Genomic DNA, 240,720 nt, shown 5'->3' with positions numbered 1-240,720 from the left:
AGTCATGTTCATATAATCTCAAACATAAATTGCTGCAGTTTAAGACCATCAATAGAACATCCAATATGCCAGTGAAACTGAATATCATGCACTCAAAAATGTAATTCCTCTGCTGGAAGTGTAAAACACAAAAGGGGACATATTTGCATATGTTATGATCTTGTGAAGGCTGGCTGAATTCTGGCAAAGAGTATGTTATTTTATCTCAGCATGTCTAGATTCTCCCTTCTCCCTGTTTTTGTTTGCTTGGAAATGTTGATACTGGAGACTTATCAGAAGAAACTGTGTAACCTAGCATTTATAGCGGCTAAGAAATGCATGGCCATTAATTGGAAGGTTGGTTATGCTCCCACAATGTCACAATGGATGGCAGAAATGTCAAGTTATGTATCACTAAATTTGATTTATTACAAGATTAAGGGTATACTGTGCAATTTTCATATGGTCTGGGTGCCTTACAGTGGCTTGCAAAAGTATTCACCCCCCTTGGCATTTTTCCTATTTTGTAGCCTTACAACCTGAAATTAAAATGGATTTTTGGGGGGTTTGTATCATTTGATTTACACAACATGCCTACCACTTTGAAGATGCAAAATATTTTTTCTTGTGAAACAAACAAAAAATAAGAAAAAAAACAGACAACTTGAGCATGCATAACTATTCATCCCCCTCCAAAGTCAATAATTTGTAGAGCCACCTTTTGCAGCAATTACAGCTGCAAGTCTCTTGGGGTATGTCTCTATAAGCTTGGCACATCTAGCCACTGGGATTTTTGCACATTCTTCAAGGCAAAACTGCTCCAGCTCCTTCAAATTGGATGGGTTCCGCTGGTGTACAGCAATCTTTAAGTAATACCACAGATTCTCTTTGACTAGGCCATTCCAAGACATTGAAATATTTCCCCTTAAACCACTCAAGTGTTGCTTTAGCAGTATGCTTAGGGTCATTGTCCTGCTGGAAGGTGAACCGTCCCAGTCTCACATCTCTGGAAGACTGAAACAGGTTTCCCTCAAGAATTTCCCTGTATTTAGCGCCATCCATCAATTCTGACCAGTTTCCCAGTCCCTGCCGACGTAAAACATTCCCACAGCATGATGCTGCCACCACAATGCTTCACTGTGGGGATGGTGTTTTCAGGGTGATGAGAGGTGTTGGGTTTGCGCCAGACATAGCGTTTTCCTTGATGGCCAAAAAGCTCAATTTTAGTCTCATCTGACCAGAGTACCTTCTTCCATATGTTTGGGGAGTCTCCCACATGCCTTTTGGCGAACACCAAACGTGTTTGCTTATTTTTTTCTTTAAGCAATGGCTTTTTTCAGGCCACTCTTCCGTAAAGCCTAGCTCAGTGGAGTGTACGGCTTAAAATGGTCCTATGGACAGATACTCCAATCTCCGCTGTGGAGATTTGCAGCTCCTTCAGGGTTATCTTTGGCCTCTTTGTTGCCTCTGATTAATGCTCTCCTTGCCTGGTCCGTGAGTTTTGGTGGGCGGCCCTCTCTTGGCAGGTTTGTTGTGGTGCCATATTCTTTCCATTATTTAATAATGGATTTAATGGTGCTCTGTGGGATGTTCAAAGTTTCTGATATTTTTTTATAACCCAACCCTGATCTGTACTTCTGTTATGTGAATTATTTAACAAACTATTTTAGTGTATCTGTGCGTCTCCCAAAAGGTTGTAAGTCTTTTGGGATTTAAGTAACGGCCAGAGTCCCGGTCTGCATAGTCAGAGATATTTATTCATTGAGAATTCTGCCATCACAATTTCAGAGTCCATCTTTTATACTCATACGTCATACAAAAAGAAATCCCTCCCCTCTGTAGGCGGGCTGTAGTTTTCCACTCACACACACATATACACATGCATACACACACACATATCCTAATCCCTGCTTTACTCAGTTATTGCCATTCTCACAATATTCTGCACCATGTTTTCATAACAGTTTCTCCCCTCCCTAAATTGGGAGGCCTCTTTATCTTAGTTTCTCAGTTGTCTTTGTTGTCTGGCCTAACTCTTACTCACATTGCTAAATAGTGGCTCAATGCCATAGCCTTTACTGGTCCTACACTCACACATTTCTAACACATTATACACAGTTTCAGGGTGTAATAATTAGTCATTAATAATTAATCTATCAATTCCACCCTTTGACTAAATATTACACACATACAAAATATATGTTGTTATAGAAATGAATCACACTCATTGAAGTATATAAGTTGGTTTGCATATAAAAACATTACAGGTTCATCAGGGTTACCCCATGATTAAAAGCGTAACGTTACTTTTTAGCAATGGTAACTAGTACATCATACTTAAAACGAGACTTTAATACACAAAATATCATTACAATAACTTTTAAACTAGAGATTTATAGTTCTAGGAAAACATCCAGTCTCAAACTATCTGGATCGTCGTCGTCCTCCACCAAGCCTGGTAGGTCATATCCTTCATTCCTTAGGTCGGAGTCTGGGATTGGACCGTATCTCACCATCTGTTGGGAAACCGCCTTCTCCATCTCCTTTCTCACCAACCCTCAGACACAGGGAATTAGACAACATCCACAAAGAACAAGTATACCCATAGAAGCTATAACTTCACCCAGAATAGTTACAACAATAGTTTTCCATTTACCAAATATGTTATCAAACCAACCGTTTAGGGAACTATCAATACCAGAGTTCTCAGCCAGTTCGTTCGCCAGCGTGCTGAGTCCCTGAAGCGCTTTGGTCACGGACCCGTCCGGTGCTGTATTGTTTGGGGATGAAAGTACAGCACATAGATCCAAACAGAACACAAACTCCGCCCCGCTCAGCCAAAAGCATATCTAAAGCTATTCTATTCTGCCATGCCATTAAGCTAGTTGCCGCTGTCTGCTCAGCTAATCCCTTTATTGCATCATGAGTGTGGTTTATACATCTTTGCTGGTTATAGTACATATAATCTATCCAATCTACGCTTTTATTAATTGTTGACCACCAGAAAAGACTTGATTCAAACCCAGCTGCGATCTGATTCCTAGCTTTGAATTCTTCTGGAACCCCTCGAGGTACTCCTATCCCATCAATATATATCCTTTCATCAAAGGATCCCGGGAGGAGGTCCTACTTTCTACGTGACAACTCACCAGTCTCTGACACGTTTGATTGTTTGCGTATGTAGGTGAATTCACAATCTGTTATCACCACACAACCATCAGATGTCAGCACGGGCCTGGTTTTGGTTCCTAAAATCCTCTGGCTGCAACAAAGAGGAGAGATTAGTCATGGTCTCTTTAGTTGTGACATTCTCTGTGTGGGAGCAGGAGCTAAGATGCCCTACCCTGTATCCTATCTTACTAGTCCTAGAAAAACAATAAGAATCCCCTGAGACTTCAAACGGAGGCAACCTAGGTCGGGGTGACTTTGTTTTCGGGGGATACAGATAGTGCAAGTTACTACAAGACTCCATCACCACATTCCCAGGTGGCTTGAACAATTTAATCATGGAGGATAAACCTGACAGAGAGTTAAAGCCTGTCAAGGGGAACGGAGTAGTTGTTAACCTTGGTTTGGCTGTCCCACAGGCATAACAGTCCTCTTTAGACATAGTTCTTGCCGTATACTGAATCCATTCCAACCACAGGTCAAGATTTCTACACCCCGTCTCCACCTGTACTACTTCCTTCAGGTCTATAGTTTGCACTATCTTCACCACAGCCCCGGTCTCAGTACCTCCCTCAGAGAGGTTTACTCTATAGGGTGCCCCAGTTGAAGAGGATATCTCACTTGTTCAGGTCTGTAACCTGTTTTAGCGTAATTCAGACTTTCAGACAGTACCTACCCTTATATGGGTCGCACTGCCATTTTCTGGTAATTCCCTACTTTCACAATACTACACCTGTCCCTAAACTGTGTATGGAGATTGACATATCCCCCCCCGCTTGGTATGAGCAACTACATAGTCCCAGGATGTACATGGTGACATACATATGGTGATGTCCTTCCCTAAAGTCCCTAGTACTTCCCCTTTCCCTACGTCTAGCTGTCTCCTATGCCTTCGTAGACTGTGCTCAGGTATTATTTTATCAACTTGTGTTAGGTTAACTACTACTTCTGGCTGATCAGGAGGGCCTGAGTGTGTTAGGAATATGGCCCCCACAATCAGACAGCTACCTACCGTCAGGAGACCTGTGAATCCCCACCCTCGCCCTGAGAACATGTCAGACGCCAGAGGCCAACCGATTGCTTCACCTTCTATCGAACTCACACAGGGATGATCAGACAGGGTAAGGGAATCTTCGTTAAGGAGCCAACCCCCGAGCCCTAGTGGTGATCGGTTCTTTCTCCTAACTCTGTGTTTGTTCGTCAGGTGTAACTGGGTTTACATTTTTGCAGTGTGTGACATGCACCCAGATGGATCTCTCAGCTATTCTGCTGGCAAAGGCAGTAACCAATAGGACTTGGTAGGGCCCTTCCCAACAGGCCTGCTTCCAGTTTTTCTTCTTTTAGGGACTGGATGCTCACCAGTCACCTGGTTAGATAGAGTGGGTCACCTTCTCCTTTAGTTCACCTGTGGGGCACAAAACCTCTGACATACGGGTGTGGTTAATAAATTATCTTCTCACGTGTTCTGCTAGGGTGCTCTCTAGTTCTATGTCTGCCTGTCTGGTCCTGCCAACTGTGGCATTCTGTAAGGTCTTCCAAACACTTTCTCAAAGGGGGATAACCCATCTTTATCTGGGGTTACTCTAAATGTATTTCCTTCACTCCGTGATAACTCTATAAAATCAATTTCCAATTGCTGGAAAGGGTACTTAGCCGGAGGATACTCACCCTGAGGTGCCCTTTGTCTGCCCTGGTGATTATTTTGAGCACAGATAACACATCTTGAACAAAAGTTTTTTTTTGTTATTTAAAAAAAAAAAAAAATGGTAATCCCATGTGCAACAAAGTGTTGTCTAATCTGTTCTACCATCTATCCCTCCTTTTGACACGTCACTGCCCATGTGTCAATATTACCACCTACCTAAACAATCACTTAGATAATATTGGTAATTTATCATCCAATTGCCATCCCTTATTTTTATTTATTGGTAAAATAAACTATCTTAAAGTCCTCCTCTCATGCCTTTAGAATTTACCAGTGTGGATGATTAATTAACACCAGAAAGTTAAAACAGAGTTCAGAGGCAATTGAAATTCCATCCCATAGTATACCAAACATTACCATTATTCTAAATATTTAATAAATGTTACTTATCCCAAGTGTTCATTAAGTCCTCATGACATTCATTCTCATAAGAAATCATATATATCCCAAACTCAGCCAAAACCAAAAACTCCATAAAATTCACTGTGCGTGCTCCTCCAAGACCTATCACCCTTGACCTGCTGAAAACCCCCCAAAATTGAAACAACAAGGCTTTATAAACATCATACTAGGTGTGTTGTTTTTTATTTGAAAACCCCAATTAAAAAACAACAACCAAACAGCCAGGTCATGAGGACTCCTGATTTCTCTCTTCCCCTTCTGCCTACAGTTTCTTAACTGGTGCCCTTTCCTTGCACAGTAACTACACGGTTCCTCACATTCTCTAGCAAAATGTCCAGTTTTGTCACAATTGTAACACTTCCACTCACTCCTGTCTCCACTATTACCATTTCCTTCTTGTCTGTCTTTGCTACCGTAACCTCTCTTCTCTCCTAGGTATTGACTAATAGTCTCACTGTCTCTAATTCAACACAAAACCCCATCATCAAATGTACTCCCAGCAGAACTGAAAAAAAAAAAAACAGACTGTGATTTCCAGGACACTGCACCTTTGTTTCTGGCCTCACTATCTCCCTGAGAATTGGCCCTCCCTCAAGGTCCCTCCATGCAAACCTTTTATTGCTTCTGGTTTCATAGGGTATTGCTTCTGATATGGCCTATGATTAGATTTGGGATCACCTGTACTGGAATTACCCCTTTTATTAATCCTACGTCTGCTGGACCCCGGGACCACAAATGCTCTGGAACTTCTTTTAAGTCTGACTCCTGTTGTTCTGTCAACAGGTATTCCTCTCCATCTGCTATTCTCATCTAAATGTACTATCTGTGGATGGGCTGTGTTGATCGCCACTCACAATATTGACCCAATCAGTGATCCTCTTACCTTTGGATACCCACTGGCCCATGTCTTTCCAGTCCTCTGCTGGCTCCTTTGCTAGGGACACATGTGGGCTCCATCTTTCCCTGAACTTTGGGGCCCTAGTTCCACCTCCACTGCTGCGTGGGTGTTGTCATAGTGAAACCATTTCAAGGCTATAGTCCTTTCTGTGGTTTTAAATAATGCTTCCTCATAGATTGCATCTGGACCTGGGTGTTTGTTATACCAGAGAGTACAGTGTAGGTCATCGGGGGACATTTTAGTGGGGCCTGGTACTACATCATCAGCAAGTTCCATCAAGGTTCGGGGAATATCAGTTATTCCCCCCCTTAACAAATCTTGCCTATACCAATAACATGGCTCCCCTTCCCCACAGACCACCATATTGTCTCTGACTATGTGTACTTTCATTCCCCTCTCAGTGGAAATGACAGCCACATTCAATTTAGTCATTACATCACGTCCTAGTAAATTTACCGGACACAGCTTAGATATCAGGATGGGTATGGTTGCCTCTCCTCCTGATTGGTCATGTTTTAGGGTTATTGGGGCTGATAACCTTTCAATAAATTGATGACCAGAGGCAGATCGCACTATGATTTTCTCCCCATCAATCCTGACTCCATCTGGCTTGTCTGTTGCACAGATTGCTGTCCTGCAGGCTCCCGTATCACAAAGGAATTAATTTTTTTTACCCATTACTGTCAATGTCAAATAAGGTTTCTGTTCCTGTTGAAGTGCTAAGTCAATAGTAGCCAATTCAAACACCTCACAATTTTGATCAAAAGGGTTCCTTAGTCTTCCCCTCACTAGTCTACTCTTTCTCACTCACGCTCAAAGCTGGGGGATGGACGTCTGTTAGGCTTCTCTCTTTTCTCTCCCCGGTTTCCCTTCTTGCCCTCTCCTTTATGTTTGCATCGGGAAAAGTTATGGCCTATCTTGCCACAGTATTTACACGGGGCCTCACATTCTTTGGCAAAGTGCCCTCCCTTGTTACAGTTAAAGCCCCTATTCTCCCCCCGTGGCCTTCACTCTTTCCTGCCTTATCTCCTCTCTCTCCTAAGTTTCTAGTTCTACCCGCCATCTCTCCCAGAGTGGCAATTAGTTACTCTGCATCTTCCTCTTCTTTCTTGGCTCTGTCCTGTCTGTTATTCTGCTCATGATGGATTGCATGTCTCTCTGAGGCTATTACACAATTCAGTTATTTTCCCAACATACTCTCCGTGATCGGCCCATGGCAAAAGTGTCCTCTGGGCATCCCCTGAAACCCACTGCCCTCTAACGGCAGCCCAAACCTTACTATTCCTGTTTTGGGGTGGGTCATTCCTTCTACCGCTCTGGCCACGTCCTCTGTGTTCATGGCCTGTCTGCTAAATGGCATATTATTATTATTACTGTATACATCTAAGGTTGCTGGGGCCCCTTTCATTCCCCGCCAATAGATTAGGTAAGGCTATCAGTGGGTACTGGCCCCATCCTACTCTCTCTCTCTCTCACTGCTTCTTTCTCCTTTACACACCTTATGTATCTGTTTAAGCATGGATTCGAGTTTATCTGTGTCTAGACGTCCCTCAAAACCATACCTCTCCCTCCACCTGGTTACATAATGGAGATTTCTTCTATCCCTGAATTCCATTTTAATTACATCAAGTATTTCTCGTCCCCAGTAAATTCTGGGACCTCTTGTAAGGATTTGCCCCCCATGGGTGGTACTGTTAAAAATCCCTTAGCCACCTCTTCTATATAACAAGTCAATTTAACAAGTAATTCAAAATAGCTTCACACAACAACACCTTGAATCACCCCTTCCTGTATATGTAATCTTGACTAGTCCCCCAGAATTATCTCATACTTTTACAGAGGGATTTATCCCCACAATGTAATCTTGATAATTCCTGACAGTCTCATACAACAGGAATGGGTTCTCCCTCCTCTATACAACCACCTGGAACCACCCCTCCCTGTATATGTAGTCTTGACTAGTCCCCCAGAATTATCTCATACTTTTACAGAGGGATTTATCCCCACAATGTAATCTTGATAATTCCTGACAGTCTCATACAACAGGAATGGGTTCTCCCTCCTCTATACAACCACCTGGAATTATTCATAGATGTGACTTTTGAGCAAACATTAGGTCTCACACGTATACAACCTTACATGATTATTGGTGTTATATCGGTAACCTGGAGTTTATAAGGCTCCAGAACGGATAGAGTTACAGCAAAATCTACAGTTGTTTGTGACTTTTGACTTTACTAATATTCTATTTCTCACACATGCTATTTAAATTCCTTCTGGTGTACTTTTTGTATTTGTTTAACCCGGATTATTTGTTGACTGTTCAATAATCTCTTACAGGTTCCATCCCATAGGTGTACTTTTAATAGTTCCTTCTATTTCAACACCGGGTAGTTTCTTTTGGTAATGGCCTATTACCGTGAATCATTACGGACCCACCAACAGGTTGACTAGTCCCCCAGAATTATCTCCTACTCTACGGAGGAGTCTATCCTCACAATGTAATCTTGATAATTCCTGACAGTCCCCTACATTTCACTTAAAATGGCTACGCATTGATCAATTTGCTACTTTTCAATATTTTAGCAAGTTCTCAAATCAATTTCACCAAGTAATGAATAAAGACTACTGACCTTATCCTTGCAGCCAAGATTCAATGTAGGTTTGGATTCCGTCACCGTCTCTGTCATTAATCAGGTGTCCTCTGGCCTGTTTTAACCCTTAATGTCAAAGGGCAGGACTTTCTATTTACGAATGTATCATTCGCCCGTCGACGGTTTTCAGAGTTACCTGGAATGACAGAAACAGGGTATTGGAGTCCGGCTCAGAAGGACCAAGCTGTTATGTGAATTATTTAACAACTTCTCCACAACTTTGTCCCTGACCTGTTTGGAGAGCTCCTTGGTCTTCATGGTGCCGCTTTCTTGGTGGTGCCGCTTGCTTAGTGGTGTTGCAGACTCTGGGGTCTTTCAGAACAGGTGAAAATATACTGAGATCATGTGACAGATCATGTGACACTTAGATTGCACACAGGTGGACTTTATTTAACTAATGAAGGTAATTGGTTGCACAAGATCGTATTTAGGTGCTTCATAGCAAAGGGTGTGAATACATATGCACGCACCACTTTTCCGTAATTTATTGTTTCGAATTTTTTGAAACAAGCTATTTTTTTCATTTCACTTCACCAATTTAGACTATTTTGTGTATGTCCATTACATGAAATACAAATACAAATCCATTTAAATTACAGGTTGTAATGCAACAAAATAGGAAAAATGCCAAGGGGGATGAATACTTTTGCAAGGCACTGTATATGGAATAGCCTACTGTATGACAAAAGGGGTCTGTATCGAGCAGTCGCAAATATATATATTTTTCATGGCACACGAGACACCTGGGTGATTTGCGCCTGTCTCAGTGGACTAATCCATTGAGGAGGCCGCGGGGATGCCACGGTCCAAGAATATTGGGATTGTGGCTCAGATGCACAAGGCACGCCTCTCTTCAGAATGCGCTCTCTCCCGCCATTTTGTGCGTATTTATTGTTTCATAACTTCATTGTGTGCATTGTTTGTTGTCTATCAATTCCCCATTACATACATCACCAGTAGTAGCCTACATTTACCGTTAATTCTCAATTTCTAATCTGCAATGTTAGTATTGTTATGGTAATTTCTGTTAATGCATTCAATATATTATTATTACAGTCATTTACCGTTGTCATTGTCAGAGTGGACGTGTTTTGCAGAACTCAAAACCTATGCTACACTTGTGAGAAACAAGTTTTCGTTTATTTTATTCCATTTACGAGTTTTGTCAATTTATTCATAATCTTTTGTTTGAAACGATCCTGTCAGTGTTGAGTATGGATGCGCACCAGATTACGCATATTGAAGTAGGACTAGTCTACCTGGCCTGCGTGCAAATGTTGGCCTATAAATGTGCCCATTTGGGGACGTCTGATAGTATTTCTGATTGTCTTAACTCACCACCACTAATAAGCTGTGGAGCTTCTCAAAGTAATTTTTCTTCACCTCAAACAGCAAGTAAACAAAGTCTGTTTTAAGAATCATTTGAGAATGACAATAGTTCCTCAAAGTATTTGCACAATATTTCCAGCTCTCCCCCTTTCGATAACCACTCGGCATGAAAGGGAAAAATGTAATGCTCTGATCCAGTGGAAACGTCATAAAATACCTGATTACTTCTTATCCCTTGCACAAATAGTCTACAGCTGTGTCTGTCCCGAGCTCACTGGCTTAGGAAACTCTGAGGGCCCAGAATATTTTATACAATGTTTCAAGTTTGGTTGTGCGAGTTTTGGGGCGACCCAGTTGATAGTTGATACAATGTTTCAAGATCGTTGCACAGGTCATGTGTAGCCAATTTGATTTATAGGATATTTAATTTTATCCTGATATTTTCTACCTGCAGGCTGCAATGTTTTGGTGTTGGCTTTATGTAGGTTATTATTACATAGTTGGCAATAAAAGTTACTTTTAGATTTGTATAATTTTCATTTAGATTTAGATAGAATATAGATTAACCACAGACAATGATTTTGAGATACAAAGATTATTATAAATTAAATGAAACTGTTCCATGAAAATGTGCATATGAAAATCAAAACTGGCACGCAGATTGGTAGAAATGGTAAGATAAATTGGCACTCCAAATAGAAAAGGTTGCGGGTATAATGGCAGAATCTGCGAAGCAGCAGCGGGAGGAGGGTCGGGAACATGTATTTTTCTTCTGGATAGGCTATCTTGATTTCTGGCTCCCTCTTGACACATTTGTGTGTTTTCATTTAATCAAACAGCATGCTTAAAGCATCAGACAAGTTCAGTACATATAGCTTAGTTGATTTTATTAAAACACATAGGGTGTCTATATAGGCCTATGGAAAAATACACGTTTTAAAATTTCTACCAATTGATTGGTCGAAAGAAAAGACAACTCTTGGTGGACCAAGATCTACAGGAAATGAGCTTTTGATGCCCCAAAATATTCTGAGGGAGGACCCCCTGCCAGCAGTGGTGTAATAAATAATATACTTTTTACTCTATGCATTTTCCCTGACACCCAAAAGTACTCGTTACATTTTGAATGCTTAGCAGGACACAAAAATTGTCCAATTCACATACTTATCAAGAGAAAATCCCTGGACATCCCTACTGCCTCTGATCTGGCGGACTCACTAAACATGAATGCTTATTATATTTTATTTTTTATAAATTTTTATTTTTAGGAGGTGCCTTGTTTGTAAATGATGTCTGAGTGTTGGAGTGTGCCCCTGGCTAGCCGTAAACTTTAAAAAACAAGAAAATTGTGCCATCTGGTTTGATTAATGAGGAATTTTAAATGATTTATACTTTTACTTTGGATGCTTGTGTATATTTTAGCAATTACATTTACTTTTGATACTTAAGTATATTTAAAACCAAATACATTTAGACTTTTACTCAAGTAGTAATTTACTGGGCGACTTTCACTTTTACTTGAGCCATTTTCTATTAAGGTATCTTTACTTTTACTCAAGTTTGACAATTGGGTACTTTTCCCACCACTGCCTGCCAGGTTATGTCTCCCCCACTTCTAAAACCAAAGTTGCGCCCCCGTTTGAAATTGTTGCATGTTGCGTTTATATTTTTGTTCAGTGTAGATCGATTATGCATGATGCATCATATTGTTTAATGAGTAAATAATAGTAAATGTAGTACATAATGAATCTGGTTAGAATATGATAGCTATCTTGCACAAAGACACTAAGTATTCAGGGGAATTATTGCATATTATCCAGAAACTCATCAATACCCAATTCTGGTTAACCATATGTGGTTAACATCTTAACGTAACACATGTGCAGAGGGGAACGGCGGGGCGACAGGCACTGAGCTATAAATGAACAGCGACAGGCTCTGTATCCGTCAAGCATCTTGACACTTCTGGTTAGACTGGCGAGGAAGCGCTCTCGTATTGTCTTCTCTGCGCACTCCTGTGCCACCTTCAGTTCCAGTAGCTGTAGTTTTCTCCACAATGCCCTGGCTTTAAATTATTTCCAAACGAAACACTGCATAGTCGTCGTCTACTGAATTCGCTAGCACCTCCATGACGGAGACTATTTGAGTGTGAAAAACCATAGTTAGCCATGGTTAGGTAACGTTAGCAGGTAGCTAGCTTAGTAGCTAGTGTTACCTAGATCAGTGATTCTCAACTGGTTTTGACTTGGGACCGAAACTTAACCTGGTTGTCTCAGTCGCGATCCAATATTCACGTCACAATTTTTTGTTGTTGCCAAAACGCAATCTGGAAGAAAAAAAAAGAATGCTATATTGATAGTAAATGTACCAATTATATGACAAGGGAACAAGTCCCACCTTTTTCCATTGTAAGCATTCCAATTATACGACATGGGAACAAGTCCCACCTTTTTCCATTGTACATTTTGCCAATTTTCTTGATGAAGAATGTTAAGCTCAGTAAAATCAACATAATCAGCTAAATAGCGCTGCTAATAACTCTGAAAATACTGAGATCAAAACAAAAAAAATACATAAAAAAAAATATAGGTTCATTATCATTTCTACACACTATCTACTTGGTTTTAGTTTAAGTTCAGACTGGAGTATTTTTCATAAAAATACAAATACAAATTTTTTGACACTCAAAACCTCCCGACCCACCAATTGAGAATCGCTGGTCTAAAGCATACAAAGCAGAAAGACCATAGTTTCCAAATTATCTGCGGGACAAAAACTATATTTTCTTCCCAAAATTGTCTGTCTGACGACCTGCAGCATGAAAAATGCTGACTGTGCGGCAATGATCTCTGTCGAGGCTCTCAGAAATACAGCCCTCCACATCAAACAACCTATTTATTAATGGGCCTTTTCTCATTTGGTAAAAAGTCAGTCCTCCGCCATCTCTCCTCCGTCCTCTCTCGTCTGTGACCGGGAAACAGATGTGGTCGAGGAGATGTCAATTTGTTAGTAGTTGAACTGAAGAGGGTCCTCCCCTCCTCGATAGCCACCTTTCGTTGAGGATATTTGTGTATCCTACTTCACAGAAGAGTTTTGAAATGTTCCAAAAACCCTTTTTTTGTCAGAGGAGATAAGCATGCACACATTTAAAAACAATATGCTATCAGTCCTTGGCAGAAAGTAGTTGTATTTTGTAATTTATTTGAAAATACCAACTCGAGGTAGTCAAATAGAGTTTCAACTAAAACGCAACTATTTTCTTTGATATTCAAATACAGGTCTTAGAAAAACAAATAATATTTGAAAGTATTTTGAACACCTCTCAGAAAACAAAATAATATTTGGAGGTATTTGAATATATGCAAATTATTTGAAAAGAAAAAACTACAACAGTCAGACATGGTGTCCCAGGTCTGAATTAGTCCCTTATTAGAAGGAGAGGATGAAAACCAGAAGTGCTTTGGCCCTCCATGATCGACATTGAACAACCCTAACATAAAGGAACATGTGAGAATGTGAGCTGACCCAGATGCTTAAATGAGGGACTTAGTAATCCAAAATTCCCTCTTACTCCAAGACACTTTGCATGATAACTATAATATGTCAGCTAAAGAATGGTTCCCTCATCTCAAGCCACACTGCTACGATTTCTCCCCATTGTGGACACTCCTATGTTTGATAAGGTTACTCTGGAAGGAGAAGCTCTTGTAACATAATTTGCACTTGAAGGGCCTCTCCTTGGTGTGAACGGTCTGGTGCTTCTTCACATAGTTCGCCTCAGCGAAGCGCTTCCCACACGTGGGGCAGGCGTATGGCTTGTCGGCGTCCGTCCTAATGCTCGGCCTCCCACGTTGTGACCCAATGACACCAGAGGAGGTAGAAGCAGGAGCCACCACCCTCAGGTGGTTAGTCTTTGAGCTCTCTCCTTGACCTCTAGCCATTGTTTGTGTGTTGTTGGGATTGTCTGCAGTATTATAGGCTAGGTACCTCTCATGGTGAACGTCCATCCTGACCCTGTCTATATTGGTGGGATAACCATGAGGCAGCTGAGGAAGGCTAGACCCTGACCCAGGCTTTCTATGAACCCAGTCACCAGGCATTAGAAGAGATCTTGAAGGAGAAAGACTTCCTGTGAGACTCCCACCAGCCGGGTCTCCCACCACTCTCTGTGAAGGCTGAAGCCCAGGCTGACCTGCTCTGTTCATCATGGATACTGTGGCGTTTGCATCATAGGAACAGGAGGGTCTATCTCTATCAGCCCCAGGCCCTGCTTCATCCCTGCACTGAGCCTGTGAAGAGAAGGGCCTCAGTTGCTGACTGGATCCCTGATTGGAGCCTCTGTCTCTCTGATGACCACCAGGACTGAGGGGGTTCAGTCCACCTGTCCACTGGTTGTGTTCTGTGTGGTGGTGGGGTCTCTGTCCTTTGCGGTATGGTCCTGGTTCCGACTCGGGAAGGAAGAGTGACTGCTCCTGATCCAGTGTCCTGATCCGGGGCCAGGGTTTGTGACCAGCCGCTTCAGAGGTCCAGTCTCTCCCGCCAGCAACACCGGATATCAGCAGGTCCTCATGGACTGCAGACTGTAAACACAAATTGAACAGAAAAGCATTTAGGTTTATATAAGAAAAACTATTTGCTGTACACACAAACATGACATGATATTATAAAAATGTTAACCACAGTCAAGCTGCTCTCTAACACTGTGATTCAAGTACCTAACAATATGGAGCCATTGGAGTTTAATATAGAAAAATGTCCATATGTGTTGATTCAAAAATGAAGTATAATGTGTTGGTTTCACTGAGATAAGGAAAACTCATTGTATCATTTTTGTGCAATGATACAAAAATAACCAAGTCAGTCAGAACAGAGTCAATGTTGTATTTAATTTCAACAAAATGGTCATACCCTCACATAGTGAAGTACATTATTTTAAATGTACAGAACAACATGTGACAAGTAGAATAACTTTTCTCACTATGGTAACACTTTACCTTCTCTGTAAATCTGGCACCCGCACTTTGACAAAATTAACTTTAGAATACTTTGGAAAAGGTTCAGCATTGCATTACACCGCTTCACTACTTTATGTCAAGTAAACATGAATCAAGGCACTCATTTCCACATTATAAAACACCAGCATCAAACAACTGGACAAGGTTGTCACTTTTCATCAGTGAAGCATTTTTACAGACACCATCACACCAACCACATCATACAGCCAAAACAAACAGAATTAACTTCAAAGTAACTAGTATTACATTACATGTCACTATACATAGGCCGTGTGCATTTTCTGCTGGTGTATCCTGAGGTAGCTCCTCTCTGAGAACCTCTTCCCGCAGTGCGTACAGGCTCTTTCGTGTGGATCTTCAGGTGCATCTTCATCTGGTGCAAGAACCTCTTCTCACACTGGGGCAGCTCTAGGATTTCTCCCTTGTGTGGACTCTCTGGTGCCTCTTCAGGTTGGACGAGTGTGAAAAACTGGCCCTGCACAGGTGGCAGCCGAACGGCTTCTCCCCTGTGTGGACCCTCTGGTGCCTCTTTAGGCTGGACAAGTGTGAAAAACAGGCCCGGCACAGGTGGCAGCTGAACAATGTCTCCCCCGTGTGCATCCTCTGGTGGATCTCCACCTGTTTGGGGAAACTGAAGGTTTTCCCACAGAACGAACACGGGAAGCGCTTCTCTTTGCCACCGGATCTACTGATAGCATTACTACTACTGTCATTTGTCAATCGGCTTGTGTTGCCATTTAGTGTTGAGGCACTGGCATTGTCTGAGGTCTGGTTTAACATTAGGAGAGTGTGAGGAGGACGAAGGCCAGGGAGTGTCTGTGTTGTCGCAGGGTCCATGTTCCAGTTGATAGATCCTATAGAAGGCAGGCTGAAGGCAGCACCTGTTAGGGGGTTAACCTGAGGCACCATCAGTCTCTCTGAATCACAACTATAGGAGCAGGACGGAGCATCGCTAGCCAAGTCTGTGTCTGTTCTCAAACAGACACCTCCCCGTCCCCGCAGACCAAATCTAAGCCTTGCTCTGGTCCCAGCCAGTCTGTTGTCATTGAGACTAAGATCGGTTGTTGTTTTGTGTTCCACTGTCTGTTTCTGGTTGTGGTTAACAGTGTTGTTCCCCAGCCCAGAGTTGAGGATGCTGTCCCATCCACTGACCTCCACTATGTCGCCTCTGTTCCTGACCTGCTTGGTAATGCTGTCCCCTGGGCCCTCGGCTGCACCCATCTGGGTCTGGGAATCCAAGATGGCCACCCATTCTCCTCTGTTAGCCTCCAGCCAACCACCTGCAGGAAGAGGTTACAAGATAGACTTTACAAACATGGTTGAGAACTCTACATATTTGTATTTATAAGGGATCCCCATTAGCTGCTGCTCTTCCTGGGGTCCAAACACATTAAGGCACTTACATCACACATAAAACAAAAGCTAAAACGGTACGTCATATAACATTATTACACCACTACATATCTACAATACAAAATATATAATACCACCATACAACAAAATTACAATGTACGTGTGTGTAGAGTGCGTGTGCTAGTGTGTGCGTATGCGTGTCTGTACCTGTGTGTGTGTGTCTCGTCACAATCCATGTGTACGTGTGTATGTTATCGTGTGTGTGTATGCATGTGTTTGTGTTGCTTCACAGTCCCCACTGTTCCATAAGGTGGCTTTTTATCTGTTTTTTCAATCTGATTCTACTGCTTGCATTAGTTATCTGATGTGAAATAGAGTTCCAAGTAGTCATGGCTCTATGTAGTACTGTGCGCCTTCCATAGTCTGTTCTGGACTTGGGGATTGTGAAGAGACCTCTGGTGGCATGTTTTGTGGGGTATGCATGGGTGTCCGAGCTGTGTGCTAGTAGTTTAAACAGACAGCTCGGTGCATTCAGCATGTAAACTATTCTTACAAAAACAAGTATTGATGAAGTCAATCTTTCCTCCCCTTTGAGCCATGAGAGATTGACATGCATATTATTAATGTTAGATCTCAATGTACATTTAAGGGCCAGCCGTGCTGCCTTGTTCTGAGCCAATAGTCCAATTTTCCTAAGTCCCTATGTGGCACCTGACCACACAACTGAACAGTAGTCCAGTTGGGACAAAACTAAGGCCTGTAGGACCTGCCTTGTTGACAGTGTTAAAAAGGCAGAGTATCGCTTTATTATGGAGAGACTTCTCTGCATCTTAGCTACTGTTGTATCAATATGTTTTGACCATGACAGTTTACAATCTGGGGTTACTCCAAGCAGTTTAGTCACCTCAACTATCTAAATTTCCATATTATTTATTACAATATTTAATTAAGGTTTAGTGAATGATTTGTCCCAAATACAATGCTTTTAGTTTTTGAAATATTTAGGACTAACTTATTCCTTGCCACCCATTCTGAAACTAACTGCAGCTCTTTGTTAAGTGTTGCAGTCATTTCAGTCGATGTAGTAGTTGACGTGTATTGTGTTGAGTCATCCGCATACATAGACACACTGGCTTTACTCAAAGCGAGTGGCATGTCATTAGTAAATATTGAAAAAAGGGGCCTAGACAGCTGCTCTGTGGAATTCCTGATTCTACCTGGATTATGTTGGCGAGGCTTCCATTAAAGAACACCCTCTGTATTCTGTTAGACAGGTAACTCTTTATCCACAATATAGCAGGGGGTGTAAAGCCATAACGCGTTTTTTCCAGCAGCAGACTATGATCGATAATGTCAAAAGCCGCACTTTAGTCTAACAAGACAGCTCCAACAATATTTTTTATCATAATTTTCTCACAGCCAATCATCAGTCATTTGTGTAAGTTCTGTGCTTGTTGAATGTCCTTCCCTATAAGCGTGCTGAAAGTCTGTTGTCAATTTGTTTACTGTAAAATAGCAATTTTTTCCAAAAGTTTACTAAGGGTTGGTAACAGGCTTATTGGTGGTCTATTTGAGCAAGTAAAGGGGGCTTTACTATTCTTGGGTAGTGGAATTACTTTTGCTTCCCTCCAGTCCTGAGGGCAAACACTTTCTAGTAGGCTTAGATTGAAGATATGGCAAATAGGAGTGGCAATATCGTCCGCTATTATATTCAGTAATTTTCCATCCAAGTTGTCAGAACCCGGTGGCTTGTCATTGTTGATAGACAATTTTTTCAACTCATCCACACTCACTTTGCACAATTCAAAATTACAATGCTTGTCTTTCATTATTTGGTCAGTTATACTTGGATGTGTAGTGTCGGCTTTTGTTGCTGGCATGTCATGCCTAAGTTTGCTAATCTTGCCAATGAAAAAATTATTCAAGTAGTTGGCAATATCAGTGGGTTTTGTGATGAATGAGCCATCTGATTCAATGAATGATGGAGCTGAGTTTGCCTTTTTGCCCAACATTTTATTTAAGGTGCTCCAAAGCTTTTTACTATCATTCTTTATATTATTTATCTTTGTTTCATAGTATAGTTTATTTTTATTCAGTTTAGTCACATTTGCAGTACGTTTGACAATCGGCTGTGCAGCCAGACTTATTTGCCATTCCCTTTTGCCTCATCCCTCGAAACCATAACATTTTTCAGTTCCTCATCAATCCACGGGGATGTAACTGTTTTTACAGTCATTTTCTTAATGGGTGCATGCTTATTAGTAACTGGAATAAGCAATTTCATAAATGTGTCAAGTTCAGTGTCTGGTTGTTCCTCATTATACACCACAGACCAGCAAATATTCTTTACATCATCAACATAGGAATCACTACAAAACTTATTGCATGACCTCTTACACACTATATTAGGCCCAGTTTTTGGAACTTTGGTTTTCCTAGATTTGGCTACTATATTGTGATCACTACATCCGATAGATTTGGATACTGTTTTAAATGAAATTTCGGCAGCATTAGTAAAGATGTGATCAATACATGTTGATGATTTCATTCCTGTGCTGTTTGTAACTACCCTGGTAGGTTGACTGATAACCTGAACCAGGTTGCAGGCACTGGTTACAGTTTGAAGCTTTTTCTTGAGTGGGCAGCTTGATGAAAGCCAGTCAATATTGAAATCACCCAGAAAATATACCTCTGTAGATATCACATACATTATCAAGCATTTCACATATTATCAAGATGCTGACTGTTAGCACTTGGTGGTCTATAGCAGCTTCCCACAATAATGGGCTTTAGGTGAGGCAGATGAACCTGTAGCCATTTTACTTCAACAGTATTTAACATGAGATCCTCTCTAAGCTTTACAGGAATGTGGTTCTGAATAAAGACCGCAACACCGCCCCCATTGGCATTTCTGTATTTTCTGTAGATGTTATAGCCATGTATTGCTACCAATGTATCATCAAAGGTATCATCTGAGTTTCAGAGTCACAATATGAATGTCATCTGTCACTAGCAAGTTATTGATTTCATGAACCTTGTTTCTTAGGCTACATATGTTCATGTGGGTTATGTCTAGCACTTTTCTGGGATGCTTGATTGTTTTTATTGCTTTACTGGGAAGCTTATCAAAAGTAGACATGACAATGTTATTTATGTTTGAGCTGATAGTGCAGGGTGAGCTGCACACAGTGGACTTCCTACTAGGGCACACCGCCTCAGTGCTAACAGTATAACTCTGGTTCATAGGCTCATGATTGGTACATACAATAGATGTAGGATCAACAGAGGCATTCAGGGCAGTTAGAGGGACATAAATTAAGTTACTTACATTGTGTCTGCCAACACCCTTGGGACAATGTACATTTGCAGCAGCACTACGACAACTCAGCGACACAATGGTATGGATTATCTGAGCTGGGGTCATTGATACGTCATTGTCAACGCAGCCTTGAAATGCATATGGAGTTTTTTGAGTCAAGTTCATACATTATAATGTGTGTTTTTGTAAGTAAACACAAGTTATATATAGCCAGGAATAGAGCTAAGCACAGTCAAAATCCTAGAGGAAAACCTGGTTCAGTCTGCTTTCCAACAGACACTGGGAGACAAATTCACCTTTCAGCAGGACTTAGCCAGAAAGACTCACGGCTGCAATCGCTGCCAAAGGTCATTCTAACATGACCTTATGTGACTTAGATATTTCTGAATTTCATTTTCAAAAATGTCTCTAAACATGTTTTCACTTTGTCATTATGGGTTATTGTATGTAAATGGGTGAGGATTATTTTGTTATTTTTTAAAATAAATTTTGAATTCAGACTGTAACACAACAAAATGTGGAATAAGTCAAGGGGTTTTAATACTTTCTGAAGGCACTGTATGTATTTCTCCCTTACCTTGCTCCCCCATCTTTAGTCCACTCAGCAGATCAATGCTCTCTGGTCCATCTTCTATTGTCTCCTCTTTGACTAGCAGCAGATCAGGCTTCCCATCCTCCATGTCTACTGACTGTAAGAGATACAGAGTGAGAGGATGTTGGATCAAGAAAGCTGATTTGAGCACCCTGCTACGGAGCATCTTTTGATTGGGCAAAGAGGGATTGCTATGAGTACTATGCAAGCATGTTAGTTAATTTGATTACTTGACAGTCTTTAATAGTTCTATAATTCAAAGGCATGGTCAAGACCTGGGCCCGTATCCACAAAGCATCAAAGAGTAAGAGTGCTGATCTAGGATCAGGTCCCCACCTGTCTAAATAGTATTTTTCATTATGATCTAAAAAGCAAAACTGATCCAGATCAGCACTCCCGCTCTGAGAGGCTTTGTGGATACGGGCCCTGACCTAATACCATTCAGACAGTAGTTCACAGTGGGCTCACCTCAGTGAGACTGTGTGTGGTCCTGTGCTGCTCAGCTGGTTCCTCTGTGGGTTCAGGAGGAGGTGTAGTCTGGTTGTCCTCCATGACCATGGTCCCCTCAGGGCTCCCCAGACCCTCCTCACACCCCTCCTCCTTCACCAGCAGCACCTCTGGACCCTCCTCCTCCTGGAAGAGAGAGGTGATACAGATTACACAGACATACACTCCCTCAGGTACGTACGTACACACACAGATAATAAACACACTTTTAACATGGAGTGTTTACCCATCCACACTAGTTTGAGTCCTATACTGTAGTTACAGAATTACTTCATTGTTGATAAACCCATCATGGTGGACATAAATATGATGTGGGTAAAAACAAGTCAGCTATGATAAGTCAAAAGTCATCATCAGACAAACCTGACTAAACTATTTTGACGTGTACAGTAGGTGTTTGTTAGTGTGGGGGTATGTGTAGGTATATTTAGTAAGTGTATATTGGTTGTAAAGCGCCGTCAGGTGTATGGAGAATAGGGTGAGATCAGAAGTGATATATAATTAAGAGAGTCAATGAAAGTCTTAGAATGAAAAGTCCCATTTTGTGTTTATTAAACATAAACAAGTGTTAAATACACCATATGAAAACCACACATACATATGTATCTCTGCGTGCCTGGCAGACATCTCAGCTTGGATGTTGGCCCACCACCTCAAGCTCAATCTCGACAAGACGGAGCTGCCCATCTTCCCGGGGAAGGCCTGACCGCTCCAAGACCCCTCCATCACGGTTGACAACTCCATGGTGTCCCCCTCCCAGAGTGCAAAGAACCTTGGTGTGACCCTTGACAACACCGTCATTCTCTGCAAAAATCAAAGCAGTGACTCGCTCCTGCAGGTTCATGTTCTACAACATCCGTAGAGTACGACCCTTCCTCACACAGGAAGCGGCACAGGTCCTAATCAAGGCTCTTGTAGTCTCCCATCTAGACTACTGCAACTCTCTGTTGGCTGGGCTCCCTGTTTGTTCCATCAAACCCCTGCAACTTATCCAGAATGCCGCAGCCCGTCTGGTGTTCAACCTTCCCAAGTCCTTCCATGTCACCCCGCTCCTCGACACACTCCAATGGCTTCCAGTCGAAGCTCGCATCAACTACAAGACCATGATGGTTGCCTACGGAGCAGCAAGGGGAACTGCCCTTCCCTACCATCCGGCTATGCTCAAACCCTACACCCCAACCCGAGCACTCCGTTCTCCCACCTCTGGTCTCTTGGCTGCATCTGCTCAACCCAGTCAAAACTCTTCTCTGTCAAGGCACCCCAATGGTGGAACCAGCTTAACGCTGACGCTAGGACAGCAAAGTCCCTGGCCATCTTCCGAAAACGTCTGAGACCCTACCTCTAAAAATAGTATCTTAAATGAATCCACGCAACCCCCCCCTCCACACACCAAAAAATTATATAAATAAATTGTCTTCACCTACCAGCACTGACGTTAATGATAACTACTTTGAGGGGAAATGTACTTGCTACAACTATGTTGTGTGGTTATCTCACCCAGTTTAAGACGAATGCACTAATTGTAAGTCGCTCTGGATAAAAGTGAATGCAGAATTACTAAAATGTAAATATAAAATGTGATGTCTCAACTAAAAATCTGCATTAACTTGATAAACTGTATAAATTCTAATTAAAAGTGACTTGGGGAAAAAATTTAGTTGTTGAATGGAAGTAATGAAACAGGCATTTGTGAACATCATATAGCTACACAGTACAAACAATATGTAACAGACTTTAGGCTTATATACAGTGCATTCTGAAATGTTGTTACGTTACAGCCTTATTCTAAAATTTATATTTTATTATTTGAGATTCTTTAAATAGCCACCCTTTGCCTTGATGACAGCTTTGCACACTCTTGGCATTCTCTCAACCAGCTTCACCTGGAATGCTTTTCCAACAGTCTTGAAGGAGTTCCCACATATGCTGAGCACTTGATGGCTGCTTTTCCTTCACTCTGCGGTCCAACTCATCCCAAACCATCTCAATTGGGTTGAGTTCAGGGGATTGTGGAGGCCAGGTCATCTGATGCAGCACTCCATCACTCTCCTTCTTGGTCAAATGGCCCTTACACAGCCTGGAGGTGTGTTTTGGGTCATTGTCCTGTTCAAAAACAAATGATAGTCCCACTAAGCACAAACCAGATGGTATGGCATATCGCTGCAGAATGCTGTGGTAGCCATGCTGGTTAAGTGTGCCTTGAATTCTAAATAAATCACTGACAGTGTCACCAGCAAAGCACCCCCACACCTCCTCCTCCATGCTTCACAGTGGGAAGTACACATGCGGAGATCATCCGTTCATCTACTCTGCATCTCACAAAGACACAGCGGTTGGAACCAAAAATCTAAAATTTGGACCAAAGGACAGATTTCCACAGGTTTAATGTCCATTGCTAGTGTTTCTTGGCCTAAGCAGGTCTCTTCTTATTATTGGTGTCCTTTAGTAGTGGTTTATTTGCAGCAATTCGACCATGAAGGCCTGATTCATGCAGTCTCCTCTGAACAGTTGCAGTTGAGATGTGTCTGTTACTTGAACTCTGAAGCATTTATTTGGCCTGCAATCTGAGGTGCAGTTAACTCTAATGAACTTATCTCTGCAGCAGAGGTAACTCTGGGTCTTCCTTTCCTGTGGCGGTCCTCATGAGAGCCAGTTTCATCATAGCGTTTGATGGTTTTTGCGACTGCACTTGAAGAACTTTTAAAGTTCTTCACATTTTCCAGATTGAATGACCTTCATGTCTTAAAGTAATGATGGACTGTCGTTTCTCTTCGCTTATTTGAGCTGTTCTTACCATAATATGGACTTGGTCTTTTACCAAATAGGGCTATCTTCTGTATACCAGCCCTACCTTCTCACAACACAATTGATTGGCTCAAACGCATTAAGGAAAGAAATTCCACAAATTAACTTTCAACAAGGCACACCTGTTAATTGAAATGCATTCCAGGTGACTACCTCATGAAGCTGGTTGAGAGAATGCCAAGAGTGTGCAAAGCTGTCATCAAGGCAAAGGGTGGCTATTTGAAGAATCTCAAATATAAAATATATTTTGATTTGTTTAACACTTTTTGGGTTACTACATGATTCCATATGTGTTATTTCATAGTTTTCATGTCTTCACTATTATTCTACAATGTTTTCTGCTGACAACAATGAAAAGTAATCTTTGTCTTTAATGCAGGGTTAGATCTAAACGTCAGAAGCTATTGAGTGGAATGGTTACTTTCTATGTTATAGAGTGGAATGTTTTTTCTGCTGGTGTATCCTGAGGTAGCTACTCTCGGAGAACCTAAAACCGCAGTGCTTACAGGCAAACGGCCTCTCTCCCGTGTGGACCTTCAGGTGCATCTTCAGCAGGTTCTGGTAGGAGAACCTCTTCTCACACTACGGGCAGCTGTAGGATTTCTCCCGTATGTGGACCCTCTGATGGATCTCTACCTTCTGGGGGCAGCTGAAGCCTTTGTTACAGAACATGCAGAGGATCCATTTCCCTTTACTATTGCATTATGTTGCTCCCCCTCCCCGAGCCTTGGCCCTTTGAGTTCAATACCTGATCAGCAAAAAAGGACGTGGTCATGTGAATCGGAAGGCGCTATCAACGTGGACACTGGGTCGCAATCCCAGAGCGTGTATAAAGGGGAGTGGGTTGCAACATTTGGATTTGTCTCTAAGCTTTCCCTGTAATCTAAGAAATCTCTGCCTTGTGAGTGTCCTTCTCCTAAGTGAGTCTCGTCTACATTCCATGTCAGCGGAGCGTCATCCTCAACTTTCACAGTCGCTATCTACGACTATAACCTCCTCTTTCTTATCTAGGCACCCTTCAGAGTATACACTACTACTGTACTGGTTCCAGTCCCCTCTAGACAGATCAGTCTGTGCCTCTAAACCCAAGGGCATGTTGCCAGGGTCCATCTCTGTAGTGTAAGAACAAGACGGATCATCAACACCAGTGTCTAATGAACCATCCTCTGGCTCGGATGAAATATCGGTAAGACCTGAGCCGGGAGCAGGAGGACAGCCCAGTGGCCCCAGCCCCAGCCTCTCTGGGTCTGATCTGTGGTCAGATTCTGTTTGTAAGAGCCTGTGTGTTACAGTTAAAGTCTTGGTGTCGGTCTCTGACTTGAGGACCACATTCAGCGTTCAACTGACCTCCGTGATGCTACATCGGGACCTGGCCTGGGGCGCAGTGGTGGTGGTGAAGTCCTCGATGGCTACAGGGGGCACCACTCCAGGCGCTGCTCCAATCTGGATGTCTCTGCTGTGTCGTAGGTCCTCCTCTCTTTCAGACGTCTCCTGCTTGACTCCAAGACCTGCAGCCTCTGCATCTGCAGACTGACACAATAAGAGGGGAGGTTATTACAGGTACATGAGTAGCACTGGATAACAATGTAGTAGAGAAGACTCACAACCTGCCCTATGGCAGATAAATGAGGACGTACACGTAAGCAAGTGAATAGCTGAGGGGAGCCTTTCTGAAATAAACTGGTCACATTTGATGTACTGTAATTTTGATGTAATACTATTACACTAACCTCTATCACGATAACATGTTGGGTTGAGGTTCCACTCCCCTCATCAACAGTTATTGGTTGGTCATCTCTCCATGTATTGTGTTCTGCTGGCTTCACAAAGCTCCTGTGGCCTCCAGTGAGATTTCCTTCACCTGAGAGAGTGATTGGGGGAAAAGAGGTGGTTAGGTTAGGTACTGTGTTGTCAATGCTCATGTTTTCAAAGAGTAAATAATAGGAAATGCAGTAAATAAATTCTGGTTCGAATATGATATTGTCTTTCTGCAACTTAGCTAAGTAATGAGGGGAATTATTGCATACTATCCAAAAACTGACCAAGACCATAGGTTAACACATCTAAAGTCATATGTGCAGATGTGAACGGGGCGACAACAGCCTAGCCTTCTGCAAAATGTACCTCTTGCCATCCCTCTGTATCGGTCGAGGATCTTAACACTACTGGGACGACAGGCGAGGACGCGGTCTCGCGTTGTCCTCTCTGCGCGCTCCCGTGCCACCTTCAGTTCGAGTTGCTGTAGTTTCCTCTGCAATGCCCTGTTTTCTTTCTGGCTTTGAGTTATTTCCAAACGAAACACTGCGTAATCGTCATCTACGAGTTTACAGACCTCTGCCACGGCTGCATTCGCTAGCACCTCCATAATGGAGGCTATTTGAGTGTGAAAAACCATACAGTTAGCCATTGTTAGCAGCTAGCTAGCTAACGTTAGCGTTACCAAGATAACAGATATATCAACCAAGTCCTGTCTAAAACGCGAATTAAAGACTACCTGGGGCAAGTATGTGACGCTGTGTAGTTAAGAGTCATATTTTGAGTTCGTGTGTTAATCAACATCTAAATAACTAATAAAAACACTAACGTTGAAATTGTTCTTGGTCACTGTTCACGTCCGTTTACACTTCTACTTCCGTGGTTTTTAAATGGCGGTTGGCAACCAACTTTAGTGATGCATTACCGCCGCAACCTGGACTGGAGTGTGGACCAGCGACAGGGAAGGTCTAAAGTTGGAGCTCTACCCAATTAAACCCTGCCTTCTCCCTAAGGAAACGGAATATTTAATTATGTAGATCACCGTAAGGTTTTCTTAAATTCAATTAAACTCCTCAATACCATTATTCCTTAATCCTAATAACAAATGGTCTCTTTCCCTCCCATATCGCTGGCACTGAAATGGAATGTGTTCCACTGTCTCGATCTCCTGGCAGTGATTACAGTTGAATGTGTCCCAGTCTCAGCCTTCTCTCTAGGCCTGAGGACCTCCCTGCCCCCACCTTTTCCTGGATCTTATACAGGTGTCTTCCCTTTCCCTCGCTGTTCCACAACTCTTGCCATTTGTTTTTATCACTGTTCTTGTCATTTTTGTATCACTTCTTATTAACCCCCTGGCCTCTCCTTTACTGAAGAGAAAGGATCTTATTGGTTGGCATCATAGCTTAAAGAGTATGTGGTTAAATTAAAGGTCAACTGCCCCTTAGAACCAAATTATCTGATTTTAAACGGCCTATGTGGCATCGATATGACTCAGAAACATTCATTCTAGTGTCAAAATGTACTACAAAGTAGAAATGGGATCATGTTGGTCATAAAGTCACATAGTTGTATGGATCTGTGAAAAACATTTAACTACAGTAAGTGTATATTTTTTGGTTGAAGGATTCTTTCACGCTGATGAAAGAAGGCCCATGTTTTGTTTAAAGATAAGGGCCATATGTTTCCATAGCCGTATCGCAAGCGGTGATTATTTACATTTTTAAACGTTCAAACACAGCATCGGGATTATAGTTCACATGAGCCAGTCGTGGGCGAAGTTAATCGCTGAAAACTGTAGGGAGAAGGCAGAATATTATTTCTGTCTGTAATAAAGCCCTTTTGTGGGGAAAAACTCATTCTGATTGGCTGGGCCTGGCTCCCCAGTGGGTGGGCCTATGGCCCACCTACGTCTGCGCCCCTGCCCAGTCATGTGAAATCCATAGATTATATTTATTTTGCATCCGCTGGTACCAACCATTCGTCTGTGTGATTAACGAGGACTGAGCCAGGGTGGTGTTTGTGAGACAAGGGTGGATCTGAAGGGGCCTGGAGCCAAGTCTTTTCTTACAATAATGTCTGTAGAGGGGTTTGAGCAAATTATTAAAAGGTGAGACTCACTAACACGCACATTTAACATGTTTTGCTCTAGATTTATGACCTCTTGGCGTAATGGTTAAGGTGTTGGCTTGGCAGTCGCTGGACCCAGGTTCGAGTCCCGGTCGGGGCTTCCCCCTGAAATTGCTACAAAATACTTACATGGTTGGTTTCATAAACTGACCCTAATTGGGAAAAAACATTTGCTACAACTTCCGAGTCCATTGGAGAGGATCAGTTTGAGCAAAGTGAGGTGTCGCTGATCTACAAATAGTATTCCCTGCCAAATAATAGGCTTTGTGCAATTAAGATTCCTAGAGCTACGCCTCCCCTGGCTTAGGCCATCCCCCCCATCAAACAACCAGACATTGATTGATTGATTGATTGGAGACAGCTTGTGTCTATTAAATAACATTTCCTAGAATTTTCTACCTGCAGCAACCCTAGTGGATAATGCTGGAAATACCAGTAAAACAAAAAACACTGGCCCTAATTATACCAGAGGCACTTAGGCTACAGGTAGGGATTAGGGAAGTAAAAAAACTTAGCCCAACTACACTAAACCAGTATACCCAACCGGCCTCACAACAGCAGACCACGTGTAGCCGGCCCAGGACCTCCACATCCGGCTTCTTCACCTGCGGGATGGTCTGAGACCAGCTACCCGGACAGCTGATGAAACTGGGTTTGCACAACCGAATAATTTCTGCACAAACTGTCAGAAACCGTCTCAGGGAAGCTCATCTGCGTGCTCGTCGTCCTCACCAGGGTCTTGACCTGACTGCAGTTCGGCTTTGTAACCAACTTCAGTGGGCAAATGCTCACCTTCGATGGCCACTGGCACACTGGAGAAATGTGCTCTTCACAGATGAATCCCGGTTTCAACTGTACCGGGCAGATGGCAGAAGTATGGCGTCGTGTGGGCGAGCGGTTTGCTGATGTCAACGTTGTGAACAGAGTGCCCCATGGTGGCAGTGGGGTTATGGTATGGGGAGGGATAAGCTACGGACAACGAACACAATTGCATTTTATCGATGGCAATTTGAATGAACAGTGATACCGTGAAGAGATCCTGAGGCCCATTGTCGTGCCATTCATCCGCCGCAATCACCTCATGTTTCAGCATGATAATACACAGCCCCATGTCGCAAGGATCTGTACACAATTCCTGGAAGCTGAAAATGTCCCAGTTCTTCCATGGCCTGCAGTCACCAGAAATGTCACCAATTGAGCCTGTTTGGGATGCTCTGGATCGACACGTACGACAGCGTGTTCCAGTTCCCGCCAATATCCAGCAACTTCGCACAGTCATTGAAGAGGAGAGGGACAACATTCCACAGGCCACAATCAACAGCCTGATCAACTCTAAGCAAAGGAGATGTGTCGCGCTCCATGAGGCAAATGGTGGTCACACCAGATACTGACTGGTTTTCTGATCCACGCCCCTACCTTTTTTTAAGGTATCTGTGACCAACAGATGCATATCTGTATTCCAAGTCATGTGAAATCCATAGGTTAGGGTCTAATTAATTTATTTCAATTGACTGATTTCCTTATATGAACTATAACTCAGTAAAATCGTTGAAATTGCAAAGCTCAGTCCCTCTGGCAGATGGTGGTACACCCTATGATAATGAACCCACTCCTCGCTACCTTGAGTCACTGCACTTTCCCTAGCTTACTCTCCACCCACCCAGATACATCATACAGATCAGACAAAACTGGTGGGAGAACCTGCTCTTTCCACGAGACTGACCAGGTGAAAGCTATGATCCCTTATTGATGTCACCTGTTAATCCACTTCAATCAGTGTAGATGAAGGGTAGGAGACAGGTTAAAGAAGGATTTTTAAGCCTTGAGACATGGATTGTATATGTGAGCCATTCAGAGGGTGAATGGGCAACACAAAATAATAATTAAGTGCCTTTGAACGGGGTATGGTAGTAGTAGGTGCCAGGCACACCGGTTTGTGTCAAGAACTGCAACACTGCTGGGTTTTTCACGCTCAACAGATTCCCGTGTGTATGGTCCACCCTCCAAAGGACATCCAGCCAACTTGACACAACTATGGGAAGTTGAAAATTCCCATATTGTGTTTATTAAACAAAAACAAGTTTTAAATACACCATATGAAAACCACACATACATGTCTCAACTACAAATCTGCATGTACTTGATAAACTGCATTCATTTTCTCATTAAAAGTGTTTACTGAAGAAAAGTAGTTGAATGGAAGTAATGAAATAGGCATTTGTGAACATAATTTAGCCTACACAGTACAAACACAATGTTAAGGCTTTTTAGGCATATATATGCTGAACTATCATGGTCCAAACACACCAAGACAGTCGTGAAGAGGGCACGACAAAGCCTATTCCCCCTCAGGAGACTGAAAAGATTTGGCATGGGTCCTCAAATCCTCCAAAAATTCTAAAGCTGCACCATCGAGAGCATCCTGACTGGTTGCATCACCGCCTGGTATGGCAACTGCTTGGCCTCCGACCGCAAGGCACTACAGAGGGTAGTGCGTACGGCCCAGTACATCACTGGGGCCAAGCTTCCTGCCATCCAGGACCTCTATACCAGGCGGTGTCAGAGGAAGGCCCTCAAAATTGTCAAAGACTCTAGCCACCCTAGTCATAGACTGTTCTCCCTGCTACCGCACGGCAAGCGGTACCGGAGCGCCAAGTCTAGGTCCAAAAGACTTCTCAACAGCTTCTACCCCCAAGCCATAAGACTCCTGAACAGCTAATCATGGCTACCCGGACTATTTGCACTGCCCCCCCACCCCATCCTTTTTACGCTGCTGCTACTCTGTTAATTATTTATGCATAGTCACTTTAACTCTACCCACATGTACATATTACTTCAACTACCTCAACTAGCCGGTGCCCCCGCACATTGACTCTGCACCGGTAGCCCCCTGTATATATAGCCTCCCTACTGTTATTTGATTTTACTTCTGCTCTTTTTTTTTCTCAACACTTTTTTTGTTGTTTTATTTTTACCTTTTATTTTTATTTATTTTTTTGTTAAAAATAAATGCACTGTTGGTTAAGGGCTGTAAGTAAGCATTTCACTGTAATGTCTGCACCTGTTGTATTCGGCGCATGTGACCAATACAATTTGATTGGATTTGATTTGATTTATATCCCACAATGTCTGGGCCTTACACTTCAATGCTCTTAGTTGTTGTGGAAATTGACCCACTACTGCTGTTTACTTTGTGCATCTATGTCATCTCGCTGAATCCATCTTTAACGCAGGGTTTGATCTAAACGTCAGAAGCTATCGAATGGAATAGTTACTTTCTATGTTATAGAGTGGAATTGTTTTTCTGCTGGTGTATCCTGAGGTAGCTCCTTTCTGAGAACCTCTTCGCGCAGTGAGTGCAGTCGAAGGGCCTCTATCCCGTGTGGACCTTCAAGTGCCTCTTCAGATGGTGCTGGTGGGAGAACCTCTTCTCACACTGGGGGCAGCTGTAGGGTTTCTCCCCTGTGTGGACCCTCTGGTGCCTCTTCAGGCTGCCAGCCTCAGCGAAGCGCATGTCACACTGGGTACAGCTGAAGGGTTTCTCCCCTGTGTGGACCCTCTGGTGGATCTCCACCTTCTGGGGGCAGCTGAAGCCTTTGTTACAGAACATGCAGAGGAACCGTTTCTCTTTACTATTGCCTGATGTTGCTCCCTCTCCCCGAGCCTGGGCTCTAGCCCTGTCGTTGGCGTTCAATACCTGATTGAAAAGGACGTGGCCGTGTGAATCGGAAGGCCCTATCGACATGGACACTGGGTCACTATCCCTGAGTGCGTGTAAACGGGAGTGGGTCGCAGCATTTGGATTTGTCTCTAAGCTTTCCCTGTAATCTAAGAAATCTCTGCCCTGTGAGTGTCCGTCTCCTGGGTGATTATCTGCATTCCATGTGGTAGGAACCTCACCCTCCACTTTCACCTCATCTATGATCAGACCCTCCCCTTTCTTATCTAGGCACCCTTCAGAGTATTCACTACTACTGTACTGGTTCCAGTCCCCTCTAGACAGATCAGTCTGTGTCTCTAAACCCAAGGATATGTTACCAGGGTCCATCTCTGTAGCGTAAGAACAAGACAGATCATCACCACCAGAGTCTAACTCATCACCATCACCACATGAATGAACTGTCCTCTGGCTCTGTTGAAATACCGGTAAATACTCTGAGCCAGGAGCAGGAGGACAGCCCAGTCTCCCCAGGCCTAGTCTCTCTGGGTCTGATCTGTGGTCAGATCCTGTGGGTAAGCACCTGTGCGTTACAGTTAAAGTCTCTTTGTCTGTCTCTGACTTGAGGATTGCATTCAGCGTTCCATTGACCTCCGTGATGCTTCGTCGGGCCCTGGGCTGCGATGCGGTGGTTGTGGGGTCCTTCGTGGCTACAGGGGGCGCTCCAGCCACTCCAGTCTGGATGTCTCTGCTGTGCCGTAGGTCCTCCTCTCCTTCAGACCTCTCCTGCTTGACCCCAGGACCTGCAGCCTCTGTATCTGCAGACTGACACAAGGAGGTAGGATGTTATTACCATTACATGATTAGATCACAATGTCGTAGGAAGTCTTACAAGCCCTATGGCAGATCAATTGTGACTCGTTTCAGGAAACTAGGCGTATGTCACACGTCACTACTTCACAGGAGCGGCATTTGAACTTAAACATTTATTTTTTATCAAAATGCGTTTTTTGGCAGAAATGCCTTCTGGAAAATGTTTACTTTCATGTGCCTTAATAACAAACTTGTATTCCATCATAAATACGAATACAATTGTTAAATTACGAGCTTAGTTGGTTTAGCCACGGAAAAAGACAGGAAATTCCCGTTAGCCATGATTGGCTGAGATAATGGATGGGCTGGACATGCCGGGAGATGAGTTTGGATTGGTCTGCCATGTAGCCTGCTTCTGTCTATAACGTGAGCTGATCAGTATGTGTTGACAGTCCTTTCTACTGTGCTGTTTTTGAAAGATAACGTTAGCCATCGAGAACTACAAAAGTTTTGCTACTTTTCTCAACAACATTGATGCCCTGAATTTAGCAGGCGCTATTGACAGATCAGTTGGAAAAAGTGATGGGCTACTTTCTGCACACGCCACAGTCAGTGTGAACCGGAGTGACTTGACAACGCTGGCCAAACAAGATGTAGCTACAAACAAAACTGAGTTAAATGGTTCCAGTCTGCCGTGAAGCGTTCATCCATGTATACGGGTAAGAGTCTAGCTACATTTTCAGAAATAAGCTTCTAATTTTGTCAGAAAGTCGTTTTTATTGCAAGTTAAAGCGTACTGTTAATTAGCTAGCAAACGTTAGCTTGCTGGCTCGCTAGCTAACGTTACGTGTATGATCTTTGTAGTATTATTATTAGAATCAGAAATCCATTTGCATTGCTAGTTATAGCCTAATGTTAGCTAGCTAACATTGAACCTAGTTTGTTAGCTTTAGCTACCTGCAGATTCATACTACACAGCTATGACAATGTTTGCATTGGTAGTAGTAGGAGTTGGGATTATGCCGGTTCATTGTTTAGCTAGCTAGCTAGCTAGATGTCTAAACAAAAGACTCCACTTCGGCCTGATTATTACATGACCCATCAAATTAGCCAGGTGTGTCTGGGGGTGATTACGGCCATCTATTGTATTTCATGAACATGTGTACATGTCTAGACAATAGTGACCCATCCACTTAGATACATGTGGCTGGGTGGTGGTTATATCATTTCCTTCACATGACCCATCAATTTAGACTAGTGTGTCGGGTAAGCGTCATCTAATAATGATAAAATATGTATTAAATATTTTTATCTGGACACTTCCTGCTTTTGATATTACTACTATGCAAGTAACCACTTCACTGTACCATTAACACCTTCTGTATTGTGTGCACGTGACAAATAAACTTAGATTTTACCTGATAAATATTGTGTGTTTACCTGGTGTGAATCCTTAAAGAGATGGGTGGGGCTAAGGCTTAAGAGGGTGTAAACGATGCTAAATGGGTGTTGACAAAGAATTGGTCTCCAGTAAGTGTACCAAAACATTCAAGAGCCATTTTCTCAAAAGTGGGGAGAAATTATCAACTTTCAGAGCAGAATTACTTTCCCATTGTTCCTCAACTGTAGTGTATGATATACCCTTTTCTAGCTCTGAGTCTCTACTTTTATCCCATGTAAAAAACACAATTTCAAATTTTGCTACATAAGACCGAATCGAGGCGGTCGGTCACAGTGAATAGCTGAGGGGCGCGTTTCTGAAGTAAATGTCCACATTTGATTTCCAAAGTACTGTAATATTTTATGCAACACTATTACACTAACCTCTATCAAGATAACGTGCTGGGTTGAGGTTCCACTCCCCTCATCAACAGTGATTGGTTGATCATCTTTCCATGTATTGTGTTCCACTGGCTTCACAAAGCTCGTGTGGCCTCCAGTGAGATGTCCTTCACCAAAGAGAGTGATCGGGGAAAAGAGTTACTGTCAATGCTCAATGTTATATTGTACACTATTGACAGTTTTGACACTGTCTAGAATTGGCAAAGACGTAAGGTAACACTTCTCATAACTTCTTGATATACTAATTATTAGTTAATGTATTATGTTCCATGCATCACATTGTTTTCATTGAGTAAATAATAGGAAATGCAGTAAATCAAGAGTCTGGATAGAATATGATTGTGTCTTTGCCCAAGAAGGCTAAGTAATTATTAGCTACATATTGTAACACCAGATAATGTGATTTAACCCAAACATTTTGGTAACCATTGTACTGGGAGTTACATGTCTGGCTATACAAAACGTCTGCAGAGATGTTTCAACTAACCTTGTATTGGCGATACTATCTTTGTTCTCGATTTGTGGAAACATGAATGTCATAAAATGTCAGTGTCCAGTTGTAGGGGTCCATTTGAATTTAGAACACTTGTAAAATAAATACTCCTTGAAGTACTCCATGAACTAATCCAAGAACGTGTACGCCGCCATCTTGGGTATTTCAAGTCTTCTCTCATTGCTCGAGACAGGTGGGGGGTCCACCCCAAAGTGCTGCATTACATTTACATTTTAGTCATTTAGCAGACGCTCTTATCCAGAGCGACTTACATTTAGTGCATGATGACAAGACACCTGTCTCATCAATGAGAGAATAATTGAAATACACATGATGGCGGCACACACATTGTTGTTTTACTTCATGGAGCAAAACATTGATTTATTTTTAATAACGGAGCATTTTCTAAATTCAAACGGAGCCCCTGCATCTGGACACGGACATTTTAGGAGACTCCTGTTTCCACCAATTGAGAACTAAGATAGTATTGCCATTACCAGGTTAGCTGAAACATTTCTATGGAGGACTAAAAGTGCCACAATTAAATAAATAAATACACCATTAAATAATTACTTAAATGTGTCATTAATTAATTAAATGTGTCATTAATTAATTAAAATTAGAATTAAATACATAAATGTGTAATTAAATGTATCATTAATTAATTCAAATACCGATTCATTTTATGTAAAATACATATATAATTATTTCACTATTTACATTTACATTTCATGGTCCTGCGTTGGAGTGATTCATGAATTACTTAAAACTGTCAAACTGACCCATCAAAAGTTGGTAGGCGGAACCTAACGCCTGATTGGTTACCCTCTGCATCAAGCCAAAACAAATCAATTCCGGATAATGGATTGATGCAGAGCTACTGAACACATTCCAATACACTGGGTGGCGCTATTCACCTCTACGTTGGTTTAGTTACACGGTTAAACAGTACTTTCATTGCAACGGCTAAAAATCAAGAGAAGACTCGGTCCTGCTAGCCCCAATGTTGAGACGCTGTGTGAGGTGCAGGACAAAATGTCTAAAAGTTGCCCGGAGCTGCTGAGAGAAGCAGCGAATTTGATTGAGGAAGCTCTGAGCAGAAGTCCAACGGCTCCTGCGGCACCGGTGACTCCGGCAGCTCAGTCACAGCAGATACCGGCCGCTCAATCACGTACACCTGTCCAAGGTAAGCTAAGTAATTTCATGTTAGCCAGGTGTGCTACTATTTAATGATTCGGGACACACGTGTAGGTTAAATTAGATCGACTCGAACATGTATTTGCATGCGGTATTATGATGCTTCGTGCGTGACACGTTTATTGTTAATGGGGGGGGAAGCATAAACCTAGCTAGTTCGCTAATCGGCTAAATGGTGTTAGCTGGCTTGAGCATCCCAAGATAGAAGTAGAGGCTGTTTTAGCTGACTGGTGACCATTGAGCTGTTACGTTTTTCTGTGTTGCAGCGGAGGTAGCAAGGCTCTTTGCGCCATATAACATTGGAGCCAGAAGGAATATGACGAGACGACCAGCACAAGTCCAAGTTAGCCGAAGAAGCTACACACACACTGTCTGTTGTTTGGCTGACCACAATGCGGATAAAATTCCAAGCGTACTGTTTAAAGCTGAACTTCTTACTTCAGGACTTGGAGAGCAAAAAGTAACATTTTCAGGTCAGTGCGAAACTAGGCATTTACCAAAAGTAAAAAAAGTTTGTACTGTCTGTGGCTTGTTGAAATTATTTGCATTTCTTTTTATAGTGACTCAAACTTAATTGGTGTTCATAGTGTCAATAATAGTTATCACAGGCTTATTTGCTTAATTTAAGGTGAGGTGAGTTATGATTTTGTTTTGTTTTTTTCTCCAGGGAATGACCACGATCCCATGGTTATAACAAATAAACTGATGGAAGTGTTTCCGAAGCTCCAACAAGGGGGAGGCTTTGAATTTCTAAAACTTGTAGGATCTACTCGCAGTCTAAATCTTGCGTTGCTTCAGTGTCCCAGCACTGGATACACCCTTGCCTATCTGAAAGATCCATCGACGATGATTGGACAGGCTACAATCTACATACGTCCACTTCAACAGGATCTACCCTTAGATTGTGTACATACATTTACAGAGACTTAGTTTAATACATAATCAAAACAAAGATTACTGGTGACTTTTAATCATTAATTAAAAGCCATTTGTTGTTGTTGTTGTTAGGAGAGCTCACGTCCTGCCTCTGGTCCAGTCATCCCCTGCATCACTTGTCAGAAGGAAGTTCCCTTTTCAGAGATGAAGCTGCACAGATTGAGCTGCAATGGGTATGTACTTCTTAAAGCAATGCAAGGGTAGCATAATTTATTTTCTTTGGGAATATGTCTCTCTTATTGTTGTGCACACAAATAAGCGAGTATGACCATCATTTCAATTGTGTTAACTTCAAGGACACCCATGCAGGAATCAGAAAGAGAACAAGAGGGAGGCCAAAGTGAAGAAAATGATAGTGAGACAGCCCTAGTCAGTGACAGTGTTCCAGTGAGGCCTGAAACATCAGCTGAGAGTGCAGTAGTACCGGCAGTGATTGTCAACGAGGAGTTGGATCGCAAAGAAACAGACAGTGGTTTGTGTCATCACAATAGTGTTGCTATAAGATTGTGTGTAACTGAAAAGTTAATAGAAAGATAACACCTGTAGGATATAATTAGATAAGATAATACAGTTACAGACAATTAATAACATGCAACTGGGTTTTTCTATTTTTCTAATATTTAGTTGTAGTTGTTTAGTAGTGCTGTTTTTATGTCAACTCAGCGTTGTGACAGGTTCTGAAGATGTTGGGTCTCACGTTTTGTCAGTGAAATGAACAGAATTTTCCTCCTGTTCTGTAGAGTGAGAGGATATCTGTATATGCAGGTAACATGCCAACTCACAATATGTCTCTCTGTAATAGATAACTTTATTGTTGTTGTTTGTTTAGAATGGAAGCTTATTAAAGAACCCACTCAAGCTGCCAAAGTTTTCAAAGAGAATCTGCTAAGGGAACATGCAACTGGGAAACCACTTAGAATGAAGATGGATGTAAGGGACTCTGAAGAGGACAGGGAACGGGAGCTTCTCTTATTCTATAAACAGCAGCAAGAATGGGCATGTCCACTTCATTGTACTCTGGTTGGTAAGTAATATAACATTTATAATATAAATACATCAGTACAGTTTATACCACTCAAGTAGCTTATATGTAATTGTTAAATGGGAGAATGGAATGCACAAAATTATATAATTGATAAAAATGTTATATGTATGTATGTGAATATTGTGCACAATATACTCTTGTTATCTGGAATAATCAATATTAAGGATGCTATTCTAGAATTACAGCCAATAGAAGTTTTTCTCCCTTTCTTGTTAAATGTTACCAAATCCAGTTACCTGTATTAGGCCGCCACTTTTTTTCCAGTGTTATTATCAGTATTTTATTTCAGGTGATGTTGCTATCGGAGAGGGAGTGATGCGGTACTTTATGACAACAATCATATCCAAACTCCAGTTTGGATTCAGTCTAGATCTTGGTAAGTATCTTACTAATTTTTTGAAGGTTAATCCATCTATAAATTGCAGAAATGTCTGTCTGTAGCGCATGTCTCTCAGTTAGTCCGATGGATTTCAAACTTGACAGGTGTCTTGCTCTGGTCACGAGTAAGTGCAGTGCCAAGTTTGACGACGTTTGGATAAACGCAAAAGATAGCGTTACATATATAGGTAAAAGAAGCACACATTGGCTTTTGCCGCTCTTGCTGCTTGCCATTCTCACACTGCATGCAACGCTGACTGAGCACCTGTTTGTGTCGTGACTCACTCTACACCGCCTCTCTCTATGCGCGCGCACACACACACACGCGTACACGTACGTTCTGGTGGTTGATGAACGCGGATATGTGCTGTTTAGCGGAGGGCCGGTGGGCAATGTTTTGTGTCAGGTAAGTCTGTAGTAGGGTATACAGGGGAATTGAATTTGAAGTGGTTTGGGGTCCTTCTGTAAGTCATTTTGGAGTAGGCTACAATTTGGTTTAAGTGAATTCTACAAGCAGCAATACCACAGGCCAAGTAATCGCCACTAGTATGATGTAATATATATATCTATCTATCTATCTATCTATCTAACTATCTATCTATCTATCATACATTTTTATTTAATGTATTTAAGAGGTTAATTGTTGTGACTTTATTCCCTGCTCTCTTGGTACTTTACAGGAGGAATGGGCCGAACACTGCTATTTGAGGGTGAACCTGACCATCTTGTTCCAGCAGCATCAGAGGCACTTATTGAAAGCAACCTCTTCCGGGTTGCAGGAAGGATGTTGGGCCACACCTTTCTGCATGATGGTCCCCATGTCACAGGACTAAGTCCTGCTGTAATTCATGTACTGTTCAATGGGGACCCTGAAATGGCTACTGTTGTTACAGAAGAGTGTCCTGATCTGCACATCAGGAGCATCATAGAACTGGTATGTAACCTAAAAGAAACTTTGCCATGTAAAAAATATTGCTTGGGCAGATATAATAACTTGTATGGTCTTAATTCTAGCTTGAACATGAAGATCTTACACCGGAACAGAAGGACACAGTTTCAGATCTTTCCATGTCTTGGGATCTTCCGGCAGTCACCAAAACAAATCGGAGATGGCTACATAACAAACTTCTACTCCATGCAGTGAGTTCCTGCTGGTTAAGTGACAGAATTCATCGCTGTACTTGTTGAAATTATAGAATGTGTTGTGAACCCTGGCTTGTTATGTTAACACGAGAGTTTAAGTACTAGAGTTTTAATGGATTTTTATAAAGCACTTTATTGTGTTTATTAACATTTTTCCTACTGTGCCAACTTTTGTCAAATTTGGGTTAAGGATTTGGGCTGTAATATGGGTCGGTCTGTCTCTTAGGTCGTTGGGAGGACCATGCGCCAAATTAAACAGTTGAGAAAGGGACTGAAAGATGTGATGGTATGGCCCCTGCTGACATCTAGGCCGGATGTTGTACCACTTCTTTTCCCCAAAATGGCTGAAATGCAGTTCACACCCCAGGTAAGTCAGTAATTTAGTTATATTTGTGACTTAACTTGATGAATTTACGTGTATTTTCAATGACTGAGATGGATATTTTTCCATTTTCTAAGAATTTGATCTGCATAGTCCTTCACCAAAATAAGTTCTCCCTTTTTTTAAATTACAATTTTTGTTTTCTTTAAGATGCTCCTAGAAAAAATCACATGGCCAGTTGAGGACAGTGATGATGAAGACTTTGACTTAGACACCACCTGCCGCATCACTGGCTTTCTAAGGATGTTCATTGAAACAGGTATAAACCTTATTTTCTCTCTTTACAAATGCTTCTATGTCTCATGGATAGATATGATCAATTACAGTTGAACTAAATGTCTTTAATCCATTTTATGACTTTTAGCTTCATCAGGTACCCTGGCCCAGCTGCTGACATTCTGGGTTGGCTGGGAGATGCTTCCTCCTGAACTGAGAGTGGAGATTTCTGGGGGAACCCTTCCTACGTCCTCCACATGCTTTGAAACCCTAAAGCTGCCAGCTCATTTCAAACTCTACATGGACTTTGAGAAAGCACTTGTCGCTGCCATAAAAAGTACTGGATTTGGGCTTGTTTAAGTTTTTTCAGACGTCAATTAGGGCTGGGCAATATTTTAATATTATATCTATCGTGATATAAGACTAGATATCGTCTTAAGGTGCTTTTCCATTACCAGTACCTACTTGACTCGCCTCGCCTCGACTCGCTGTGCGTCCGTTTCCCATTGCAGATTTTAGGACGAGGCGAGTAGGTACCATGTAATGGAAAAGCACCATTAGATTTTGAAGAAGTGTAATATCGTTACATGGTAAGTTTAGTCTTTTCCTGGTTTCAAAGGCTGCATTACAGTAAAGTGATGTCATTTTCTGAACTTACCAGACTGTTCTAGCTGTTCTATTATTTGCCTTTTACCACTTAGTCATTATATCCACAATATGATAGTTATTTATCCGAAATCTAAATGTGGAAGATATTTTGTGAATGCACCAATTGTCAACCTTACAATATCGTTGCAATATCGACATCAAGGTGTTAGGTCAAAAATGTGATATTTGATTTTCTCCATATTGCCCAGCCCTAATGTCAATGCATACACAGTTCAGATGAATTGACACAAGTTCAGTGTCTTTGAAAACATTAACACACTGTGCAGTAGTTGACTTTTTTTTCTTCCATTTACTAAAATCAAACTGTTCTGCACCTTCAGTGCTAACAGTACAGCATTCATGTTAGTCATTCTGTGGACCATAATGAGACAGGAAGCTTCAAAGAAACAGCTTTTTTTCCTTTCTTTTAAAAGGAAAGTAAACTTTCAGTTTTTCCTTGCTTGTTCTAACACAACAAATAAAAACATGGGTTGGACATCAGTCTAAGATTCTTGATAACACTTCCACAGTCTCTACATATAGTCTAAGTGCATCAGTAACAGAAACTCCTGGAGCTGGCAAAATTGCAACCTCTTCATCTGAGAGCTCACGGGCCAGCTGAACCTCGGGGACTGACACAGTGCCTCGATGAAGGCAGTGAGGTCCGTTCCAATCGATCCCATATTCTTCAGGAACCTGAATGGATGACAAGCATAATCAGTCTTGTACTTAAAACTAGTTTGACATGTCCTTACACAAGATTGTTATTTTTGGTCACCAAGGCAGTGAGAAATGAAATGTTACTTATTCAGTTTTTTAAAATAATACAGCTTTGCATAGTATGCACTGTAGAAACTACAGCTCACAGGTTGATGTCTTTCCATAAGCGGGCTTCCTTCACCTTTCAAAGGGGCAGAGCTCCAAATTAAAAATACATTTAAATAATGCCCATATTATTATCTACTCACTTGGAACATGCACACCTCTTGCATTCAGGTGACCACGCATTAGCTTGTAGCCGGTGTTTGGATGACTTTGTGAATTTCACTTACAATACGGTCTAACTCCTCATCATTCACAGCTGAATAGAGATCTGTCTTTCTGTACAAACAAGAAAAACACAACATCAAGTAATGTTACCTTAAACGTCATATTCTTTCCGAGTGTATGAGAGCAGCAATTCATAAACAGAAAACTCATGAATTTAGTGTAAATACCTTAAACTGTATTGTTGCATGCGCCTCCTGATGGTCCTCTTTGACACACCGAACATCGCTGCAAATTTGAACTGCGGGAACTCCACAAAGAAGTTGATGCTCCAGAACTGCACTCGGTATGTCAAACGCCAAACGCCCCGGTCCCTGTGTGTGTTGGGCCTGAAGTGCCCTGGTACCAGAGAAGCGGTGGACAACTTCTTCTAGATTTGCAATCACTCTGTGGTCGATATCTTCGTCGGAAAGTGCGGAAATGACTCCAACAACTTCAATAAGTTCCTCTGCTTTACTAGCTACATGCTCTGGGTCAGCAGGTCCTGCTTCTACATCCTCTGCTAAGTTTAAAATGTCTCTAACCAACTCCCTGGAAAGTTCACGGAGATCCTCCATTGTCTCTATCCAGGTTGGCCTACTCTACTTCAGACCAAAGCAATGGATCAGACTAGATTCGCGTTAGCCCCGCCCACTGACTTTGATGGGTCAGTTTGACAGTTTTAAGTAATTCATGAATCACTGCAATGCAGGATCATGAAATGTAAATGTAAATAGTGAAATAATTATATATGTATTTTACATAAAATGAATCGGTATTTGAATTAATTAATGATACATTTAATTACACATTTATGTATTTAATTCTAATTTTAATTAATTAATGACACATTTAATTAATTAATGACACATTTAAGTAATTATTTAATGGTGTATTTATTTATTTAATTGTGGCACTTTTAGTCCTCCATACATTTCTGGCTATGTTTTGTATTGGCAAACCTGTAACTCCCAGTACAATGCCTGGATAAAATTGTTGTTGTTGCTCAAATCACATCATGTGTTATAATCTACATCTGAACACATGCGCAGAGGGGAACCGCAGCGACAGGCACCAAGTTACTGTACATCGGCAGCATCGGCCTTCTGCGAAACGTACCTCTTGCCATTCCTCTGTATCGGTCGAGGATCTTGACACTACTGGGACCACTGGCGAGGCCGCGCTCTCGTATTGTTCTCTCTGCCCGCTCCCGTGCCACCTTCAGTTCCAGTAGCTGTAGTTTCCTCCTCAATGCCCTGTTTTCTTTCTGGCTTTGAGTTATTTCCAAACGAAACACTGCATAGTCGTCGTCTACGAGTTTACAGATATCTGCCACGGCTGCATTCGCTAGCAGCTCCATGATGGAGGCTATTTGTGTGTGAAAAACCATACAGTTAGCCATTGTTAACCAACGTTAGCAGCTAGCTAGCGTTACCTACTGTAGATAACGTCTATGAACCAAGTCCTGTCTCCAACGCGAATTAAAGACTGCATGGGGTACACGTTATGCTGTGCAGGTAAATAAAAACGCTAACGTGGAAATTGTTCTTCGGCACTGTTCACTTCCGTTTACACTGACGAGAAAGGATGTTACATAGAATTAGGAATTAGAATACCAGTACTAGAAAGGACATAAACCTTCTCATTGGTCGTCACTAGTTACCACAGCCACAAAGTCACAAACCCCGCCCATTTCCACAATGTAGTTTCTTAAAATAAGATGTTTAACCTAACCTTAACCTTATGGCTAACCTTAAATTAAGACCAAAATGCACATGTTTGTTTTCATTAATTTGTACAATATAGCCAATTTTGACTTTGCCTGTGGTAGCCCTTCTTATGATGGGATAAAGGTCAGACATTTCTGTCAGGGAGTTGGTCAAACATGCTTTGCCAGTGCTGTGGTAAAATAATGAATTTGAAGAATGTATCTTCACTGTATGTTTGTTAGCTAGCTAGCCAGCCAGCCTGTTTTAGAGGAATGATTCTATGAATTTTTCAAAATAACTGCCAATATGCCATACACTGGCTGAAATAAGTTGATGATAGGACTTAGACAAGTTGTAAATGCAACAAGTACTGATATCGTATATTAGCACTCACAGCTTTCCAAGAAAACACAACTTGAGACATTTATGGTCTGTTTACATATATTTTAGAGGCTATTTATACAGAAAATGTATAAAACCCTGCTTATTACAGTACACATAAAATCTCCTATTCATGATCAGTATCTTTCAAGCGCAGAGCAGACTTGTTTAGAAAGAACAGTGTGTTAGCAAGAACAGTAGAATAAAATACAATCACATTACTTTATTCCATCTGCATCACCTCAGTAAGGTAAATATTCAACTGTCCTTTATCTAGCCTAGGTTTACTGTCTCTCTAAAAACAGGTATTTACTCAAGCCTGTTTCAAATGACAAGTTAACAAAGGGTTAATGAGGGGTATTTGGTTAATTACCCTCCTAAACAGAAGTAAACAGGTTGTATACTCTGACCCAGTTTGTAGAGACCAGTCTGTCTGGAATATCAAATACAGGTGCACTTTAGGTCATAATATTTCACCTCAGTCATCACATGACCTGAAGGTACCTTACAGGCCATTTACGGCCTATAGGTCAAGGACTGTAGACTAAAAGGTGCTGTATGGTCAGGCCTATAGGTCAAGGACTGTAGACTAAAAGGTGCTGTATGGTCAGGCCTATAGGTCAAGGACTGTAGACTAAAAGGTGCTGTATGGTCAGGCCTATAGGTCAAGGACTGTAGACTAAAAGGTGCTGTATGGTCAGGCCTATAGGTCAAGGACTGTAGACTAAAAGGTGCTGTATGGTCAGGCCTATAGGTCAAGGACTGTAGACTAATAGGTGCTGTATGGTCAATCCGACGTCTGCATTGGCCGTGCTGCATTTACGGTGATACGGCCTCTGCAGAAGTCAGGGCATTCATACTTCTTGCACTTAGCCAAGCAGCACAGAGCAGTTCTGAAGGAAGTTGTCAGGGAAGTGAGTTTATGTTTATACTGGACCTCCCGCCCTCACCTAACGCCAACCAATTATGTCAATGCGGAGCTATACAGAGCCCTCCACATTGTTACAACATTTGAGAGGCGCACGTCGATGTGGTATAGAGCTTAATTTGACGTCTGCGTGCCTCCGGAGGCTACGCTATTGCGTCACACCATCCATATGGCGCTTTCCGACCACATTTTCGGTTCAAGTATAAATTGGCTCTTAACCCAATGACATGGTGACGTACACTCCCCTAAGTATTTATTTGGACAGTGAAGCTAAAACTTTTAATTTGGCTCTATAGCCTACTCCAGCATTTTGGATTTGTGATCAAATGTTTCAAATGAGGCGACAGACAGATTATGTTGTGCCCAATAGAAATGAATGGTAAATCATGTATTGTGTCATTTTGGAGTCACTTTTACTGTAAGTAAGAATATAATATTTGTATGAACACTGCTACATTAATGTGGATGCTACCAAAGATCATACCCCCCAAGACATGCAACCTCTCCCCATTACCAATAACAGGGAAGGATAGCATGATATTTATGCCTCTGTAACTTTCTCACTCATCATGGTAGCATCTACATTAATGTAGCAGTGTTATTATTTAATTACCTACATTATGTTATTTAAAGTTATCCCTTTGGAGCGCAATATCACGTTGTTAAAAAAATATGCCTAAATTGGGCATGCCCATCAATTGGGCAATTGAAGGCATCTAGGGCTTATGTTAACTTTGACTGTGTTTAATTAAAATAATAGACCTTTAAAATGTTGTAGGCAACATTGTATGCAACATTATCGGCAAGTAACTTGATTCCTACTGTGCCAAAGCGATTTAGAGTTGTTAAACGGGAGTGACGAGTGTGTTGATATAACGGTAATATTGTCAACAACAACAAAAAATATTGTAAAATAATATTATGCATGCCAACATATTAGGCGATAATTAAGAGAAGGCAAAGTGATCGTGTCAGGCGAAAATTATAAACATTGCAACATTTGATGTACAGTCACATTCACTGTGGTTGTCTGAAGCGTGCTAAAGAGTTCACAGCTGGCGATGCCTCATCGCGATTGGTTATTCCCCATAATTTGCAACAATGTTAATGAGCGTCATCACTATCTTTCCTTTGCGGTAACTCAAACTATCATGATTACCAGTTGAGAAACTTTTATGAGTTGATTTTACTCCTGGCTCAAGAGTTTGTCTGGAAAGTGTCTTAACATCATCTTAAAACCTACTCTGAGCAGGGAGATTCTTTGTCTTAAAAACAGGTTTTTATAGGATTCCTAGGACCTTTTCTGAGATGCTTTGTGGATAGGGGCCCAGCACAAAGAGTCTGAGAAAGTGCTGATTGAGGATCAAGTCTTATTATGATCTAAAAGACAAAACTGATCCTAGATCAGCACTCCTACTCTGAGAGGCTTTGTGGATATGGGCCCTGACCTAATACCATACAGACAGTAGTTCACAGTGGGCTCACCTCAGTGAGACTGTGTGTGGTCCTGTGCTGTTCAGCTGGTTCCTCTGTGGGTTCAGGAGGAGGTGTAGTCTGGTTGTCCTCCATGACCATGGTCGCCTCAGGGTTCCCCAGACTCTCCTCACACTCCTCCTCCTTCACCAGCAGCACCTCTGGACCCTCCTCCTCCTGGAAGAGACAGGTGATACAGATAACACAGACATACACTCCCTCAGGTACGTACACACAGATAATAAACACACTTTCAACATGGAATGTTTACCCATCCCAACTACGTTTGAGTCCTATACTGTAGTTATAGAATGACTTCATTGTTGTTGAACCCATCATGGTGGACATAAATATGATGATGTGGGTAAATATAAGTCAGCAATGATAAGTCATCATCAGACAAACCTGACTATGTTGGTGTGTACAGTAGCTGTTTGTAAGTGTGTGGGTATATTTAGTAAGTATATGGTTATAAAGCGCTGTCAGGTGTATACAGATCAGATGTGATGTATACTAAAGAGTCTCAATGAAAGTCTTAGAATGAAAAGTCCCATTTTGTGTTTATTAAACTTAAGTGTTAATTACACCATATGAAAACCACACATACACGTCTCAATTAAGTCGTTGAATAGAAGTAATGAAATAGGCATTTGTGAACATCATATAGCCTACACAGTATGAACACAATATGTAACAGATTTGTAGGCTTATATATGCCAATGTCTGGATGCAACATTCTTCCCAGGAATCTTGTTATTCCAAATGCATCTGTGGACCTTTTCTGCTGAAAATCCAGGGTTTGATCTAACCGTCAGAAGCTATCGAGTGGAATGGTTACTTTCTATGTTATAGAGGAGTGATTTTTCTGCTGGTGTATCCTCAGGTAGCTCCTCTCTGAGAACCTCTTCCCGCAGTGCGTACAGGTGAACGGCCTCTCTCCCGTGTGGACCTTCAGGTGCATTTTCAGGTGACCAGCCTGGGCGAAGCGCATGTGACACTGGGTACAGCTGTAGGGTTTCTCCCCAGTGTGCACCCTCTGGTGCCTCTTCAGGTTGCCAGCCTGGGTGAAGCGCATGTGACACTGGGTACAGCTGTAGGGTTTCTCCCCCGTGTGGACCCTCTGGTGGATCTCCACCTTCTGGGGGCAGCTGAAGCCTTTGTTACAGAACATGCAGAGGAACCGTTTATCTTTACTATAAGTAGCTTCCTCTCTCTGAGCCTGGGCTCTAGCCCTGTCGTTTGAGTTCAATACCTGATCGAAAAGGACGCTGCCATGTGATTCGGAAGGCCCCATCGACGCGGACACTGGATCGCGATCCCTGAGCGTGTGTAAAGGATAGTGGATAGCGACATTTGGATTTGTCTCCAAACTTTCCCTGTAATCTAAGAAATCTCTGCCCTGTGAGTGTCCATCTCCTAGGTGACTATCTGCATTCCATATGGGAGGAACGTCACCCTCCACTTTCACTTTATCTACAGCCATACCCTCCCCTGCCTCATATAGGCACCCTTCAGAGTATACACTTCTACTGCAACGGTTCCAGTCCCCTCTAGATAGATCAGTCTGTGTCTCTAAACCCAAGGGCATGTTGCTAGTGTCCATTTCTGAAGTGTAAGAACAAGACGGATCATTACCAGTCGCTAACGCGTCACCTGAATCGGGATTGGAATGAACCGTCCTCGGGCTCAGGTTTCCATAAAGTAAATACTCCGAGGCGGGAGCAGGAGGACAGCCCAGTCTCCCCAGCCCAAGTCTCTCTGGGTCTGACATTTGGTCAGATCCTGTGTGTAAAAGCCTTTGTGTTACAGTTGAAGTCTCTGTGTCGGTCTCTGACTTGAGGACGGCGTTCAGTGTTCCACTGACCTCCGTGATGCTGCGGCAGGTCCTGGGTTGCGATGGGGCGGTGGTGGGTTCGTCCGTGGCTACAGGGCGTGCTCCAGCTGCTCCAGTCTGAATGTCTCTGCTGTGCAGTGTGTCCTCATCTCCTTCAGACCTCTCCTGCTTGACCCCAGGACCTGCAGCCTCTACATCTGCAGACTGACACAAGAAGAGAGGTGGTTATTACCGGTACATGAGTTGAATTGAATAACAATGGCATAGGGAAGTCTCACAAGCCCCCCTATGATGAGAATGTACATGTAAGCAAGTGAATAGCTGAGGGGAGCCTTTCTGAAATAAACGGGCCACCAAGTAACTCATGTTTTATGCAACACTATTACACTAACCTCTATCACGATAATGTGCTGGGTTGAGGTTCCACTCCCCTCATCAACAGTGATTGGTTGGTCATCTCTCAATGCATTGTGTCCCGCTGGCTTCACAATGCTCCTGTGGCCTCCAGTGAGATGTCCTTCACCTGAGAGAGTGATTGGGAGAAAAGAGGCTGTTAGTTTAGCTACTGTCAATACTATATTGTACACTATTGACAGTTTTTGGTATGTTGTACACTATTGACACTGTCTAGAATTGGCAAGGCTGTAAGGTAACACTATGCATAATTTATTGATATACTATTTATTGATCGATGTATTGTTTGATGAATCACATTGTTTTAATTGAGTAAATAATAAGAAATGCAGTAAATCAATAATCTGGTTTGAAGATAATTGTGTCTTTGCCCAAGATAGCCAAGTAATCAGGGGAATTATTGCATACTATCGAAAAAATGACCTACCTCTTGCCATGCCTCTGTATCGGTCGAGGATCTTGACACTTGGGCGACTGGCGAGGACTCGATTTGTCCTCTCTGCACGCTCCCGTGCCACCTTCAGTTCCAGTAGTTTCCTCCGCAATGCCCTGTTTTCTTTCTGGCTTTGAGTTATTTCCAAACGAAACACTGCATAGTCGTCGTCTACGAGTTTACAGATCTCTGCCACGGCTGCATTCGCTAGCACCTCCATGATGGAGGCTATTTGAGTGTGAAAAACCATACAGTTAGCCATTGTTAGCAGCTAACTAGCGTTACCTATATAACATCTATCAGCTAAGTCCTGAATTAAGTATGTGATGCTGGGCAGTTAAATTAGTAATATTTTTAGTTGGGTGTTAATACACGCCTAAATAACATTAAAACGCTAACGTGGGAATTGTTCTTGGACACTTCCTTTCCGTAAAGATTATATATTATATTGACAAGATAGTCGAGTGACCGCTCTAACAATGGAAATACATGTCCTCAACGAAGAAAGGCAGGCGGGAGCATTAGGTGGGAGCATAGATATAGAACATAGTATATCTCTGGGCGGGAGGAGTTGAGATCAAGTGGGACCATTCTAGACGATGAGCGGGCATATACGCGTGTGAACAACGGGTACAACTAAGTCGTTTTTCTCAGTTGCCTGAATGCCACGTGCGTCCACTTATATCAGTACATTTGTAACAGCCTAAACATTACGAAACTTCTACTATTCGATCAAATAAGCGTCACGTAATTCGTAACACTCCTAGACCTTATCTCACGAGGCCCGATTTTGGGCGGTGTAAATTCTCTCGCTTCGCCTCTTCCTCTCTGCTTCCGTTTACGTCATCTTCCTGTGAGTTTCCGGCAGACTTGACGCTGTGTTGCTGACTTTTACAGGCCTGCGTGTGAATTGCACATTATGTCACAGAAAAGAGGGGGGAGGATAAATAAATCGTACCACTATCTAACCCTAAACATATACAACAATATACCAATACTTTAGCCATACCAGATCCTACTCCAGGCCAACAGCTGCTGCCACTACCACATCTATTTTCTGGGATTTATACTCCATCAGTGCAGTACAATTAATAACCATAGCAATAAATCCTATCTTACTAAAACTCAACCTCTCTGGATCTCTCTTCAGACCTACTCACGGGGGGCTCCCAGTCAAATCACTCACCCTTGGGCTATCTACTCTCTCCACTGCCTCAGCATAGGAAACGTTCTGCCCCACTCAAACTCGTTTCTCTCTCACAGAGCACTTCGTATCACCAGCTGCATGGGTGCCTCTACCCCATTCATAGACGCTAACTACCTTTATCGCCTATTGATGATAGAACCGATGTTTGCAGTACGGCTTTGGAAACATAAGGAACGTAACTTTCATATCAGCGCCCCCCCCCCAAAAAAAGTTACATTACTACAGGCCTTCATAGGGTTAGGATAAGTGTTATCACACGTCCATATCTCAATGTTACAGCACGTGTTTACAAAAGTCAGAGAGACCACCTGTGCCAATTAGCTATCTAGCATGCTCCGAACACCTGTGTGTAACGGAAGAAGGCTGCCAGAAACGTGTAAATGAAAATACTGTCGGCTGAAACTGTTTCTAGAACCGCATCGCAATTGAGAATCGATGTAGACTTTTTAAGAGTACATCTTGGGCTAGGGCGCCCCCACAGTTGACACACAGTGCATTCTCTATCCTTGTCACTAAATTATGTCATGTTTCATGTTTTGTGTGGATCCCAGGAAGAGTAGCTGCTGCTTTTGCAACAGCTAATGGGGATCCTAATAAAATACCAAATAGCAAAACACTGTGATTCAAGTACACTATGAAACCATTGGAGTTCATTATATGTGTTAAATTAAGTATTATGTTTTGTTTCGACTGAAATAAAGTGTTAAGTTGCGTCAATTCAAATCTGGTATTAGGAACAAAAGAGGTCAATACAGCTCTTCTAAAATAGACTAGTATTTTAATTAATGCAAAACACTTCAATGGTAAATATGATGTTCATATATACGGGTCCACTGAAATACCACGCAGGGCACTCAGAGAACTGATCCATTGTTCTAAGTTCTTCTCCAAATACTCTGACAGAGATAGTTCCCGCTCCCTGCTGGCCAATCAGAGTAGAGACTGAGCGTGTTTTAGAATTACTCAGCCTATCGTTGGTGCACAGGCTGGTCCCAGGCCCTTGGCGCTTCACTGTTGCCAGGTGTTTAGTTGTTTTGCAACTTCAGACATAGTCTGTTCCTCTCCACTGTAGCAGAACACATGTCCTTGAGCACGGTTTAACAAAGAGGCAGTGTGTATGTGTCTGTGAGAATCACAAGTCTGTCTCACCCTACTCCCTAACATTCCTCACATGAATCACAGCTTGTTATGTTAAACAATTTATATCAGTACAGTACAAACCTATTATGTTTAATCATTAATGCATTCTTTCTAAGCTAGGCATCACATCTAGTTATAAGAAAATAGATCCCCACAATCCCCCTTTTCACACCCACTGGGTGTGAACCCAAAATAAGAAAACCCAAAATAAGAAATTTCAGGGAAATTTAGGATTCCCCCTATTGACACCCTCTAGGGTGTCACTCATTAAAATACAATACAAACAAAAATAATCACACTTTTATTAATAGGCAATAATGATAATAAAAAAGCCTTCAGTCCTTCCATCTACACCCAACTTGCACTAGGTTGGCTACCAGCCACCCAGGAACTTCAAACCTTCACATAAGGAAAGACAAACATTCACAATGGTTAACTTGATTAATAAAGCATAAAACACACAGATTAATACATTTTGGCCCCATTTAGACACCCTCTAGGGTGTCACTCCACCACCACACCAATAACAAACCAAGGGTCATCCTCAGTCAACTTCATCTCAGTGTCTGCATCTCCTTCTTGAGCCCCTAGGAGGGGCATCATACCAGCCGTATGCACAACATCTGTAACATACTTTCTCAGACAAGGAATTACACAGGCAGTGCAACACATTAATATTAGAAACATAACTACTAGGGTCAGAAATCCAGTAACCACCAATGATGCGAACTTAAAAATTCTGTAGACACCACCCCTTTCTGCCTGATCTAGAGCCAACCTCTTTTTACTAAGTCATAAGAGTGAGATGGCGGATAATTGTTCAAAAGATCCCTTCTGTTGCATCCCTAGTCCAGCCAATAAATCGTTGTTGGTCGTAATAGATATAATTAATCCAATTCACAATTTTGTTTATTGTCACCTACCAAAAGAACGTGGTAGTAAACCCTTCCCCTAATTGTTTCATAGCTCGGTATCCATCCGATAACCCCCTTGGTATCCCAATCGCATCCATCTAAATAGGGCTATTCTCCTTCTTGTTAAAACTCCTCCTACATCTGTTTAATCATTGGTTCCTGGTGACTAATTCTAACTAGCTGAATCAGTAGAACCAGGGCGCATGTATCTAGCCACCCCTTTTGGAATTCTCTGCCTTACACTGCCTTTACTGGCACACGCCCACCACACATCGGTTACAGGGGCTGTAAGGTTTAGAATTCTCTCCTGTGCTTCCAAACTTAAGTCACCAATTGATAATTGGTGATGTCTTTGTTTCTCTTTACCCCCATCTGGATGTTCAGTCCCCCTCGGTCTCATATCCCCATCCCCAAGTGTATTTAAACACTTGAGTCTAGGAACAATCCGCCGTGGGGGCCAAACACGAATATAATAGGATTTTATAATCCCAATTTTCTTATTGACATGTACCCCACCCGTTGGCTACGTCCCTAACCCTTATTTAGAATCTGACAGTCTGCCCTTCTCTGACTCCCATTTTGTAGGCCACTCGTCCTTGACGGTCAGTATGTCGGGTCGCTTCTCTTCTCTTTTACTTCTTAACAATGGTAAAGGCATAGCATAATTGGTGGTGGATCTTGACATATCAAGACCATTACCGAGACTATGATACAACCCAAGTTATCCATATTCCCAAAAACCGCCAACCCTCTCCTGTCCTCAGTCTTTCTGCTTGGTACTACCCCATACTCACACCTCTATAAACACCCCACAGTGATGAAAGGTCGGGGTAGGGGATCTTCCTTAACAGAGGTTACCCCCAGACCCTATTGGTTTCAGTTCTTCTCTTTAACTCTGTGTGTGTTCAACGGTGTTGGCATGTGGGCCTACCTTTTTGCAGTGGGTAACGTTGACCCAAGTGGCTCTCTCAGCTATTCTAATGGCAAAGGCAGTGACCAATATAACCTGATAGGGCCCTTCCCAACAGGCCTGCTTCCAGTTTTTTCTTCTTTAGGGACTGGATGCTCACCAGTCACCTGGTTAGATGGAGTGGGTCACCTTCTCCTTTAGTTCACCTGTGGGGCACAAAACCTCTGACATACGGGTGTGGTTAATAAACTATCTTCACACATGTTCAGCTCTCAATTTCTATTTCTGACTTTTTTCTTTTTTCTAGACTGTATCTAAAACATATATATTTTTTAAAAGTATTTTGTCCTCTCCTTCGTATATATTTATTATTTAATCCTACCATCTCCTATAATCCTACCATTTATTATTTAATCCTACCATCTCCTATAATCCTACCATCCCCCCTTTGACACATGTTTTGCTCATGTGTCAATATTACCACCTACCTAAACAATCACTTAGGTAATATTGGTAATTTATCATCCAATTGCCATCCCTTATTTTTATGTTTGAGACTGTCCCTTGCTTCTTTATTGCTCCTATCTTCCTGACCTCATTACTAAATAAATGATCTAGGTAATAGCTGTTTCGCATTAGATTGTGCCTTCCTCTGATTACTGCAGCTCATTGCATTAATTTAGTTTCAAATACCAACTTGTTGTTTATTAAAGCATACTAAAAATGAAATTTAAATGACAACATTTGATAATACCTCAATTTACTTCTATCCTGTAAAAGTAATCTAAGATAAGTACAATTGACTAGCAACAGGTATCCCTCATTCAGGGAAAGCTCTCTCTCTCTCTCTTCTGTTGTTTTATGGTTCAAATCATATATATTATTACCAAATTATAATCTTCTTCACACTTTACACAGTATTATAAATTACCCTCAACTTAGTAAAATAAACTATCTTAAAGTCCTCCTCTCATGCCTTTAGAATTTACTAGTGTGGATGATTAATTAACACCAGAAAGTTAAAACAGAGTTCAGAGGCAATTGAAAGTATTCAACGAACTGTTCCATCCCATAGTATACCAAACATTACCATTATTCTAAATATTTTCATAAATGTTACTTATCCCAAGTGTTCATTAAGTCCTCATGACATTCATTCTCATAAGAAATCATATATACCCCAAACTCAGCCAAAACCGAAAAACTCCATAAAATTCACTGTGCGTGCTCCTCCAAGACCTATCACCCTTGACCTGCTGAAAACCCCCCAAAATTGAAACAACAAGGCTTTATAAACATCATACTAGGTGTGTTGTTTTTTGTTTGAAAAACCCAATTTGAAAAACAACAACCACAAATAGCCAGGCCCCACTTAAATACTGCCTAACTTCACTACTGCTCCCCCTAGCCCTGGGCAACATTCCAATGAGATAAGCTAATTCTCTTTCTCCTGGTTATAATTGTGCTGGCGCTATTCCCCCAGCACAACAGCCAAAGCCACTTGCATCCCCTGGTCCCCGTAACGAAAATAAATTATCGTTCTAGAATTCACCAACTATTTGCATACACCACTGGCGTCAAGCAACCCATCGAATAAAGTAATAACAATTAGAATTTATCAAAGCACTGCCTTCCAGTCAAGCATTCAGACCACTTGAAATCCCACAGCTCAACCCAACTCGCTTGACTGTCTCTATTTTTTCTCTCCCGCTAACCAGAGCCATAAATTATTCTCCTTTGTCCTCAACTCAATTTTCACAGCTCTATCGCCATTTCAGTTCGCTATTCAATTTCTTTAACTGTTCTCTCTGATTAGGCCCTAATTAATAAAACAAATACTTGCTATCGTTGATAAGCATACATTTAATGATATTCCTATCATTTGAACTATCTCTCACCCCTCCCCTTGCTCCTTCCTACACAACGGGGATGTCAAGGGGTGCTGAAGGTGGGTGTGGTGCAGGAATCAAGCGCAGGACGCAGAAGCTCAGTCCAAAAGACTTTAGTGAAATATTCACGTAGTAAATGAGCACAATAAGCCCGGAGGCGAAATAACGGCGCACACAGGCGTCAAACAAACGGCGCACAAACATGTGCAAAAACCTCTCCAAACACTGGAGGGAAGTACGTAGCTCAAACACCAAAACAGAAGAGCAATCACACACAAACACAGACACACACAACGAGAACTAAATAGGACACTAACGAGGACTAACTAGACACAGGTGTACAACATCAAGACAAAACCAAATGAACATGAAACATAGATCGGTGGCAGCTAGTACTCCGGGGACGACGACCGCCGAAGCCTGCCCGAACCAGGAGGAGGAGCAGCCTCGGCCGAAACCGTGACAGTACCCCCCCCTTGACGCGCGGCTCCAGCCGTGCGCCGACCCCGGCCTCGGGGACGACCAGGAGGACGCGGAGCAGGGCGCGCGGGATGGTCCCGGTGGAACTCCGACAGGAGAGATGGGTCTAGGATGTCCCTCCGCGGCACCCAGCACCGCTCCTCCGGGCCGTACCCCTCCCACTCCACGAGATACTGGAGACCCCCCATCCGGCGTCTTGAGTCCAAGATGGACCGAACGGTGTACGCCGGAGCCCCCTCGATGTCCAGTGGGGGAGGAGGGGTCTCTCCTATCTCACCTTCCTGGAGTGGACCAGCTACCACCGGCCTGAGAAGAGACACATGGAACGAGGGGTTAATATTCTTATATTCAACAGGTAGATGTAACCTATAACACACCTCGTTCAATCTTCTCAGGACTTTAAAAGGCCCCACAAACCGCCGACCCAGCTTCCGGCAGGGCAGGGGTAGGTTTCTGGTAGAGAGCCAGACTCGATCACCGGGTGCGTACACCGGCCCCTCACTGCGGTGGAGATCGGCGCTCGCCTTGTGACGACGGACGGCCCGCTGCAGGTGGACGTGGGCAGCGTTCCACGTCTCCTCCGAGCGCCTCATCCAATCATCCACCGCAGGGGCCTCGATCTGGCTCTGCTGCCAAGGTGCCAGAACCGGCTGGTAACCTAACACACATTGGAAGGGGGTTAGGTTGGTAGAGGAGTGGCGAAGAGAGTTCTGGGCCATCTCGGCCCAGGGAATGTACTGAGCCCACTCCTCAGGCCGGTCCTGGCAATACGACCTCAGAAACCTACCCACATCCTGGTTGACACGTTCTACCTGCCCGTTACTCTCCGGGTGGTACCCTGAGGTAAGGCTAACCGAGACCCCCAAACGCTCCATGAACGCTCTCCATACTCGGGAGGTAAACTGGGGGCCTCGATCAGACACTATATCCTCGGGTACCCCGTAATGCCGGAAGACGTGGGTAAATAGGGCCTCTGCGGTTTGTAGGGCAGTAGGCAGACCCGACATAGGGAGAAGACGACAGGCCTTAGAGAACCGGTCGACAACGACCAGGATGGTGGTATTCCCCTGAGAGAGGGGAAGGTCTGTCACAAAATCCACCGAGAGGTGGGACCATGGTCGTTGTGGAACGGGCAGGGGTTGTAACTTACCCCTGGGCAGGTGTCTGGGCGCCTTACACTGGGCGCACACCGAGCAGGAGGAGACATAAACCCTCACATCCCTGGCTAACGTGGGCCACCAGTATTTAGTGCTAAGACAATGCACTGTCCGGCCAATACCCGGATGTCCAGAGGAGGGTGACGTGTGAGCCCAGTAAATGAGTCGATCCCGAATCTCGAGCGGAACGTACTTCCGACCCTCAGGACACTGTGGAGGGCTGGGGTCGGTACGCAACGCTCGCTCGATTTCGGCATCGACCTCCCACACCACCGGTGCCACAAGACAAGACTCCGGTAGTATGGGAGTAGGCTCAACGGACCTCTCCTCCGTGTCATACCGCCGGGACAGCGCATCTGCCTTACCATTCTGGGACCCAGGGATGTACGTGATTTTAAATACGAACCTGGTGAGAAACATACTCCATCGAGCCTGGCGAGGGTTCAGTCTCCTCGCTGCCCGGATGTACTCCAGGTTCCGATGGTCAGTCAAAATGAGGAAAGGGTGTTGAGCCCCCTCAAGCCAATGCCTCCACACCTTAAGGGCCTGAACTACAGCTAACAGCTCCCTGTCCCCCGACGTCATAATTACGCTCCGCCGGGCTGAGCTTTTTTGAGTAAAAAGCACAGGGGCGGAGTTTAGGTGGCGTGCCGGACCGTTGAGAGAGAACGGCCCCTATACCAGCCTCAGACGCGTCCACCTCAACCTGAAAGGGTAATGCGGGATCCGGATGCGCCAGCACCGGAGCCGACGTAAACAGGTCCTTCAGTCTCCTAAAGGCCCTGTCCGCATCAGCTGACCACTGCAGGCGCACCGGACCCACTTTCAGAAGGGACGTGATGGGAGCTGCCACCTGTCCAAAACCCCGGATAAACCTCTGGTAGTAATTCGCAAAGCCCAAGAACTGCTGCACCTCTTTGACAGTGGTTGGGGTTTGCCAATTACGCACAGCGGACACACGATCCACCTCCATTCTCACCCCTGACGCGGACAACCGATAACCCAAAAAGGAGACCGACTCCTGGAAAAACAGACATTTCTCTGCCTTGACATATAGGTCGTGCTCCAACAGCCTCCTCAATACACGACGCACCAGGGTTATATGCTCGGCTCGGGTAGACGAGTACACCAGAATGTCATCAATGTACACGACCACCCCTTGCCCCTGCATATCCCGGAAAATGTCATCTACGAAGGATTGGAAGACTGATGGAGCATTCATCAACCCATATGGCATGACGAGATACTCGAAATGACCTGACGTGGTACTAAACGCTGTTTTCCATTCGTCGCCCTCCCTAATGCGCACCAAGTTATACGCGCTCCTGAGATCCAGTTTTGTGAAAAACCGCGCTCCATGCAATGACTCCGTCATGGTCGCAATCAGAGGGAGTGGATAACTGTATTTCACAGTAATCTGATTGAGACCACGGTAATCAATGCACGGGCGCAACCCTCCATCTTTTTTCTTCACAAAAAAGAAGCTCGAGGAGGCGGGAGAAGTGGAGGGCCGAATGTATCCCTGTCTCAAAGATTCGGCTATGTAAGTCTCCATAGCTTTACTCTCCTCTTGAGACAAAGGATACACGTGGCTCCGTGGGAGCGCTGCTCCTGCCTGGAGATCAATCGCACAATCCCCCTGTCTATGAGGAGGCAACTGCGTCGCCCTAGTTTTACTAAACACGAGAGCTAAATCCCCATATTCAGGCGGAATGTGCAGTGCGGGCACTTGGTTTGGACTTTCCACCGAAGTCGCCCCCACGGAAACACCCAGACATCGCCCCTCGCACTGAGCAGACCACCCATCGAGAGCCCTCTGTTGCCACGAAATAGCAGGGTTATGGGTGCTTAACCAGGGAATTCCCAGCACCACTGGGTACGCAGGAGAGTCGATCAGATACAGCTGTATAGTCTCTTCATGACCCCCCTGCGCACACATCCTAAGTGGTGCTGTGATCTCCCTAATCAACCCCGACCCCAACGGGCGGCTATCTAAGGCATGAACGGGAAAAGGTTTGTCAACACGTAGGAGAGGGATCCCTAAATCTAAACAAAACTTTCGATCAACAAAATTCCCAGCTGCGCCTGAATCTACTAGCGCCTTATGCTGGGAATGAGGTGCAACCTGTGGAAAGCAAACAGGTATACAAAAGTGCGCAATAGAGAGCTCTGGGTAAGTGGGGCGTCTACTCACCTGGGAGGGCTCCCCAGTGCGTGGCCTGTTGTCTTCTCCCCCGGAGAACCCTCCCCAGCACCTGGCCGCAGTGTGCCCTCCACGACCGCACTTGGTGCAGGAGACAGGTCCCCTCGGGCTCCTCCTCCTCCTTTCTCTAGCGCCGGCACCCCCGAGCTCCATAGGGCTCGGCTTGGAGGTGCCGGAGGGGGGAATGGACGGACCCCCCTCGGGACGTCCACGGGTGGCCAGCAGGGTGTCCAGACGGATGGACATATCGACCAACTGGTCGAAGGTGAGATTGGTATCCCTGCAGGCCAACTCACGTTGAACGTCCTCCCGTAGGCTACATCGAAAATGGTCGATGAGGGCCCGTTCATTCCACCCTGCGTCCGCCGCTAGAGTCCGGAACTCCAGCGCAAACGCCTGTGCGCTCCTCCTCCCCTGTCTCAGGTGGACTAGACGCTCCCCCGCCGCTTTGCCCTCAGGTGGATGGTCGAACACGGCCTTGAAGCGACGGGAGAACTCGGCGTGGGAGATGGTGGTGGCGTCCATCTTCCTCCACTCGGCGTTGGCCCATTCCAACGCCTTGCCCGTGAGACAGGAGATGAGGGCGGAAACACTCTCGTGTCCCGAGGGCACCGGGTGTACAGTGGCCAGGTAGAGCTCCACCTGCAGGAGGAACCCCTGACACCCGGCAGCTGTTCCGTCATACGCCCTCGGGAGCGAGAGCCGAATCCCCCTGGGTTCCGGACCTGGGACTGGTGGACCGGCCGATGGGGTTGGCAGGGTAGGTGGAGGTGTGGGTACCCCTCTGGCCTCCCATCGGTGCAGGGTGTTGATGACGTCCTGTAGAGCGGTCCCCAGTTGTCGTATCTGGCCGCGGACATGCTCCTCGAGCGACTCGGGCGTGACTGTTGATCCTGCTGATTCCATTCAATCGGTGTGTGATTCTGTCAAGGGGTGCTGAAGGTGGGTGTGGTGCAGGAATCAAGCGCAGGACGCAGAAGCTCAGTCCAAAAGACTTAAGTGAAATATTCACGTAGTAAATGAGCACAATAAGCCCGGAGGCGAAATAACGGCGCACACAGGCGTCAAACAAACGGCGCACAAACATGTGCAAAAACCTCTCCAAACACTGGAGGGAAGTACGTAGCTCAAACACCAAAACAGAAGAGCAATCACACACAAACACAGACACACACAACGAGAACTAAATAGGACACTAACGAGGACTAACTAGACACAGGTGTACAACATCAAGACAAAACCAAACGAACATGAAACATAGATCGGTGGCAGCTAGTACTCCGGGGACGACGACCGCCGAAGCCTGCCCGAACCAGGAGGAGGAGCAGCCTCGGCCGAAACCGTGACAGGGGAAGGCGCAAGGGGACCTTGTAACATATTTTCATAGACCTTTCTAGAATACTATCTAATTCAACCTTTCACATTTATCAATCCACATAGTAATCTAGGTCTATAGCCCCAATGCGAAACCTTTACCCACTGTCCCTACCTGTGTTCGAACCCGGGACCTTTAGATACATTGCCAGTCACCCCACACATTCCGCGATGCTTTCAAAGCACGCCAAACAACCACTTCCATGTCGCACAACCAGCCACGTCATCACTCCCGACTAGCCAGTCCTTTCATCTCAAACACGAAATCCCCTAGTAGCAAAAATAAAACACACTCTCAAACAGCGTTCATAATAGTGTCCATAATACTTCTCTATTCTCAGTAATTTAACTCTCACCTCATTCAGTAACACAAAATAATGCTCTCTCTCCCTTCACCCATACCAGCCGCCGAATTCACTCATACACACAGACCTCACCGAAATGCCACCGAAATGCCCAACAAAACATAATAGTTCAATGGAGCCCCCTATTGGCTCTCCACTGTTTATACATTACTTCCATACCCACATTAGTTATGGTCCGATTACCCATTAAACCTTATCACATGATCAAACAACGGCACAACCTTAAACTCATATGGGGCGGCAGGCAGCTTAGTGACCAAGAGCGCCGCGCCAGCAACCGAGAGGTCGCCGGTTCCAATCCCTGAGCCGACCAGGCGAAATATCTGTCGATGTGCCCCTGAGCAAGGCACTCAACCCCAATCGCTCCCATAAGTCGCTCTGGACCAGAGCGTCTGCCAAATGACTGTAAATATTCTCTACTTTCTCACCCATGACGTACGTTTGGGTGAGAAAGTTCATACATATATATCGTTAGAAATGTATAGGTACCTCTCAAACAATCGCCCCGCGGTGTTCCCAGCCAACTCCCAATCGACACAAATCCCCCCCCAGTCTCTCCTGACTCTCCAAAAGCCACACTCTCGCTGTCTCCAGCCCCTCCCCTCACGTTTCTCCCTCCTGTGTCCAGTCGGAACAGGTTGTGTCTGTTTTTCGTTTTAATTGGTAATATTCGTCCGTTATTTAATTATTTAAAGTACGTCTATCTATTTATTTAAATCAAATTATTCCCACCTAATTAGTTAAAGTCGGTGCATATTTATATTTCAACGATAAACCAAATTATTTCAGTCTAATTATTTAACCAGTATTCTGCAGGCTCAAACATCAAACGTTAAATTAAATAATAAACCAAATTGCTTCAACTTAATTATTTAAAACCAGTATTATGCTATGTCAAACATCAAACATTAAATCAAATAATAAACCAAATTGCTTCAACATAATTATTTAAAACCAGTATTATGCTATGTCAAACATCAAACGTTACAGTTCAATCATATCAGTTCAAACGTTTCAGTTTAGTCATACTAGTTATTCATTATTTTACCTTTATGTTCCCAATTGTTATTAACGGGTTATACGGTTTAAGCAACCACAAACCCAACAGTTATTCACAAATTATACAGTTTGGACAGCCACAGAAGTCTTTAATTCCTAATTAGTTTTTTATCAAGGTATACAGGTTTATTAATTTTAGTAACCCGCATTCACTCTTTTATTTCGTCTGCAAACACTATTTTATTACACTGGGATCATTCACACTCTCATGCATACGACACCCTATACTTTAAAGTGCTCCTCCGATCTGGGCGGTACCCCCAAGTACAACTCCCTGCCGAAGCGCAACACTATAGTGTACTTTAAAGTGCTCCTACGATCCTAGCCGTACTAGTTACGGACCTTGCCATAGCGCAACACTATCTAAAATTGTAAGTGTCCCTATGATCCTAGCCGTATCTAGCCTTCTGATACGTGTCAATAGCGCAACACTTTTAACCAATAATTCCCTACGCCTCCAGTTCTCACCACTTGTGATCCTAGCCTGGAGTCGACTAAAATGTAAGTGTCCCTATGATCCTAGCCGTATCTAGCCTTCTGATACGTGTCAATAGCGCAACACTTTTAAGACAATAATTCCCTGTACCCCCAGTTCCCACCCCTGGTGGTCCTAGCCTGTGGATTTCAGTATTTTTCCCCGATCCTAGCCGTACCTAGCCCTCTGGTACGTGCCGGTGGAACAATACTCTATGGTACCAAGGTTTAACATCACATTCACCACAAGTTTGCATGTCACAATATGGTGCTTATCTACTCACAATAATTCGTATAATAATTCATAATTTAGTTCACTTACATCAGACAGGTGTTTCACAAAATTAATTTGGATAAAGCCAATGTGCAGAACTTTAGTTATATAACAATAGGTGTCTGCTTACCTGTTTTTAGTAGTCCGGACTCTTTGTGAAACACACCGTTCAATGACAGAGATGTCCAATGGGCCGGACAATACCCAGCGAAGTCCCTTCTACCCGATCACAGTCGGTGGTCACCAATTGTTAAATTGCGTCAATTCAAATCTGGTATTAGGAACAAAAGAGGTCAATACACGTCTTCTAAAATAGACTAGTATTTTAATTAATGCAAAACACTTCAATGGTAAATATGATGTTCGTATATACGGGTCCACTGAAATACCACGCAGGGCACTCAGAGAACTGATCCATTGTTCTAAGTTCTTCTCCAAATACTCTGACAGAGATAGTTCCCGCTCCCTGCTGGCCAATCAGAGTAGAGACTGAGCGTGGTTTAGACTTACTCAGGCTATCGTTGGCGCACAGGCTGGTCCCAGGCCCTTGGCGCTTCACTGTTGCCAGGTGTTTAGTTGTTTTGCAACTTCAGACATAGTCTGTTCCTCTCCACTGTAGCAGAACACATGTCCTTGAGTGCGGTTTAACAAAGAGGCAGTGTGTATGTGTCTGTGAGAATCACAAGTCTGTCTCACCCTACTCCCTAACATTCCTCACATGAATCACAGCTTGTTATGTTAAACAATTTATATCAGTACAGTACAAACCTATTATGTTTAATCATTAATGCATTCTTTCTAAGCTAGGCATCACATCTAGTTATAAGAAAATAGAGCCCCACAAAGGGAAACTCAGTCCCTGCAATGATACAAAAATAATCAAGTCAGTCAGCACAGAGACAATTTTGTATTTAATTTAAACAAAATGGCCATACCCTCACATGATGTGAAGTACAGTACTTTTATTGCACAAAACTATATATGTGACATGTAGAATAACTTGTCATTATGGTAACACAACCTTTTCTGTACATCTGGTACCCTCACTTTGATAAAAATTAATGTTAGAATAGTTTGGAAAAGGTTCAACATTACATTACACATATCTTTACTAAGTAATGTCAAGTAAACATGAATTAAGGCACTATCCTTACCTCACTCTAAAACACCAGGATCAACCTAAAGGGACAAAGTTAGTCACTTTTCATCAGTGAATCACCATATCATCTACTCTGCCTTATCATACTCATTCTATCCTCAGGTCACCTCATCCAGTTCCCTACTACATCTAAAACCAACAGGCGAACAGCCTCTCTCCTGTGTGGACCTTCAGGTGCATCTTTAGCTGGTGCTGGTGGGAGAACCTCTTCTCACACTGGGGGCAACTGTAGGGTTTCTTCCCTGTGTGGACCCTCTGGTGCCTCTTCAGGTTGAACGAGTCCGAAAAACTGTCCTGGCACAGGTGGCAGCCGAACGGTTTCTCCCCCATGTGCATCCTCTGGTGGATCTCCACCTGTTTGGGGAAACTGAAGGCTTTCCCACAGAACGAACACTGGAAGCACTTCTCTTTGCCACTGGAACAACTGAAAGCGTTACGACTACTGTAATTTTTCAATGGGCTTGTGTAGCCATTTAATGTTGATGTACTGGCATTGTCTGAGGTCTGGTTCAACATTAGGAGAGTGTGAAGAGGACAAAGGCCAGGGAGTGTCTGTGTTGTCGCAGGGTCCATGTTCCAGTTGATAGATCCTATATAAAAAAAAAAAGGCAGGCTGAAGGCAGCACCTGTTAGGGGGTTAACCTGAGGCGCCATCAGTCTCTCTGAATCACAACTATAGGAGCAGGACGGAGCATCGCTAGCCGATTCTGTGTCTGTTCTCATACGGACACCTCCCCGTCCCCGCAGACCAAATCCACGCTTCGCCCTCGTCTCAGCCAGTCTGTTGTCATGGAGACGAAATTCAGTTGTTTTGTGTTCAACTGTCTGTTTCTGGTTGTGGTTAACAGTGTTGTTCACCAGCCCAGAGTTGAGGACGCTGTCCCATCCACTGACCTCCACTATGTCACCGCTAGTCCTGGCCAGCTCTGTGATGTCGTCCCCCGGGCCATTGGCTACACAGGTCTGGGTCTGGGAATCTAAGATGGTCGCCCAGTCGCCTCTGTTAGCCTCCAACCAAACACCTGCAGGAAAAGGTTACAAAATAGACTTTACAAACATGGGAGAGAAAACTCTACATATCGAGTTGTTTTAGTCAATAACCTGGTCAAGTTCATACATTATAATGTGTGTTTTTGTATGTTGTATTGATTTAATGTTATGAATGAAGACAAAATAATAGCGAGGTGCATCACTATTCCCATTGAAGATCTATTACTGTATATAGGCTATATGTATTTCTCCCTTACCCTGCTCCCCCATCTTTAGTCCACTCAGCAGATCAATGCTCTCTGGTCCGTCTTCTATAGTCTTTGACTAGCAGCAGATCAGGCTTCCCCTCCATGTCTACTGACTGTAAGAGATACAGAGTCAGAGGATGTTGCATCAAGAAATCTGATATGAGCACCCTGCTATGGAGCATCTTCTGATTGGGAAATTAGGGATTGCTATGAGTAATATGCAAACGTGTTAGTTATTTTTCTCTCTGCATTGTTGGGAAGGGCCCGTAAGTAAGCACTTCACTGTTAGTCTACATCTGTTGTTTACGAAGCATGTGACAAATACAATTAGATTTTACTTGATTACATGACACTCTTTAATGATTTGCTAATTCAAAGGCATGGTCCCACACTTAAGACAAACTTAATCAAGACCTGGGTGGGCTCACCTCAGTCACACTGTGTGGTCCTATACTCTGTGGGTTCTGGACGAGGTGTAGTCTTGTTGTCCTCCATTACCATCGTCCCCTCAGGGTTCCCCAGATCCTCCTCAAACCCCTCCCCCTTCACCAGCAGCGCCTCTGGACCCTCCTCCTCCTGGAAGAGAGGGGTGATACAGATTGCACAGAAATATACTCCCTCAGGTACGTACACACACACACACAGATAATAAACACTTTCAACATGGAGTGTTTACCCATCCCCACTATGTTTGAGTCCTATACTGTAATTACAGAATGACTTCATTGTTGTTAAACCCATCATGGTGGACATAAATATGATGTTGTGGGTAAAAGTAATTAATTGTGTGCCCAATAGAAATTAATGGTAAATAATGTAGTGTCAATTTGGAGTCACTTTTATTGTAAATAAGAATAGAGTACGTTTCTAAAAATGTGGATGCTACCATGATTACAGATAATTCTGAATGAATCTTGAATAATGATGAGTGATAAAGTAAAACGCATAAAATAATCTGAAATACAACCAAAACAAACAGCAAATGCATCCTATAAGTTTGTAGTCACAAGCTTGATGTAATTACATTTACATTTACGTCATTTAGCAGACGCTCTTATCCAGAGCGACTTACAAATAGGTGCATTCACCCTATAGCCAGTGGGATAACCACTTTACAATATCTTTTTTTATTTTTATTTATTTTTTATTTTTATTTTTTATTTATTTTTTAGGGGGGGGGGGGGGGGGGGGGTAGAAGGATTACTTTATCCTATCCCAGGTATTCCTTAAAGAGGTGGGGTTTCAAATGTCTCCGGAAGGTGGTGAGTGACTCCGCTGTCCTGGCGTCGTGAGGGAGCTTGTTCCACCATTGGGGTGCCAGAGCAGCGAACAGTTTTGACTGGGCTGAGCGGGAACTATGCTTCCGCAGAGGAAGGGGAGCCAGCAGGCCAGAGGTGGATGAACGCAATGCCCTCGTTTGGATGTAGGGACTGATCAGAGCCTGAAGGTACAGAGGTGCCGATCCCCTCACAGCTCCATAGGCAAGCACCATGGTCTTGTAACAGATGCGAGCTTCAACTGGAAGCCAGTGGAGTGTGCGGAGGAGCGGGGTGACGTGAGAGAACTTGGGAAGGTTGAACACCAGACGGGCTGCGGCATTCTGGATGAGTTGTAGGGGTTTAATGGCACAGGCAGGGAGCCCAGCCAACAGCGAGTTGCAGTAATCCAGACGGGAGATGACAAGTTCCTGGATTAGGACCTGTGCCGCTTCCTGTGTAAGGCAGGGTCGTACTCTCCGAATGTTGTAGAGCATGAACCTGCAGGATCGGGTCACCGCCTTGATGTTAGCGGAGAACGACAGGGTGTTGTCCAGGGTAATCATTGCGTGCTAGGAATATGGGACCAAATACTAAACTTTGGACTACTTTAATACACTTACGTGAATTTGTCCCAATACTTTTGGTCCCCTAAAAAAGGGGGGCTATGTACAAAAAGTGCTGTAATTTCTAAAAAGGTTATATAGATGAAAATACATACGCTCAAATTAAAGATGACAGTCTACATTTTAACCTCAGTCATTTTCAAATCCAAAGTGCTGGAGTACAGGGCCAAAATGAGTCTCAATGAAAGTCTAAGAATGAAAAGTCCCATTTTGTGTTTATTAAATAAACAAGTTTTAAATACACCATATAAAAACTACACATACACGTCTCAACAACAAAAAATCAGCGAACTTGATAAACCACATTCATTTTTTCATTAAAAGTGTCTTGTGAAAAAAATAAAGTCGTTGAATGGAAGTAATGAAATAGGCATTTGTGAACATCATATAGCCTACACAGTACAAACACTATGTAACAGACTTTTTAGGCTAATATATCTGGAAACAATATTCTACCCAGGAATATTCAACACTGAAATCTGTTAATCTCTTTATTCCAAATGCATCTGTGGGTCTTTTCTGCTGACAACAATAAAAATGTATCTTTGTCTTTAATGCAGGTTTTGAGCTAAACGTCAGAAGCTATCGAGTGGAATGGTTCCTTTCTATGTTATGAAGTGGAATGTTTTTTCTGCTGGTGTATCCTGAGGTAGCTCCTCTCTGAAAACCTCTTCCCGCAGTGGGTACAGGTGAATGGCCTTTCTCCCGTGTGGACCTTCAGGTGCATTCTCACCTGGTTCTGGTGGGAGAACCTCTTCTCACACTGGGGGCAGCTGTAGGGTTGTGGACCCTATGGTGCCTCTTCAGGCTGGATGAGTGGGAGAAGCGCATATGACACTGGGTACAGCTGAAGGGTTTCTCCCCTGTGTGGACCCTCTGGTGCCTCTTCAGGCTGCCAGCTTCAGCAAAGCACATATCACACTGGGTACAGCTGTAGGGTTTCACCCCTGTGTGGATCCTCTGGTGGATCTCCACCTTCTGGAGGCAGCTGAAGCCTTTGTTACAGAACATGCAGAGGAACCGTTTCGCTTTACTATTGCCTGATGTGGCTCCCCTTCCCTGATCCTGGGCTCTAGCCCTGTCATTTGAGTTCAGCACCTGATTGAAAAGGACGCAGCCGTGTGAATCGGAAGGCCCCATCAACGTGGACACTGGGTCACGATCCCTGAGCACGTGTAAAGGGGAGTGGGTCACAACATTTCGATTAGTCTCTAAGCTTTCCTTGTAGTCTAAGAAGTCACTAGCGTTACCCTGCGAGTTTTCTCCTCCTAACTGAGTCTCATCTGCATTCCATGTCAGAGAAGCGTCATCCTCCACTTTCACAGTAACCTCATCTACGACCAGACCCTCTCCTTTCTTATCTAGGCACCCTTCAGAATATACACTACTACTGTACCGGTTCCAGTCCCCTCTCATTGGATTAGTCTGTGTATCTAAGCCCACAGCCATGTCACCCTGTATCATCTCTGTCTCTGTAGCGTATGAACAGGACAGATAATTGCCAGTCTGTAACGCATCACCTGAGTCCTGATGGGACAGAACTATCCTCGGGTTCAGGTTACCGTAAACTAAATAATCTGAGCGAGGAGCAGGACAGTCCAGTCGCCTCAGCCCTGTTAAAGTGTCTGTCTCTGTGTCTGTCTCTGACTCTGACTTGAGGGCGGCGTTCGGCGTTCCACTGACCTCCATGATGCTGCATTGGGTCCTGGGGGGTGCTGGGACGGTGGTGGGGTCCTCCGTGGCTACAGGGGGCTCTCCAGCTTCTCCAGTCTGGATGTCTCTGCTTTGCCGTGGGTCCTCCTTTCCTTCAGACCTCTTCAGCTTGACCCCAGGACCTGCAGCCTCTGTATCTGCAGGCTGACACAGAAAGATAGGAGGTTATTACAGGTACATGAGTAGCATTGGATAACAATGTAGTAGGGAAGTCTCATAAGCTCCCCTATGGCAGATACATGAGGATGTACACGTAAGCAAGTGAATAGCTGAGGGGAGCCTTTCTGAAATAAACTGGCCACATATGATGTACTGTAATTTTGATGTAATACTATTACACTAACCTCTATCACGATAACGTGCTGGGTTGAGGTTCCACTCCCCTCATCAACAGTGATTGGTTGGTCATCTCTCCATGTATTGTGTCCTGCTGGCTTCACAATGTTTCTGTGGCCTCCAGTGAGATGTCCTTCACCTGAGAGAGTGATTGGGGGAAAAGAGGTGGTTAGGTTAGCTACTGTCAATGCTCAACGCTATGTTTTACACTATTGACAGTTCTGACACCTAGTACAGTTACAACAGATCCAAGATGGCGTACAGTGAGGGAAAAAAGTATTTGATCCCCTGCAGATTTTGTACGTTTGCCCACTGACAAAGAAATTATCAGTCTATAATTTTATTGCTAGGTTTATTTGAACAGTGAGAGACAGAATAACAACAACAAAATCCAGAAAAAACGCATGTCAAAAATGTTATAAATTGATTTGCATTTTAATGAGGGAAATAAGTATTTGACCCCCTCTCAATCAGAAAGATTTCTGGCTCCCAGGTGTCTTTTATCCAGGTAACGAGCTGAGATTAGGAGCACACTCTTAAAGGGAGTGCTCCTAATCTCAGCTTGTTACCTGTATAAAAGACACCTATCCACAGAAGCAATCAATCAATCAGATTCCATACTCTCCACCATGGCCAAGACCAAAGAGCTCTCCAAGGATGTCAGGGACAAGATTGTAGACCTACACAATGCTGGAATGGGCTACAAGACCATCGCCAAGCAGCTTGGTGAGAAGGTGACAACAGTTGGTGCGATTATTCGCAAACGGAAGAAACACAAAATAACTGTCAATCTCCCTCGGCCTGGGGCTCCATGCAAGATCTCACCTCGTGGAGTTGCAATGATCATGAGAACGGTGAGGAATCAGCCCAGAACTACACGGGAGGATCTTGTCAATGATCTCAAGGCAGCTGGGACCATAGTCACCAAGAAAACAATTGGTAACACACTACGCCGTGAAGGACTGAAATCCTGCAGCGCCCGCAAGGTCCCCTGCTCAAGAAAGCACATATACAGGCCCGTCTGAAGTTTGCCAATGAACATCTGAATGATTCAGAGGAGAACTGGGTGAAAGTGTTGTGGTCAGATGAGACCAAAATCGAGCTCTCAGGCATCAACTCAACTCGCCGTGTTTGGAGGAGGAGGAATGCTGCCTATGACCCCAAGAACACCATCCCCACCATCAAACATGGAGGTGGAAACATTATGCTTTGGGGGTGTTTTTCTGCTAAGGGGACAGGACAACTTCCCCGCATCAAAGGGACGATGGACGGGGCCATGTACCGTCAAATCTTGAGTGAGAACCTCCTTCCCTCAGCCAGGGCATTGAAAATGTGTCGTGGATGGGTATTCCAGCATGACAATGACCCAAAACACACGGGCAAGGCAACAAAGGAGTGGCTCAAGAAGAAGCACATTAAGGTCCTGGAGTGGCCTAGCCAGTCTCCAGACCTTAATCCCATAGAAAATCTGTGGAGGGAGCTGAAGGTTCGAGTTGCCAAACGTCAGCCTCGAAACCTTAATGACTTGGAGAAGATCTGCAAAGAGGAGTGTGACAAAATCCCTCCTGAGATGTGTGCAAACCTGGTGGCCAACTACAAGAAACGTCTGACCTCTGTGATAGCCAAACAATGGTTTTGCCACCAAGTACTAAGTCATGTTTTGCAGAGGGGTCAAATACTTATTTCCCTCATTAAAATGCAAATCAATTTATAACATTTTTGACATGCGTTTTTCTGGATTTCTTTGTTGTTATTCTGTCTCTCACTGTTCAAATAAACCTACCATTAAAATTATAGACTGATCATGTCTTTGTCAGTGGGCAAACGTACAAAATCAGCAGGGGATCAAATACTTTTTTCCCTCACTGTAGCAGTGTGGTCGTGTTTTCTGTAGTGTCCTTGTGTAAATAGCCAGTTTTTTTAGTTTTTTGTCTATTTTGTATATATTTCTCAATTTTACTTTTTTACTTTTCATTCTTTAACTAAATATACTTTCCTGCAACCCGCCTCACCCAACGTGGAAAGGATTCTATGACTTTTATCAAGAAGCTGAAACTAGTCTAGGTGCAACCGAATGGCTGTGGTAGCCAGCTAGCTAGCTACTTGCTATTAGCCACCATTAGCGTCTTCACCATTGTCCGTGGCCTGCACTACCCACCAGCCAGCTCTAGCTCTAGCCTGGACAATTTGTCGGCCAGTCTGCACAGCGTGCTATCAACCCAGAGCATATCGGATTTTCTGCCGGAATCACTGGACCCTAGCGCCGGATCATCGCAACTAGCTAGCTGCAACCGAATGGCTGTTGTCGTTGGCTAATTACCATTGCCCCTTAGCAAGCACCACTTAGCCTTGAGCTAGCCTCGAGCCTGGCCCATCTCCCAGCTATCTACCTCTCTGTCAACCGGACGGGACCTCCTAGTGTTGACACGGAGCCCCGCCGATCCAACACGACTGGTCTGCCGATGAAATCGTCTGATGTGGTTTCAACAGGCTTCCCGTTACAATGTCGACCACGAAGATCCATCTGCTAGCCCCGGCCCGCTAGCACACGCAAGCCGTGCCTCTTGCTCGCCAGTGCTGTAGCAGCCCCCGAACTACCTCCGAACTCTCCTATTGCTGTTCACTGGACCTTATGATAACTCAGCTATACAGCTAATGCCTGCTGGACTGTTCCTTTATACGGTACCGCATCCTGTTTATGTTTAGCCTCAGCCCAAACTTTGTCGCCATTACCAGCTGTTGTCTTAGCTCTCTTGAATAACACCTGTGATTGCTTTATGCCTCTCTCCCATGTCAATATGCCTTGCTTATTGCTGTTTCGGTTATTTCTTATTGTACTATTTCACTGTAGAGCCCCCAGTCCAGCTCAACCTGCCTTAGATAGCTCCTTTGTCCCACCCCCCATACACGCGGAGACCGACTCAATCGGTGCCTCCAGTGATGCTATCTCTTTCATCGTTACCCAACGCTTAGGTTTACCTCCACTGTAATTCAGAAATGTCCATCCCCAACTACAACATTTTCCGTCTCGATAGAACTGCCAAAGGGGGTGGGGTTGCAATCTACTGTAGAGATAGCATGATAGAGCTCTGCAGGCTATCCAGGTCTGTGCCCAAACAGTTTGAGCTTGTACTTCTAAAAATCAACCTTTCCAGAAATAAGTCTCTCACTGTTGCCGCTTGCTACAGACCCCCCTCAGCCCCGAGCTGTGCCCTGGACACCATATGTGAACTGATTGCCCCCCCCATCTATCCTCAGAGTTCGTACTGCTTGGTGACCTAAACTGGGATATGCTTAACACCCCGGCCAACCTACAATCTAAACTAGATGCCCTCAATCTCACACAAATTATCAACGAACCTACCAGGTACAACCCTAAATCTGTAAACATGGGCACCCTCATAGATATCATCCTGACAAATGTACCCTCTAAATACAACTCCACTGTCTTCAACCAGGATCTCAGCGATCACTGCCTCATTGCCTGTGTCCGTAATGGGTCCGCGGTCAAACGACCACCCCTCATCACTGTCAAACGCTCCCTAAAACACTTCAGCGAGCAGGCCTTTCTAATTGACCTGGCCCGGGTATCCTGGATGGATATTGACCTCATTCCGTCAGTAGAGGATGCCTGGTTGTTCTTTAAAAGTAATTTCCTCTCAATCTTAAATAAGCATGCCCCATTCAAAAAATTCAGAACTAAGAACAGATATAGCCCCTGGTTCTCCTCAGACTTGACTGCCCTTGACCAGCACAAAAACATCCTGTGGTGTACTGCATTAGCATCGAACAGCCCCCGCGATATGCAACTTTTCAGGGAAGTCAGGAACCAATATACACAATCAGTTAGGAAAGCAAAGGCTAGCTTTTTCAAACAGAAATTTGCATCCTGTAGCACTAACTCCAAAAAGTTTTGGGACACTGTAAAGTCCATGGAGAATAAGAGCACCTCCTCCCAACTGCCCACTGCACTGAGGCTAGGAAACACTGTCACCACCGATAAATCTACAATAATCGAGAATTTCAACAAGCATTTTGCTACGGCTGGCCATGCTTTCCACCTAGCTACCACTACCCCGGCCACCAGCTCTGCACCCTCCACTGCAACTTGCCCATGCCCCCCCCGCTTCTCCTTCACACAAATTCAGACAGCTGATGTTCTGAAAGAGCTGAAAAATCTGGACCCCTACAAATCAGCTGGCCTAGACAATCTGGACCCTTTCTTTCTAAAATTAGCCGCCAAAATTGTCGCAACCCCTATTACTAGCCTGTTCAACCTCTCTTTCGTAATGTCTGAGATCCCCAGAGATTGGAAAGGTGCCGCAGTCATCCCCCTCTTCAAAGGGGGTGACACTCTAGATCCAAACTGTTACAGACCTATATCCATCCTGCCCTGCCTTTCGAAAGTATTTGAAAGCCAAGTTAACAAACAGATCACCGACCATTTTGAATCCCACCGTACCTTCTCCGCTATGCAATCCGGTTTCCGAGCTGGTCATGGGTGCACCTCAGCCACGCTCAAGGTCCTAAACAATATTATAACCACGATCGATAAAAGACAGTACTGCGCAGCCATCTTCATCGACCTGGCCAAGGCTTTCGACTCTGTCAACCACCGCATTCTTATTGGCAGACTAAATAGCCTTGGTTTCTCAAATGACTGCCTCGCCTGGTTCACCAACTACTTCTCAGATAGAGTTCAATGTGTCAAATCGGAGGGCCTGTTGTTTGGACCTCTGGCAGTCTCTATGGGGGTGCCACAGGGTTCAATTCTCGGGCCGACTCTATTCTCTGTGTATATCAATGATGTCGCTCTTGCTGCTGGTGACGCTCGGATCCACCTCTATGCGGACGACACCATTTTGTATACATCTGGCTCTTCATTGGATACTGTGTTAACAAACCTCCAAACGAGCTTCAACGCCATACAACACTCCTTCCGTAGCCTCCAACTGCTCTTAAACACTAGTAAAACGAAATGCATGCTCTTCAACCGAACGCTGCTTGCACCCGCCCACCCGACTAGAATCACTACTCTCGGCGGGTCTGACCTAGAGTATGTGGACAACTACAAATACCTAGGTGTCTGGTTAGACTGTAAACTCTCCTTCCAGACTCACATTAAGCATCTCCAATCAAAAGTTAGATCTAGTATCGGCTTCCTATTTCGCAAAACAAAGCCTCCTTCACTCATGCTGCCAAACATGCCCTCGTAAAACTGACTATCCTACCGATCCTTGATTTCGGCGATGTCATTTACAAAATAGCCTCCAACACTCTACTCAGCAAATTGGATGTAGTCTATCACAGTGCCATCCGTTTTGTCACCAAAGCCCCATATACTACCCACCATTGTGACCTGTACGCTCGTTTGCTGGCCCTCACTACATATTTGTCGCCAAACCCACTGGCTCCAGGTCATCTATAAATCACTGCTAGGCAAATCCCTGTCTTATCTTAGCTCACTGGTCACCATAGCAACACCCACCCGTAGTCTGCGCTCCAGCAGGTATATCTCACTGGTCATCCCCAAAGCCAACACCTCCTTTGGCCGCCATTCCTTCCAGTTCTCTGCTGCCAATGACTGGAACGAACTGCAAAAATCTCTGAAGCTGGAGACTCTTATCTCCCTCACTAACTTTAAGCATCAGTTGTCAGAGCAGCTTACCGATCACTGCACCTGTACATTCCTATATTGTTATTTATTTTGCTAATTTGCACCCCAGTATCTCTATTTGCACATCATATTTTGCACATCTATCATTCCAGTGTTAATACGAAATTGTAACTATTTTTGCACTATGGCCTATTTATTGCCTTACCTCCATAACTTACTACATTCGCACACACTGTATATATATTTTCTGTTGTATTTTTGACTTTATGTTTTGTTTACCCCATATGTAACTCTGTGTTGTTGTTTTTATCGCACTGCTTTGCTTTATCTTGGCCAGGTCGCAGTTGTAAATGAGAACAACTGGCTTACCTGGTTAAATAAAGGTGATATAAAATACAATTTAAAAAATGCACACAATAATGTAGATCCCTCGTTATGTCGAGATCACGACTTATTTATCTCATGATCACAACATAACAAAAGTTATTTTGTCGAGATCACGAGATAATCAAAAGTACCACACATCATCCATTAATTTGTTCAGATACACGATAACCACTTCATCAAGAAGCCCTGTGGCTGTGTTGATCACACTGCTGGGCATTTAAGCCCTGAACAATGCCTGACAGATGGCATTTAAGTCCTGAACAATGCCTGACAGGCAGCAAGGTCTCCCAGGCTGCACCGTCTCCCAGGCTGCGTGCCGCCCCCAAGACCACAGCCAATTACATGCAAGGAACAATGCAGCTAACTTTGCTACTCTTGTGAGCTAGCTAGTGGGCTACGTAGTCTTGTTTGCTAGCTAGCTTGTTATCAATTTTGGTTGTTAGCTTGCATAACTGATATGTGTATCACTGTGTGCAATAACAGTTAACATGGTTTTTGAATGACTACCTCATCTCTGTACCCTACACATACAATTATCTGTAAGGTCCATCAGTCGAGCAGTGAATTTCAAACACAGATGCAACCACAAAGACCAGAGAGGTTTTCCAATGCAACAACATTGTAGTTACTCCAAAATACTAACCTAATTGACAGAGTGAAACGAAGGAAGCCTGTACAGAATACAAATATTCCAAAACATGCATCCTGTTTGCAACAAGGCACTAAAGTAATACTGCAAAACAATTTGTTATGTTTGGGGCAAATCCAATACAACACATTACTGAGTACCACTCTCCATATTTTCACGCATAGTGGTGGCTGCATGATGTTATGGGTATGCTTGTAATAGTTAAGGACTGGGGAATGGAATGGAGCTAAGCACGTGCAAAATCCTAGAGGAAAACCTGGTTCAGTCTGCTTTCCACCAGACACTGGGAAATGAATTCACCTTTCAGCAGGAGAATAACCTAAAACAGAAGGCCAAATCTAAACTGGAGTTGCTTACCAAGAAGACAGTGGATGTTCCTGAGTGGTGAGTTACAGTTTTGACACAAATCTACTTGAAAATCTATGGCAAGACCTGAAAATGGTTGTCTAGCAACGACCAAGAACCAATTTGACAGAGCTTGAAGAAATTTGAAAAGAATAATGGGCAAATGTTGCACAATCCAGGTGTGGAAAGCTCTTAGAGACATAGACTCACAGCTGTAATCGCTGCCAAAGATGTTTCTACAAAGTATTGACTCAGATGTGTGAATACTTATGTAAATTATATATTTCTGTATTTAATTTTCAATAAATTTGCAAACATTTCTAAAAACATGTTTTCACTTTGTCATTATGGGGTTTTGTGTGTAGATGCGTGAGAAAATTCAGGCTGTAACAACAAAATTTGGAAAAAGTTGAGGGGTGTGAATACTTTCTGAAGGCACTGTAGCTGCGTTGTTGCTTGCATGCGATTGACTGTGGGCTTGGGTGTGGCAAACAGCCTGGGGGAAAGTTCTCGTTCGGGGCTTAAATGCCCCACGAGGGCTTAGATACCCCAAGAGCTCTTAGCTCAATGTGTGGGACATTTAGCTTGCTAACATTCTAACTTATAAACTGATAATGAGCTCCAAACACAAATGAAAGCATGACATTAGCATGTAATATACCATCCCTTAGTGTGGCAATCAATAAAAACATATGCGCTGATCGACCATGGGCTCTGCTACATCAGCCATACTGTCAATCTATCATCAATGTGTCCACTCCTATTTATAGAGTTTATCTCGTGATCTCTACAAAACAACTTTTGTTATGTCGCGATCATGAGATAAATAAGTTGTGATCTCGACATAACGAGGAAATGTTTTATTTATTCATATGTCCTCTCTGGACTTCCATACAGATTAATATAATAATAGTTTGATTAAAACGTTGACATGTTTTGCAAGAAGAACGATTTCCCTAATAATCCTCTTTACATGGACACAACTGAAATCAGGCTACCTGATAGCACTCTGATAAATGCAGAAAATTGCCAAATCAAAAAAAAAGTTCTACCACAGGACCATGTTATTTTTGGAAAGCATATTTGATTCGGAGTTCAGACATATGAAGTTTGTATGTGGAAACTACTTCTAAGATGCATATATTCAGTTGTTCAGAACTCACATCTCCATTACACCGACACTGTCAATGCGTTTTTGTACACCGGAAGTACATTCATTTCTAATGGAACGCTGCGTTGCCTCACAGCATGGCTGTTGCAGAGCGTTCTGTGTGGTGCATTCATTGGATATCTCCAACAGATGGATCATATTGTATGCATAGACTTGACAGAAATAGTAGCAAAAGGTGAATGTTTAATTTTTGTTGCACACATATCCAGTAACAATGTTGGCTTGGATAATGAACAAGTTTGACTACAGAATGTATTACACATCATTGATGCAATGATGCGGTCTGTCAGGCATCACTTCACTCGCGCTTATGCCTCGATCACACGATACGCTGTATCATCTGGATATGTGTGCAACAAAAGTTTAACATTCACCTTCTGCAACCATTTCTGTCAAGCCGTCTACGCATATGTTTGATAAATCCAATGTATGCACCACACAGAACGCACTGAAACTGCCTCTGCAAGGCAATGCTGCAAGGCAAACGCAGCGTTCCATTGGAAATGAATGTACTTCTGGTGTACCAAAATGCAAAAACACTGTCGGTGTGATCGAGGCGTAAGGTGTTTACATGACTATTGCATAATCGGCCTATTGCCATAATCAGTTTAATATTGAATTATTACTGTGCATGTAATCGTACTCACTGTCTGGAATTGCCAATGATGTAACACTTCGCATAACTTCTTGATGTTCCATGGGTCATATTGTTTTCAATGAGTAAATAGGAAATGCAGCAAATCAATAATATGGTTAGAATATGATAGTGTCTTTGCGCAAGATAGCTAAGTAATCAGTGGAATTATTGCATACTATCCAAAAACGGACCAAGACCCAATTCTGGTTAACACATCTAAAGACACACATGCGCAGAGGGGAACGGGTCGACAGGCCCTGCAGCCTCGGTTTTCTCCAAAAATGTACCTCTTGCCATTCCTCTGTATCGGTCGAGGATCTTGACACTACTGGGATGACTGGCAAGGACGCTCTCCCGTGCCACCTTCAGTTCCAGTAGCTGTAGTTTCCTCCGCAATGCCCTGTTTTCTTTCTGGCTTTGAGTTATTTCCAAACGAAACACTGCATAGTCGTCGTCTACGAGTTTACAGATGTCTGCCACGGCTGCATTCGCTAGTACTTCCATAATGGAGGCTATTTGAGTGTGAAAAACCATACAATTTGCCATTGTTAGCAGCTAGCTAGCGTTACCTAGATAACATCTATCCACCACGTCCTGTCTCCAACGCGAATTATGGGGTAAGTATGTGATGCTGTGCTGTTAAATGGTGTTAGTAAATGGCTAAATAATAACAAAAAAACGCTAACGTGGAAATTGTTCTAGGTTACTTCTTTCTTCTTCTTTGGTATTATCGCGGTTTGCAAACAATTGTTAGAGGTGCATGCTGCCACCTACTGTACAGGGTGGTAAACCATAGAAAATATATCCATTGTTGGAAAGTGGGAAAAACCTACCTCAAACAAAATACAAAAATAGACACAGAAAAAAATATACTTTATGTTCCTCGGCATGCAGATCACTGACAACCTGAAATGGTCAATCCACACAGGCAGTGTGGTGTTGCACCTCTTCAACCTCAGGAGGCTGAAGACATTTGGCTTGGCCCCTAAGACCCTCATGGACTTTTACAGATGCACCATTGAGAGCATCCTGTCAGGCTGTATCACCGCCTGGTACAGCAACTGCAGCGTCCACAACCGCAGGGCTCTCTAGAGGGTGGTGTGGTTCGCCCAATGCATCACCAGGGACACACTGCCTGCCATCCAGGACATCTACAGCACCCGATGTCACAGGAAGATCATCAAGGACCTCAGCCACCCGAGCCACGGCCTGTTCACCCCACTACCATCTAGAAGGCGGAGACAGTACAGGTGCATCAAAGCTGGGACAGAGAGACTGAAAAACAGCTTATATCTCCAGGCCATCCGACTGTTAAATAGTCAACAAAGGGTATGGTTAAATGAAAAAAGTGTATGCACGCTGTTCTTTGAAATAGGGTAGTGCTTACTACGTTACACATATTTCCTAAGATCAGTATCTTTCAAGCTGAGAGCAGACTTGTTTAGAAAGAATAGAGTAGAAAATAATAGAATGGCTTTATTCCATCTACATCACCTCAGTCAGGTCAATATTCAACTGTCCTTAAACCTGTTTCAAATGACAAGTTAATGAAGGGTATGTGGTTTAATTACCCTCTTACCCCCAAAACACTTCACATGATAACTAACCCAGACATCACCTGCGTACATCTCAAGCCACACTGCTACGATTTCTCCCGGTTGTGGACACTCCTATGTCTGGTAAGGTTACTCAGGAAGGAGAAGCTCTTGTTACATAGTTTGCACTTGAAGGGCTTCTCCTTCGTGTGAACGGTCTGGTGCTCCCTCAAATAGTGTGCCCTAGCGAAGCGCTTCCCACACGTGGGGCAGGCATATGGCTTGTCGGCGTCCGTCCTAATGCTCGGTCTCCCACGTTGTGACCCAATGACACCAGAGGAGGTAGAACCATGAGTCTTTGAGCTCCCTCCTTGACCTCTAGCCATTGTTTGGGTGTTGTTGAGATTGTGTGCTGTGTTATAGGCTAGGTAACTCTCGTTGTGAACGCCCATCCTGACCCTGTCTGTATTCGTGGGGTAACCATGAGGTAACTGAGGAAGGCTAGGCCGAGGTCCATCCCCAGGCCTTCTATGAACCCATTCACCAGGCATTAGACAAGATCCTGGAGAAGACAGACTTCCCGTTAGACTCCTACCAGGGGTGTCTCCCACCACTCTCTGTGAAGTCTGAAGCCCAGGGTGACCTGCTCTGTTCATCATGGATACTGTGGTGTTTGTATCATAGGAACAGGAGGGTCTATCTCTATCAGCCCCAGGCCCTGCTTCATCCCTGCACTGAGACTGTGAAGAGAAGGGTCTGGGCTGCAGACTGGATCCCTGACTGGAGCCTCTGTCTCTCTGATGACCACCAGGACTGAGGTTGTTCAGTCCACCTGTCCAGTGGTTGCCTTCTGTGTGGTGGTGGAGTCTCTGTCTCTCATGGTTTGGTCCTTGTTCCGACTCGTGAAGGAAGAGCGACGGCTCCTGATCCAGGGTTCGGTTCCGGGGCCAGGGTTTGTGACCAGCTGCTTCAGAGGTCCAGTCTCTCCCGCCAGCAACACCGGATATCAGCAGGTCCTCCTGGACTGCAGACTGTAAAGACAAATTGTACAGAAGAGCATATAAAGGTTTATATAAGAAACAGTGTACACACAGAAACATGACATGATATTAAATGTTAACCACAGTCAAGCCAATCTCTAATACTGTGATTCAAGTACCTAACAATATGGAGCTATTGGAGTTTATAAAAATTGACCATATGTGTTGATTCAAGAATGAAGTATAATCTTTTGGTTTGACTGAGATAAGGGAAACTCAGTCCCTGCAATGAAAAATAAATAACCAAGTCAGTCAGCACAGAGTCAATTTTGTATTTAATTTCAACAAAATGGTAATAATGTGAAGTACAGTACTTGTATTGCACAAAATGGTACATGTGACCAGAATAACTTTTCTCACTATGGTAACACTATATTTTCTGTTTCGGTACCCTCACTTTGATAAAATTTAATTTTAGAATTCTTTAAAAAAGGTTCAACATTACACACAGAGCTTCACTACATTAGTAAACATGAATTAAGGCAATATCATTGCCTCATTATAAAACATTAGCATCAAACAACAGGACAAGGTTGTCACTTTTCATCAGTGAAGCATTTATAAAGACACCATCACACCAACCATCACCATATCATCTACTCTGCCTCATCATACTCATTCTTTCCTCAGTTCACCTCATCCAGTTCCATACTACATGCAAAACCAACAGAATTAACTACAAACAAACTAGCTAATACTACATTATATGTCAACATACACTATACAAGGGCCGTGTGCATTTTCTGCTGGTGTATCCTAAGGTAGCTTCTCTCTGAGAACCTCTTCCCGCAGTGCATACAGGAGAACGGCCTCTCTCCTGTGTGGACCATCAGGTGCCTCTTCAGCTGGTGCTGGTGGGAGAACCTCTTCTCACACTGAGGGCAGCTGTAGGGTTTCTCCCCTGTGTGGACCCTCTGGTGCCTCTTCAGGTTGGACGAGTCTGAAAAACTGGCCCGGCACAGGTGGCAGCTGAATGGTTTCTCCCCCGTGTGCATCCTCTGGTGGATCTTCACCTGTTTGGGGAAACTGAAGGCTTTCCCACAGAATGAACACAGGAAGCGCTTCTCTTTGCCACCGGATCTAGTGATAGCATTACTACTACTGTCATTTGTCAATGGGCTTGTGTAGCCATTTAGTGTTGAGGCACTGGCATTATCTGAGGTCTGGTTTAACATTAGGAGAGTGTGAGGAGGATGAAGGCCAGGGAGTGTCTGTGTTGTCACAGGGTCCATGTTCCAGTTAATAGATCCTATAGAAGGAATGCTGAAGGCAGCACCTGTTAGGGGGTTAACCTGAGGTGCCATCAGTCTCTCTGAATCACAACTATAGGAGCAGGACGGAGCATCGCTAGCAGAGTCTGTGTCTGTTCTTTCTCGCCGCAAACCGACACCTCCCCAACCCTGCAGACCAAATCTACACCTCTCTCTGGTCTCAGCCAGTCTGCTGTCATGGAGACTAAGTTCGGTTGTTGTTTTGTGTTCGACTGTCTGTTTCTGGTTGTGGTTAACAGTGTTGTTCCCCAGCCCAGAGTTGAGGACGCTGTCCCATCCACTGACCTCCACTATTTCGCCTCTGGTCCTGGCCTGCTCTGTGATGTTGTCCCCTGGGCTCTTGGCTGCACCCATCTGGTTCTGGGAATCCATGCTGGCCGCCCAGTCTCCTCTATTAGCCTCCAGCCAATCATCTGCAGGAAGAGGTTACAAAATAGACTTTACAAACTTGGCAGAGAACTCTACATATGGAGTTTGAGTCAATTACCTGGTCAAGTTCAGACATTTTATAATGTGAAAATAAATGATATAATAGCCAGGTGCATCACTATTTCCATTGAAGTATATCTATTATATTCTGTGTGTGGGTCTTTCTATGCGATAAAACATCAGCCTGTGCTGGAAAAAAGGTGTTCGCGAGGAATGTCCAGAATATTTGTGTCTCATTCACACTGGATCCAATATCCCTAGTGAATTGATGTTGATCATCTGTTGTCGTCTGCTTGATTTAAAGCAGGGTTTCGTAACATGACAAATACATTTTGGTTTCCATGTTACACCTACAATTATAAACAATACAGGGGCCTTGAAGTAGCCTACTTGAAAATCAGACATTTACTCAATTTGGTGCTTGAAAAGTCCTTGTGTTGCGCTACTCTGTTGTGGTCAAACCACGTGCGGTTATTATGAGGAAAACAACATGTAATGCTGGCTTCAACTTGGCTTTCCATACAAATCCTTCCATTACAAAAGGAACCTGGTTTGTGGTTGCTTTCTCTTTATAAAAACAACTGGATGGTGAGATTGATGCTACCGCTTTTCACGGCTTTATTATGGGTGCCTGCGTCGGTCACATAGGCTACAGATAAACCGCCATGCATGCATCCAATTTATTTAGTCAGGCAACTCCACATTATTCTCATATTTCAGAATGTAATACAGTGCCTTGCAAAAGTATTCATCCCCCTTGGCGTTTTTCCTATTTTGTTGCATTACAACTGTTGTGGAAAATAATCACTATACTTTATTAAAAATCAAAGTCCTTCCAGAGTTTTTGTAGAATCAAGAATGACTTTATTACAATTTCAATAAAGCCAGGCTAATCTGCAGATTAGGGCCCCCCCTCTCTCCCTCTTCCCTAGCTATATAGTCTCCTTCACCCACACCCTATCTTAAAATCCCTCCCTCTTCAGTTTCCCGCTCTTTATCGCTCCGCCCACTTCTTTTGTCTATGATTGCGGCTAAATTCAACTTTCATTCAGTTCAGAATCAATAGTAATACAATCAATCAATCCCTTATCTTGCAAAAACACTCATGTTTAGTTTAAACTCTGTTCAACCCCGGCTCTCCCGGGCTTTACCTGAAGACTGATTGTTGAACATGACAGGTCCATACTTAAATCTTACAAACATACACCCCATCCTGCTGTAATCAATCAACAAGATAGCCAAGGAGAGACAAAGGTTTTTAGCCTGAACTCTGCTCAACCCTGGCCACTTATTCCACTTTGTTTGAGGAGAGAAGCAAAAGGCCACAGTCTGCTTTGAGTCACTGATAACGTAGGACAACCATGAGCAATTCGACCCTAGGTCAGATTCCCACTTTACTCACACACACACAGTGCAATGACCCAATTAAGTTCCTGGCCCAGCAACAAAGAATTCTAACTATGTTCGTGATTAACCCAGTTTTATCTCATAGTCCACTAAAAATATCCATCACAACCTGTAATTTACATTTATTTTTATTTGGATTTCATGTAATGGACATACACAAAAAAGTCCAAATTGGTGAAGTGAAATGAAAAAAAAAAGTTGTTTCAGAAAATTCAAAAAAAAGAATAATGGAAAAGTGGTGTGTGCATATGTATTCACCCCCTTTGCTATGAAGCCCCTAAATAAGATCTGGTGCAACCAATTACCTTCAGAAGTCACATAATTGGTTAAATAAAGTCCACCTGTGTGCAATCTAAGTGTCACATGATCTGTGACATGATTTCAGTATATATACACCTGTTCTGAAAGGCCCCAGAGTCTGCAACACCACTAAGCAAGGGGCACCATGAAGACCAAGGAGCTCTCCAAACAGGTCAGGGACAAAGTTGTGGAGAAGTACAGATCAGGGTTGGGTTATTAAAAAATATCCGGAACTTTGAACATCCCACGGAGCACCATTCAATCTATTATTAAAAAATGGAAAGAATATGGCACCACAACAAACCTGCCAAGAGAGGGCCGCCCACCAAACTCACGGACCAGGCAAGGAGGGCATTAATCAGAGAGGCAACAAAGAGACCAAAGATAACCCTGAAGGAGCTGCAAAGCACCACAGCGGAGATTGGAGTATCTGTCCATAGGACCACTTTAAGCCGTACACTCCACAGAGCTGGGCTTTACGGAAGAGTGGCCAGAAAAAAGCCATTGCTTAAAGAAAAAAAATAAGCAAACATATTTGGTGTTCGCCAAAAGCCATGTGGGAGACTCCCCAAACATATGGAAGAAGGTACTCTGGTCAGATGAGACTAAAATTTAGCTTTTTGGCCATCAAGGAAAACGTTTTGTCTGGTGCAAACCCAACACCTCTCATCACCCCGAGAACACCATCCCCACAGTGAAGCATGGTGGTGGCAGCAGCATCATGCTGTGGGGATGTTTTTCATTGGCAGGGACTGGGAAACTGGTCAAAATTGAAGGAATGATGGATGGCGCTAAATACAGGGAAATTCTTGAGGGAAACCTGTTTCAGTCTTCCAGAGATTTGAGACTGGGACGGAGGTTCACCTTCCAGCAGGACAATGACCCTAAGCATACTGCTAAAGCAACACTCAAGTGGTTTAAGGGGAAACATTTAAATGTCTTGGAATGGCCTAGTCAAAGCCCAGACCTCAATCCAATTGAGAATCTGTGGTATGACTTAAAAATTGCTGTACACCAGTGGAACCCATCCAACTTGAAGGAGCTGGAGCAGTTTTGCCTTGAAGAATGGGGGGGGGGCTGAATAGTTCAGTTTTTCTGTCTCATTTCTTGTTTGTTTCACCCCAAAAAATATTTTGCATCTTCAAAGTGGTAGGCATGTTGTGTAAATCAAATGATACAAACCCCATTTTAATTCCAGGTTGTGAGGCAACAAAATAGGAAAAATGCCAAGGGGGTGAATACTTTCGCAAGCCACTGTACTCATTTGAATATCAATGCTTTGGCAAGGCCTAAAGAATTCATTATTCTTAGTGGTCTACTTTTTTTGGGACACCTTTTGCATGATTTTTGGGGGTGGGGGTTCTATATTAGGCCCTATATTACCAATTATATAAATTATACAATTGTATAATATTGAGGTCCTTAAATTACAATTAAGTGCCTGAAAAAAAGTCCCTGAAGGTCCTTGAATTTGACTTTCCAATGTCTGCATGAACCCTGCTTAAAGGATGAATAGTCCTAGGCCTATGTTGTTGTATAGGAGTTAAGGGACAATTTTCATATATTCCTCTAAGTACACACGTGGAACTGCATGAAAATCATAAATATTTTTGTTTCAAACCATTTTGAAATTTGAATCCCAATTTTTATCTCATTATTTATAGAAAGACCCATATGTATTTCTCCCTTACCTTGCCCCCCCATCTTTAGTCCATTCAGCAGGTCAATGCTCTCTGGTCCGTCTTCTATTGTCTCCTCTTTGACTAGCAGCAGATCAGGCTTCCCATCCTCCATGTCTACTGACTGTAAGAGATACAGAGTGAGAGGATGTTGGATCAAGAAATCTGATATCAGCACCCTGCTATGGAGCATCTTCTGATTGGGCAATGAGAGATTGCTATGAGTACTATGCAAACATGTTAGTTGATTTGATACTATGCACGTGTTAGTTGATTTTATTATTTTACACTCTTTAATGGTTTTAAATTCAAAGGCATGGTCCCACACTTAAGAAAAATAATTAATCAAGACCTTGGCCCGTATTCACAAAGCTTCTCAGAGTAGGAGTGCTGACCTAGGATCTTTCCATATAATCTTATTCATTATGATCTAAAAGGCTAAACTGATCCTAGATCAGCACTCCTACTCTGAGAGGCTTTGTGGATACGGGCCCTGACCTAATATCATTCAGACAGCAGTTCACAGTGGGCTCACCTTAGTGAGACTGTGTGGGGTCCTATGCTGCTCAGCTGGTTCATTTGTGGGTTCAGGAGGTGTAGTCTGGTTGTCCTCCATGACCATGATCCCCTCAGGGTTCCCCAGACCCTCCTCACACCCCTCCTCCTTCACCAGCAGCACCTCTGGACCCTCCTCATCCTGGAAGAGAGAGGTGATACAGATTACACAGACATACACTCCCTCAGTTACGTACACATCCAGACACAGATAATAAACACACTTTCAACATGGAGGGGCCATACTCGCTAACAAAAAAATGAGGTAGTTGAATGGAAGTAATGAAATAGGCATTTGTGAACATCATATAGCATACACAGTACAAACACTATGTAACAGACTTTTTAGGCTTATATATGGCTTATACAGTCTCTAGTCAAAGTCTCCCCTTGCAGTCTGAACATCTAGCTGCCTTCAAATTCAGTCTAAAAATGGATACAATTAAATTGTTTATCTATCGATCTACACAACCTACTTCACATTTTCAAAGTGAAAGAAGAATTATAGAACATTTTCCAAATGACTAAGAAATACAAAATGAGGAAGGATGTGTTGATTGCGTTTGTCTTCACACCCCGGAGATAACTTGGTGGAAGCACCTTTGGCAGCCATTACAGCTGTGAATCATTTTGAATAAGATTCTACCAACCTTCCACAACTCTTAAACGTGCTTTATGCTTGATACGTCAATGCGTTGCGGAGGGTGTGATGCAATTGTGGAGCCTCCGGAGGCCAAATCGAGCTCCGTACGGCAATGCCGTGCCCCTCCCAAATGTTGTAACAATGCGGATGGCTACGCATAGCTCCGCATTGACATGATTGGTTGGAGGTAGGTGGGGGCAGTACGTCCTGTATAAACACAAACTCACTTCCTTGACAACAAACATTTTATTGGATGCACTCTGCTCTGCGATGCGCAAGCTTGTCATCTCAACACAAACTGTCCAACGCAGAATGCAGGAATACAGTATCGCGGTGAGAGGAACATACAGCCAAATGACAGATGAGGAGCTGGACGGTCTGGTGTCCACAATCAAGACAAGTTCACCACAATTAGGATGGTGAGAGGACGTCTGAAAGCACTGGGTCATCGAGTCCAGTGGACCTGAGTGTGGGACTCAATGCATCGTGTCGAGGCTGCAGGAATTCAGGAAAGAATAGCACGACTTGGATGTGTTGTCAGAAGAACATACTCTGTTCGGGGTCCTCTTTCCCTTATACATGTGGACACCAACCACAAGTTGATCAGGTAAGCTTAGACCGCCTACACATTTAGTCATATACAGTGCATTCGGAAAGTATTCAGACCATGACTTTTTCCACATTTTGTTATGTTACAGCTTTATTCTAAAATGAATTAAATTACAAAAAAAAATCATAATCAATCTACACACAATACCCCATAATGACAAAGCGAAAACAGGTCTTTAGAAATTTTATAAAATGTATGAAACATAAAAAGCAGATACCTTATTTACATAAGTATTCAGACCCTTTGCTATGAGACTCAATTGAGCTCAGGTTCATCCTGTTTCCATTGATCATCCTTGATGTTTCTACAACTTGATTGGAGTCTGATATTATGTCTTTTATACAGTATTAATTTATGTTTGGAATATTGAGAGCTGCATAAGGATTTGGAGGATGAGGACATTCCATGTAAAAAACAAGAAGGGATTGTTTGATGTGAGTACCTAAGGATTTCTAACGTTCTATATGGATTATGTGAAGATATGAAAATATGATAAATTGTATGTGTGTATAATCGATTACTAGGGAGTTGATCAAGTAATAATTATAATAATTGTTTTATATTAACTTTCTCACCCAAACGTAGACGTATGTCAGGGGTGGGAAATAATAAATAAAGGTTTACTGAGTTGGTGCCGTTAATGGATCATTTGATAGAGATAAGGTTTAAGAAATTAACTGCCCATAAGGAGTGGAATTTATAGACCTAACTTATGACATAGTACAAAGCCAATTTAGGGTTTCCATTAAACTAATTATCATTGCGTAGCTAAGGTGATGAAGTGAAGGAATTTCATTTTGTAGCTCACTTGGTAGAGCATGGCGCTTGCAACGCCAGGGTTGTGGGTTCGTTTCCCACGGGGGGGGGGGCAGTATGAAAATGTATGCACTCACTAACTGTAAGTCGCTCTGGATAAGAGCGTCTGCTAAATGACTAAAATGTAAATGTAAGTATGAATGCCCTGGCTTCTGCGGAGACCTCATCACCGTAAATGCTGTACAGCTACTGTAGACGCCAGATTGACCATAAAATCAACTATTAGGGCAACATACAGGTAAACTGCCAAAAGAAAAGAAAAACCAACATAAAGTTTATTAATAAGGCGTTGGGCCACCACAAGCCAGAACAGCTTCAATGCATCTTGGCATAGATTCTACAAGTGTCTGGAACTCTATTGGAGAGATGCAACACCATTCCTCCACGAAAAACTCCATGATTTGGTGTTTTGTTGATGGTGGTGCATAAACACTGCCTCAGGCGCCACTCCAGAATGTCCCATAAGTGTTCAATTGGGTTGAGATCTGGTGACTGAGATGGCCATGGCATATGGTTTACATCGTTTTCATGCTCATTAAATCTCAAAAGGCACCTAATCACTCTCAGACCATGAGAAACAAGATTCTCTGGTTTGATGAAACCAAGATTGAACTCTTTGGCCTGAATGCCAAGCTTCACGTCTGGAGGAAACCTGGCACCATCCCTACGGTGAAGCAGGTTGGTAGCAGCATCAAGCTGTGGGAATGTTTTTCAGCGGCAGGGACTGGGATACTAGTCAGGATCGAGGCAAAGATGAATGGAGCAAAGTACAGAGAGATCATGAAAACTGTTAAACAAATCAAAATATATTTTATATTTGAGATTCTTCAAATAGCCACCCTTTGCCTTGATGACAGCTTTGCACACTCTTGGCATTCTCAAATACGGCGGTTGGAACCAAAAAGCTCAATTTCCTCCGGTCTAATGTCCTTTGCTTGTGTTTCTTGGCCCAAGCAAGTCTTTTCTTCTTATTGGTGTCCTTTAATTCTACCATTAATTATTGGCCTGATTCACGCACTCCTCTGAACAGTTGATGTTGAGATGTGTCTGTTACTTGAACTCTGTGAAGCATTTATTTGGGCTGCAATTTCTGAGGCCTGATTCACACAGTCTCCTCTGAATAGTTGATGTTGAGATGTGTCTGTTACTTGAACTCTGAAGCATTTATTTGGGCTGCAATTTCTGAGGCTGGTAACTCTAATGAACTTATCCTCTGCAGCAGAGGTAACTCTGGGTCTTCCATTCCTGTGGCAGTCCTCATGAGAGCCAGTTTCATCACAGCGCTTGATGGCTTTTGCAATAGCACTTGAAGAAACTTTCAAAGTTCTTGAAATGTTCCGTATTGACTGACCTTCATGTCTTAAAGTAATGATGGACTGTCGTTTCTCTTTGCTTATTTGAGCTGTTCTTGCCATAATATGGACTTGGTCTTTTACCAAGTATACCCCCCCTACCTTGTCACAACACAACTGATAGGCTCAAACACATTAAGAAGGAAAGAAATTCCACAAATTAACTTTTAAGAAGGCACACCTGTTAATTGAAATGCATTCCAGGTGACTACCTCATGAAGCTGGTTGTGTGAATGCCAAGAGTGTGCAAAGCTGTCATCAAGGCAAAGGGTGGCTATTTGAAGAATCTCAAATATAAAATATTTTAATTTGTTTAACAGTTTTATGGTTACTACATGATTGCATATGTGTTATTTCATAGTTTTGATGTCTTTACTATTATTCTACAATGTAGAAAATGGTAAAAAATAAAGAAAAACCCTTGAATGAGTATGTGTGTCCAAACTTTTGACTGGTACTGTATACACTTTGTATCCTTCATTTACTCAAGTGTTTCCATTATATTAATTGTTTCTGTCAATATTGCTCATATTCAGTCAATTTGATTGGAATAATTGATGGACAGCAATAATCAAACATTGTCTCAGATTTAAGTCAGGATCACTCATTATGGTGTGTACTTGGCATTAAAATGTGTGTAATTGGTGAAAAATACTATTCCAGGGTTAGGTATTCAGAAAACTGAGGCAGGGTTTCCTCTAACTTTTTAGTTCCCAATCCCTGCCGGTGACATACATGATGCTGCCACCACAATACTTTAACTTTCTAAATCCAATTTAATCCCTTTTTAGACTTAATTTTAAGGCAGCAAAATGTGAAGACTGTGCAAGGGGTGTGTAGACTTTCACTAGGCACTTTATATCACACAATGTATAGATGCAATATTCTACCCAGTAATATTCAATACTGAAATCTGGTACTCTTGTTACTCCAAATACATCGGTGGATATTTTTGAATGAAAATTCATCTTTGTCTTTAATGCAGGGTTTGATCTAAACGTCAGAAGCTATCGAGTAGAATGGTTACTTTCTATGTTATAGAGTGGACTGGTGTATCCTGAGGTAGTTCCTCTCTGAGAACCTCTTCTCAGAGAGAAAAGCCTTTCTCCTGTGTGGACCTTAAGGTGCATCGTCAGGTGGTCCTGGCGGGAGAACCTCTTCTCACACATTGGGCAGCTGTAGGGATTCTCCCCTGTGTGGACCCTCTTCAGGGTGCCAGCCTGGGCGAAGCGCATGTGACACTGGATACAGCTCAAGGATTTCACCCCTGTGTGAAACCTCTGGTGGATCTCCACTCTATGAAGGCAGCTGAAGCCTTTGTTACAGAACATGCAGAGGAACCGTTTCTCTTTACTACTGCCTGATGTGGCTCCCCCTCCCTGAGCCTGGGCTCTAGCCCTGTCGTTTGAGTTCAATACCTGATCGAAAAGGACGAGGCCGTGTGAATCGGAAGGTGCCACTGGCATGGACACTGGGTCACGATCCCTGAATGCATGTAAAGGGGGATGGGTGAGGACATTTGGATTTGTCTCTAACCTTCCCCTGTAATCTAAGAAATATTTGCCCTGTGAGTGTCCGTCTCCTAGGTGACTTTGCATTCCATGTGGGAGGAGCGTCGCCCTACACTTTCAAAGTAATCTCATCTACCAATGACTACAACCTCCCCTTTCTTATCTAGGCACCTGTCAGAGTATACACTACTACTGTTCCGGTTCCAGTCCTCTCTACATAGATCATTCTGTCTCTAAATCCAAGGGCATGTTGCCAGGGTCCATCTCTGTAGTGTAAGAACAAGACGGATCATCACCACCAGTGTCTAACGCGTCACCATCACCATCACCACGGGAATTAACCATCCTCTGGCTCTGGTGAAATACCGGTAAGTATTCTGAGCAGGAGGCTCTGGTTGCCCCAGACCCAATCTCTCTGGGTCTGATCTGTGGTCAGATCCTGTGTAAGATTATGTGTGTTACAGTTAGTCTTGGTGTCTGTCTCGGACTTAAGGACGGCATTCCGCGTTCCACTGACCTCAGTGATGCTGTGTCGGGTCCTGGCCTGGGGCGTGACGGCGGTGGATAGTTCCTCTGTAGCTACAGGGGGTGCCACTCCAGCCGCTGCTCCAGTCTGGATGTCAGTGCTGTGTTGTAGGTCCTCTCCTTCAGTCCTCTCCTGCTTGACCCCAGGACCTGCAGCCTCTGCATCTGCAGACTGACACAAGAAGAGAGGAGGTTATTACCAGGAATGGGAGAGTTTATCTGAATATTCGAATATCCGAACAGACGTTAGTATTCGAATACTTGCAAGTATTCATTTTGGAAGGAAAAAATCATAGGCCTATTTTTAAAATGAAAAGGCTTTTTCTCAATGAAATACAATGATATTATTTGAATAGTGAAAATATTTAAAATGCCCATTCCCAGTTATTACCGGTACATGAGTAGAATTGGATAACAATGTCACATTGACGTCTCACAAATAAATGAGGATGTAAGCAAGTGAATAGCTGAGGGGAGCCTTTCTGAAATAAACTGGCCACTTTTGATGTACTGTAATTTTGATGTAATACTATTACACTAACCTCTATCACGATAACGTGCTGGGTTGAGGTTCCACTCCCCTCATCAACAGTGATTGGTTGGTCATCTCTCCATGTATTGTGTCCCGCTGGCTTCACAAAGCTTCTGTAGCCTTCAGTGAGATGTCCTTCACCTGAGAGAGTGATTGGGGAAAAAATAGGTGGTTAGGTTAGGTACCGTCAATGCTCAACGCTATATTGTACACTATTGACACTGTCTAGAATTGGCAATGATGTAAGGTAACACGTCTCATAACTTCTTGATATACTATTATTGATCGATGTATTATGTTCCATGTATCACATTGTTTTCATTGAGGAAATAATAGGAAATGCAGTAAATCAAGAATCTGGTTAGAATATGTGTCTTTGCGCAAGATAGCCAAGTAATCGGGGGAATTATTGCATACTATCCAAAAACTGACCAAGACAACAATTCTGGGTAACACATCTGAACACCTGCAGAGGGTAGCCAGCAGATCCTACCCGCTTGCTTACAGCTGCACAAGGATTTGACAGACTTCCTGTGTAGATTAAGACATGTAGAGTCGGCGTGAGATATGGCTCAGAAAATGTATTTCAATCCAGTAATGAGAAATGCTTTGGACTCCAAATTATCCCATTATCCCAACTGTTACACAGAGAAGATTGAAGAGTGCTAGTTTAAGTAAACTGCCATTTTTGTCCTCATTCTAGCTAACAGTAGCCATTATGGAATGGCATTGATCAACAAAGGAGCTGATTGGCTGACACTGCCATTCCCAAAATAGTTGCTGTGGCTTCTGCTACCTAGCATGAGGATCAACAGTCCAGTTTTCCAGAAAAACTAGCAGTCGTTCAATTTTCTCTGTGTAACAGTTGGGATAATGGGACAATTCCGAGTACAAAGCATTTAGAATCCCTGGATTGAGGTATGTTTTCTGAGCCATATCTACACAGAACATCTGTCTGACCCTAGTGCAGCTGCAAGCAAGCTTTTCGGATCTGCTGGCTAGTGCAGAGAGGAATGGGGCTACAGGCACTGAGCTACATATGAACGGACGACCTCGGACTTTAGCAAAATGTACCTTTTTGTAATCTGTATCGGTCGACGACTTTGACACTACTGGGACGACTAGCGAGGACGCGCTCTCGTATTGTCCTCTCTGCGCGCTCCCGTGCCACCTTCAGTTCCAGTAGCTGTAGTTTCCTCCGCAATCCCCTGTTTTCTTTCTGGCTTTGAGAAATTTCCAAACGAAACACAGCATAGTCGTCGTCTACGAGTTTACAGATCTCTGCCACGGCTGCATTCGCTAGCACCTCCATGACGGAGGCTATTTGAGTGTGAAAAACCATACAGTTACTGTTAGCCATTGTTGTTAGCAGCTAGCTAGCTAGCGTTGCCTAGATAACACAAATCAACCAAGTCCTGTCTCCAACGCGAATTAAAGACTACCTGAGGTAAGTATGTGATGCTGTGGAGTTAAATGAGTAATATTGTGAGTTCCATGGTGTTAATAAACATCTTAATAACCAATACAAATTCAAAAGTAGAAATTGTTCTTGGTCACTGTTCACGTCTGTTTACTTCTTCTTTGATATTATGGCGGTCCGCTAACAATTGTTAGAGGTGCATGCCGCCACCTACTGTATGGGTGGTAAACTATAGAAAAACATATCAGTTGTTGGAAAGCGGAAAAATCGACATCATACAAAGTAAAAAAATTGACACAATAAATAAAAACCCATCCCACTCCTTCAGTCACATTCCAATTTAAGTCACATACCTACACAGGCTTGGGGGCCTGTTAGGGTGGTATCTTCGTCGATAGGATTCCTTGTACTTCCTCTGCTGTCAAATCCCTGAGTCTCCCAAAAAACGTTCAGCTGCACTTACAATGATGCCAATTTCATCAGATTTCTTCTCTGTTTGTGCTGTGCAGTTAATGACCATTGCAATAAATGCTACAAAGTACACCTTTTTACACACACCAGTGCAGGCTCTACTACCATTGCATCTACAGCTCTACTCGTTACTTCAACTCTTCTCACGGCCTCCAGGTAGGAGACATGCTGGACAGCCCTTACTTTAGCCACTTCTGTCATCTTCACTCTAACAGGGCAATCCGTAAATTCGGGCACGTTCGCCACCTCAATTGAAGCATCTAACCTCCACTGGCATTCGATACTCTTCCCGTCTGCATACACTTTACACCTTACAAAAGATTTAGCATTTATGGCACTGAAGGGGTTTGTGCATGTAAGCTCTTAAAGAGTATCTCACATAGCCCAACTTTACATGAGAAGGGCGAGACTGTGGATGAAGTTAATTTCTTCACTTCATCTACCATACGGGTCAGTCAATCTGCACCAACAACTCCATCTACTTCCTCAGGTATTAAATCTGCACACACTTTATGCGCCACCCCAGATATAACCTCCTTGATAGGCACTCTGCTTTGAAGATCCATACACCAAACATTCCACTCATATCTTCTTGAGGCACAATGCACACCTCTTCTACTCCGCAGACACACAAAAAATCTAAATAAGCCCACTTCTTGTGACTCTGACGCCACTTCACTCAATGCATCCATGACATCTATCGAGAATTCAAACGGATCTCCAAAACACTCACTCAGACTAAAGATGAGTCTAGGGGTTTCCACCACAACTTTACTTCTGTTGTTTCCTTTTTCGCCACTGACACCCACTCATTCTCACTCTCTGTGCTGTCATCTTCACCCGACTCGCCAGCAGTTTCAAAAAAACATCAGTTTCCGCCGTCTTCCTCACCTCATGGCTTTCCATACTCGGACCACTTGCGTTTACACTGAAGAGAAGGGATCTATATTAAAGATGAGATCCTAAAGGAGAAGACAGACTTCCTATTAGACTACCATCAGGGTGGTCTCCCACCACTCTATGTGAAGGCTGAAGCCCATGGTGACCTGCTCTGTTCATCATGGATACTGTGGTGTTTGTATCATAGAGAGAGACCATCCTATTCCTATCAGGCCCTGCTTCATCCCTGCACTGAGACTGTGAAGAGAAGGGTCTGGGCTGCAGACTGGATCCCTGACTGGAGCCTCTGTCTCTCTGATGACCACCAGGACTGAGGTTGTTTAGTCCACCTGTCCACTCGTAGTGTTCTGTGTGGTGGTGGAGTTTTTGTCCCTTGTGGTTCGGTACTGGTGGGAAGGAAGAGCGAAGGCTCCTGATCCAGGGTCCTGATCCGGAGCCAGGGTTTGTAACCAGCCACTTCAGAGGTCCAGTCTCTACCGCCTGCAACACCCAGATATCAGCAGGTCCTCATTGACTGCAAACACTAATTTTACAGAAGAGCATATAAAGGTTTATACAATAAACTCTTTGCTGTACACACAGAAACAAAATGGTTTTAACCACAGCCAAGGCCTTCTCTAACACTGTGATTCAAGTAACTAACAATATGGAGCCATTGGAATTTATAAAAAAGTTTTGGTTCGAATGAAAAGGTTAACTCAGACCCTGCAATGATACAAAAAGAACCAAGTCAGTCAGCACAGAGTTGATTTTGTATTTAATTTCAACAAAATGGTAATACACTTGCATAACGTGAAGTACAGTACTTTTATTGCACAAAACAATACATGCTGAGTAGAATAACTTTTCTCAATATGGTAACACTTTTTCTGTAACCAAGTTGCTGCGGTTCCGGATTTTGTGGAACCCAACTTGCTGTTGCTAAAAATACAGAGATTTCTGCGCATGCGGGATCTACTAGCCTTCTCCTTTCAGCTGCTGCTCAGTGCTGAGTCACTCCGTTACTCCACTGCGGCTTGTACACAAAACAGTTAGAACAAACGTAAGCACGACACAAGTTGTCTAGCAATGTTATTTTTTCATCATCATTGCAAACATCGGCTAACCAGGAGGCAGACTCCTGGCTATATGGCAGCATAACTATAAAGATTATATCATCACACAAAACTGTGTAGACCGTCTTGTTTGAGACTATTGCTATGGCAATATCCGTTACACCAGACAGATAAGGTTGTAGCCTTGATACATATTTTTGGAACGTTCGTTCAAATTGCAGCTGTTCAGACATGAGGCAGCGACATCGGCTACATCATCATATATCGATCAAATTGGTTTTGGGTTCAGAAGAGGGTGAGTAAATAGAGAAACGTAACACATGCGCAGAATGTGATTTAGATCCTTAGATTTTAGAAATACCTTTCCAGATGGGTGAGGCGGGGACGTACACTCTGTATTCGTAGCCTTTCTGTAAATGTGGTACCCTCGCTTTGATACAATTTATTTGAGAATACTTTGGAAAAGGTTCAACGTTACATTACACACATCTTCATGTCAAGTAAACTTGAATTAAGGCACTATCATTTTGTCATTATAAAACACCAGCATCAAACAGGACAAGGTTGTCACTTTTAATCAGAGATGCATTTTTACAGACACCATCACACCAACCATATCATCTACTCATTCTTTCCTCAGTTCACCTCATCCAGTTCCCTACTACATCCAAAACCAACATAATTAACTACAAACAAACTAACTAGTACTTCATTACATGTTACTATACTCTATACATGGGCCGTGTGCATTTTCTGCTGGTGTATCCTGAGATAGCTCCTCTCTGAGAAACTCAGTGTGTACAGGCGAACGGCCTCTCTCCCGTGTGGACCTTCAGGTGCATCTTCAGATGGTGCGTGTGGGAGAACCTTTTCTCACACTGGGGGCAGCTATTGGGTTTCTCCCCTGTGTGGACCCTCTGGTGCCTCTTCAGGCTGGACGAGTGGGAGAAACTGACCCGGCACAGGTGGCAGCCATAAGGTTTCTCCCCTGTGTGGACCCTCTGGTGCCTCTTCAGGTGACAAGCTTCGGCAAAGCGCATCTGACACTGGGTACAGCCAAACGGTTTCTCCCCTGTGTGCATCCTCATGTGGACCTCCACCTGTTTGGGGAAACTGAAGGCTTTCCCACAGAACGAACACGGGAAGCGCTTCTCTTTGCCATTAGATCTGCTGATACCATTACCACTACTGTCATTTGTCAATGGGCTTGTGTAGCCATTTAGTGTTGCAGCATTGTCTGAGGTCTGGTTTAACATAAGGAGAGTGTGAGGAGGACGAAGGCCAGGGAGTGTCTGTGTTGTCGCAGGGTCCATGTTCCAGTTGATAGATCCTAAAGAAGGCAGGCTGAAGGCACCACCTGTTAGGGGGTTAACCTGAGGCGCCATCAGTCTCTCTGAATCACAACTATAGGAGCAGGACGGAGCATCGCTAGCCAAGTCTGTGTCTGTTGTCTCACGCCGCATATGGACACCTCCCTGTAGACCAAATCTATGCCTTGCCTTGGTCTCTGCCAGTCTGTTGTCATGGAGACTAAGTTCAGTTGTTGTTTTGTGTTCGACTGTCTGTTTCTGGTTGTGGTTAACAGTGGTGTTCCCCAGCCCAGAGTTGAAGACGCTGTCCCATCCACTGACCTCCACTATGTCACCGCTAGTCCTGGCCTGCTCATTGATGTCCTCCCCCAGGCCCTTGGCTGCACCCATCTGGGTATGGGAATCCAATATGGACGCCCAGTCTCCTCTGTTAGCCTCCAGCCAACCACCTGCAGGAAGACGTTAGAAAATAGACTTTAAAAACATGGCAGAGAAAACTCTACATGTGGAGTTTTTGTCAATTACCTGGTCAAGTTCATACATTGTGTGTTTTTGTATGTAAACATAAGTTGTATTGATTTCATTTTATGAATGAAGAAAATGAAAAGAATTCCCATTGAAGATCTATTACTGTATGTAGGCTATATGTATTTCTCCCTTACTTTGCACCCCCATCTTTAGTCCACTAAGCAGATCAATGCTCTCTGGTCCGTCTTCTATGGTCTCTTCTTTGACTAGCAGCAGATCAGGCTTCCCATCCTCCATGTCTACTGACTGTAAGAGATACAGAGTGAGAGAATGTTGGATCAGGAAATATGATATGAGCACCTGCTATGGAGCATCTTCTGATTGGGCAATGAGGGACTGCTATGAGTACTATGCAAACATGTTAGTTAATTTGATACTACACAAAAAGTCTGAGTAGAAGTGCTGATCGAGGATCAGGTCCCCACCTGTCTATATAGTCTTCTTCAGTATGATCTAAAAGGCAAAACCGATCCTAGATCAGCTCTCCTACTCTGAGAGGCTTTGTGGATACGGGCCCTGACCTAATACCATACAGACAGTAGTTTACAGTGGGCTCACCTCAGTGAGACTGTGTGTGGTCCTGTGCCGCTGAGCTGGTTCCTCTGTGGGTTCAGAAGGTGTTGTCTGGTTGTCCTCAATGACCATGGTCCCCTCAGGGTTCCCCAGACCCTCCTCACACCCCTCCTCCTTCACCAGCAGCACCTCTGGACCCTCCTCCTCCTGGAAGAGAGAGGTGATACAGATTACACAGACATACACTCCCTCAGGTACGTACACAGAGATAATAAACACACTTTCAACATGGAGTATTTACCCATCCCCACTATGTTTGAGTCCTATACTGTAGTTACAGAATGACTTCATTGTTGTTAAACCCATCATGGTGGACATAAATATGATGTTGTGGGTAAAAATAAATCAGCTGAAGCCTGGTAAAGAGCCATCCAGTCCTGCTAGTTATAGACCTATTGCACTTACATAGAATCTCTGTAAACTAATGGAAAAGTTGATTGTGGGTAGATTGTTGTATTATCTGGAACATAGGGGTCTATTAAGTCCATCTCAGAGTGGATTCAGAAAAAGGAGGACTACCCTTGATGCACTGGTTACAATTAGTACCGAGGTGACCAAAACTTTGGCAATGAAGGAAGTGATGTTAATAGTATATTTTGACATAGAAAAAGCATATGATACAATGTGGAGGGAAGGTCTACTGATTCAATTGAATGACGTGTGTATAGGTGGGAGAATGTACAACTGGATTATGGATTTCTTGTTTGACCGAACCTTCCAGGTCAGGTTGGGATCGGAGTTATCAGGAGAATATGAGGTGGAAAATGGAACTACACAAGGTAGCACCATTAGTCCCACCTTATTCACGTTGATGATTGATGGTACCTTAGGGAACATCGGACAGGGTATAGGGGCGGCCTTATATGCAGATGATGGTGCCATTGTATTAGATAAAAGGCAAGGAGCTGAATGATCCTTATCATGGGGTTTCAAGTTATCTGTATCTAAATCATGCCACATGTTCGCTAACAAAAACATAAAGGAAGATGTCAGTGTTCGATTATATGGACAATGATTGGAAAGGGTATTGGTTTGGGGCTATGGTTTGATGAAAAGCTTACATGGAGACATCATATTACATGTATTGAGACTAAATGTAAGAAAGTATTCAATCTTATGAGGACAATAGTTGGGCATGACTGGGGGGCAGATCTTTGCCCAGAGATTGGGAAAAGGGTTAATGAATATGGAATCAGGGACCTTGTTATTGGGCCATCTGTGGCAATAGGAAATGTGCGACTGTGGTTTTATACAAGAACAGTATGTTGATTTTAGCCTAATCCAAGGTTTCCCAAACTCGGTCCTCAGGACCCCAAAGAGTGCATGTTTTTGTTTTTGTTCTAGCACTACACTAAGCCTAGTGGATGACAAATTGTTTTTAACCAAGACAGAATAACTTACTTTTTCCTACATAACATAAGTACAGCAGATCCCCTTATTGTATGGGACACTTTTAAATGTGCCTTTAGAGGCCATGCAATTCAATACTCATCTTTAAAACAAAAACATTTTAGGCCAAAAGAGTTAATCTTAAAAAGGAAATAGATGAACTAACAGTACAGATAGATAGCTATAAAAACAATACCATAGAGGTACAGAATAAGTTACAGGAAAAACAAAAAGAAATGGAGGAACTTATTCAAGAAAGATCAAGTGTAATATATTATAGAAATTAAGCGAACTGGATGGAATATGGGGAAAAATGCACCAAATATTTTTTTTATCTTCAACATAGAAATGCTACCAAAAATGTTTTACAGAAACTTGTTGCAAATAACGTTCTCAATGATTCACCTAACGATCTTTTGAAAGAGGAACCAAAGTACTTTAAGTATATGTTTTCATTTCAGCCTCCTCCATTTCCAATAACTGAAGTTAATAATAAGATTTTTTTTCTTCTATTAATAGTATAAAATTAACAGTTATACAGAAAGACTAATGTGAAGGCCTAATTACAGAGGAGGAACTTCTAGATGCAATTCAAGCCTTAAGTCCGGGAAAACTCCAGGGCTGGATGGCATACCAGTTGAATTATATCAAATATTTTTCTATGTACTCAAAGGTCTGTTATTAACATATTTTAACCACTCCTATAAAAATGGTAGACTATCAGATACTCAGCAAGAAGGTCTTATTTCACTATTACTGAAACAGGACCCAGATGGTAAATATAAAGATCGAGTCCACCTAAAAAACTGGAGACCCCTTACACTCCAGTGTTGTGATGCCAAAATCCTAGCAAAATGCATAGCGCATAGAATTAAAAAGGTTTTCTTGGATATTGTTCATCCTAATTAGACAGGTGTTTTACATGGACAGTACATTGGAGATAATATACAGTGCACCCCATGACTTTTTCCACATTTTGTTACGTTACAGCCTTATTCTAAAATGAATTAACTAGTTTTTTTCCCTCATCAATACCCAATAATGATAAAGCAAAAACCGTTTTTTTGCACATTTATAAATACAGAAATACAGAAATATGACATTTACATAAGTATTCAGACCCTTTTGCTTTATTGAAGCACCTTTGGCAGTGATTACAGCCTCGAGTGTTCTTGGGTATGACGCTACAAGCTTTGCACATCTGTATTTGGGGAGTTTCTACCATTCTTCTCTGCAGATCCTCTCAAGCTATGTCAGGTTGGATGGGGAGCGTCACTGCACAGCTATTTTCAGGTCTCTCCAGAGATGTTCGATCGGGTTCAAGTCTGGGCTCTGGCTGAGCCACTCAAGGACATTCAGAGACTTGTCCCGAAGCCACTCCTGCATTGTCTTGGTTGTGTGCTTAGGGTCATTGTCCTGTTGGAAGGTGAACCTTCGCCCCAGTCTGAGGTCCTGAGCGCTCTGGAGCAGGTTTTTATCAAGGATCTCTCTGTACTTTGCTCTGTTCATCTTTCCCTCGATCCTGACTAGTCTCCCAGTCCCTGCCACTGAAAAACATCCCCACAGTATGATGCTGCCACCACGCTTCACCGTAGGGATGGTGCCAGGTTTCCTGCAGACGTGACGCTTGGCATTCAGGCCAAAGAGTTCAATCTTGGTTCCATCAGACCAGAGAATATTGTTTCTCATGGTCTGAGAGTCCTTAGGTGCCTTTAGGCAAACTCCAAGCGGGCTGTCATGTGCCTTTTACTGAGGACTGGCTTCCGTCTGACCACTCTACCATAAAGGCCTGATTGGTGAAGTGCTCCAGAGATGGTTGTCCTTCTGGAAGATACTCCCATCTCCACAGAGGAACTCTAGAGCTCTGTCAGAGTGACCATCGGGTTCTTGGTCACCTCCCTGACAAAGGCCCTTCACCCCTGATTGCTCAGTTTGGCTGGGCAGCCAGCTCTAGGAAGAGTCTTGGTGGTTCCAAACTTCTTCCATTGAAGAATAATGGAGGCCACTGTGTTCTTGGGGACCTTCAATGCTGCAGAATTTCTTTGGTACCCTTCCCCAGATCTGTGCCTCGACACCATCCTGTCTCGGAGCTCTACGGACAATTCCTTCGACCTCATGGCTTGGTTTTTGCTCTGACATGCACTGTCAACTGTGGGACCTTATATATACACAGGTGTGTGCCTTTCCAAATCATGTCCAATCAATTGAATTTACCACAGGTGGACTCCAATCAAGTTGTAGGAACATCTCAAGGATGATAAATGGAAACAGGATGCACCAGAGCTCAATCCTATAGAAGATTTGTGGGCATACTGGCCCTCCTGTAGTTCAGTTGGTAGAGCATGGCGCTTGCAACGCCAGGGTTATGGGTTCGATTCCCACAGGGGGCCAGTATGAAAAATGTATGCACTCACTAACTGTAAGTCGCTCTGGATAAGAGCGTCTGCTAAATGACTAAAATGTAAAAAAGTGTGTGCGAGCAAGGAGGCCTACAAACCTGACTCAGTTACACCAGCTCTGTCCGGAGGAATGGGCCAAAATTCACCCAACTTATTGTGGGAAGCTTGTGGAAGGCTACCCGAAACGTTTGACCCAAGTAAAACAATTTAAAAGGCAATGCTACCAAATACTAATTGAGTGTATGTAAAGTTCTGACCCACTGGGAATGTGATGAAATAAATAAAAGCTGAAAAAAATTCTCTATACTATTATTCTGACATTTCAAATTCTTAAAATAAAGTGGTGATCCTAACTGACCTAAGACAGGGATTTTTTACTAGGATTAAATGTCAGGAATTGTGAAAAACAGAGTTTAAATGTATTTGGCTAAGGTGTATGTAAACTTCCGACTTCAACTGTAAATAAGGTATCTGTTTTGTATTTTTTATACATTTATTATGGGGTATTGTGTGTAGATTGATGAGGAAAAAAACCAATGTAATCCATTTTAGAATAAGGCTGTAACGTAACAAAATGTGAAAAAAGTCAAGGGGTCTGAATACTTTCCGAATGCACTGTAAGACAAGTACTGGAAACAATAGAACACTATGAAAAATCGGGGAAACCAGGTCTGGTATTCCTTTGGTAAAGGCCTTTGATAAAGTACGACTGGAATTTATATATAAATGCCTGGACTATTTTAATTTTGAAGAATCTCTTTTACAATGGGTTAAAGTTATGTATAGTAACCCAAGGTGTAAAATAGTAAATAATGGCTACTTCTCAAAGTATTAAATTGTCAAGAGGAGTAAAACAAGGTTGTCCACTATCGGCATATCTATTTATTATGGCCATCGAAATGTTAGCTATTAAAATCAGATCCAACAATAATATCAAGGGGCTAGAAATCCAGGGCTTAAAAACAAAGGTGTCATTGTACACTGATGGTTCATGTTTTCTTTTAAATCTACAATTTGAAACCCTGCACAGCCTCGATCTAGAAAATTTTTCAAACCTCTCTGGATGAAAACCGAATTTATGATAAGTGCACCATATTACGTATTGGATCTCTAAAAAATAAAACTTTGACATTACCATGTAGTTTACCAATAAAATTATCCGACAGTGAAGTGGACATACTCGGTATTCATATCGTGAAATAAATACATTTTAATAGAAAGTTAGCCAAATTAGATACGATTGTCTATTTGTGGAAAAATCACCCTGATTAATTATTTACCCATTTTTACTTATGGCTTGTTTTTTAAATTATATGAGCCAGACAAAATTAAAAATGGGCCTATTTATATAATGAACATGATTTCGGAGGGCAGAAATTATTAAATATGAAAGCATTGGACCTCTCACTAAAGGCTTCAGTCATACAAAAACTATACTTAAATCCTAAAGAGTTCTCTAGCTGATTAGTAAGAATGGCTCACCCTGTGTTCAAAAATGGCCTTTTTCGCTTCATTCAGATTACAACCTCTCACTTTCGGTTATTTGAAAATGAAATGATCTCCATAACATCGCTATTTTTAAAACAATACATCACCAAAAGTATGTGGACACCTGCTCGTCGAACATCTCATTCCAAAATCATGGGCATTAATATGGAGTTGGTCCCCCCTTTGCTGCTATAACAGCCTCCACTCTTCTTGGAAGGCTTTCCACTAGATGTTGGAATATTGCTGCGTGGACTTGCTTCCATTCAGCCACAAGAGCATTAGTGAGGTCGGGCACTGATGTTGGGCGAAGTTGGAAGCAAAGAATCGTCTAGAATGTCATTGTATGCTGTAGCATTAAGATTTCCCTTCACTGGAACTAAGAGGCCTCGCTGGAACTATGATAAACAGCCCCAGACCATTATTCCTCCTCCACCTAACTTTACAGTTGGCACTATGCATTAGGGCAGATAGTGTTCTCCTGGCATCCGCCAAAGCAAGATTTGTCCATCGGACTTCCAGATGGTGAAGCGTGATTCATCACTCCAGAGAACGCGTTTCCACTGCTCCAGAGTCCAATGGCGGCAAGTTTTACACCACTCCAGCCGACGCTTGGCATTGCGCATGGTGATCTTAGGCTTGTGTGCGGCTGCTCGGCCATGGAAACCCATTTCATGAAGCTCCCGACGAACAGTTCTTGTGCTGATGTTGCTTCCAGAGGCAGTTTGGAACTCGGTAGTGAGTGTTGCAACCGAGAACAGACGATTTTTACGCGCTACGCCCTTCAGCACTCGGCGGTCCCCTTCTGTGCGCTTGTGTGGCCTACCACACCGTTGTTGCACCTAGACGTTTCCACTTCCCAATAACAGCACTTACAGTTGACCGGGGTAGCTCTTGCAGGACAGAAATTTGACTAACTGAGTTGTTGGAAAGGTGACATCCTATGACGGTGCAACGTTGAAAGTCACTGAGCTCTTCAGTAAGGCCATTCTACTGCCAATGTTTGTCTATGGAGATTGCATGGCTGTGTGCTCGATTTTATACACCTGTCAGCAAAGGGTGTGGCTGAAATAGCCGAATTCACTAATTTAAAAGGGGTGTCCACATACGTTTGTATATATAGTTTATTATGGTTAAACTCAAATATACTAATTGATTAAAACAAAAATGGAAAATGTTTAAAAACTGTATAATCTTTGTACATGATATCATAAATAGGACTGGTGGAGTTCACACACATGCAGTTAACAAAAATATATGGAAACGTCTGCTCTATCCAAAATTACAACCAACTGATTGCAGCATTACCACAAAAATGGAGGAGGCAAGTGGAAAGGGGAGAAGGTACACCATACAGGTTGCAAAATAGTTGGGAGGAGATTTTCGATGTACCGATTCACAAAACGACGCTGGATTTTGTTATTTCGTATTCTATAAGCTACTTAACAAACTAGGCTATATTGGAACATTGGATATAACGGTTATTTAAAGCTTTCAGGAATTTGATTTGTATCAACTCATAAAAGGAGCCCACTAGAGTATGTTACTCCACCCAAACCTTCATAGATTTGATCTTGGTGTCTGATAAATCTAAGATGTCTCAAAGTAGTGTCATTCCCTATGGGATTAGTGATCATTCTATGATTTACTGCACAAGAAAATCAAATAAAAAAGCTCTAACTGCCATAACACAATAACTGTGAGATCTGAAACATTATAAGAAAGATGCATTTATTGATCATTTGAGTAAAGTTAACTGGGACCCGGTACTTACATGTCTAGATATGAATTATAAATGTGAAAAACTTTAAATAAAGATTATTTTAAACAAAAACACAAAAAAAGAAACAGGATGGAACTGTTTCAACAAATGTTTCTTAAGCATTGTGAATACTATGGCTCCATGGAAAACTGTTAGAATTAAACAAAGAACTGAAACTTGGATGAATCAGGAAATCCTTGAGGACATTAAATCAAGGAATACTGCTTTTGTAGAATATAACAGTACCAAAGACGAAGAGGCTCTCAATAGCCACATAACCCTAAGGAACAAATCTAGTCAAATGATTGAAGATGTCAAAAAAACATATTTTTAAACGAAACGAGTGAAAGTTGTGGAAGAAGTTGTGGCAGTAACTAAACATAATGATGGGCAGAAGGCAAATTGTAAAAGCGTTGGTCTGGAGGTCAGTGGGGAAATAACATTTGACAAGGAAGTGGTAGCTGATAGTTTCAATACATTTTTCACAACAGTTGCCACAAATTTGGTTGAGAAGCTACCTGATTGTACTGTGTGTTTGGTTATGGTCAGGTTTGGACGCTACAGACGCTTTCGTGAGAAGACCGATTTTCAGAATGTCTCATGGTCTAACAAACACCGCTGTAACTCGGACACCTTCCACCGCAGATGTGGAAGGCCGCTATTGGCAGATGCGGTGGATTGCGACGCAGCCCATACAATAAAAATACGATATCTCTAGCTTAAACAGATTTCGAAGGGGATTTTTTTAAAATGCTAATTTAATTTCCACGGGGGCGCTGACATCAACTCTAGGGGTTTTTAAACCCCCCCTCTCGTACTCATCTGGAGGTCGAGCATTTTAAGCAGCTAGGCTGGCTATCTGTGGAAAAAAATAGTAGTATTAATTCAACTTGGTCTGGTCCACAACATTATCACAGACTCCCCAGGAACTGTGGTGGAGAAATCAGAATTAGCTAAGTAACATAGATAATTAAGATGTCTGATCTGCAGAATATGCTTATATGATTGAACTGTTGAACTCTTGTTATTAGAATGTCTCCTTTTGGGCTCTGGTGTGGGTAGCTGCACTTCCTCCCTTATATGGGCCTCAGTCACCTGGGGCCCAGAGAGGGGAGAAGTCAGGCTTGTCTATCACATGTCCTTGTTGCTCAGAAAGAGAGTAGCGCAAAGGAGGACAGAAGGAAACATTGTTTCCATATGTGAATGTGTTTTTACCTATTGCAAACCATGTGAAGGGATGGCGTGAGTAATGTGACCCAATCACTTGTCTCCGCAATGTCTGTGTGTCAGTCACCCCCTCCTTTGGCCTTCGGGGAGATTTTTCTCTCCCCTGGTTCCCTTTTTAGCAAGGTGGAAACTAAGTAGCAACAAATGTCCTTCTAAGTACTGAACAAAACAACAAGTTCTTTGTATTTGGGGCTAAGGTCTGGCACAGGATGTGTGGGGTAGTGTCTGGAACCATTGTACGTCATCTCTGAGGTTGCACCTATCCTGAGATAGTATATAACCCAGAGGCTCACTCCACTCAGGAAGCTCTGACTATATCCACTCTGTGTGCATGTTGTGACAGCTCCCTTATTAATAAGTACAATAAAGATTTTTGATCAAGTATAACCTAATAATTGGTGATTGGTTCTGGCTCTCCTCATTTGTTAAATCAGAATATCCACCACAAAACCTATCCAACTAGCCAGAGACTAATATTCATTGTTTAATATTCTATTTGGTAAGAACACCTTTGTATATACTGGTGCTGTTGAATGGAACAAACTACCACGGCAACTCAAAGCCATATCAACCATAAACACTTAAAAAGAATGTCAAAAGCTGGCTAATGAGTGAACAGTAACTTTTTAGTTGTCTGTATCTCTGTAATGTGTTGGTATCTATGTTATTGTATATATATAAAAAATAATAAAAAGTATGGGACTATAATGCAAATAAGTCCCAGACTTTATTGTGCAATCCCAGTAACATTTAAAAAAAGATTTGTACTGTGTGTATATGTATTTTTTTACCGACAAATAAAGATTGAATCAATCAATCGGAGTTGACGATAAGGAAATACATAAAAGACCGTAAATACACAACCACATACAGTATTTAGCCATGGAGCACATTCTGATTGGCCAGTGAGGGGTCAAACTTCGACACTCCTACAACTTATTTATTCATCAAAACCTAGCCCTTTCACGCCACCACCAGCTACTGCACCCATAATTATCGCTGTGAAAATAGGTAAAATATTTCGGACACAACCCTGGACCTATAGCATTACCGCCAGCGCTAAGATTTACCATTGCATTAGGTTTGTTATTAAAGAGTCTTTAGAATGAAAAGTCCCATTTTGTGTTTATTAAACATAAACAAGTGTTAAATACACCATATGAAAACCACACATACACGTCTCAACAAAAAAGTCAGCATGAACTTGATAAACTGCGTTCATTTTCTCATAAAAGGTGTCTTGGGAAATGTTGTGAACATCAAATATCCTACACAGTACAAACACAATATGAAACAGATTTTTTAGGCTTATATATCACACAATGTCTGGATGCAATATTCTACCCAGGAATATTCAACACTGAAATCTGTTACTCTCATTATTCCAAATTCATTTGTGGATCTTTTCTGCTGCCAACAATGACAATTCATCTTTGTCTTTAATGCAGGGTTTGACCTAAAAGTCAGAAGCTATTGGGTGGAATTTTTGCTTTCTATGTTATACAGTGGAATGGTTTTTCTGCTGGTGTATCCTGAGGCATCTCCTTTCTGAGAACCTCTTCCCGCAGTGCATACAGGCGAACGGCCTCTCTCCCGTGTGGACCTTCAGGTGCATCTTCAGGTGGTCCTGGCGGGAGAACCTCTTCTCACACTGTGGGCAGCTGAAGGGTTTCTCCCCTGTGTGGACCCTCTGGTGCCTCTTCAGGTCACCAGCCTGGACAAAGCGCATCTGACACTGTGGGCAGCTGAAGCATTTCACCCCTGTGTGGACCCTCTGGTGGAGCTCCACCTTCTGGGGGCAGCTGAAGCCTTTGTTACAGAACATGCAGAGGAACCGTTTCTCTTTACTATTGGCTGATGTGGCTACCCCTCCCTGAGCCAGGGCTCTAGCCCTGTCGTTTGAGTTCAATACCTGATCGAAAAGGACGCTGCCATGTGAATCGGAAGGCCCCATCGACGTGGACACTGGGTCACGATCCCTGAACGCATGTAAAGGGGAGTGGGTGGCAATATTTTTATTTGTCTCTAAGTTTCCCCTGTAATCTAAGAAATCCCTGCCCTGCGAGTGTCCGTCTCCTAGGTGACTATCTGCATTCCATGTGGGAGGAGCATCGCCCTCCACTTTCACAGTCACCTCATCTACCACTATAACCTCCCCTTCCTTATCTAGGCACCCTTCAGAGTATACACTACTACTGTACTGGTTCCAGTCCCCTCTAGATAGATTAGTCTGTGTCTCTAAACCCAAGGGCATATTGCCAGGGTCCATCTCTGTAGCGTAAGAACAAGACGGATCATTACCGCCATTGTTTAATGCATTACCATAGCCATCCCCACGGGTAGGAACCATCCTCTGGCTCTGATGAAATACTGGTAAATACTCTGAGCCAGGAGCAGGAGGACAGCCCAGTCTCCCCAGGCCCAGTCTCTCTGGGTCTGATCTGTGGTCAGATCCTGTGTGTAAGAGCCTGTGTGTTAAAGTCACTGTGTCTGCCTTTGACTTGAGGACGGTATTCGGCATTCCACTGACCTCCGTGATGCTGCGTTGGGTCCTGGGCGGTGCTGGGGCGGTGTCCTCCGTGGCTACAGGGGGCGCTCCAGCCGCTCCAGTCTGGATGTCTCTGCTTTGCCATGGGTCCTCCTCTCCTTCAGTCCTCTCCTGCTTGACACCAGGACCTGCAGCCTCTGTATCTGCTGACTGAGACAAGAAGAGAGGAGGTTATTACCGGTACATGAGTTGAATTGGATAACAATGTCGTAAGGAAGTCTCACAAGCTCCCCTATGGCATATAAATTAGGATGTACATGTAAGCAAGTGAATAGCTGAGGGCAGCCTTTCTGAAATAAACTGGCCACATTTGATTTACAAAGTAACTGTAATTTTTAATGCAACACTATTACACTAACCTCTATCATGATAATGTGTTGGGTTGAGGTTCCACTCCCCTCATCAACAGTGATTGGTTGGTCATCTCTCCATGTATTGGGTCCTGCTGGCTTCACAAAGCTCCTGTGGCCTCCAGTGAGATGTCCTTCATCTGAGAGATTGATGGGGGGAAAGAGGTGGTGGTTAGGTTAGCTACAGTCATTGCTACGGTATATTGTACACTATTGACACTGTCTAGGATTGGCAAGGATGTGAGGTAACACTTCTCAACTCCTTGATATACTATTGATTGATGTATTATGTTCCATGCATCACATTATCATTGAGTAAATAATAGAATCTGGTTAGTATTGTTGTGGGTCATCTTTTGTATGATGCGTGGGTTACGATGATGCCACAACAAGGAATACTCTTGCTGATGCTGTTTATTACCTTCCACAAGTAAGATACCTCACACAGCACAGTGTGAATTAGTAGCAACTAGCTATAGGTATACCGGTTAGTTAGTATGTGTTAGGATGCTTATCTTTGTACAAGACGAGCAGTGCTCCAATCCCGTTTCGTTAAACCATCAAGCAAATGAAGCAATCCCTTTATCAACAGACTATCACCAGGCGCTTGCCCACTATATATGAAATACCCATGAACAACAGTAACCAATAGGATTACAGGGGACGTGCCAACACACACGGTGAGCACCATAGGATGTATGTGGTTTGAGGTGCAATGACTGTACAATCGCTATGATATTGGCTCTTCTAAGTAACTAAGTAATCAGGGGAATTATTGCATACTATCCGAAAACTGACCAAGACCCAAATCTGGGTAACACATCTGAACATATGTGCAGAAGGGAACGGGGCTCGAGGCACTGAGATTAACTCTTGTTGATGCAAAATGTACCTCTTGCCATTACTCTGTATCGATCAGAAATCTTGACACTACTGGGACGACTGGCGAGAACGCGCTCTCGTATTGTCCTCTCTGCGCGCTCCCGTGCCACCTTCAGTTCCAGTAGCTGTAGTTTCCTCCGTAATGTCCTGTTTTCTTTCTGGCTTTGAGTTATTTCCAAACGAAACACTGCATAGTCGTCGTCTACGAGTTTACAGATCTCTGACACCGCCGCATTCGCTAGCACCTCCATAATGGAGGCTATTTGAGTGTGAAAAACCACACAGTTAGCCATTGTTAGCAGCCAAGTTAGCTAGCTAGCTAGCTTTACAGATAACATCTATCAACCAAGTCTTGTCTCCAACGTGAATGAAAGACTACATGGTGTAAGTACGAGTTCCAGGGTGCTAATGAACGTCTAAATAACAATAAAAAAGCTGACGTGGAAATTCTTCTTTGCTATCATGGCGTTCCACATGTTTGTGCATGCCGCCACCTACTGTACGGGAGTGTGTGGTCGACCACGTTACAGTTTGTGATACAAAAAAAATAAAAAAAATGCACCACCAACTAACCCTGGGCGATTTGGAAAGCCATAGTCCGTCAATAAATTATATAAGAATACTCGTAGGAAAGGTTTTCATCTTTAGCTCACAATCTGTGAATACTATACGATTAGAAAGGTTCAAAATGTATGTAAAACATCACAGCACAATTGAACAATATATGGCACATGGAAACCAAACGAGGGTGGTCTATGGTGATAGGTGGGATGGGCTGAGAGTGGCTGAGGGGTGGGATTAAAGAGCTTATGTTTGGTCATGTATTATTGTTATGTGATTGATTTATGTAAAATGTGTATGCAAAATGTGTATGTAAAATGTATGTATATGTAGCAGAAAAACTGTAAAAAAAATAATTAAAAGATATGTGTCCTCCGAAGAGGATGGGTTAAAAAGAAATAAAGCCTTGGAAGGACATGACTCTTTCATTCAACACACCTTGTCTCTTTTGCTGTAAAACCGTGTACACCCAAGTTCCTTTCTTTCAGCTGCCACCACAACAGCTATTTTCTTTGATTTACATGCCATTACTGTGGTACAGTTGATAACCATGGCAATGAATGCTAAGAAGCCAACCTTACTGAAGCACAAATTCGTATCACTATGTATTGGCCAAGGCCTACTACTCACCCTTGACCCATCATCCTCTACTCTCTTCACTGCCTCAGCATATGACACCTTCTAATCTACTCTGACTCTGACCCTGGCAACCTCAACCGGTCTCGCTTGCACCGGGAACTTCTGATCCCCAGCAACATGGGCACCCCCACAATTGACAACGTTTTTCCCACCGATACTACACATTCCATTGTCCCATGCCCTCTTGCACACTTATCACATTTTGGAATCTCACTCCTACACACTGCTGCAACATGACCATAAGCTTGGCATCTGAAACACCTTAGTGGGTTCAGCTCAAAAGCTCTCATGGGATAACTGACATATCCTAACATTACTTTATCAGGTAAAGACTGCTTCAAAACTCAAAAGGACAGGCCGTGTCTTCTCAGTTTCACCACGCTTGCCACAGGGTCTGTGTCGCACCAAACTGCGGGCGTCACAGACACAGGGAATCTTCCATTTCAGTTGCTCCACCTCAACACCACCCCAGTAATCACTCCTTTCAAAGGCACACTGCTCCGGAGAGCAAAGCAAGTCAAAGGTCTTGTCCCGAGGCATGTGACGCGAAGCGCCCGCTCCCTCTGGGCGGAAGAAACACACAAAATCATCACAAGTCCACTTCGAGCTACCTTCACCAATTTCACAGTACCCAAATACTTATGTACCCAGCCTGAGACAACATATGGGTCAGCCAAAAGGCAGGGATCCACTTTCTCCAAAAATGTCACTCCCACTGGGCCAGAAACATCCTTTGCATGACCATCGGGGCGAGGCTGGGACTCGGAGGTCTTCACCACACCTGCCACCGCATGTACAGTGCCTTTGGAAAGTATTCAGACCCCTTGACTTTTTCCACATTTTGTTACGTTACAGCCTCATTCTAAAATGGAGTAAAAAAAAAATAATCCTCAGCAATCTACACACAATACCCCATAATGACAAAACGAAAACAGATTTTTAGAAATCGTTGCAAATGTATTAAAAATACAAAACAGAAATACCTTATTTACATAAGTATTCAGACCCTTTGCTATGAGACTCGAAATTGAGCTCAGGTGCATCCTGTTTCCATTGATCATCCTTGAGATCTTTCTACAACTGTGGTAAATTCAATTGATTGGACATGATTTGGAAAGGCACACACCTGTCTATATAAGGTCCCACAGTTGACAATGCATGTCATAGCAAAAACCAAGCCATGAGGTCAAATGATTTGTCTGTAGAGCTCCGAGACAGGATTGTGTCGAGGCACAGATCTGGTGAAGGGTACCAAAAACTTTCTGCAGCATTGAAGGTCCCCAAGAACACAGTGGCCTCCATCATTCTTAAATGGAAGAAGTTTGGAACCACCAAGACTTTCCCTTGAGCTGGCCACCCGGCCAAACTGAGCAATCGGGGGAGAAGGGCATTGGTCAGGGAGGTGACCAAGAACCTGATGATCACACTAAAGGAGATCTAGAGTTCCTCTGTGGAGATGGGAGAACCTTCCAGAAGGACAACCATCTCTGCAGCACTTCACCAATCAGGCCTTTATGGTAGAGTGGCCAGATGGAAGCCACTCCTCTGTAAAAGGCACATGACAGCCCGCTTGGAGTTTGCCAAAAGGCACCTAAAAACTCTCAGACCATGAGAAACAAGATTATCTGGTCTGATGAAACCAAGATTGAACTCTTTGGCCTGAATGCCAAGCGTCACGTCTGGAGGAAACTTGGCACCATCCCTACGGTGAAGCATGGTGGTGGCTGCATCATGCTGTGGGGATGTTTTTCAGCGGCAGGGACTGGGAGACTAGTCAGGATCGAGGGAAAGATGAACGGAAACAAAGTACAGAGAGATCCTTGATGAAAACATGCTCCAGAGCACTCAGGACCTCAGACTGGGGAGAAGGTTTACCTTCCAACAGGACAACAACCCTAAGCATACAGCCAAGACAACGCAGGAGTGGCTTCGGGACAAGTCTCTGAATGTCTTTGAGTGGCCCAGCCAGAGCCCGGACTTGAACCCGATCTAACATCTCTGGAGAGACCTGAAAATAGCTGTGCTGTGACGCTCCCCATCCAACCTGACAGAGCTTCAGAGGATCTGCAGAGAAGAATGGGAGAAACTCCCCAAATACAGGTGTGCCAAGCTTGTAGCGTCATACCCAAGAAGACTATGCTGTAATCGCTGCCAAAGGTGCTTCAACAAAGTACTGAGTAAATCTGAATACTTACAGTAAGGGAAAAAAGTATTTGATCCCCTGCTGATTTTGTACGTTTGCCCACTGACAAAGAAATGATCAGTCTATAATTGTAATCAGTCTATAACCTCCCGAGTGGCGCAGTGGTCTAAGGCACTGCATCGCAGTGCTAGCTGTGCCACTAGAGATCCTGGTTCGAATCCAGGCTCTGTCGTAGCCGGCCGCGACCGGGAGACCCATGGGGCGGCGCACAATTGGCCCAGGGTAGGGGAGGGAATGGCCGGCAGGGGATGTAGCTCAGTTGGTAGAGCATGGTGTTTGCAACGCCAGGGTTGTGGGTTCGATAAAATAATGTATGCGCTAACTGTAAGTCGCTTTGGATAAGAGCGTCTGCTAAATGACTAAAATGTAAATGTAAATGTAATGGTAGGTTTATATGAACACTGAGAGACAGAATAACAAAATCCAGAAAAACGCATGTCAAAAATGTTATAAATTGATTTGCATTTTAATGAGGGAAATAAGTATTTGACCCCTCTGCAAAACATGACTTAGTACTTGGTGGCAAAACCCTTGTTGGCAATCACAGAGGTCAGACGTTTCTTGTAGTTGGCCACCAGGTTTGCACACATCTCAGGAGGGATTTTGTCCCACTCCTCTTTGCAGATCTTCTCCAAGTCATTAAGGTTTCGAGCCTGACGTTTGGCAACTCGAACCTTCAGCTCCCTCCACAGATTTTCTATGGGATTAAGGTCTGGAGACTGGCTAGGCCACTCCAGGACCTTAATGTGCTTCTTCTTGAGCCACTCCTTTGTTTCCTTGGCCGTGTGTTTATAACCAAGTCAGTCAGCACAGATTCTATTTTGTATTTGATTTCAACAAGATGGTCATACACTCACATACTGTAGGTCCGTCCACATGGGACAGTGACGTTTTCAACTAAAATCACGGAAGTGTTTTTTTTGCTAAGGGGACAGGACAACTTCACCGCATCAAAGGGACTATGGACGGGGCCATGTACCGTCAAATCTTGGGTGAGAACCTCCTTCTCTCAGCCAGGGCATTGAAAATGGGTCGTGGATTGGTATTCCAGCATGACAATGACCCAAAACACACGGCCAAGGCAACAAAGGAGTGGCTCAAGAAGAAGCACATTAAGGTCCTGGAGTGGCCTTGAAATACATCCACAGGTACACCTCCAATTGACTCAAATTATGTCAATTAGCCTATCAGGACATTTTCCGGACTTTTACAAGCTGTTTAAAGGCACAGTCAACTTAGTGTATGTAAACTTCTGACCCACTGGAATTGTGATACAGTGAATTATAAATGAAATAATCTGTCTGTAAACAATTGTTGGAAAAATTACTTGTGTCATGCACAAAGTAGATGTCCTAACTGACTTGCCAAAACGATAGTTTGTTAACAAGAAATGTGTGGAGTGGTTGAAAAAACGAGTTTTAATGACTCCAACCTATGTAAACTTCCGACTTCAACTGTATATATATTTTTAAATTTTTTACTCAGACACCCGCGACCCATTCCAAACCTCCCTGCAACCCACCAGTTGAGAATTGCTTAGCTAAAGAATGGTTCTCAGATATCCCCTGTGTACATCTCAAGCCACACTGCTACGGTTTCTCCCCATTGTGGACACTCCTATGTCTGATAAGGCTACTCAGGAAGGAGAACCTCTTGTAACATAGTTTGCACTTGAAGGGCCTCTCCTTGGTGTGAACGGTCTGGTGCCTCTTCACATAGTTCGCCTCAGTGAAACACTTCCCACACGTGGGGCAGGCGTATGGCTTGTCGGCGTCCGTCCTATTGCTCGGCCTCCCACGTTGTGACTCAATGACACCAGAGGAGGTAGAAGCAGGAGCCACCACCCTCAGGTGGTTAGTCTTTGAGCTCCCTCCTTGACCTCTAGCCATTGTTTGGGTGTTGTTGAGATTGTGTGCTGTGTTATAGGCTAGGTACCTCTCGTGGTGAACGCCCATCCTGACCCTGTCTGTATTTGTGGGGTAACCATGAGGTAGCTGAGGAAGGCTAGACCCAGCTCCAGGCTTTCTATGAACCCAGTCACTAAGCATTAGACAAGATCCAGAAGGAGAAGACAGACTTCCTGTTAGACTCCCACCAGGGGGGTCTCCCACCACTCTCTGTGAAGTCTGAAGCCCAGGGTGACCTGCTCTGTTCATCATGGATACTGTGGTGTTTGTATCATAGGAACAGGAGGGTCTATCTATATCAGCCCCAGGCCCTGCTTCATCCCTGCACTGAGACTGTGAAGAGAAGGGTCTGGGCTGCAGACTGGATCCCTGACTGGAGCCTCTGTCTCTCTGATGACCACCAGGACTGAGGCTGTTCAGTCTACCTGTCCACTGGTTGTGTTCTGTGTAGTGGTGGGGTCTCTGTCCCTCGTGGTTGGGTCCTGGTTCTGACTCGGGAAGGAAGAGCGAAAGCTTCTCATCCAGGGTCCTGATCTGGGGCCAGGGTTTATGACCAGCCACCTCAGAGGTCCAGTCTCTCCCGCCAGCAACACCGGATATCAGCAGGTCCCCATGGACTGCAGACTGTAAACACAAATTGAACAGAAAAGCATAAAGGTTTATATAAGAAACACTTTGCTGTACACACAGAAACATGACATTATAAAATGCTAACCACAGTCAAATACCTAACCATATGGAGCCATTGGAGTTTATTATTTCTGAAAAAATCCATTTGTGTTGATTCAAGAATGAAGTATGTTTTGGTTCGACTGAGATATAGGAAACTCCTACAGTCCCTGCAATGACACAAAAATAACCAAGTCAGTCAGCACAGATTCTATTTTGTATTTGATTTCAACAAGATGGTCATACACTCACATACTGTAGGTCCATCCACATGGGACAGAGACGTTTTCAACTAAAATCATGGAAGTGGGGTACGGAAGCAATCTTTCCCATTGAAAGCATTTCAGCCAAGCCTGAATTCATGCAATGACACACATAGTTAAAAATATACACTGCACAAAAAAATAAAGGGAACACTTAAACAACACAATGTAACTCCAAGTCAATCACACTTCTGTGAAATCAAACTGTCCACTTAGGAAGCAACACTGATTGACAATACATTTCACATGCTGTTGTGCAAATGGAATAGACAACAGGTGGAAATTATAGGCAATTAGCAAGACACCCCCAATAAAGGACTGGTTTTGCAGGTGGTGACCACAGACCACTTCTCAGTTCTTATGCTTCCTGGCTGATGTTTTGGTCACTTTTGAATGCTGGCGGTGCTTTCGCTCTAGTGGTAGCATGAGACGGAGTCTACAACCCACACAAGTGGCTCAGGTAGTGCAGCTCATCCAGGATGGCACATCAATGCGAGCTGTGGCAAGAAGGTTTGCTGTGTCTGTCAGCGTAGTGTCCAGAGCATGGAGGCACTACCAGGAGACAGGCCAGTACATCAGGAGACGTGGAGGAGGCCGTAGGAGGGCAACAACCCAGCAGCAGGACTGCTACCTCCGCCTTTGTGCAAGGAGGAGCACTGCCAGAGCCCTGCAAAATGACCTCCAGCAGGCCACAAATGTGCATGTGTCTGCTCAAACGGTCAGAAACAGACTCCATGAGGGTGGTATGAGGGCCCGACGTCCACAGGTGGGGGTTGTGCTTACAGCCCAACACCGTGCAGGACGTTTGGCATTTGCCAGAGAACACCAAGATTGGCAAATTCGCCACTGGCGCCCTGTGCTCTTCACAGATGAAAGCAGGTTCACACTGAGCACATGTGACAGACGTGACAGAGTCTGGAGACGCCGTGGAGAACGTTCTGCTGCCTGCAACATCCTCCAGCATGACCGGTTTGGCGGTGGGTCAGTCATGGTGTGGGGTGGCATTTCTATGGGGGGCCTCCATGTGCTCGCCAGAGGAAGCCTGACTGCAATTAGGTACCGAGATGAGATCCTCAGACCCCTTGTGAGACCATATGCTGGTGCGGTTGGCCCTGGGTTCCTCCTAATGCAAGACAATGCTAGACCTCATGTGGCTGGAGTGTGTCAGCAGTTCCTGCAAGAGGAAGGCATTGATGCTATGGACTGGCCCGCCCGTTCCCCAGACCTGAATCCAATTAAGCACATCTGGGACATCATGTCTTGGTCCATCCACCAACGCCACGTTGCACCACAGACTGTCTAGGAGTTGGCGGATGCTTTAGTCCAGGTCTGGGAGGAGATCCCTCAGGAGACCATCCGCCACCTCATCAGGAGCATGCCCAGGCGTTGTAGGGAGGTCATACAGGCACGTGGAGGCCACACACTATTGAGCCTCATTTTGACTTGTTTTAAGGACATTACATCAAAGTTGGATCAGCCTGTAGTGTGGTTTTCCACTTTAATTTTGAGGGTGACTCCAAATCCAGACCTCCATGGGTTGATAAATTTGATTTCCATTGATAATATTTGTGTGATTTAGTTGTCAGCACATTCAACTATGTAAAGAAAAAAGTATTTAATAAGATTATTTCATTCATTCAGATCTAGGATGTGTTATTTTAGTGTCCCCTTTTTTGAGCAGTGTATATAACTGGATTATAGCTCCCTTCCAAATGTTGTGAATTATATATGCAGTGGCTTGCGAAAGTATTCACCCCCCTTGGCATTTTTCCTATTTTATTGCCTTACAACCTGGAATTAAAATTGATTTTTTGTGGGTTTGTATCATTTGATTTACACAACATGCCTACCACTTTGAAGATGGAGAATATTTTTTATTGTGAAACAAACAAGAAATAAGACAAAAAACTGAACATTTGAGCGTCCATAACTATTCACCCCCCCCAAAGTCAATACTTTGTAGAGCCACCTTTTGCAGCAATTACAGCTGCAAGTCTCTTTGGGTATGTCTCTATAAGCTTGGCACATCTAGCCACTGGGATTTTTGCCCATTCTTCAAGGCAAAACTGCTCCAGCTCCTTCAAGTTGGATGGGTTCCACTGGTGTACAGCAATTTTTAAGTCATACCACAGATTCTCAATTGGATTGAGGTCTGGGCTTTGACTAGGCCATTCCAAGACATTTAAATGTTTCCCCTTAAACCACTCCAGTGTTGCTTTAGCAGTATGCTTAGGGTCATTGTCCTGCTGGAAGGTGAACCTCCGTCCCAGTCTCAAATCTCTGGAAGGTTGAAACAGGTTTCCCTCAAGAATTTCCCTGTATTTAGCGCCATCCATCATTCCTTAAATTCTGACCAGTTTCCCAGTCCCTGCCGATGAAAAACATCCCCACAGCATGATGCTGCCACCACCATGCTTCACTGTGGGGATGGTGTTCTCGGGGTGATGAGAGGTGTTGGGTTTGCACCAGACAAAACGTTTTCCTTGATGGCCAAAAAGCTCAATTTTAGTCTCATCTGACCAGAGTACCTTCTTCCATATGTTTGGGGAGTCTCCCACATGCCTTTTGGCGAACACCAAACGTGTTTGATTATTTTTTTCTTTAAGCAATGGCTTTTTTCTGGCCACTCTTCCGTAAAGCCCAGCTCTATGGAGTGCAGCTTTGCAGCTCCTTCAGGGTTATCTTTGGTCTCTTTGTTGCCTCTCTGATTAATGCCCTCCTTGCCTGGTCCATGAGTTTTGGTGGGCGGCCCTCTCTTGGCAGGTTTGTTGTGGTGCCATATTCTTTCCATGTTTTAATGGTGCTCCGTGGGAGCAGATATTTTCTATAACCCAACCCTGATCTGTACCTCTCCACAACTTTGTCCCCGACCTGTTTTGAGAGCTCCTTGGTCTTCATGGTGCCGCTTGCTTGGTGGTGCCCCTTGCTTAGTGGTGTTGCATTTTTTACATTTACATTTTAGTCATTTAGCAGACGCTCTTATCCAGAGCGACTTACAGGAGCAATTAGGGTTAAGTGCCTTGCTCAAGGGCACATTTACGTCATTTAGCAGACGCTCTTATCCAGAGCGACTACAAATTGGTGCATTCACCCTATAGCCAGTGGGATAACCACTTTACAATTATACTTTTTTTTTTTTTTTGGGGGGGGGGGGGGGGGGGGGGTAGAAGGATTACTTTATCCTATCCCAGGTGTTCCTTAAAGAGGTGGGGTTTCAAATGTCTCCGGAAGGTGGTGAGTGACTCCGCTGTCCTGGCGTCGTGAGGGAGCTTGTTCCACCATTGGGGTGCCAGAGCAGCGAACAGCTTTGACTGGGCTGAGCGGGAACTATGCTTCCGCAGAGGAAGGGGAGCCAGCAGGCCAGAGGTGGATGAACGCAATGCCCTCGCCTGGGTGTAGGGACTGATCAGAGCCTGAAGGTACGGAGGTGCCGTTCCCCTCACTGCTCCATAGGCAAGCACCATGGTCTTGTAACGGATGCGAGCTTCAACTGGAAGCCAGTGGAGTGTGCGGAGGAGGGGGGTGACGTGAGAGAACTTGGGAAGGTTGAACACCAGACGGGCTGCGGCATTCTGGATGAGTTGTAGGGGTTTAATGGCACAGGCAGGGAGCCCAGCCAACAGCGAGTTGCAGTAATCCAGACGGGAGATGACAAGTGCCTGGATTAGGACCTGTGCCGCTTCCTGTGTAAGGCAGGGTCGTACTCTCCGAATGTTGTAGAGCATGAACCTGCAGGATCGGGTCACCGCCTTGATGTTGGCGGAGAACGACAGGGTGTTGTCCAGGGTCACGCCAAGGCTCTTCGCACTCTGGGAGGAGGACACAACGGAGTTGTCAACCGTGATGGCGAGATCATGGAACGGGCAGTCCTTCCCCGGGAGGAAGAGCAGCTCCGTCTTGCCAGGGTTCAGCTTGAGGTGGTGATCCGTCATCCATACTGATATGTCGGCCAGACATGCAGAGATGCGATTCGCCACCTGGTTATCAGAAGGGGGAAAGGAGAAGATTAGTTGTGTATCGTCAGCGTAGCAATGATAGGAGAGGCCATGTGAGGATATGACAGAGCCAAGTGACTTGGTGTATAGGGAGAAAAGGAGAGGGCCTAGAACTGAGCCCTGGGGGACACCAGTGGTGAGAGCACGTGGTGCGGAGACAGCTTCTCGCCACGCCACTTGGTAGGAGCGACCGGTCAGGTAGGACGCAATCCAGGAGTGAGCCGCGCCGGAGATGCCCAGCTCGGAGAGGGTGGAGAGGAGGATCTGATGGTTCACTGTATCAAAGGCAGCAGACAGGTCTAGAAGGACAAGAGCAGAGAAGTATTCATCCCCCTTGGAGACTCTGGGGCCTTTCAGAACAGGTGTCTATATACTGAGATCATGTGACAGATCATGTGACTCTTAGATTGCACACAGGTGGACTTTATTTAACTAATTATGTGACTTCTGAAGGTAATTGGTTGCACCAGATCTTATTTAGGGGCTTCATAGCAAAGGGGGTGAATACATATGCACACACCACTTTTCCGTTATTTATTTTTTAGCATTTTTTTCATTTCACTTCACCAATTTGGACTATTTTGTGTATGTCCATTACATGAAATCCAAATAAAAATCCATTTAAATTACAGGTTGTAATGCAAAAAAATAGGAAAAACGCCAAGGGGGATGAATACTTTTGCAAGGCACTGTATATTCATGTCATAGTCATTAGTCAACTCCACTACACTCAAGTTACTTCAAACAGTGAATGCTAGCGATGGCTAACTATGCTAACTATTCTACCAGTCTGTTTAAATTAGTGTTAGCCTGCTAATAGCACACCCTGCACCGGAAAATGTATATTATTAGGGGTATGCAGTAGGTTGATAACGATATCAACAAAGTATGGGACATTTCAAACAACATTCCCAGCTGATGAGAAAACAGTCATAGTATTTAAAGTAAGAGAATGAACAAGATTTAACAAGGCAACCTTCAGTCTAATTTGTATGGGCGCCAAGGGCAGATTGAAGGATTTTTACATCTGTACCCCTGTAGAGGGGCATGGCCACTGTGAAATGACATTCTGTGAGGGACTATAACATGAAGTACAGTACTTTCATTGCACAAAACGATACATGACAAAAATAATAACTTTTCTCACTATGTTAACACTTAACCTTTTCTGTAAATCTGCTACCCTCGCTGCATTTTTACAAACACCATCACACCAACCATCACCATATAATCTACTCTGCCTCATCATACTCATTCTTTCCTCAGTTCACCTCATCCAGTTCCCTACTACATCCAAAACCAGCCGAATTAACTACAAACAAACTAGTACTACATTACATGTCACTAGACTTTGTACATTGGCCGTGTACACTTTCTGCTGGTGTATCCTGAGTTTGATCCTCTCTGAGAACCTCTTCCCACAGTGCGTACAGGCGAACAGCCACTATTCCGTGTGGACCTTCAGGTGCATCTTCAGATGGTGCTGGTGGGAGAACCTCTTCTCACATTGGGGGCAGCTGTAGGGTGGACCGTCGGGTGCCTCTTCACTCCTTGCTCCGGCCAAACACTGTATTTGGTATTATTGTGTGTAGCTACGTTTGCTAGCTAGCTACCTAGCTAGCTAGCCAGCCAGCCAATAGAAAGAGCATTGCATTGTGGATTTTGTAGCCAACTTGAGCTGCAACAGATTTCCACAACGATTTCGTTAATAAATACAAAATACTCTGATTGATTGGTTAGAGACGAACCAATCGCTGATGACTTTGTTTTGTACAACTCCCCTCGTCACCACAAATGACTTCAACGATGGCAGTCTCAGACTAAAGTATGTAGCAAATGACAGAGAAGCAAAATAATTTGGTGTGAGTCGTCAGGCTAATAGAAGGCAGGCTGAAGGCAGCACCTGTTAGGGGGTTAACCTGATGCACCATCAGTCTCTCTGAATCACAAATATAGGAGCAGGACGGAGCATCGCTAGCTGAGTCTGTCTGTTCTCTCCCACTGCATACAGACACCTCCCCATCCCCGTAGACCAAATCTACACCTCGCCCTGGTCTCAGCCAGTCTGTTGTCATGGAAATGTTGTTATGTGTGTGGTGTCCAAGTCAACGTTGCTAATTATGCTGTGATGATAAGAAGTCCGCTTACACTGTTCTTTGATTATAAAGATTTATTGTATCAAAGTTCACAGTATTAATTTACAGATATCTGCAGTTATATCTGGAGAGAAACGGCCAATCTGTTGATCCAATATGTTGTCTCTCCCCTTCTTTGTTTAAGACATGGTATTTATATCCTATGTGACATAGTATGGCGTGATTTTAATAAACCAATCCCCGGCTTTCACATATCTCCAAATGTCCTCTATTCCAAGAAACCTATGTAGCAATGATTTTCCAAATGCTTCAACAAAGCAGAGTAAAGTTCATCTATTACACCATTTGCAAACATCAGCAAAATCAATAGACCTTCAGACACTACATGTGTTTGACTGTCTGTTTCTGGTAGGGGTTAACAGTGTTGTTCCCCAGCCCAGAGTTGAGGACGCTGTCCCATCCACTGACCTCCACTATGTCTCCTCTGGTCCTGGCCTGCTCGGTGATGTCGTCCCCCCAGCCCTTGGCTGCAACAGTCTGGGTCTGGGAATCCAAGATGGCCGCCCAGTCTCCTCTGTTAGCTTCTAGCCAACCACCTGCAGGAAGAGTTACAAAATAGACTTTACAAACATGGCAGAGAACTCTACATATGGAGTTTTTTGAGTCAATTACCTGGTCAAGTTCAAACTTTATGTTTGTTTTAGTATATAAACATAAATTGTATTTATTTCATTTTATGCAGGTGCATCACTATTCGTATTTATGTGTATATATACACATATATATTATGTTCTCTATGTATTTATCCCTTACTTTGCTCCCCCATCTTTAGTCCACTCAGCAGATCAATGCTCTCTGGTCCGTCCTCTATTGTCTCCACTTTGACTAGTAGCAGATCAGGTTTCCCATCTTCCATGTCTACTGACTGTAAGAGATACAGAGTGAGAGGATGTTGGATCAAGAAATCTGATATGAGCACCCTGCCTTGGAGTATCTTCTGATTGGGAAATGAGGGATTGCCATGAGTACTATGCAAACATGTTAGTTGATTTGATTACTTGACTCTCTTTAAAAGGATAGTTCGGATTTTGGCAACTAGCTTTGCTAACTAGATTAGCGCAAAGAATGGAAGTCTTCGGTTAATCCAGTCTTTGTGCTAAGATAGTTAGCACTGGCTCGCAAAATGACCTCTAACTTCCTGCATACTGGACACAGAGACGTAACAATGGTATCCACGAGTTCATCTGACTCATCATTGACAAAATCCCGAATTATCCCTTTAATGGTTTAAAGGCATGGTCCCAGATTTAAGACAAATTTTATCGAGACCTGGGCCCGTATCCACAAAGTGTCTTGGAGTAGGAGTGCTGATCTAGGATCTGTCCATACAATCTTATTTATTATGAACTAAGATCAGCACTCCTACTCTGAGATACTCTGAGTAGAAGTGCTGATTGAGGATCAGGTCTTATTCATTATGATCTAAAAAGGCAAAACTGATCCTAGATCAGCACTCCTACTCTGAGAGGCTTTGTGGATACGGGCCCTGACCTAATACCATTCAGACAGTAGTTCACAGTGGGCTCACCTCAGTGAGACTGTGTGTGGTCCTGTGCTGTTCAGCTGGTTCCTCTGTGGGTTCAGGAGGAGGTGTAGTCTGGTTGTCCTCCATGACAATGGGTCCTTCAGGGTTCCCCAGACCCTCCTCACACCCCTCCTCCTTCACCAGCAGCACCTCTGGACCCTCCTCCTCCTGGAAGAGACAGGTGATACATATTACACTGACATACACTCCCTCAGGTACGTACAAACGCACACACAGATAATGAACACGTTCAACATGGAGTGTTTACCCATCCCCACTAAGTTTGAGTACTAAACTGTAGTTACAGAATGACTTAATTGTTGTTAAACCCATCATGGTGGATATAACTATATTGTGGGTAAATATAAGTCAGCTATGATAAGTCAAAAGTCATACAAACCCGACTAAACTATTTTGACGTGTACAGTATGTGTAGGTATATTTATTTAGTGCCTTCAGAAAGTATTCAGATCGCTGGACTTTTTCCACATTTTGCTACGTTACAGCCTTAATCTAAAATTGATTCAATAAAAAAATAATCTTAGCAATCTACACACAATACCCCATAATGACAAAGCGAAAACTGGTTGAGACATTTTTGCAAATTTATAAAAAAATGACAACCTTATTTACATAAGTATTCAGACCCTTTGCTATCAGACTAGAAATTGAGCTCAGGTGCATCGTGTTTCCATTGATCATCCTTGAGATGTTTCTACAACTTGATTGGAGTCCACCTGTGGTAAATTCATTTGATTGGACATTATTTGGAAAAGCACACGTCTATATAAGGTCCCACAGTTGACAGTGCATGTCAGAGCAAAAACTAAGGATTTTGTGGAGGCTCAGATATGGGGAAGGGTACCAAAACATTTCTGCAGCATTGAAGGTCCCGAAGAACACAGTGGCCTCCATCATTCTTAAATGGAAGAAGTTTGGAACCACCAAGACTTTTCATTGAGCTGGCCGCCCGGCCAAACTGAGCAATCAGGGGAGAAGGGCCTTGGTCAGGGAGGTGACCAAGAACCCGATGGTCACTCTGACAGAGCTCTAGAGTTGCTCTGTGGAGATGGGAGAACCTTCCAGAATGACAACCATCTCTGCACACACTCCACCAATCAGGCCATTATGGCAGAGTGACCAGACGGAAGCAACTCCTCAGTAAAAGGCACATGACAGTCCGCTTGGAGTTTGCCTAAAGGCACCTAAAGACTCTCAGACCATGAGAAACAAGATTCTCTGGTCTGATGAAACCAAGATTGAACTCTTTGGCCTGAATGCCAAGCGTCACGTCTGTAGGAAACCTGGCACCATCCCTACGGTGAAGCATGGTGGTGGCAGCATCATGCTGTGGGGGTGTTTTTCAGCGGCAGGGACTGGGAGACTAGTCAGGATGGAGGCAAAGATGAACGGAACAAAGTACAGAAAGATCCTTGATGAAAACCTGCTCCAGAGCGCTCAGGACCTCAGACTGGGGCGAATGTTCATCTTCCAACTGGACAACGACCCTAAGCACACAGCCAAGACAACACAGGATTTGCTTCGGGACAAGTCTCTGAATGTCTCTGAATGTCCTTGAGTGGCCCAGCCAGAGCCCGGACTTGAAGCCGATCGAACATCTCTGGAAAGATCTGAAAATAACTGTGCAGAGAAGAATGGGAGAAACTCCCCAAATAAAGGGGTCTGAATACTTACGTAAATGTGATATTTCCGTTTTTATTTTTGTATAAATTTATCAAACATTTCTAAAAACCCGTTTTATGGGGTATTGTGTGTAGATTGATGAGGAACATACCCAATTTGATCAATTTTAGAATAAGGCTGTAACATAACAAAATGTGGAAAAAGTCAAGGGGTCTGAATACTTTCCGAATGCACTTTAATGTATATTAAAGGGAATTTCAATGAAAGTCTTCGAATGAAAAGTCCCATTGTGTTTTTTTGGTTTGTTTATTAAACATAAACAAGTTTTAATACACCATACGAAAACCACACATACAAATGTCTCAACAAAAACTCAGCATGAACTTGATGAACTGCATCCATTTTTCTCTTTAAAAAGAGTCTTTGGGAAAGAAATTAAGTAGTTGAATGGAAGTAATGAAATAGGCATTTGTGAACATCATATAGCCTACACAGTACAAACACACTATGTAACAACCTTTTTAGGCTTATATATGGCTTAAATATCACACAATGTCTGAATGCAATATTCTACCCAGGAATATTCAACACTGAATTATGTTACTCTTGTTATTACAAATGCATCTGTGGGTCTTTCATGCAGACAACAATTACAATTCATAATTTTCTTTAATGCAGGGTTTGATCTAAACAACAAAAGCTATCTAGTGGAATGGTTACTTTCTAGGTTATTGAGTGGAATGGTTTTTCTGCTGGTGTATCATGATGTAGCTCCTTTCTGAGAACCTCTACCCGCAGTGCATTCAGGCGAACGGCCTCTCTCCCGTGTGGACCTTCAAGTGCATCTTCAAATGGTGGTGGCGAGAGAACCTCTTCTCACACTGGGTACAGCTGTAGGGTTTCTCCCCTGTGTGGACCCTCTGGTGCCTCTTCAGGTCACCAGCCTGGGTGAAGCGCATGTGACACTGGGTACAGCTGTAGGGTTTCTCCCCTGTGTGGACCCTCTGGTGGATCTCAACCTTCTGGGAGCAGCTGAAGCCTTTGTTACAGAACGTGCAGAGGAACCGTTTTTCTTTACTACCGCCTGATGTTGCTCCCCCTCCCCAAGCCTGGGCTCTAGCCCTGTCATTTGAGTTCAATACCTGATCGAAAAGGATGCGGCCATGTGAATCGGAAGGTGCCATTGATGTAGACACTGGGTCACGATCCCTGAACGCGTGTAAAGGGGAGTGGGTCGCGACATTTACATTTGTCTCTAAGCTTTCCCTGTAGTCTAAGAAGTCACTGGTGTTGCCCTGCGAGTGTCCTTCCCCTAAGTGAGTCTCGTCTGCATTCCATGTCAGAGATGTGTCGTCCTCCACTTTCACAGTCACCTCATCTATGACTATAACCTCCCCTTTCTTATCTAAGCACCCTTCAGAGTATACACTACTACTATACTGGTTCCAGTCCACTCTAGACAGATCAGTCTGTCTCTCTAAACCCAAGGGCATGTTGCCAGGATCCATCTCTGTATCATAAGAACAAGACAGATCATCAACACCAGTGTCTAACGTGTCACCATCACCATCTCCACAGGATTGAACCGTCTTCTGGCTCTGGTGAAATACAGGTAAACACTCTGAGCCGGGAGCAGGAGGACAGCCCAGTGGCCCCTGCCCCAGTCTCTCTGGTTCTGATATGTGGTCAGATCCTGTGTGTAAGAGCCTGTGTGTTACAGTTAAAGTCTTGGTGTCTGTCTCTGACTTGAGGACGGCGTCCGGCCTTCCACTGACCTCCGTGATGCTGCGTTGGGTCCTGGGCGCGGCGGCAGCGGTGGTGGGGTCCTCCGCTCCAGTCTGGATGTCTCTGCTGTGCCGTGGGTTCTCCTCTCCTTCAGACCTCTCCTGCTTGACCCCAGGACCTTCAGCCTCTGCAGACTGACACAAAAAGAGAGGAGGTTATTATCGGTACATGAGTGGAATTGAATAACAATGTCGTAAGGGAAGTCTCACAAGCTCCCCTATGGCAGATAAATTAAGATGTACATATAAGCAAGTGAATAGCTGAGAGGAGCCTTTCTGAAACTGGTCACATTTGATGTACTGTAATTTTAATGGAACACTATTGCACTTACCTCTATTACAATAACGTGCTGGGTTGAGGTTCCACTCCCCTCATCAACAGTGATTGGTTTGTCATCTCTCCATTTATTGTGCCCCGCTGGCTTCACAAAGTTCGTGTGGCCTCCAGTGAGATGTCCTTCACCTGAGAGAGTGATTAGGGGAAAAGAGGTGGTTAGGTTAGCTACTGTCAATGCTCAACGCTATATTGACTATTGTACACTATTGACAGTTTTGACACGTCTAGAATTGGCAAGGAAGTAACACTTCTCATAACTTCTCGCAAGATAACTAAGTAATCAGGGGAATTATTGCATACTATCCAAACACATGTGGCCAGAAGGGAACGGGGCAAAATGTACCTCTTGCCATTCCTCTGTATCGGTCGAGGCCCTTAACACTACTGGGACGACTGGCGAGGGCGCGCTCTCGCATTGTCTTCTCTGCGCGCTCCCGTGCCACCTTCTGTTCGAGTAGCTGTAGTTTCCTCCGCAATGTCCTGTTCTCTTTCTGACTTTGAGAAATTTCCAAACGAAACACTGCATAGTCGTCGTCTACGAGTTTACAGATCTCTGACACGGCAGCATTCGCTAGCACCTCCATAATGGAGGCTATTTGTGTGTGAAAAACCATACAGTTAACGTTTTCCATTGTTAGCAGCTAGCTACCGTCACCTAGATAACATTTATCAACCAAGTCCTGCCTCCAACGCGAATTAAAGACTACCTGGGGTAAGTATGTGATGCTATGCAGTTAAATGAGTCATATTTTATGTTCCATTAGGTTAATGAATGTCTAAATAACAACAATAAAAACGCTAACGTGAAAATTGTTCTTGGTCACTGTTTACTTCCTTTTAGACTGAAGAGAAAGGATTTCATTGGTTGGCGTCATGGGGCATGATTCAATGAAAAAGGAGTGCGAGCTGCTCTTTGAAATATGCTACTGCTAGCTAGATGCATTACGAATTAAACAAAATGGTTCACAGCCATAGTGTATCCACCACTGAAATATACATAAATACAAATTAACAACAAATCACGACATTTAATGATCAGTAACCTTGACGCTCAGGTCAGACTTACCTATAATATCTATATTATAATAATATACACACACAAATACACACTATATATATATTAGTACCAGTCAAAAGTTTGGACACACCTACTCATTCAAGGGTTTTTCTTTATTTTTACTATTTTCTACATTGTAGAATAAAAGTGAAGACATCAAAACTATGAAATAACACATATGGAATCATGTAGTAACCAAAAAAGTGTTAAACAAATCAAATTTTAGATTTTAGATTCTTCAAAGTAGCCACCCTTTGCCTTGATGACAGCTTTGCACACTCTTGGCATTCTCTCAACCAGCTTCACCTGGAATGCTTTTCCAACAGTCTTGAAGGAGTTCCCACATATGCTGAGCACTTGTTGGCTGCTTTTCCTTCATTCTGCGGTCCAACTCATCCCAAACCATCTCAATTGGGTTGATGTCTGCGGATTGTGGAGGCCAGGTCATCTGATGCAGTAGTCCATCACTATCCTTCTTGGTCAAATAGGCCTTACAAAGCCTGGAGGTGTGTTGGGTCATTGCCCTGTTGAAAACTAACTGTGCCACTAGAGATCCTGGTTCGAATCCAGGCTCTGTCGCAGCCGGCCGCGACCGGGAGACTCATGGGCGGCGCACAATTGGCCCAGCGTCGTCCAGGGTAGGGGAGGGAATGGCCGGCAGGGATGTAGCTCAGTTGATAGAGCATGGTGTTTGCAACGCCAGGGTTGTGGGTTCGATTCCCACGGGGGGCCAGTATAAAAAAAAATATATATATGTATTCACTAACTGTAAGTCGCTCTGGATAAGAGCGTCTGCTAAATGACTAAAATGTAAATGTAAATGTAAAACAAATGATAGTCCCACTATGCCCAAACCAGATGGGATGGTGTATTGCTGCAGAATGCTGTGGTAGCCATGCTGGTTAAGTGTGTGATTTATTTAGAATTCAAGGCAGACAGTGTCACCAGCAAAGCACCATCACACCTCCTCCTCCATGCTTCACCGTGGGTACCATACATGTGGATATCATCCGTTCACCTACTCTGCATCTCACAAAGACATGGCGTTTGGAACCAAAAATGTGTAATTTGGACTCATCAGACCAAAGGACAGATTTCCTCCAGTCTAATGTCCATTGCGTGTGTTTCTTGGCCCAAGCAAGTCTCTTCTTCTTATTGGTGTCCTTTAGTAGTGGTTTCTTTGCAGCAATTCGACCATGGCCTGATTCACGCAGTCTCCTCTGAACAGTTGATGTTGAGATGTGTCTGTTACTTGAATTCTATGAAGCATTTATTTGGTCTGCAATTTCTGAGGCTGGTAACTCCAATTAACTTATCCTCTGCAGCAGAGGTAACTCTGGGTCTTCCTTTCCTGTGGCGGTCCTCATGAGATCCAGTTTCATCATAGCGCTTGATGGTTTTTGCGACTGCACTTGAAGAAGGTTTGTGGTAAATGGCCAATATACCACGGCTAAGGGCAATCCGTGTTGCGTCATGGCTAAGAACAGCCCTTAGTAGTGGTATATTAGCCATATGCCACACCCCCTTGGGCCTTATAGCCCCCTACCCTCTGTGCGCAGGTATAGAACTCTCCCCTTCACATCTAAGCGCTTGATGGTTTTTGCGACTGCACTTGAAGAAACTTTCAAAGTTCTTAATGTTCCGTATTGACTGACCTTCATGTCTTAAAGTAATGATGAACTGTCATTTCTCTTTGCTCATTTGAGCTGTTCTTGCCATAATATGGACTTGGTCTTTTACCAAATAGGGCTATCTTCTGTATACCACCCCTACCTTGTCACAACACAACTGATTGGCTCAAACGCATTAAGAAGGAAATACATTCCACAAATTAACTTTTAAGAAGGCACACCTGTTAATTGAAATGCATTCTAGGTGACTACCTCATGGAGCTGGTTGAGAGAATGCCAAGAGTGTGCAAAGCTGTCATCAAGGCAAAGGGTGGCTATTTTGAAGAATCTCAAAAATATATATATATATTGATTTGTTTAACACTTTTTTGGTTACTACATGATTCCATATGTGTTATTTCATAGTTTTGATATCTTCACTATTATTGTACAATGTAGAAAATAGTAAAAATAAAGAAAAATCCTTGAACGAGTAGTTGTGTCCAAACATTTGACTGGTACTGTATGCAATATCAATGCACACAGACACATAGATATTCATCAAAGGTGACAAAGCACAAACTTGTCAAACCCCTCTTAGCATAATGATATTCTCTTTTATTGTTCTTGTAAAAAAAGATCATGGTGATTAGATAAGACCTTTAAAATAATGTCGTATACGTTTGCCAATCATTTGGGTATCACAACAATTGAGTGTGAGTGGTGTCCAGTTTTCATAGATGTAATTTATCTTTAAAATGACCATTTGCCTCTTGTTTTTATATCAAATAAAGCAATACATTTAGTATTTTTGAGTGTTGGACAGGCCACCTTTGGCATATATGCATTGAGATGGGGTGGGAAGGATTGTTTGATTGACTGATTAAATGTATTAGATAATTCTAAGTAGTAAGCATCTCCAGCTGGAGACAACTTTACATACATTGGGGTGATAAGCATTTACATTGAATGAATGATGTAAGGCTCATAACCTGAATGTCCAGACATACAGTATGTATGACCTCTTTAATATTTGGCTTGTGTAATATGTGTGAGGGGAAATTACTGTCATCTCTATGAGGGATGTGGACAGAGAGTGCCCTTTATCCAAGCCATGCTCAAAATCAAGGCAAAGGTGCAAAGCTGTCATCAAGGCAAAGGGTGGCTATTTGAAGAATCTCAAATATAAAATATATTTTGATTTGTTTAACACTTTTTTGGTTACTACATGATTCCATATGTGTTATTTCATAGTTTTGATGTATTTACTATTATTCTACAATGTAAAAAATGAGTAGGTGTGTCCAAACTTTTGACTGGTACTGTATATATATTATCACATCTGATTCTCTGGGTCCTTTCCTTCGTGACAAATACACAACAGCTGGTAAGATTCAAAGGTCACTGCAGCTCATCCAGAACCATCTCTACAGGATCACCACAAGGCTCTGTCATCTCGCCTGTGTTATTCACCCTGAACACCGACGACTGTAGGAGCTCAGGCCCAGAGATGATGTTCATTAAGTACTCGGATGACAGTAATTATGGACACAGTAGGCAACTCAGACAGGCATCTCCAGCTCTCCTTCAAAAGAAACACTGAACACATTCACTCAAAATGTCAACCACGCCTGTTCTTTCTAAGGAAATTGAGGAAGATGAATGTACACCAATCAAGCCTCCAAGCATTTTATAAATGCTTCATAGAATCCATTTTAGCTTTTAATATTGTGGGGTGGTTTGGTGCTCTATCGAACACGTCCAAACCCATTGAACAGGGTAAAAAGAATCAGTGGGAAGGTCATCGGAGCAAGCCAGAAACCCCTCAGTGACATTTACAAAAAACGAGTGAGGAAAAAGAGGGAACAAATAGCCTTTGACATAACACACACTAAATTACCATTATAAACTGGGTAGTTCGAGCCCTGAATGCTGATTGGCTGAAAGTCCTGGTATATCAGACCATATACCACGGGTATGTCAAAACATTACTTTTTACTGTTCTAATTACGTTGGTAAACAGTTTATAATAGCAATAAGGCACTTCAGGGGTTTGTGGTAAATGGCCAATATACCACGGCTAAGGGCAATCCGTGTTGCGTCATGGCTAAGAACAGCCCTTAGTAGTGGTATATTAGCCATTTGCCACACCCCCTTGGGCCTTATAGCCCCCTACCCTCTGTGCGCAGGTATAGAACTCTCCCCTTCACATCTAAGAGAGCAGCTTCTAGTTTTGTGCCAACATCCATCAAACTCCTCAACTCTTGAAGTTATTATTTGTATATTTGTGTATATACCCTGTGATTGCATAGAATGCTTCTAATCTTCTAGTTAAAAGGATGTACACTCCAGTTCGTAGAGACCAGTCAGTCTGAAATATCAAGGACAGGTGCACATTCGTTCATGTTTAATATTTCACCCATCACAAGGCCTAAAGCCTTCGGAGCCCTATACTATGAATCAGGTTTAAGGAGTTAGAGATGTAACTTTGGTTAACTCAGAGTTCAACTCGGGATAACTGGAAAAACACGTAAGTGGCTCACCTTTCAGCCAGGTACATTTCTATGGCAACGAATCCTTCAAAACTAACCTGCTCCGGGGCAGTCAGGGCTAACTCCATTTATCCTCAATGAGGAGTTGACGACCAATGAAATCCGATACACTCCCTCTCACAAAGATTGTGCCATCATCCCCTTCATTTGAGGAAGCCAACGGATTAAATATTTTATTAATCAAATAGTTTTTTTGTGGGTAAAAAAATATACTGAACAAAAATAAACACGTTTTTATTATTATTATTTTTTGGGGGGGTAGATCAGCTTTAATATTGCAGATAAATTGTAACTTCCATCAATGTAATTGTATGCATCACTTCCAATCCCCCATATGTTTTTTGTTTTCGTTTTTTTTGGTCTGATGGTGATGTGGATATACTCGGAATATATATCGCAAATGAAATAAATGATCTCACGCCAATACATTTTAATAGAAAGTTAACAAAAATAGATAAGATCTTGCTACCATGGAAAGATAAATACCTGTCTATTTGTGGAAAATCACCCTGATTAACTCTTTAGTATTATCCCAGTTTACCTATTTGCTTATGGTCTTGCCTACGCCTAGCGAACAGCTTTTTAAATTCTATGAGAAAAAAAGATTCAATTTTATTTGGAAAGGCAAGCCAGACAAAATTAAACGGGCCTATTTATATAATGAATATGAATTCGGAGGAGAAAAATTATTAAATATTAAAGCATTAGACCTATCACTAAAAGCTTCAGTCATACAAAAATTATACTTAAATCTGAACTGGTTCTCTAGCAAATTAGTAAGTGTATCACCCCATGTTCAAGAATGGCCTTTCTCCCTTTATTCAGATTACAACCTCTCCCTTTAAGTTATTTGAAAAGGAAATCATCTCCCAAATATCACTATTTTAAAACAAGCCATAGAAAGTTGGTTGCAATTACAATTGAATCCTCCAGAAACGACAGAACAAATAATGCAACAAATATTGTGGTTAAACTCAAATATACTAATTGATAAAAAACCATTATTTTTTAAATTTTAATTTAAAAAAAGGTATAATCTTCGTAAATGATATCATAGGTAGGACTGGTGGAGTTATGTCGCATATGCAGCTAACAAAAACATATGGAAATGTCTGCTCTACCCAAAATTACAACCAAATAATTGCAGCATTACCGCAAAAATGGAAGTGGAAAGTGGAAGTGGGAAAAAGTAAGGAACTTGTCTGTCAGCCCTGCATTAAAGAACATAATTGGTTAAATAAAATTGTGATAAACAAAAAGGTATACCAGTTTCATTTAAGGAGCAAAGGATTGACAGCCGTCCCATATAGATTGCAAAATAGTTGGGAAGAGATTTGACGTACCGATTCCATGGCATAGTGTTTATGAACTGATACGCAAAACGACGCCAGATTCAAAACTTTAAATGTTTCTATTTAAATTATTATACAAAATTCTTGCTACCAATAGAATGTTATTTATATGGGGGATACAATCTTCCCAGCTCTGCAGATTTTGCTGCGAAGAGACAGAATCATTAGATCATTTGTTTTGGTACTGTCCATTTGTAGCTTGTTTTTGGAATGGCTGAAGGATTGCAATATTTACCTGGAGCTAAGCCTGCAGATAGCACTACTGGGTGATCTGAAAAGTCATAGTCAATCGATCAATAATATAATAATACTTTTAGCAAAAAAAATCATTTTCAATTTACAATCTGTAGAAACAATGAGAATCGAAGGGTTCAGAACTTCTGTGAAACATCACAGTACAGTTGAAAAATATATGGCAAATAGAAATCCAATATGAATGGTGTTAAGAGATATATTTACATTTACATTTTAGTCATTTAGCAGACGCTCTTATCCAGAGCGACTTACAGGAGCAATTAGGGTTAAGTGCCTTGCTCAAGGGCACATTTACGTCATTTAGCAGACGCTCTTATCCAGAGCGACTCACAAATTGGTGCATTCACCCTATAGCCAGTGGGATAACCACTTTACAATTTTTTTTTGGGGGGGGGGGTAGAAGGATTACTTTATCCTATCCCAGGTATTCCTTAAAGAGGTGGGGTTTCAAATGTTTCCGGAAGGTGGTGAGTGACTCCGCTGTCCTGGCGTCGTGAGGGAGCTTGTTCCACCATTGGGGTGCCAGAGCAGCGAACAGTTTTGACTGGGCTGAGCGGGAAGGGAAGGGGAGCCAGCAGGCCAGAGGTGGATGAACGCAATGCCCTCGTTTGGGTGTAGGGACTGATCAGAGCCCGAAGGTACAGAGGTGCCGTTCCCCTCACTGCTCCATAGGCAAGCACCATGGTCTTGTAACGGATGCGAGCTTCAACTGGAAGCCAGTGGAGTGTGCGGAGGAGGGGGGTGACGTGAGAGAACTTGGGAAGGTTGAACACCAGACGGGCTGCGGCGTTCTGGATGAGTTGTAGGGGTTTAATGGCACAGGCAGGGAGGCCAGCCAACAGCGAGTTGCAGTAATCCAGACGGGAGATGACAAGTGCCTGGATTAGGACCTGTGCCGCTTCCTGTGTAAGGCAGGGTCGTACTCTCCGAATGTTGTAGAGCATGAACCTGCAGGAGCGGGTCACCGCCTTGATGTTAGCGGAGAACGACAGGGTGTTGTCCAGGGTCACGCCAAGGCTCTTCGCACTCTGGGAGGAGGACACAACGGAGTTGTCAACCGTGATGGCGAGATCATGGAACGGGCAGTCCTTCCCCGGGAGGTGTTGAATGGAGCTGAAGGATGGGACTAATAAAAACTAACAACAACTAATAACAACAAGATAACTAATGTAAATTATACTGTGTCCATAATAAGTATATAGATTATAGGTTGAGAGCTTTTGTGAAAGAGCACAGTTAGAAAGATATGGCATATAGAAGCAAACCGGATGGACATCATGAAAATGATCGGAGAGATTGAGGGTAGAGGAAGTTCAGGAGTAAAAAAACAAAATTATTGTAAAATTGACTGTGTCCATCAATGTCTATAGTATGTATAAGATGGAAGTAGAGGCCTAAGCATTGTTGTTAACTAGTTTAGTCCAATTAGGGAAGGGGTGGTGGGGTTGGAAAGTATTAAGAGAAATATATATTTTTAAAAGGATATATATATATATGTATATATATATATATATATATATATTTGCGAGAAAAATAAACATGTTAAGTGTTGGTTTCATGAGCTGAAATAAAAGATACCACAAATTTTCCATACGCACAAAAAGCTTATTTCTCTCAAATGTTGTGCACAAATTTGTTTACATCCCTGTTATTGAGCAATTTGAATGCACAGAGATACCGTGCAGAGATCATGAGGCCCATTGTTGTGCCATTCAAGAGTGGGACAACATTCCACAGGCCACAATCAACAGCCTGATCAACTCTATGCTGAAAAATGCTTCTTTAGCTATCCAATTGGCGACAGATTTTCATGCACATATAAAAAAATCAGCATAAAAGAAATATGCAAATTTTTCCACCAGTGGTGTGTTTCCACCAAACTGAATTGTTGTGGATAAAAATAACTGCGTAATGGGCCTCCCGAGTGGCGCAGCGGTCTAAGGCACTGCATCGCAGTGCTAGAGGTGTCACTACAGACCCGGGTTCGTTCCCGGGCTTTATCACAACCGCCCGCGATCGCGAGTCCCATAGGGCGGCGCACAATTGGCCCAGCGTTGTACGGGTTAGGGGAGGGTTTGGCCGGGGGGCTCATCGCGCTCTAGCGACTCCTTGTGGCGGGCCCGGCGCCTGCAGGCTGACCTCGGTCGTCAGTTGAACGGTGTTTCCTCCGACACATTGGTGTGGCAGGCTTCCGGGTTAAGCGGGCGGGTGTTAAGAAGTGCGGTTTGGGCGGGTCATGTTTCAGAGGACGCAGGACTCGACCTTCGCCTCCCGAGCCATTGGTGAGTTGCAGCGATGAGACAAGATCGAAATTGGGGAGAAAAAGGGGGGTAAAATACAAAAAAGTGCGTGATGACATAGTGCACACAAAATGTACTTTTCCGCTTAAGTTTTCATTTACCTAATAACATAAATCTAATGTTCAATGTGTTTCCATTGCATTCAACTCTACTGTAGCATTAAACAGCAAATGTGACTAGTCTGGTCTTGGCAAGTGCGCACTAGCCAACATATCGCAGATACAGTGTGGGTAGGCTAGTCAAGGGTTTCCCAAACTTGGTCCAAACTTGGTCCTGCTCATACCGTGCATTTTTACCAACCTGTGAAGTTCATCATAATTTATTTCATCTGTAGCCTAATAAACTTGCATGCCTTCCCGAGTCGTAGTGGGAGGACCACACACCATATCATCGCGTGACTCCAAGTTTACTTCGATATGATGGTTATTATATCAATATGTGCGCGTAAATGCGTTTCCACCGCAATTTCTCACATCATTAATTTTACAGACACAAAAAGATCCCACCATGTCGAACGAACAAATTATACCGAAACTTCCCATTTCCATCACAGCTGTCGTGATATTTTTTTATATGGTATGACTTTACTTGCATAAAAACTGTGGATGGAATTGTCGTTACTGATGAAAAGTGACAGCCTTGTCCTGTTGTTTCATGCAGGTGTTTTATAATGATGAAATTAAGATATAATTAAGATATAAGATAAGTATTCTAAAATAAATGTTATAATAGTGAGGGTTCCAGATTTACAGAAAAGGTGAAGGGTTACCATAGTAATCAACGTTATTCTACTTGTCAAATGTAATGTTTTGTGCAATAAAATTACTGTATTTTACATTATGTGAGCATATGAAATTAAATACACAAAATTGACTCTGTGCTGACTGACTTGGTTATTTTTTATTAATTGCAGGGACTGAGCTTCCCTTATCTCAGTCGAACCATACAACTCTATGCACAAGGACTACTTTTAACAATTTACACACAAAATGTTGACCAAAACTAATTTACTTGAAGAACAGTACAGATGCAAAGTTTGGTAACAGAATAACGGCACCAGCCGCACCAACCGTAGTTCTGCATCTGCAATGCTCATCAAGTAAATGTGTTTTTGTCAAATTTTCTGTGTCAATTGTTAAATGTAGTCCTTGTGCATAGAGTTGTATGGTTTATTAAACTTTGAAATCAATGGATTTTGTTTGGCATACATTTTAAAGTGAAAAATCGGAGACTGAGCGTAATTCCGTCACCGTGGAATTGCCCTTTACAGTCTGCAGTCTATGAGGACCTGGTGATCAGGGCTGCGTTCAGTACGTTTTTACATTCTGGAACGTTCAATTGAACAGAAATGGTGCTGCACTGAACAACCAGTGGGAAAATGGGGAGGGGTTGTGGGTAGGCGAACGCTGTCAGCATGGCCACTGCCTTTTAAATACGGCACTCATTGTTTCAAGCCACACCCACCAAATGGGAGCAAACGTACCTCAAAGTCTATTCAAGAACTTACAAGAACGTTTTGGAGAAACGTATCGTTCAGTACAAACCGTTCTGCAACGTAGCAAACGTTTAAGCGAACCGAATGCACCTCAGGAGTTGCTGGCGGGAGAGACTGAAGCGGCTGGTCACAAACCCTGGCCCCGGATCAGAACCCTGGATCAGGAGCCATCGCTGTTCCTTCCTGAGTCGGAACCAGGACCGACCCACGAGGGACAGAGACTCCACCACAACCACCACACAACCAGTGGACAGGTGGACTGAACAACCTCAGTCCTGGTGGTCATCAGAGAGACAGAGGCTCCAGTCAGGGATCCAGTCTGCAGCCCAGACCCTTCTCTTCACAGTCTCAGTGCAGGGATGAAGCAGGGCCTGGGGCTGATAGAGACCCTCCTGTTCCTATGATACAAACACCACAGTATCCATGATGAACAGAGCAGGTCACCCTGGGCTTCAGACTTCACAGAGAGTGGTGGGAGACCCCCATGGTGGTAGTCTATCAGCAAGTCTGTCTTCTCCTTCATGGTCTCGTCTAATGCCTGGTGACTGGGTTCATAAAAGGCCTAGGCCAGGACCTGGGTCTAGTCTTCCTCAGTTACCTCCATGGTTATCCCACAAATACAGACAGGGTCACGATGGGGGTTCACCACGAGAGGTAGCTAGCCTATAACACAGCACACAATCCCAACAACACCCAAACAATGGCTAGAGGAGGGAGCTCAAAGACTAACCACCTGGATCACAACGTGGGAGGCCGAGCATTAGGACAGACGCCGACAAGCCGTACGCCTACCCCACGTGTGGGAAGTTCTTCGCTCATGTGAACTATGTGAAGACGCACCAGACCGTTCACTCCTTCCGGAGTAGCCTTATCAGACATAAGAGTGTCCACAATGGGGAGAAACGTAGCAGTGTGGCTTGAGATGTACACAGGGGATATTTGGGAACCATTCTTTAGCTGACATATTATAGTTATCATGTCTAGTGTCTTGGGGTAAAATGGTAATTAACCACATACCTCTCATTAACCCTTTGTTATCTTGTCATTTGAAACAGGATTGTGTAAATACCTGTTTTAAGAGAGACAGTAAATCTAGACTATAACAAGGACAGTTGAATATTTACCTTACTGAGTAGATGGAATAAAGTAATTATATTATTTTCTACTCTATTCTTGCTAACACACTGTTCTTCCTAAACAAGTCTGCTCTCTGCTGGAAGGGTTGGAAGGGATTTTGGGGGATGGGGGAGTTTTTTTGAAAGAAGTCAGTAGGGCTCTTTTTTTATTTTCTTAGTAGTACAGGATTAGATATGAGTGTTTAGTTTCTCTTAATGTTTGTTTCTTTATTCAGTTAGTCTATAAGGTGCCACAGGGTTCAATTCTCGGGCCAACTCTATTCTCTGTGTATATCAATGATGTCGCTCTTGCTGCTGGTGACTCTCAGATCCACCTCTATGCAGACGACACCATTTTGTATACATCTGGCCCTTCATTGGACACTGTGTTAACAAACCTCCAAACGAGCTTCAATGCCATACAACACTCCTTCTGTGGCCTCCAACTGCTCTTAAACGCTAGTAAAACTAAATGCATGCTCTTCAATCGAACGCTGCTTGTACCCGCCCGCCCGACTAGAATCACTACTCTCGGTGGGTCTGACTTAAAATATGTGGACAACTACAAATACCTAGGTGTCTGGTTAGACCGTAAACTCTCCTTCCAGACTCACATTAAGCATCTCCAATCAAAAGTTAGATCTAGAATCAGCTTCCTATTTTGCAACAAAGCCTCCTTCACTCATGCTGCTAAACATGCCCTCGTAAAACTGACTATCCTACCGATCCTTGACTTCGGCGATGTCATTTACAAAACAGCCTCCAACACTCTACTCAGCAAATTGGATGTAGTCTACCACAGTGCCATCCGTTTTGTCACCAAAGCCCCATATACTACCCACCATTGTGACCTGTACGTTCTCGTTGGCTGGCCCTCACTACATATTCGTCGGCAAACCCACTGGCTCCAGGTCATCTATAAATCACTTCTAGGCAAATCCCCGCCTTATCTTAGATCATTGGTCACCATAGCAGCTAAATGACTAAAATGTAAATGTAATAGCAACACCCACCCGTAGTATGCGTTCCAGCAGGTATATCTCACTGGTCATCCCCAAAGCCAGCACCTCCTTTGGCCGCTATTCCTTCTTGTTCTCTGCTGCTAATGACTGGAACGAACTGCAAAAATCTATGAAGCTGGAGACACTTATCTCCCTCACTAACATTAAGCATCAGTTGTCAGAGCAGCTTACCGATCACTGCACCTGTACACAAGCCCATCTGTAATTAGCCCACCCAACTACCTCATCCCCATATTGTTATTTATTTTGCTAATTTTCACCCCAGTATCTCTATTTGCACATCAATCACTCCAGTGTTAAGACTAAATTCTAATTATTTTGCACTATGGCCTATTTATTGCCTTACCTCCATAGCTTACTACATTTGCACACACTGTATATAGATGTTCTATTGTGTTATTGACTGTACGTTTTGTTTATTCCATATGTAACTGTGTTGTTGTTGTTTTTATCGCACTGCTTTGCTTTATCTTGGCCAGTTCGCAGTTGTAAATGAGAACTTGTTCTCAACTGGCTTACCTGGTTAAATAAAGGTTAAATAAAAATAAATAAATAAAAAATAAGCTGTGATTGACTACACACTCCAGTACTGTACGTGGCGGCATGCACCTCTAACGTTTGTTTGAGGACCGCCATAATATTATAGAAGAAGAAGTAAACGGAAGTCAACAGTGACCAAAAACACATTCCACGTTAGCGTTTTTATTGTTGTTTAGACGTTTATTAACACCCTAGAACTCAAAATATGACTAATTGAACTACACAGCATTACATACTTACCTCAGGTAGTGTTTAATTCGCGTTGGAGACAGGGCTTGGTTGATATATGTTATAGCTAGCAATGGCTAACTGTATGGTTTTTCACACTCAAATAGCCTCCGTCATGGAGGTGCTAGCGAATGCAGCCGTGGCAGAGATCTGTAAACTTGTAGACGACGACTATGCAGTGTTTCGTTTGGAAATAACTCAAAGCCAGAAAGAAAACGGGGCATTGCGGAGGAAACTACAGCTACTGGAACTAAAGGTGGCACGGGAGCGGGCAGAGAGAACAATACGAGAGCGCGTCCTTTCCAGTCGTCCCAGTAGTGTCAAGATCGTCGACCGATACAGAGGAATGGCAAAAGGTACATTTTGCACAAGGCGGCCTGTCGCGGTTCAGATCTGAGTGCCTGTCGCCCCGTCGCGGTTCATATATAGCTCAGTGCCTGTCGCCCCGTTCCATTCTGCACGTGTTCAGATGTGTTAACCAGAATTGGGTCTTGTTAACCAGGATAGTAAGCACTTGCAAAAAGACACCATATCATATTCAAACCAGATTCATGATTAACTGCATGTCCTATTATCTACTCAATGAAAACAAAGTGATGCATGGAACATAATACATTGATCAATAAATAGTATATCAAGAAGTTATAAAAAGTGTTACCTTACGTCCTTTTCAATGCTAGACAGTGTCAACAAATATATTGTTAAACATTGACAATAGCTAACCTACACCTCTTTTCCCCAATCACTCTCTCAGGTGGACATCTCACTGGAGGCCACAGGAGCTTTGTGAAGCCAGCGGGACACAATACATGGAGCAATGACCAACCAATCACTGTGGATGAGGGCAGTGAAACGTCAACTCAGAATGTTATCTTGATAGAGGTTAGTGTAACAGAGAGCAATAGTAATGGCGTTTTTTTTGTAGTCACTAACGGAGGCTAACATCGCCATGGCTCGTTGGCCAAAGCCTATGGGAAAATGAATGTTTTTCTGGGATAAATGCCGAAAATAAGGTCTGTGGTAAACACAGGCTTAAGAGATCTTATATGTTTTGTTCTATGAGAATCTCATCAGCTAACATAACTTTTTGTGAATTTTGAAGCATTTATGTAATCAAAACAAGTAAAAAGATAACGTGCAAACAAATATAACTACACCTCAGGTCGCATACCTTTGACGCCTAGCTAACAGGCTTACACTTCGAACACACCGACTGCGTCATTGCATTTTGGTACACCAGAAGTACATTCATTTCCAATGGAACGCTACGTTTGCCTTGCAGCGTTGCAGAGGCAGTTGCAGTGCGTTCTGTGTGGTGCATACGTTGGATTTATCGAACGTATGCGTCAAACTGTATGCGTAAACGGGTTGACAGCAATGGTAGCAGAAGGTGAATGTTGAACTTTTGTTGCACACATATCTAGATGATGCTGCATACTATTTTGCGCAAAAACACAATCGGTGTGTTCAAAGCGTTAGGTCGTAAACGATTATAGGACGTCTTGGCTCGTTCAGTGTGACAGGGTCTAGGTCTGCCGATTAAGTACCACTACGTGCGGTCGTAGACTCTGACAAAGTTTTGTCAGGTTTAGAAATGTTTATCCTTTATCGGGTAGAGTGGCTGGTGAGCCGATCCCGGTGACTGACCCATAGGAACACAGTATAATAGTTTGATTGAAATGTTTACATGCTTTGCAAGAAGAACGATTTCCCTAATAACCTTGTTCATGACACATCTGAAATCAGGCTACCTGATGCGATTTTGTGCATTTATCAAAATCCCTAATCAAAATAAACATTATACCACAGCATCCATGTTATTGTGGGGAAGCCTATTTGATTCTGAGTTCGGACATGTTTGTATGTGAAAACTATTTCTAAGATGCATACTTTTAGTTTTTCCGAACTCACTTCACTCACACATAAGCATAGAGTGAGACTTGCTCTGCTGGTGCTGGCACATGCCCAGATCAAATACACCACCGCAGTTGACGTAGCCTATGTCGGCTGACGTAGCCTCGCAAGCCAATCGCAGAATGTGACGACAGAACTGAACCAAATTGTACAATCTGTCCAGGTTGATATCAAGATTCTGGTAACATGTAGGTCCGTTTGCGTCGCCTTCCAAAAATTTAGTTTCACAAATGTACGTAGAACTACTGTGTAGATCCCTTTAAGCAGAAAGCTAACAAAGCTAACTAGCTTATGTTGTAGTTCAATTTTTCTGACAGTTAGAGACTTGTTAGCAACTGACATATTTTGAGCACATAAAGGCTTCATAATTCATAAATGTCATGTTAACTGAGTGATCATCATCTCATAGAACAAAACGTATAAGATCTCCTAAGCCTTGTGTTAACCTCAGGTCTTACTTTTGGTGTATATCCCCAAACCACATTATTTCCCCCCATAGGAATGCCCAACGAACCAGAGGTAGAAAATGCTAACTCATTTAGTTTTTTTAGGACTACAAGCTGGCGAGCTCTATAGTGTTGCATAAAAAACACCCAGTCTCTTCAGTCACTCGTCAATCTTTTTAACTAATGCGAAATGAGACTTCTAACTAACCTCAACTAGAAACAATAATGTTTACTCTCTCTCTCTTACTTTCATGTAGGCTAATTTTGCTTTGATCTCATCAGAAGCTCTATTTTCCCCATGTGCGCTGTTATTCATTAATCTGTGTTCAGATGCGGTCTCTCGCAGTCCGCAAATGCGAGTTGCATTTGGTTTTTTCCTATGGGAAAAAGGAATGCTATTTGTTGAATATTAGGAGTACAGTAATACTTATTAATATTTATTATTAATACTTCTGGCATTTCTGTAAAGGTCAAATTCTCCCGTTTACAGGGAAACCACTGTTATTTACCCACTAAATGGTTATAATGGGGAGAAAATCAGAGCTATACATTGTTTAACCTGTAGCCAAGGCTTTATAGTATATGGTTAATTATGGCTGGCATTGGTTATAATCTGCCACAATATCAATGTTGCCAGCTACAGTGTAGGAGAGGATAGTAGGCCTAGTTGGACAAGGCTACCTGATTGTGCACATGATGGAAGTTAGAGGTAGCCTAAATATTCATTATTTAATAGAAAATAATGCACTGACTATTATGTGATTAAATGGTTGTGACTAAGGGAGTGGAAGCTATTATGTGCATGATGGAAGATAAGTTAGAGGTTTGTATGAACGGTTCAATAAAACAAAATAACCACAATGACTAAAATGATTACTAAAACTAGACTAAAATTGTCCAGAGTTTTAGTCAACTGATAATAACTAAAACTAAGAAGGATGAAATTACTAAAATGGGACTAAGACTAAAAAGTATTTTAATCATAAAGACTCAAACTAAATCAAAAATATGTGAAAAATTAACACTGCAGACATCTTTCTCTGTGCTCCCAAGAGTCATCCTTCAGGCTAGTAGGCTAGCTTAGCTGGCTAGATGCCTGCTGTCTGACGAAATCACTATTTCAGTAGTTCTTCAAAGTAGATAAGGCATACTTTTAACATTGCTAAATAACAACTATTAATCAATTAAAAGCATTGTCAGGTAGAGAGAATGCGGTTGCTTAGGTATATCCTTCTCATGTCTCTCTATCGCTCTTCCTCTCCATGTCTGTCTGCCACAGGCAAGAACCAATGAGAACAGGCATATGTAGATGCAATGGATTCTGGTCATTGTAGTTAATTACCTCGTTTTCTGAGCTTAACTATGATGAGTTGGGCAACATATCCCAGAGAGAAATCTCTAGAGAAACGGTACAAACGGCGCGTTGAGCGCACACACAAAAAACAAACTAAATGGAATTCAAATAATTGAACCGAGTCGGTCAATTAGGTATTTAAAAACCGGAAATAAACCGACATTTCGGTAAATCACTCAGCACTATAACAAGCTCTTATTTAGCTCTTATTTAATCTGAACAAATGATGACACTGCTCTGAAAACTCACCAAACTATTACTGAGGTATTTACCTATTAGAAACAATTTGAATATCAAACTCACAAAAATTATTAATTGGGATGGTAATTGTGATTGTAGCCATTTGGAGAACCAGAAAAAAACAAATTATTAAGGTGACACCCCCACACGTGATATCATTGAAAAGCCTAGAATGTATTTTCAAAGGTACAACAGGACCTAACACAGTGGCATGGATGGCCTTAGAGATACGGATCAAAAACGAATATCCGTTAGAGAGGACAAAAATGAATTGCTGAGTCTCAGGGGGATATGGGAGCTTGTGAGACTTCCCTACGAAGTTGTTATCCAATTCAACTCATGTACTAATAATAACCTCCTCTCTTCTTGTGTCAGTCTGAAGATGCAGAGGCTGCAGGTCCTGGAGGATCGCCTCTGGTCAAGCAGGAGAGGACTGAAGGAGAGGAGGACCCACGGCACAGCAGAGACATCCAGACTGAAGCAGCGGATGGAGCGTCCCCTGTAGCCACAGAGGACCCCACCACCGCCCCAGCGCAGCCCAGGATCCAACGCAGCATCACGGAGGTCAGTGGAACGCTGAACACCGTCCTCAAGTCAGAGACAGACACCAAGACTTTAACTGTAACACACAGGCTCTTACACACAGGATCTGACCACAGATCAGACCCAGAGAGACTGGGGCTGGGGAGACTGGGCTGTCCTCCTGCTCCCGGCTCAGAGTACTTACCGGTATTTCACCAGAGCCAGGGGACGGTTCATTCCCGTGAAGAGGGTGATGGTGACACGTTAGACACTAGCGGTGATGATTTGTCTTGTTCTTACGCAACAGAGATGGACCCTGGCAACATATCCTTGGGTTTAGAGACACAAACTGATCTGTCTAGAGGGGACTGGAATCGGTATAGTAGTAGTGTATACTCTGAAGGGTGCCTAGATAAGAAAGCGGAGGGTCTGGTCGTAGATGAGGTGACTATGAAAGTGGAGGGTGACGCTCCTCCCACATGGAATGCAGATAGTCACCTAGGAGATGGATACTCACAGGGCAGAGATTTCTTACATTACAGGGAAAGCTTAGAGACAAATCCAAATGTCACGACCCACTCCCCTTTACACGCATTCAGGGATCCCAACCCAGTGTCCATGTCGTTGGGGCTTTCTGATTCACATAGCCACGTCCTTTTCGATCAGTTATTGAACTCAAACGACCAAAGGGCAAAGGCTCGGGGAGGGGGAGAAACATCAGGCAATACTAAAGAGAAGCGGTTCCTCTGCATGTTCTGTAACAAAGGCTTCAGCTGTCCCCAAAAGGTGGAGAGGCACCAGAGGGTCCACACAGGGGAGAAACCCTACAGCTGCCCCCAGTGTGAGAAGAGGTTCTCCCGCCAGGACCACCTGAAGTTGCACCAGAAGGTCCACACAGGAGAGAAACCCTACAGCTGCCCCCAGTGTCACATGCGCTTCACCCAGGCTGGCAACCTGAAGATGCACCTGAAGGTCCACACGGGAGAGAGGCCGTTCGCCTGTACGCACTGCGGGAAGAGGTTTTCAGAGAGGCGATACCTCAGGATACACCAGCAGAAAAACCATTCCACTCTATAACATAGAAAGTAACCATTCCACTCGATAGCTTCTGACGTTTAGATCAAACCCTGCATTAAAGACAAAGATGAATTTTCATTGTTGTCAACGGAAAAGATCCACAGATGCATTTGGAATAACCAGAGTAACAGATTTTAATGTTGAATATTCCTGGGTAGAATATTGCATCCAGACATTGTGATGTACAAAACATTAGGAACACCTGCTCTTTCCATGACAGACTGACCAGGTGAAAGCTATGATCCCTTATTGATTTCACTTGTTAAATCCACTTCAGTCAATGTAAATAATAATAATAATATGCCATTTAGCAGACGCTTTTATCCAAAGCGACTTACAGTCATGCGTGCATACATTTTTGTTGTTGTTGTGTATGGGTGGTCCCGGGGATCGAACCCACTACCTTGGCGTTACAAGCGCCGTGCTCTACCAGCTGAGCTACAGAGGACCACATGAAGGGGAGGGGACAGGTTAATGAATGATTTTAAAGCCTTGAGACAATTGAGACATGGATTGTGTATGTGTGCCATTCAGAGGGTGAATGGGCAAGACAAAATATTTAAGTGCCTTTGAATGGGGTATGGTAATAGGTGCCAGGCGCACTGGTTTGAGTGTGTCAAGAACCGCAATGGTGCTGGGTTTTTCACGCTCAACAGTTCCCATGTGTATCAAGAATGGTCCACCACCCAAAGGACATCCAGCCAACTTGACACAACTGTGGAAAGCATTGGAGTCAACATGGGCCAGCATCCCTGTGGAACGATTTCTACACCTTGGAGAGTCCATGCCCGGATGAATTGAGGCTGTTCTGAGGGCAAAAGGGGGTGCAACTCAATATTAGGAAGGTGTAACTTATGTTTTGAACACTCTGTGTATAAGGCACATATAAACAAAAAAAGTATGTTTCATATTGTGTTTGTACTGTGTAGGATATATGATGTTCACATATTTCCCCTTTACACTTTTAATGAGAAAATGAATGCAGTTTATCAAGTTCTTGCAGATTTTTTGTTAACACCTGTGTATGTGTGGTTTTCATATGGTGTATGTAACACTTGTTTATGTTTAACCCCTTACACTCGTGGAAATCGGCCTATATGGATAGGGCCAAATTGAAATGTTTCTAACAGAAGAATTATAAAAAAGCATATGCATTACCATGGTAGCATTGGAAGAGAACACTTTAGAGATCATGGGGAAAGGATTTTACCAAAGGTGAAGACAACAGTTCACCTGACAGACGAATGAATCGAAACATCACACTGTTGATTTTATGTGCATTTTACATTTACTGTAGTTTTCATGGCATTTGTCAATAAGGAAATCTGAAAATACTGTTGTGGAAATTCTACACAGGGACACTCAAAGTCAATCTTAAATGAATCATTCTTTATTATCAGCGCGCTGGAGCGTGTCCAACCAACTCAATGCACCAAGTACACATGTCGATCAGGAGCTCCACCGGGGCAGTCCCAATAGTTTTCTTATATACAGACAAGTTCTATTTGCATGATTTATCTTATTCATCATTCATAATGAATTCATCATTAACGTTTGCTTCATGCATGTGACAGACCAATACTGGGTCATGCATGTGACAGACCAATACCTCACGAGGCTTCTTCTCTCTAAGCTGATACTGATAGTGAGGATTCCTTCAGTCAGTCACTTGCATGAACACAGAAAACGATTATTAAAAAAGCACATGAATAGAACACAGAAATTGGTTATTAGAAAATCACAAACATAAAATGTTCGATCACAATACTCTGGAAACACTCAGTAACATAATACGAATATTCAATGTAATTTTTGAGTAGGAGCAAGAAAATAAAAAAACGGTTTGAGTGAGAGGTCTAACTGGTATCTCCAAGTGGCCCCACACCTCTCCAAAGTGCGCACAGTTCCGAAGTAATTTCAATGCACTTGTATGACTCAAGGAAAGAGCCTTCAACTATAAGGTGCTTTTTTGAGCTCTTCTAGCATTGCCATTGAGGAACTGAAGCAAGCACACTGTCAGTTTTTTGTTTGGAACACAGCCCTTTGTCCCCACCATCACACAATTCAAGACCTTGGGACTATAAGGTTCTCACATTTTGGTCAAAAATGAGTTATTCACATAGAGTTGCTCTTTAGGTGGGCCTTCACATGTGAGATGTGTCAGATTTGTGAAAAAGTCAATTTACAATATTTTTGTTGTTGAAAGTTAGATCTGCGCAAACACCTTTGAACTTGGTGCTATAAGGTTCTATCTGCAATCAAATCACACAATGATGTGTTATCAATAAAAAATGATTGTATGTGCGATGATTCACTTACTGAGTCATGAAAGACATCACAAAACAGTTCTGAGATCTGGGACTTGAAAAATACTCAATACATTTTGCAGATAGAACCTTAAAGTGCCAATTCCTTGATTATTCATATCATAGGTTCTGGTCCTCTTGCAATTACTTACTTAGACTTTTTCAGGAGAATGGCCATAATTTAAGCTCTTTACAAATAAATACAGGTGCCTTAGAGCATGTTTAAGTCCCATTAGAGAGGCATTGCTGTTTTTGTCTTGTTTTATATTAATACGAAAACCTCCATGGAAGGGGTATTTCACAAAAATTACAAACTTATGAAATGTTATTGATAACTAGCAAGTAGTTTATTGACTTTGGGTGTCAGAGACCAAAAAGTATATATCGGTTTACTCATCCAGCGCTAACCTTTAGCTGTTGCTCATTCTCCATAGGATATGGTGTATTTGTCACTTAAGTGAACTATCGCTTTAACAAATGTGTGATGAACATGAATTAATATATTTGATTTGATTAGAAAGAAGCAAGGCTATTCTCTTAATTTAGTCAATAAATGTATGTCGTTTTCTATTTAAATAATTTGCCAGATAGAACCTTATGGCTGAACCCAGATTAACATTTCAGAACCATAAGGTTCTATCTGCGATTGCACCCCCCTAAAAAAACTGATTTGCAAATATCTCAAGATTTTTATACTCTGCACTTCAGGTACCTTTAAAGTGAGGACCTTATTGGGTTATGAAAGAAGAATTCACTACAAAACATTTCTGAGATCTGGGATGTGAACTTTGATGCTCAATATCTCAGAACGGTGCTTTGGGCAGATATAACCTTATAGTCCCAAGGTCACTAATTATATTGTTGTTTACGCAATCCAAAAACGTTCCATTATGCAATCTGGGTCAGGAGGGCATCATTTGAAAGCTTATTCTATTGCCAACATGGCTACCTAAGCTATAACATATGATCATACAGTGTTAGGCTTACAAAAGGTACTTCAGACAAACAGATTGTAATTTTGGTGCACATAGAATGGAGTCATGAGTGCATTCAAGTAAGTGCGTGTTCCGCGGCTAATTTTCTTCACAATACAACAAACAGGCTCATTCTGTTCAGGACAACCCAGGGTATAACACATGTCATCCTTGTAACTGTGGATCAAACATAGCAATCATAAACATTGATACTGTAAATGACATGAGTTTTCAAATGTGGAAATGTGACGTGCACATTTGAACTCACAGGTGTGTGGTTTGCTTGTATGACATCAGTGGTATTTATTATAATCCTCAACTTCTCATCTTTCAGAACACATTGACTCCTCTCACTATACAGCATTTCCATCACTCAGACAACAACAAATGTGCTAAAGTAGCCCAATTAATGGGAGGGATGGGGGCATCTTCTTGTCGCAGTGCTCAAGTTTATAATGGATGTCAGTCAAATCCCATACAGTGATGGGAAGCGGAGCTCTTACGTCATGTATAGCATGTTACTGTACAGCCACTGCATTCAAATGTAGGTGCTTATCAATGACAAAATCTGGCATTTTCAACCTGTATATGGCATGACAGGCTGTGAGTGGAAAGGGTTAATAAACACAAAATGGGACTTTTCATTCTAAGACTTTCATTGAGACTCTCTTTTAATATACATCACATCTGATCTCACCCTATTCTGCATACGCTGATAATGCTTTATAACCATTATACACATACTAATAATACCTACACATACCCATACACTAACAAACACCTACTGTACACATAAATTGTTTAGTCAGGTTTGTCTGATTTTAAGATTTTTTGACTTATCATAGCTGACTTGTTTTTACCCACATCATCATATTTATGTCCACCATGATGGGTTTAACAACAATGAAGTCATTCTGTAACTACAGTAGGGATGGGTAAACACACCATGTTGAAAGTCGATGCCTTTCAATTATCAAACCATCAATTGCATTATGTACATTTTTGGCCGACCCCACCAAATTCACATAGCAATGTTAGTTATAGATCTGTTATTCTCATTGAAAGCAAGTCTAAGACACAGTAGATATGTTCTATGTGCGCTATTTCTATGCTTCCCGTTCTTAAGTTTCGTTTTTGCGTCTTTTACTTTCGGTTTTGTACACCAGCTTCAAACAGCTGAAAATACTTTTGGGTTATTGACAAGATATTTCACAGCGGTTTAGATGGTACAACGATTCTCTACACAGGTTTGGCCATTATCCAGATTTTCATATCGTCATACTGTCCTTCTCTCAACTCAGGAAACAAAAAGCCCATTGGGCGTCTATTCCTAGAATGCTAACAAAATTGGCACAAGTAATAGCGAATTTCCATGAAGGCTGCTAGCTAAATATGCTAGCAAGCGCAAACGAAAATAAACTAATTGCAAAGACAGGGAATCCAGCTCATAAAGTTATACATATATAGGTAGGAGCTACCGAATGTCATTTTTGGTGAGTTTGGACATTTACAAGCGAATGTGAATGAGAGACATTGTGCAAATGAACAAAGTTGTGACACATGCAGTACTGGCTCTCAAGCAGCATGTCTACAGCTGTGTATGTGTGGAGTCGCTAGGGTAACGGCCTGCCTGCTCTGAGAAGAGAAAAAAACGCAAGGAAATCAAAGATAGTAGTGGCAGCTGTACAAATACAGTGGGGAAAAAAAGTATTTAGTCAGCCAACAATTGTGCAAGTTCTCCCACTTAAAAAGATGAGAGAGGCCTGTAATTTTCATCATAGGTACACGTCAACTATGACAAATAAATCACATTGTAGGATTTTTTATGAATTTATTTGCAAATTATGGTGGAAAATAAGTATTTGGTCACCTACAAACAAGCAAGATTTCTGGCTCTCACAGACCTGTAACTTCTTCTTTAAGAGGCTCCTCTGTCCTCCACTCGTTACCTGTATTAATGGCACCTGTTTGAACTTGTTATCAGTATAAAAGACACCGGTCCACAACCTCAAACAGTCACACTCCAAACTCCACTATGGCCAAGACCAAAGAGCTGTCAAAGGACACCAGAAACAAAATTGTAGACCTGCACCAGGCTGGGAAGACTGAATCTGCAATAGGTAAGCAGCTTGGTTTGAAGAAATCAACTGTGGGAGCAATTATTAGGAAATGGAAGACATACAAGACCACTGATAATCTCCCTTGATCTGGGGCTCCACGCAAGATCTCACCCCGTGGGGTCAAAATGATCACAAGAACAGTGAGCAAAAATCCCAGAACCACACGGGGGGACCTAGTGAATGACCTGCAGAGAGCTGGGACCAAAGTAACAAAGCCTACCATCAGTAACACACTACGCCGCCAGGGACTCAAATCCTGCAGTGCCAGACGTGTCCCCCTGCTTAAGCCAGTACATGTCCAGGCCCGTCTGAAGTTTGCTAGAGTGCATTTGAATGATTCAGAAGAGGATTGGGAGAATGTCATATGGTCAGATGAAACAAAAATATAACTTTTTGGTAAAAACTAAACTCGTCGTGTTTGGAGGACAAAGAATGCTGAGTTGCATCCAAAGAACACCATACCTACTGTGAAGCATGGGGGTGGAAACATCATGCTTTGGGGCTGTTTTTCTGCAAAGGGACCAAGACGACTGATCCGTGTAAAGGAAAGAATGAATGGGGCCATGTATCGTGAGATTTTGAGTGAAAACCTCCTTCCATCAGCAAGGGCATTGAAGATGAAACGTGGCTGGGTCTTTCAGCATGACAGTGATCCCAAACACACCACCCGGGCAACGAAGGAGTGGCTTCGTAAGAAGCATTTCAAGGTCCTGGAGTGGCCTAGCCAGTCTCCAGATCTCAACCCCATAGAAAATCTTTGGAGGGAGTTGAAAGTCCGTGTTGCCCAGCGACAGCCCCAAAACATCACTGCTCTAGAGGAGATCTGCATGGAGGAATGGGCCAAAATACCAGCAACAGTGTGTGAAAACCTTGTGAAGACTTACAGAAAACGTTTGACCTGTGTCATTGCCAACAAAGGGTATATAACAAAGTATTGAGAAACTTTTGTTATTGACCAAATACTTATTTTCCACCATAATTTGCAAATATATTCATAAAAAATCCTACAATGTGATTTTCTGGATTTTTTTTCTCATTTTGTCTGTCATAGTTGAAGTGTACCTATGATGAAAATTACAGGCCTCTCTCATCTTTTTAAGTGGGAGAACTTGCACAATTGGTGGCTGACTAAATACTTTTTTTCCCCACTGTAACTAATCCAAAGGGTTTTGACATCTCAAACACGGCAGAAAGCTAACACTTACTTGGCAAGTTAAACTAGGGGTCGTGTTAATGCATAATTCTGTGTTTTTTACGCAGGAAAAAAATATAAAACGCATAAGAAATATCTTGCTGTGTTTTGTAAACGCAGATCTAAAATCCTGTTGTGCTATTTACAAACAAACACGTGACTGGCTCAACTGTGCTGGGGAACTAAGTAAGCTTCGTGTTGGTGCCATGTTTCATGAGCTGAAATAAAAGATCCCAGAAATTTTCCATACGCACAAAATAACGAATTTCTCTCAAATGTTGTGCATACAATTGTTTACATCCCTGTTAGTGAGCATTTCTCCTTTGCCAAAATAATCCATCCACCTGACAGATGTGGCATATCAAGAAGCTGATTAAACAGCATGATCATTACACAGGTGCACCTTGTGCTGGGGACAATAAAAGGCCACTCTAAAATGTGATTGCAGGAATGTCCACCAGAGCTTTTGCCAGAGAATTGAATGTTAATTTCTCTACTATAAGCCACCTCCAACGTCATTTTAGAGTATTTGGCACTACGTCCAACCGGCCTCACAACCGCAGACCACGTGTAACCACCCCAGCCCAGGACCTCCACATCCGGCTTCTTCACCAGCGGGATCGTCTGAGACCAGCCACCTGGACTGCTGATGAAACTATGGGTTTGCATCAAAGAATTTCTGCACAAACTGTCAGAAACCATCTGCGTGCTCGTCGTCCTCACCAGGGTCTTGACCTGACTGCAGTTTGCCGTCATAACCGACTTCAGTGCTCACCTTCGATGGCCACTGGCACGCTGGAGAAGTGTGCTCTTCATGGATGAATACCGGTTTCAACTGTACTGGGCAGATGGCAGATGTATGGCGTCGTGTGGGCGAGCGGTTTGCTGATGTCAACGTTCTGAACGGAGTGCCTCATGGTGGCGGTGGGGTTATGGTATGGGCAGGCATAAGCTACAGACAACGAACACAATTGCATTTTATCAATGGCAATTTGAATGCACAGAGATGCCGTGACGAGATCCTAAGGCCCATTGTCGTGCCATTCATCCGCGCCATCACCTCATGTTTCAGCATGATAATGCACGGCCCCATGTCGCAAGGATCTGTACACAATTCCTGGAAGCTGAAAATGTCCCAGTTCTTCCATGGCCTGCATACTCACCAGACATGTCACCTATTGAGCATGTTTGGGATGCTCTGGATCGGTATCTGTGACCAACAGATGCTTATCTGTATTCCTAGTCATGTGAAATCCATAGATTAGGGCCTATTGAATGTATTTAAATTGACTGATTTCCTTATATGAACTGTAACTCCGTAAAATCTTTGAAATTGTTGCATGTTGCGTTTATATTTTTGTTCAGTGTACATTTGTATAGTATCAAATCAACTAACATGTTTGCATAGTGTCTTATCAACTAGCATGTTTGTATAGTACTCATAGCAATCCCTCCTTGCCCAATCAGAAGATGCTCCATAGCAGGGTGCTCATATTATATGTCTTGATCCAACATTCTCTCACTCTGTATATCTTACAGTCAGTAGACATGGAGGATGGGAAGCCTGATCTGCTGCTGGTCAAAGAGGAGACAATAGAAGATGGACCAGAGAGCATTGATATGCTGAGTGGAGTTAAGATGGGGGAGCAAGGTAAGGGAGAAATACATATAGCCTACATACAGTAATAGATCTTCAATGGGAATAGTGATGCACCTGGCTCATGTTTTTTAATTTTTTATTCATAAAATGAAGTTAATACAATTAATGTTTACATACAAAAACATACATTATAATTTGTGAACATGACCAGGGCCTGATTTCCCTATAACGATGGAATTTAGGCTTATGGGTTTTTTAACTATGCATCTTTGTTACAATGGCCGAAGATGTAACATGCGTTTCCCAAAACCCCACGCAGAGAGAACGTTCGCTAAGTGCGTTGTTGAGGCATGTGTCGATACTGATAGGATCGAAAGAAAGGCAGCGCTGCTCTCGGATCAGCGTTCTCCCTTTCCAATCTTACCTTAACATTTGAATTATTCCACAATACTGATGACAGATCAGCTCCAAATATGGCTACAAATATTGAGGTGGCTTATTATAATGCTTACCCTATAATGATACACTAAATCAAGATTTGGCACATCATTGCGCAGATGTTACATATCATGAAATATATTGAGGCAAAGATGACAGACAGTAGCGTACAAATAGCTAAATACAACTCAATTGAATTAACATTCAAAATATAGGTCTATGTAGCCTATAGGTCTATGTATTTATCTTTTAATACAGTAATCTCGATTTTCATTTGAAGCGTATTTATATCCTTCGCTTGTTATGCAAAGAAATTAGCAACTTTGTGTTTGTACTTTTGTAGTCACTGTCACACTCGTTCTGAAGTCATCGGCTGTCACAAAGACCGATAAACGTCTTGATTTTGTGTTTAGCGGACATCTTGATTCTGTGTATAACGTGACACGGAAGGGCAAAAAAGCATCTAACGACATACTTAATTGTTCTACGAGTGGTCTAAGGCAGTCGTTAAATAAGGAGCGTTTTCAAGAGCAACTTTAGTAATGATGGTTTTAGGAAACAGATTAACGATGCTCATAGGAAGGTTCTAACGATTAATGTAGCCTTAAGATGCTTTTGGGAAACCGGGCCCAGGTAATTAACTCAAAAAAACTCCACATGTAGCGTTTGCTCTGCCATGTTTTTAAAGTCTATTTTCTCACCTCTTCCTGCAGGTGGTTGGCTGGAGGCTAACAGAGGAGACTGGGCGGCCATATTGGATTCCCAGACCCAGACGGGTGCAGCCAAGGGCCCAGGGCATAACATCACTGAGCAGGCCAGGACCGGAGGTGACATAGTGGAGGTCAGTGGATGGGACAGCATCTTCAACTCTGGACTGGGGAACAACACTGTTAACCAGAAAAAGACAGTTGAATACAAAACATCATCCGAACTTAGTCTCCATGACAACAGACTGGCTGAGACCAGGACGAGGCGTAGATTTTGTCTGCAGGGACAGGGAGGTGTCAGTATGCAGCGGGAGAGAACAGACACAGACTCCGCTAGTGATGCTCCATCCTGCTCCTATAGTTGTGATTCAGAGAGACTGATGGCGCCTCAGGTTAACCCCCTAACAGGTGCTGGCTTCAGCCTGCCTTCTATAGGATCTATCAACTGGAACATGGACCCTGCGACAACACAGACACTCCCTGGCCTTCATCCTCCTCACACTCTCCTAATGTTAAACCAGACCTCAGACAATGCCAGTGCCTCATTACTAAATGGCTACACAAGCCCACAGACAAATGACAGTAATAGAGACAGAATGAAAAAAGGTGGCAGCGCCAAAGAGAAGTGCTTCCCATGTTCGTTCTGTGGGAAAGTCTTCAGTTTCCCCGAACAGGTGGAGCTCCACCAAAGGATGCACACAGGGGAGAAACCTTTCGGCTGCCACCTGTGCCGGGCCAGTTTTTCAGACTCGTCCAACCTGAAGAGGCACCTGAGGGTCCACACAGGGGAGAAACCATACAGCTGCCCCCAGTGTGAGAAGAGGTTCTCCCGCCAGCACAATATGAAGATGCACCTGAAGGTCCACACGGGATAGATGTCATTCGCCAGTACGCACTGTGGGAAGAGGTTCTCAGAGAGGAGCTACCTGTGGATACACCAGCAGAAAATGCACACAGTGCATGTATAGTATGTGCCTTCAGAACGTTTTCACACCCCTTGATTTTTCCACATCTTGTTGTGTTACAGCCTGAATTAAAAATTGATTAAATGTATATTTTTGGGTAACTGGCCTACATATAATATCCCATAATTTCAAAGTGGAATTATGTTTTTAGACATTTTTACAAATTAATTAAAAATGAAAAGCTGAAATGTCTAAAGTATTCAACCCTTTTGTTATGGCAAGCCTAAATAAAGTCAGGAGTAAAAATGTGCTTAACAAGTCACATAATAAGTTGCATGGACTTACTCTGGGTGCAATAATAGTGTTTAACAAGACTACCTCATCTCTGTACCCCACACATACAATTATCTTTAAGGTCCTTCAATCGAGCAGTGAATTTCAAACACAGATTCAACCACAAAGACCAGGGAGGATTTCCAATGCCTCGCAAAGAAGGGCACCTATTGGTAGATGGGTACAAATAAAAAAAGCAGACATTGAATATCCCTCTGAGCATGTTGAAGTTATTAATTACTCTTTGGATGATGTATCAATACACCCAGTCACTACAAAGATACAGGCATCCTAACTAACTCAGTTGCCGGAGAGGAAGGAAACCGCTTATGGATTTCACCATGGGGCCAATGGTGACTTTAAAACAGTTACAGCATTTAATGGTTTTGATGGGAGAAAACTGAGGATGGATCAAGAACATTATAGTTACTCCACAATACTAACCAATTGACAGAGTGAAAAGAAGGAAGCCTAAACAGAATACAAATATTCCAAAACATGCATCCTGTTTTCAACACGGCACTAAAGTAATACTGCAAAATATTTGACAAAGCAATTAATTTTTTGTCCTGAAAACATTAGTACATTTTACATTTTAGTAATTTAGCAGACGCTCTTATCCAGAGCGACTTACAGTTAGTGAGTGCATACATTTTCATAGTGGCCCCCCGTGGGAAACGAACCCACAACCCTGGCGTTGCAAGCGCCATGCTCTACCAACTGAGCTGCAGGGGACTACGAAGTGTTATGTTTGGGGCAAATCCAATCAAACACATTACTGAGTACCACTCTCCATATTTTCAAGCATAGTGCTGGCTACATCATGTTACGGGTATGCTTGTAATCGTTAAGGAATGGGGAGTTTTTCAGGATAAAAAAGAAAAGGAACGGAGCTAAGCACAGGCAAAATCCTAGAGGAAAACCGGGTTCAGTCTGCTTTCCACCAGACACTGGGAGATTAATTCACCTTTCAGCAAGACAATAACCTAAAACACAAGGCCTGGAGTTGGTTACCAAGAAGACAATGAATGTTCATGAGTGGCCGAGTTACAGTTGTGACTTAAATCTGCTTGAAGATCTATGGCAAGACCTGAAAATGGTTGTCTAGCAATGATCAACAACCAATTTGACAGAGCTTGAATAATTGTTTTAAAGAATAATGGGCAAATGTTGCACAATCCAGGTGTATAAAGCTCTTAGAGACTTACCCAGAAAAACTCACAGCTGTAATCGCTGCCAAAAGAGATTCTAACATGTATTGACTCAGGGGGTTGAATGCTTATGTAATCAAGATACAGTATCAAATCCAATCAAATGTTATTTGTCACATGCGCCGAATATAACAGGTGTAGACCTTACTGTGAAATGCTTACATACAAGCCCTTAACCAACAATGCAGTTCAATGTAAATAGTCTGGGTGGCCATTTGATTAAATGTTCAGCAGTCTTATGGCTTGGGGGGTAGAAGCTGTTAAGGAGCCTTTTGGACCTAGACTTGGCGCTCCGGTACCGCTTGCCTTGCAATAGCAGAGAGAACAGTCTATGACTTGGGTGACTTGAGTCTTTGACAATTTTTTGGGCCTTCCTCTGACACTGCCTAGTATACAGTGACTTTTTCACATTTTGTTAGGTCACAGCCTTATTCTAAAAAAAAATATTTTTTCTTCTCATCAACCTACACACAATACCCGATAATGACAAAGCAAAAACAGGTTTTTAGAAATGTTTGCTAATTTATTACAAATAAAAAACAGAAATATCACATTTACATACAGTTGAAGTCAGAAGTTTACATACACTTAGGTTGGAGTCATTAAAATGTGTTTTTCAACCACTCCACAAATGTCTTGTTAACAAACTATAGTTTTGGCAAGTCGGTTAGGACATCTACTTTGTGCATGACACAAGTAATTTTTCCAACAATTGTTTACAGACAGAATATTTCACTTATAATTCACTGTATCACAATTCCAGCGGGTCAGAAGTTTACATACACTAAGTTGACTGTGCCTTTAAACAGCTTGGAAAATTCCAGAAAATGATATCATGGCTTTAGAAGCTTCTGATAGGCTAATTGACATCATTTAAGTCAATTGGAGGTGTGCCTGTGGATGTATTTCAAGGTCTACCTTCAAACTCAGTGCCTCTTTGCTTGACATAGTGGGAAAATCAAAAGAAATCAGCCAAAAAAATTGTAGACCTCCACAAGTCTGGTTCATCCTTGGGAGCAATTTCCAAACGCCTGAAGGTACCACGTTCTGTACAAGCAATAGTACGCAAGTATAAACACCATGGAACCACGCAGCCGTCATACCGCTCAGGAAGGAGACGCGTTCTGTCTCCTAGAGATGAACGTACTTTGGTGCGAAAAGTGCAAATCAATCCCAGAACAACAGCAAAGGACCTTGTGAAGATGCTGGAGGAAACGGGTACAAAAGTATCTATATCCACATAACCTGAAAGGCCGCTCAGCAAGAAAGAAGCCACTGCTCCAAAACCGCCATAAAAAAGCCAGACTACGGTTTGCAACTGCACATGGGGACAAAGACCGTACTTTTTGGAGAATTGTCCTCTTGTCTGATGAAACAAAAATAGAACTGTTTGGCCATAATGACCATCGTTATGTTTGGAGGAAAAAGGGGGATGCTTGCAAGCCGAAGAACACCATCCCAACCGTGAAGCACGGGGGTGGCAGCATCATGCTGTGGGGGTGCTTTGCTGCAGGAGGGACTGGTGCACTTCACAAAATAGATGGCATCATGAGGAAGGAAAATGATGTGGATATATTGAAGCAACATCTCAAGACATCAGTCAGGAAGTTAAAGCTTGGTCGCAAATGGGTCTTCCAAATGGACAATGACCCCAAGCATACTTCCAAAGTTGTGGCAAAATGGCTTAAGGACAACAAAGTCAAGGTATTGGAGTGGCCATCACAAAGCCCTGACCTCAATCATATAGAACATTTGTGGGCAGAACTGAAAAAGCGTGTGCGAGCAAGGAGGCCTACAAACCTCACTGTTACACCAGCTCTGTCAGGAGGAATGGGCCAAAATTCACCCAACTTATTGGGGGAAGCTTGTGGAAGGCTACCCGAAACGTTTGACCCAAGTAAAACAATTTAAAGGCAATGCTACCAAATACTAATTGAGTGTATGTACACTTCTGACCCACTGGGAATGTGATGAAAGAAATAAAAGCTGAAATAAATCATTCTCTCTACTATTATTCTGACATTTCACATTCTTAAAATAAAGTGGTGATCCTAACTGACTTAAGACAGGGAATTTTTTACTAGGATTAAATGTCAGGAATTGTGAAAAGCTGAGTTTAAATGTATTTGGCTAAGGTGCATGTAAACCTCTGACTTCAACTGTAAGTATTCAGACCCTTTACTCAGTACTTTGTTGAAGCACCTTTGGCAGTGATTACAGCCTCAAGTCTTCTTGGGTATGACGCTACAAGCTTGGCACACCTGTATTTTGGGAGTTTCTCCCATTCTTCTCTGCAGATCCTCTAAAGCTCTATCAGGTTGGATGGGGAGCGTTGCTGCACAGTTATTTGCAGGTCTCCATCGATGTTCGATCAGGTTTAAGTCCGGGCTCTGGCTGGGCCACTCAAGGACATTCAGAGACTTGTCCCAAAGCCACTTCTGCGTTGTCTTGGCTGTGTGCTTAGGTTCGTTGTCCTGTTGGAAGATGAACCTTCGCCCCAGTCTGAGGTCCTGAGAGCTCTGCAGCAGGTTTTCATCAAGGATCTCTCTGTACTTTGCTCCGTTCATCTTTCCCTCGATCCTGACTAGTCTCCCATCCCCACAGCATGATTCTGCCACCACCATGCTTCACCGTAGGGATTTTGACAGGTTTCCTCCTAACGTGACACTTGGCATTCAGGCCAAAGAATTGAATCTTGGTTTCATCAGACAAGAGAATCTTCTTTCTCATGGACTGAGAGTCCTTAGGTGCCTTTTGGTAAACTCCAAGCAGGCTGTCATGTGCCTTTTACTGAGGAGTGGCTTCCGTCTGGCCACTCTACCATAAAGGCCTGATTGGTGGTGCTGCAGAGATGGTTGTCCTTCTGGAAGGTTCTCCCATCTCCACAGAGGAACTCTGGAGTTCTGTCAGAGTGGCGCAGTGGTCTAATGCACTAGCTGTGCCACTAGAGATCCTGGTTCGAATCCAGGCTCTGTCGTAGCCAGCCGCGACCGGGAGACCCATGGGGCGGCGCACAATTGGCCCAGCGTCGTCCAGGATAGGGGAGGGAATGGCCGGCAGGTATGTAGCTCAGTTGATAGAGCATGGCGTTTGCAACGCCAGGGTTGTGGGTTCGTTTCCCACGGGGGGCCAGTATGAAAAAATTAATAAAATAAAAATGTTTACAAAATTATGTATGCGCTCTGGATAAGAGCGTCTGCTAAATGTGTAAAATGTAAAAATGTAAATGTTGGTCACCTCCTTGACCAAGGCCCTTCTCCCCCGATTTGCTCAGTTTGGCCGGACAGCCAGCTCTAGGAAGTGTCTTGGTGGTTCCAAACTTCTTTCATTTAAGAATGATGGAGGCCACTGTGTTCTTGGGGACCTTCAATGCTGCAGAAATGTTTTTGTACCCTTCTCCAGATCTGTGCCTCGACACAATCCTGTCTCTGAGCTCTACGACATTTCCTTCGACCTCATGGCTTGGTTTTGGCTATGACATGCACTGTCAACTGTGGGACCTTATATAGACAGGTGTGTGCCTTTCCAAATCATGTCCAATCAATTGAATTTACCACAGGTGGACTCCAATCAAGTTGTAGAAAGATCTCAAGGATGATCAATGGAAACAGGATGCACCTGAGCTCAATTTCGAGTCTCATAGCAAAGGGTCTGAATACTTATGTAAATAAGGTATTTCTGTTTAGAATGTTTAATACATTTGCAAAAATGTCTAAAAACCTGTTTTTGCTTTTTTCATTATGGGGTATTGTGTGTAGATTGCTGAGGAATCTTATTTATTTAATTCATTTTAGAATATGGCTGTAACGTAACAGAACGTGGAAAAAGTCAAGGGGTCTGAATACTTTCCGAAGGCACTGTAGGTCCTGGATGGCAGGAAGCTTGGCCCCAGTGATGTACTGGGCCGAACGCACTACCCTCTGTAGCGCCTATGGGTTGTGTGTTTTATTTCTTATATATATTATATATATTTTTTTTTTTACAAATGTTAGAATTTTTCTTTCACTTTGACAAAGTATTTTTAGTAGATCATTGACAAAAAATGATTTCCATTTTAATCCCACTTTGTAACACAACAAAATGTGGAAAAAGTCAAGGGGTGTGAATACTTTCTGAAGGCACTGTAGTACTAGTTAGTTTGTTTGTAGTTAATGTTGTTGGTTTGGGTTGTAATATGGAACTGGATGAGGTGAACTGAGGAGAAAATGAGTATGATGAGGCAGAGTAGATGATATGGTGATGGTTGGTGTGATGGTGTCTGTAAAAATCCTTCACTGATGAAAAGTGACAACCTTGTCCTGTTGTTTGATGCTGGTGTTTTATAATGAGGAAATTATAGTGCCTTAATTCATATTTACTTGACATAAAGTAGTGAAGGTGTGTAATGTAATGTTGAACCTTTTCAAAAACTATTCTAAAATGTATTTTATCAAAGCGAGGGTACCAGATTTACAGAAAAGGTAAAGTGTTACCATAGTGAGAAAAGTTATTCTACTTGTCATGTATTGTCTTGTGCAATAAAAGTATTGTACTTAACATTTTGTGATTGTATGACCATTTTGTTGAAATTAAATACAAAATTGACAGTTCTCACTAACTTCGTTATTTTTCTATCATTGCAGGGACTGCATTTCCCTTATCTCAGTCGAACCAAAACATTATACTTCATTCTTGAATCAACACATATGGACAATTTTTATAAACTCCAATGGCTCCATATTGTCAGGTACTTGAATCACAGTGTTAGTGATGGGCTTACTGTGGTTAACATTTTATAATTTGTCGTGTTCAGCAAAGACTTATAGAAACCTTTATGCTTTTCTGTACAACTTGTGTTTAGGGCAATGACAGGATCTCTGAAGCGGCTGGTCACAAACCCTGGCCCCGTGACAATACCCTGGATCAGGAGCCGTCGCTGTTCCTTCCCGAGTTGTAACCAGGACCGAACTACGAGGCACAGAGACCACCACCACCACACAGAACACAACCAGTGGACAGGTGGACTAAACATCCTCAGTCCTGGTGGTCATCAGAGGGACAGAAGCTCCAGTCAGGGATCCAGTCTGCAGCCCAGACAATTATCTTCACAGTTTTGGTGCAGGGATCAAGCAGGGTATTGGGGCTGATAGAGATAGACCCTCCTGTTCCTATGATACAAACATCACAGTATCCATAATTATCCGAGCATGTCACCCTGGGAACCAGTGGGGAACCTTGAGGGCCTTCTAAGCCTTCAGAGATCGGCTACTTATTCTTTAACACTTTGATGCCCTATCGGCCGTGTCTATGTGTTTGACCAAAACTGCGCTCTCCTTTAGCCATGGTCGCTCTCCTTTCAGCCCCACAAGCCTGTCACCTTTGATGTGTCACTGTTGTTGTCGCTATTGGTGATGGTGTGATAGTGGTGTTAGGCTACCATAGGTTGTGTAAACACTGGTTTTTGTTTTCATGGTTGCATTATTTTATGCTATGTGTTACATTTGTGTCTGTGCTGGTTCTGTCTGTTTGATTCACCATGAAAGGTACCTAGACTATAACACAGCACACAATCCCAACAACATCCAAACAATGGCTAGAGGTCAAGGAGGGAGGTCAAAGACTCAGACCCTAGGCTGGTGGCTCCTGCTTCTACCTCCTCTAGTGTAATTGGGTCACAACGTGGGAGTGCGAGCATTAGGACGAACGCCGACAAGCCTTACGCCTGTCCCACGTGTGGGAAGTACTTTTCTAAGGCAAACTATGTGAAGAAGCACCAGACCGTTCAAACCAAGGAGAGGCCCTTCAAGTGTAAGCTGTGTTACAAGAGCTTCTCCTTCTTGAGTATCCTTATCAAACATAGGAGTGTCCACAACAGGGAGAAATCATGGCTTGAAAGGTACGCAGGGGAACTATTCTTTAGGTGGGTAGAAAATAAATTGGGAACTGTTAAATTGGTGAAGGTAGCTTGAAGTGGACTTGTGAGGATTTTCTGTGTTTCTTTGCGTTACGTGCCTAGGGACAAGACCTGTGACTTGCTTTACTCTCTGGAGCAGGGCGCCTTTGAAAGGAGTGATTACTGGGGTGGGTTTAATTTAGAAGATTCCCTGTGTCTGTGATGCCTGCCGTTTTGGTGCGAGGGTGAGTATTAGGCCAATACAGAGTAATACGAATTTGTGCTTCAGTAAGGTTGGCTTCTTAGCATTCATTGCCATGATTATCAACTGTACCACAGGAATGGAATGTAAATCACCGAAAATATATGTTGTGGTGGCAGCTGCTGAGAAGTACTTGGGTTTGCCAGGTTTTACTGCAGAAGTCCCCTGAAGCTCAGTTGGTAGAGCATGGCGCTTGCAACGCCAGGGTTGTGGGTTCGTTTCCCACGGGGGGCCAGGATGAAAATGTATGCACTAACTGTAAGTCGCTCTGGATAAGAGCGTCTGCTAAATGACGTAAATGTAAGAGTTACAAGGTCTGTTTAACGGAAGAGTCCCGTCCTCCCAGGCCGTTAAAGTAGTGGAATGGGGTGGTGATTTTTATTTGTTTCATGAAATAGTGGTAGATAGGTGTAGGGTTAGTTGGTGGTGGGGTTTTTACTCCGTTTTTCCCGTTTTTAATTTTTGTATCACAAAATGTAACGTGATCGACCACACACTAGGTGGCGGCATGCACAAACAAAATGTGTGAACACCATGACATCGAAGAAGAAGTAGTAAACGGAAGTGAACAGTAATCAAGAACAATTTCCACGTTAGCATTTTTATTGTTGTTATTTATAGGTTTATTAACACAATGGAACTAAAAATGTGACTAATTTAACTGCATAGCATCACATACTTACAGTAGGTAGTCTTTAATTCGCGTTGGAGACAGGACTTGGTTGATAGAGCTACGTAACGCTAGCTAGTTGCTAACAATGGCTAACTGTATGGTTTTTCACACTCAAATAGCTTCCATTATGGAGGTGCTAGCGAATGCAGCCGTGGCAGAGATCTGTAAACTCGTAGACGACGACTATAAAGTGTTTCGATTGGAAATTTCTCAAAGTCAGAAAGAAAACAGGGGGTTGCGGAAGAAACTACAACTAATGGACATGAAGGTGGCACGGGAGCGCGTCCTCGCCAGTCGTCCTAGTAGTGTCAAGGTCGTCGACCGATACAGAGGAATAGTAAGAGGTACATTTTGCATAAGACCGAGGCTGCGCGACCTGTCGCCGTTCATATATAGCTTAGTGCCTTTCGCTCCATTACCTTCTGCACACGTGTTCAGATGTGTTAACCAGAATCGGGTCTTGGTCAGTTTTTGGATAGTAAGCACTTGCGCAAAGACACTATCATATTCTAACCAGATTCTTGATTTACTGAATTTCCTATTATCTACTCAATGAAAACAATGTGATGCATGGAACATAACACATTGATCAAGAAATAGTGTTACCTTACATCCTTGCCAATTGTAGACAGTGTCAATAGTGTACAATATAGAGTTGCGCATTGACAGTACCTAACTTAACCACCCCTTTTCCCCCAATCACTATCTTAGGTGAAGGACATTTCACTGGAGGCCACATGAGCTTTGTGAAGCCAGCGGGACACAGTGCATGGAGAGATGACCAACCCATAGCTATAGATGAGGGGAGTGGAACCTCAACCCAGCATGTTATCGTGATAGAGGTTAGTGTCATAATGTAAAAATGACAGTACATCAACTGTAGCTCGTTTATTTCAGAAAGGCTCCCCTCAGCTATTCATTTGCTTACATGTACATCCTTATTTATCTGTCATAGGGGAGCTTGTGAGACTTCCCTACGACATTGTTATTATATTGTGGTCCTCTGTAGCTCAGCTGGTAGAGCACGGCGCTTGTAACGTCAAGGTAGTGGGTTCGATCCCCGGGACCACCCATACACAAAAATGTATGCACGCATGACTGTAAGTCGCTTTGGATAAAAGCGTCTGCTAAATGGCATATTATCTTTATATTATTATATTCCCTGATTGTTATCCAATTAAACTCATGTACCGATAATAACCTAATCTCTTCTTGTGTCAGTCTGCAGAGGCTGCAGGTACTGGAGGATTGTCTCTGGTCAAGCAGGAGACGACTGAAAGAGACGACCCACAACACAGCAGAAATATCCAGACTGGAGCAGCGGTTGGAGTGGCGCCTCCTGTAGCCACGGCAGACCTCGCCACGGCAGACCTCGCCACGGTGCCCCAGCACAGGATCCGACACAGCATGACGGAGGTCAGTGGAACGCCGAACGCCGTCCTCAAGTCAGAGACAGGCACAGAGACTTTAACTGTAACACAAAGGCTCTTACACACAGCATCTGACCACAGGTCAGACCCAGAGAGACTGGGCCTGGGGAGACCGGGCTGTCCTCCTGCTCCCAGCTCAGAGTATTTACTTTACGGTAGCCCGAGGACGGTTCATTCCCATCGAGACTCAGGTGACGTGTTAGAGACTAGCAAAGATCTGTCTTGTTCTTACACTACAGAGATGGACCCTGGCAACATGCCCTTGGGTTTAGAGACACAGACTGATCTGTCTAGAGGGGACTGGAACCAGTACAGTAGTAGTGTATACTCTGAAGGGTGCCTAGATAAGAAAGAGGAGGTTATAGTCATAAATGAGGTGACTGTGAAAGTGGAGGGCGACACTCCTCTGATATGGAATGAGACTCACTTAGGAGAAGGACACTCACAAGGCAGAGATTTCTTAGATTACAGGGAAAGCTTAGAGACAAATCCAGATGTCGTGACCCACTCCCCTTTACACGCGCTCAGGGATTGCGAACCAGTGTCCACGTCAATGGGGCCTTCCGATCAGTTATTGAACTCAAAGGACCAAAGGGCCAAGGCTCAGGGAGGGGGACAAACATCAGGCATTAGTAAAGTGAAACGGTTCCTCTGCATGTTCTGTAACAAAGGATTCAGCTGCCTCCAGAAGGTGGAGATCCACCAGAGGGTCCACACAGGGGAGAAACCATTCAGCTGTACCCAGTGTCACATGCGATTCGCAGAGGCTGGCAACCTGAAAAGGCACCAGAGGGTCCACACAGGAGAGAAACCCTACAGCTGCCCCCAGTGTCTCATGCGTTTCGCCCAGTCTGGCAACCTGAAGATGCACCTAAAGGTCCACACGGGAGAGAGGCCGTTCGCCTGTACGCACTGCAGGAAGAGGTTCTCAGAAAGGAGCTACCTCAGGATACACCAGCAGAAAAACCATTCCACTCTATAACATAGAAAGTACACATTCCAGATTCATTTTCATTGTTGTCAGCAGAAAAATCCACAAATGCATTTGGAATAACGAGAGTAACAGATTTCAGTGTTCAATATTCCTGGATAAAATATTGCATCCAGACATTGTCTGATTTATAAGGCATATATAAGCCTAAAAAAGGTTGTTACATATTGGTTTTGTACTGTGTAGGCTATATGATGTGCACAAATGCCTATTTCATTACTTCCATTAAACTACTTAATTTCTTTACTGAGAAAATGATTGCAGTTGATGTGTGGTTTTCATATGGTTTATTTATAACTTTTTTATGTTTAATAAACACAAAATGGGAGTTTTCATTCGAAGACTTTAGTAAACATCACATCTGATCTCACATTATTCTGCATACACTGACAGCGCTTTATAACCAATATACACTGAAATATACCTACACATACCCACACACTAGCAAACACCTACTGTACACGTAAAAATAGTTCAGTCACGTTTGTCTGATTACTTTTGACTTATCATAGCTGACACATCTTTACCCACAACATCATATTTATGTCCACCATGATGGGTTTAACAACAATGAAGTCATTATGTAACTACAGTATAGGACTCAAATGTAGTGGGGATGGGTTAACACTCCATGTTGGAAGTGTTTTATCTGTGTGTGTGTACAGTTGAAGTCAGAAGTTTACATACACTTAGGTTGGAGTCATTCAAACTCGTTTTTCAACCACTCCACAAATTTCTTGTTAACAAATTATAGTTTTGGCAAGTCGGTTAGGACATCTACTTTGTGCATGACACAAATAATTTTTCCAACAATTGTTTACAGACAGATTATTTCACTTATAATTCACTGTATCACAATTCCAGCGGGTCAGAAGTTTACATACACTAAGTTGACGGTGCCTTTAAACTGCTTGGAAAATTCCAGAAAATGATGTCATGGCTTTAGAAGCTTCTGATAGGCTAATTGACATCATTTGAGTCAATTGGAGGTGTACCCGTGGATGTATTTCAAGGCCTACCGTTAAACTCAGTGCCTCTCTGCTTGACATCATGGGAAAATCAAAAGAAATCAGCCAAGACCTCAGAAAAAGAATTGTAGACCTCCACAAGTCTGGTTCATCCTTGGGAGCAATTTCCAAATGCCTGAAGGTACCACGTTCATCTGTACAAACAATAGTACGCAACTATAAACACCATGGGACCATACAGCCGTCATACCGCTCAGGAAGGAGAAGCGTTCTGTCTCCTAGAGATTAACGTACTTTGGTGCGAAAAGTGCAAATCGACATAACCTGAAAGGCCGCTCAGCAAGGAAGAAGCCACTGCTCCAAAACCGCCATAAAAAAGCCAGACTACGGTTTGCAACTGGACATGGGGACAAAGATCGTACTTTTTGGAGAAATGTCGTCTAGTCTGATGAAACAAAAATTGAACTGTTTGGCCATAATGACCATCGTTACGTTTGGAGGAAAAAGGGGGTGGTTGCAAGCCGAAAAACACCATCCCAACCGTGAAGCACGGGGGTGGCAGCATAATTCTGTGGGGGTGCTTTGCTGCAGGAGGGACTGGTGCACTTCACAAAATAGATGGCATCATGAGGAAGGAAAATTAGGTCGCTTGGTCGCAAATAGGTCTTCCAAATGGACAGTGACCCCAAGCATACTTCCAAAGTTGTGGCAAAATGGCTTAAGGACAACAAAGTCAAGGTATTGGAGTGGCCATCCCAAAGCCCTGACCTCAATCCTATAGAAAATTGTGGTCAGAAATGAAAAAGCGTGTGCGAGCAAGGAGGCCTACAAACTAACTCAGTTACACCAGCTCTGTCAGGAGGAATGGGCCAAAATTCACACACCTTATTGTGGGAAGCTTGTGGAAGGCTACCCGAAACGTTTGACCCAAGTTAAACAATTTAAAGGCAATGCTACCAAATACTAATTGAGTGAATGTAAACTTCTGACCCACTGGGAATGTGATGAAATAAATAAAAGCTGAACTAAATCATTCTCCCAAAGACAGGTACTTTGTACTAGGATAAATGTCAGGAATTGTGAAAAACTGAGTTTCAATGTATTAGGCTAAGGTGTACGTAAACTTCCGACTTCAACTGTACGTACCTTAGGGAGTGTCTGTGTAATCTGTATCACCTGTCACTTCCAGGAGGAGGAGGGTCCAGAGGTGCTGCTGGTGAAGGAGGAGGGGTGTGAGGACGGTCTGGGGAACCCTGAGGGAACCATGGTCATGGAGGACAACCAGACTACACCTCCTCCTGAACCCACAGAGGAACCAGCTGAGCAGCACAGGACCACACACAGACTCACTGAGGTGAGGCCACTGTGAACTACTGTCTGAATGGTATTAGGTCAGGGCCCGTATCCACAAAGCCTCTCAGAGTAGGAGTGCTGATCTAGGATCAGTTTTGCCCTTTAGATGATAATGAATAAGACTATATAGACAGGTGAGGACCTGATCCTCTATCAGCACTTCTACTCTGAGACTTTGGGGATACAGGCCTTGATTAATTTTGTCTTAAGTGTGGGACCATGCCTTTGAAATATCACCATTAAATAGTGTATAGTACTCAAAGCAATCCCTCATTGCCCAATCAGAAGATGCTCCATAGCAGGGTGCTCATATCAGATTATTGATCCAACATCCTCTCACTCTGTATCTCTTAGTCAGTAGACATGGAGAATGGGAAGCCTGATCTGCTGCTGGTCAAAGCGGAGACAATAGAAGACGGACCAGAGAGCATTGATCTGCTGAGTGGACTAAAGATGGGGGAGCAAGGTAAGGGAGAAATACATATAGTCTACAGCAACTTATGTTTACATACAAAAACACAATGTATTGACTTCACCAGGTAATTGACAAAAAAAACTCCATATGTAGAGTTTATTTTCTAACCTCCTCCTGCAGGTGGTTGGCTGGAGGCTAACAGAGGAGACTGGGCGGCCATCTTGGATTCCCAGACCCAATCCAGTGCAGCCAAGGGCCCATGGGACAACATCACTGAGCAGGCCAGGTCCAGAGACGACATAGTGGAGGTCAGTGGATGGGACATCATCCTCAACTCTGGGCTGGGGAACAACACTGTTAACCAGAAACAGACAGTGGAACACAAAACAACCACCAAACTTAATCTCTATGACAACAGACTGGCTGAGACCAGGGCGAGGCGTAGATTTGGTCTGCGGGGACGGGGAGGCCAGGTTCGTATGCAGCAGGAGCGAACAGACACAGACGTGGCTAGTGATGCTCCGTCCTGCTCCTATATTTGTGATTCAGAGAGACTGATGGCGCCTCAGGTTAACCCCCTAACAGATGCTGCCTTCAGCCTGCCTTCTATAGGATCTATCAACTGGAACATGGACCCTGTGACAACACAGACACTCCCTGGCCTTCGTCCTCCTCACACTCTTCTTATGTTAAACCAGACCTCAGACAATGCCAGTGCCTCAACACCAAATGGCTACACAAGCCCATTGACAAATGACAGTAGTAGTAATGCTATCACTAGATCCGGTGGCAAAGAGAAGCGCTTCCAGTGTTCGTTCTGTGGGAAAGCCTTCAGTTTCGCCAAACAGGTGGAGATCCACCAGAGGATACACACGGAGGAGAAACCGTTCGGCTGCCACCTGTGCGGGGCCAGTTTCTCCCACTTGTCCAAGCTGAAGAGGCACCAGAGGGTCCACACAGGGGAGAAACCCTACAGCTGCCCCCAGTGTGAGAAGAGGTTCTCCCACAAGCACCAGCTGAAGATGCACCTGAAGATGCACACGGGAGAGAGGCCATTCGCCTGTATGCACTGTGGGAAGAGGTTCTCAGAAAGGAGCTACCTCAGGATACACCAGCAGAAAATGCACACGGCCCATGTATAGAGTATAGTGATATGTAATGTAGTACTAGTTAGTTTGTAGTTAATTCTGTTGGTTTTGGATGTAGTAGGGAACTGGATGAGGTGAACTGAGGAAAGAATGAGTATGATGAGGCAGAGTAGATGATATGGTAATGGTTGGTGAGATGGTGTCTGTAAAAATGCTTCACTGATGAAGAGTGACAACTAATTCCCTTTAGGTTGATACAGGTGTTTTATAGTGAGATAAGGATAGTCAGTGCCTTAATTCATGTTTACTTAACATAAAGTTGTGAAGCTGTTGTAATGTAATGATGAACCTTTTCCAAAGTATTCTAAAATGAATTTTTATCAAATCGAGGGTACCAGATTTACTTGTCACGTATCATTTTGTGCAATAAAAGTACTGTACTTCACGTTATGTGAGTGTATGGCCATTTTGTTTAAATTAAATCAAAATGTACTCTGTGCTGACTGACTTCGTTATTTGTGTCATTGCAGGGACTGAGTTTCCCTTATCTCAGTCGAACCAAAACATTATGCTTAAATTCTAAGTAAGCTGCAGTCTTACTTACTGGTTACCCCACCAAAACAGACAGGGTCAGGATGAGCGTTCACCACAAGAGGTACCTAGCCTATAACACAGCACACAATCCCAACAACACCCAAACAATAGCTAGAGGTCAAGGAGGGAGCTCAAAGACTAACCACCTGAGAGTGGTGGCACCTGCTTCTACCTCCTCTGGTGTCATTGGGTCACAACGTGGGAGGCCGAGCATTAGGACGGACGGCGACAAGCCATACGCCTGCCCCACGTGTGGGAAGTGTTTCACTGAGGCGAACTATGTGAAGAAGCACCAGACCGTTCACACCAAGGAGAGGCCCTTCAAGTGAAAACTATGTTACAAGAGGTTCTCCTTCCTGAGTAACCTTATCAGACATAGGAGTGTCCACAACGGGGAGATAGACAAGTTGTCTTTTTCTTTATTTGAAAAGGTTCGTATTCAGGTCACTTTTCCGCCAGTCAGGTTCGGTGGCGCTTCTGAAAGCCTTGGGGAGCGTTCTGCCAGATTGGCGCAGGCACCCATCTAGGCTTCTGGAGAGGCTGCTGGGCGGCCGGCGGCGCTGTTGGGGTGACCGGGGCTTCCACAGGGGCGCTAGGAGCGTCTTGGACCTGCTCTCCACGGTTTCGGCCACGAGCTGCTGCTCTCGGCCGGCGTGAAGAAGTCGAGGCAGGGGTCGGCTGTTTGGGAGCCGGTGTTTGCTGCTTCTTTTCCTCCCGCGGTCTTTGTCATGGTGTCTCCGAAGAGGTCCTTTTCGCAGATGGGTGCATTGAGCAAGGGGGTCTTGTCGGACTCCCTGATGGAAGTCATGGAGAGCCAAGGGTGTGTCTCTGCGTCACGACCAATGTAGCCATCACTCGGCCGGTGCAGACAGCCAAATCTTGAGTGATGTAGAGAGCAGCGCTGGTGAAACCTGCCACCTCTTCAATGCCAGCCTTTGTTGCGGATCATTCTCCCAAGTCATCCTATAATAATGTGGCCACATATGCTCCCAGCAGGCCCAGTTATTCAAGCTTAGTGGACGCTCTGCCTCCTCTCCGATCTGAGCGGCTAATCCTTGCGCACCTAGAACCCATAACGCTTCAATAGTCCAAGGGTAAGGGATTCCACTGGGAGCCACCCAGTAAGGTTTTAGTAAGGTTGGATTTCTTGTGTTTATAGCCATGGTGATCAACTGCACTGATGGAGCAGAAATCACAGAAGATGTGGTAGATGCTGCAGCAGAGAAATATTTGGGTGTGAGATTTTAGTGCAGAAGATCTACAGGGAGTTTCGAGAGAAGGGATAGGATCGTTTAGGGCCAAAGTAGTAGGATGGGGTGGTGGTTTTGGGGGATAGTGTATAGGTGCAGGGTTGAATGGTGATGCAATAAAAAAACAAAAACATTTTACCAAAATGTGCGATCCGCACTCCGACCTGTGGAAGGCAGCAATAGGCAACACAGCATCTAGTCTGCTGGAAATTCACACGAAGAAGTAGTAAACGGAAGTGAACAGTGACCAAGAACAGTTTAAACGTTAGCGTTTTTATTGTTATCTAGACGTTTATTAACACCCTGGAACTCAAAATATGACTAATTTAACTGCACAGCATCACACACTTACACCAGGTAGTGTTTAATTCGCGTTGGAGACAGGACTTGGTAGATAGATGTTAACGCTAGCTAGTCACTAAGAATGGCTAACTGTAACGTAATGGTTTTTCACACTCAAATAGCCTCCATTATGGAGGTGCTGGCGAATGCAGCCGTGGCAGAAATCTGTAAACTCGTAGACGACGACTATGCAGTGTTTCGCATGGAAATTTCTCAAAGCCAGAAAGAAAGCAGGGCATTGCGGAGGAAACTACAGTTACTGGAACTGAAGGTGGCACGGGAGCGCGCCCTTGCTAGTCGTCCCAATAGTGTCAAGATCCTCGACCGATACAGAGGAATGGCAAGAGGTACATTTTGCAGAAGGCCCGTTACCCTCTGCGCATGTGTTAAGCATAAATGGTTAACCAGAGTTGGGTCTTGGTCAGTTTTTGGATTGTATGTAATAATTCGCCTGATTACTTAGCAATCTTGCACAAAGACACTATCATATTCTTGACTTACTGCATTTCCTATCACTTACTCATTGAAAACAATACGATGCATGGAACATAATCAATCGATCTTTGAATAGTATTGTGACGTGTTACCATACATGTGACATGTTACCTTACATCCTTGCCAATTCTAGACAGTGTCAAAACTTTACAATATAGCGTTGAGCATTGACAGTACCTAACCTAACCACCTCTTTTCCCCCATCACTCTCTCAGGTGAAGGACATCTCACTGGAGGCCACAGGAGCTTTGTGAAGCCAGCGGGACACAATACATGGAGAGATGACCAACCAATCACTGTTGATGAGGGGAGTAGAACCTCAACCCAGCACGTTATCGTGATAGAGGTTAGTGTAATAGTGTTACATATAAATTACAGTACGTCAAATGTGGCCCGTTTATTTCAGGAAGGCTTCCCTCAGCTATTCACTTGCTTACACGTACACTACCAGTCAAACATTTTAGAACCACTATTCATTCAAAGGTTTTTCATTATTTGTAAAAAATAATACATTGTAGAATAATAGTGAAGACATCAAAACTATGGAATAACACATATGGAATCATGTAGTAAACAAAAAAGTGTTAAACAAATCAAAGTATATTTTCTATTTGAGAATCTTCAAATAGCCACCCTTTGCTATGATGACAGCTTTGCATACTCTTGGCATTCTCTCAACCAGCTTCACCTGGAATGCTTTTCCAACAGTCTTGAAGGAGTTCCCACATATGCTGAGCACTTGTTGGCTGCTTTTCCGTCAATCTGCGGTCCAACTCATCCCAAACCACCTCAATTGGGTTGAGGTCAGGGGATTGTGGAGGCCAGGTCATCTGATGCAGCACTCCATCACTCTCCTTCTTGGTAAAATAGCCCTTACACAGCCTGGAGGTGTGTTGGGTCATTGTCCTGTTGAAAAACAAATGATAGTCCCACTAAGCCCAAACCAGATGGGATGGCGTATCGATGTAGAATGCTGTGGTAGCCATGCTGGTTAAGTGTGCCTTGAATTCTAAATTAATCACAGACAGTGTCACCAGTAAAGCACACCCACACCATAACACCACCTCCTCCATGCTTTACGGTGGGAAATACACATGTGGAGATCATCCGTTCACCCACACGAGTCTCACAAAGACACAGCGGTTGGAACCAAAAATCTCAAATTTGGACTCCAGATCAAAGTTCAAATTTCCACCAGTCTAATATCCATTGCTCGTGTTTCTTGGCCCAAGCAGGTCTCTTCTTCTTATTGGTATTCATTAGTAGTGGTTTCTTTGCAGCAATTCAACCATGAAGGCCTGATTTACATAGTCCCCTCTGAAGAGTTGATGTTGAGATGTGTCTGTTACTTGAACTGTGAAGCATTTATTTGGGCTGGTAACTCTAATGAACTTATCCTCTGCAGCAGAGATAACTATTGGTTTTCCATTCCTGTGGCGGTCCTCATGAGAGCCAGTTTCATCATAGCGCTTGATGTTTTTTGCGACTGCACTTGAAGAAACGTTAAAAGTTCTTGAAATGTTCCGTATTGACTAACCTTCATGTCTTAAAGTAATGATGGACTGTCGTTTCTCTTTGCTTATTTGAGCTATTCTTGCCATAATATGGACTTGGTATTTGACCAAATAGGGCTATTTCTGTATACCCCCCCTACCTTGTCACAACACAACTGATTGGCTCAAACGCATTAAGAAGGAAAGAAATTCCACAAATTAACTTTTAAGAAGGCACACCTGTTAATTGAAATGCATTCCAGGTGACTACCTCATGAAGCTGGTTGAGAGAATGCCAAGTGTGCAAAGCTGTCAACAAGGCAAAGGGTGGCTATTTGAAGAATCTCAAATATAGAATATGATTCCATATGTGTTATTTTATAGTTTTGATGTCTTCACTATTATTCTACAATGTAGAAAATAGTAAAAATAAAGAAAAATCCTTGAATGAGTAGGTGTTCTAAAACCTTTGACCGGTAGTGTTCATCCTCATGTATCTGCCATAGTGGAACTTGTGAGACTTCTCTACAACATTGTTTTCCAATTCAACTCATGTACTGATAATAACCTCCTCTCTTCTTGTGTCAGGCTGCAGATGCAGAGGCTGCAGGTCCTGGGGTCAAGCAGGAGAGGTCTGAAGGAGAGGAGGACCCACGGTACTGCAGAGATATCCAGACTGGAGTGGCTGGAGCACCCCCTGTAGCCACAGAGGACCCCACCGCCACCCCAGCACCGCCCAGGACCCGACACAGCATCACGGAGGTCAGTGGAACGCCGAACGCCGTCCTCAAGACAGAGACTATAACGGGGCTGAGGCAACTGGGCTGTCCTCCTGCTCCCCGTTCAGAGTATTTACTTTACAGTAGCCCGACGACGGTTCTGTCCCATCTGGATTTAGGTGACTCATTACAGACTGGCAATGATCCGTCCTGTTCATATGCTACGGAGACAGAGATGATAGCTGCTGACATGCCTGTGGGCTTAGATACACAGACTAATCCAATGAGAGGGGACTGGAACCGGTACAGCAGTGGTGTATACTCTGAAGGATGCCTAGATAAGAAAGGGGAGGGTCTGGTCGTAGATGAGGTGACTGTGAAAGTGGAGGGCGACGCTCCTTTGACATGGAATGTAGACAAGTCTAACTTAGGAGAAGGACACTCGCAGGTCAACACCAGTGACTTCTGGGATTACAGGGAAAGTTTAGAGACAAATACAAATGTCGCGACCCACTCCCCTTTACACACGCTTAGGGATCGCCACCCAGTGTCCACGACTATGGCACCTTCCGATTCACACGGCCGTGTCCTTTTTGATCAGGTATTGGACTCAAACGACAGGGCTAGAGCCCAGGCTCAGGGAGGGGGAGCCACATCAGGCAATAGTAAAGAGAAACGGTTCCTCTGCATGTTCTGTAACAAAGGCTTCAGCAGCCCCCAGAAGGTGAAGATTCACCAGAGAGTCCACACAGGGGAGAAACCCTACAGCTGTACCCAGTGTCACATGCGCTTCGCCCAGGCTTGCAACCTAAAGAGGCACCAGAGGGTCCACACAGGAGAGAAATCCTACAGCTGCCCCCCAGTGTGAGAAGAGGTTCTCCCACCAGCACCAGCTGAAGATGCACCTGAAGGTCCACACGGAAGAGAGGCTGTTCGCCTGTACTTAGGGCTGTTACGGTGATCTTTTTACCGCCACACCGGCGGTCATGAGTCATGACCGCAGTCAAATTCCACATGACCGTTGAGTCGCGGTATCTAGGCTACTCCAAAACTGCGCTCTGTAAATGAATGGCGCTGATGAGCGTTAGTAGCCTACCAAACTTGCTTACTGCCGTTAAGTTGCTAATGGCCTGGTACTCAGCGCTCTAGTGTCCCTCAAATCCCACTGACAGAAATGCAATCAAAAATTGCATCAAACACTTCATGATTTAACTTGAATAATATGCAGAGTTCGCAATAGCAGCAAAAAAAAACAAAAAAAAACGTGTTGCATTCTGAAAACGCAGGTGTATTGACCATGACATTCAATTTCAAGTTCCACTTTTTCATATTTAATTTAATTAATTCATTGGGTATGCTGCAAAGTTTTTAGGACATTACATTAACAACCTAGAGTCGATTGAGATGCAGCCCATTCAAAAATATATATATATCTAGCTTAAACAGACAGATTTTGATGGGGAATTTGTTATAATGCTAATTAGGTTTTCGCGGGGCGCGGACATCGACTCTAGGGGGTTAACTGCTAAGGACAGCTCATGAGGTCTCCTAAGTATTTGTCGACTAGGTAGGACTTTTATTACTAAAGAGGCTTCATGCATAGGTTTTATTTCTACCCATAAGAGTAGGAGTAAAATGTCTCCATTCTCAGCACTTACGACTCATTTTCTACTCTGGGACACTGTGGATACAGCCCCTGGTATTGATTAATGTTGTTTTAAGTGTGGGACCATGCCTTCAGATGATCAAATCACCCCCTAGAGTTGATTGGCACACCTGTGCGTCAATCTAAGTAGCATTAAAAAAAAATCCCCATCAAAATCTGTCAGTTTTTATGTTTTTTTTTGCATTGGATGCGTCTCAATCCACCGCATCCGCCTATGTCGCACTACCTCATCTGCAGTGAAAGGTGGCATATGTATGCAGCACCAGTCAAAAGTTTGGACACACCTACTCATTCAAGGGTTTTTCTTAATTTTTACTATTTTTTACATTGTAGAATAATAGTGAAGACAAACTATGAAATAACACACATGGAATCATTTAGTAACCAAAAAAGTGTTAAACAAATCAAAATATATTTCAGATTCTTCAAATAGCCACCCTTTGCCTTGATGACAGCTTTGCACACTCTCTCTCAACCAGCTTCACCTGGAATGCTTTTCCAACACTCTTGAAGGAGTTCCCACATATGCTGAGCACTTGTTGGCTGCTTTTCCTTCACTCTGCCGTCCGACTCATCGCACACCATCTCAATTGGGTTGAGGTCAGGGGGTTTGTAGAGGCCAGGTCATCTGAAGCAGTACTCCATCACTCTCCTTCTTGGTAGAATATCCTTACACAGCCTGGAGATATGTTGGGTCATTGTCCTGTTGAAAAACAAATGATAGTCCCACTAAGCCCAAACCAGATGGGATGGCGTATCGCTGCAGAATGCTGTGGTAGCCATGCTGGTTAAATGTGCCTTGAATTCTAAATAATACACAGTGTCACCAGCAAAGCACCCCCACACCATAACACCTCCTCCTCCATGCTTTACGGTGGGAACTACACATGCGGAGATCATCCGTTCACCCACACCGTGTCTCACAAAGACACGGCGGTTTGAACCAAAGATCTCAAATTTGGACTCCAGACCAAAGGACAAATTTCCACCGGTCTCATTGCTCGTGTTTCTTGGCCCAAACAGGTCTCCTTCTTAATGGTGTCATTTAGTAGTGGTTTCTTTGCATCAATTCAACCATGAAGCCCTGATTCACATAGTCCTCTCTGAACAGTTGATGTTGAGATGTGTCTGTTACTTGAACTCTGTGAAGCATTTATTTGGGCTGCAATTTCTGAGCTGGTAACTCTAATGAACTTATCCTCTGGAGCAGGGGTAACTCTGGGTTTTCCATTCCTGTGGCGGTCCTCATGAGAGCCAGTTTCATCATAGCGCTTGATTGTTTTTGCAACTGCACTTGAAGAAACTTTCGAAGTTCTTGAAATGTTCCGTATTGACTAACCTTCATGTCTTAAAGTAATGATGGACTGTCGTTTCTCTTTGCTTATTTGAGCTGTTCTTGCCATAATATGGACTTGGTCTTTTACCAAATAGGGCTATCTTCTGTATACCCCACCTACCTTGTCACAACACAACTGATTGGCTCAAACGCATTAATAAAGTAAATAAATTCCACAAATTAACTTTTAAGAACGCACACCTGTTAATTGAAATGCATTCCAGGTGACTACCTCATGAAGCTGGTTGAGAGAATGCAAAGCTGTCATCAAGGCAAAGGGTGACTATTTGAAGAATCTCAAATATAAAATATATTTTGATTTGTTTAACACTTTTTTTTTTTGTTACTACATGATTCCATATGTGTTATTTCATAGTTTTGATGTCTTCACTATTATTCTACAGTGTAACCATTTTTTTAAAATAAAGAAAAACCCTTGAATGAGTAGGTGTGTCCAAACTTTTGACTGGTGTACTGTATGTGTAAAAATATATATATATTTCCTGAGCTTTCTTATATCTCCTAGATATAGGACAGACACTTCAAAACCTTTTCTTATGATTTATTTTTTGACTGTCTTTTTTGCCATTTATGAATGTGTTATTCAATGCATTTATATGGGCTATAGTAGTAAAGGCCAAATTCAATATTTTGTAAAAAAAATGTTTTATTTCTTTGATACCTAAAAGGGGTCCTAAAATAGCTAAATTATCCATAGTATGACCATCTTAAAACGATTCCATATGTTAGCTTAGAACCCGCTTGGTTTAGACTTACAGTGGTTATCTGTTAGATTAACAAATACACTGCTAACTAGCAGCATATTTTATTAGCGTTCTAGCTAATGCATTTGAGATTTCCTTTTCCTCAGATGGTGAATTAGCCCAAATCCATATTTCATATATTTGATCAATAAGATGTCCCTACTGTTGGTGTGTGCAAATGTGAGTGCATCTGTCATATCAACTGAACATTGCGGTTACACTAATGAAGAATGACATCAAATACATTTAATTCAGAATTAATTAATGATTAGTGTCAGGAGCTGGTCATTTATCCAACACACCTATTATTGCGTTCGTATTTCATCAACACTGTCCAGTACAAGCATATTAATTAAGGCTATACTATTGTTCAGATTAATATAATAATTGTATGTGATTTATAATGACATATGTTTTAACATAGCATCCTCTTGAACTGACCCGTATCTTCCTGCATTCTAGACTAGAAGACTGAGTGGACCCATGTATTAAATGTCAGTTTGTTTATTTAGAACGCAGGTGAAATCTATTTAAACACAGATTTTTGCATCCAGACATAAAACATCTGTTACATATTGCCTATTTCATATTACTTTCATTCAACTACTTATTTTTTTTTCCCCAAGACACTTTTTATGAGAAAGGTATTGTACACTGAATAAAAATATGAACACAACATGCAACAATTTCAAAATGTTTACTGAGTTACAGTTCATATAATCAAATCAGTCAATTGAAATAAATAAATGAGGCCCTAAAATATGGATTTCACATGACTGGGAATACAGATATGCATCTGTTGGTAACAGATACCTTAAAAAAAAAAAAGTAGGGGCGTGGATCAGAAACCAGTCAGTATCTGGTGTGACCACCATTTGCCTCATGCAGCGCGACACATCTCCTTCGTTGATCAGGCTATTGATTGTGGCCTGTGAACCCACTCCTCTTCAATGGCTGTGCGAAGTTGCTGGATATTGGCGGGAATTCGAATACGCTGTCGTACACGTCGATCCAGAGCATCCCAAACATACATGCTCATTGGGTGACGCATCTGGAGAGTATGCAGGCCATGGAAAAACTTGGACATTTTCATCTTCCAGCAATTGTGTACAGATCCTTGCGAAATGAAACGTGGTGATGGCGGCGAATGAATGGCATGACAATGGGCCTCAGGGTCTCGTCAAGGTATCTCTGTGCATTCAAATTGCCATCGATAAAATGCAATTGTGTTCGTTGTCCGTAGCTTATCCCTGCCCATACTATAACCCCACCGCCACCATGGGGCACTCTGTTCACAACGTTGACATCAGCAAAACACTCGCCCACACGGCGCCGTACATGCTGTCTGCCATCTGCCTGGTACAGTTGAAACCGGGATTCATCCATGAAAAGCACACCTCCAGCGTGCCAGTGTCCATCGAAGGTGAGCATTTGCCCACTGAAGTCGGTTACGATGCCGAACTGCAGTCAGGTCAAGACCCTGATGAAGACGACAAGCACGCAGATGAGCTTCCCAGATACAGTTTGTGCAAACCCAAAGTTTCATCAGTTGTCCGGTGGCTGGTCTCAGACGATGCCGCAGGTGAAGAAGCCGGATGTGGAGGTCCTGGGCTGGCGTGGTTACATGTGGTCAGCGGTTGAGAGGCCGGTTGGACGTACTGCCAAATTCTCTAAAACGACGTTGGAGGCGGCTTATGGTAGAGAAATGAACATTCAATTCCATGGCAACAGCTCTGGTGGACATTCCTGCAATCAGCATGCCAGTTGCATGCTCCCACAAAACATGCGGCATCTGTGGCATTGTGTTGTGTGACAAAACTGCACATTTTAGATTGACACCAGCACAAGTTGCACCTGTGTAATGATGCTGTTTAATCATCTTCTTGATATGCCACACCTGTCAGGTGGATGGATTATCTTGGCAAAGGAGAAATGCTCACAAACAGGGATGTAAACACATTTGTGCACAACATTTGAGGGAAATAAGCTTTTTGTGCATATGGAACATTTCTGAGATCCTTTATTTCAGCTCATGAAACATAGGACCAACACTTTACATGTTGCTTTTATATTTTTGTACAGTGTAGTTTATTATGCAGATTTTTTGTTGAGCCTTACACTACATTACCAAAAGTATGTGGACACCTGCTCATCGAACATCTCATTCCACAATCATGGGCATTTATATGGAGTTGGTCCCCCCTTTGCTGCTATAACAGCCTCCACTCTTCTGGGAAGGCTTTCCACTAGATGTTGGAACATTGCTGCGGGGACTTGCTTCCATTCAGCCAGATGCATTAGTGAGGTCGGGCACCGATGTTGGGCATTCCAATTCATCCCACGGGTTCGATGGAGTTGAGGTCAGGGCTCTGTGCAGGCCAGTCAAATTCTTCCACACCGATCTCGACAAACCATTTCTGTATGGACCTCGCTTTGTGCACTGGGGCATTGTCATGCTGAAACAGGAAAGGGCCTTCCCCAAACTCCTGGCATCCGCCAAACCCAGATTTGTCCGTCGGACTGCCAGATGGTGGCGCGTGATTCATCACTCCAGAGAACGCGTTTCCACTGCTCCAGAGTCCAATGGCGGCAAGCTTTACACCACTCCAGCCAACGCTTGGCATTGTGCATGGTGATCTTAGGCTTGTGTGCGGCTGCTTGGCCATGGAAACCCATTTCATGAAGCTCCCGATGAACAGTTATTGTGCTGACGTTGCTTCCAGAGGCAGTTTGGAACTCTGTAGTGAGTGTTGCAACCGAGAATAGACGATTTTTACGCACTTCAGCACTCGCCGGTCACGTTCTGTGAGCTTGTGTGGTCTACCACTTCGCGGCTGAGCCATTGTTGCTCCTACAGAAATTTGACAAACTGACTTGTTGGAAAGGTGGCATCCTATGACGGTGCCACGTTGAAAGTCACTGAGCTCTTCAGTAAGGCCATTCTACTGCCAATGTTTGTCTATGGAAATTGCATGGCTGTGTGCTCGATTTTATACACCTGTCAGCAACGGGTGTGGCTGAAATAGCATTATCCACTAATTTGAAGAGGAGTCCAAATACTTAATATATATAGTGTATTTCTGGTTTTCATAGGGTGTATTTGTTTATGTTTAATAAATACAAAATTGGACTTTTCATTGAGACTATTTAGTATACAGCGCTTTTGGAAAGTATTCAGACCCCTTCCCCTTTTCCACATTTTGTTACATTACAGCCTTATTCTAAAATTGATTAAATGAATTGTTTTCCTCATCAATCTACACACTATACCCCGTAATGACAAAGCAAAAACAGATTTTTAGACATTTTTTCAAATGTAATAAAAAACAACAACATATACCTTATTTACATATGTATTCAGACTCTTTGCTATGAGACTCGAAATTGAGCTCAGGTGCATCCTGTTTCCATTGATCATCCTTTAGATGTTGCTACAACTTGATTGGAGTCCACCTGTGGTAAACTCAATTGATTGGACATGATTTGGAAAGGCACACACCTGTCTATATAAGGTCCCACAGTTGACAGTGCATGTCAGAGCAAAAACCAAGCCATGAGGTTGAAGGAATTGTCTGTAGAGCTCCGAGACAGGATTGTGTCGAGGCACAGATCTGGGTAAGGGTACCAAAACATTTCTGCAGCATTGAAGGTCCCCAAGAACACAGTGGCCTCCATCATTCTTTAATGGAAGAAGTTTGGAACCACCTAGACTCTTCCTAGAGCTGGACGCCCGGCCAAACTGCGCAATCGGGGGAGAATTTATAAAAACCTGTTTTTGCTTTGTCATTATGGGGTATTGTGTATAGATTGATGAAGGAAAAAAAACAATTTAATCCACTTTAGAATAAGGCTGTAATGTAACAAAGTGGAAAAAGTCAAGCGGTCTGAATACTTTCTTAACAAAGATAAACCAAAAAATGTCATTCCTAGCTCAGACCTCAAAATGACATTGACACCCTAAAGGCTCTGGCAAGTGCGCTAGTCCAGTGTCACTTTGATTATGCCTGCACATCATGGTTCACCAGCAGCCCCAAACATCTAAAGAATGAGCTACAGACCAGCCAAAATAAGTTTGTAAAAATGTTACTTAAACTCCACCCTCATACTCATCTGGAGGTCGAACATTTGAATAGTCGAATTAATTAAACTTAGTCTGGTCCTCAGAGATATCATGGACTCAGCCCCTAGGTACCTATCCAACAATTTTTCATTTGTTAGAAATGTCCACCAGCATAATACCAGAGCCAGATAATCTAATATTAACTGTTTTAAATATATAGTCTATCTGGTAGAACACATTTGTATATACCTGAACTGTTTTAAAAATATAGTCTATCTGGTAGAACACATTTGTATATACTGGTGCTGTTGAATGGAACAAACTACCACGGCAACTCAAAGCCATACCAACCATAAACACTTTTTTAAAAGAATGTCAAAAGCTGGCTAATGAGTGAACAGTATAACTTTGTTTTGGTCTGTATCTCTGTAATGTGTCTATGTATGTAATTGTATATGTATTTATGTCAAAAAAATTGAGACCACAATGGAAATAGTTCTCTGACTTTATTCTGCAATTCCGGTCACGTTTTTATTTTTTATTTTTAATCTTTGTACTGTGTGTATTCATGTATTTTTTAAACGGACAAATAAAATCAATCAATCATATCCACCATTACGGGTGTACAATGATGAAGTAATTCTGTAACTACAGTATAGGACTCAAATGTAGTGGGGATGGGTAAACACTCCATGTTGAAAGTGTGTTTATTATCTGTGTGTGCGTGTGTACATACCTCTGAGGGAGTGTGTGTCTGTGTAATCTGTATCACCGGTCTCTTCCAGGAGGAGGAGGGTCCAGAGGTGCTGCTGGTGAAAGAGGGGTGTGAGGAGGGTCTGGGGAACCCTGAGGGGACCAAGGACATGGAGGACAACCAGACTACACCTCCTCCTGAACCCACAGAGGAACCAGCTGAGCAGCACAGGACCACACACAGTCTCACTGAGGTGAGCCCACTGTGAACTACTGTCTGAATGGTATTAGGTCAGGGCCCATATCCACAAAGCCTCTCAGAGTAGGAGTGCTGATATAGGATCAGTTTTGCCTTTTAGATCATAATGAATAAGACTATGTAGACAGGTGAGGACCTGATCCTCGACTCTTTGTGGATACGGGCCCAGGTCTTTTGTCTTAAGTGTGGGACCATGCCTTTGAATTATCAAACCATTAAAGTGTCAGGTATCAATCAAATCAACTAACATGTTTGCATAGCTCTCATAGCAATCCCTCATTGCCCAATCAGAAGATGCTCCATAGCAGGGTGCTCATATCAGATTTCTTGATCCAACATCATCTCACTCTGTGTCTCTTACAGTCAGTAGACATGGAGGATGGGAAGCCTGATCTGCTGCTAGTCAAAGTGGAGACGATAGAGGATGGACCAGAGAGCATTGATCTGCTGAGTGAACTAAAGATGGGGGAGCAAGGTAAGGGAGAAATACATATAGCCTACATACAGTAATAGATATTCAATAGGAATAGTGATACTCCTGGCTATTGTTTTTTCTTCATTCATAAAATGAAATCAAAAACACACAATGTATGAACTTCACCAGGTAATATACTTTTTTTTTTAAACTCCATATGTAGAGTTCTCTGCCATGTTTGTATAGTCTATTTTGTAACCTCCTCCTGCAGGTGATTGGCTAGAGGCTAATAGAGGAGACTGGGCGACCATCTTGGATTCCCAGACCCAGACGGATGCAGCCAAGGGCCCAGGGGACAACGTCACCGAGCAGACCACGACCAGAGGCGACATAGTGGAGGTCAGTGGATGGGACAGCGTCCTCAACTCTGGGCTGGGGAACAACACTGTTAACCACAACCAGAAACAGACAGTCGAACACAAAACAACAACCAAACTTAGTCTCCATGACAACAGACTGGCTGAGACCAGGGTGAGGCGTAGATTTGGTCTGTTGGAAAGCCTTCAGTTTCCCCAAACAGGTCAAATCAAATCAAATGTATTGGTCACATACACATGGTTAGCAGATGTTATTGCGAATGTAGCGAAATGCTTGTGCTTCTAGTTCCGACAGTGCAGCAATATCTAGCAAGTAATATCAACCAGAGATCCACCAGAGGATGCATACGGGAGAGAAACCGTTGGGCTGCCACCTTTGCGGGGCCAGTTTTTCACAATCGTCCAGCCTGAAGAGGCACCAGAGAGTCTACACGGGAGAAACCCTACAGCTGCCCCCAGTGTGAGAAGAGGTTCTCCCACAAGCACCAGCTGAAGATGCACCTGAAGATGCACATGGGAGAGAGGCCGTTCACCTGTATGCACTGTGGGAAGAGGTTCTCAGAGAGGAGCTACCTCAAGATACACCAGCAGAAAATGCACACGGCCCATGTATAGTGTATAGCAGGGTTTCCATTAGCCGGTAATAGCCAACCTTTAGCCGCTAAATAAAATTGGCGCAGGCAAATTGTCCAGGAGAATAAAAATATACCATGATTTTTTTTGCCTATTCATTGATTGAAATACCAGTCAATGTAAATACAGTGCCTTAAGAAAGTATTCATACTTATTAAAAACGTTGTTGTGTTACAGCCTGAATTCAAAATGGATTAAATAGATTTCTCTCTCGCCCATCTACACACAAAACCCCATAATGACAAAGTGAAATGTTCTTAGACATTTTTGCTAATTTATTAAAAATGAAATACAGAAATATCTAATTTACATAAGTATTCACACTCCTGAGTCAATACATGTTAGAATCACCTTTGGCAGCGATTACAGCTGTGAGTCTTTCTGGGTAAGTCTCTAAGAGCTTTCCACACCTGGATTGTGCAACATTTGCCCATTATTTTTCTCAAAATTCTTCAAGCTCTGTCAAATTGGTTGTTGATCATTGCTAGACAACCATTTCAAGTCTTGCCATAGATTTTCAAGTAGATTAAGTCAAAACTGTAACTTGGACACTCACGAACATTCACAGTTTTCTTGGTAAGCAACTCCAGTGTAGATTTGGCCTTTTGTTTTAGGTTATTGTCCTGTTGAAAGGTGAATTCATCTCCCAGTGTCTGGTGGAAAGCAGACTGAACCAGGTTTTCCTCTAGGATTTTGACTGTGCTTAGCTCCATTCCATTCCCCAGTCCTTAACTATTACAAGCATACCCATAACATGATGCAGCCACCACTATGCTTGAAAATATGGAGAGTGGTACTCAGTAAGTGTTATGTTGGGGGCAAATCCAATACAACACTTTGTATTCAGGACAAAAAGTGAATTGCTTTGCCACATTTTTTGCAGTATTACTTTAGTGCCTTGTTGCAAACAGGATGCATGTTTTGTAGGGTTGGGCGGTATCCATATTTTCATATCGTTATACTGTTCTCTCATAGCATATAGATATACGTTACTACCGGCTTAGTACACAAGGGGATGCCAAAAGCCCATTGGTGTCTTTCCAGAATTTCAATGGAGGCTGCTAACTAAATATGCTAACGATCACAAACTAAATAAACTAATTGCAAAGATAGTTATACATATACAGTGGGGGAAAAAAGTATTTAGTCAGCCACCAATTGTGCAAGTTCTCCCACTTAAAAAGATGAGAGAGGCCTGTAATTTTCATCATAGGTACACGTCAACTATGACAGACAAATTGAGAAAAAGAAATCCATAAAATCACATTGTAGGATTTTTAATGAATTTATTTGCAAATTATGGTGGAAAATAAGTATTTGGTCACCTACAAACAAGCAATATTTCTGGCTCTCACAGACCTGTAACTTCTTCTTTAAGAGGCTCCTCTGTCCTCCACTCGTTACCTGTATTAATGGCACCTGTTTGAACTTGTTATCAGTATAAAAGACACCTGTCCACAACCTCAAACAGTCACACTCCAAACTCCACTATGGCCAAGACCAAAGAGCTGTCAAAGGACACCAGAAACAAAATTGTAGACCTGCACCAGGCTGGGAAGACTGAATCTGCAATAGGTAAGCAGCTTGGTTTGAAGAAATCAACTGTGGGAGCAATTATTAGGAAATGGAAGACATACAAGACCACTGATAATCTCCCTCGATCTGGGGCTCCACGCAAGATCTCACCCCGTGGGGTCAAAATGATCAGAAGAACGATGAGCAAAAATCCCAGAACCACACGGGGGGACCTAGTGAATGACCTGCAGAGAGCTGGGACCAAAGTAACAAAGCCTACCATCAGTAACACACTACGCCGCCAGGGACTCAAATCCTGCAGTGCCAGACGTGTCCCCCTGCTTAAGCCAGTACATGTCCAGGCCCGTCTGAAGTTAGCTAGAGTGCATTTGGATGATCCAGAAGAGGATTGGGAGAATGTCATATGGTCAGATGAAACCAAAATATAACTTTTTGGTAAAAACTCAACTCGTCGTGTTTGGAGGACAAAGAATGCTGAGTTGCATCCAAAGAACACCATACCTACTGTGAAGCATGGGGGTGGAAACATCATGCTTTGGGGCTGTTTTTCTGCAAAGGGACCAGGACGACTGATCCGTGTAAAGGAAAGAATGAATGGGGCCATGTATCGTGAGATTTTGAGTGAAAACCTCCTTCCATCAGCAAGGGCATTGAAGATGAAACGTGGCTGGGTCTTTCAGCATGACAATGATCCCAAACACACCGCCCGGGCAACGAAGGAGTGGCTTCGTAAGAAGCATTTCAAGGTCCTGGAGTGGCCTAGCCAGTCTCCAGATCTCAACCCCATAGAAAATCTTTGGAGGGAGTTGAATGTCCGTGTTGCCCAGCGACAGCCCCAAAACATCACTGCTCTAGAGGAGATCTGCATGGAGGAATGGGACAAAATACCAGCAACAGTGTGTGAAAACCTTGTGAAGACTTACAGAAAACGTTTGACCTGTGTCATTGCCAACAAAGGGTATATAACAAAGTATTGAGAAACTTTTGTTATTGACCAAATACTTATTTTCCACCATAATTTGCAAATAAATTCATTAAAAATCCTACAATGTGATTTTCTGGATTTTTTTTCTTCTAATTTTGTCTGTCATAGTTGACGTGTACCTATGATGAAAATTACAGGCCTCTCTCATCTTTTTAAGTGGGAGAACTTCAACAATTGGTGGCTGACTAAATACTTTTTTTCCCCACTGTATAGGTAGGAGCTACCGAATGTCATTTTTGGTGAATTTGGTTATTTACAAGCGAATGTGAACGAGACACATTGTGCAAATGAACAAAGTTTTGCCGCATGCTTGTCTGAAGGAAGAACAGTATTGCTTCTGGAGCAGCATGTGTAGGCTACACACTGTGTCTGTGTGGAGTCTGGAATCACTAGGGCAATAGGCCTGCCTGCTCTGCTCAGAGAAGAGCTTCCAGGAAATTTGAACAGATCCATGCAACATGGGGCTGTGCATTATCAATCTGAAACATGAGGTGATGGCGGCGGATGAATGGCACAACAATGGGCCTCAGGATCTCGTCACGGTGTCTTTGTGCATTGAAATTGTCATCGATAAAATGCAATTGTGTTCGTTGTCCGTAGCTTAGGCCTGCCCATACCATAACCCCACCGCCACCATGGGGCACTCTGTTCACAACGCTGACATCAGTAAACCGCTCGCCCACACGATGCCATACGCGTGGTCTGCGGTTGTGAGGCCGGTTGGACATACTGCCAAATTCTCTAAAATGACGTTGGAGGCGGCTTATGGTAGAGAAATTAACATTACATTCTCTGGCAACAGCTCTGGTGGACATTCCTGCTGTCAGCATGCCAATTGCACGCTCCCTCAAAACCTGAGACATCTGTGGCATTGTGTTGCACATTTTAGAGTGGCCTTTTATTGTCCCCAGCACAAGGTGCACCTGTATAATGACCATGCTGTTTAGAATAGGTAAACCTTTCTAATGGGGGATCGAAGATTTACATAGGCTAGTACTTTTGCTGTTTGTTACTCGTCTTGTTGGCTGAGGAAAAGTACATCTTCACAGTGCGCATCGGAATTCAGTAAGAAGGATGCACGCAGTTGCATCCTCGTTGCATGTTCTGTCATTCTGAGCACCGTGGGTGGATGCCCTAATCAGGTTATGCAGCCAATGCATATGGGTCTGGTACATTTCTAAAATGTCAGGTAAAATGCTGCCGGTCAAATGTCCAGCGCCACATTTTCCTAACTGAAACCCTGGTGTATAGTGACATGTAATGTAGTACTAGTTAGTTTGTTTGTAGTTAATTTTGTTTGTTTTGGATGAAGTAGGGAACTGGATGAGATGAACTGAGGAAAGAATGAGTATGATGAGGTAGAGTAGATGATATGGTGATTGTTGGTGTGATGGTGTCTGTAAAAATGCTTCACTGATGAAAAGTGAAAAACTTATCCTGTTGTTTGATGCTGGTGTTTTATAATGAGGAAATTATAGTGCCTTAATTCATGTTTACTTGACAGGAAGTAGTGTGTAATGTAATGTTGAACCTTTTCTAAAGTGAGGGCACAAGATTTACAGAAATGTAAAGTGTTACCATAGTCAGAAACATTATTCTACACATATTTTGTACAATAAAAGTACTGTACAGTCGTGGTCAAAAGTTTTGAGAATGACACAAATACACATTTTCACAAAGTCTGCTGCCTCAGTTTTGATGATGGCAATTTGCATATACTCCAGAATGTCATGAAGAGTGATCAGATGAATTGCAATTAATTCCATTGTCCCTATTTGTCATGAAAATGAACTTAATCCCCAAAAAACAATTCCACTGCATTTCAGCCCTGCCACAAAAGGACCAGCTGCCATCATGTCAGTGATTCTCTCGTTAACACAGGTGAGAGTGTTGACGAGGACAAGGCTGGAGATCACTCTGTCATGCAGATTGAGTTAGAATAACAGACTGGAAGCTTTAAAAGGAGGGTGGTGCTTGAAATCATTGTTCTTCCTCTGTTAACCATGGTTACCTGCAAGGAAATACGTGCCGTCATCATTGCTTTGCACAAAAAGGGCTTCACAGGCAAGGATATTGCTGCTTGTAAGATTGCACCTAAATCAACCATTTATCGGATCATCAAGAACTTCAAGGAGAGAGGTTCAATTGTTGTGAAGAAGGCGTCAAGGCGCCCAAGAAAGTCCAGCAAGTGCCAGGACCGTCTCCTAAAGTTGATTCAGCTGCGGGATCGGGGCACCACCAGTGCAGAGCTTGCTCAGGAATGGCAGCAGGCAGGTGTGAGTGCATTTGCACGCACAGTGAGGTGAATACTTTTGGAGGATGGCCTGGTGTCAAGAAGGGAAGCAAAGAAGCCACTTCTCTCCAGGAAAAACATCAGGGACAGACTGATATTCTGCAAAAGGTACAGGGATTGGACTGCTGAGGACTGGGGTAAAGTCATTTTCTCTGATGAGTCCCCTTTTCGAATGTTTGGGGCATCCGGAAAACACCTTGTCCGGAGAAGACAAGGTGAGCGCTACCATCAGTCCTGTGTCATGCCGACAGTAAAGCATCCTGAGACCATTCATGTGTGGGGTTGCTTCTCAGCCAAGGGAGTGGGCTCACTTACAATTTTGCCTAAGAACACAGCCATGAATAAAGAATGGTACCAACACATCCTCCGAGAGCAACTTCTCTCAACCATCCAAGAACAGTTTGGTGACGACCAATGCCTTTTCCAGCATGATGGAGCACCTTGCCATAAGGCAAAAGTGATAACTAAGTGGCTCGGGGAACAAAACATCAACATTTTGGGTCCATGGCCAGGAAACTCCCCAGACCTTAATCCCATTGAGAACTTGTGGTCAATCCTCAAGAGGTGGGTGGACAAACAAAACCCCACAAATTCGGACAAACTCCAAGCATTGATTATGCAAGAATGGGCTACCATCAGTCAGGATGTGGCCCAGAAGTTAATTGACAGCATGCCAGGGCGGATTGCAGAGGTCTTGAAAAAGAAGGGTCAACACTGCAAATATTGACTCTTTGCATAAACTTAATGTAATTGTCAATAAAAGCCTTTGACACTTATGGAATGCTTGTAATTATACTTCAGTATACCTTAGTAACATCTGACAAAAATATCTCATAACACTGAAGCAGCGAACTTTGTGAAGACCAACACAATACCAAAATTGACTCTGTGCTGACTGACTTGGTTATTTTTGTATCATTGCAGGGACTGAGTTTCCCTTATCTCAGTTGAACCAAAACATTATACTTAATTCTTGAATCAACACATATGGATTAAAAATAATAATAATACTCCAATGGTGCCATATTGTTAGGTACTTGAATCACAGTGTTATAGATGGGTTTGACTGTGGTTAACCTTCTATAATGTTTCTGTGTGTACAGCAAAGATGTTCTTATATAAATCTTTATATGCTCTTCTGTACAATTTGTGTTTACAGTCTGCAGTCCATGAGGACCTGTTGATTTCCGGTGTTGCTGGCGGGAGAGACTGGATCACTGAAGTGGCTGGTCAGAAACCCTGGCCCCGGATCAGGACACTGGATCAGGAGCCGTCGCGGTTCCTTCTTGAGTTGGAACCAAGATCCAACCGCGAGGGACAGAGACTCCACCACCACACAGAAAACAACCTGTGGACAGGTGGACTGAACAACCTCAGTCCTGGTGGTCATCAGAGAGACAGAGGCTCCAGTCAGCAGCCCAGACCCTTCTCTTCACAGTCTCAGTGCAGGGATGGAGCAGGACCTGGGGCTGATAGAGATAGATCCTCCTGTTCCTATGATACAAACACCACAGTATCCATGATGAACAGAGCAGGTTACCCTGGGCTTCAGCCTTCACAGAGAGCAGTGGGAGAGCCCCATGGTGGTAGTCTATCAGCAAGTCTGTCTTCTTCTTCAGAGTCTCTTCTAAAGCCTGGTGACTGGGTTCATCGACGGCCTCAACCTGGGTCTAGCTTTCCTGGTCATGGTTACCCCATGAGTACAGACAGGGTCAGGATGGGCGTTCATCAGAAGAGGTACCTAGCCTATAACACAGCACACAATCCCAACAACACCCAAACAATGGCTAGAGGTCTAGGAGGGAGCTCAAAGACTAATCACCTGAGGGCAGTGGCTCATGCTTCTATCTCCTCTGGTGTCATTGGATCACAACGTGAGAGGCCGAGCATTAGTACGGACGCCGACAAGCCCTATTCCTGCCCCACGTGTGGGAAGTGCTTCGCTAGGGCAAACTATTTAAAGGAGCACCAGACCGTTCACACCAAGGAGAGGCCCTTCAAGTGCAAACTATGTTACAAGAGCTTCTCCTTCCTGACTAACCTTACTAGACATAAGAGTGTCCACAACGGGAAAAATTTGTAGCAGTGTGGCTTGAGATGTACACAGGGGATATCTGGGAACCATTCTTTAGCTGACATATTATAGTTATCATGTGAAGTGTCTTGGGGTAAGAGGGTAATTAACCACATACCCCTCATTAACCCTTTGTTAACTTGTCATTTGAAACAGGCTTGTGTAAAAACCTGTTTTTAGAGGCTAGAACAAGGACAGTTGAAAATTTACCTTACTGAGGTGATGTAGATGGAATAAAGTAATTCTATACTTTTCTACTCTATTCTTACTAACACTGTTCTTTCCTAATAAGTCTGCTCACAGCTTGAAAGATACTTATAGGAGATTTGATGTGTAATGTAATAAGTAGTACCGTATTTCAAAGAACAGCGCGCATCCCTATTTAATTTAACCACACCCTTTGAGCTATGACGGAAACCAATAAGATCCCTTCTCCTCCGTGTTAAGGTTTTAAAGTGTCTGTCCTATAGCTAGGAGATATACGATTTTTTTGACACATATTTAACCCTTTTTTGCGGACACAAAACTACTTCCATTATTTATTTTTTACGGGTACCGGGTTACCTTCAGACGAGTCCCATGACATTTGTGGGGGTCGTAGAACAAAACGAATCTCCCCTTTCTACAGTGGGGTCATATTAGTTTGTAGCCCAAATGATTTGGACGCTACAGACAGAAGTTGGCACATCGGCGGTACCGACTTCAGACGAGTCCCATAGGCAAAACGGAGAACACCACCGTGTTCATCAGAGCCTCATCTTTCCATAGAGTGGTCATATTAGTTTGTTGGACAAACCGTTTTCATGAGAAGACCGATTTTCGGGATGTCTCCTGGTCTGACAAACAGTGCTGTAGCTTTGCCACTTTACACCGCAGATGCGGAAGGCCAACATAGGCGGATTGACAAGCATCCAATGCAAAAACAGATATCTCTAGCTTAAACAGACTGATTTTGATAGGAATTGTTGTATTATGTTAATTACATTGGCGCACAGGTGCGTCAATCGACTCTAGGCAGTGATTTGATCAGGTGCATGGATTATCTTGGCTAAGGAGTAATGCTCACTAACAGGGATGGAAACAACATTTGAGAGAAATAAATTTTTGTGCGTATGGAACATTTCTGGGCTCTTTTATTTCCGCTCATGAAACATGGGACCAACACTTTACATGTTGCGATTATATTTTTGTTCAGTGTATATCAATATCAACCATCAGACAGGGCCTGCAACCGCCTCTTGAACGTAGGTTGTTTGAGTTGGAGACTCTGTGACTTTAAAAATCGTAAAGGACTTGGGTTGATGCATCTGAACATTAGGAGCTTACTTCCTAAACTGGATTACATCAAGATCTGGGCTATGCAGACGAATCCGGACATTCTGGTATTGACTGAAACTTGGACCTCTGGGGTCATTCTGGACTCTGATTAATATTGGTTGTAATGTGTTCAGAGCTGAAAGGCAGCTCTTATTAAAAATAATGTATCTGTTTCTTTACTGAAATCCATTTCCCTTGCCCAAACATTTGAGCCTTTGTCCGGGGAAAAATGTATCAGTAACTGTTATAGGGGTCTACCGTCCTACCTCGGCTAACCTATGTGCACACGAGGAGTCAACTAGTTTGTTGTCTTCTTTTATTAAATCAGAAGTTATTATCCTGGGTGACCTAAATTATGATTGGGAAATGCAGGCTTCAGACAATCTAAAAGACATGTAATGATATTCATCTTACCCAGCTGGTGACTAAGCCTACACGGCCCAACCCTAGAGATCCTTCAAAGTCAACTCTGATTGATCTTATCTTAATGAATACACTAGAGAAATTTGTTTCTACTGGTGTCTTAGCCCAAGACATTAGTGACCATTGTCCAGTTGTTTGTGTTAAAGATGTGTGAATACAAAAATCTAAGCCTTGTGTCATAACAAAGAGGAACTTAAAAAACTTTAAAAAGCGTCAATACAGGACTAAGATTGAATTGTACTACACTGGCTCCGACGCTCGTTGGATGTGGCAGGGCTTGCAAACTATTACGGACTACAAAGGGAAGCACAGCCGCGAGCTGCCCTTTGACACGAGCCTACCAAATGAGCTAAATTACTTATATGCTCGCTTCGAGGCAAGCAACACTGAAGCATGCATGAGAGCATCAGCTGTTCCGGATGACTGTGTCATCACACTCTCCGTAGCCGATGTGAGTAAGACCTAAAAAAACAGGTCAACATTCACAAGGCCACAGGGACAGACAGATTACCAGGACGTGTACTCCGAGCATGTGCTGACCAACTGGCAAGTGTCTTCACTGACATTTTTAACCTTTCCCTGACTGAGTCTGTAATACCAACATGTTTCAAGCAGAACACCATAGTCCCTGTGCCCAAGAACACTAAGGTAACCTGCCTAAATGACTACCGACCCGTAGCACTCACGTCTGTAGCCATGAAGTGCTTTGAAAGGCTGGTCATGGCTCACATCAACACCATTATCCCAGAAACCCTAGACCCACTCCAATTTGCATACCACCCCAACAGATCCACAGATGATGCAATCTCTATTGCACACTCCTACGTGAGAATGCTACTCATTGGCTACAGCTCAGCGTTCAACACCATAGTGCCCTCAAAGCTCATCACTAAGCTAAGGACCCTGGGACTAAACACCTCCCTCTGCAACTGGATCCTGGACTTCCTGACGGGCCACCCCCAGGTGGTAAGGGTAGGTAACAACACATCTACCACACTAATCCTCAACACGGGGGCCCTTCAGGGGTGCGTGCTCATTCCCCTCCTGTACTCCCTGTTCACCCATGACTGCATGAATAGGCACGACTCCAACACCATCATTAAGTTTGCAGACGACACAACAGTTGTAGGCCTGATCACCGACAACGATGAGACATCCTATAGGGAGGAGGTCAGAGACCTGGCCGTGTGGTGCCAGGATAACAACCTCTCCCTCAACGTGATCAAGATAAAGGAGACGATTGTGGACTACAGGAAAAAGAAGAGGACCGAGCACGCCCCCATTCTTATCAACGGGGCTGTAGTGGAGCAGGTTGAGAGCTTCAAGTTCCTTGGTGTCCACATCACCAACAAACTATCATGGTCCAAACACACCAAGACAGTTGTGAAGAGGGCACGACAAAGCCTATTCCCCCTCAGGAGACTGAAAAGATTTGGCATGGGTCCTCAGATCCTCAAAAAATTATACAGCTGCACCATCGAGAGCATCCTGACTGGTTGCATCACTGCCTGGTATGGCAACTGCTCGGAGGGTAGTGCGTACGGCCCAGTACATCACTGGGGCCAAGCTTCCTGCCATCCAGGACCTCTACACCAGGCGGTGTCAGAGGAAGGCCCTAAAAATTGTCAAAGACTCCAGCCACCCTAGTCATATACTGTTCTCTCTGCTACCGCACAGCAATCGGTACCGGATCGCCAAGTCTAGGTCCAAAAGGCTTCTTAAAAGCTTCTACCCCCAAGCCATAAGACTCCTGAACAGCTAATCAAATGGCTACCTGGACTATTTGCATTGTTCCCACCCCACCCCCTCTTTTACGCTGCTGCTACTCTGTTTATTATCTATGCATAGTCACTTTAACTCTACCTACATGTACATGTTACCTCAATTAACTCGACTAACCTGTGACCCCGTACATTGACCCTGTACCGGTACCCCCTGTATATAGCCTCGCTACTGTTTACTGCTGCTCTTTAATTATTTTGTATTATTGTTTTTTACTTATTTATTTTTTACTTAACACTTATTTTTCTTAAAACTGCATTGTTGGTTAAGGGCTTGTAAGTAAGCATTTCACTGTAAGGTCTACACCTGTTGTATTCAGCGCATGTGACAAATACAATTTGATTTACTCACACCCGGCTCGAACAGAGAAGAATGCTATTTATGTTAGCTAGCTGGCTAAGGCTATGCAACAGAACTCTTCCGAGTCAAGGTAAGCTTCGGTTGTATTAATTTATTGCCACCGTGGCCCGCTGGTGTAACTGCTAATCTGCTAATCTGCTTACTGTACTGCATGATTGTAGCAGGTTTACTAACACGTTAGTTCTATTAGCTATGTTGACTATGACGTTCGCTAATATTGTGACATTGACAACGATGTGGGCTGTGTGTAGCTGTTATGGTATGATGGTTTGGCTTGGAAAGGTTTTTTCACCTGGTCACAGACAGCTGTTGTGTTGTGCACTGAAGTCCACAAGTGAAGGGAAAAGGTGAGAGGAGAGCGCATAGATGCGAGAAGGAATTATACAATGACCAAAATGGTTATGCTGTTTGTATGTGGCTGCTATGAAGGTGAACTGTGTGTGCGGGTGATCAGGGGTGTATTCATTCTGCCAATTTAGTTGAAAAACGTTGTTTAAACAGAAGCAAACGGAACGAAACAGGGACAAACCTACCTGAATTTGTCCAATAGAAACTCGTTTGCAACTGCTTGGACTAATGATTACACTCTAGATCAGCTAGATGCAGGCAAGAGTGTTCAAGGTGGTATTGAATGTGTCACTGTGTCACCTTGATTACGCCAATTTGTCTCTCGACGTGTGCATCTACGTTATCAACTTTTATTTGTAGGCTAAGTTGTAGCAACCTCATGATGGGTATAGGAAAAATTATAGTATCACGTAGTAGCCTAAACCTATCGATGTTACATTGAGCTGGGTGAATATTGGGATGCAGCTACCCCCTTCTCGTCCATGTGGCCACATTTCTAAACCATCAACGGAAAGGTGAGATTGTGAGGTAGTTCCGTAAATCATTTGCTTGTAACCAAATACAGTGCCTTCAGAAAGTATTCATAGCCCTTGACTTAGTCCACATTTTGTTGTTACAGCCTGAATTCCAAATGGATTAAATAGTTTTTCACCCATCTACACACAATACCCCATAATGACAAAGTGAAAACATGTTTTTAGAAATGTTTGCAAATGTACTGAAAATGAAATACAGAAGAAAAATAAAATATCTCAGCTGTGAGTCTTTCTGGGAAAGCCTGTAAGAGCTTTTCACACCTGGATTGTTCAACATTTGTCCATTATTCTTTTCAAAATTCTTCAAGCTCTGTCAAATTGGTTGTTGATCATTGCTAGACAACCATTTTCAGGTCTTGACATAGATTTTCAAGTAGATTTAAGGCAAAACTGTAATTCGGCCACTCAGGAACATTCACTGTTTTCTTGGTAAGCAATTCCATTGTAGATTTGGCCTTGTTTTTTAGGAAATGGACCTGCTGAAAGGGGAATTCATCTCCCAGTGTCTGGTGGAAAGCAGTCTGAACCAGGTTTTCCTCTAGAATTTTGCCTGTGCTTAGCTCCATTCTGTTTCTTTTTTATCCTGAAAAACTCCCCAGTCCTTAACAATTACAAGCATACCTATAACATGATGCAGCCACCACTATGCTTGAAAATATGGAGAGTAGTACTCAGTGATGTGTTGTGTTGGATTTGCCCCAAACATAACACTTTGTATTCAGGACAAAAATTTACTCAAGTTTGCCAAAAAGCACCTGGAAGATCATCAAGACTCTTGGAAGAATGTTCTATGGACAGATAATTCAAAAGTACAACTTTTTGGACAAAATGGCTGTCATTATGCCTGGCAAAAACTAAACACTGCATTCCACAGTAAGAACCTCATACCAACGGTCAAGTGTGGTAGTGTGATGGTTTGGGGATGCTTTGCTGCCTCAGGACCTGGATGACTTGCCTTAATAGAAGGAACCATGAATTCTGCTCTTTATTAGAGAATTCTACAGGAGAATGTCAGGCCATCTGTCTGTGAGCTGAAGCTGAAGCGCAGCTGGGTCATGCAGCAAGACAGTGATCCAAAACACACAATCAAGTCTACATGAAAATGTCTAAAGAGCAACAAATTTGAAGTTTTTTAATGGCCTAGTCAAAGTCCAGACCTAATCCCAATTGAGATGTTGAGGCAGGACTTGAAACGAGCAGTTCATGCTTGAAAATCCACAAATGTCACTGAGTTACAGCAGTTCTGCATGCAAGAGTGGGCCAAGATTCCTCCACAGCAACATGAGAGACTGATCATCAACTACAGGAAGCGTTTGGTTGGAGTCATTGCAGCTAAAGGTGGCACAACCAGTTATTGAATGTAAGGGGGCAATTACATTTTCACACAGGAGCATTGGGTGTTGCATAACTTTGTTTATGAAATAAATGAAATAAGTATGTAATTGTTGTGTTATTTGCTCACTCAGGCTCCCTTTATCTAATATTATGTTTTGGTTGAAGATCTGATAACATTCAGTATTAAAAATATGCAAAAGTAGAGAAAATTAGAAAGGGGGCAAATACTTTTTCTGGGAACTGGATTTTCTGAGGAAAGAATGAGTATGATGAGTAGATGATATGGTGATGGTTGATGTGATGGTGTCTGTACATTCTTTTCACTGATGACAAGTGACAACCTTGTCCTGTTGTTTGATGCTGGTGTTTTATAATGAGGAAATGATAGTGCCTACATGAATGTTTATGTGACATATAAAGTAATGAATATGTGTGTAATGTTTAAACTTTTCCAAAGTATTCTAAAATTCATTTTATCAAAGCGATGACTATCAGAATGGCTTTCTTTCCATGCCTCTTAACTTTCTCACTCATCATTACTCATGATTAATTCATGATTATCCGTAATCATGGTAGCATCCAAATTAATGTATAAGTGTTCAGAAACATATTCTTATTTACAATAAAAGTGACTCCAAAATGACACTACATTATTTACCATTAATTTCAATTGGGCACAACATAATCTGTCTGTCGCCAAATTAAAAGTTTTAACTTTACTGTCCAAATAACTACGTAGGGGAGTGTACATCACCATGTCACTGTGTTTAGTCTACAGTCCTTGACCTCAAGCTGTTTGCAGTAAATGGCCTATAAGCTACCTTCAGGTTGTGTGATGACTGAAGTGAAATATTAAACATGCACTAAAGTGAACCTGTACTTGATATTCCAGACTGACTGGTCTCTACAAACTGGGTCAGTGTACGACTTGTTTACTTCTGTTTAGGAGGGTTATTAACCACTTACCCCTCATTGACCCTTTGTTAACATGTCATTTGAAACAGGCTTGTAAATACCTGTTTTTAGAGAGACAGTAAACCTAGGCTAGGACCAGGGGTGTAACTTTCACTGGGGACGGGGGGGGACGGGGGGGGGGACATGACCCTCCAACATTCTGAAATTGCATTTTTGTCCCACACAGTTTTATAATTGCACTGTGATACAAAACGTGTCGCCGGTGTGCTTTACGACCATGTAGACGCCTCAGAGCAGTCGGGCAGGCTGTTTTCCGGTTTAAACTGGCTGGATTTAGGGCCGCACAGACACCACAGAGCATGCAGACAAGCTGTGTGAAGGCAAAGCTTCTGGAAGGCTGGCATATAGGACCAGCACAGGAGAGATGATCAGAGGCAGCTGCTGTCCGTGTTGTGCTTTTTCTCCGAGTTGTAAAAGTAAGCAGAGCAGAAACTGGCTACTTTTTAGTTGACTGATCTAGCTTGCAAGGTATGCTGTTTGACAGGGGGAAAGTATTTATTCCCAGTGCTGAGCTAGTAGTGTAACTGTTATGTTAGCAAATGTTTAATCCCCACTCGACTGAAATGAATGAACTACTAGGAGCTAGTTAGCTAGTAGCAACCACAGCCAGTTCAGCTCTAGCTAGCTGTAGCCTTTGTTTTGTCCCATTTCAACAGAAGTAAATTTGATGATGTACCATAAGCTAGAGCTAGCCAAAAGTTGGCTAACGTTAGCTAGCTATCTCACTAACTTTAGCTATTATTTTTGCCTATATCACACTAGACCTGAATCAAACGATGAAACCAGCAGCCAAACGATTGAAGACCGATATATTCGGACGTTTCTTCAGCGTAGTGTGAGTTTTTATTAGTCAGTATAGCAATGTAACGTTATTGATCTGTCAGTTTCCCTAGCTAATTCCCTGCTTTTCACACTGACACGGTATAAACAGCATTACAGGCTTCACTGTCATGGTGCACAGTCAGCACACAACACTATGCTCATCATGTCTCTTAGCAGGATAAGATGGTGACAGGCGTCCCAACAGGGTCAGACAGCCAGGGAAGACCAGTCTACGGAGCTCAGGTGAATTTTGCAGTATATTATAACAGCCAGTGAATGGATACAAAATTCTATCTTGAGTTGGTGGTTAGGCTACAGTCTGGGAATAATGGTCATTTAAATTATTGAACCATTGATTCTATTCTTGGATGTATAAATGTACATCAAGGTAATTCTTAATTCTTTGTCATGCCTCATCTGAACAGGATCAGATGGTGACAGCGGTCTCAGCAAGGTCAGACAACCAGTGAAGACCAGTCTGTGACGGCACGAAGGTGAACTTTTACAGATGCAACACTTTATTCACTCTGTGCAGCAAACACTAGACAAGCCAGAAGCTTCAAAGATTGAAACTATACTGAACAAAAATATAAACGCAACATGTAAAGTGTTGGTCCCATGTTTCATGAGCTGAAATAAAAGATCCCAGAAATATTCCATACGCACAAAAATATTATTTCTCTCAAATGTTGTGCACACATTTGTTTACATCCCTGTTAGTGAGCATTTCTCCTTTGGCAAGATAATCCATCCACCTGACAGGTGTGGCATATCAAGAAGCTGATTAAACAGCATTATCATTACACAGGTGCACCTTGTGCTGGGAACAATAAAAAATACACTCTAAAATGTGCAGTTTTGTCACACAACACAATGCCACAGATGTCTCAAGCGTGCACTTGGCATGCTGACTGAAGGAATGTCCACCAGAGCTGTTGCCAGATAATATAATGTTAATTTCTCTACCATAAGAAACGTCGTTTTAGAGAATTTGGCAGTATGTCCAACCGGCCTCACAACCGCAGACCATGTTTAACCACGCCAGCCCAGGACCTCCACATTCGGCTTCTTCACCTGCGGGATCGTCTGAGACCAGCCACCCGGACAGCTGATGTAACTGAGGAGTATTTCTGTCTGTAACAATGCCCTTTTGTGGGGGAAAAGCTCATTCTGATTGGCTGGGCCTGGCTCCCCAGTGCGTGGGCCTGGCTAGCAAGTGGGTGGGCCTATGCCCTCCCAGGCCCTCCCATGGCTGCGCCCCTGCCCAGTCATGTGAAATCCATAGATTAGGGCCTAATGAATTTATTTAAATTGACTGATTTCCTTATATGAACTGTAACTCAGTAAAACCGTTGAAATTATTGCATGTTGCATTTATATTTTTGTTCAGTATATTCTAAGGTAGGCTGACAAACCTTAGTTGATTTCCAAACTGTATCAAGGGTTGATAGAGGCTTTTCCCGATGACACAAAACATGTAAAACAATGATGATAATGAATGGATACAGATATGTTTGAATGCCCATTCATGTTCATATAATCTCAGACATAAACTACTGCAGTTTAAGACCATCCATAGAACATACTATATGACAGAGAAACTGAATATCATGCACTCAGAAATGTAATTCCTCTGCTGGAGGTGTAAAACACAAAAGGGGACATATTTGCATATGTTGTGAAGGCTGGCTGAATTCTGGCAAAGAGTATGTAGTTTTATCGCAGCATGTCTACAGATTATCTTTTCTACCTGTTTTTATCATAAGAAACTGTGTAACCTAGCATTTATAGCGGCTAAGAAATGCCTTGCCATTAATTGGAAGGTTGATTATCCTCCCACAATGTCACAATGATGGCAGAAATGTCAAGTTATATATCACTAGATTTGATTTATTACACGTTTCAAGGTATACTGTGCAAATTTCATAAGGTCTGGATGCCTTATATGGAATACTGTACGACAAAAGGAGTCTGTATTGAAAACATGCCCACGTCAAGGGAGATACCTATTTAGGCAATCCCTAGCTGCTGGGCTGCTCAGTCCTGGCCCTGGGGGTCTGCCTCACTGTTGGTTGTCACTCTGGCCTTGGCCTAACACACCTGAAACCAATAATGAATCTTTCACTAAGATCCTAAAGCTGAGTGGGGTGTGTTGGGTTGTGGACCCCTAGGGGCAGGACAGGGGGCGATCCAGCTATATTGTGTGCAAGTAAAAAGAGCTCTACAGTACTATTATGCCTATGATATGAATTACAGTCCATAATTATTTGGACAGGGAAGCATTTTTTTTGGGGCTCTATACTCCAAAGGTTTGGATTTTAAATCAAACAATCACTATGAAGTTAAAGTGCTGACTGTCAGCTTTAATTTGAGGGTATTTTCATCAATATCGGGTGAACCGTTTAGAAATTACAGCACTTTTTGTACATAGTCCCCCCATTTTAGGGGAGCAAAAGTATTGGGACAAATGCACTTATTAAAGTTGTAAAAGGTTAAGTATTTGGTCCCACATTTATAGCACGCAATGACTACATCAAGCTTGTGACTATACTTATTTGTTGGATGCATTTGCTGTTTGTTTTGGTTGTGTTTCAGATACTTTTTTGCCCAATAGAAATGAATGGTAAATAATGTATTGTGTCATTTTGGAGTCACTTTTATTGTAAATAATAATAGAATATGTTTCTAAACACTTCTACATTAATGTGGATGCTACCATGATTACGGATAATTCCGAATGAACTGTGAATAATGATGAGTGAGAAAGTCACACCCACAAATATCATACCCCCAAGACATACTAACCTCTCACCATTACACTAACAGGGGAGGTTAGCTAGCATTTTTTTTTTTTGGGGGGGGGGGGGGGGGGGTGGTGTCTGATATTTGTGCGTCTATAACTTTCTCACTCATCATCATTATTCACGATTCATTCAGAATTATCCGTAATCATGGTAGCATCCACATTAATGTAGAAGTGTTAAGAAACATATATTCTTATTTACAGTAAGTGACCCCAAAAGGGTCATATTAAATTGTATAGAAATGCAGGAAATGAGCTTTAGATGCCCCAAAAAATGGCTAAGATGGTTGACCTTACTGAGGTGATGTAGATGGAATAAAGTCACTATATTGTATTCTATTTGATTCTACTCTGTTCTTGCTAACACACTTATTTCTAAACAAATCTGCTCTCAGCTTAAAATATACAGATAGTACTGTATTTCAATGAACAGCGCACATACCATTTTTTATTTAGCCACACCCTATGAGCTATGACGCCACCCAATGACATCCTTTCTCTTCAATGTAAACGGAAATGAAAAGTGACCAAGAACAATTTCAACGTTAGCATTTTTATTGTTGTTATTTAGACATGTATTCAACCCCTTGAACTCAAACTATGACTCATTTAACTGCGCAGCATCACATACTTACCCCAGGTAGTGTTTAATTCGCGTTGGAGACAGGACTTGGTTGATAGATGTTATCTAGGTAACGTTAGCTACCTAGCTGCTAACAATGGCTAACTGTATGGTTTTTCACACTCAAATAGCCTCCATTATGGAGGTGCTAGCGAATGCAGCCGTAGCTGACATATGTAAACTCGTAGACGACGACTATGCAGTGTTTCGTTTGGAAATTTCTCAAAGCCAAAAAGAAAACAGGGCATTGCGGAGGAAATTACAGCTACTCGAACTGAAGGTGGCACGGGAGCGCGTCCTCGCAAGTCGACCCAGTAGTGTCAAGATCCTCGACCGCTACAGAGGAATGGCAAGAGGTACATTTAGCAGAAGGCCAAGGCTGCACGGCCTGTCGCTGTTCATATATAGCTCAGTGCCTGTCGCCTGTGTTCAGATGTGTTACCCAGAATTGGGTCATGGTCAGTTTTTGGATAATATGCAATAATTCCCCTGATTACTTAGCTGTCTTGCACAAATACACTATTATATTCTAACCATATTCTTGATTTACTGCATTTCCTATTATGTACTCAATAAAAACAATGTGATGCATGGAACATAATCAATCCATCTATAAATAGTATATCAATAAGTTATGCAAATTGTTACCTTACATCCTTGCAAATTCTAGACATTGTCAAAACTGTCAATAATGTACAATATAGCATTTACCATTGACAGTACCTAACCTTACCACCTCTTTTACCCCAATCACTCTCTCAGGTGAAGGACATCTCACTGGAGGCCACAGGAGCTTTGTGAAGACAGCGGGACACAATACATGGAGAGATGACCAACCAATCACTGTTGATGAGGGGAGTGGAACCTCAACCCAGCACGTTATTGTGATAGAGGTTAGGGTAATAGTGTTGCATTAAAGTTACAGTACATCAAATGTGACCAGTTTATTTCAGAAAGGCTCCCCTCAGCTATTAATTTGCTTACATCCTAATTGATCTGCCATAGGGGAGCTTGTGAGACTTCCCTACAACAATGTTATCCGATGCTTGTGTCAGTCTGCAGATGCAGAGGCTGCAGGTCCTGGGGTCAAGCAGGACAGGTCTGAAGGAGAGGAGGACCCAAGGCAAAGCAGAGACATCCAGACTGGAGTGGTTGGAGCGCCCTATAAAGCCATGGAGGACCCCACCACCGCTGCGCCCCAGCCCAGGACCCGATGCAGCATCACGGAGGTCAGTGGAAGGCCCGACGCCATCCTCAAGTCAGAGACAGACACTGAGACTTTAACTGTTACACACAGGCTCTTACACACAGGATCTGACCACAGATCAGACCCAGAGAGACTGGGGCTGGGGCCACTGGGCTGTCCTCCTGCTCCAGGCTCAGAGTATTTACCGGTATTTCACAAGAGCCAGAGGATGGTTCATTCCCATGGGGATGGCTATGGTGACGCGTTAGACACTGGCAGTGATGATCCGTCTTGTTCTTACACTACAGAGATGAACCCTGGCAGCATGCACTTGGGTTTAGAGACACAGACTGATCTGTCTAGAGGGGACTGGAACCAGTACAGTAGTAGTCTATACTCTGAAGGGTGCCTAGATAAGAAAGGGGAGATTATAGTTGTAGATGATGTGACTGTGAAAGTGGAGGGCGATGTGACTGTGAAAGTGGAGGGCGACGCTCCTCTGACATGGAATGCAGACGAGACTCACTTAGGAGAAGGACACTCTCAGGGCAACACCAGTGACTTTTTAGACTACAGGGAAAGCATAGAGACAAATCGAAATGTCGTGACCCACTCCCCTTTGCACGCGTTCAGGGATCGCGACCCAGTGTCCACATCGATGGCACCTTCCGATTCCCAAGGCCGCGTCCTTTTCAATCAGGTATTGAACTCAAACGACAGGGCTAGAGCCCAGGCTCAGGGAGGGGGAGCAACATCAGGCGGTAGTAAAGAAAAACGGTTCTTCTGCACGTTCTGTAACAAAGGCTTCAGCTGCCCCCAAAAGGTGGAGATCCACCAGAGGGTCCACACAGGGGAGAAACCCTTCAGCTGTACCCAGTGTCATATGCGCTTCGCCCAGGCTCGTGACCTGAAGAGGCACCAGAGGGTCCACACAGGGGTGAAACCCTACAGCTGCCCCCAGTGTGAGAAGCGGTTCTCCCGCCAGGATCATCTGAAGATGCACCTGAAGGTCCACACAGGAGAGAGGCCGTTCGCCTGTACTCACTGCGGGAAGAGGTTCTCAGAGAGGAGATACCTCAGGATACACCAGCAGAAAAACCATTCCACTCTATAACATAGAAATTAACCATTCCACTGGATAGCTTAGAACAAACCTTGCATTAAAGACAAATATGAATTTTATTAGTTTGCAGCAGAAAAGATCCACAGATGCATTTGGAATAACGAGAGTTAAGCCCAGTTCAGATACAACAGCCGACATGAGACGAGATAAAACTAGCTAGTTTTAGAATGTTATACAACAGCTGACCAAAGACAAGGCATTCAGATCAAGAAGATGAGAAGTGCAGTTGAGACTGTTTCCACGGTAACGGTGCCACTTTACAATGACATGATGAAACAAAGTTGGCACTTGTAGCAAGTGAGCGGCATGAAATACATGCACCAGAAACAGGGTACACTTTGGGCCCAATCCCAATTTAGGAATTTTGCCTTTCCTACGAACTTGTCAGTATTTGGTATTCAGACTTACCTTATTCAGTCGCGTAATGCACTCTGCAGGCGTGGCTACCTTGCGCGCTCTGAATACATTCATCTTACATTAACATTTTTAGTCATTTAGCAGACACTCTTATCCATTTTCATAATTTTTCTTACTGGTACCCCGTGGGTATCGAACCCACAACCCTGGCGTTGCAAGTGCCATGCTCTACCAACTGAGCCACACAGGACCTTTTTCCGCCTAAGCCATCCCTTTAAATATGGTGTACCTTTTGAATTAGAATTTTGTCGACAGGCTCAATAGAATACATTGAGAGAACGGGGTCAGAATATAGGGATCATTGAAAGAAAGCCATCTATGCATATTCATCAGAAACTCCATTTAAATATATGCATACTCGTCTCTGTTTTAGCACCAACTGGTAGATTTAAAAATACTCTGATCTTGTAGAATATTTAGGCACATTTTTGGGTTAGGACAGTATGTATGAATAAAAATAAACGGTTTGGACAGCCTTTATGCACAAAATATATTGATGAATAAAAAATGGTGGTTTGATTCATCCTGAAAGTTTTCATATTCAAGTTCAATCTATAAAATATAGGAAGGTGGGAAAAAAGTGTACAAGAGGGATTGAACAATAATCCTGTAAATTTACCCTAATTCTCACTAATCATGGAACTGTATGACAACAGTCCAGTCGTCGTGAACCGTGCTCCAGATTTAAATAAATAGGAATTTGTAAATAAGAATTTGTTCTTTACTGACTTGCCTAGTTAAATAAAGGTTAAATAAATAAAAAATATTAAACTGCTACGTGTGGTCTGAGTTCCATAATGATTCAAATAGGCTACATGTCCCAAATTATTGCACAACATTAGCCTATTATGAGCCGCTAATGCTAGCGACCCTCACAAACAATTTACAAGGATGTTACAGAGGACAGAATGGTAAACGGAATGAAATGATGCAAAAATAAATGTATGTGGGTATTACTGACGGTGATCCCGATAGTGGCTGATATTTAACATGATACAAATTGTAAAATAAAACAGAGAAAAGCCCGGGCATATCATCTAAACATTCTAAAGCGCATGCATCTACTCGGCAGGTTCAGCCCTACAGAAGCCTATAGTTTGGGTCTCCAAATTTCATCCACGCAAATTATGAGGGCACACAATTAAAATTCTGAATAACGGTAGCACTATTTATATCTTATTTCACTGTGGAAAAGGGGCTGAAATACATGTTATGATTTTTAATTTGCTTCCATATGGCTGGTTTCACATTAGTCTCCAGGGATCATAAGGAAAAATAATCTAAAACAATTTCTATGTGTATTTACAATCCCCTTCAAACGGATTACTAATTTACCTAGCTCTTATCAATAGCGCTTATCAATTTATAAATTGCAGTGCATGGAGAATGCTGTTATTTCTATCAGAAAAAAAGAAAGTCCATGCTTTTTCCACTTGGAATATGGCAGGTTCACTCGACCTTATTCATTGTTTCCTCCCGCGTAAAGTGGTGGAATTAAGTGAAGTTCAGAATACGGCCTATCTGGACACAGCTCCGCCACAACTTCATTTATTCGAGCTCCACAAACAAATAGTGGGTGAATAGCATGCTATTCTCATGCTTAAGTTCAAGGTCAGAATACGCATTAGTTCCATTTACGCGTGCTTAAATTGGGTCGGAATCAGGGCCAAAGTGACTTGTAAGATAAATATCAACAAGATAGGCTAGCTATGTGCAGCAAAATAGCTAGCTAGCTCTCTGCTTGGCTAGCTCCTTAAAACCGTCACGTCTCATATTATGTATGTGAACTGGCCTTAAGAGATTTCAGTGTTGAATATTCCTGGGTGGAATATTGCATCCAGACTTTGTGGGATATACAGTCGCTAGTGAAAGTCTACACACCCCTTGCACAGTCTTCACATTTTGCTGCCTTCAAATTAAATCTAAAAAGGGATTAAATGAGTTTCTTTCCTACCCATCTACACAACCTACTCCACATTTTCAAAGTGAAAGAACAATTATAGAACATTTTCCAAATGTATAACAAATAAAATAACGACCATGTCTTGATTGTGTATGTCTTCACACCCCAGAGTTAATACTTGGTGGAAGCACCTTTGGCAGCCAGTACAGCTGTGAATCATTTGGAATAAGATTCTACCAACTTTGTACAACTTTTAGGACAACATAAATTATATCCATTGTTTTTATCAAAATTTCTCAAGCTCACTAAATTTGGTTGGGAATCATTGATGGCGAGCAATATTCAAACCTTGTCTCTGCTTTTCAAGCAAATTAGGTCAGGACTGAGACTGGACCACTCAGCAATACTCAACACCTCTTGGAAAGCTATTCTGGTGTGTCTTTGGCATTAAATGTGTGTAATAGTACTGCTGAACAATAAAACATTATCCCAGGGTTAGGTTTTCAGAAGACTGAAGGGGGATTTCCTCTAACTTTTTACCTGGGCTTTGCTCCTTTCATATTTATTTTGATCCTGACAAAGTCCACAATCCCTGCCGGTGACAAGCATACCCATAACATAATGCTGCCACACTATGTTCTATAATCTTTCTTTCACTTTGAAAATGTGGAGTAGGTTGTGTAGATCGGTAGGAAAAACGTTCAATTTAATAATTGTATTTATTTAATTTTAAGGCAGAAAAATGTATAAACTGTGCAAGAGGTGTGTAGACGTTCACTAGGCACTTTATAAGGCATATATAAGTGCCTTGCAAAAGTATTCATCCCCCTTGGCAATTTTCCTATTTTGTTGCATTACAACCTGTAATTTAAATTGATTTTTAATTGGATTTCATGTAATGGACATACACAAAATAGTCCAAATTGGTGAAGTGAAATGAAAAAAATAACTTCTTTCAAAAAATTCGAAAAAATTAATAACGGAAAACTGGTGCGTGCATATGTATTCACCCCCTTTGCTATGAAGCCCCTAAATAAGATCTGGTGCAACCAATTACCTTCTAAAGTCACATAATTAGTTAGATTGCACACAGGTGGACTTTATTTAAGTGTCACATGATCTGTCACATGATCTCAGTATATATACACCTGTTCTGAAAGGCCCCAGAGTCTGCAACACCACTAAGCAAGGGGCACCACCAAGCAAGCGGCACCATGAAGACCAAGGAGCTCTCCAAACAGGTCAGGGACAAAGTTGTGGAGAAGTACAGATCAGGGTTGGGATATAAAAAAATATCTGAAACTTTGAACATCCCACGGAGCACCATTAAATCCATTATAAAAAAATTGAAAGAATATGGCACCACAACAAACCTGCCAAGAGAGGGCCGCCCACCAAAACTCACGGACCGGTCAAGGAGGGCATTAATCAGAGAGGCAACAAAGAGACCAAAGATAACCCTGAAGGAGCTGCAAAGCTCCACAGCGGAGATTGGAGTGTCTGTCTATAGGACCACTTTAAGCCGTACACTCCACAGAGCTGGGCTTTACGGAAGAGTGGCCAGAAAAAAGCCATTGCTTAAAGAAAAAAATAAGCAAACACATTTGGTGTTCGCCAAAAGCCATGTGGGAGACTCCCCAAACATATGGAAGAAGGTACTCTGGTCAGATGAGACTAAAATTGAGCTTTTTGGCCATCAAGGAAAACGCTATGTCTGGCGCAAACCCAACACCCCGAGAACACCCTCCCCACAGTGAAGCATGGTGGTGACAGCATCATGCTGTGGGGATGTTTTTCATCAGCAGGGACTGGGAAACTGGTCAGAATTGAAGGAATGATGGATGGCACTAAATACAGGGAAATTCTTGAGGGAAACCTGTTTGTCTTCCAGAGATTTGAGACTTGGACGAAGGTTCACCTTCCAGCAGGACAATGACCCTAAGCATACTGCTAAAGCAACACTTGAGTGGATTAAGGGGAAACATTTAAATGTATTAGAATGGCCTAGTTAAAGCCCAGACCTCAATCCAATTGAGAATCTGTGGTATGACTTAAAGATTGCTGTACACCAGCGGAACCCATCCAACTTGAAGGAGCTGGAGCAGTTTTGCCTTGAAGAATGGGAAAAAATCCCAGTGGCTAGATGTGCCAAGCATATAGAGACATACCCCAAGAGACTTGCAGCTGTAATTGCTGCAAAAGGTGGCTCTACAAAGTATTGAATTTGTTTTCTGTGTTTTTTGTCTTATTCCTTGTTTGTTTCACAAGAAAAAATATTTTGCTTCTTCAAAGTGGTAGGCATGTTGTGGAAATCAAATGATACAAACTCCCCAAAAATCAATTTTAATTCCAGGTTGTAAGGCAACAAAATAGGAAAAATGCCAAGTGGGGTGAATACTTTCGCAAGCCACTGTAAGCCTAAAAATACTGTTACATATTGTGTTTGTACTGTGTAGGCTATATGATGTTCACTAATGCCTTTTTTATTACTTCCATTCAACGACTAAATTTTTTTCCCAAGACACTTTTAATGAGGAAATTAATGCAGTTTATCAAGTTCATGCAGATTTTTTGTATGTGTGGTTTTCATATGGTGTATTTTACAGATGCAATATGCAGAAATCATTCTGCCATTTCCTGGTTGCTAAAATTCGAATAGTTTGCCTAATTTCAATTTGTGACAAAACAAGCAGTCATTGTGTAGAGAATCATTGTACCATCTAAACTGCTGTGAAATATATTTTCCATAACCAAAAATATAGTATTTTCAGCTGTTTTTAAGCTGGTGTACAAAACCGAAAGTAAAAGACTCAAAAATGAAACTTAAGAAGGGGAACCATAGAAATAGTGCACATAGAACAGATCTACCACTTCTTAGACTTTAGACAGATCTATAACTCACATGTCTATGTGAAGTTGGTCAGATCGCCCAAAAGTTACATATTGCAGCATTAAAACTTGTTTATGTTTAATAAAAACAAAATGGGACTTTTTATTCTAAGACTTTCATTGAGACTTTCTTTAGTACACATCACATCTGATCTCACCCTATTCTGCATACACACAACAGCGCTTTATAACCATTAGACTTACAAAATATACCTACACAAACCCACACACTAACAAACACCTACTGTACACCTCAAAACATATAAACGCAACATGTAAAGTGTTGGTCCCATGTTTCATGAGCTGAAAAATAAAATCCCAGAAATGTTCCATATGCACAATTTTGTTTACATCCCTGTTAGTGAGCATTTAATCTTTGCGAAGATAATCCATCCACCTGACAGGTGTGGCATATCAAGAAGCTGATTAAAACAGCATGATCATTACACAGGTGCACCTTGTGCTGGGGGAAATAAAAGGCCACTCTAAAATGTGCAGTTGTGTCACACAACACAATGCCACAGATGTCTCAAGTTTTGAGGGAGCGTGCAATTGGCATGCGCTAAGGAGTATTTCTGTCTGTAATAAAGCCCTTTTGTGGGGAAAAAGTCATTCTGATTGGCTGGGCCTGGCTGCCAAGTGGCCCTCCCATGGCTGCACCCAATCAACAGCCTGATCAACTCTATGTGAAGGAGATGTGTCGCGCTGCATGAGTAAAATGGTGGTCACACCAGATACTGGCTGGTTTTCTGATCCACACCCCTACCTTTTTTTAAAGGTATCTGTGACCAACAGAAGCATATCTGTATTCCCAGTCATTTAAAATCCATAGATTAGGGCCTAATTAATTTATTTCAGTTGACAGATTTCCTTATATGAACTGTAACTCTGTAAAATCTTTGAAAATGTTGCATGCGTTTTATATTTTTGTCCAGTATAGCTTAGTTCGGTTTGGCTGATGACGACTTTTGACTTATCATAGGCAACTCATATTTACCCACAACATCATATTTATGTCCACCATGATGGGTTTAACAACATTGAAGTAATTCTGTAACTACAGTATAGGACTCAAACAAAGTGGGGATGGGTAAACACGTACCTGAGGGGAAAAAAGTATTTGATCCCCTGCTGATTTTGTACGTTTGCCCACTGACAAAGAAAAGATCAGTCTGTAATTTTAATGGTAGGTTTATTTGAACAGTGAGAGACAGAATAACAACAAAAAAATCCAGAAAAACGCATGTCAAAAATGTTATAAATTGATTTGCATTTTAATGAGGGAAATAAGTATTTGACCCCTCTGCAAAACATGACTTAGTACTTGGTGGCAAAACCCTCGTTGGCAATCACAGAGGTCAGACGTTTCTTGTAGTTGGCCACCAGGTTTGCACACATCTCAGGAGGGATTTTGTCCCACTCCTCTTTGCAGATCTTCTCCAAGTCATTAATGTTTCGAGGCTGACGTTTGGCAACTCGAACCTTCAGCTCCCTCCACAGATTGTCTATGGGATTAAGGTCTGGAGACTGGCTAGGCCACTCCAGGACCTTAATGTTCTTCTTCTTGAGCCACTCCTTTGTTGACTTGGCCGTGTGTTTTGGGTCATTGTCATGCTGGAATACCCATCCACGACCCATTTTCAATGCCCTGGCTGAGGGAAGGAGGTTCTCACCCAAGATTTGACGGTACATGGCCCCGTCCATCGTCCCTTTGATGCAGTGAAGTTGTCCCCTTAGCAGAAAAACAGCCCCAAAGCATAATGTTTCAACCAAACACGGCGAGTTGAGTTGATGCCAAAGAGCTCCATTTTGGTCTCATCTGACCACAACACTTTCAACCAGTTCTCCTCTGAATCATTCAGATGTTCATTGGCAAACTTCAGACGGCCCTGTATATGTGCTTTCGTGAGCAGGGGGACCTTGCGGGCGCTGCAGGATTTCAGTCCTTCACGGCGTAGTGTGTTACCAATTGTTTTCTTGGTGACTATGGTCCCAAATGCCTTGAGATCATTGACAAGATCCTCCCGTGTAGTTCTGGGCTGATTCCTCACCGGTCTCATCATCATTGCAACTCCACGAGGTGAGATCTTTCATGGAACTCCAGGCCGAGGGAGATTGACAGTTATTTTGTGTTTCTTCCATTTGCGAATAATTGCACCAACTGTTGTCACCTTCTCACCAAGCTGCTTGGCGATGGTCTTGTAGCCCATTCCAGCCTTGTGTAGGTCTACAATCTTGTCCCTGACATCCTTGGAGAGCTCTTTGGTCTTGGCCATGGTGGAGAGTTTGGAATCTGATTGATTGATTGCTTCTGTGGACAGGTGTCTTTTATACAGGTAACAAACTGAGATTAGGAGCACTCCCTTTAAGAGTGTGCTCCTAATCTCAGCTCGTTACCTGTATAAAAGACAACTGGGAGCCAGAAATCTTTCTGATTGAGAGGAGGTCAAATACTTATTTCCCTTATTAAAATGCAAATCAATTTATAACATTTTTGACATGCGTTTTTCTGGATTTTGTTGTTGTTATTCTGTCTCTCACTGTTCAAATAAACCTACCATTAAAATTATAGACTGATCATTTCTTTGTCAGTGGGCAAATGTACAAAATCAGCAGGTGATCAAATACTTTTTTCCCTCACTGTATGTCTGTGTAATCTGTATCACCTGTCTCTTCCAGGAGGAGGAGGATCCAGAGGTGCTGCTGGTGAAGGAGGAGGGGTTTGAAGAGGGTCTGGGGAACCCTAAGGGGGCCATGGTCATGGAGGACAACCAGACTACACCTCCTCCTGAACCCACAGAGGAACCAGCTGAGCAGCACAGGACCACACACAGTCTCACTGAGGTGAGCCCACTGTGAACTACTATCTGAATGGGATTAGGTCAGGGCCCGTATCTACAAAGCCTCTCAGAGCAGGAAAGCTGATCGAGGATCAGTTTTTCCTTTTAGATCATAGTGAATGACTATGCAGACAGGTGGGGACCTGATCCTCGATCAGCACTTCTACTCTGAGACTCTTTGTGGATACGGGCCCAGGTCTTGATTAATTTTGTGTGGAACCATGCCTTTAAACCATTAAATAGTGTCAAGTAATCAAATCAACTAAGGTTTGCATAGTACTCATAGCAATCCCTCATTGCCCAATCACAACATGCTCCATAGCAGGGTGCTCATATCAGATTTCTTGATCCAACATCTTCTCACTCTGTATCTCTTACAGTCAGTAGACATGGAGGATGGGAAGCCTGATCTGCTGCTGGTCAAAGAGGAGACAATAGAAGACGGACCAGAGAGCATTGACCTGCTGAGTGGACTAAATATGGGGGAGCAAGGTAAGGGAGAAATACATATAGCCTATTTTCTTCATTCAATACAACTTTACATATACAAACACACATTATAATGTATGAACTTGACCAGGTAATTGACAAAAGAAAACTTGATATGTAGAGTTCTCTTCCATGTTTGTAAAGTCTATTTTCTAACCTCTTCTTGTAGGTGGTTGGCTGGAGGCTAACAGAGGAGACTGGGCGACCATCTTGGATTCCCAGACCCAGATGGGTGCAGCCAAGGGCCTAAGGGACAACATCACTGAGCAGGCCAGGACCAGAGGCGATATAATGGAGGTCAGTGGATGGGACAGCGTCCTCAACTCTGGGCTGGGGAACAACACTGTTAACCACAACCAGAAACAGACAATCGAACCCAAAACAACATCTGAACACGGTGTCCATGACAACAGACTGGCTACGACCAGGGCGAGGCATAGCTTTGGTCTGCGGGGACGGGAAGGTGTCGGTATGCGGCGGGAGAGAACACACACAGACTCGGCTAGCGATGATCCGTCCTGCTCCTATAGTTGTGATTCAGAGAGATTGATGGCACCTCAGGTGAACCCCCTAACAGATGCTGCTTTCAGCCTGCCTTCTATAGGATCTATCAACTGGAACATGGACCCTGCGACAACACAGACACTCCCTGGCCTTCGACCTCCTCACACTCTCCTAATGTTAAACCAGACCTCAGACAATGCCAGTGCCTCAACACTAAATGGCTACACAAGCCCATTGACAAATGACAGTAGTAGAGACGGAATCAGTAAAGTTGGCAGCGCAATAGAGAAGCGCTTCACGTGTTCGTTCTGTGGGAAAGCCTTCAGTTTCCCCCAACAGGTGGAGATCCACCAGAGGATGCACACGGGGGAGAAACCGTATGGCTGCCACCTGTGCCGGGCCACTTTCTCCCAATCGTCCAGCCTGAATAGGCACCAAAGAGTCCACACAGGGGAGAAACCCTTCAGCTGTACCCAGTGTAACATGCGTTTTGCCCATGCTGGCAACCTGAAGAGACACCAGAGGGTCCACACAGGGGAGAAATAATACAGCTGACCCCAGTGTGAGAAGAGATTCTCCTGCCAGCACCAGCTGAAGATGCACCTGAAGGTCCACACGGGAGAGAGGCTGTTCGCCTGTACACACTGCGGGAAGAGGTTCTCAGAGAGGAGCTACCTCAGGATACACCAGCAGAAAAACCATTCCACTCAATAACATAGAAAGTAACCATTCCACTCAATAGCTTCTGACGTTTAGATCAAACCCTGTATTAAAGACAAACATGAATTGTTGTCAGCAGAAAATATATTTTAGATTTTACCTTTATTTAAACAGGGAGTCACCATTGAGAAACTGAATGGAGCTAAGCAAAATCCTAGAGGAAAGCCTGGTTCAGTCTGCTTTCCACCAGACACTGCGAGATGAATTCACCTTTTAGCAGGACAGTAACCTAAAACACAAGGCCAAATCTACACTGGAGTTGCTTATCAGGAAGACAATTAATTTTCCTGAGTGGCCGAGTTACAGTTTTGACTTACATCTACTTGAGAATCTATGGCCAGACCTGAAAATGGTTGTTTTGCATTGATCAACAAGCAATTTGCCAGAGCTTGATGAAGTTTAAAAAGAATAATGGGCAAATGTTGAACAATCCAGGTGTGGAAAGCTCTTTGAGACTTACCCAGGAAGACTCACAGCTGTAATCGCTGCCAAAGGTGCTTCTACAAAGTATTGGCACGGGTGTGAATACTTGTGTAAATGAGAGATTTCTGTATTTCATTTTCAATAAAATAAAATAAAAACATGTTTTCACTTTGTCATTATGGGGTATTGTGTGTAGATGGGTGAGGAAAAATTTAATCAATTTTGAATTCAGGCTGTAACACAACAAAATGTGGAATAAGTCAAGGGGTATGAATACTTTCTGAAGGCACTGTAGACTTATCCAATGAGAGGGGACTGGAACCAGTACAGTAGTACTGTATACTCTGAAGGGTGCCTAGATAAGAAGGGGAGGGTCGTAGATGAGGTGACTGTGAAAGTGGAGGGCGATACTGTTCTGACATGGAATTCAGACGAGACTCACTGACGACAAGGACACTTGCAGGGCAACACCAGTGACTTCTTAAACTACAGGGAAGCTTAGAGACATCCAAATGTCGCAACCCAATCCCCTTTACACTGCTCTTTCCATGGCGTAGACTGACCAGGTGAGTCCAGGTGAAAGTTATGATCCCTTATTGATGTCACTTGCTAAGTCCACTTCAATCAGTGTAGATGAAGGGGAGGAGATGGGTTAAATAAGGGTAAAAGGGAGGGGTGCAACTCAATATTAGAAATGGTTCCTAATGTTTGGTATACTCTGTGTGTGTATATACAGTGCATTCTGAAGGTATTCAGACCCCTTGACATTTTTTTACGTTACAGCCTTTTTCTAAAATTGATTAAATTATTTTTTTCCCTCACCCCATAATGACAAAGCAGGTTTTTAGAAATGTTTGCAAATGTATCAAATTTGAAAAACTGAAATATTACATTTATATAAGTATTCAGACCCTTTACTCATTACTTTGTTGAAGCACCGATTACAGCCTCGAGTCTTCTTTTGTAGGACGCAACAAGCTTGGCACACCTGTATTTGGGAAGTTTCTCCTATTCTTCTCTGCAGATCCTCTCAAGCTCTGTCAGGTTGGATGGGGAGCGTCGCTGCACAGCTATTTTCAGGTCTCTCCAGAGATGTTAGATCGGGTTCAAGTCCGGGCTCCGGCTGGGCCACTCAAGGACATTCAGAGACTTGTCCCGAAGCCACTCCTGCATTGTCTTGGCTGTGTGCTTAGGGTCGTTGTCCTGTTGGAAGGAGAACCTTCGCCCCAGTCTGAGGTCCTGAGCGTCTGGAGCAGGTTTTCATCAAGGATCTCTCTGTACTTTGCTCCGTTCATATTTCCCTTGATCCTGACTAGTCTCCCAGTCCCTGCCGCTGAAAAACATCTCCACAGCATGATGCTGCCACCAACATGCTTCACCGTAGGGATCGTGCCAGGTTTCCTCCAGATGTGACGCTTGGCATTCAGGCCAAAGAGTTCAATCTTGGTTTCATCAGACCAGAGTATCTTGTTTCTCATGATCCTTTAGGTGCCTTTTGGCAAACTCCAAGCGGGCTGTCATGTGCCTTTTCCTGAGGCATGGCTTCCGTCTGTCCACTCTACCATAAAGGCCTGATTGGTGGATTGTTGTCCGTCTTGAAGGTTCTCCCATCTCCACAATTCCTTCGACCTCGTGGCTTGGTTTTTGCTCTGACATGCACTGTCAACTGTGGGACCTTATATAGACAGGTGTGTGCCTTTCCAAATCATGTCCAATCATTTGAATTTACCACAGTTGTAGAAACATCTCAAGGATGATCAATGGAAACAGGATGCACTTGAACTCAATTTCGAGTCTCATAGCAAAGGGTCTGAATACTTATAAAATATAAATAAGGTATTTCTGTTTTTTTAATTTGCAAAAGATTCTAACAACCTGTTTTCGGTTTGTCAGTATCGGGTATTGTGTGTAGCTTGATGAGGGGAAAAAATGATGTAATCCATTTTTGAATAAGGCTGTAACGTAACAAAATGTGGAAAAAGGGAAAGGGTCTGAAGCACTGTGTGTATACAGTGGGGGGAAAAAGTATTTAGTCAGCCACCAATTGTGCAAGTTCTCCCACTTAAAAAGATGAGAGAGGCCTGTAATTTTCATCATAGGTACACGTCAACTGTGACAGACAAATTGAGATGTTCTTTTCCAGAAAATCACATTGTAGGATTTTTAATGAATTTATTTGCATATTATGGTGGAAAATAAGTATTTGGTCAATAACAAAAGTTTCTCAATACTTTGTTATATACCCTTTGTTGGCAATGAGACAGGTCAAACGTTTTCTGTATAAATTCTTCACAAGGTTTTCACACACTGTTGCTGGTATTTTGGCCCATTCCTCCATGCAGATATCCTCTAGAGCAGTGATGTTTTGGGGCTGTCGCTGGGCAACACGGACATTCAACTCCCTCCAAAGATTTTCTATGGGGTTGAGATCTGGAGACTGGCTAGGCCACTCCAGGACCTTGAAATGCTTCTTACGAAGCCACTCCTTCGTTGCCCAGGCGGTGTGTTTGGGATCATTGTCATGCTGAAAGACCCAGCCACGTTTAATCTTCAATGCCCTTGCTGATGGAAGGAGGTTTTCACTCAAAATCTCACGATACATGGCCCCATTCATTCTTTCCTTTACACGGATCAGTCGTCCTGATCCCTTTGCAGAAAAACAGCCCCAAAGCATGATGTTTCCACCCCCATGCTTCACAGTAGGTATGGTGTTATTTGGATGCAACTCAGCATTCTTTGTCCTCCAAACACGATGAGTTGAGTTTTTACCAAAAAGTTCTATTTTGGTTTCATCTGACCATACGACATTCTCCCAATCCTCTTCTGGATCATCCAAATGCACTCTAGCAAACTTCAGACGGGCCTGGACATGTACTGGCTTAAGCAGGGGGACAGGTCTGGCACTGCAGGATTTGAGTCCCTGGCGGCGTAGTGTGTTACTGATGGTAGGCTTTGTTACTTTGGTCCCAGCTCTCTGCAGGTCATTCACTAGGTCCCCCCGTGTGGTTCTGGGATTTTTGCTCACCGTTCTTGTGATCATTTTGACCCCACGGGGTGAGATCTTGCGTGGAGCCCCAGATCGAGGGAGATTATCAGTGGTCTTGTATGTCTTCCATTTCCTAATAATTGCTCCCACAGTTGATTTCTTCAAACCAAGCTGCTTACCTATTGCAGATTCAGTCTTCCCAGCCTGGTGCAGGTCTACAATTTTGTTTCTGGTGTCCTTTGACAGCTCTTTGGTCTTGGCCATAGTGGAGTTTGGAGTGTGACTGTTTGAGGGTGTGGACAGGTGTCTTTTATACTGATAACAAGTTCAAACAGGTGCCATTAATACAGGTAACGAGTGGAGGACAGAGGAGCCTCTTAAAGAAGAAGTTACAGGTCTGTGAGAGCCAGAAATCTTGCTTGTTTGTAGGTGACCAAATACTTATTTTCCACCATAATTTGCAAATAAATTCATTAAAAATCCTATAATGTGATTTTCTGGATTTTTTTCTCTCAATTTGTCTGTCATAGTTGACGTGTACCTATGATGAAAATTACAGGCCTCTCACATCTTTTTAAGTGGGAGAACTTGCACAATTGGTGTCTGACTAAATACTTTTTTTCCCCCACTGTGTATATATATATTATTAAAGTGACCAGTGTTCAATGATTATGTACATAGGGCAGCAGTCGATGGTGCAGGATAGAGTACCAGGTGGTTGCCAGGTGGAACAATAACTAAGGTTCAGGGCAGGGTCCCAGGCGAAGGCCGGCTTGTGGTGACTATTTAATAGTCTGATGGAGATAGAAGCTGTTTTTCAGTCTCTCTGTCCCAGCTTTGATGGACCTGTACTGTCTCTGCCGTCTAGATGGTAGTGGGATGAACAGGCCTGTCTCCTCACCTTCATCTACACTGATTTAAGTGGATTTAACAAGTGACATATAATATAGATAATATAATAATATGCCATTTAGCAGACGCTTTTATCCAAAGCGACTTACAGTCATGCGTGCATACATTTTCTTTTTGTGTATGGGTGGTCCCGGGGATCGAACCCACTACCTTGGCGTTACAAGCGCCGTGCTCTACCAGCTGAGCTACAGAGGACCACAATAAGGGATCATATACTGAACTAAAATATAAACGCAACATGCAACAATTTCAAAGATTTTACTGAGTTACAGTTCATATAAGGAAATCAGTCAATTGAAATCAATTCATTAGGTCCTAATCTATGTATTTCACATGACTGGGAATACAGATATGCTGTTGGTCACAGATACCTTTAAAAAAAGGTAGGGGTGTGGATCAGAAAACCAGTCAGTATCTGGTGTGACCACCATTTGCCTCATGCAGCGCGACACATCTCCTTCACATAGAGTTGATCAGGCTGTTGATTGTGGCCTGTGGAATGTTGTCCCACTCCTCTTCAATGGCTGTGCAAAGTTGCTGGATATTGGCGGGAACTGGAACACGCGGTCGTACACATCGATCTAGAGCATCCCAAACATGCTCAATGGTGTCTGGTGAGTATGCAGGTCATGGAAGAACTGGGACATTTTCAGCTTCCAGGAATTGTGTACAGATCCTTGCGACATGGGGCCGTGCATTATCATGCTGAAACATGAGGTGATGGTGACGGATGAATGGCACGACAATGGGCCTCAGGATCTCGTCACGGTATCTCTGTGCATTCAAATTGCCATCAATAAAATGCAATTGTGTTTATTATCCGTAGCTTATACCTGACTATACCATAACCCCTGCGCCACCATGGGGCATTCTGTTCACAATGTTGACGTCAGCAAACCACTCGCCCACACGACGATGTCTGCCATCTGCCCGGTACAGTTGAAACCGGAATTCATCCGTGAAGAGCACACTTCTCCAGCGTGCCGGTGAGCATTTGCCCACTGAAGTCGGTTACGACGACGATAAGTCGGTTTTCGATCCTGGTAAGGATGACGAGCATGCAGATGAGCTTCCCTGAGACAGTTTCTGACAGTTGGTGGTTTCTGACAGTTTGTGCAGAAATTGTTCAGTTGAGCAAACCCCCAGTTTCATCAGCTGTCTGGGTGGCTAGTCTCAGACGATCCCGCAGGTGAAGAAGCCGGATGTGGAGGTCCTTGGCTGGCGTTACACTTATGTGCTCTTTCGGATTTTCTCTATTTTAGCATATCTTTGATACTGAATGTCATCAGATCTTCAACCAAAACCTAATATTAGAACCTGAGTTTACAAATAACAAAACAAATATGCTTATTTTATTTATTTAATTAACACATTTATGCAACACCCGATTCCCCTGTGTGGAAAAAGTAATTGCCCCCTTACATTCAATAACTGGTTGTGCCACCTTTAGCTGCAATAACTGCAACCAAATGCTTCCTGTAGTTGTTGATCAGTCTCTCACATCGCTGTGGAGGAACTTTCGCCCACTCTTGCATGCAGAACTGCTTTAACTCAGCAACATGTATGGGTTTTCAAACATGAACTGCTCGTTTCAAGTCCGGCCACAACATCTCAATTGGGAATAGGTCTGGATTAGGCCATTCCAAAACTCCAGATTCTTTAGCCATTTTCATGTAGACTTGATTGTGTGTTTTGGATCATTGTCTTGCTGCATGACCCAGCTGTGCTTCAGCTTCAGCTCACAGACGGATGGCCTGACATTCTCCTGTAGAATTCTCTGATACAGAGCAGAATTCATGGTTCCTTCTATTAAGGCAAGTCGTCCAGGTACAGAGGCAGCAAAGCATCCCCAAACCATCACACTATATTCCGGACTCTGACATTACACGTTTTGATATTTCGTAATTTTTTAAAGAAAACAAATGTGTTGTGTTTATACATGTTGTGTTTATATTTTTGTTCAGTATATATATACAGTGGTGTGAAAAAGTGTTTGCCCCCTTCCTGATTTCTTATTTGTTTGCATGTTTGTCACACTTAAATGTTTCAGATCAAACAAATTTAAATATTAGTCAAAGATAACACAAGTAAACACAAAATGCAGTTTTGAAATGAAGGTTGTTATTATTAAGGGAAAACAAAAATCCAAACCCACATGGCCCTGTGTGAAAAAGTGATTGCCCCCTATAACCTAATAACTGGTTGGGCCACCCTTAGCAGCAAAAACTGCAATCAAGCGTTTGCGATAACTTGCAATGAGTCTTTTACAGCGCTGTGGAGGAATTTTGGGCCACTCATCTTTGCAGAATTGTTGTAATTCAGCCACATTGGAGGATTTTCGAGCATGAACTGCCTTTTTAAGGTCATGCCACAACATCTCAATAGGATTCAGGTCAGGACTTTGACTAGGCCACTCCAAAGTCTTCATTTTGTTTTTCTTCAGCCATTCAGAGGTGGACTTGCTGGTGTGTTTTGGATCATTGTCCTGCTGCAGAACCCAAGTTCGCTTCAGCTTGAGGTCACGAACAGATGGCCGGACATTCTCCTTCAGGATTTTTTGGTAGACAGCAGAATTCATGGTTCCATTTATCACAGCAAGTCTTCCAGGTCCTGAAGCAGCAAAACAGGCCCAGACCATCACACTACCACCACCATATTTTACTGTTGGTATGATGTTCTTTTTCTGAAATGCGGTGTTACTTTTACGCCAGATGTAATGGGACACACACCTTCCAAAAAGTTCAACTTTTGTCTCATCAGTCCACAGAGTATTTTCCCAAAGGTCTTGGGGATCATCAAGATGTTTTCTGCCAAAAATTAGACGAGCCTTAATGTTCTTTTTGCGCAGCAGTGGTTTTCGTCTTGGAACTCTGCCATGCAGGCCATTTTTGCCCAGTCTCTTTCTTATGGTGGAGTCATGAACACTGACCTTAACTGAGGCAAGTGAGGCCTGCAGCTCTTTGGATGTTGTTATGGGGTCTTTTGTGACCTCTTGGATGAGTCGTCGCTGCGCTCTTGGGGTAAATTTGGTCGGCCGGCCACTCCTGGGAAGGTTCACCACTGTTCCATGTTTTCGCCATTTGTGGATAATGGCTCTCACTGTGGTTCGCTGGAGTCCCAAAGCTTTAGAAATGGCTTTATAACCTTTTCCAGACTGATGGATCTCAATTACTTTCTTTCTCATTTGTTCCTGAATTTCTTTGGATCTCGGCATGATGTCTAGCTTTTGAGGATATTTTGGTCTACTTCACTTTGTCAGGCAGGTCCTATTTAAGTGATTCCTTGATTGAGAACAGGTGTGGCAGTAATCAGGCCTGGGTGTGGCTAGAGGAATTGAACTCAGGTGTGATAAACCACAGTTGAGTTGTGTTATAACAGGGGGGGCAAACACTTTTTCACACAGGGCCATGTAGGTTTGGATTTTGTTTTCCCTTAATAATAACAACCTTCATTTCAAAACTGCGTTTTGTGTTTACTTCTGTTATCTTTTACTAATATTTAAATTTGTTTGATGATCTGAAACATTTAAGTGTGACAAACATGCAAACAAATAACAAATCAGGAAGGGGGCAAACACTTTTTCACACCACTGTATTTATATTCCGGACTCTGACATTACGTATTCTGATCCTTCTTAATTATTTATATATATATATATATATATTATTCTGTGTATTGTTTTTTTTATTGTTAGGTACTGTTGGAGCTAGAAACATAAGCATTTTGCTGCACCTGCGATAACATCTGCAAAATATGTGTACGCGACCAATAAAATGAGATTTTATTTTTGATTTGTCTGAAGTGTCAAGTAATCAAATCAACTAACGTTTGCATAGTACTCTTAGCAATCTTTCATTGCCAAATCAGAAGATGCTCCATAGCAGGTTTCTTGATCCAACATCCTCTCACTCTGTATCTCTTACAGTCAGTAGACATGGAGGATGGGAAGCCTGATCTGCTGCTGGTCAAAGAGGAGACAGTAGAGGACGGACCAGAGAGCATTGATCTGCTGAGTGGAGTAAAGATGGGGGAGCAAGGTAAGCGAGAAATACATATAGCCTACATACAGTAATAGATCTTCAATGGGAATAGTGATGCACCTGGCTATAATTTTTTCTTCATTCATAAAATTAAACAACTTATGTTTACATACAAAAACACACACACAAACAAACATTATAATGTAATAACTTCACCAGGTAATTTACAAAATACTCCATATGAAGAGTTGTCTCTGCCATGTTTGTAAAGTTTATTTTGTAACCTCTTCCTGAAGGTGGTTGGCTGGAAGCTAACAGAGGAGACTGGGCGGCCATCTTGGATTCCCAGACCCAGACTGGTGCAACCAAGGGCCCAGGGGACAACATTACTGAGCAGGCCAGGACCAAAGGCGACATAGTGGAGGTCAGTGGATGGGACAGCGTCCTCAACTCTGGACTGGGGAACAACACTGTTGACCACTACCAGAAACAGACAGTGGAACACAAAACAACATCTGAACTTTGTCTCCATGACAACAGACTGGCTGAGACCAGGGCGAGACTTAGATTTGGTCTGCGGGGATGGGGAGGTGTCCGTATGCAGCTGGAGAGAACAGACACAGACTTGACTAGCGATGCTCCGTCCTGCTCCTATAGTTGTGATTCAGAGAGACTGATGGGGCCTCAGGTTAACCCCATAACAAGTGCTGCCTTCAGCCTGCCTTCTATAGGATCTATCAATTGGAACATGGACCCTGTGACAACACAGACACTCCCTGGCCTTCGTCCTCCTCACAATCTCCTTATGTTAAACCAGACCTCAAACAATGCCAGTTCCTCAACACTAAATGGCTACACAAGCCCATTGACAAATGACAGTAGTAGTAATGCTATCAGTAGATCCGGTGGCAAAGAGAAGCGCTTCCCGTGTTCGTTCTGTGGGAAAGCCTTCAGTTTCCCCAAACAGGTGGAGATCCACCAGAGGATGCACACGGGGGAGAAGCGGTTCGGCTGCCACCTGTGTCGGGCCAGTTTCTCCCACTCGTCCAAGCTGAAGAGGCACCAGAGGGTCCACACAGGGGAGAAACCCTACAGCTGCCCCCAGTGTGAGAAGAGGTTCTCACACCAGCACCACCTGAAGAGACACCTGAAGGTTCACACGAGAGAGAGGCCGTTTGCCTGTACGCACTGAAAATTCAGAAAATGCACACAGGCCGTGTATAGTAAGTAACATGTAATGTAGAACTAGTTAGATAGTTTGTAGTTAATTATTTTGATTTAGGATGTATAGGGAACTGGATGAGGTGAACTGAGGAAAGAATGAGTATGATGAGGAGTAGATTATATGGTGATGGTGTCTGTAAAAATGCTTTGTCCCTTTAGGTTGATAATGTTTTATAGTGAGATAATGACAGTGCCTTAATTCATGTTTACTTGACATGAAATAGTGAAGCTGTGTGTAATGTAATGTTCAACCTTTTCCAAAGTATTCTAAAATTAATGTTATCAAAGCGAGGGTACCAGAATTACAGAAAAGGTAGTGTTACCACACTGTGAAAATGTGTTGTATTGTTTTGTGCAATAAAAGCACTGTACTTCAGAGTTATGTGAGTGTATGAACATTTTGTTGAAATTAAATACAGAATTGACTCTGTGCTGACTGACTTTTTTGTTGTTGTATCATTTCAAGGACTGAGTTTTCCTTATTACAGTTGAACCAAAACAGTATACTTAATTATTGAATCAAGACAAAAAAAATATATAATAACAATAATTCCAATGGCTCCATAATGTACATTAGGTACAGTACTTGAATCACAGTGTTAGATTGGCTTGAATCACAGCGTTAGATTGGCTTGACTGTGGTTAAAATGTTATAATATCATGTTTCTGTGTGTACAGCGTTGCTTATATCAACATTTATATTCTCTTCTGTACACTTTGTGTTTACAGTCCATGAGGACCTGCTGATATCCGGTGTTGCTGGCGGGAGAGACTGGACCTCTGAAGCGGCTGGTCACAAACCCTGGCCCCGGATCAGAACCATGGATAAGGAGCCATCGCTCTTCCTTCCCGAGTTGGAACCGAGACCGAACCATGAGGGACAGAGACTCCACCACACAGAACACAACCAGTGGACAGGTGGACTGAACAACTTCAGTCCTGGTGGTCATCAGAGAGACAGAGACTCCAGTCAGGGATCCAGTCTGCAGCCCAGACACTTCTCTTCACAGTCTCAGTGCAGGGATGAAGCAGGGCCTGGGGCTGATAGAGATAGACCCTCCTGTTCCTATGATACAAACACCACAGTATCCATGATGAACAGAGCAGGTCACCCTGGGCTTCAGCCTTCACAGAGAGTGGTGGGAGACCCCCCTGGTGGTAGTCTTTCAGGATCTCGTCTAATGCCTGGTAAATGGGTTCATAGAAGTTCTGGACCTGGGTCTAGACTTCCTCAGTTACCTCATGGTTACCCCACCAATACAGACAGGGTCAGGATGGGCGTTCACCACAAGGTACCTAGCCTATAACACAGCACACAATGCCAACAACACCCAAACAATGGCTAGAGGTCAAGAAGGGAGCTCAAAGACTAACCACCTGAGGGTGGTGGCTCCTGCTTCTACCGCCTCTGGTGTTAGGATGGATGCAGACAAGCCATAATCGCAGTTTTGGATTTGTGAATGTACTCTTTTTTATTTGGGTGGATTAAGTTAGTTTTCACTATCACATATGGATTTTCTTTTTAACTTGTTTTTTCAACCTGTCCAGTTGGTGGCGGCAATTCACCTTTTTGGGTTGTAGTCTGCCATTAACCCACAGAAGAACAAACAAGTGAAGAGAGCCGGGAGGTATCTTTACTTTTTCCACCACTGCATATTTTAAAGAACAGCGCGAATACCCTTTTAATTTAGCCACACCCTTTGAGCTATGACGCCAACCAATAACAACTTATCTTCAGTGTAAACGGAAGTAAACAATGACCGGTCAATGAGGGGAGAAGGACCGTGAGATGGAGGAAGCAGAAGTGTCGTTTGAAGCTGAGAGCTGAAAGCGTGTCGAGTACAGTTAGCGAGAAAGATGAGTGGACAACAGGGAAGTCCAAGAATGGCTAAAATTGTTGTGGAAAATGAGTCTGATGAATCGTTGCTTGTTGGAGTATGTTTTTTGGATAAGGATGTTTATTTGGGAAACCCTTTTGAAGTCACGAGGATGGTGAAAGCGGTATTGGGAAAAGTGGATGCAGTCAAAGTAACCAGGAGTGGTATGGTGTTGATATCGTGTGTATCTAAAGAGGAAAAGGAGCGTGCATTGTGGCTCGCGAAATTATGGACGCATGAAGTGGACAGCTTTGATTTTCGGAGCAGGGCACCGGCAAAGGTGTTATCTCTTGTGTCCCGTTGGACATTGATAATCAATATCTTAGGCAAACAATTCCAGGAGTAGTTAATGTACGTCGCTTCACCCGTATGGAGAATGGGAAAAAGGAGCAAAGTTGATCTGTATTATTGATGTTTGATGAAGAGTATTTACCACCCTATGTAAAGTTGGGATATATACGATATGCCATAAGAGCATTTGTGCAAAACCGGATGCAATGCAAGAAGTGTAAAAAGTTTGGCCATGTGTCAAGTGTTTGCAGACCGAAGGAATATGTTTTTGAAGAGTCTGTGAATGTAAAATGTTGCAACTGTGGTGGGGATCAAATTTCAGAATTCTCTGAGTGCCCTGTTAGGGTGAAAGAGTTTGAGGTGTCAAGGATCAGGGCTGTACAGCAAATCTCCTATGTGGATGCAGTGAAGAGAGTTGAAGGGGAAAGAGGCCACAGTTCTGAAGAAGATATGGCGGTGGATGCACCTCAACCAGTTGCAAATGTTATACGTCCATCAAGTGATCTGGATACACTTATTGTGATTAAGGTGGATTTTGTAGCATTTATAGCCACAGTTCTTAACTGTACTGCACAAGTGTCCAAGAAGTTGGACATCATATCTGCAGCCAATACGTTTTTGGGCCTCCAAGACTTAACGGCAGAAGGACTGTCGACAGGAAATGTCCCGCCCTCATAGGATCCTTCTGAGCCTGTGTAGGGACCTGATTAGAACAGAAAAGCAGGCTGATTTAGTTAAATTAAAATGTCGTTATTGATAGTTTGTATGGATTTTTTGTATATGTATTATTTTCTATCCCACATTTATTTTTATTTTGGGATCTTTATTATCCACCTGTACAATAGGTGGCGGAATGCACACATAATTGTTGCGAACGCCATTATACCAACGAAGAAGAACAAACAAGTGAAGTGACCAAGAACAATTTCCACGTTAGCGGTGATTATTGTTGTTATTTAGACGTTTATTCACACCTTGCAACTCAAAATATGAGTCATTTAACGGCACAGTATCACATACTTACCCCAGCTAGTCTATAATTCGCGTTGTAGTCAGGACTTGGTTGACGTTATCTATGTAACGCTAGCTGCTAACGTTAGCTAACAATGGCTAACTGTATGGTTTTTCACAGTCAAATAGCCTCCATCATGGAGGTGCTAGCAAATGCAGCCGTGGCAGAGATCTGTAAACTCGTAGACGACGACTATGCAGTGTTTCGTTTGGAAATAACTCAAAGCCAGAAAGAAAACAGGGCATTTCGGAGGAAACTACAGCTACTTGAACAGAAGTTGGCACGGGAGCGCGCAGAGAGGACAATGCGAGAGCACGTCCTCACTAATAGTCCCACTAGTGCCAAGATCCTCGACAGATGCAGAGGAATGGCAAGAGGTACATGTAGCAGAAGGCTGAGGCTGATTTACTGCATTTCCTATTGTTTACTAAATGAAAACATGGCATATGGGGGTGTAGTGAGAGACCCAATGGGATGGACGATTTTCTTCTCATCACTCATCTTGAAAAAACGTACTGTATATTAAAATCGTGGAAAACAATTAATCCGCCATCATTAACACAATGGAAAAATCTAATGAGTTATTATTGAAATATTGAAATAGCATGGGCGACCGAGAAACTAATTGGTACAATCTAAGTCCATGTGGCAAGCACTAGGGATGGAGGTGGGAGTATGCGGGTCTGGGCAGAGGAGATGTAGTCTTTGTTTGTGTGCGTCTGTAAGTTGTTGTTCGTCTGTATTTGGTGTTTAAAAAAACTGGAGATAAAAAAAAAACTAAACAGTATCAAAAAGTTGTGAAATGTTACTTACATCAGGGGTGTCAAACGCATTCGGTCTTTAATGAGGTCCGAAGGTCCGCACTGATTTTTATTTTTATTCCTCGCTGTCAAAATGTACAAAAAATAGTCCTCTATCCATCGTTTTTGGATGCAACCTGAATGTCTAGCTTTCATTTCGGTGATTATTAGCGAGCTGGACACAGTCATGAAACTGTATGAATGTAGGACCATTATCATTTCTACACAGTTTTTGGTCTTAGTCATTTAAAATATACTGAGTTTGTTTATTTTAATGTTATTACTCAAACCACCCGCAGGTGGATTGGCTAGTTTGACACCCCTGCTTTACATCCTTGCCAATTCTAGACAGTGTCAAAACTTTACAATATAGCATTGGCAGTACCTAACTTAACCACCTCTTTCCCCCCAACCATTCTCTCAGGTGAAGGACATGTCACTGGAGGCTACAGGAGTTTTGTGAAGCAAACAGGACACAATACATGGAGTGATGACCAACCAATCACTGTTGATAAGGGGAGTGGAACCTCAACCCAGCAAGTTATCGTGATAGAGGTTAGTGTAATAGTATTACATAAAAATTACAGTACATCAAATGTGGCCAGTTTCAGAAAGGCTCCCCTCAGCTGTTAATTTGCTTAAATGTACACTACCAGTCAAAAGTTTGGACACACCTACTCATTCAAGGGTTTTTCTTTATTTGTACAATTTTTTACATTGTAGAATAATAGTAAAGACATCAAAACTATGAAATAACACATATGGAATCATGTAGTATCCAAAGAAGTGTTAAACAAATCAAAAAATATTTTATATTTGAGATTATTCAAATAGCCACCCTTTGCCTTGATGACAGCTTTGCACACTCTTGGCATTCTCTCAACCAGCTTCATGAGGTAGTCACCAGGAATGCATTTCAATTAACAGGTGTGCCTTCTTAAGTTAATTAGTGGAATTTATTTCCTTCTTAATGCGTTTGAGCCAATCAGTTGTGTTGTGACAAGGTAGGGGGGTATACAGAAGATAGCCCTATTTGGTAAAAGGCCAAGTCCATATTATGGCAAGAACAGCTCAAATAAGCAAAGAGAAAAGACAGTCCATCATTACTTTAAGACATGAAGATCAGTCAATACGGATAATCTTCAAGTGCAGTCGCAAAAACCATCAAGCGCTATGATGAAACTGGCTCTCATGAGGACCGCCACAGGAATGGAAGACCCAGAGCTACCTCTGCTGCAGAGGATAAGTTCGTTAGAGTTACCAGCCTCAGAAATTGCAACCCAATTAAATGCTTCACAGAGTTCAAGTCACAGACACATCTCAACATCAACTGTTCAGAGGAGACTGCGTGAATCAGGCCTTCATGGTCGAATTGCTGCAAAGAAACCACTACTAAAGGACACCAATAAGAAGAAGAGACCGGCTTGGGCCAAGAAACACAAGCAATGGACATTAGATCGGTGGAAATTTGTCCTTTGGTCTGGAGTCCAAATGTGAGATTTTTGGTTCCAACCGCCGTGTCTTTGTGTGACGCGGTGTGGGTGAACGGATGAGCTCTGCATGTGTAGTTCCCACTGTAAAGCATGGAGGAGGTGGTGTTATGGTGTAGGGGTGCTTTGCTGGTGACACTGTCTGTGATTTATTTAGAATTCAATGTACACTTAACCAGCATGGCTACCACAGCATTCTGCAGCGATACGCTATCCCATCTGGTTTGGGCTTAGTGGGACTACATTTTACATTTACATTTTAGTCATTTAGCAGATGCTCTTATCCAGAGCGACTTACAATTAGTGAGTGCATACATTATTACTATTTTTTAAATATATTTTTCATACTGGCCCCCCGTGGGAATCGAACCCACAACCCTGGCGTTGCAAACGCCATGCTCTACCAACTGAGCTACATCGCTGCTGGCCATTCCCTTCCCTACCCTGGACGACGCTGGGCCAATTGTGTGTCGCCCCATGGGTCTCCCGGTCGTGGCCGGCATTTGTTTTTCAACAGGAGAATGACCCAACACACCTCCAGGCTGTGTAAGGGCTATTTTACCAAGAAGGAGAGTGATGGAGTGCTGCATCAGATGACCTGGCCTCCACAATCCCCCGACCTCAACCCAATTGAGATGGTTTGCTGGTCAAGCTGGTTGAGAGAATGCCAAGAGTGTGCAAAGCTGTCATCAAGGCAAAGGGTGGCTATTTTAAGAATCTCAAATAGAAAATATATATTTTTTGTGGTTACTACATGAGTCCATATGTGTTATTTCATAGTTTTGATGTCTTCACTAATATTGTACAATGTAGAAAATAGTAAAAAATTATGAAAAACCCTTGAATGAGTAGGTGTGTCCAAACTTTTGACTGGTACTGTACATCTTCATTTATCTGCCATAGGGGAGCTTGTGAGACTTCCCTACAACGTTGTTATCCAATAACCTCCTCTCTTCTTGTGTCAGTCTGCAGATGCAGAGGCTGCAGGTCCTGGGGTCAAGCTGGAGAGGTCTGAAGGAGAGGAGGACCCACGGCACAGCAGAGACATCCAGACTGGAGTGACTGGTGTGCCCCCTGTAGCCACAGAGGACCCCACCGCCGCCCCAGCGTCGCCCAGGACCCGACGCAGCATGACGGAGGTCAGTGGAACGCCGAACGCCGCCCTCAAGTCGGAGACAGACACAGAGACTTTAACTGTAACACAAAGGCTTTTACACACAGAGAGACTGGGCTGTTCTCCTGCTCCCCGCTCAGAGTATTTACTTTACAGTAGCCCGAGGACGGTTCTGTCCCATCGGGACTCAGGTGACACGTTACAGACTGGCAATGATCTGTCCTGTTCATACGCTACAGAGACAGAGATGATACCTGGTGACGTGCCTGTGGGCTTAGATACACAGACTAATCCAATGAGAGGGGACTGGAACCAGTACAGTAGTAGTGTATACTCTGAAGGGTGCCTAGATAAGAAAGGGGAGGGTCTGGTCGTAGATGAGGTGACTGTGAAAGTGGAGGGCGATGCTCCTCTGACATGGAATGCAGACGAGACTCACTTAACAGAAGGACACTTGCAGGGCAACACCAGTGACTTCTTAGACTACAGGGAAAGCTTCGAGACAAATCCAAATGTTGCAACCCACTCCCCTTTACACGTGCTCAGGGATCGTGACCCAGCGTCCCCGTCGATGGCACCTTCCGATTCACACGGCCGCATCCTTTTCGATCAGGTATTGAACTCAAACAACAGGGCTAGAGCCCAGGCTCGGGGAGGGGGAGACACATCAGGCAATAGTAAAGAGAAATGGTTCCTCTGCATGTTCTGTAACAAAGGCTTCAGCTGCCCACAGAAGGTGGAGATCCACCAGAGGGTCCACACAGGGGAGAAACCCTTCAGCTGTAAACAGTGTCACATGCGCTTCGCCCAGGCTGGCACCCTGAAGAGGCACCAGAGGGTCCACACAGGGGAGAAACCTTACAGCTGTACCCAGTGTCACATGCGCTTCGCCCAGGCTGGCAACCTTAAGATGCACCTGAAGGTCCACATTGACGAAAGGTATTCTGACCCTGCATTAAAGACCCTGCATTAAAGACAAAGATGCATTTTCTTTGTTGTCAATATAAAAGATCCACAGATGCATTTGGAATAACGAGAGTAACAGATTTCAGTGTTGAATATTCCTGGGTAGAATATTGCATCAAGACATTATGTGATGTATAAGGCATATAAGCCTAAAAAGTTACATATTGTGTTTGTACTGTGTAGCTATATTATGTTCACAAATGCCTATTTCATTACTTCCATTCAACTACTTTTTTCCCCAAGACACTCTTAATGAGAAAGATAATGCAGTTTATCAAGTTCATGCAGATTTATAGTTGAGACGTGTATGTGTGGTTTTCATATGGTTTATTTAAAACTTGTTTATGTTTAATAAACACAAAATGGGACTTTTCATTCTAAGACTTTCATTCAGACTCTCTTTAGTATATATCACTTCTGATCTCACCCTATTCTCCATACACCTGACGGCGCTTTATAACAAATATACACTTACTAAATATACCTACACATACCAACACACTAACAAACACCTACTGTACACGTCAAAATAGTTTAGTCAGGTTTGTCTGATGATGACTTGACTTATCATAGCTGACTTATATTTACCCACAACATCGTATTTATGTCCACCATGATGGGTTTAATGATGATACGTGTAGCCCTTTCCACTCACAGCCCCTGTCATCCCATATACTGATTGAAAATGGCAGATTCTGTCATTGATAAGCGCCTAAATTAGAACACAGTGGCTGTACAGTAACATTCTGTACATGACTTCAGAGCTCAGTTTCTCCGCTTCCCATCACTGTATGGGTTTTGACTGACAGACGGTATAAATTTGAGCACCATGCGCGACAAGATTCCCCCATCCCTCCCGTTATACCCTGGGTTGTCCTGAACAGAATGAGCATACAGTGGGGAAAAAAAGTATTTAGTCAGCCACCAATTGTGCATGTTCTCCCACTTAAAAAGATGAGAGAGGCCTGTAATTTTCACCATATGTACACGTCAACTATGAGAGACAAAATGAGGAAAGAAAATCCAGAAAATCACATTGTAGGATTTTTAATGAATTTATTTGCAAATTATGGTGGAAAATAAGTATTTGGTCAATAACAAAAGTTTCTCAATACTTTGTTATATACCCTTTGTTGGCAATGACACAGGTCAAACGTTTTCTGTAAGTCTTCACAAGGTTTTCACACACTGTTTGCTGGTATTTTGGCCCATTCCTCCATGCAGATCTCCTCTAGAACAGTGATGTTTTGGGGCTGTCACTGGGCAACACAGACTTTCAACTCCCTCCAAAGATTTTCTATGGGGTTGAGATCTGGAGACTGGCTAGGCCACTCCAGGACCTTGAAATGCTTCTTACGAAGCCACTCCTTCGTTGCCCGGGCGGTGTGTTTGGGATCATTGTCATGCTGAAAGACCCAGCCACGTTTAATCTTCAATGCCCTTGCTGATGGAAGGAGGTTTTCACTCAAAATCTCACGATACATGGCCCCATTCATTCTTTCCTTTACACGGATCAGTCGTCCTGGTCCCTTTGCAGAAAAACAGCCCCAAAGCATGATGTTTCTACCCCCATGCTTCACAGTAGGTATGGTGTTCTTTGGATGCAACTCAGCATTCTTTGTCCTCCAAACACGACAAGTTGAGTTTTTACCAAAAAGTTATATTTTGGTTTCATCTGACCATATGACATTCTCCCAATCCTCTTCTGGATCATCCAAATGCACTCTAGCAAACTTCAGACGGGCCTGGACATGTACTGGCTTAAGCAGGGGGACACGTCTTGCACTGCAGGATTTGAGTCCCTGGCGGCGTAGTGTGTTACTGATGGTAGGCTTTGTTACTTTGGTCCCAGCTCTCTGCAGGTCATTCACTAGGTCCCCCCGTGTGGTTCTGGGATTTTTGCTCACCGTTCTTGTGATCATTTTGACCCCACGGGGTGAGATCTTGCGTGGAGCCCTAGATCGAGGGAGATTATCAGTGGTCTTGTATGTCTTCCATTTCCTAATAATTGCTCCCACAGTTGATTTCTTCAAACCAAGCTGCTTACCTATTGCAGATTCAGTCTTCCCAGCCTGGTGCAGGTCTACAATTTTGTTTCTGGTGTCCTTTGACAGCTCTTTGGTCTTGGCCATAGTGGAGTTTGGAGTGTGACTGTTTGAGGTTGTGGACAGGTGTATTTTATACTGATAACCAGTTCAAACAGGTGCCATTAATACAGGTAACGAGTGGAGGACAGAGGAGCCTCTTATAGAAGAAGTTACAGGTCTGTGAGAGCCAGAAATCTTGCTTGTTTGTAGGTGACCAAATACTTATTTTCCACCATAATTTGCAAATAAATTTATTAAAAATTCTACAATGTGATATTCTGGATTTTATTTTCTCAATTTGTCTGTCATAGTTGACGTGTACCTATGATGAAAATTACAGGCCTCTCTCATCTTTTTAAGTGGGAGAACTTGCACAATTGGTGGCTGACTAAATACTTTTGTTCCCCACTGTATGTTTGTCGTATTGTGAAGAAAATTAGCTGTGGAACACGCACTTACTTGAATGCACTCATGACTCCATTCTATGTGCACCAAAATTACAATCTGTTTGTCTGAAGTACCTTTTGAAAGCCTAACACTGTATGATCATATGTTACAACTTAGCTAGCCATGTTGGCAATAGAATAAGCTTTCAAATGATGCCCACCTGACCCAGATTGCGATTTATAATGGAACGTTTTTGGATTGCGTAAACAACAACAGTAATTGTGTGATGGTGGGGACGCAGGGCTGTGTTCCAAACAACAACAAACTACGAGTGTGCTTGCTTCAGTTCCTCAATTGCAAAATGCTGAGAAAAGTACAGTAAATGTTAAATGCACATAAAATCAACAGTGTAATGTTTGGATTCAGTCTTGTGTCAAGTGAACTGTTGTGTCCTCATCTTTGGTCTGATAATTTCCCCATAATATCTAAAGTGTTATCTTTCAATTGCTACTATGGTCATTCATTAGCTTGATTAGCGTTATTGTAAAGTTGCATATGCGTTTTATAATTATTCTCTTAAAAACATTTCAATTTGGCCCTATCCATATAGGCCACGAGTGGAAGTCATTCTGTAACTACAGGTACTATGAAAACATGTTAGTAGATTTGATTACTTGACACTCTTTAATGGTTTGATAATTGAAAGGAATGGTCCCACACTTAAGACAAAATTAATCAAGACCTGGGCCCGTTTCCACAAAGAGGATCAGGTCCCCACCTGTCTATATAGTCTTATTCATTATCTAAAAGGCAAAACAGTTCCTAGATCAGCACTCCTACTCTGAGAGGCTTTGTGGATACGGACCCTGACCTAATACCATTCAGACAGTAGTTCACAGTGGGCTCACCTCAGTGAGACTGTGTGATATCCTGTGCTGCTCAGCTGGTTCATTTGTGGGTTCAGGAGGAGGTGTAGTCTGGTTGTCCTCCATAACCATGGTCCCCTCAGGGTTCCCCAGACCCTCCTCACACCCCTCCTCCTTCACCAGCAGCACCTCTGGAACCTCCTCCTCCTGGAAGAGACAGGTGATACAGATTACACAGACATACACTCCCTCGGGTACGTACACATGCAGACACAGGTAATACCCATCCACACTACGTTTTAGTCCTATACTGTAGTTACACAATGACTTCATTGTTGTTAAACCCATCATGGTGGACATAAATATGATGTTGTGGGTAAATATGAGTCAGCTATGATAAGTCAATAGTCATCATCAGACAAACCCGACAGTGTTTGTTAGTGTGTGTGTGTGTGTGTGTGTGTGTGTAGGTATTTTTAGGATGCGCACAGGTAACTGCCCAAATAAAAGGAAACACTAGTACATGAGGTACAGTGCATTCAGAAAGTATTCAGACCCCTTGACCTTTTCCACATTTTGTTGTTACAGCCTTATTCTTAAATGGATAAATAAATCCCCATAATGACAAAGCAAAAGCAGGTTTTTAGAAATGTTTGCACTGAAATATTACATTTACACAAGTATTCAGACCCTTTACTCAGTACTTTGTTGAAGCACCTTTGGCAGTGATTACAGCCTAGAGTCTTCTTGGGTATGAAGCTTGGCATGCCTGTATTTGGGGAGTTTCTCCCATTCTTCTCTGCAGATCCTCTCAAGCTCTGTCAGGTGTTGGGGAGCGTTGCTGCACAGTTATTTTCAGGTCTCTCCAGAGATGTTCGATCGGGTTCACGTCTGGGCTCTGGCTGGGCCACTCAAGGACATTCAGAGACTTATCCCGAAGCCACTCCTGCGTCGTCTTGGCTGTGTGCTTAGGGTCATTGTCCTGTTGGAAGGTGAACGTTCGCCCCAGTCTGAGGTCCTGAGCGCTCTGGAGCAGGTTTTCATCAAGGATCTCTCTGTACTTTGCTCCGTTCATCTTTGCCTCGATCCTGACTAGTCTCCCAGTCCCTGCCGCTGAAAAACACACCACCATGCTTCACCGTAGGGATGGTGCCAGGTTTCCTCCATACGTGACGCTTGGCATTCAGGCCAAAGAGCTCAATCTTGGTTTCATCAGATCAGATAATCTTGTTTCTCATGGTCTGAGAGTCCTGTAGGTGCCTTTTGGCAAACTCCAAGCGGGCTGTCATGTTTATTTTACTGAGGGGTGGCTTCCATCTGGCCACTCTACCATAAAGGCCTGATTGGTGGTCCTTCTAGAAGGTTCTCCCATCTCCACAGAAGAACTCTAGACCTCTGTCGGAATGACCATCAGGTTCTTGGTCACATCCCTGACCAAGGCCCTTCTCCCCCGATTGCTCAGTTTGGCTGGGCAGCCAGATCTAGGAAGAGTCTTGGTGGTTCCAAACTTTTTCCATTTAAGAATGATGGAGGCCTTCTTGGGGACCTTCAATGCTGCAGAAATGTTTTGGTACCCTTCCCCAGATCTGTGCCTCGACACAATCCTGTCTCTCGGAGCTCTACGGATAATTCCTTTGACCTCATGGCCTGGTTTCTGCTCTGACATACACTGTCATCTGTGGGACCTTATATAGACAGGTGTGTGCCTTTCCAAATCATGTCCAATCAATTGAATTTACCACAGGTGGACTCCAATCAAGTTGTAGAAACATCTCAAGTATGATCAATGGAAACAGGGTGCACCTGAGCTCAATTTCGAGTCTCATAGCAAAGGGTCTGAGTAATTATGTGTAGATTTTTCTGTTTTGTTTTTTTATACATTTGCAAACATTTCTAAAAATCTGTTCTCGCTTTGTCATTATGGGGTATTGTGTGTAGATTGATGAGGATTTGTATTTATTTAATCCATTTTAGATTAAGGAAGAAATCAAGGGGTCTGAGTACTTTCCGAATGCACTGGTGTGGTTCCTGAGTTAATGATGCAATTAATATCCCATCATTCTTAGTCATGTATAAAAATGCCCAGTTGCCCATTATATTGGCTACCAAGGCTAGAAGAGATCAAAGTGACATTGACGGAAGGGTCTCAAAGGAGCACATGGGGTTTAAAGTGTGTGTGTGTCTCAGTCACCAGATCTCAACCCAACTGAACACTTATGGGAGATTCTGCACCATCAACTTAACACCAAATGATGGAATTTCTTGTGGAAGAATGGTGTCGCATCCCTCCAATAGAGTTCCAGACACTTTTTTAATCTATGCCAAGGTGCATTGAAGCTGTTTTGGCGGCTCGTGGTGTCCCAACGCCCTATTAAGACACTTTATGTTGGTGTTTCCTTTATTTTGGCAGTTACCTGTATAAATCCAAATGAAATCAAATTTTATTGGTTGCATACACATATCTAGCAGATGTTATTATGGGTGTAGCGAAATTTGTGTTCCTAGCTCCAGCAGTGCAGTAATATCTAACAATTCACAACAATACACACAGATCTAAGAGTAAAATAATGGAATTAAGAAATCTATAAATATTAGGATGAGCAATGTCAGAGTCCGGAGTCTAAATATATACCCGTGATGGGATATTTGTGGATAGAATATCTGTAGAATACGTAGGATAGAATAGTATATATACAGCAATAGTTGAATAGGATGGCATTGACTAGAATATAGTATAAACATATGAAATGAGTAAAACAGTATGTAAACATTAATAAAGTGACCAGTGATTCCATGTCTATGTACATAGGGCAGCAGCCTCTAAGGTACGGGGTTGAGTAACCGGGTGGAAGCCGGCTAGTGATGGCTATTGAGATAGAAGCTGTTTTTCAGTCTTTCGGTCTCAGCTTTGATGCACATGTACTGACCTCGCCTTCTGGATGATAGTGGGGGGAACAGGCCGTGGCTCGGGTGGTTGATGTCCTTGGCCTTCCTGTGACATCGACAAGTCTCTATATTGGTTATAAAGCCTGTTGTGTGTGTGCAGATATGATGTCTATTAAAGAGAGTCTCAATGAAAGTCTTAGAATGAAAAGTCCCATTTTGTGTTAAACATAAACAGTGTTAAATACACATCAACAAAAAATCTGCATGAACTTGATCAACTGCATTCATTTTCTATTTACTGTATACAGTACCATCAGAAAGTATTCCCTTGACTTTTTTCACATTTTGTTGTGTTACAAAGTGGGATTAAAATGTATTTAATTGTAAAGAAAATATATATAAATATCAACAATCTACACAAAATACTCTAAATGTCAAAGTGGAAGACAAATTCTAACCTTTGTAAAACATTTATGAAAAATAAAACACTAATAAGTATTTAACACCCTGAGTCAATACATGTTAGAATCACCTTTGGCAGCGATTACAGCTATGATTCTTTCTGGGTAAGTCTCTAAGAGCTTTCCACACCTGGATTGTGCAACATTTGCCCATTATTCTTCTCAAAATTCTTCAAGCTCTGTCAAATTGGTTGTTGATCATTGCTAGACAAACATTTTCAGGTCTTGCCATAGATTTTCAAGCAAATTGAAGTCAAAACTAACTTGGCCACTCAGGATAATTCACTGTCTTCTTGGTAAGCAACTCCAGTGTAGATTTGGCCTTGTGTTTCAGGTTAT

General features: G+C 43.0%; 12 protein-coding genes and 1 pseudogene across 18 annotated transcripts; 6 read left to right on the top strand and 7 right to left on the bottom strand.

The window, feature by feature from the left end:
* Positions 1-15,315: 15,315 nt before the first annotated feature.
* On the bottom strand, positions 15,316-26,360 carry LOC311110295 (annotated as a pseudogene). Its single transcript, XR_014615703.1, has 7 exons — positions 25,851-26,360; positions 25,457-25,587; positions 25,074-25,256; positions 20,883-21,047; positions 20,400-20,511; positions 15,549-16,430; positions 15,316-15,492 (listed from the first exon to the last, which is right to left on the bottom strand). The product of XR_014615703.1 is annotated as an uncharacterized misc_RNA (transcript).
* A 4,249-nt stretch (positions 26,361-30,609) lies between these two features.
* On the bottom strand, positions 30,610-42,961 carry LOC311110294 (uncharacterized protein). Its single transcript, XM_084188833.1, has 3 exons — positions 42,505-42,961; positions 33,904-34,028; positions 30,610-32,091 (listed from the first exon to the last, which is right to left on the bottom strand). The coding sequence occupies exons 1-3, from the start codon at positions 42,785-42,787 to the stop codon at positions 30,982-30,984; spliced, it is 1,518 nt and encodes a 505-aa protein (XP_084044959.1). The 5' UTR covers positions 42,788-42,961; the 3' UTR covers positions 30,610-30,981.
* On the top strand, positions 36,637-40,855 carry LOC311110276 (G2/M phase-specific E3 ubiquitin-protein ligase-like). Of its 2 annotated transcripts, none has more exons than XM_084188814.1 (8): positions 36,637-36,720; positions 37,377-37,571; positions 37,882-37,968; positions 38,651-38,904; positions 38,985-39,110; positions 39,340-39,480; positions 39,646-39,754; positions 39,860-40,855. In XM_084188814.1, the coding sequence occupies exons 1-8, from the start codon at positions 36,717-36,719 to the stop codon at positions 40,069-40,071; spliced, it is 1,128 nt and encodes a 375-aa protein (XP_084044940.1). In that variant the 5' UTR covers positions 36,637-36,716; the 3' UTR covers positions 40,072-40,855. The 2 variants fall into 2 exon arrangements, with proteins under 2 accessions (XP_084044940.1, XP_084044939.1); XM_084188813.1 differs by lacking the exon at positions 36,637-36,720 and adding an exon at positions 36,850-37,019.
* A 3,452-nt stretch (positions 42,962-46,413) lies between the features above and the next one.
* LOC311110334 (uncharacterized protein) lies at positions 46,414-48,988 on the bottom strand. The gene is made up of 3 exons (XM_084188879.1): positions 48,552-48,988; positions 48,103-48,233; positions 46,414-47,914 (listed from the first exon to the last, which is right to left on the bottom strand). Exons 1-3 carry the CDS (start codon positions 48,817-48,819, stop codon positions 46,718-46,720), a joined length of 1,596 nt encoding a protein of 531 aa, XP_084045005.1. The 5' UTR covers positions 48,820-48,988; the 3' UTR covers positions 46,414-46,717.
* A 13,280-nt stretch (positions 48,989-62,268) lies between these two features.
* LOC311110342 (uncharacterized protein) lies at positions 62,269-65,207 on the bottom strand. The gene is made up of 3 exons (XM_084188888.1): positions 64,829-65,207; positions 64,410-64,513; positions 62,269-64,184 (listed from the first exon to the last, which is right to left on the bottom strand). The coding sequence occupies exons 2-3, from the start codon at positions 64,420-64,422 to the stop codon at positions 63,292-63,294; spliced, it is 906 nt and encodes a 301-aa protein (XP_084045014.1). The 5' UTR covers positions 64,423-64,513; positions 64,829-65,207; the 3' UTR covers positions 62,269-63,291.
* A 1,129-nt stretch (positions 65,208-66,336) lies between these two features.
* Positions 66,337-77,866, bottom strand: LOC311110337 (uncharacterized protein). 2 transcript variants are annotated; one of them, XM_084188882.1, is made up of 4 exons: positions 77,425-77,857; positions 77,148-77,183; positions 68,340-68,470; positions 66,337-68,139 (listed from the first exon to the last, which is right to left on the bottom strand). In XM_084188882.1, the coding sequence occupies exons 1-4, from the start codon at positions 77,681-77,683 to the stop codon at positions 67,012-67,014; spliced, it is 1,554 nt and encodes a 517-aa protein (XP_084045008.1). In that variant the 5' UTR covers positions 77,684-77,857; the 3' UTR covers positions 66,337-67,011. The 2 variants fall into 2 exon arrangements, with proteins under 2 accessions (XP_084045008.1, XP_084045009.1); XM_084188883.1 differs by lacking the exon at positions 77,148-77,183 and having other exon boundaries at positions 77,425-77,866.
* A 177-nt stretch (positions 77,867-78,043) lies between these two features.
* On the bottom strand, positions 78,044-92,933 carry LOC311110318 (uncharacterized protein). Of its 2 annotated transcripts, XM_084188858.1 has the most exons (7): positions 92,417-92,931; positions 91,353-91,483; positions 90,803-90,982; positions 85,334-85,495; positions 84,811-84,922; positions 81,269-81,396; positions 78,044-79,703 (listed from the first exon to the last, which is right to left on the bottom strand). In XM_084188858.1, the coding sequence occupies exons 1-7, from the start codon at positions 92,700-92,702 to the stop codon at positions 78,780-78,782; spliced, it is 1,923 nt and encodes a 640-aa protein (XP_084044984.1). In that variant the 5' UTR covers positions 92,703-92,931; the 3' UTR covers positions 78,044-78,779. The 2 variants fall into 2 exon arrangements, with proteins under 2 accessions (XP_084044984.1, XP_084044985.1); XM_084188859.1 differs by lacking the exon at positions 78,044-79,703 and having other exon boundaries at positions 79,971-81,396; positions 92,417-92,933.
* Positions 92,934-94,874: 1,941 nt separating this feature from the next.
* LOC311110310 (uncharacterized protein) lies at positions 94,875-128,379 on the bottom strand. The gene is made up of 12 exons (XM_084188846.1): positions 127,668-128,379; positions 127,320-127,450; positions 126,979-127,122; positions 123,563-123,727; positions 122,788-122,899; positions 122,443-122,570; positions 115,377-115,575; positions 108,769-108,899; positions 108,392-108,559; positions 97,585-97,746; positions 97,161-97,272; positions 94,875-96,947 (listed from the first exon to the last, which is right to left on the bottom strand). The coding sequence occupies exons 1-12, from the start codon at positions 127,954-127,956 to the stop codon at positions 95,980-95,982; spliced, it is 2,709 nt and encodes a 902-aa protein (XP_084044972.1). The 5' UTR covers positions 127,957-128,379; the 3' UTR covers positions 94,875-95,979.
* Positions 128,380-140,725: 12,346 nt separating this feature from the next.
* Positions 140,726-156,895, top strand: LOC311110328 (uncharacterized protein). Of its 2 annotated transcripts, XM_084188873.1 has the most exons (5): positions 140,726-141,206; positions 141,605-141,732; positions 145,180-145,368; positions 154,535-154,646; positions 155,747-156,895. In XM_084188873.1, the coding sequence occupies exons 1-5, from the start codon at positions 140,924-140,926 to the stop codon at positions 156,613-156,615; spliced, it is 1,581 nt and encodes a 526-aa protein (XP_084044999.1). In that variant the 5' UTR covers positions 140,726-140,923; the 3' UTR covers positions 156,616-156,895. The 2 variants fall into 2 exon arrangements, with proteins under 2 accessions (XP_084044999.1, XP_084044998.1); XM_084188872.1 differs by lacking the exons at positions 154,535-154,646; positions 155,747-156,895 and having other exon boundaries at positions 145,180-146,698.
* A 7,973-nt stretch (positions 156,896-164,868) lies between these two features.
* LOC311110296 (uncharacterized protein) lies at positions 164,869-171,739 on the top strand. Its single transcript, XM_084188834.1, has 6 exons — positions 164,869-165,340; positions 165,708-165,838; positions 166,218-166,412; positions 169,575-169,739; positions 170,093-170,204; positions 170,334-171,739. The coding sequence occupies exons 1-6, from the start codon at positions 165,082-165,084 to the stop codon at positions 171,293-171,295; spliced, it is 1,824 nt and encodes a 607-aa protein (XP_084044960.1). The 5' UTR covers positions 164,869-165,081; the 3' UTR covers positions 171,296-171,739.
* A 1,566-nt stretch (positions 171,740-173,305) lies between these two features.
* On the top strand, positions 173,306-194,721 carry LOC311110275 (uncharacterized protein). The gene is made up of 7 exons (XM_084188812.1): positions 173,306-173,774; positions 174,138-174,268; positions 176,004-176,177; positions 184,746-184,907; positions 185,276-185,387; positions 185,599-185,726; positions 192,311-194,721. Exons 1-7 carry the CDS (start codon positions 173,510-173,512, stop codon positions 193,232-193,234), a joined length of 1,896 nt encoding a protein of 631 aa, XP_084044938.1. The 5' UTR covers positions 173,306-173,509; the 3' UTR covers positions 193,235-194,721.
* Positions 194,722-204,429: 9,708 nt separating this feature from the next.
* LOC311110311 (uncharacterized protein) lies at positions 204,430-226,585 on the top strand. Of its 2 annotated transcripts, none has more exons than XM_084188848.1 (8): positions 204,430-204,904; positions 205,311-205,441; positions 205,604-205,777; positions 214,746-214,910; positions 215,287-215,398; positions 215,565-215,692; positions 224,866-224,977; positions 225,217-226,585. In XM_084188848.1, the coding sequence occupies exons 1-8, from the start codon at positions 204,646-204,648 to the stop codon at positions 226,110-226,112; spliced, it is 1,977 nt and encodes a 658-aa protein (XP_084044974.1). In that variant the 5' UTR covers positions 204,430-204,645; the 3' UTR covers positions 226,113-226,585. The 2 variants fall into 2 exon arrangements, with proteins under 2 accessions (XP_084044974.1, XP_084044973.1); XM_084188847.1 differs by having other exon boundaries at positions 204,430-205,006.
* Positions 226,586-229,202: 2,617 nt separating this feature from the next.
* Positions 229,203-234,068, top strand: LOC311110338 (uncharacterized protein). Its single transcript, XM_084188884.1, has 3 exons — positions 229,203-229,701; positions 230,549-230,679; positions 232,580-234,068. Exons 1-3 carry the CDS (start codon positions 229,419-229,421, stop codon positions 233,699-233,701), a joined length of 1,536 nt encoding a protein of 511 aa, XP_084045010.1. The 5' UTR covers positions 229,203-229,418; the 3' UTR covers positions 233,702-234,068.
* Positions 234,069-240,720: the final 6,652 nt, after the last annotated feature.

This window comes from Coregonus lavaretus (assembly GCF_964263955.1).
Source record: "Coregonus lavaretus genome assembly, contig: SUPER_35_unloc_3, whole genome shotgun sequence".
NCBI lineage: Eukaryota > Metazoa > Chordata > Actinopteri > Salmoniformes > Salmonidae > Coregonus > Coregonus lavaretus.
Note: the sequence above shows the minus strand (reverse complement) of the source record. Positions and strands in the feature narration are given on the sequence as shown.

What these genes read in the sequence shown, in the direction of transcription:
- LOC311110276 (XM_084188813.1), top strand. Translation starts at nt 36,851, where the DNA reads ATGCAGGAATCAGAAAGAGAACAAGAGGGAGGCCAAAGTGAAGAAAAT. An exon ending in TCAGGAGCATCATAGAACTG is followed by an intron (nt 38,905 to 38,984) that starts GTATGTAACCTA and finishes TCTTAATTCTAG; the next exon opens with CTTGAACATGAAGATCTTAC. An exon ending in ACAAACTTCTACTCCATGCA is followed by an intron (nt 39,111 to 39,339) that starts GTGAGTTCCTGC and finishes TCTGTCTCTTAG; the next exon opens with GTCGTTGGGAGGACCATGCG.
- LOC311110294 (XM_084188833.1), bottom strand. Translation starts at nt 42,787, where the DNA reads ATGGCTAACTGTATGGTTTTTCACACACAAATAGCCTCCATCATGGAG. An exon ending in ATACAGAGGAATGGCAAGAG is followed by an intron (nt 34,029 to 42,504) that starts GTACGTTTCGCA and finishes TCTTTGGTGAAG; the next exon opens with GACATCTCACTGGAGGCCAC. An exon ending in AGCACGTTATCTTGATAGAG is followed by an intron (nt 32,092 to 33,903) that starts GTTAGTGTAATA and finishes TCCTTGTGTCAG; the next exon opens with TCTGCAGATACAGAGGCTGC.
- LOC311110334 (XM_084188879.1), bottom strand. Translation starts at nt 48,819, where the DNA reads ATGGCTAACTGTATGGTTTTTCACACTCAAATAGCCTCCATCATGGAG. An exon ending in ATACAGAGGCATGGCAAGAG is followed by an intron (nt 48,234 to 48,551) that starts GTAGGTCATTTT and finishes TCACTCTCTCAG; the next exon opens with GTGAAGGACATCTCACTGGA. An exon ending in AGCACATTATCGTGATAGAG is followed by an intron (nt 47,915 to 48,102) that starts GTTAGTGTAATA and finishes TTCTTGTGTCAG; the next exon opens with TCTGCAGATGTAGAGGCTGC.
- LOC311110337 (XM_084188882.1), bottom strand. Translation starts at nt 77,683, where the DNA reads ATGGCAAATTGTATGGTTTTTCACACTCAAATAGCCTCCATTATGGAA. An exon ending in ATACAGAGGAATGGCAAGAG is followed by an intron (nt 77,184 to 77,424) that starts GTACATTTTTGG and finishes AACATCAAGAAG; the next exon opens with TTATGCGAAGTGTTACATCA. An exon ending in AGCACGTTATCGTGATAGAG is followed by an intron (nt 68,140 to 68,339) that starts GTTAGTGTAATA and finishes TTTCTGTGTCAG; the next exon opens with CCTGCAGATACAGAGGCTGC.
- LOC311110318 (XM_084188858.1), bottom strand. Translation starts at nt 92,702, where the DNA reads ATGGCTAACAGTAACTGTATGGTTTTTCACACTCAAATAGCCTCCGTC. An exon ending in CCCCACACAGTCTCACTAAG is followed by an intron (nt 84,923 to 85,333) that starts GTGAGCCCACTG and finishes TATCTCTTACAG; the next exon opens with TCAGTAGACATGGAGGATGG. An exon ending in ACTAAAGATGGGGGGGCAAG is followed by an intron (nt 81,397 to 84,810) that starts GTAAGGGAGAAA and finishes CTCTTCCTGCAG; the next exon opens with ATGATTGGCTGGAGGCTAAT.
- LOC311110310 (XM_084188846.1), bottom strand. Translation starts at nt 127,956, where the DNA reads ATGGAAAACGTTAACTGTATGGTTTTTCACACACAAATAGCCTCCATT. An exon ending in CCCAACGCAGCATCACGGAG is followed by an intron (nt 97,747 to 108,391) that starts GTCAGTGGAATG and finishes TCTCTCTTCCAG; the next exon opens with GAGGAGGAGGGTCCAGAGGT. An exon ending in CCACACACAGTCTCACTGAG is followed by an intron (nt 97,273 to 97,584) that starts GTGAGCCCACTG and finishes TATCTCTTACAG; the next exon opens with TCAGTAGACATGGAGGATGG.
- LOC311110328 (XM_084188872.1), top strand. Translation starts at nt 140,924, where the DNA reads ATGGCTAACTGTATGGTTTTTCACACTCAAATAGCCTCCGTCATGGAG. An exon ending in ATACAGAGGAATGGCAAAAG is followed by an intron (nt 141,207 to 141,604) that starts GTACATTTTGCA and finishes TCACTCTCTCAG; the next exon opens with GTGGACATCTCACTGGAGGC. An exon ending in AGAATGTTATCTTGATAGAG is followed by an intron (nt 141,733 to 145,179) that starts GTTAGTGTAACA and finishes TTCTTGTGTCAG; the next exon opens with TCTGAAGATGCAGAGGCTGC.
- LOC311110296 (XM_084188834.1), top strand. Translation starts at nt 165,082, where the DNA reads ATGGCTAACTGTATGGTTTTTCACACTCAAATAGCTTCCATTATGGAG. An exon ending in ATACAGAGGAATAGTAAGAG is followed by an intron (nt 165,341 to 165,707) that starts GTACATTTTGCA and finishes TCACTATCTTAG; the next exon opens with GTGAAGGACATTTCACTGGA. An exon ending in ACTAAAGATGGGGGAGCAAG is followed by an intron (nt 170,205 to 170,333) that starts GTAAGGGAGAAA and finishes CTCCTCCTGCAG; the next exon opens with GTGGTTGGCTGGAGGCTAAC.
- LOC311110275 (XM_084188812.1), top strand. Translation starts at nt 173,510, where the DNA reads ATGGCTAACTGTAACGTAATGGTTTTTCACACTCAAATAGCCTCCATT. An exon ending in AGCACGTTATCGTGATAGAG is followed by an intron (nt 174,269 to 176,003) that starts GTTAGTGTAATA and finishes TTCTTGTGTCAG; the next exon opens with GCTGCAGATGCAGAGGCTGC. An exon ending in ACTAAAGATGGGGGAGCAAG is followed by an intron (nt 185,388 to 185,598) that starts GTAAGGGAGAAA and finishes CTCCTCCTGCAG; the next exon opens with GTGATTGGCTAGAGGCTAAT.
- LOC311110311 (XM_084188847.1), top strand. Translation starts at nt 204,646, where the DNA reads ATGGCTAACTGTATGGTTTTTCACACTCAAATAGCCTCCATTATGGAG. An exon ending in CCACACACAGTCTCACTGAG is followed by an intron (nt 214,911 to 215,286) that starts GTGAGCCCACTG and finishes TATCTCTTACAG; the next exon opens with TCAGTAGACATGGAGGATGG. An exon ending in CCAGAGGCGATATAATGGAG is followed by an intron (nt 215,693 to 224,865) that starts GTCAGTGGATGG and finishes TATCTCTTACAG; the next exon opens with TCAGTAGACATGGAGGATGG.
- LOC311110338 (XM_084188884.1), top strand. Translation starts at nt 229,419, where the DNA reads ATGGCTAACTGTATGGTTTTTCACAGTCAAATAGCCTCCATCATGGAG. An exon ending in ATGCAGAGGAATGGCAAGAG is followed by an intron (nt 229,702 to 230,548) that starts GTACATGTAGCA and finishes CCATTCTCTCAG; the next exon opens with GTGAAGGACATGTCACTGGA. An exon ending in AGCAAGTTATCGTGATAGAG is followed by an intron (nt 230,680 to 232,579) that starts GTTAGTGTAATA and finishes TTCTTGTGTCAG; the next exon opens with TCTGCAGATGCAGAGGCTGC.